Here is a 288358-nt window from a genome sequence, read left to right as displayed (position 1 = left end):
TTTATTTAAATTATTTATTTTGACACCATAATATTTTTATTCAACGGGAGTTGACAATTGGAACGAAAATGAACGTTGTAGCTTCTGAGAATCGAATGGATTCTCTACCAATGCGTGCCAAGTCCTCACTCAAAGTAACTTATTTAAGATCCTTAAGCCACGAGTGGTGTAATTTAATTTGTTGGCTGTTTGCGGTAGATATTATATTACCTTATCTCCAAATGTTGTTATCGTCAGTTAGCCTTTCTTTTATAAAGAAATATCGAGCAAATGAAAAAGCGGGTCACCTGATGGGTTTAGTGAACACCGACGCCCATTATCATCAACAGCACCAGAGGAACGGCCAGTGTGTCACCGGTCTTTGAGACACTTGTTCATCCGCCCCTTACATAATCCCATATTAAAATAAAGTGGAAACACCGCGAATAGTAGTTGGTTTCACAGTTCCACCACCTTCCACTATAAAATTAAATCTATAGATACATTAAAGTTAAAAAATAGGAAGTAAATTTTAAACGTGGTAGAGATAGTGTTCGATAGTAAACCGATTAATTTATGCTCACGCTTCCAATATATCCACGTCTTTACGATTTGGTTAACGGTAGTAGACTATCAAGTCGCGAACCGTCATTGATGATGATAAAGACAGTTAAGAAAAAGTTTACTGAACACCCAATCTGCCACCAGCTCCCGGAGCGGAGGGCATTCGAGCAGGTAGCGGCGGCGCGGGGGAGACGCGAGGCTCGTTTGAATGCGCGCGAGTTTTTAGCGGCTGCGGCCGGGGCGCGCGGGCGGCAGCGGGATGCAAACACGTCCCTCGCCCGAATCCTTCGCCAATTTTTTCCCAGTTTGACTTTTGAATAAATGAAATATTCAATGCGACCAACACAAAGCTGCAAGGTATGCGCTGACGTGCTGCCTGCTTATAATAATATATTCATCATCTAAAGTTCGTCACTTTTTGTCCCACTTGCTAAAATGTAACAAACGATGAACAAAAGCGCGATCAAATACTAAATAATGGCCAAGAGAACTCAAGAAAATTAGCATATTATGGCAAAGTCTTTCGAACCTGAAAGATTTCTTGAACACTGATAAAATACTCGTAGATATGTTCATTTGTATAGAAGTGGCAATAACAACATAAGTTTTATATTTTAGTTTTAAGTATTGCAAGTCATCTAATCTTCTTCTTGATAAAATAAACACGCCTACAGTAATAAAGAATACATTGCAGTACGCATTGTTTAATCTCATCGAACGTTCTCAGAACCCGGCATAACATTTCATTGATAAAATGTTAAGTTTACTTTTTTCCAAGCACGGACATCTCTACAAGCTCAAATGACAGGAAAAATAGCTTCAACAGGACTCTCGAGCAATCAAACATAAGAGCCCGTTTACTTTCGAGCGCACCGTGCAACTTCACTGCGCAAGAAACGCCGGACGCGTTTTACATATTCAGCTAATGAGAGGAAAATATTCAAGCTGCATCAAAGAGCATCTAAGCATGCAGCCTCGCTCCCACGGCGCGGCGGACGGCCGCAAAAACTGGCGGACGCGCGGAAAAACGCGGGACGCGGAGTGGGGAGCCGGATTGCGCGCGCGTCTGCCGCGTGCATACTGATGCCGAGTAATTGTCGCGCGCAAAAACGCCGCATGATAATCGAGGAAGTGACTCCGTCTCCTCCCCCGCCCGCGCCACGCTGCTCGGGCTGACGCGGGAGCGAACACAGGCTGATTCCACCAGGGACTTTTTCACTATGACTACGCTAATTCTTATTTAGTATTCTTTGCTATGACATTCAAATGTTTTGTGTAACTGATTGTTTATAACATAGTATTTTAGTCTGATGATAATGGTAGAGTATGATTTAGCAACACAAAATCATCTGTGGGACATGGGTCTACTTTCAGAATGCGAGCCGTCCATCACGCTAGCCAAGGACGTATTGGTAGACTTTACATACTTTTGAGAACATTATGAGACTATAAGACTATAAGACTCTCTCTTATTCAGGCTTGAAGCGCTAACTTCTAGTTAAATATATCTCTTTGCGGTGGGAGCAATGGTTGTTACTGGCTGCTTTAATGGATATCTCACTTCAGTTGCGATCGTTACATTGTCATTCCACGGCAAACAGCAGCCTCCAGGTGCAGAGCGACCTATTACACGACGATGCACCACTAGTACCTTATAACACGTACAACATCGACATCAGCCTAATGAATTGCGACACGAGCGACCTCTGATGGGCACAGACCTCCCACCGACTGCTAACTGCCAACTTAAACTAACGTAGGTCGGAGCGGATCTTTTTCTTATTTCTGGTTAGTTTATTGGCCAAGCAACTCCTATATAACAAAGTTAGAACATGTTAGTCTAGCCTATTTATCAGCATACCTTAAGGAATACCACTACTTCGGATGAAATGCAAGGAAATAAATAAAAGACTATTATTAGTTTAGAACTTGTCTGTAATTTGTCATGCGCCCGCGCACTAACAGGTTGAAATTAATTCAAAACAATAATAATTATTACGTGCATAAAATATTCACATCCCAGCTATTTCCAATTTCAATACAATCAAATAAATTGTATTAATCTATTAAATTAAAACGGATCTCAACTGAAACCTCATAAAGCCGCGCTCGTACCTCACGCTAGATCGCGAATGTTCTACAAACAATATTTGTGAACGTTACACGATTTAGCATTGTGTTACCGAGTTCGGAGTGCGGTTCACACTTCTTTATTGCGTTGGGATAGGGTTTGAAATGGTGCGGTCGGTGTAGCACGCGGCTGCCGGGCAGGAAGGAGCGTCTTCTCACGCGGGTGAAGTATTGTAATTGCGCGGCGCAGACGTAAAGCAAGCATGCAGTTTGAATATCGCTGCTTGCCGCCTGGCGCCGTGGCGTATGTAGTCGGCTCGAAGCTTCTTAACGTGCGCTTAGAAAATTCTGAAAGTGCGTTTGAAAATGGGGACCTAAAACAAAACTTCAAAAATAATTTAATCATACCTCATTGCGTCTCATTTGAACTTCTTATGTATGTAGAAGATTATTTGATTAAACTTCCTTTTTTATTTGACAGAATTCAAAACTTTCTTGAATCTTGAATTAATTAACGGCTTATCAGTCGCGATCAATATATTTATAATTCTATAGTAAACGCACAAACCATATTGGACAAGTGTGATTGGATATGAAGTCATCATATTAATTTTATTACCTGTCCATTAGATAACTTTTAATATTTTGCCTAAAAGTGATATGGTATGGTATATCCATTGTTAGTGATATGGCGGTTCTAAATCTATACCACTACCTAATCGGCTAATACGTGTCATCGCACCGGAACGCTAAATCTTTTGGCTACAAGGTAACCATATAACCGAATCCTCGGAGGATTCGGCTATATGCGGCGGCCAGACCAGACCTTAGAATATCCAGTTCTAACTTGGAACTTTGAACAAACTTAAATCAATTGTACTTTCCACTATGCCACTAATTTTCAGTATTTATAATAAAAAGGGATCCACTGATACTAAAATAAGACTTTATGCTATAGAACTAATTTTTTTTTGACAATACGTTTATTAACTTTTTTTGTGACTGAATAATTAGATAAATATTAAGTTACCGAGAGGGAACAAGGTATTGACAAGTCATTGAGGATGGATATTTAGTGTATTAGAATAGCCTCTTTTTTAACAATACACACATCGCCATCTAGCCCCAAAGTAAGCGTAGCTTATGGATGTTATGTGGTTATTAAGATGACTGATGAATATTTTTTTGAATAATACACTTAAATACTTATAGTATACAGATAAACACCCAGACACTGAAAAACATTTATGTTCATCACACAAACATTTTCCAGTTTTTACTTTTACTCATAAATTTTACCTATTTCGCATTGAGATTTCCGAGATCGCTGCTCGGCAGTGGCGGTATGATACCGCGCCGCCGCCGCAGCGGTTGCGCAGGCGCAGCGCGAGCGTCGATATAATCTAGTTAAACTTATTTATAGCGGGCGGCGGACCCCACGCCGCTCGCTGCAGATTGAGGCGCAGCGAGCGCGGCCAGATTAATGTGTGTTTTGAATACCTGCCTGTTAGTAGCTGCCCGCGACTCCTCCGTTGAAGAGTAAGAAGGTCTCAAACAGATCTTCCCCAGCACGGCTGGCAAAGGCATGAGACAAAAATTATATCCCCCGATTAGATCCCCTCAAAGGAATAAAGTTAAGATGTCCACCTGCCAAAGCACGGCAACGGGGAATAGGAGAGGTTTGCCCTCGTTTATTACACGTATATTATTTGGGTATCATTTCCTCTTGTCCGAGAGTTTATAAAGCTGTGGGAATACAAAATTAATATCCTTTCCCCGGGGAGTAAAATGTTACCTACTGATTCATTAAAGAGTCGTTCTAAATGATGTAAGCAATCAAAAATGTAGTGTTTTTCTTTCCAATTGGTTAAATAATCATTTCGTCGAAAATTCATCAGTACCTGAAAATCAAAGTCTCCACTGAGCGTGTTGCCAGTGACGCTTCTCAGCTCCAAAACCTTGTCGTAAACTATAAGCCTCATAGAGTCACTCAGCGGGTGATAGCCAGAGTCATGCACCTGCGTGACTCTGGCTATCACCCGCTCTCTATGATTAATTCAGAAACTAAGAAAATCGTGGACACATAAAATAGTCTCCATCCGCTGGAAGCCTAAAGTTTCTGACGTAGAAGTAAACCTGAGGCGTAGGTGCTATACCGTGCCTTATCCCTTTTACATCAGCATGCCCTTCAGACCGGAACACAGCAATGCTTCTTGGGATTAAGAATAAGCATGGCGGTAGTACCTACTTCCGAGCTCTGTCATAAAAAGCTCTACCACCAATAACTTTGTGCAAACGTTGTCTAAATAACAAAAGTTGTAACAGATTAATGTCAGTCTTTTAATGCGCATAAACACAAAGCTATTACAATATTAAACATAAATCAATTGTTTATAAGGTTATGACATATACCGTAAGTGACTCACATTTGTATACTAATTTAATCTATAATAAATAATAACGTGAGATCTGGGTGAATGAAACCGGTCGGGTGTGTTTCGGGTCTCTAATATCTAGAGTTCCGTAGCTGGCTGGGTTAGGCAATATCACTATCTCGTAAATATTGACTTTGTGTCATCAAATCGCTTAATTATATTAATAGCTAACATGACACGACACCGCAGCGCGTATCCATAGTCTTAGATATTATGATACATAGTTAAGACACGTATTGAAGAACTCATGGTTTCTGGGCAATTTAGATAAGCCATGCTAACTAATCTTGGTCCAACAACCTCGAACTAAGCTAAAGTCCGCATGACACATGAGTTGTCCTTAGGATGAAGTTCTCCTCAACTTCTAAGAACGCACTTTCCCAGAGTAACTGCGATTTTCTCACCCAAGAACTCTGCAGCAACTCTAGTTTATCTCCACATCGACTAATTTACATGATTTTGCAACGAAGTGGTGGTATTCTTTGGTGTATTCGTTGTAACACTTCATTGCTGTATCAATATACTTTCGAGCTATAACAAACATTTTATCATAAGCTTTATATAAGCGGTCTATTCTTCGGTTGATTACCGGCTGGATCAATTGAGGTAATTCTATAATATCTATGTGCTCTTCTTATACTTCCTAACACCGAAATCAGTAACATCGAATGATTATAAATCATTGAGTTTATTTTAAGTAGGTAGGCCTAAATATAATTCCAATTAGAAAACACATATTTAATAATAATAAAAAACTAACATTAATATTTACAAAAAAAATAAGCCGTATAAATGGTTCGTTACAATTGCGAGGTGTACATCACAAACGTGATTCTTTTAATATTAGATGTATGATAAGTATCGGGTAAGGGCCAACGATCTGGTATCAAGCTTCGGCTGCGGCTAGCTACAGGCTATGCAACAGATTATAACGCCATATATATCATGTACTTACTTCAAGTTTTTTAATAACAAAAAATACCCTTACTTTTTCTAGCGTCTGAGTTTTTATTAGCAACTAAGTCGACCATTAGTTTAATCGCTGACCAATAAATGTTATAAAATAACATAACCTGCGGAACCCTAAAAACAAGCTCTGTTAATACTTGTGGGAATGGTCCCGAAGCCGCAAAAGGCAAGTCGTTAGCGGCCGGACCACGAGCCCGATGCATGTCATTACTATAACCCTGCCAGCTTCCTCTAATAAAAATTTAACATTTTGTTCGGTAACACTAATAATATAAAACTGAAACGGAAATGGGCGGGGCACATAGCTCGGAGAATCGAAGGACGTTGGGGTCCCAAGGTGCTGGAATGGCAACCCCGCCACGGTAAACGCAGCTTTGGTAGGGCCCTACGGGGTGGGCAGAACATCCCACAAAAGAGGACACTTGGAGTCGCTGGAAACAAGTGGCGCAGGACCATGGAATTTGGAACCCTGTACGAAAGATCTATGTCCAGCAGTAGACGTTAATAATCATCACTTCAACCGATACCGACGATAATATGAGTTATCTATGAAGAAACGGCTATTTGAGGGTATCGCTTACTTTTGTTTTCAGATAGCTTAGGTATAAGAAAAAGAATTACCATCTACTATTCTATACCACAAAGAATTTTGTAGAAAAACATCAAAATTCTATGCCTACTTGAACAATGTTTAGACTTTGATTTAGAACATTAAGTATGTAGAACTTTAAGGCTTTCCTCCCGATGTTTTCCTTCGCCGTTAAAGCTAGTTACATTTGGTTGCTCAAAACGCACTTACTTACATGGAATAGCTAAAGGCGCGTGCCGAGGTTCTCGACACTTTTGAGAAAAAGTGTAGCCGATATCCTGACCAGCAGGCTATCACCGCTTCTCTGTCACTATTATAGCAAGTTATCAAGCAAGTTAAAAAGAACTTAGTTAACTCTGAAAGTTACCTTAATCAAACTCAATCCCCAATAGTGAACACTAGGCTAGATCACCTATCAACGTTTTCTGCGCATTTACTTAAAATTATATTTTTTAATTAGTCCTTCGTACTCGTTTATCTCGTTTTTTACGAATCGTTTGTTTTTCTCCGCTGAAACTCTACGCTGAAAATCAAGTTCGGATTCGTATTACGTATTCTTTTAAGATAAGATAACAAAATTAAATAGGATCAAAGGGCCTGTGCCAATGTCTGCTGTATAAATTAGGATGATGAGGATAATAAATTGGCTACGTTTAGCTAAACACCTCTCTGAACTAATTCTTAGATATTTTTTCATTAGACGCAAGCGACCGACGCCACGTTATCAACATAGCGTGAGGTTTGCTTGATTATCATATGCATTCTAATCCTTTTAATATTCATCGAGAGATACCATCACGGTACACCTTGATAGAAATATTTACCGCGTGTTACATTGCGGTAAATTTTTCCGTTCTAGGTAAATTATAAGGTCACGTCTTGATAACTCAGTGTCGCTCATAATATAATAGTTATTATATTATTATTCTTAGATGTGTATTTTTGATACTTTAATGTGTTTTTGTAACATATTTTCTAATACAGTATCAAAATTAACGTTTGGTACGGTTTTTTTTTAGATAAATAAATTTCCCTTTATTCAGGCTAAATTTCACTTTTAAAATGGCATTTTAATCCAAGTTAGATAAAATTATTCGAAAATATAGAATGGAATAACTTTTATGTTTTCTTTTAGGTGGTTAGACCATATAGGTAGAGAATTACTTAAATTACGTCACCTCATCTGATGCCAAGCGACGCGTGATAAAGAAGATTGCTTGTAAGTATACAAAAAAAACAATATTTTAAAGCAATTGAAACTGTGGTAACTGGTACCCATCCGGTAGACGAATTAATATGATGAATGAATGAATGAATACACTTTTATTGTAAACCAAAGAAAAAAAGTAGTTACAGAGATATAAATACATATCAAGTGAGTACAATTTGGTGGCCTTATCGCTACATAGCGATTTCTTCCAGGCAACCAATGGCGTAAAAGGAAAAAACATAGAAAAGAGGTAGGTGGTGCAATAAATAATATTTAAAATTATACAAATATAAAAATAAAATATATGATATATGATATGACGCTAATTGTAGAAAATATTTTAATTTCATTTAACCACATATTCGTTATGGCCTTAATCCTCACCAGTGCACGTCTTATTTTAGAATGTAGATGCTCCCCACGTGACGAAGCGTCAACAAGTGTGCTGGGGTCTTAAAAATGTTATCATTCATTCATTCATAGAAAACCATATAAGTGGTTTCATTTTCCCGACGGAAATAAGTCATCATGTAACGATACATTATTTTGAGGTCAACAAGTTAACTTTTTATGCACCTCCCAACCTATCATAACCCATTGTCGTAACACAAAAATCGTGACCGTAAACTAATTCCCGGGCAGTTACAATATCTCATACTGTCTGTATCACAAGGCGGGGTAACCCAGCATTAGGATCGCGCTGATATTAAAGCCTATTCTGCATCGACGTAATGGCGGGCTCGATGTGAAAGCATTGATTAATATTGTAATGAAGTTAATGCAGATCATCCACGGCCGGAGCGCGACCGCCGCGCGGTGCTCGAAATACATCGCTGGGTGTTGACCAGATGATAACCTTGACATATTTTTAATAATCGAAATAAAATATACATCAATAACACGATAAAATTGGTTTTTATATTAATGGGAAAACATGAATGAGAATAGATTGATGTTTTCGAAATCAGTGTTGGACTGGAATTCTTTGTCTGAGGGCAGGCGAGATCTGATTTGCCTAACAACTATCCGGTCTTTTTTTTAAAAAAAAAAACCTTTGTAACAAAAAGCTCTAGTTACTACTGCTAAAAAGACTATTCCAGAGCGATTTTGTATCATAACGAAACTTTCTACTATTAGTAATAATAAAAATGGTCATGGACTTTGGTAAGTTGCCCCACGCCTGACCAATAATCTGGCAACTAAATTAGTAATTTTGCTAACAGGCGCTCCTTCACTGCTGTTATCTGAAAACTCGTTGATAAAAAAGCATGGTACATAGCAACGCAATGTAAGCACTACAATCCAGCCATGACCTTCATTAATTTAATATGTGACCAAAAATAAAGAATCTATGATAGCCCGTAATGTACAGTGGCCGTTCTGTTCTGGCGCTTCCGCCGGAGATAGAACAGAGCCGGTCACGAGACGAAGGTCAGTAATTGTGTATAGTTTGAGATAATAGCGGCCGCGTAATTATTCTGATCGGGCGAGGGCGATTTGCGTACCGTCCGCGTCCCGTGCGTAATAACACGCTGCGCCGTGTCGCCCGATGTGCTTTATAATGGCCTCAGTGATGCGCGCTACAAAGTCTGCACAAATTATACCCGGCTCCCATACACCACTCTTAAACCGTCAACTCCGCGACTATTTATGAGTTAGTGTTTCAACTTCAATAAATAAAATCGTAGTTTTAATACGCAGCTGCCAACCCGCCGGCTCGCATCAGAACACGTGGTATGGCCACGATATAACTCTCTCTAAATCTCCCTAGTATGAGAGAGGAGACCAATGCAGTGAGAGATTCTTTTTAGTGATTAGATTACCCCATCCTAGCTGCTGCTCGTGTTCTCCGTCTGCGTTTATTACAAATCCCGTGGTACTCTCGTTTCTACAAATAACTGTATAAAAATGTAGTGTTGATTGGTTAGTTAGGGCATTAAGGAACGACAAACAATCAAACTAACCCACTTTCGTATATATATTATTAGTAAAGATCTAAACATTTTAATCTTAAAATGTGTCCGTACTTGGGGTAATACACTAGATTTCAAGAGAGCTGTCAGAACACAATAAAAAATGTGTTGGGGCAATAGCTGAAGCACATTTATTGCATAGTGTTAAACCAATCTTTAAAGACTCAGTATTTCACCCTTACCCTGCATGTTTATATTATAGAAATATGTCTGTTTGAACAGCAGGCGAAAGAAAGTAGGCGAGGTAATAAATTAGTATGGCCAAAGTAAATCTTACTATACATTCAAATTATTATTTTGTGGCAATACAAATTTATAAAATTATTACCAAAAACTTTTATTTACGGAACTCTGCCAAAATTCAGCATTAAAATTAATCGAAAGGCATTAAGTTATTTTGTTTCTCGTGCAAAATTATATCTTGGTTTTTTTTTTTAATTAATTTAATTTTATTTTAATTAGACATTATTCTCGTGTAAAATTATACATTTCACTATTTTGTTTTAGTAATAAATTTAATATATATTTGCATGCCATAGAATGGCAGACTGTAGAACGGAACATATTATCCAGCCATCAATAAAGATTTGAATTACAAACATGACGACGTCATCTGATTTGTTTTGTGACACATTCAAAGCATGCCGTGGCTCTATTGAATGTGCTGTGTTACAAGACCATTAACAAGAAAAAAAGTTGGTAGAAGACACCGAGAGATATACTTAATCGTTATAAGATCACTATAACATGAGATGCAAAACCAGTGTTGTTGATAGTAATTACGCAGCGCCCCGGTCGCTTCACTAGCCAAAGTATATGAGATCTAGTGATGTGCACGAATCACGCATATCGCGGCCAACTCCTTCTGATTTTCACTCATGTCATGTCTGGCAAAAGGTCAGTGTAATTTATCTAACATCAGTTGGTAGCGCGTATAGTCAACGTAACCCAAGTAGGTAACAGGATGAGTGATAGAACTTTGGTGGTCGGAATTTAACCGTTAATTTCTTTGAAACTAACGGTCAGATTGGGAGCTTGAAAATGAGGGTGATATGTAAAGGAACGGAGGGGCTGTCAGTCCAAGAGAACATCTTGGTACGCAGGTTTGCTCGGTGTACAGAATCTGGAACTATTTTAAACTGTATTTCGTCACAAATTACTGTATCACTTATTATATAATAAATATTCCTCCTAGCCGTATCCGACCACAGCGACTCCTTCTAGCTACTTTTATGAGCGTAACTGATACTTTTTGTTTTAAATGTGCACTCCACCAATAATATTGTAATATATGGCTGGTGACTATCCGGTCTTTTGCGCCTAGCATCTTATTGTTTACGGAGTATCTTCATCGCCACCGATCTCTTGCCTCAAATTCCCATCATCTAATCACTTATTATATTATCGATGTCCACCAGCAGTCTATTCTTCTCTTCTTTTTACCAAATTCGAAGGTTGCCTGGCGGAGATTGCTATTAAGCGATAAGACCGCCTCTACTATTCTACTTCTTTCTTCATGTTTCTGTTTTTATTTAATTTTGACATACAAAATGTTAATGATGTGGACGTACTGTATACTGTATGTTATCTGTATAAAGACTTCAATAATAATAGTTAATGATGGCGGGGTTCAGCGGCCATCCCTAGCGCGGCCGGAGAGTGCAGCTGATTGCATTTAGTTTAATAACAATAAAGCACAAGCGCCCGCCGCGCGCCGGACTATGGAAATTGCTCTCCGCACCGCATAGTGCACGGCCAGTGACGCCCAAACCGTAGGGCCTATTAAAACCCATCAAATTTTATTTCATTTATTTCAAGTAGCTTTACTCTAAATCACTTTTGAAACGTCAAGTCTGTCTATCTGTTAGTGGTGACTCTATCATTGTTTCTTTCTTCCGCTGGTATTGAGATCTCAAACATACCGTGGATATTTATTTATTGTATGTATCATCCTTACCAAGCCATTGTTGTGTTTGATTCAAATTGTTTAATTATTGTATTGGTTTTGGAAAAAAGCGACTTTATGAGTTTCTTCGGCTCAGTCAATTCTGCTTTCTAAAGTGGTAGAAGAATTTTAAGGGAATTTTTGCAAAAAAAAAAAATATAATTCAGTGACACTTGCACCACATTTTAAACACATAATGCAGGAATCATAAATATTTGTTGAGCCGTTCCTGGTATACATTTTACGCATTCAGTCGTGCAAGGACCAGACGTGAAAGCGTGACGTTTTAACAGTTTAATCCCCGACGGAGAAATGAAAGGGTGCTATAAAGTAATAGTAGTTTGACGTGTCTTTGTGTGCGTATGTGGGTGTGTCAGTCTATCTGAGGCGTCGTAGCGCCCGAACGGATGAAATGACTTTATAAGCTATGTTTGATGAAAATCGTTCTACGATCTAAAACATTTTTTTTCAATAAACCCTTAATATTAACCAGCTGCTTTTTATTATCAGCCATAGGTATAACTATAAGCAGATGTGTTTTAAAAAAGGTATCGTCAGAAAAGTAGACCTGAAAATAATAGAGATCATGTGACATAAGTTTGAGGAGCGTTGTCGCACCACGCTCGTCCCCATGCATCCCAACTGTATTGCCCCACGAGCGCTTCCTGGTGCTTCCTAGATCGATGGCTTCACTATTAGTGTGCTTACCTTACCTGCTCGATACCGCTACTTTGTTAGGACGTGGAACCGCTTTAGGGCTTTACTTCATTTAATTTTCTAGCTTTACCCGCGAGATCATCCGCGTCTGCTTCAGTTTTTTTTACTGGAAAAAATATATCTGGGACGCAAGAAATAAAAATGGCCTTTCCGTACTAATATTATAAATATGAATATTTGTTTGTTTCCTTGTTTGTCCTTCCTTCACGCAACCAATTAACTTGATTTTACACATAGGCTACTTTTTATCCCAGAAAACTAATTAAAGCAGTCAAAGAACGCAGGCGACAGTGGTTAACAAAGGGTATTTATCTAAATTCCGCGGAAATGTTACCTGACTAATTTTCCGGGATGAAAAGTATCCTGTGTCTATCTCTCGATCTACAAACAATATATGCACCAAAATTGGAGCAAGAGTTAAGCGTAGCATAGGCACGATTTCGCCTTTATGATATGAGTGAGGACGATGAAGCTAAGCTAAAAGTGCGTTCCTCTCGTAAAACACTATATTTGTTATATATTTATATATATTATGTATATTTTATATTTATATATTTCGTATATTTATTTGAATTATATATGTATTTGTATCCTTACATTTTGGTATTTATGTATCAACACTCTTCGGACTATCCCGTTCTCTTGCTGTAAGTCCTATCTACAAAGGTAAGAGATTGCTTGCAGCAATAAGGCCTCCTTTGCATGTCCTCATTGTGTACTGCATGCTCCTTACTGTTTCTTTTCCTGTATGTTATACGTGCAATAAAGTATTTCTTCTTCTTCTTCTATAATCATCGTATAGAATGTAAAAGTATCAAAATGTAAGAAAGAAAGAAAGAAATTTACCACACCGATATTCATTTCCGGTAAATTTTTTACCTCTTAAAGCCCAAATCTGAATGTATGCGCATCGTATCGGACGGCTCATGTCTGCCTATAACGTGGTACCTAGATGAAACTGAAGTCATGTCCAAAACAAACCTGAATTAATTTAACTAATGAACTAAAAAGTAAAACTTCTTAAATTCAAAGAAATCCTGCTGCTGGGCACTGGACTGGACGAGCATAGACCCACCACGGGGCTGCAATGACTATCATGGCTAGTGAGCGAAAGCTAGCGGTGACTGGGACCGCTTAGTGTGCTAGTTCGAATCCCGATCCGGGATTCGAACCCTGAACCTTGAGATCCTTAGACCACTAGACCAACAAGGCAGTTCAGCTTCCTTAGTATTTCTAAATGTATCCCATTATAGTAAGCGTAATAATACACCTATATCCATCAGGAGCTTAGATAGTTAATGTTAGGACTTACACAATAGCAAGATGTACGAAATGTTTGGCTTTCTAAACTCCTTTCCAAGCCCTCACATTTAGTGAAAGGCAAAGTAATCGCGAAGCAATGTAATCATAGGTCCGCGTGATTATGATTAGGCCTCCACTTCCGATCGGGGCGAGCACATCAAACAATGGCTAATGCGCGCAATCATCTGCGCCGTGATCGCTGTGATCGCGATGCACGTGATTAATATGATTATTTGATTGGTTAATCATGATATCGGCCGCTGTGTGCTGTACCCTTCTAGCTTCTTCCTAAGTGTATCCATTAAACATTACAGGATTGCGATTTAAGCTGGTTTTGACTTTCAAACGCTTTTTGTCTACAAATTGCAAGAATTGATATCTTTAAATGACAAATGTTACTATGATAACCGATCTATATAATCTATATACTGGATTTACTAATTTAGTCCTAGACTGGAGATGATTTAGTAGCGTAGTGCGGAACGGCCTTCATCAACCCCTTCATGGACTGTATATAAAGAGAGTGACGGAGGGCTTATGTTTACTGGTGGAAATTATGATGATGATATACTAATATTATAAAGCTGAGTTGCTTCGTTTCAACGCGCTAAACTCAGGAACTACTGCAATTGCGCGCAATGTGTAAACGGTAACGTTACGCAAAAATTATCTAGGACGGATGTTTTTTAAAGGAGTCTTCAAAAAAGTTCTGCGGCGGCATATCTGCCACTTAAGTTTAACTCATACGGGGATGAGGTCGCGGACGACTGTTAGTTACATCATATACCTAAAGTTATCAAAGGAAAACAGAACAATAAATATTCACTTAGTGTCTAGCTGTGGAACATCCTATATACGTCCGTATAAAAGCATTCCAGTTTAAAATAAGAGTTAAAACACTATAAGAGCTGTTTTTTAGTTATAGAACATGATAATAAGAATCTTCATACTGCGATAGAAGTGATAGCCACGTCCAGCATTTGTACGACTGACAAATTAAGGTATCAATAAGTAATAAGGTACCATAGGTAATACAATCCACTTCAATTTTACATAATAAATTTTATTGCGTCAGCTTAAGGGCCTGAATTTCCATAAATGTTATACAATCACACTGTCTTTATGAAATCTAATCTAAATATTATGTTCTTAAGTTACTTTTGAATTTCGCCAAGTTTAATGATCTCCGAGATAGCAGAAAAGCATATATAATATAGGCAATTATGTACTTATGTGCGTTTTAAGTAATCAAATATCACTTGCCTCAACGGATAAGGAAAACATCGTGAGAATACCTGCAATGCCTGAGAGTTCTCCATAATGTTCTCAAAGGTGTGTGGAGTCCACCAATCAGCACTATGCCGGCGTGGTGGACTGCGGCCTTAACCCCTACTCAGTGTGGGAGGAGACCCGTGCTCTGCAGTGGGAAGTAATGAGTTGATTTGATGATGATGATGGTGATGAATTAAAATGAGCTAGCGTTTATTTCTTATCTATCGGATCCCATAGGGATTTCGAGACTAGATGACACTGTGAACTAAAATTAATTTGATTGCAAGTATTGAGCGATTTTCAATCCGAAAGCTTTAATTTAATAAAATTCTCTGTCTCTCGTCTGAGCCGATCGTTGAAGTCCGGAATGATGAAAATGATTCAATAACATTTGCAATTTAATAGATTTTTTGACTTTTCCAAGTTGGGCACTCAAAGAAGCTGTGCACTCATTTGCATTAAAAAAAATGCAGTTAGTGTATTCGCACATGTTGCGTCCCAACCAAGTGCTCTAATTGTATATTTCATTTGTATTTTTTATTATTATACCCATTTTATTTAGGTGATTCTAATATAAAATACAATTAAATATGAAAAACACGTTGCCAATCAAATGTAATCGTATGAATATTTGTGAAACGTAATCTGTGCCGCAGAATAAATCAAATCGACGACAGCCAATTATATCATATCTTAAGTATTTTAATAAAATATTATATTACCTGCATGTGGCTGCAATTTCTAATCCGGTTGCGTAAACTGGAAGCTCAGGATCGTTTCATGAATCACATTTGTAAGTATGTACTAATGAGGGGGTCGTTAAAGTGCATAGACAGTCTGATGTTGCGAGAGTATCAGAATACTAATATAATGATTTTAAAATTCTGATAAAAAACATTACACTGATAAAAAATTAATAACTTACTATGCGCAAACTCTATGATTGAATACACTTTTATTGTACACCACAAAAATACAGGAAAAATTATAAAAAAACTGTACATGTACCGTTTATTGTCAGACGTACGAGTTAACAATTGAAGAAAATCGTATAAAAAAAGTTTTTAGGTCCGCTACGGATACGGATCTACAATATAAACCAGCTATATCCCAAATTGCGTCAACAGCACTAATAGTTTAACCATGCAATTATAAAAATTAGACACGCATACTTTCGGAATAACCATAAAACTCTTTGTGTCCTCCGGGTGGTGCCAGGGAGTAGCAAACCCCGTGTTATAGCCGCGTCGGTAAATAACTGGATACTGGCTTTGTCAATTCTGGCTTTAAAAATTGCGATTTCCCTAAGATAACCTCTTACGAAAGAACTTTGTACTTAACAAGGGAGCAACCAAAGAAGAAATCCTAATTCTAACGCAGAAAAAAACATCATGTTATAAAACATAATCGCTCCGCCGTTTGTACGCTTAGATCTTTTAAATTACGCAACGGATTTTAATGCAGATTTCTGCTATAGATAGAGTGTTTTAAGAGGAATGATTTCATGCAGTACACTAGACGACCAAGAAGATATACTAGCATCTACTGCGATTACAAACCCGTCTGCCCAGCGTGGTGATTATGGTTAAACCCTCCCTTTGCGAGAGGTCTTTAGTCCAGCAGTGGACTGTTATACGCTGATGATGGTGATGAATCATAATATTACTTAGCACGTCTTACTGCCCCACATTTCTATCTACATTACACCCGTGCGAAGCCGGGTCCCTAGATCGATTTTATAACAAAATCTGAGAATCTGAAGGATGCACGCAAAATGCGCTAATAAAAAGCCTGTTAAGCTAGCAGATTTCGGTGGTGGTCGAAATGAGTCGCACGTAAGCTCGCAAAACATTGGCTGCGGGGAGTGGCCGTGTGTGGCCGCGTCGCCCACGGGCCACCGGCCACCGGCCACCGGCCACTTCCCGGGAACCGGCACAGAACTCGACTGATTTTGTAGAAGACCTCACAAAATGACCGATAGTTAGTCGTGTTTCACTGTTTAATGCGGAAGTTTTTTCGTAGTTTGAATTTTTTGAATTGATTGCTCTAACTAATTTAAAGTGGAAGTATAACAACAAAGAGGCTGAGTTTATTGGCGGGCAGGCGTATATATTTACAAGCCCTTAGAGCATTAGTTTCGGAATGGAAGAACAATTTAAAAGTACCTACTAGCTTTCAAATGATTGTAACATAGTCTTGCAAGATTATTTATTAGTTTAGTTACCCGCTTTTTCTTATGATCGAACCTTTTCAAAGTCAATTAAATAAAATCAGCCCTCTAGTTTGTCTGTTCCAGAGTTATAATCTCTAAAATTGCTGTGCTAATTAATTTTGTACACATTCGAAGGAAGCTAGAGTTATACAATAAAAAAATAATTTAAATAAAATATGTATACAATTAAAAATAATTATCACGCAATTACTGCATGCTAATGTCAAAAGGGTGTCTTAAATAGTTGTTTGTTCTATTTCCACGCAGCAACAGAGCCACGATTTGACGTGATATTTTGCACGTTATATATAATAATATTAAATTTCTAAATAGGTACCTACTCTTTTTAAGTGCAAATGAAGTAGGTGAAATATAATAGATTTCTATTTTAATATGCATTTTATTGTATGAATATGTATTTTGTATTGTTTCTATGTATTAAGTTTTTGTATGTATATTCATGACTACTTTTACATACCTAGTTTCTTAGAGCTATCCAATGAGAACGCTTTTATGTTTTACAATAATATATTATTATTTATCATTTAATTAGTAACATTTCTCATACCGTTTCTATCGTCATACATATACAATGGCGCGTATAAATTAATATCAGTAGGTGGGTGTATGTACTCACTTCCTGATTGGAGAAAATGTGCATTCGATCGATCGGTACCTATCAGTAACAGAGGGTGTACGAAAAAATGTCGAATAACTCAATGATCTAGTAACACATTGTGAGTAAGAAGGTTTTAACTTTTCTATGGTAAATTCGGGACATCGAATAGAAGAAATACTCAATCCAAATCCCAGCAAGGAAACTGTGTTGTTTAGCTCTAAATACCTGTATGATCTATCTATACTAATATTTTTTAGAGGAAAGATTTTTTTTTTGTTTGTTTGTACCCGATTGGCTCCGAAAGTAATGGACTGATTATGCACATTTCTCCACTTAAAGAAAGCTACACTATCACGAAGCAACAAAGGCAAATTAATTTTCAAAAAATTATCTATAAAATTCATCTTGCCATGCGCTGAGAAAACTATTGATGACGTAACAAGCAGGTACTACATGATTAAAGTACTCATTATTACCCACAAAAAGACCGGGTTTCTACATGTATAAAAGATAGATATAATAATTTTATTCCACCAAAAAGCCCCTCATCATTAATATTAAGTTTTGCGATGATCGACATGCTCTGATACTAATCTTATCTGTTTTACATTGAATGCCAATAAGAAATATGAAATCGTTGAAAATAATCAAAATGAATATTAATTAAATGCTACTTAGCAGTGCTAATAAATCAACGTGGGGTTTTATTCAAGTTATATTCTATATACAAAAAACATAAAAATACTTCATTTTTAAACACGGAATATTTGCAAGAACGCAAATATATTTATTTCAAATTGGATTGTTTTATACTGAAATTAATCATTCAGACTTGAAAAGGTTTTTGTAATTTTATGAGTTTACGTCTTTGATTAAATAGTTTTTAATTAATATTTCGTCTTTGAATAGAACGGTCAGCTTAAAAATAGCAATCATATGAAATCATTTAATTATTGATGATGCTGTACGCTTCTTCGTACATCTACGTATGGCGACCCAGGGATGAGATGTGTATGATTGTATCCATCTTAGTTGAATTCAACAATTGTAAAGACAAGCCAAAACGGACAGGATATCCTTTGTTTGCTAAGCGGGTTGTCGCTGCAGCCAGTTCACAGCTTCTAGTTGCACCCTCATAAGTTTGTATGGTAAGTCCCAAGCTGCAGCTTCGTAAAGACCACAAAAAAGTTTTCACTCCGAAATTGAATAATGTTCAAAACTGTAGTAGGTCACACGAACATAGGGATGCGTTTTCCAAAATAAATAGATTCTGTTGATAGGTTTAACTTTTGCTTACAGTATTGTAGTAGGTATGCAGGGGGTTTTCGATGGCGATAAATCGATCTGGCTAAAGTTTCATTTTTAGAAAGCGTTTTTTTATCCATATTTCAGGCAGATTAAAACTTCTAGAAACAATGTTATTCGAATGCCACCCTTTATGTCGTTATGATAACTCAGATGGGAAATCGGTTTCGTAATCAGAATTAAAAGGCTCGACTCCAAATGATTACTTTTTTCCCTTTTTTTTTTCCCCAAAATTTTTGACTTGTATATGAGTGTGGCTGACTGTTTGTGGCAATTTAGATTACCCGATTTTAATTTTCTTTTTTTTCTTTTTAGAAAGGTTAATTGATCGGGATTTATCTGTTTAATAAAATGGAACCAAGATGGCCGCCACCACAAAATGGCGGATTACATATTATATCACAACTCCCTCACTACGGGTATAAAATAAAAGGGCTTGACTAGTAGAATAAAGGACACGAAGTAAACACACGAGTAATTTAGTGTCGGGGCTTCTTTAAATTAAAAAAAAAAAGGTACCGGTCTTCCAGATACTGAATAAATTAACTATCCCATCAAAAACATAACTAAATGGTTCGTGTAACTAAGTAGCTACGTCGCCAGTTCCTTATTCTTGACTGACATCTGACATGACAATACCGTGTGTGTTGATTAAATACAGATTTGAGTCGTATTTGCTGAATGAACAATACCGGGTGGTAGGTGGAGGGCCCCGGCGGCGGTGCCGCAAAAACACGAGCGTCGCCGCGAGCGCGCGTTCTTGAATTAATTGCACATTCCGCGGCCGGCCGGGACATGCCGGATGAGCTTAAGGGGCTCTTTACACAGAGCCGTACCGCTGCTGAATCGCGCTGACCCTACCAAGGGTACGAGGCCCATTTAGGCAGAATTTCAGGAAATAAGAGTACCGCGAATCTAAGTTTTATGAGCGTTTAGGAAACATTGTTACATTCTTTTAGCCTTAAATCCCTCAGCACCAAACCAAAGTCAAGTTGCAGCTCCAAAAGTTCGCATAATGTCATCTATTTGCGACATTATGCGAACTCTTAGGCATGCAGGTTTCCTCACGATGTTTTCCTTCACCGCTAAAGCAAGTGATATTTAATTGCCTAAAACGCACATAACGTGGAAATGTTAGACATACGTGCCAGAATTCGAACGCGGCCACCCGAAAGTAAAACCGAAGCCCTAACCACTGCTTGAGGCGGTCACCGCTTCAAATAATATCTTCTGATAGGATACTGATCACATCAGAAATGAAAAGATTAGAAACAATCGACACAGCACAATGATATGCTGGGAAGATGAATACGCTAGGTTGTAGAAGAATAGACGACCCCTTGGCGCAGTGGTGGGGTTTTAAGTTGGCAGTCCCGGGTTCGATTCCCGGTAGGGGCAATTTGGGAATTTATAATTCCCTTAATTTTCTCTAGGTCTTATGGTAGTCTTTGGCCGTGGCTCTACGGCGTTCCGGTAGAAACCGATTAGGGATATGGTAGAAATATAACTGTTATACTCCCTAATAGGTTAGCCCACTACCATCTTAGACTACCCTATCACAAGGCTAACTTGTAGCGAAGTAAAAAAAAATGTATTTGTGTTAGCGGTCCTTGGACGTACAAACTGCCTAATTTCAAAATGGCCAAACATGAAACATTCGCAACGCGACGCGCGCCGCATACTAATCGAAGCTCTAAATAGGTAAATACGAACTATGCATTAGAATTGAGCGAGGGAACTTTTTACTCCATCGCAAATCGATAAATGAATGTAATATTCTTAAAATATGTCAATTATTGTAATTTGAAAGCTATAAAAACCGACCAAGTATAATGTATCTAATATTTCAAAGGAGTGCTATATAATTGTAATCGTTTTCAATAATAATGTTTATTGGACTGTGTAATAGCATCATGAAAAACTTAATCGACTTTCAATTGTTACTTAGTAGTGATGCTTTGCCATTGCAACTATTTCACTGATTATGAATGATTTTCTGTTGTCCTGGTGTCCGGGTAATAGTTAAGAAAAACGTACTTAGAGTACCTCTTTTCTTCTCTGCATAATAAGTCCTTCATCATCATTGTCATATCAACGCGTTACTGGCCTTCAACATGGGTCTCCTCGCACAATGAGAAGGATTTAAGCCATAATCCACCACGCTGGCCCAATGCGGCTTGGTGGACTCAACACGCGTTTGAGAATGTTATGGAGAACTCTCAGGCGTCTGCGTCTTCATGTGCGTGTATACGTGCGCGTGTCTGTGCGTGTGTGTGTAGCATCGTATTTTACTTTTTTGTTATTTTGTTTGTTAATTGAATTAGTCTAGAGTGTTTTTAGCTATGTTTGATGAAAATCTTTCCAAGATGACCGCCGATACAAAATGGCGGATTACATATTTTTCCACGACTATCAAATGGAAGCGTGCAAAGCTTGACTAGTAGAATAATGCGCACTATATTGAAATACGGATTTTATTAATTTTAAAATTTATATATTATCAATGAAAATATTAAAGCTACCATTTAAACGCACTGTGCAATGTATCACTTAGCACAATTTACACAACAAAGGTCGTCAAAGTCAAAACCATTACATTGGGCAAGTGGGGAACTGGTTTCCTGCGACCAGTGAACCTGATTGCTCGTCAACTTTTGAATGACTCATTCATTCCTTCATTCATTGTCGGTACAAGGCTCCGGCATTTTCTTTCAGACAATTATTTTTAAATACACATACAGGCTCTTTTGAAACGTCGAGTTTATCTGTTTGTACCTACATGTAGAGACTTAACCAGCGGTCCGGAATGCAGCCCCAACTGACAAGAGCTGGCAAGAACTTAGCAGTTGCTTGCAGAGATCGACGTTTTACAAGTCGATAGAATAAAAAAAATCCCTCTTCTATAATAGCGGTTGCCCGCGGCTTCCTTCGCGTTTGATCCGTTTATTTAAAAATGGAGAATGAGGATTTCGTCACTCTTCCTGCGAGAATTTTTTTTTTCCTTGGCCTGATAATTATCCTATTACGATCTCGAGGACGCGAGTTATCTAAAAGGTTTTCTCAAGTTCCGCAGCACGGCTAGGGGACAAAATTTTTATCCCAAATTAAAGTGTCAACTGCCAAAGCACGGCAACAGGGAATAGCTAAAATTCACCCTAGTTTCATACACGCATATTATTTGGAAATAATTAAAACATGTGCACCAATGCTCAGAGTTGATAGATCTGTGGTAGGAGATTTTTTAACCTTTCTCTGGTTTCCAATGGATCAGATGCGAGCTATAAATGCCCCAAATACTTACTACTGTCATTATGTATGTATGAATGTCTACTAATATTATAATTATGCGAAAGTACGTCCGTTGTTTTGCCGTTATTTTATTCAGTGAGTATTTGCAGTATACAACGTGTAAATAAAAACCGAAATAATAATTCACAGGCTTTAGAGGTACATTAGGAACTGTCTCTGAGACTTATCTGTTAAACTGAAAACCAAATAGTTTTAGCGTATACCATGTGACTTGATTAGGTACGCGTCGCGTTGCATAGTTAAGTAACTAAAAACAATTGATAATAAGTAGGTAGTATGCGCGTGTCGGTTTTTTATCTTCAAGAGAGTTATCAGAAGTAAACACTTAGAATGTTATAAATTCGTTTGTATGAAAAATTAAATATATGCTTCTCTTGATTAGATATTTTGTGAGGGTGTTTCTTTATGAAATATACCATATAATATAAGATTGCATTCTTCAACATTATTTCGTAATTAGCTTACGTGGTGTATAGGCATAAAAAATAGCTATGTCCTGCCGAGCGACATATAGGCTCCTCTAAATCCCGTAAAAATTTAAGGTTCTCATGGGATAGATCTAGAGTAATTCGGCTATTACCTCTTCATAATAGGATGGCAGATCGTATGACTTGACGTGCGCTGACGAAATTTAGTTATAAGACCTTCATAAGTATTAAAGTTTTTCAACCCGGAATGGAGCAAAGTCTGTGCTCTAAAAGCCATTCCTCTGTGCGAGAGGAAGCCTAAACGCAGCAGTGGTACAGGGACTGATGACGATAAGGTTTTGGAATAATACACAGGATACTTTTAAACCCTCCTACTTTTTAACTTCCCGGGTAATGGAGGGTCCGGTCCGGTGATAGGAAATTTGCGAATTTATAATTTCAGAATTTTCTCTTGTCCGGTCTGGTGGACGGCGTCAGCCGTGTCTAGTTACCACCCTAAAGACAAAGCCATGCTCGTCCAGGAAACTACTACCACGGTGCTTATTTCTGCCGCTAAGCAGCATTGTTGCAATTATAGGCACATGAGACTTCACAGCTACGCCTCAGGTGAATGGACACAACACTTTGCAGGATGCTCCTTGCATGCCCTGCGAAGTGCTAAACTATTTATAGGCGAAGGTTTTCCACTTATAGTCAGGCGGGCTATATGTATAGTTCATCAATTAAAAAAAAAAAATATTTGTGGTCTGAGTTTAATATAAATGCCAAACAGGTTAGCCCGTAAGTTCCATCTTAGACTGCACATCTGTTGTGTAAATTGCTGTACAGGGCAAATTTTTAGAGGAATGAAAAGAACTTTTCTGACGTATCAACTTTCACATTTATAAAATTAGTCCCATTTAAAGGAGACTCAACGTATACCAGCAATTCATTTCTAATTAGTTCAATAGTTTAATTATTAAACATTACTGTCCAATTATTTATAGTGCTTAATTGGAACTTTATATAACTTAACTGTAACAGTACTAACATCCTTCCATGATAAAAAACATAAAAGTAAGTTTAGTTTTTCGAAAATTTAAAATTAGTTCCCATGAAATAAATATAAAGGGGTGTTATTAGTGAGCGAGTTAAACAATAAAAAAATTGTTGTCTGTAAAGTCGGCTTACTGACGATAGTTGAACGTGACAACGTCGTAAGAAAATACTGATGGAATGGTTGCATTTTTCAAAAGAAAAATTTAATTTTATTTGATTGATAGATATTATCGAAACAATTGACACCACATTCACTTTTCACTGCACTTCATCCTTGCCGAAAACATGTAATTGTATGTATGTGTATTATTGTAACTAGCTATAAGAATAGCTAAGTAACTCGTTTCCAAAGTTAGAGATATTTGTTACCCCTATCTTTATAAACGAATGCTTTTAATTGAATCTACAAATGGGATACCAAAATAGAATAATCAATAAGTATATCTCTCTAGCAACAGAATCAATATGGGGAAATAATGTAAACAACCAATTGAACAATAAAGCATTCTCGGAGCTCGCTAATGGAATTAAACGGCCATAACGAACTCATCAGGTACTAATTGCGGATAGGGGGCATTTGTAGCAATTGATAAAGAATGATGTCCTGTCGCTGTCGGCGACAGTTGCAACATCTGATAACAGACGCTGACGGCTGGCGACGGACAGCATACTGGCTGGGGGCTCTTTTATCTTGACTATAAGTATGTATTGATCCCAAATTTCATGACAGATACATTTTTATACGCTTGTTTATGGATCTAATCAGATACATAAGGGTAGGGGTTTAACAAAATGCTCAAAAGGGTAATTTTAGATCTGCCGTTGCTTAATATCAATAAATGGCCTCTCATGCTTTTATTTGTTGGAGTTTGCTACTTAATACGGAGTACTTAAGGACAAGCTTGGAACCCATTCAGGGCACCCGAAAGGCCCAAAACAAACTGTCAGTTGTCAAAAATAAGTTATGATATATATAGGTTAAGTTATAGTGCAAAATTTCCAAAATATTCTAATTCTAAAAGTAGGCCACTTTGAATTCGCCAATCCTTTGACCAAAACGCGTGATCAAGTGCTTTTTATGTCATTTCAAGATTATTATGGCATTTTTAATTTATCACCAGGCAAATCATTACAATCATATTAGTTATATACTTATAACTTATAACGTCACATCACGCAGATATTTCCAATAGGTTCAAAATTTGTTTAATTCAAGTAGGCCTAGTTTATAAGCACTTTTAAAAAGTCAAGTCAGTCTGTTTGTAGTGACTCTACCACCCGTTCGGAAGACAGATTCCACCGAGGAGAGCAGGCAAGAAACTCAGCAGATTACTCTTTTCAACATTCTTTTAGTTTACAATTTTCAAAAGGTTCTATCTTGTGAAGAAGAGGAAGAGCGCATTGCTTCCAAGCAGCCTTGACGTTAAGAAATTCATCAATCGTATAGTAACCACGATTCTGACATAGCATCCCTTGAAGATGTTGACATCCTGCCGCACCATTGCTTTTATCCCAAACAGGATTTTTATCATGGTGCTGACAGTATAAAGGTCGCTCGGACACAACATTCAGCCACAAAAAGAAGTCATAGCTTTTTCGGTGCATCTATGTATCATAGTAATAGATTACTGAGACCAGAAGTTCAAAGGATTTGATTAATATTAAATGATATTGTGTCCTTAGATTCTCTTTTCATCGGCAGGCACTTTTAAGTTATATAATCCAGATCTATGTGGTTTCAAACATTTAGGCAACATCCGATTTAAAATCATGAGATCAGTAAACACCGTTACTGATAAGAATATCATACACCCGTAGAAATATTTCACATGAATCGGACCATGAAAAACGCTCGTGATTAATTTGCACATCGCTGGCGGGGAAGCCAGATCAAACTAATTAACAAATCAAACAGCTACCTTACAAATCATTTAACTGAAAGCATGTATCGTGTTTGCTATCGCCGGTCCCGATCCACATTTGCATACCTATCGCCGCCATCGGCTCGTGCGCGGCGTCCGCGGACAGGTGGGCACACGATTAGCGCCCTCGTATCGCATATCAAATGTAATTGTACACTAATTACCGTTGCGACTGGCGCGTCAATACAAGCAGGAATATACCTCGCTGTGCCTTAATAACTCTAAATTGTTTAACTATTCTTTACGAGTGTTGTTGAACATACAATTCGATAATCCATCTATCAATCCATACAAGAAATAAAGCTAAAGAGTATTTTGATGGTTTAAATGCACTAGTCTTTGGAATTCGAAGACTAAACTGTACCTACTGATGTCAATAATATTGCACGTAAAAACAAACATCTTCAAACTAAACTAAATTAACCAAATATTGTGCTATTATCATTCTCCATGGAGAACATTGTGAAATGGCAATACTACTTTGAGACCTTTTAATATAATTCTGAGTAGATATTTGTATACAACAGAATTATCAAAAAATAGGAAGAATTACGGGCCCACTACAGGGCACGGGTCTCCTCTAACAATGAGAAGAATTATAAAGGGTTAAGGCCGTAGTCCACTCCGCTGGAACGACAATAAGCTAAAACGCAAAAGCAAAAGCTAATTTCAGTGCAAAAAAATCAAATTCTCGACTCTCAAACTCAACCACCAAAATCATATTTTATAGATTTCCTTTTCGGAATTCAAAAAACCTTCGTTATACCTTTGCCTAACTATATTGTTATATTTTGGGGATTTCCCTTTAATTTCATGAGATTCCCTCAGTAGATCCTGATTTGATGACAATGGATCCACCTAAAGAGGAAAATTATAAACGAATTTTAGAATTTAGTCTACAACTGACAGAGAAATGGGTAAACAACCATAGACAAATAAAATCCATCATTGAATCACCTTTTTGAAGTCGACTAAAGGTATGGGAAAAGTTGTTTAAATAAATGAAAAAGTAAGTTACTATTTATTAAAAAGGTTCGGAACTACCGGCCGGTAAGTTACTATTTATTAGTTAGCTATGTGAAGAGGAAAAAAGAAAATCACATTAATGTTTATTAATACCAGCAATGCTGCATTCATCTGCAGAATGCTCTGCACCAACGATCGCTCTGGTCCCACATCCATTAAGCCGGGGCCGCCATATTCCGAAGCCTTTTACGGATGCGCCGGCGCCTGTGCTTTCTTATTTGGCGAGGTGGACACGATCGCGGGTTGATCTGCGAGTGAACTAACAACTACCTACTGTCCTATAAACTTTCCTGTTATAGTTATGAAGGAATGCTTGGCCTAGCCTGTGCAACTGTCACCTAAGTATGACTTGTACTTTTTTGCTCTATCTGTGAAGATAAACTGTTTAAAATTCCATAAAGTATGTTCTTATCAATTTCAATAAAAATCTAAGCGAGAGATTAGCGTTTTATCAAACTTAACGATCACCATACGGCGCAACGGGTTTTACTCTCGGCGAAGGCTTAGTTGCGAATGCTTATAATTTCTAAAAAAAATTCTATTGTGGCTTATGTCGTAGGATGCTTTAACTTTTAGTAATAGCATTCCCATCTCAGACTGGGGGTAATCCTTTTGGATAGGATAGGAAAACGCTTTTGTTTTAATCGTAACCCGACGACCTCAATCGCGTAGCAGTGAGCGCTGTGTTTTTAAGCTGTAGGTCCAGGGTTCAATCCCTGGCTGGTCAACTTTCAGGGAATTTATAATTTCTTAATTTTCTCTTGTCTGGTCTGATGGGCTTCAGTCGTGGCTAGCTATCCATCCCACCAACAAAGACGCGTAGTAACTAATTACAGGTATGGGTTAACATAACACCTACAGCTCTAACGGCCCGTTACCATTTTACGCTGCATCATAACTTAACAGCAGGTTTTTTTTTCAGTCACTATGGCATGGGGTATGGCTTTCTTAAAATAACGTAGTCATAGGTTTAGAGGCTAAAACTATTTCGACTTATAAATAGGTGAACACACAAATGACGTTTTATGAATGGTTTCATGATGGATCTGCAAATGGTTTTTTTATTAATATTTTGTGAGGGAACTGTAAATAGCATTTACAGTTCCCTCACAAAATACACCTCACAAAAACATCTCTAAGCTTATTTTTAGGATCCTTTTCAAAGACTTAGGTACTGTCTAATTTGCTAAAATTAGACAGTACCTAATTTGTGTTCCCAAACTCAGCAGGAAGGTCATCAAACAGACTGCGAACAAGAAAGTATGTTCTCCAACCATCAAAGTAATTCTGTTTTCGGTTAGATTGCAGTCTGAAGAAAACTTTTTAGTTTAAGAGATAAACTAAGTTCAAGAAGGCAATAGAAATTGCCAACAAATTAATTTATTCAGGATAGACGTGTTTACTTTGTTGTATAGGTAAATGATAATATAATTCAATTGCATGTCAAGGCTCTGTAACAATTACCATAACGTCTCAAGAATTTAATTCAATAACGAGCTTTTATGGAGCTACGTATTGCAATGTCGCATCAGTTCATATCCGGAGGGACGAGCTGTCGGGACATCGGGGACGCTCAGCGAGATACAAAGCAGTGGTTTCGCTGGCTGTTGAGTTAAACGTTATTATGTTCATAGATCTCGAACCTAGTCACTAGTTAGAGACTAGCACTGGTGGTGGAGGGGAGGGTGGGCGTGGCGAGAGGGCGTCGCAGCCACAGCACAGCCACCATTGGCCGAGCTGGAGCTCCTAGCTCGATTTGCCGTGCTGCCATTGGACACATCTCGGCAGTGGTCTAGGCGGCGCCTGCGCAAGATTTTCATCGTGCATTGAATGCAAATGAGCCTCGGATGGCTTCCAAGTTCCAGAGCCGTCATTTGCAACGATTACTATTCATAAGGCTACTTTAAAGATAAGTAGGTATTCCACTGCTCTCCGATGAGACTATTTATTTATAAGTTGTTAGAAATGCATCAATGCTCAATAAAATACACATAATGTATTTGGAAGTGGCCAAATACATTATGTGTATTTTATTGAGATTCGCCTCTGTGTGCAAAATTTTATGTTTTATATTAGTTAACACGTTCATAAAATACAATATGTTAGTTCTGTCCCGCATTATGCATATCTTTAATATTAAAGGGTACGCATTTAGTTGTGAAATTATGCTCATTTAAATAATCATGATGACTGTAGAATAGATGATACTAAAGTACCTATGAATTTATATTTTATTTTAAGAACCGGGCGGGAAGGCAGTAAAAGTAAGAAATAGAAAGATTATTTATTTTACAATATTGTATGTTGAATTGACTAGAAAAACTTCTTAAGTAAGTAATTATGTTGGAACATACTTTAGCTTAGATATTCTATACCATAATTTATGCTTCTTAACCTAAAAATGGAAATCAATACAAAAAAAATTACAAGATACAAAATTGATTTAATTTCATTATTGTAACTGCAACTCCGGAATTTCTTTTATGTAATTCTTTCCCACACATTTTTTCATTTGACATAGTACCCACCCACCGCGTCGCATCGCCCTCATTATTTAATAATAACAATAATAATAATTGTTTATTGTTCAATAAAACATAGGTACAAGTTACATTACATCTGCACAATCGGTATAACTTATATTAATGTTATAATTTACACGGATATACAGAAATCAACTGTCCCTAAGCTAGGTATAAACTTGTGTTATAGGCGTATTCTAAGTTTTTACTTAGATTCTCTCTGACGCGACGTTAAATAGCATATAATCTTCTACAATAATAAGGCTAAAAATATAACGGCAATAAATAAAATGTCTATTATGAACATGTGATTTAGTCTATAACTGTTTAATTTATGCATAGCACTCATATCAAGATAGATAAGTGGGCTTATTGAATGAAGTAATGACGAATTATTTCCTTCTCAACTAGAGCCCCTATCAACTTAAAATACTTTATTTATCTACATATTTACCAACAATACGTATATGAGACTAATGCTATAATTAGCAAAGTAGTCCCTGTCATGTCCCTAGATGCTTTGCCAAATCATTCATTTTTCCTTGCATTAGAATAGCGGCATACATACATTACCGGCCCGCTACAGTACAAGGGTATCCTCCCACAATGAGAAGGTCCAGTGCCAGTATTGATGGACTCCACAGACCTTTGAGAACATTATAAAGAACTCACAGGCATGTTTACACCGTTGAAGCAAGTGATATTTTAATTGCTTGAAACGAACATATCTTAGAAAAGTTAGAGGTGCATGCTGGGATTCGAACTCGGCCACCCCAAAGTGAAGTCGAAGTCCTACCCTCTGTGCTATAACCGCTTCATGGTTGGTTATTTATGGACCTTTGGTTAAGTGAAAATATTATGAAAATTAAGCTCAATTTGCTTTACCTACTCCGTGAAAAGCGGGAGAATGTAAGGTGTTATTTATAATATCTTCAATCTTTATACTCCACACCAAACAGATCTTCGTCAATGTACTCTCAACGCACGTTTCGCTCCGATACCGGAGCATCCTCACGAGATGTTAACTTTGTAAAGAATAACTGTAAAGACTCAAAATCAATAATTAATTGTTCAACTCTTCAGTTGAATTCATCGCGGTAACACCCAAGTGACCCATATCCGTGTACTCACCCGTGATATGGATCGCGCTATCTTAAGCAAATAACTTTAGCGTGTCACATAAGTAGGTATCGCGAAAAATTTTAATTCTATGGAAATGTGGAGTCGTCGCGGCCGGGCCGGTAATACATTACCGCTATCTTATACAAACAGGCGATAAAGTCAGGTGGCGATATGTGGGTCACAGCGCACCCGCCGCACCTGTGCGTCTTCGCACCCACACAGACCGACAGACAGTCTTCCACTTGCTTACCTAGCGAATAACCAACATCTAAGACTATTATTAATATTGCTAAGAATAGAAGAGAATACAAACTTTATTGCCACACAACGCAATATCTTTAGTATACGGGTTATAATAAACTTAAGGATAGGTATTGTAAGAGTAATAAAAAGCCTACCCTTAATTATTTATAACTCATACTGGTGATTTTCTTCATTTTATATCATCTGCATACGCTGTGCATACCCTCTATGCACGCCACTGCAACAGTAATAGTACTTAATCCGCCTCTGCACCCTAGGTGCACCCTAGGTGCAGAGGCGGATTAAGGCCTTATCACTAAAAGTGATCTTTCAAAGACAGCGACACCTGATCGTGCTTAGTATTAGAATTAATATTAGATTGGATGGTATTTTTCTTTTGCAGACGGCTCATCTAATACAGAGCAACACTTCACAGGATCGCAGGACATGCAAGAAGCACTACCTGCAACGTAACGCGCTGTGTCCATCAACCTATAGGCCTGTTATTACACCGGCATCTACTAGAACACAGCATTGCTACAAAGCTGCTTAGCGGCAAAAATAAACATGGTAGTAGTACTTCCCCGGATGAGCTCTGTCTCAAAAAGCTCACTGTCACTAAAATCTAAGAGTGGCGATTATTTGAATACGTGCGATTGCTATCCTCACATTATGTAAATAGAATATCATTAAACAAATGAACTTAGTAGTAGCAGAGCTTTTTGTGACTGAGCTCGTCTGGGGAAGTACTACCACCATGCTTACTTGTGCTGCTACACCGCGGTGTTGCAATGTTGTGTTGCCGGTGTGATTACAGACACGTGAGGCTTAACACCTACCAGTTATTTTAGGGCAAATAACTAAAATTTTAGGGTAGGCAGTGTTTTTGTGCATGTATAAAGTGCACGCCACTGGCTCTGGTTATAGGCGATGGTTATCCACTAACCATCAGGAGGACCATCTGCTGGTCTGGTCAATTATTACTAGCTATTTAAATTCAAATTAGAGTTTCTTCTAAAACAAGTCTTTGTTCCGTACCGACCACGCCGCAAGTATTTAAATAACAACTTATATCTGGGTAGTCTGCTACCTACTTGCAATCATATTCTTAACTTCACGATTCAACTCATAGATCTTAAATAGATGGTGGTAGCGCAAACAGTTGTTTTAGACAGGCATATTTGGTCCAAGCTAGTGGGTGGGTATACAACTTTACAACAAATACTATATTTACCTTAAAGCTAGGAGCTAATCCCTATCTCTCATAAGAGGAGTCCTGTACCTCAGTGCCCTCTCAAAGCGGAGCATTCAAAATGGTGATTATAATAATTGTAGATAAAATTTACCTTCAGTGTATATTGCACAAAATTATCCACGAACAAGACTTAATTTCCAAAAAAATTGTTTTTTTCTTTTCTTATATCCAAACCACGCTCTCTGCTCACGTAACTATAACAGAGCATCTTCAGCAGATATTGACTTTGAAATGCACAATTCATTATCTGGAAAAGCACTTTAGACCATAGATACTATTTGTTCAAGCATTATTGTAGTTTTAAATTGCAAGTTTATCTTACACTTTTACTCAAAAAACTGTTTTTTATATTGAGACGTCTCCTTGACTCAATAATTTCAATATGGAGACAGTTTTGTCGTGCGGCTGTCGCACGTCTGCTCAGCCTAGCTCAGGCGAGTTCTTGTTAAGTTGTCTTCGAGGACGGTCCAAACAACTTATTTTTATTCAGTAGACACCACTAGATACACTAGCCCTGCCTATAAACTTGTTAACTAATTACTTTATAACAATTATTTCCGTTTTGTCATTTACTTTTTTCTTTTACCAAGTTCTACCACATGGCTCTCAACAAGCTCAAAGGGTTTAAACGACCTATAAATATATGAAAATGAATTGCTGTTCGTTTTTTCCGACTTATTTCGCTAGTCGATGTTCGATGTCTACGGAAGGTTTGAACGATGAGAATAGTATGAATGAATGAATACACTTTTATTGTACGCCACATAAACATGCAGAAACATTGGAAATAAAAATTTAACGCAAATATAAAATTTGGCGGCCTTATCGCTAACGATCTCTTCCAGGCAACCAATGGTGTAAAACACATCTCAAGAATACATACAGGTGCATATAAATATATATTTGCATATATACCTATATATACATAAATACTATAGATACATATATAATAAACTTACAATATTACATATAGATACTGATATATATAAGTACTAATAATTAATAATTCTTCTGTACATGTGTTTCTCAATTAGCTCCTAAACAGTTGAACCGATTTTGATGAAATTTTGTGTGTATATTTCAAAGGGTTCCTGGCTGGTTTGAAAATATAATTGGACCCGGCAGGTGGCGCTACTATACCCGGCTTCATTCGTAAACAATAATAATAGGCTGGACAACGACAGAGTCATCTACAAGCTGTACAAGAGCGTTAAAGTCACTGCACAGCTGATATAATAATGTTTTAATTGAATAAATAAATATACTACGGCAATACGCACATCGCCATCTAGCCCCAAAGAAAGCGTAGGTACCTTGTGTTTTGGGTACTAAGATAGCTAATGAATATTTTTTATGAACATAATCCTCATAAATATTTATAATATACAGATAAACACCCAGACACTGAAAGACATTCATGTTCATCACACAAACATTTTCCAGTTGTGGGAATCGAACGCACGACCTTGGACTCAGGAAGCAGGGTCGCTGCCCACTGCGGCACTCGGTTGTCGATCAATTGTAAGAATCTCAGTGATTTTGGAATATCCGAAATCATTAAGCAAGCACTTATGTCAATCATTGACTTTTCAAGGATATAAATATCATAGATTCCCGGTTTTATTTGAAAGCCAGACTTTCTTAAAATTATTTTATTTCATTCATAACTGCCTTGCGTTGTTTTAAAAAGAGAATACTTTTAATTCAGTGACAGATTTTTGGACGTCCGGCCTTGATTTCTAGAAACTCTTCGCGCCGCAGAGAGCATGTTCAGCCCAATGCTTGTCCTTATCACTAATAATTCGAAACAGTAGAATGTCAATACTTCATGATGACAGCTTTAGGGTGATATGTGTGTGTAAAATAAGAGACAATTAAGATTGTTTTAATGTTCATGAGTTTGATAGTTGGTAGACTTCCGAAAAGGTGGATGTCGTAAAAAAAACTCGCAGCTAACCGTTGCACGCAAGTGGCACAAGACCGTGGTTTTGGAACTCCCTACAAAATACCTATGTCTAACAATGGACTTCCCCATATCAACGTGATGATGACGATGAGAGTGAGCAACTTTACACCCTCGTATCAACAGTTTCAACTATCTATTTCGGATAATACAACACACAGTACGAAAGTGATTTAAACGATTTGTGCGATAATATCGGCGCCTTATCAACGAGGCGACTTACTAAATGAATATTCATTACATTTCCAATAAACTGCACGACTCATCCAAGATTAGCTAATTCATCAAATATGTAAATTATGATTACGTGTAATATTTTGATAGCATAAGGATAAATAAGCGTTGTCATCATAGATACAATATCATTTAATGCGATCACAATTTCATTAGCATTCCAACTATAGATTCCTTTTCATTCAAAAACATAAATTATGCACCGACAAAAACACTTTACTGATATCAATGATATTGACAAGAAATATATGCCATTTACTTTGGTACCCTATGGGCAGGGTATCTTAATAATAAAGTACCTGGTGCAGGGCTAAATAAGAGCCAGCTCTTGAGTCAGTAGACGTGGAGAGATTTTTTTATATTTTCACACAATCCTTGTAAATGTTCTTTATATTATAATATTAGTCAACGCAGTTAGTTGGAAGTTCATGAAGGAGATAGTGAAATTGGTTATTTTTATCGCATGACTCGGAAAAAGAGATGTTTTCAATTTGAATGCTTTATCCGTCTATCTTAGTTTCTGCAAATGTTAGCGCTCAAACAGATGACCGATTACTAGGCGGTTTTAACACAACTTGAGGTTGGCGGATTGAGAAAAATGTTATAGGTATGCCAACTTGTTAATCGTCCAATAGTTCTCTAAAAAACTATTAATATAAGGTTTTTATGTAATATTATAGTTATTTATGTATTAAAACGATGTAATCTTAGATTCGGTTTTTAAATAAGTTTTAGTATACCAGAGCGCTGCCTCATACTATTAAATTAAACGTACCTTACAAGTCTGCGATTATAAATTATGGTAACCGATGTTGGGTTAAGCGAGTTACGAACTCATACAATTACTTATTACTTAAAAAAGTAGGTAGTAAGAAAAAATTTTGGATCCTTGAATCAGACTCCGTGCAAGAAAGTTGACTGTGATGCTGCTATACATCTCAAGTTTGGTATAAAAAGTTAGTTCAGCGTAATAAAAAAAATATAACACGCTTACCTGACTAAGATCCATCTGGTTCTAAAAACAACAGACGCGCACTAAACCACTTATTAGTTCATACACCTCTATTTTCAGGTTTCAAGCCGGAAAAACAATACAATATCTTAGTAGCACTAAGTAATGAAAGTAGTAGCACTGTCAAAATGTTTATGCACTACAAATTAAATTCGTTCAATGTTCCACACGGACAAACACCAGTAACTGGCTAAGCAACAAGTACTGCCAACTGTTAAATTAAGTGCCAATAAAACCAAAAACTGAGGAGTTTAGTTAGGCAGCTTGTTTATCAATAATATAAATCGCGGCGAGCGAGGCGGTGGGCGCAGGTAAGGTAGGTAAAACGATAGGTACTAGCGAGCAGAGAGTGCGCTGTACGATGCCTTCGTATCACTTTCCACCTTATTTTATCAGTGTACTTAAAGAACTCATTCGTTAACTTCAATAGTTAGGTTCATCCAATCGAAAAAAAAATACATTTGATACAATACTTGTTTGTAGCGACTCTACCACCGGTTGAGAAGGATTATAAGCCGAGAAGAAAACGACAAGAAACTCGGCAGATGCTTCAAATTCAAAATTCATTTATTACAAGTAGCCCTAATTTTTAAGCACTTTTGTAACGTCAAGTCAGTCTGTTTGTAGTGACTGTACCACCGGTTCGGAAGGCAGATTCCAATGAGAAGAGCCGGCAAGAAACGCAGCAGATTGCTCTTTTACAACATCATTTTATAGTTTCACAATCTTTAGGATTTTTCTGTTTTGTGATACATCAGAGCGAAGTGGTCTGATTTTAAGCAGCCTTGTCGTTAAGAAATTCATCAATCGTGCAGTAACCACGACTTACGTAACGCTTTCTTCCAACGGCAACAATTTACATTGTAAAACTCAATTTTCTATCTTGTTAGAAATGGAAGCGGAACCTGATGTTTCCAAGCAACCTTGTCATTAATCAATCCATCAATTGTATACGTATGATTAATAATTATTATTTTTGCCTTAATAAAGTAAGACAGGGCTTTAAGGATAAGTCTGACGTAAACGTACAACATTTTCAAATGCCAGAGCGTGAACAAACACTGCGTAACGATTCTGACGCTACGCCACGTTTATTAATGAGGTGGTTACGATTTAACGAGTTGACTTTAATCCGAAAGGTGGCTAATATAACTGGCACTTATTAGAACTATTTTCATGTGTACGCCTAGCTTAAGTTTCCAGCCTTTTTTGATTTTAATTGGGTTAGGTTTGTCACGTAATTATTGTCGTTATTTTCTTTTTCTTGGTCCTCTGTATGGTTTAAAACGGTGGCAATTATAATTTGCTTTTAATTTTTTGGCAAAGCAACGGATTGTCATGATTATTTAGATAGAAATAGTAATAGAGATGGACAGTTCCTTAGGCTACTATCTCTGGAAATTAAATCTGCACTGATGAAGTAAGTAAAGGTTTTAATTGTAGGTGCTTACCTTATAACAGAATATTTGAAACATAAATGCAGTCCATATTTAACGAAATACAAACGTTACTTTGTTAAAAGATGTTTAAATACTTTTACAAACCTGTAGGTACTAATAATTTAGCTACTCAAAGAGTTATTAAACAGTCTACAACTTTAAATATCATTATTAATACTAGGTATATTAATTTAAAATTATCAAGTTGGTACAATAATTACTTTACCATACTTTAAGAAACTGAGCTAAATATCTGATTTTAAACAGATATTTTGCTCACAATTTCATGGGTTTTAATTCGAGCTGATAAATTGTATTCTGTTGCAAATCATTTTACTACCTGATCATCATAATCATCATCATCGTCCCAATTATTGACATCGTCTGGCAAAGAGCTTCAGTCTAAGCCTAAAAGGTTTCAACCTACAATGCAGGTATAGAAATTTAGCGAGTATTCTTAACACACGTTTGGATTGTTCTATACGGTGAGCTTACTTACAAAGAGTGGTATGGGAGTTTTTATTTAAACCTATTTCAGTTTATTTATACGTTTTATAAGACTAAACGCATGTCTTCAAAGTCGGTTTAAAGTAACCACAATTTGCGCGCCAGTACATCCGAAGATAGTTATTGTTTACTTTCCGATAAGTGTCCGATACGTGAAAGTTATCATAATCAAATAACTTGAGCGATATTTGTATATTTTATGCTATCGGCGCGAATCATTTTCGTATGAAGTGAGTGCAATGTTCCACTGAACTTTGCTCACTAAACTCAAATATAGTCAAATTTGTTACTATTGTTTTCGTTCCCGGCGACATGAAGTAAAAAAATATATCTTAGTTAGTCAGTGTACTTCAGCATAAAAACCGAGTTAGAATCCCAGCACGCACCTCTAACTTTTCTCGTTTGCAATGTGCGTTTTAAGTAATTAAAAATATCACTTGCTCCGACGGTGAAGGAAAACATCTGAAATATGAAATATGTGAGGAACCTCCATGCCTGAGAGTTCTAGATAATGTTCTCGAAGGTATGTGGTGTCCACCAATCCACACTGAGCCAGCGTGGTGGGCTACGGCCTTAACCCATTGTGGGAGAAGACCCTGTAGTGGGCAGGAAAAAGCCCTCCAATTATCGACTTGAACCAATGTTGTTTTGCCAACGCGATCGGCAATGAAATCAGAGTGAAAATTCCTTGTATATAAAATAATGTCTAAGGTATCTCTGTTAGTCAATTGGAAATGAGAAGAGCGTTAGTAATTCCTAAGTTCATTGCTCCCCATCGACCTATCTCGAGCATCGCCTGCAAAAAGTACGAAGAAAGTAAAAACCTAAATATCCTTTCTGGGATCGAATAAGCATGAAAGCGGAGCCGGATGCTTCCAAGCAACCTTGTCATTAAGAAACTCATCAATTGTATAATAACCTCGCTGTAATAAATGTGCTTTAACACATTCTTTAAACTTATGCATTGGTAGGTCCAAAATTACCTTAGGAATCATATTATAAAAGCGTATACTCAATCCCACAAATGACTTCTGCACCTTTCGCAGACGATATGCAGATGTCACTAATTTATGACCATTTCTTGTAAGTCGACTGTTTATATCCACTTTTTGTTTATAAAGACTAATATGTTGTCTTACAAATACTATATTGTTATAAATGTATTGTGAGGCTACCGTAAGTATACCAATTTCTTTAAATTTTTCACGGAGGGATTCACGTGATTTAAGTTTATATATTGACCGTACAGCTCTTTTCTGCAATATGAATATAGTTTCAATATCAGCAGCTTTGCCCCATAATAAGATCCCGTAAGACATCACACTATGAAAGTACGCGAAGTAAACAAGTCTTGCTGTTTCTACGTCAGTAATCTGTCTAAATTTCCTGACGGCGTAGGCAGCCGAGCTTAGTTTACCTGCTAGTGTATCTATATGGGTACCCCACTGAAGCTTACAATCCAAGGTCATGCCCAGAAAAACTGTGGAATCTTCCATTTTTAGTGATTCTCCATTTATTATTATATTTTTATTAACTTTCTTTACATTTGGTAAAATAAATTCCACACACTTAGTTTTTTTTGCATTTAAAAGTAAATTATTGACAGTAAACCAGTGCGACACATGCGACATAGCACGGCTTACATCGTCAGAGTTGTCTCTACCTCTCTATCAAACTCGCTTGAAAGCGCACGTCATCGTTTCCACATGAAACCTAATAAGGAAGCTTAGGCTCTGATTTTTTCTCTTGCTTTTTCTCAATAGAAGCTGCGACTTGATTCGATGTTGACTCACTCAAAGCAGACAAAGTGGACGTTGAAATAAAAGGATATTTCTTTTTTTTCTTCTTATGCCGATTATTTATATCTTTTAATTTATTATTATTATTATTTCTTTAATTAATTCTGTGATAGCCTAGTGGATAGAGCTTCGGCCTCCACTTCGGTGGGAGCGAGTTCGAGCCCCGGCGAGCAACTCTAATTTTTCTTAGTTATGTGCAGAATAATTTAAATATCACTTGCGTTTTACGGTGAAGGATATCATCGAGAGGAAACCTGCATGGCTGAGAGTTGTCCATACAGTTCTGAAATCGAGTAAAGTCTGCCAATCTGCACTGGGCCACCATGGTGGGCTACACGTCTCATCCTGGTAAGAGACCCGCGTCTTTTAGCGGCCCAGCAATCGGTTGATAGTAAAGATTAGTTAATGAATAAAATATTAATATCAATAAGCAGAAGGAGTCGGGCAGCAGCGCGTAGTCATAGGCTGAAGTGTGCCAATGAGTTCCCGAGTGGTGCGATTGCCCGAATGACAGGTTGGTAAATATTTGCGCAAATGTGATTATTTGCCGTTTAGCCATAATTACTTTGTTATTGCAAGTTAATGATTCGCCTAGCAAATAGCAAATAATGACATAGTAACAATCTTTTGAGTGCTACGATCAGATACAGACTTAGCATCAATTGTCAGTCTGTTTGCGTTGCGAGTCAATCAAAATAATCAATTCAAGTATTTATGAAGTCTTGATCAATTTTCGATGTTAATTTCTAGTTAATGTCAGGATTTAATTATTATGGGGCCGTGACCTTACGAGAGCTATGAACGAAATAATATATTACTATTTATGGGTACCTACCTACATTTTTTTTATGTAATTACATTTTGACGCTACGGTGAACGCTATGAATTTTAAGTGAGAGGTCCCGGGCTCCGTCGTACCGGAATGTGCAATTCGGGAATTTATAATATCTAAATTTTCTCTGGTCAGGTCTGGTGGAAGGCTTTGGCCGTGGCTAGTTATCACCCTACCGACAAAGACGTGCCGCTACGCGATTTAGCGTTCCGGTACGATGTCGCGTAGAAACCGATTAGTATGGGTTTAATGTAACTGTCATACTCCCTAACAGATTAGCCCGCTACCATCTCAGACTGCATCATCACTTACCACCAGGTGAGATTGCAGTAAACTTCTAGTAAAATAATAATTTAAAAAAAAAACCATCTATACTATTATTATAAATGCAAAGGTGTGTATATTTGTTTTTCACCAATGTTCATTTTAACTGGAGCACTTAATTTGGTGAAATTTGGCACAGATCTATAAACTATCTCATTTAACCTGATCCTGAACCTGATCTTGCCCAGTCTATGATTGAAATTGTGCCTCTGCATTCGATCAATGACCTCCCTATCCCTATCCCTTATCCCTAATCCCTATTAATATTATAAATGTCAATGTAAGTTTGTTTGTTACGCTTTCACGCTAAAACTCCTTAACCGATCCTCATGAAACTTTGTACACATATTTTTGAAGGAATTAATATAGGATGTTTTTTATCCCGAATTTAAGCTCAGTTCTTTTGGGAGAGGGGAGGAGGTGTTTGATGATTTTATACCATAACGCCGTCAAATGATAACCGATTTAAATAATTACTTTTGTACTTTAGAGGTTATAATGTCTGTTTAATTCTGCCCAAATTTCGTGTAGATCTGGTGAATGTTATTGGAGATAGAGGACACAACTCCTCAGCGGACGGCAGCCAACCCGTCATTTAAGGCTTAGCTATCCTAAATCCATAAAGTGCGTAGAATTACACCTAAATCGAATGCCACATGTCTTTCGAAAAACAAAAACAAACGCAGACGAAGTCGCCGGCAACAGCTAGTAAAATATAAATTAAAATAGTATGTGAAGTAAATAGTAAAAAAATTATATTAAAAATATACCAGTTTATTTCTTAAATAATTCATAGTGATAAACTTAAGTACCTTAATACAACTTGAATACAGGCTTGTGGAAATTTGTTTGTTTTGTTTAGTGGTATTAAACGTTTTAAGAATTTATTTTGCACTAGCCGTAGCCCACGTTCTCCGTCCGCATTTATTAAAAACAAAAGCGGACTGAGTCGGGCGCAAAATTCAAAAATCTCTTTCTAACTCTATCTAATTTCATCACATACTTAGATAGAAGAACTATAATCATTAACATAAATGCATTAACATAGATTTTGAGGCAATATTAATACTTTTTCATGTATTAAATCGACAGTAATTACTACTGCCAATTTAAAGTTTCTTTTGAGTTATACACATATAACTGCATACGAAATACCAATTACTACTCGAATCGATTAACTGTTTGCGCTAATTTCCAGCGTAGTTAATTATTTATTGCTTTATTAAATGTTCATATAAATCAACAAACCTCATGTTTGGCATGTCGAGTAACACGCAGTAGAAAGTGTGCCCAGTCAGACCTCACGCACTCTTTTGTACAACACCTTTGTGTGAGTAGCAGAAACTAAAAATTTATGTAAATTTATTTAAATAATCATCATCATCATCGTATCGACCTTTCACCGGCCCACTACAGGGAACGGGTCTACTTCCACAATGAGAAGGGGTCAAGGCCGTAGTCCACTACGCTGGCCCAATGCGGATTGTTGCTCTTCACACACTTTTGAATAATAGAGAACTCTCAGGCGTGCAGGTTTCCTCACGATGCTTTCCTTCACCGTTGAAGCAAGTGATATTTTTAATTACTTAAAACGCACATAACTAAGAAAAGATAGAAGTGCGTATTGGGATTTGAACTCGTAAAAAAAATATTGGCCAAAAAGAACCCACTTTGTAAAACAGCTAAAAAGTAAGAAATAAATATTTTCCACAGCACTTTCAAGTAGGTGTTTAGGTGTTCTACAAATCGGTTCTTTCAAGTGCTCATAACCTACAAAATATTGCTTTTCCCGAAGCCGGGAGTTTAAAAATTTTAAATTAAAATTTTAAATTAATGGTTAAAGGAGTTCTATACTTCATAACCGATGCGCGACTAGTGTAATAGCTTCGGTGGTCATCCTTGATCTTCACCATCAGTTTGACGTGAATGAATAGTACTTGTCGAAAAAAAAATATGCTCATGGTACATTAAAAAATACTCAAATATTTGCCTATAAATATTTTTGCTAAATAAATAAATAATACATATTTGAAAAGTGCTTTCGATTTTTTGCCATCGATTTCTTTCACCGTTTAAGCAAATGACCATTTTAAGTAAATAGAAAATCCTTAAAGTTAAAAAAATTAAGCTTAATTCATCATTAGTCATTAGGTAATCAGTGATAACCAAAAAATTCTCAATATAACGCCAATCTCTCCTGTGAGTAGACAGTATATTTTACAAGATCGGTATACTTAATACCGATTGTAAAAACTTAAAGAAATTATAAATTACACCAACAGACACAGTCCCAGAGGATATGACCCATAATGACCACGCCGGGCAGACAGGATTTTGAATCATGAAAATCATAATAAATACTTAGAAGTAAAGAAAACGAAACACTTGAACTCTGTAAGAGATAAGTTTTTCCTATCACATCTTCCAGTACACAAGCAAAGAATCTTAAGAATTTGTTTGAATCCATTTTCTTGGAGGAAAATAAAACGTTAATCTTAGAGTTATTACTAATACAGTACAATGTATGCATGTTCAAGAATTGCAAAACTTCCTTTCGCGTAGAGGAAGTTGCAAGCGACCACTTATCTCATTAATCAATAATAATGACAGCTCTACGAAGACTAATCGATTCAAATCGTGTTTCAGCATTATGAATCGTGAACTCGATATACTGGTCTATTTAAATATTGATTTTAATATTTTGACCAATTGACGCCGTATACATGAGCCAGAAACTATGTTGCTATTGCTTACTCTAGAAACCATTCCAAGACATAGTCATGAGGCCCTGTCAGTGTGTAGCAATAAGAATCAGTTTGACTCTTATAATTATTATAAATACACGATTTTTGTCTTAGGATTCTAATCAGTGTTAGTAGAAATATATATATGTCAGAATAGTTAGTCACTATTAAAGATCGTAAAGTTAATAAGTCTATTATAATATGAAATAATTACTGAGCCAATTGTTTAGTCATTAAAGCGCATTGTAGCGGCGGCCATCTTGGACCGATTTTCATTAAAAATAGCTAAGATATAGCTAAGAACACTCCCAACTTATTCGCCTTTCAAACACAGGCGTTGACACGTTAAACTATAAACAATAAACCTAAGTATCTTTTTTAAAATGATTAATGAAAAAAATTAAAAAAAGTGTATCTCAATCTGCAAAAGTTTCCCTTCCCAATTACGATTTCAGTTCCCTCATCACACCATTACAACTATAAAACCTGCCCAAAATGGTGAAACAAAAGATAGATAGGACTCCTGAAATTCTTTATTACGAACAAACTGTTATTGAAGAGCTGCTTATATAAAGATCATAGTAATTTTTGTTATAATAAACTAGCTGTGACCCGAGAGTTTACTCTCGTTGAGCGGTTCATTGCACGATATTAAGACTTACGAAATAATTAAATTGTTTTTCAAAAACGCGGGCTTTCTTGCGAAAAATGTTTTTTAACACCAGTACTTCCAAATGTAGACTCTTTGCTGCATGAGAACATATAGACAAACAGATCATACTCTTCGGTTTTGCACTCCTTTCTAATATAATGAATGCGAAAGTGTGTTTGTGAGTTACTTTGTTTGTCCTTCCTTAACACCCTAACTAATCAACTAGATTTTTGGCATAGAGTTAAATGAAAGAACGGGGAAGAAGCCTATGTCACTCATAGGCTTCTTTTCATCCCAGGATTTGTAAAAATCCTTTATAAAGCGCGGACGAAGAACGCGGGCAACATCTAGCTAAACATTATAATAATGGATAAGAAAATATTATTACCATTAATTACATAAATTAAATTTTGTCATAAAAATTAATAAATTAGATTAAAAAAAAAACATAAACGCAAGAATCTAATTAAATAATTGACTACTATATTTAAAAGATATAGTTAAAGTAAGACTATAATTAAACCCGCGTTTTTACAGAACCTGTAATATTTCATTAACTGAAACCGTCATTATAACTCGTAGATAAGCTGCGACGTTAAGACAACTGTTTATATAACACAAAATAAATGAAAATAGACCCATTAAGTTTTAAGTAAATGACAAGAAATAATCGCAAGCCACGAATTGGGCTATACCTGTGACCTTTTTCGAACCTACGAATATATATCTATGTAGTGGGAAGTCTGCACGGAAAACCCAGCGTAGGCAGACCCCCAGTAGATGGACAGAGGGCGCCTTACTGAAGAACCAATCCACCCAGGTGGTACAAACCCATAGAGTGTGAAAATTTCTTTAAAAGTTCTATTCCCCATGGTGATGCTGATAGCTACGAACCTATCATTATAATCATCAATATATATTGCGTTCCGGTGACGATATTTCGAGATGGTGGATTGAACTTCTTAACTGACTGCAGCCATTTACTTACTTGCATATGAATTGTAAAAACTCTAATTTTTGACCAAGCAATGCAATTAATTTTCGACCAAACATCGAACGAAAGTCATTCTCTGCAATGGAATATTTAACTTTAATATATTGATTTAATTTTCAATGTTACTGACGTAGTGCGCACGATCGCCTTATGAGATTGGAGACTAATAATAAAGAAACCTTGGACACTCATGCACTAGAATTGATAAAGGTATATGGAAATATGTTCCGATAGCTCATCATAACTGGCAGAAGCCTTACGACAACTTAGTATTAGAGTTTAAAGCATTAACAGATAATCCAACCAGCACAAATAAGAGTTATTAGCTCTGTAATAACTTTAAAATAGTTTTATATAGTTTTATTTTAAGAGCTAAGTTTGTTGTGGGCTCTTCTTAGACCAGGGCGCGTTTGGAACCCTCGTAGCTTTAGATTTAAGTTGGCAAACGAAGTTATCACCATCCCCTTACAATTATGTAAACAAATATGTATGAACGCTTCATAAGTGCCTGTGATAGGCCTACATGAATAAAGAAATTTTGAATACATCCAAAAGTTTCTTCGCTCGTATCTCGTATTTATAGTATAGCGTTTCAAAATCTTTGTCAACTTAAGAGTCCGACTTCCCACTTTAATATTGTTAAGAATCCTTTAAAAAAAATTCAATAAATATTTGACTAAAATCTGATATATTTTCGCTGTAACTAAATATTACATGAATGTCATAGAAAAACAACCATTTGTTTGCACAGATTGGTTAAAATCAGCTTGCTCGCGGGTTTTACTTTACTATGTGGCAACATACACATAGACTATAACCTGCTTGGATACAAAAGTGTTCGCAAGACAACTAATCTTAATTTGGCTGTGCATACAATAAAGCAATCCTACCGAACTATAAGCCTTGCAAACCAGAAATGTTGTTCATTTTGGTTTTATTTAAACCTACAGCAGGAAATTGTAAGGTGTGGACAAGTGATTTATTGGTCGTTTGCTTGTTGGTTAAACAATCCACCGATTATGATAAGTTAAGCATTCCAGATTGGTGATGTGATAAAGATAGTTAAAAATGAATAGAGCGGGACGTTTCAGGACAGGAAATTACAAGTGGAGCATTTTCAAAACCAACTGACTACGAAAATAAAAGGAATCCGATAGAAAAACTAAATTGAGTTAACGAACAACCTTTGCGCTTGATTGTATGATATATAAAACAATGTCAAATATTTGTAAATGAACAACGATGCTAGGCTTGATAGAATGAAACAGCTGAAGATTGGAACGAGTTGGTAGCCGACTGGTTGGCACGTCTGCAGCGCGCGGGCAGGTACAGTCACGGGCAGAGTACGTCTGGTTCGGTTTTGCGCAAGGGAGGCAGCCGCGCCGCGGGGCGCCGCCGCCGCGCTCGTGAGGTTTTTGCCAACATTATGTCATCGCTGATCGGTCAATCCTGATTACAGAGCCGGAGCGCGGCTGAGCGACCACTGGCTACACAACTGACGACGATAACTGATTTTCATTTTTATAATAGGTAGAGATAAAAAGCAGTGATAGGCTAGAGGTCAAAACTTGAGCATCCTTATTGGGAGCACTGAGACACTCTGGCACGCACTTGTAATTTTTCGTAGCTTAAGATTTAGGCAATTAAATATCTTATTTATCTTATCAATTAAATAATTAATTTATCGTTCAAGGTAAACCTGTATAGGAGTTTTCCATAATAAAGACTTGTGTAGTGGCGTGCATACAGGGTATGCACAGGGTATGCTGATGGTAAAAAATTGAGGGTAGGTTATTTATATTTCTAACAATCCTTCTACCCTTAAGTTTTTTAAAAAAGATTTTCTCCATTTGATATAATCTGCATACCCTGTGTGCACGCCGCTGGACATGTAATGTCTTTATTATGACTTTATTCAATGTGGTGAACTACGGCTTAACCCGTCTCAAGTTTGCCATTGTCAAACTATTAGCAACCGGCAAAATTTATATATTTATTTAATAATTGACGGACTAAGCCCTACCAATGGTAAGTGGATAACTATCAGCTATAAACAGAGTTACAGAATTAATGACAAGTGGACTCTCAGCTTAACACTAGTCTCCTAGATTGTATTAATTATGCGACTCTACTTTGAAGATAATTGTATATCAATTGACCGGTGACAAAAAACACTACGTGTGTGCACTACTTAATATTTTACTGTTCCCTCCCGGAGCCTTGTGGGCTTCGTGAGAGCGACCTGCGGGACATAATTATTTGTATCGTCACATCATTTGCGCAAAGTTCAGAAATCCTTTATCGGGTAGAGAGTACGCTTTTACACTTTGAGAAAATATCAAATAAAAAGGGTGACAGCTTAGTGGTTCATACCTACCTCGGCTTCCCTTTCGTGGGGACCGAGATTCCCCGGCCCGCACCACTCACCTTTCGGAGCTATGCGCGTTTTTAGTTTAAGGAATTAAATGCCACTTGCTTTAACGGCGAATAGAATCGTGAGGAAACCTGCAAGCCGGAGAGCTCTCTATAATGTTCGCAAAGGCATGTGAAGTCTACCAATCTGCACTTGGCCAGATTGGTGGACTACGACCTTAACCCTTCTCATTTTAAGAACATACCTGTGCCCTATAGTGGGCCGTTAGTGGGCTAATAATGATTGATTGAAACATTTCCCGCGTGAAGTGTCTTATTGAAATATGTAACTTTCAAAGTAGATCGAAAGAGCAACGAAGAGAAAGAGTTTCCTACTAGTTCACTGACACTAACAACAAACTAACGCTATAAAGCTTAAACAGCTGATAAAAATGCAATGATGGTTTAAGCATCTGCGGCAAGGTGATCTAAGCTTAGATAGCAAAGGATTCAGGCCGCAATAGTTTTATAGTTTGTTGTTTTTTTGTTTTTTTTTTAGTTTTGGTCCCATTTCAATTTAATATAGATCTCATAAATATGCATTTTTTAAGCAGGCACAAAATTTAACATCACGCCTATTCACTTGAAAAGGTTACGTAGACGTATTCAGTAGGTATATCGGGATACACCCACATTTTTTATCGAAGTTAGTAGTACTTAGTTGCATATTCTTTAGCCAATGAAAACTAATTGTAGCACATACACAAGCTTGAATAGCTTGATTTATACTTCAATTTATTTATTGTTTAATTTTCACATATTGTGGTTTTCCTATTTCATTACAGCATAAACTATATATATTGCATTAATCCTATACGTGCTTAAAGGACCTTATTTTCTTCAAGTTTAGACACTTCCATTGGCGCATCTTATCAAGTAATCACATTAAAACAAAATGTTTTCTATGAAGTAATATATTAACAAAACTATAAAAACACTGCTGATAATGTTTTAATCATTCATATCAATCGGCTAGATCGTAACAATAATAAGAATAACTATTTAATGGTACACTTATCTTAAAATGTAAAACTAATGTATGTATTTGTGTGAATGATAATTATGTCCAGATAAAAAAACTATATAGGTAAACAATATATATTCATATGCCAAAAATACAAAAGTTACATGCCGTTTTTCACAGACTTGATCGCATGGGCAAATAAAAGTAGCATTTTTAAAGTGCACGAAACAAATACATTTTCGTGACAGACAGTATATATTTATGATGTTGTCCTATAAGACGTCTTAACTGCGGTTTTTGAAACCAATCCCGTCACTAAGGTTGAAACTGCGCAGTGGGTAGATGTTATGCATTAACTTGTAGCTTACGCGACGTGCACTACACACCTGTTCAGCTTTCAGCTTGCGATATAAACCTTTTAGGACTAGAGCCGTCCAGGGCAGAGCCCTGGATACATCGAAGATCCTGTGTCACCTTATGCCCTCCGGTCCTGTAACATAGGGAATTTGCGCATGAGTGGTTGAACTGTAAACTGTCATAATGGTCATATTCTTGACGTCACTCTGTACGTGGAAATTATGGACTATCCGCACTGGTGACCAAATATGTCGAAAGTTTACATGAAATATTAATTACGGGACTTGAATGTTCCAAAGAGAAGTTCTACCAAAATTACCATCTATGTAAATAATTAATTTAACAATAAAATGTCCTCATAAAAGCACCCGATATTTGCACACTCAATATATTCTAAACTTATAAAGTAAACCGAAAATTAATAGACAGGTAAGAAATAATAACAATGTTAAAACATATACAAAGTAAGCGTAGCTTGTACAATAGATACTAAGACGACTGACGAGTATATTATGAATGAATAATACACATAAATTACTTATTATGTACAGATCCCAGACACTGAAAAGCAGTCATGTTCATCACACAAACATTTTCCAGCTGTGGCAATTGAACCCGCAGCCTTGAACTCAGAAAGCATGGTCGCTGAACACTGCGCCGATCGGCCGTCAAGAAAAAACAGACTTTAATAATTACTAATGGTTAATAATGCGCTGACTGCCAGTAAAGTTTCTGTAGACTGTACGTTAGAGTTCCCTTCATAGGTTTCATTAATTCACATCAGGTTTCACATCAGGTTTCATTAACATAAAAATTTTCAGAATTGCAGTTTTCATTATTGACGGGCAGAGTTGATTCCAATGTAGTATAACTTAACAAGGGAAATTTAAAAAGTTTCTTATCTTAATATAAGAATATTGTTTAGCTGGTTTCCAGTGGTCAGTATAATTTTGTTAATCTAATTGCATTGACTCGCGGCGGGATGCAGTGCGCCGGGACGCCTGGGCGCGCGGCGGCCGATGACAAATTTATCGCGCGCGCAATAAAACGCGCTCGTAAAAATATTACACCCCTCCGCTCGCCCACTACACCCCCTCGCCGACAGACACCCCCAGCCCTCTCACGGCGTGACCACCCCCGCCCGTCGGGATCCCGCGAGAAATAACACACTTTGTTTTAGAGAGAATCGCGTTCAATCGCGGAACATGCAGCTACGAAATACGCAACCGCCACTAAACTATGAAACAATAGCGGGCCGAGTACTGACAGACTACTTGCCTATACCGGAAATAGATTTAATTCGTACACCAATGAACTAACCTGTAACATTTAAATCAAATTATAAATGCTGTGAGAGTATAGGTACATAACTGGACTATATCAAGTAGGACTCGCTTCCATCAATAAATGGTTAAGAGCGCAAACGGATAAAGTGGATTTGCTAGAAATCGACTCATTATAAATGTACAATGAGATTTTAGTAGAGAAAGTACAACATTTTAAACTCTTTTAGTGTCAAATATTATGAGATAGCTAAACGACCCGCACTGGAGCAGCGTGGTGGCTCTATGCTCCAAAGCTCACTCTATAAGCAAGGGGAGACCTGCGCCTAGCAGTTTCAATACTAAATGACGTAATCAATAAATATAGCTCGAAACAGTAAATATAAAATTTCCCGAACGATACACAGCCACAAAAAGTACTGCTTTTTGAGCAACTATTAGAAAAAAAATAGAGCCAGAGAGGTATTAAAAAAAGATCTATTTTAATCAGCAAGAGTTGATAAACTTCGATTTTCTTAAATATAAGTACACATCTAGCATAGTAGTATTAACAAATTTCTACAATTCTTGTGCTCAATTCCAGCATGGCATGACTGTTGCCACATCCGAAGTGCAACCTGCTTCTGCCCTCCGCGCTCCTCCGTGAACAGTTTGCCTGGTTACGATATTGGGAGCTAAACCAGGCTCTTTGGCGAGCGTTGAGTTTACGTTTACGGTTACGTTTTATTGGGCAGGCTCGCGGCAAAGTGGGGATTTGTACATCCATCGAGTTTACGTCGCTCCGTCGCAGGGCAATTGGGCAATAAGTCATGTTGTTGATTTGACGCCGAATCACAACTCATAGCAATCCATGTTAGATATCTATCAATAACAGTTGAGGCCGTCGCCGAGCAACTACCAATGGACCTTGGTATTTAAACGGGGTTTTCATACGCCATGGTCTTGGTGCCTCATACCTGGCTTTAAACCGATGATAAAGTTTAAGCTACAAGCGTTTTAATATTGCAATATTAAAAATACGTGCTGGTTTTGTAATGTTGTCGTTCTTATTAAGGTATGCCAAAATTCTTACAGTTATATTAAAATGTACGGTTATATATAAATGAACATTCTTTATGTTCTTTTTTTATGTAATAATAGTTGACGGGTCAAACGGATGGCTCACCTGAAGTGGAAATTATCGCCTAACAGAGTTAAACTTCACTGGGCAAGCAAGGAGCACGTCCTGCAACATGCCTGCAACATGCCGGCCTGTATCCATCTATTTGAGGCGTAGGTGTTAATTATGCGCCTGTTATTAAATCGGCAACCACGCCCTTCAGAACGGAACACAGTATTTCTACAGTGCTGCTTAGCGGCAGAAATAAGCATGACGATTGTACTTCCCCGGACGAGCTCTGTCACAAAAAGCTCTACTTAGACGGAGGGTAGGATACATAGGATTCCAGGAAAACAAACGTCCTCATGTGGTTTTTTAAAACCGTAACAAACGCAAGCAACCGCTAGTCATTACTGTTAAAAAAACTCTCATCTAATTAAAACCTTAATAAAAGACATTAAATAAATTTAAATTCAATTAACACCTAATTATAGTTTCTAATTGTTATATTTGTACAAGTATCCAAACAGAATTTTTTGCAAAACCTTTTTAATTGCTCACATTAAATAATTACCTTGTTTAAATGATCGCTGCGGGTGACATTACGCATCCTCCCGCTGTTTTATATTTTGAGCTGCGTGCTGCAACCGCACCGGACCGCATCGCATCGCACTGAGCCGTAGCCTCCGACCTGCTACCTGCCTTTAGAACCTGTAATGATACAACAATGACGTCTTGATCTAATTCTACATTCTCGCTAGAAATACTTAAATAAATAAATATACTACGACAATACACACATGGCCATCTAGCCCCAAAGTAAGCGTAGCGTATGTGTTATGGGTACTGAGATAGCTGATGAATATAATACACATAAATACTTATAATATACATATAAACACCCAGACACTGAAAAACATTCATGTTCATCACACAAATACTTTCCAGTTGTGGGAATCGAACGACCTTGGACTCAGGAAGCACTCGCTGCCCACTGCGCCACTCGGCCGTCGAAGTTGTGTTGATGACTTAATGTTGTCAATGGTAATGTACAGGTAAATATGATACTTTTGTTAGTATTATTAACAGTATAGTGTATTCCACTACAAGTTAAACGCTAAACCTATAATGCAATCTCACCTGGTAAGAATAGAACTGAATATGTATGGTAAATGATAAATGGGCTGGCACATGGGTAAAAAATCCTGATAAAACAGATCTTCAACATATTCTGCTATTTCGGCGTGCAAATATATTTTACGAACGTGCTTAACGTAACGTTATATATATCAACTTATGAATATAAAAAGTTGTTTCTTAGAATAGGGAATCAAATCTGGTTTTAAATCGGCTCATGATCGGACCTGAGAGACAACTCAACTGAATATTGAAGCGAGTAAAGTCGAAGGAGAAACTGGTATCACCATAAAAATAACTGACGGTACACGATATCAAAATAAACAGTAACCCAAACAAAGCGACCCTCCGCTGCAACTCGTAAACCCGCCGTGATGGCAAATGGCAAAAACAATAAATAGCTCCTAAATAAAGCTGATCATGCAAAACTGTCCGTCCGTCCGCGACCCCCCGCACGATACACAGGGGTTGATTTACAAAATTACCCGCACTATTCACAGAATAGAACATTTGAACGATCGAAATGCTACCCAATTTAGGAGAAATATTTTAATTTTTGTTGATGCTCCGTTTAAAAAGTTAGTCACCGACTTTGGAGGTGACGGTAGGGAATGTGAACAACATACTTTGTACTCCAAGGAGTTAGATTGGCCATCAGAGCTGGTCACTATCGCTTACACCCTGCTGATACACTGCATTACAGTAGTGTGGTGGCCCAAATCCTGTATCCCTTCCTTCTACTCGAAAGAAGGAGTAAGCCCAGAAAAGTACTAAGCTTCTTATGATATGTGCATAGTGCTAAATCTCCCTAAAATAGTAATGTTACCAGTAGGCATTAAATTTGTAGTATTCTTTGTATGTAAATATAACTTACTTTTCACAATTATTTCATCTGATTTTGGATCTTTTTCTGAGAATGATTAAGTATGTTAAAGCGTCACTAACAGGTGTTACTGTTATTATGTGTGTCCGAATGTTTAAAGTATTGCTGCAGGCAAATAGGATCACAAATGGCATGCTTAACCGTCTGTCATGTAACTATTTTGTGTTGCCAATAAATGTTATTCTATATACTTATTGCCTTAAGCCACGAGGCGGATGTAAATCAAAATACCAACCTAAACCTAAAAAGATCGCTATCTTTTTTTTTTGACTATAAATCATTTCTTGTTGCAGTGGCAATAAAAATACAAATTCTGTTAAAATTTAAAGATATTAGGGTTCATAAGGTCGCCATAATCAACAATAGCCTACAACAGTCAAAAGTTATAGGTGCTGCTGCCCCTTCTCCGTACGACATCGTGGAAAGAGGGAAAGAGGGGGGGGGGGGGGGGGAGGTACAACTAGATTCTGATCGACAGTCCCCACACCTTTCGTGTAAGGAAACGTAATAAAATAATTATTATAATACAGAAACTTCAAAATGTCTATATCACTATGAAGAGTTCACGAAGGGATTCGACACGGGCCGGCATGCTGGCGGCGCGTTCCGGCATGTTAGGGGCAGGCTTGCAGCTTTACGATCCATATTTATGGCTCACTCGGACACTCGCCGTTTTTTACGATAAGCATAAAAGCTGCCGTGAAAGATTTACGCGAAATATATTCCGACTAATGCTGATTGCCCCCCCCATCGCCACCGACACTAGTGATGCCACCAGGCGCCATGGCCGCTTTAAGTTAAGAGAACTGTCCAGTTCAGATTTGTTTTGTTTCAGTCGGATTTGTGAGAAATACTTTTTTTAAATTTCAAATCCCTAGGTCTAAGGGTTTGGGCTTTGCACTGTCTGGCAGTCAGAAATCATGGTAGGAATGCGCAGAATAAAGGTTCAAGGAGAAGAATAAATATGACAAAGTTATGTCTGTATATAAGAGTGGCGATCCATTTTTTGATAGTGTCAATCAGCGGAGACAAGTCATTTCTTCCGACAACATTTGATTCCGAGCCCCACAAATTGAATTTGTAGCACAATGCCGCCCGAAGCCCGCGGCCCCGCGCCACACCGCAGCAGCGCAGTGCCGTACGGGACCAGGCGAAATGAAAAGCAAACTCGAACCCAAATAAATATTCGCTTTAGCAACAATCGAGCTTCAACTCACACAATTACGGCGGAATGGAAAACCTTAGATAAATAAAATCGGAAGCGCCCGAGGCGGCGGGGAGGGGGAGCGGGGTCGAGGCGGTTTTTTTTCTAAAAGAAAAAAGCGAAGGCAGCAAACGCAAACACGACGCGAATGTAGCGAAATTCGAAAGTCCATTCGGTTTATTGACATTCAGGGGCGAGTGGGGCCGCCGCCCGCCCGAATTCAAATCCCCGCCCGCCGCGATTTACAATAAATTTCAAGCGGAGAATATGTTTGCAATATGTCGCCGGGCCCCGCTCTTGAGACCAATTACTTTGCCCTTTCGGCCCCCGCGGCTTTGAGGACCCAATTTTAAACACTTGCTGAGGAATGTCGTACTTGTTTACAACGTAATCGAAAATACAGAAGGGGAGTCTGGCTGCGCGATGCCTCGCTCGCGGCCACCTTTTAAATGGGATTTAGAATACTGTTCAGTTTGTAATCATATTTCTTGTGGCGCTATTTTGAGTAGGGGTTACATTGGTATGTTTACTTTGCCTGAAATACACAAAGTGTATTTCCTTTTCTTGGTAACACAACATGCTTCTTTTTATTGTTGCGGGTTTTTTTCGGTATTTCATCACAGAGATTGTACGTTTTCCTAGAAATGTTGTGTAAGTTTTATAATGGTTGTCCTTTTGCCGAATATAACGTTTTAAAATATCAGCGTGTACTCATTACGTAATTGATAAGTATAAATATCATCATCTGCACCATTAGGCTTCTCTCTGGTCGCTTTCAACCAATCAACAAAGAATGATTTTATGAGCCAAAGCCTCTGCTTTGGCTCATTAATTCATTCTTCCTTTTCTTGGCAAAGCAAAACAGTTTAAAAAAACAGATAAGCGTACAAAGTGCAGGCAGTTAATCAAACTATTTTATTTCATAATCCATTCTTACTAACTTATACATAAATCCGTAAGAAAGGGCATTTCTTTCGAATTTAAGTAGATTTAATAAAGCCAATTTTCGCGGCAATATACAGTTGCCTAGTTAGTAAAATTAAAATTATCTATTTTAATTTGAGAAGTGCTCTCTTTCGAGGTCGTGTCGTAAAAACAATGACGTCTAATTGAATGAGTGACATTGATGCTGACAGATATATAATGCAGCCGTCCAATAATACAATCGCATTAACTCTTACCATGCATAATTACCACTAGATTTGCGAGATTGCAAGAAGTAAAAACACCAATTACTATCAAAACAATCAATTCATTTATTATTCCAAGGTTTTTTGTAGTTACTTAATCTCATCTGTAGATCTTTGTTTAACAATGTTTTATGTTGTTAAAGTGATTACTTCAATTTATAAAATTAGATGTCATAAAATCAGCAAAAGTAAAACATACATTAGAATAAGGATTTCAAAGTAATCGATAACACTCGCCTTATTTGACGTGCCTAATGTCAACTAATCTGCTTTTTATTCAAAGACTTATTTTACGCTGATATTAAACGCTTAAATTCAAATACAAATTCAAAATTTCTTTATTCATGTAGGCCTATCACAGGCACTTATGAAGCGTTCATACATATGTTTACATAATTTTAAGGGTTAGGCTTAGTTTACATTGCCACTTTAGTATGAAAATAACAAAGTTGGCCATCTTCAGCAGCTGAGAAGTTAGGCGGGAAAAACACAAGTTTTTTTAGTATATTTTAAACTTTTTAAAAGTTTTGCACCAAAACCGGTTCATCAGGGTAAACAAATGGTGAACAAATATCGGAAAACGGCTAGTATTATTTAAATTAAAAATAAACAAAGTTATAGCGAGAACTGCCACAAATGAAATAGTAAATCGTGTAAAATAACGTTGTAAAAAGCTGTAAGTAGATTATAAAACCATCAGGAGGGATGTCGGGTAGCCCTCGGCACCGCGCGGTGAGCGGCGCGCCCGATGTATTCATGGGCAGACCTGCCATAAAGCGAACCCCAGCTGCTAGGGCGGGCGGGCGGCGATGTACATCCGCTACATTTGTGCGAAAGCGCGTGAATACATCAACGAATTCAATTGCGTTATTATTGCTTTTTATCTATTTGGACTACAGCACGTTGGCATTCCTCGGGGCTATGAGTATACCAATGCAGTTATCGTGATTACCATATCACCAAATTTTTATCGTCATTATTATCAGACCAAGCAGACAGGGCACCTCATGAATAGTGAAAAACTATCGCTATATAAAAAAAGCGGCAATCCGCAAGGCATACAAGGAAATCGTACCACAAAGTACCGCACTGGTGTCCATAAACCTGAGGCTTAGGTTTACACCTAACCCTCAGGCACACCAGGGTAACTCAGCTTCATGAGCCTGTTATTACACCGGCAACCGCGCCCTTCAGACCGGAACACATAATAGCAACGATATTTTAAATTTTGCACTTCTATGAAGCAGTACATGTTTGTTTATTCATTCAGTTATGTATACATTAAATATTCATAGTCCAAGTTGAATATGATTAAGTATTTTCTATTGTAACATTTCCAACATCTGGCCTTTAACAAAGGATTTTACAAAAACTACATTATAAAAAGTAAATTCGCGAGCCCATGGTTCACTTACCATAACTATACTTTTGCAGACTATATTTTACAGTATATTTTTTTAATTGTTACAATTTTATAAGAAATCCATAGCTATTTTTTATTTATAACGTCATAATATTTTATAATTCAGAACTGGATAGAAAGAGTACTTGTAAATTCGAAATAAATGGTTTTTTTTTCATTTTATATACTTAAAATGAAACTTATTTTATCATGACATTCAATAATGGCCATTTTAAATGTCATAACCTATACGCCTACAGGGGAAGGTGGGTGAATTATATAATGTCGCGGCGCTACCCCCTTGACGAGGGTTGTGGGGGGTTGAGGGTTGGTCGATGGGGGGAGAAATGGGGGGAGGCCATTCGTCAGCGCTCCGCAGAAATGTTTTCATTTTTATTTCATAAATAAAGAGTAGAATCTCGGGTAATGAGGACTTCAGTATCTGCAGCGTTTCACTGATCTGTATAAACAGCTACGTGTATATAGCTCATTACTTAAATGTATGGGATGGAATGAATCGGAATTTTTCAACATAAATTACTTGCTTATTCCTTTGAATTTAGACCTTTTAACGTTTCCGCTAGTTTTATGTATAAATTAACTTAATAAGTTATATATGGGATTTGTTAACATTTTTTTTTATCTACCACGCCAATACACACATCGCCATCTAGCCCCAAAGTAAGCCTTGTGTTATGGGTACCAAGATGACTGTTGAATATAATTATTATAAACAATATACACAAATACTAAGAATATACATATAAACACCCAGACACTGGAGAACATGCATGTTCATCACAGAAACATGTTCCAGTTGTGGGAATCGAACCTACGGCATGGACTCACTACCCACTGCGCCCGTTAGCCGTCCAAAACAAAAACAAAAACATCAGCTCTATGTTAAATATTTCGTAAAACAATGAAACACAATTTTCAACCGTCTTTGAATATAATGCGGATATTGATTCAACAGATATTTTTCTAAAATTGCGTGTAGCCCGGGATGACTTGTGGCTCGTGCACGAGATCTGTAACTAGGGGTCTCACAAGAAGGCTAATGGTCCCTCAGCCGGCGATGGACAGAGCTATCCTTATCTCAACGTGATCAAATCAGGAATGAGGTAGACGAACTAGAGTTACCGTCATAGCTCAACTAGTCGCAAAGCTAAAGTAGCAATGCCATAGCCCAGAGATCCGATGGACATTGGGATCCAAAGGTGCTGGAATGGCGACCTTGCACCGTTAAACACAGCGTTGAATGGTGTGTGTGAGTGTGTTCGTTAAGGCCGTCTTTGCACCAGAGTAATACACCCACTTAGTGATATTACTGCTTCTTTCCTTTTGTTGCAATAAAGTTTTTTCCATTCTATTCTACGTGTTTGGTAATATTTTATGTGTTTCATATGGGCCTGAAAAAATACATAATATTGTACCCCAATTGCCTAAATTTACATTGACACGGTTAATTATTATTATACGTTACACCCCTAAATGAGAGTCTGATTCGCAATTCTTTTAAATAGGTATTTATATTTCTCTAGAAATATTAAACAAAGACAATGAATATTTTCGTAGAGGGAGACTATAATATGTGTCGTATGCGCCTGGTAAAAGGGAGGGGTAAAGGTACTGTAGAGACCCCCTAGTGGGGGGGCGGGGTATTGTAAAGTAATATGTAGGATTGTAGCGAGTTTAATTCGAGGCGAGCGGAGACTCAAAGATTTTTCAATTACCAACTTTGTGCCGCGCTCCAATCTCCCCCCACAGAGCAGCGCACAGTTTCAGAGGCTGAAAAAACACATTTCAAATATTAAAATTGAAAATCGACTTGAAAATCTTCTTCTAAATTTAGAAAGACGGCATGGACATTTTTTTGTTAACATGTGTTTAGAAACAGCGAAACATTACATGCTATTTTTTTTTGTTAAAGATGTAAGTAAATAATATTTATAAAAGTTTGCTGATAGTTCACTGCAGATATACAGTAGGCATTTCAAGCACAAGACATGCAACCGTCGTCCGCGGTGGTTCGATTGGTTTCGAATATATAAACTGAGTTGTGATCCGGTGTTGGGACCTTAACTTTAGTTTGGGCAACCAACAGGATAACTTTAACGTAAAGAGGAGATACTGTTTGAGTTAAAGTTAACGTTTCTTTAGTTTTCTTTACTTTTTAAAGCAACGCACAACTACGCAGCTCCAATTCTTTATTTATTTCTCATATTAACTGTTCTGCGTTATTAATTTGTGACGACAATACTATCGCCGTTCAATTGTAACTAGTCTACGTTTTGAGGAATTCTTAATATCAGTGCGCGCTAACTAGGAGCGTATAATATTGGCGGACGGAATGCGCCCCCCCCCCCCCCCCCCCCCCTGCCCTCCAGCACATTCCTGATGCTGCAGGGTGCAATAACAGCGGGGTGCCTTTGTCAACGAGCGGCGCTTAGCAAGAAGGTAGTTAGGTGTGTACCTAAGCTAATGCGCGTAGAGAATGTACCTAGGGCGTGGGAAAGTCTTAAACCGATTATTATATTGTACTGCGCTAGACAAGTGAAAATAAAAAGCGTATATTCCACGACGGACCCTTTTCTTTGGAAATCCTAACTTCCCATCTTGTATTTAAAATGCGAATTCAGCTTGATTTATTGCGTAAAGTTAGTTGAAAGGTCGTAGTGACACGGGCTACTTTTGGTCCTGAGAAAACATCGATGTTTAGAAATCTTACAAATATTAATAATGCGAAAGCATGTTTGTTTCTTTGCCCTTCCTTTACTACCTAACTTATCAACTAATCGACTTGTTTTTTGGCATAGGGTTAGCTGAAAGGACGAAGATTAACACAGGCTGTTTATTCCAGGAATACAAACGGTTCCAACTGGATTTTCACCTTTAAAAACACTGTCATCTATTATTTTTAACACACATGACTAGCTGACCTTATACACACGACAGCTGTACTCTGTTTGTAGCGACACTATAAAAATGACATAAAAGTGTCTCTTGAACTAATAATATATCTAGTGTTGTTAGTACTCAAAATGTTGGTTCCTTGAACACAAATAACCACAGTCTGATTTTATACAACTGACAGCTTAAATTTTGCCCCCATTTGAATAACCGCATTTGACGAACGGTTGTCCATGGAACTATTAAAATGTTGGTTTTAATTGTTATTATTATTTTTATTAAATTCCTTATTGCACACACAAAAACAAAATACAAAGAGAAACACAATAGACAAAATAATAAAAAACTAGTTTAGGTGTGCAAGGCGGTCTTATCGCTAGAGCTACCTCTACCACACAACCTTTGGCGAATGTAGTTGTTATAAGGAACGGGTTGATGCGGCAATGAAATGCCGCATCAACCCGTTCCTTATAACTAATGAAAATTTAAGCCTATACCTATATAGTTTTTAGTCAATCCAACTTAGTTCTTTGGACAATCATACTCGTCGTAACACGTACAGCGACAAAATGGCGTCAACCAATTGCAGATAAAAAAGTGACAACAGCCTATGGTAACCCAGTGGTAATAATATAAATAAATAAAAAACCTTTAGTAGTAGGAGAGATTTTTGTTACAGGGTTTATTTTTACCGCCAAGCAGCATCGTAGCAATGCAGTGTTGACGGGCGTTGCCGCTGTAATTTTATGTACATACACAGTGCGACACTTGGTAGAACATGTTCTTCTTAGCATCCGGTAGACCGTCTGTTTGGTACGTAAAGCAAAAACAAGTAAAAATCTTGTGGAAGAAATATAAGCTAGTGATACTTAGTGTCGCATTTTAGTGGGCAGTAACGTCGTAAAGTGTTCATTAGGAACTTAATTTTATAATATTAAAGTGTTATTAAAGCCTGTGACCGCGTCACTGCCGCAATGATCATAAATCTCGATGCGTGGCGTTATGAGCTCCGCTTCATTAGATGGAAGTGCAATAACGGGCATAGGTGCCCATATTGCACGTTTTATATTCTCTGGTATGGTGGGTTATCTTTATACTCGTTGGTGTTGTTTTAGCTGTAACCACGTTAACTGTTGTGTGCTATTAAACTTCGCCTAACACAAAGTAGATAATAGAAAGATCCATAATAATATTGTGTATGTCGGTTTGTGTATTTTTTCGTGTGGTGACGGCAGATTAGAATACAGATGTCACATTCCCTCCTCTTCCCGCAGGTGAATAAGGGATTATAATTGAGTACGGACAGCAACGTCCTCTGTGCGTACAGTGGCAGGCACAAAGGGTATGCACAGGGTATGCAGATGACATAAAATGAAGAGAGTTTCCAGTTAGAGTTATATGAAACTTAAGGATAGGGCATTGTAAGATTTACAAAAAGCATACCCGTAAGTATTTATAGCTCGTACTGGAGATTTTTTTCATTTTATATCATCTGAATACCCTGTGCATAACCTCTATGCACGCCACTTTATGCTACTACTACCATCTACTGCAGCGCAGTGATTATGGGCAAATCCTTCTGTTGGGAGAGGCCTTAAGTCCAGTTGAGCATAGAAATCCCCGGCAACTTGGTGAAAAACATTTTATATCCCGAAATTTAATGGTTACCGCGGGAATTTTACAAACCAAAATAAACGTAGGAGAAATCACTGGCACTTCTTACTTAGAAGCTACCGCGTAGCCTAGTACATTATACATTCTATGGAATTCAACAGAAACCCTTCTTTCCTTTCCTATCAAAATATGTAGGTACGGTCTACATGACGCATTTTTTATTGTCCTTATGTCCTCTAACATATATGAACGCTGTTGCCCGCGTTCTTTGTCCGCGCTTATTACGATTTTTTTCAAAATGCTTCGTGAATCATTTCATGGGATACAAAGTACAAATAACACTTTGCATGAAAACAAGTTGATTTGTTACTTAGTTAAGGCGAGTAGGAATGACAAAAAACAAACAAACAAACACACTTTCACATTTATAATATTAGCAAGGATTAAAAGCAAGCTGCGTACTTTCCATTGCTTAAGCATAGATAGGTACTCGTAAATAAGAGCGCGCGCGGCAGGAAGTGACGTCAGACTTCGTCAATATTTAAAATTTACATTGATACAGAATGATCATGTTTAATTATAAATAACATATTGCACAACATTAGTTATTTAGAGTAACAGTTTTAAATTTCAATACTTCCGAATTAGATTCAAAACTAAAGAATTAGATTCAAAGATATTTCGGATGCTGATAGTAACCTATTATGACATCAATGGACTGAATGATTTCTGATGAACTTTGAAACACGGCGAGGTTTTGTCATTTGCAAACATTACTACTGCAAGGGGCTCATCATAGTTATCTACCCATTATCGACCCACTACAGGGCACGGGTCTAAGTCAAAGTCAAAGTCAATAGTTCTTTATTCAAATAGGCACATAGATGGTTAGATTATGTATATGTAAAATATTATATGACATGGAAGTGAGTTGATGGAGATTACTAAATTCGTCAACTTTGAACTAAAGCTTCGAGGGTTCCAAACGCGCCCTAGTCTAAGAAGAAGCCCACAACCAACATACCCGGTTGCTTTTTTTTTGTTATCACCATCTCACATTGTCATTAAAGACTATTGAAGAAGCTGGTTAGAGCAACAATTTACACCCAAGCATTTTTATCGTTGACGTAGTCCTTTATACTAAAAGAGGACTTTTCTATAAGCTTACGTTTAATACAAATTTTGAACTTTTTCAGAGACATCTCCAAAATATAAACTGGTAGTTTATTGTAAAATTGTATACAATTTCCTTTAAATTAATAACTTATTTTATGTAGTCTAGGCCACCACGCTGGCTCAGTGCGGATCGGTGAACTCCACACGCCTTTGAGTATATTAAGGAGAACTCTCAGGTATGCATTTTCTCAGGATGTTTTCCTTGACCGTTGAAGCAAGTGATTTTTAATTTCCTTAAACGGACATAACTTAGAAAAGTTAGAGGAGCTGGGAAAGTAAAGTCGAAGTGCTCCCCACTGGGCTATCACAGTTTCCCTACAGGGGACTATTCAGTTAAAATTAAAAAGTTATTTAGTCAAATCCGCTGCTCCAGAGATTAACACTTTCAAACAAATGAAAAAACTCAAGCTTTACTAGTAGTATGGATAAAAGATGCAAAGCTATTAAAGTCAGTTACAATAAAAAATCAGAAAGCCTGTTCTAAAATTGATAAGTTTAGGTATATAATCTGACGGGAATGTATAACGTAGGTATTAAGATTCATGCAGAATGGTCGGTACAGAGCCGAACTAACACGTTGCAGTTCGCAAGGGGAGCCGCATTCATTATGCATGCCACGATCGATGCACCCCCGCACCCTGCACCCTGCACCCGAACAGCACCCTCGAGCACGCGCCGAATACGTTAGTACTATTTGCATAAGCTGATGGGTTGCCCTTCATTAGAGGGTGAGATAATTGATGCTGCGCGTACCTATTCCAACACGGCCGGGCCGGAGTACGCGATATGTATGTATAAGTAGATCGATCGTTGTGTTTTTGTTATTGGATGTGGACTGATTTTGTTGGTTAGTTAAGACTGTTATTTAACTTTTATTTTGTCATTTATAAACAACGTGTAAATGAAAACCGAAATAACACTTCAGAGGCTTTTGTTGAGCTACATTATTTACTGCCTGTGAGAGTTATCTGTGCCGCTAACGTTAATAGTTTTTGTGTAAACCATTGCCATAGTTTTTACTGAAAAAAAATCAGTAACATCACATGCAAAATTAAAATCAAGTAACTTCTCTCACTTTATCAGGTACGCGTCGCGTAGCGTAGGTACTATGCACGTAACGGTCTTATTTTCAATAGGGCTGTCAGAAGTAAACATTTAGAATGTTTTGAATTAGTTTGTGTGGAAAAATAACTAAACTTTTTTGATTTAATATTTTTACGGGGCGATTCCTTATGAAGTATACTTATGCACCTTTCAACAGCGTTTCGGAATTCCGTTACACGTTGTAGAGAGCAGTCAACTCATAATAATACTTAGTGTACCTACTCTTACAATCAACGTCGAGACAAACTAATAGAATTAATAACTAAATAAGAATAAACAGAAATAAAGAATGCATAAAATTAGTTGTTATAATATTATGATAGTATATAATTAACATTATAATAGATTGTAAGACTGTCAACTAAAATCAGTTATATATTTTTTCAAAATCTGATCTCATCATAATTTTATTTGGAAATAAGAACATCTAGTTAGTGATGATAGCCTAGTAGATAAGGCATCGGCTTTCCTTTTGTGGAGACCGAGTTCGAGCCCCTGCACGCAGCACTAATTTTTCTGAGTTAAGTGCGTTTTTAATTTAAGCAATTCAAATATCACATGCGTTAACGTCGGGGGAAAACATTGCGAAGAATCCTGCATGCCTAAGAGTTCTTTATAGTGTCCTCAATGGCGTGTGTTGTCCACTTAGCCGCACTTGGCCATCGTGATGGACTAAAGCATAAACCCTTCTCATTCTGAGAGGAGACTGGTGTGAGGCTTCGGCTGTGGCTAGTTACCACCTATTCCAAAAAAAAAAGGAAACCGATTAAATATAACTGCCAAACTCCCTAACAGTTTAGCCGGCTACCATCTTACACTGCCTCATAACTTACCACTAGGTGAGATTGCAGTCAACGACTAACTTGTAGTGGAATGAAAAAAAAGACAGGACAGACAGGTCCGGTAATGGGCCGGTAATATGGGTTGATAATATATAGAATTCATTCTAAATGATGTTATATGAAAGTAAAGTACGTACTCATTTTATATAATAAACCTCTAAGCTTCTTAAACATTGTACCTTCAATACTTAAAATCCAAATAAAATCCCTTACTACAGGCGAAGCGAATCGAAGCTCAAACGAAACTAATCAAGGGCACACAAAAGAGTTACAGCAAACGTCTACGAGAGCGTAGCTGCATACCCCGCCCCCCAGCCTCCCGCGCCTCCCCGCACCCCCCATGCGCCCTCCGCGCTGGAGGGTAATTAAGCCTCCCGCGACACTTCGCTCCTCGTTACCGTAGGTCCGGACTTACGAGTCTTATCAATAAACCTAATCAAACCCTACACTCTTACACTCGCCTCTACACAACCATGTATACATGGTACAAACAAACAGGTACATCTTAACCTAATTTTATACAAAGCTTCAATTCACTACACAATAAAATTCAACCGCACACTGAAGACACGCCGATAAATAATTCGAAGAAGGTAAGTTAAATTTTAAGTCGTCGATGTGACTTATTATACCGTGCCGTGAATATCCTATGTTATTTATAGCTAGCTCATAAGCTACATTTTTTATTCGATTCCAGCCATGGACACGAGAATTTATAACAAAATAAATTTATAGACTAGATTAAATTGATCTATTTAATCCTATGAATCGCAATCGGTTTATATTATTTACATCATTGAAATGTTGATGACTACACGATTTGTAAACTTAACACTAAAGCTGAAAAGATTCCAAACGCGAATTGGTTAAAGAAGAAGCCCAAAAACCTTAGCAGAATAACTAAACCACCTACATTCGAAGGACTCCTAACTACTCCTGAACAATATTATAAATGCGGATATAAGTTTGTTTATTTGTTACGATTTTAATGATCGTAATGAATACATACACATATGTCAGGGGTACCGAGAATGATATCGGTATATATTTCAAAATAGTAAAATAACTTCTTGAAAACGGACAACTTAAATCGATTTACAAAATCTACATTTACGCTTGTCATGTTATGAAAGCGTATCCTTAACCCTACATAGAACATATATATCTTTCGCATATGTCATTAGTTGAAGTCCTCAAGCAAGTCGATTGCTAACTTTCACTATTCGCTTATAAAAACTACAAAACCCTTTAATTAGTAGGTAGGTAATTGAAGTATAGCAACAAAGTCCACGAGCCGGAATAGTTTCCCATGAAGATTGTATAAAGTTCAAGATACAAGCACATAAAATTTAAAGGCGATAATTCCAAGAGGTAATCACGTAGCCGAACCTCGTTATAAGGAATCAATTTGCCCCCAGGGGGAGAACACCCAGACGGGGGAGAGGGGGGATGCAATAATTAGGCGCGAGGATTAGCCGCCGAGGAAATTAACTTGAAACTGTATGGCTTGCTGCCTCCTATTTTAGAAGACAATCGGAAATGTGATTAGACGAACCAATTCTAAGATTCCAGAGTTCTCAGGTGCTTCCAGAATTGTGGTCTTTATCGAGACGACGCGACATTAGGGTAAGTTTATTGCTTGCGGGGCAAAATCGCGGGATACATGCTATACTTCGCTGTGATTGTAACACTATCGGACGTTTTGTACTTTCTATTTATTTGTTGTCACGGTGTACGGATTATATAATAAATTGTAATATATGATTTTTTTCCTTGACAATCGTTGAGTTAATAAAAACAGGTGTGTTACTTAAATGTAAGTTTTTACATGTTTTATTAATATCCAACGCTATATTTTGGAAGGGAAGTTTTATACCGATGGGTATAGAACCATATTAGTAGTATTACAGTATTTATAATAATGAAAATCTTTAGTTCAACGCAGTGGCGTGCACTTGCACGAATGCACTGCCTAGCCCAAAAAATTTATAGGAAGAGAATTGTTAAATCTTTTAGCAATCATTCATATGCACATTCATACGCACACACATACACGTATAAATGTCTAGTCATTACAATTTTCTTTAGGGTGATTAGGTTAGGTGACCGATACCAAAAATATATTAAGTTACTTAAAATTATAATCACCATATACCATTAATCGAGTACCTTTTAATATTACTGTAAAAAATATTTTAAAAATAGAAAAAACCAATGCGTTAAAATTTACAAAAAAAACTTTTTTGTTCTATATTTTTTTACATTTTTTGTTTACATTAGAGAGAGAAAAAGGGGCTATGCAAACTTAACAGAACTTGTCATTCTGGTCCGATTATGTGTGCATACGTCCAGCACCCGTCATATTGTGTCCGCCATTAATTACTCATACGAACAGTAATGAAAGACACGTCTCATAAACTATTGCAATAAGCGGGCCGCGGATGCTGGAGATACAATGACTCGTGTAGGCGGCGGGGGCGCGGGGCGCGGGCGGGGCAGTGCAGCCCGTCGCCATGGCAACCGCCCCCGCCTAATCAATTGCAGAAATATGTACGATCCATTACCAATATAACCGGACCTCCACCCTCCCTCCCAAAACTAGCATTCGCGAACTAATCGGGGGAATAAAATAGAAAAGAAGGGGTCCAAGTAATATGGGCGTTTTATAGGAGAACGCTCGGCGACATTACACACACTCGGGAAGCGAGGAAAAGATGTATAGTTGCATATCGGCGGAGCTTTAAACTGCCATTTGAGTGTATTATCAGTTTCTCCACACACGTCCGTGGTGGGTGAGGGTGGTTTGACCCAACTGCATATATAACTGGATGACAGCGGTTCGGATTTGACCAGCACCATACCTAGTCTTCATCAATAGCTTACCCTATAGTTCACTGCTGGACTAAAAGCCTCTCCCCGAGGGAGGGGCTGATGGTTTGGTAATTGCAGTAGATAGTAGTAGTACAATAAAGGACGCTACTGCCCGCCCTCCGTATCCCCTTATTCACCTTGTAGCACATCCTCGGTAATAGCACGGTTGTTGATAAATATAACGTCACTACACGGCACGACCTCGTCTTCAGAACACGTGACTTCTTTACGATCATGAGGTGTCATCACTTAAGAGTCAATTTGCGAAAAGGTACTCTAGCTTAAATCGAATATTTCAACCAATAGCAGAGTTATGTAAGCCAGACAAAAAGTTTTTTAAATCGTCAACAAACGTTGCAGCAACGTGACGGTCGCAAATCAGAAAACATCTGATTAGTTGATACTTGTGTCTGAAACACGCAGAGCTATACAGGACTCTACAATCTGCATGTGACACTTTTATAAATTGTAATGATTCCCAAAGACTGTTGAAATTTTGAAAGACAATGCCATAATTGTATTTACCTTATATCTGTCAGCGTCTTCTTGAAATCTTGTTGTTGAACCCTGAAACGTTAAAAACCGTTCTGAAAATTTTATTTGTTACCAACCTCCCTGGTAGTCCTTGTAGCTATGTGTGTTATTTAAGGGAAGTCCCGAGTTCGATTGTAGGTTCGGGTTCATTTAGAATTTGTAATTTCTGAATTGGCTCAGGTCTGATTGCATAGGCTAAGGCGCAACGTTAGAGATGGGCAAAGGATTTAGCGATAGCGTTTTACAAACCAATAAAAGTCTGTATAGTGGTCTTAAAAGCGGCCTTAGAGTTCTCCATAACGTTCTCAAATAGGGTGTGAAGTCTACCAATACGCACTTGGCCAGCGTGGTCAACTATGGCCTAAACCCTAAGTAGGCAGGCAATAGGCTGATCACGATGATACTACACTTCTCTAAAAAAAAATATAATGCTGTCGTTTTCCAAGTAAGGCGCCCTTCCATCCCAAACTACATCAAACCTAATCTTCAGAACTTACGTTTCCACCGAGAGATAAAAATACTCACTTTCATAAGGCTTCGTTTAGGCACATGCGCCTTCTTACTGCCTGCATCGTTTTCACGTCAACCCATTGGTACGACATCTGTAAAAGAAAAAGATATAATGTTTCTAAATCACAATAATAATGCCGTATTACATTATGATAATAAGGCTTAATTTGCTATACTCCGCGAACAGCAGCAGAATCTGTATGGTGTAATTTATAATTACTTCAATCGGTATACTCCACACCAAACATATCCTCGGCAATGTACCCTCTACGCACGTTTCGCTCCGAAATCGGAGGATCCTCAGGAGATGTTGACTTTACAATGAATAATTGTTAAGTCAAATAAATTTTACAATGAAAAATTGTTAACAACATCTTATATATATAAAAATTTTAGAAAATTAAAATAAATAGTATCTTTGAGTTAATTCAAAAGATCGAGAACATTGAATAAAACTTAAGAGCGGGAACCGGAGTCGTACGTGCTAACCACTTCACCAACACTTCACCAACAGAGCATTTACTAAACAAACGAACTATTGAAGCATACAAAATATGAGATGCAGTCCGAGTGTTTACATGCAGTACGGAGTGCGGATGACACGCAGCATCGCCACGTCCCCTCACGCACCTGCCGCTGAGGGCTGCCATTTGCGTTGTTTATTAGTTATTGCGGCTATAGCACTAATCGATTCTTTAATCGGACCAATGGCCCGCGAAACTAATTACTACACCCATTATAACCGTATCGCCGACAGTCATAATTACCAATAATGATATATTGATACTATATTATTGAACCCCGATGGCCGGATGCCTACCTTCATTCAGCCTACCTTTCCAGAGGACCGAGTTCAATCCCGGTTATGAGAGTTTTTAAGTTAGGCAATTAAACTTCACTTGTTTTTATGGTGAAGGAAAACTTCGCGAAGAAACCTGCATGCCTGGGAGTTCTCCATAATTTTCTCGAAGAGGTAAAGCTATACTAATCCGCACTTGGCCAGCGCGGTGGACTATACACCCATGTTATTCTGAGAGGAAATCCGCGCTTTGTAGTTGGCCGGTAAAGGGTTGATAAAGATTATGAATGCAGTTATTGTGTATTTGTCGTTTTTGCCTTTTTTGACCAATGATCATATTTTTTATCATCAGGACCCAATAAGACAGAAACGCCGGCACAGATTTTTCTGATTATCAGTAAGCCATTATGAGATAAATGTAACGAACTTGTCATGTCTTTATGAGGAAACAAAATTAAAACATGGAAGCTGGTTTAAATGTGGCACGAATGTGGAGCAATAGGCGTTGTTTTGAGAGCTTGCCCCTTTCTTTAAAAACATAAAACATTATTTCAGCATCCATATCCCGCACCCTCTTAAATGCGAAACCCCCTAAAAATAACTCTTAAAAGGCTCACACACTCCATTATGCGATTTAAAAATCATATTCAAAATCGCTCCTACGAGCAAACGAGCGTGTCCGCTATTCTATTACCGCTATACCGACCCTAAAATAAATTCCATCGAAGCGCAATAATAATAAAAAAATGTCGAGAGCTTGTCGCGTGCAAAAGACGTGCGGTCACGCGGACCCCCCACCCCCTCCCGCGCGCCGACCTCCCTACCCTCGGGTGACCCTCCAGCCTCCCTCGCAAGAATATAATATGCATTATGCGAAATCCGTAACTCTTATGTCGGGTCTGGAGAATACCTTAAAGAGTCGACTGACAACTCGATACCAACCTTATAGCGTGCGAGGTAGAGTTAGAATTGTCTCGTTGGCGTTGGGTGTAAGACGTTTCTGCCCCGCAGCCGCGTCGGTTCCTCGGGCGGGCGAGGCCTGCACTCTGCAGATAACGCCGGGTATTAATCATAGTATTACCGGCCGCGGCCGGTGCGGCGTCTTTGTTATGACACCGCGTTATTGCAGTTTTTTCTCTATCTACCCTCTATCGCGCTCGAGAGTGAATTTTCCGGGACAGATGTTTTAGTAATCCAAGATATCGGCGACGCCAATAAAACATTCAATATTATTATCATGCGGCGTCCCGGGCGGGGTCGTGCTCATCTCTATTGAGACATAAAATGCAAAGTAGATCATATATTTTTGTAGTACCCTGTCTCCATTGCCTTATACATTCATGATGATCTTGTCCTAAACTCGAGGTGAGCTGTTTATACACGCTCATCAACACATAATCTAAACTATAGAGTCAGCTATTTAGGAGAAAAGGTACTAATTGACTGCAGTGTCATTTTATGGTAAGTTGTGATGCAACCTCAGATAGAAACGCACTGGCTGCCCAAAACAGAATCGTACTTGAACTCTCGGTGATTACATTTCTACAGTAGCTCAGTAACTAGTTGCGACCGCACTCTTCCATCGTATAGTCATTAACCTCATAAATAATTGTAAACAAAGATCCTGAGGGACATTTAAGGTATTTGAACATTAAGCTTAAGTGGTGCATTCCTATAATCTTTAACCAGTAAGAACAGTAAAGCGCAATTTATGACTTTTTAAATTGATTTATTGTTAAGTCTTTAGGATGCTCCGTTATTGTAGCAAAACGTGCTTAGAGTGTTGGAAGATCTGTGTGGAGTGTAAAGGTGGAAGAAATCATAAATTACACCGTACTACAGATTTTCCTGGTTTTATAGCAAATTAATTTATATTTATTTCTTAGGATAGGGATATGCTGGTTACATTTCACATAGTTTACATGTATTTGTACCGTGCGTCGCCGAGGCATTTCACGCGGAAGTCTATAAAATACTCCGATTTAATGTATAATAGGCAGCGTTCCTCAGCATCATCACTCACGTTAGACGTTACAGCATAAATCATAAAGTCGCGTCATATTTTAGCGTCTGAAAGCGTTGAATGGAGTATTTTCCGGTGAATTTTCCAAAGGGCTGGCATGACTGGCTCAATTGAAGCTTACATATCTGGGGACAGGGCTCGGGGGGAGCAACAATTTGTGTATGATTAATGATGAGATCGTCGGCGCAGAGAGTAACGGCCGGAAATCTCAGCGCCTCCCGAGACCGTTTGAGACTATTAAACTTGAGCACTGCTCAGCGAACGCGCCTGGCGTTTGTGACGTCACAAGTTGATGTATACGCAACGCAAAAATGCTCTGGAGAACAGATATAAGTTGCATCTAATCCATACTAATAACATTATATATCATATAATCATTGATTAATGAAATCATGAAATGCGATAATGCGTTTGTTTGTTTGTTCTTACTTAACGTCCTAGATAACCAACCATTCGATTTGATTTTTGGCCTAGAGTCAGTTGAAAGGACGGAGAGTAACATTGGCTTATTTTGCAAGAAAGTGTTAACCGTTTTACAGGAAAATTCGTATTTTTACACCAAATATCGTTCTACCTTCACGTCCTAACAAAGCAACCGAACGACTTATTCAACACGGGTAACATGGGGCTGACCACCTATCCGCAAAACATATCTTGCAACCTGGCTACAAATTTTAACCGTTAGTTTCACTAAAGCTCCAAAAAACCAATCAATCGGTTTCAAAGATTTTAAAAACTGGTATTTGGATTATTCTTTCATTCTAAAATTCATAAGAGACAAGAGATAATCATTTCTCACAAAGACCATGTGGTGGTTAATAATTTTTATACCGTAAAATAATACAGACCCCGAGGAGAATTCCTGAAGAAGTCTAGTTTATCTAAATCGATGCTAAAATTATTATTATCAGTACAATCGCTGGCACAGGACTGCTATGTTTAAGATGTAAATTGGAGACTGCACATAGGGATATTAGATTGTTAGCATTCCAGCCTCGCGGGCGGGCTGCGAGTGGAGGTCGTTTGAGGTCATTTATTAGCGATAGCTGCGCCCGCCCGCCGTACTTAGCGACAATGGAAACGGCTGAAACTTCCCAATCCAATCTCACACTCACACTCACGTGCTTCCGCGTGTGTACATTATAAGAGTGACCATACACCACAAAGTTCGGTTTACCTTTACGTTTGTTTGGATCATCATCATTAGCAGCCTAATTTCGGTCCCACGGCTGAGTGTAGGCGTCCTCTCTCACAGGAGAGTGTGAATATGCTATGTCCCACTCACTTGTCTCTGGTTAACGCCATCCTAACGTCTTATATAACATAACTTCGTGGTTGTTTTTGGATCGGGCATGAAGAATAATAAGATGTTAAAGTAACTCTAAAGTAATGATTATATTTTAGCCTGAAAATAAAGCTTACCATGCTTTCCTAGACAAGAGGATTGACAAAACTGTTTACCTAACTGCTTATTTACTTACTAACCTAAATCTAATCTGATTTACTTATCTCGATTCTCATTATCAAATTGATAATGCCTAAGAAATGCATCTACTTAGACCAAAAAAGCAGTTAGTTCTGGGCGATGCTAGAAATCTTTCTGTGTGACTTTATATCCTCATACACGTTCCTTTAAGAGGGGAATGGGACACCAGTGTAACATAAACACCAAAGACATTGCTCAGACTCAGCTGAAGATTGAAGCCGGTATCTAATAATAACTTCACAGCTTAGATATGTAGTAGTGTATTTTGTGACAGGTCGCGCGAACAAGCTCATGACCAAGAGCCTTGAATGGGTTTGAAACTAGTCTATTCACTTGAGTTCAGCCGTCTATTAAACAGTAAAAAATCGTCACAGCGCTTACTGCTGATTAAAAGAGGTCGTTAAAAGGAGCTAGTTTGCGAGGGCCCTAATACTACGCGCTTGTGTGTGTGAAAGGATCATTTTTCACGTTTCATGAAGCGACCGGGAGCGGGCCAGTGGATTAAAATACATTTCGCCAGTCGCCAGTGATGGATGGCCGGCTCCGTGGACCCCTCGGAGGGAAAGGGTTGCCGCCCCTCCCGCGCTTGCACCTCGCTCCCCTACTCACTCCCCCGGAGAGTTATAACGACGCGACAGTGCAAATGAGATGAGGCATCAATGTTTAATTTTACTACGACGCTATTACAACGTTATAGCTTTTAAATATTTGTGAAGTTTTCATTTGCTGGCTTTAAACAATAGAGACAATGACAAATTTAAGGCTTATTTCTACTGTTCTTATACCATTAATATTAATATTAACAGTTAATAATGATTTACCTACCTGACTACCATTGGCATATAAGCGGTGACAAACTTTACCCAAGCTATAAATTATAATACCAGGATCTAACATTTCCAAGTTGATCACAAGGAGGAAATCGCTTCAAATAGCCAAATAGGTTCTGCATTGTGTAAGTTTTACTCTTAAGACCATAGGATATTTGGTAAAAATTGCTTATAACGATAAAACATAAGTACAAATTCATTCTTTATATAGTACTATACTAATGATAAAGCTAAAGAGTTTGCACGTGCTAAAAAAATAGGTGATGGTGGCCAGGTATTAACTTGAAGACTAGCTATGTTCAGGATGGCACTCAGATCTTTCATTAATAAATAGTATTATTGTAGCTAGCCTAGCATACCTAGTTTCTCAGCAGTAAGTATATATTCTCATGAATATTATTCTTCCTTACATATTGTATAAAATTAAAGTATTAATTTTATTAAAGATATCATTAAAGCCCACCAACCTGCATTAGAGCAGTGTTGTGGGTATATACTCTATATAACCCTGTCTCCCCAAGGAGTAACACAAAACAACTGGACCAACTGTAAAACTGTATATTAAACTTCTCTATAATTCATATAACTTATTACCTAGAAAATAGAAATGACTCTACTACCAGTCAGGAATGCCCTCTTCGGCAAAGAAGACCACTGGCAAGAAACTCTACCGTTTCTCTTTTATTCAATCAATGCAAACAAGACATAAAAACAATTACAACATTGTCATGACTCAGCTAATTATTTTATTGATGAGATTTAGGTAGGTATTATCGTAGTTTAGCATCAAGGCCTGTAATGTTTTTATCTGTTAACAGATTATGCCTGTTATACAACAGTCATATAGTATACCTTGTAACTGGAAACTGATCAGAAAAACATTTGTACAGCGCTAAGTGAAAGTCAATATGACAAAAAACTTTCCGCGGGCGAAAACTAACTATTTGTAATGTGTGTGTCGAACGTCGATCAAAATGTCTAATGTATCACATATTTACCTCCGGATTCTTTGGAAATAGCTTCTTTAGTGACCAACTTGTCTTTGCAAATGTTATAAGTTAAAAAGTTTTTTTGTTGCTGTGATCGAATCGTAATATTTGAATTAATCGTAATATTTGAATTAATGAATGAATACACTTTTATTGTGCAACAATGAAAAAAGTAGTTACAGATATATACACATAGAGCAAGACGCGAGAGAGAGTGAGAGAGAGAAGTAGAGAGTATAAATTGGTGGCTTTATCGCTACCTAGCGATTTCTTCCAGGCAACCAAAGACGCAAAAGGAAAAAAACATAGAAGAGTTAGGTGGTGCAATAAATGAGAGATAAACATTACACAAATATACAAAATTGATATATAACTATATAATTTTAAGTTAGATAAAGATAGTTTTTAAAGAAAAATAGGTATCCCTGTTACTACTATTTGCGTCCACCATTTAACGGTAGGCTACACGTTAAATAGTGGACGCAAATAGTAGCTTAGGAGTAGGTACTAGAGCTTCCGAGACAGACAGACTGAGCAGCATTTTTGCAATACTGTTTTCCGGACAGAAAGTCGTGGTTGCCGGTGTAATTACAGGCCCGTGAGCTCTCCAATCTATAGCCTAGCTATAGCCTAGTGGTTAGGAATTTCCTTAAGGGCACTAAGTTCGATTCCTAGCATGCATCTCTAACTTTTCGGAGCTTTGTGCGTTTTTAATTTAAGCAATTAAAACATCACTTGCTTTAACGTCGTGAAGAAACCTGTATGCCTAGACATAACGTTCTCACAGGCGTGTGAAGTCTACCAAACACTTGGTCAACGTAGTGGACTACGGCCTTAGCCCTTCTACTTCTGAGGAGACCTTTGCCCTGTAGTGGACTGGTAATGAGTTGAAAATGATGAGAGAATTGTAAAGGGAATAATCGAGGCGAGAAAAAGTATTTTTACCGTGGAAAAATTTTAACTTTTGGTTTATAAGTAATTAAATGACTACGTTTTTGCGGGGCTTACGTTTGAGACCCTGGGCCCATCGTGTCCAAAAAGTTGGTCTTGATGTCCGGGGACCCAAGAGCTGGCTGGCACCAGCATTTTGGGCACCATGACCATAAGTGAACAGACGGCTTATATTTTTTTTAATATTAATGTTAGTTTGTAATTATTATTATATGTTGTCTAATGGGAATTATATTTAGGCCTACTTGAAATAAATGATTTATGGCACGTTTAAAACTGTAATTAAATAGGTACATTCAGTTGAATGAGGAGTATCAATAAACCGTCACGTTCACATTAGCCGTTGATGTGTGCAGGAAATGAAATATCCGGCTGCTCATGCTCACCCGTCAGCTACCACTTACCAGTGACTTACTGTCCACTGTCCGTATCCACCATCATCTATCGGAGCAGACATCTATCTCGCTTAATAAATAAGAGATTAAAACCAATAACTTACAAACACAGTACGGAGATGTGGGATACGGAGTCGGCTTCTCAAGAGTGTAGCCGAAGTGGTAACCACGAGGTTGTACCTGTAATTACACCGGCATCACGACTTTCAATCGGAAAATAGCAACATTGCTGCTTAGCGGCAGAAATAAGCATGGCAGTAGTACTGGAAAGCTCTAGTACTACTAAACTACTTTTTGCGTTTACTATTTAACTTATTACGTAATGTTACAGGGATACCTATTGTTCTCAATAAAATGTCTTTATCTAACGTTAAATTATTTTTTGATGTTATTTTCATGTTTGAACGTTCACCACGTGAAATTTTCTACTTGCCTGTAAATTGCCGCCAAAATCCAGTCATCTGAGCCTAACATTAAATACATCGATTATTTATGATGTCACCAGGCATGCATACCTACGGGGTATGTCAAAAGACCAATGGCAAGGTGATTCTTTTAGGGAAACGCACGAGATAGTTACATTATATGACTTCAAACTCTTCAAACAGTAATAATTGTCAGTATGAACGTTGCAATTCATCAACATCGCATCAACTCATTGACGGCCCACTACAGAGCACTTGTGTCCTCCCAGAATGAGAAAGGGCTAAGGCCGTAGTCCGCCACGCTGGCCCAGTGCGGATTGGTGGACTCCACACCTTTGAGAAAATTATGTAGAACTCTCAGGCATGCAGGTTTCCTCACGATGTTTTCCTTTACCGTTGAAGCAAGTGATATTTTAATTACTTAAAACGCACATAACTTAGAAAAGTTAGAGGTCCGAGCTGGGATTTGAACTCGGCCTCGAGAATATATTTATTATTTATAGCTCATATTTGTATTTAATTGAGGCATGCCCATGCCTTTGAAATATATCTACGATAAATAATTTTGGCGTCACAAGTTGTGTGTTGTAACTCCCCTGGAAGCCCCCGCAACCCTGACATGTTGGTGCGGTTCTGCTAACGCAAACTTGTGTTACTTACAAAATATGTTCTTATGTTTGTACGATGAAGCGATGATTACACATTAACTTAATGGACGGTTTCTAAAGAAACTGTAATACACTCCTGCCGTGTAAACTAGTCCCGCCCCGCGACGCCACCCGATCCCGCGAGACTATACATTAGCTGATTGTGCAAACACCCACCATGTTTATTCTTTGCTTTGCCGCACCCACCACGCCATGTCAGCGATAGGTGTCGATAGCGCCGGCACACAATAATTCATAAGCGCCTCCATTATTGATTACCTTGCTGGCGCAGTGATATGCGGTTATAATTGGGATGGCATGGGATAACTCGATTCCAGACTGATAAAATCGGGAAATGTATAAATAGTCCATGGAACTTACTACCATTGCTTTAAGCAGTATTAATTGAACATGGTTGACGTTTTTCTTATCAGAATATGTTGTAATCCATTTTTCATTTAGAATATTTAGATATTTAGTTTAAACTGGTTTGTACGTACGTAATGTAACGTACACATACGTTAATTTGCCTCATTTTTAGAAATCTCTACCTGAAAGCTGCCCAGAAGGCTTTATTACTCGCCATTATAAATTTCCGTGTCCGTTTTATAGCATTCCGTCCGTCGGTCTGTCTATCCGTCCGTCCAATTGTCCATCCGTCTATCTGCCAGTATTCAATTGAGAGTTTCAAATTGAGGAGTCAAGAAGAAAAAAAGGATTAATTGTTAAATTAACGATATCGACGATGTGACGTTTACTCACGTCCAAGCTTACGCAGGTTAGGTTAAGGCATGTACTTACAGGCATACAACAAAACGATATTGCTATATTCATTACCCTAACATATATTTATTACCCCTAACTTCTATGAGCTATCTTCTGTCACACTATGAGCATTCACCCGAAATAAATATATTTACCTTACTTTTCACATACACTTCCTATTACTAATGTGTTGACAATCAAGTGCTTTAAATTTTATTATAAAATCAACATTACAGGATACGCAAAACCGAGTTTTTTATTAAAGATTCTATGATTTTAATTTAATTAAAAAACGGTCACTAAAGTGACACTAAGCAAACGTTATTATAATAAACAAACATTACGCAAATTATTTTACTGTAACACGTGCCATCATTGAAATAGTTATTGAATGGCAGCTATAACAATAAATGGCTGCCAGGTGTTGCAGTGATCAACGTTAAACTAGTAGTAGATTTGAACAGTTTGAACACTCAAAAAAAAGTGCCCAAAAAAAGTGAGCCAAAACCTCACGTCGCGGTCGCGTGCCTATAACTAACTTTTAAAAAACCAGCTGCCTTCAAAAAAGGATTGCAAAGGGTTGAGGCACCCTTCAATTCAACCCTATTTTATCCGCCACGCGTTCATTCAAGTCTTATAAAAAGCCCTCGAATGCAAAGCGCCAATAAAAAACGGCGACGCGTGCATGCGCGGTATGATTTTAAACTGATTTGAATATAGAACATTTACATACGTAGCGAAGAGGGCTGTGATTGGCCGCTGATTTGCGTACGCGGTGCGGGCTTGCGCAGTGCGGGATCGCAGAGGTTTTTTAAAGTGTCACTTTGAAATGCCGACGTTTGATTCGTTGACGTCATGTGTCTGTTACATGGTTATGTAAATGTGCTGTAGGTAGAATGATTTGCATTTATGATTATCAATCAGGGTGTTACAGCCAAGTTGAGACAAGGTAAAACATTTCATTATTTGGTCAAGCAACCTCTAAAAGGTCACAATAGATTTAACCTCCATGTATATTTTGGCTACAAGTAAAGCTGAAGCGCGTTTTAGGCTACACATACAGGCCATTGCAATGTAAGCTTTCTTAGTATGTATGAAAGATATGAAAGACTAGGCCTGTGGCTAGCATTGTTTAATAATGACGATGGTTGATGATGGTGATAAAAATTGATTGATTTAAAAACAATAGGAAAAAGACGGCACCTAACATAGCAGACTATGTAAAGTCTCGCCGCCGGCAAACACGGTCGCAGAGAAAAGTTGCTTTATTTCAAAGATTGTGGAGGAAAAGCTCATTAGGGGAGCCGGCCCTTTGTACTTCGCAGGACAATCAGTGTAGCGAGCCGTGCCGTGCCAAGCCGGGGGGCCTCATTATCGAATTGTTTAAAATAACGAGGGAGGGCCGTTTGTCCTCCTAGTTAGCGAGGACCGACCTATACTACACCAGTGTGTCGACCTCATCAGTCCCACTACTTTGTACGCTGCCATGTTTTACTAAAACTTTTTGGACTTTCTCTCTAACGACTACGAAGCTTTAGTTTTTGTTTATTTAACGTGAAATGTCACTGTAAAGAAAACATTATTGCAATAATGATACATTATGTTTTTATATCAAGTACTTACGATTACTTTTGTTTTCACCTTTTTTACTTTTGTACTTTTGTCCCAACGATGTACGCATCTTATAATTGTGAAACAATTTGCAAACATCGGTTTAGCGGTTAAACAATAATGACAATTAATATAAGCATTTAGATTTAGGATTTATGATTAGAAAGCAGGTGTTAGACAGAGCACAAGCCTTATTTACCTTTGTATAAGTGACTACTTGGTATCAAAGTAAAAGTATCAAAGAAAAAAGTATCAAGTTTGTATCTTAAATTATTGAAGCTTGGTTTTGTATGAATGGATTGTTTAAGAGCAGTACACATGAAACTGTTTTTGTTGTTTATGAATGAAGTACTTGTTAGGGTAGGCTGTATTTCGTTCTGCATGTTGAGTGCACGCGACTTTGAATCAGGAAAAGCACGTAAACGTAAGTTTAGTTGTCAAAAGAAATCCTAAAAGATATTCCCTGGATAGGTAAAATTGTCATGGCCGTGCATTGAAGGTTAGCCAGAAAAGCGCTCCATTTGATAAATTAATTGCACAAGGACGGGGACGCAAACTCGGGGGCAAACATACCACTGAGGAACTTTTCACAATGACTGCTCCACTGTTGACCCCTTGCTTCAATAAAAGAGGACCCAAGCGCCAACATCGTCCTCCTTTTCAATTTCTATCAGTTTTATTAAAATGGATACGTTGGTATACAATCGGCCCTGCTTGGATGTTAGTACAAGTAAGTTAAGTAAGTTAATTTAAAAATAGCAAAACTAATTTAGTAATTAAAAGTAAAGTTTTAGTTTTAGTATAGCTTTTTGTGACAAACCACGTCCGGGAAACTATTTATTACTTATTTCTATCGCTAAGTATAAAGTAACAATGTGTTAATGCTGTGTTCCGGTGCTGTTGCAGGACGGGTTCCTTGCATGCCTTGCGAAGTACTGCTCTATTTATAGGTGATTAGCGTAGTGGTTTATAAGAGAAGTCCTGAGTTCGATACCTGGTGGCACGTAATTTGGAAATTTATAATTTCTAAGCTCTCTGCTCCGGTCTGGCGGGAGGCTTTGGTCGTACCTAGTTATTACTCTATCGACAAAGACACATTTAACAAATGGTGGTTACTACACGATTGATGAATTCCTTAACGACAAGGCTGCTTGGAAGCAGGCCACTCCGCTCTCATCTCTCACAAAACAGAAAAATTCTAAAGATTGTTAAACTTTAAAATGATGTTTGAAAAGAGCAATCTGCTGAGTTTCTTGCCGGCTCTTCTTAGTGGAATCTGCCTTCCGAACCGGTGGTAGAGTCACTACAAACAGACTGACTTGAATTTTCAAAAGTGCTTATTAATTAGGCCTACTTGAATGAATGAATTTTTTGAATTTGATATGCCGCCAATCGATTTAGCGTTCTATTACGATATCGTGTAGAAACCGATTAGGGGTATGTGGTTGCAATTTGCACTGTTTGCCCGCACTCTCGCAGCTACAGCGCAAGTCCTTTCACCAAAGAAGAGAGATTACTTTCAGCGACCTAACCTCATACATTATATGTCTTTACTTCGGATCTTTATGCTCCCATTTGTCTTGTGAAATAAAGTTTGTTCTTGCTCATATACTTTTTAAAAGATACCGAAACTATTTTTCATTTGTTTTATTATTAGCGTAGTTGAGTTAACTGAAGGCCAGCTAGTAGTTCCACACAACGCAGCCGATACAATAGCAGGAATCAATTGTAGATTGTAGACGTTTGAACAGTCGGGAGCTGCTGTCAAAGGGCTGCGCGGGGTGGCACCCTCGCCTCGCATTGTCTGCGACCCCTCGCGCGTTGAGGTCCGCTATATGCAAGAGTATACTTGCTTTCAATAAAATTATGCTTCTACTCGCAATTAACTTATTTAATCTGCATATTACTAAGACACCATGAGGTATCTTTGCATCATCCAAGTCTCGATATAAGACTAAAGTGTATCGAAAATGCACACGTTTTTATATCAAAACAAGCGACTAAAGGTGCAATGTAGATACTAATAGTAATTAACTAGTAAGGTTTAGCCAGCGTTTGCGATGTAAGCGCACAATTTTTTTTTCCCCAACGATGTTTTTAGGACATCACATTTCATAGATTTTTTGCTTCTTTCTAATATAACCGCAACCACCACGCTCACCAGCTTGTATTGCTGATCAATGTTAGTTCTGAGCTCTGTATCTTTCTCCAGAGAGGTCTGCTCCCTGCCGCGGGACTTAAATATAGGCAAATGATAATGGGTGTGGTTCTATAGATTGTTAAGATATTGAATTGTCACCAATGAAATGGCCGTGTGTGACGTGAGTGTGAAGTGAGACGGCTGACTTGACATTTCTCAATGTGTCATCTCATTCATTGGATTTATATTCGATTATATAGAATGCGAGATTTGTTGAAACAAATTTAAAATATATTAAGTTTTTTTTTCAAAACATAAAATAATCGTTATATTTTCTTTTTTAACCCTTACTTTTTCAACCTAACCTTCTTACCTTCAAACAAGTACCTAATGCGAAAACCATCGATTGTTTTTTTGTAAAAATCTGTCTAGAATAGTTTATAATTACGTCAAAAACCTTATTCAAATTAGTCTATTTTATTATCTCTGTATCGATGACAGAAACACTGACGGATTTCAGCCGAATTATGTTAATAATTTAAAATAGTTGGAATGAAAACTTAAACACTAAATTAAAACTTGAAAAAATATACCGCTATAGACGAACGAAAACCTTAAAAATTAGACTTAAAAAACTCCACCATTTTAGGCTTCCTAATTAAGATATTGCGAAAGTATTTTTTGAATTGCATTAAAAAAAATGTTAAAATTTCAAGTTGCGTATAAAATTATCATTAGCAAAGTGAAAGTTGAAATTTTTACAAAAAATAAGAAGCAAATGTCATCACGTAAAGGGCAACCGTAAGTTATTATTTATCAACGAACTTCACGCTCTTTATCATTAATTAATAATCATATGAACTTTTTGGTGTTAATTATTTCCAGCTGTCCTGTCCTAGACCTTGAGGAGTTTTTTGTCTTCGTGTAAAACACTCAATTATTAAAAACATCGCTTCAATCAGTGCACTCAAATAAAAAATTATATTTTAGGCGAAATGTTTCGTACAATTTCTCATTTTTCTTATGAATTGCAAACTTAGCTTCCAGTAAAAGCGGTGACAGCCCATCGGGTAGGTAAAAGCTTTAGACTCCCTTTTGGGGATACCGATTACGATCGAGCACGTACCTTTAAATTTTTATAGTTTGTGCGTTTTTAATATAAGCCATTATGATATCAGTTGTTTTAATGGTGAAGGAAAACTCTTTGTGGACGGCGTGCCTGAGAGTTCACCATGATGTTGTACCCACACTTACGGTAATGGATTGATGATAATGTTTACCTTCCAAGTCCTCTTGCTACAAACTTTAAGTCTTATTCCATTATCTAACTCCAATTTCTCTCAGTAAGCATTGGACTTCTGGAAAACATAGTCTACACCAAGTTTAAGCGCTCCGTATTTGTGATCTAATGAATTTAGCCCTGACAAAGAGACAATTGCAAATTCAGAAAAAAATTAAATTTAAATTCTGTTGATGATGAGATAGAGGTTACAATGTTTAAATAATCAGAATTAAAAAAATTATTCACGCTACACATTTACAATAGTACAAAGCCCACGTAAGTGGAGTAATTCTCCAGATACAATAGTGGTTAATTTAAATAGTGCCATAAATAAATTACAGTCTGTTAATCTGTTGTTAATTACCGAACAGGAAGCGCTGCGTACCATAAACATCACATGCCTGCTCTATAATCGAGTACGGCACGGTCCATCTGTCAGTGCCGAGGTATCTCTTACGGCCGAGATCAAAGATAAATTCCTGCACGCGCCCACCTCGCCAATTTTGCCTATTTAAAAAACAAATAGCTTCGTTTAATCAGACTAAATTAATTTAAAATGGTAATAAATTCAGTTCTGCGTAAAAGGAGATTAGCGTTTTAATATTCCGTGAGCTACATGGCCAAACGGTTCTTTGGATTTCATGTCTGTACTAGTGGCTGCCTGTAACTTCGTCCGTTTATAATTTGTTATATGTAAAATTTCCCTATACAAACTATTATGCCCCATTTTTAACAATATAATATTTTTACTTTTACTGGTAAACTAACTTCCATGTTATTACACCAAGTAATAAAAATGAACTAAGCATATCTAGGAAGAGTTTCAAATGAAAAATTATGAGATCCACATTATCAGGCGATGTATAGGTAGTTAGATCATTTGTGAACCCCACAGTATGTCGATGGGCTGGTTTAGGAATGTCATTTTGATAAAGTCAAAACAGAAGTGGCCCAAATGGGATGGAATGAGATCCTTGAAGGACTCTGCTTTCTAAAAGCGCTGTTATTGTCACAGTGAAACTAGTTTATCCGCACTGGGTAGGTACGAAATATAAAAAAACGTAGCGTAATTATGTTTAAAGAAAGTCAAATATTGGTGAATAAATCTTGAGGAGCCTTCTGAAGGAACGCTATTATTTTTGGAAACAAAGATTTTTATTTTGCATATATTTTTTTTTTTGTTGGTTGTCTACAGCCGATGAAAAGCAAACGTAGCTCGACTTTAAACATACCTAAGTACACAGTCCAGGAATTGGGCGCATCCATCAACATCTCTTTTGTTGTATCGAGTTGAGAAGGTTCAGTCAATTTGCGCTCATTAGGAAAGGCCAGAGCTTGATGCCAGATTACAATTCAAATAATTGCATACCTGCTTTAATTTAACACAGTACAATATACTACGATACATTATCAAACAAATCACAACGAAGTTGTAAATTTTACGAGTTTTTCAGATTTGAGGTTCCTAACAAAATTATTTGCTGTATTTTTAAACTAACAAAAATATTTATTTACCTAAGCGATAAAATGCTAACGGGCTTACCTGATCAAATTCAAATTCAAAAATGTTTTATTCATGTAGACCTTATTACAGGCACTTATGAAGCGTTCATACATTTAAATGTTACACTAATGTAAGTGACGGTTATAACTGCAGTCGTTAACTTAAAACTAAAGCTAGGAGGGTTCCAAACGCGCCCTGGTCTAAGAAGAGCCCAGGTTTTCTTTTTGGTATCACCATCTCACAGACTATTTTAAAATCTCAGGGAAAATGGATATGGGAGCTGGATCTTTTATTTACAAGCAGGCAAGAAAATAAAGTGTCGCGATGATGTATGGCATCAAAAGCCTATAACAATCAAATGCTGGACTAAAGGCCTATCCCAACGGAAGGATTTGCCTACAGGTTGGTGATTGCAGTAGATGGTAATAGGCACAAAAGGCACTGCTTTTCATTCTATATTATATTCCCTTAGACGCCTTGTATGACACCCGCGGGAATAGGAGAGATGGTGTCAACTGTATTCTGATCTTCTGGCACCACAGGCATATTTATGACAAACCGGTTTAGAAACGAATAATAGTAATCTATAATAGATTTAAGACTCAATAAGTAGATATACCTATAATAGGCAGGAATGATCCTTGAAAGAGCAGCGAAGGTCAACAATGATAACGGCAATAATCTGTCCACATTCTATTCAAATGCGCCGCCTTCTTTGTCACTGTCGCGCGTCCGTCACCGCCGCGGGTTGCAGTAGGAATGCAAATTGTTTTGTTGCATTCCACACGGGTACCGTTAAATTTGAATTTGTTTATAGCCAAAGAGATTCACAAGAGTTACAGAGCAGCTTTTGACAATCATCAATAGCCTATATTTAGGCCATTGATGATTGTCTTATACGCTGCAGGTCGTTCTCAGTTATATTCTCTTAGTTGCCTTATACGACAGCCGTGGAAAGAGGGGTGGGTGCTGACACCTATATTCTTATGCTGCCGCTACAACACAGCACTTAATTTTTGTCGCACAAAAACTAAGTGCTGTGTTTTTCAGAGTCCCCATAACATAACAGAGTTTTCATGTACCCATAACACAAGCTACTCTTACTGTGGGGCTAGATGGCGATGTGTATGTCGTATGTGTATTGTCGTAAAAATTTTATTTATTAAAACTCCTTAATAGCCAGCAGCACATTGGTTGATTGAGTTTCGGTAATCACTGGATCACACATTCCAGTGAACCACTTGCCTGCTATTTAAACAAAAAATATATAAAGTATTGTGTAAACATTTGAGCTATTATTACTTAGCCCTTGACTATTAATGCAATATCCCATCTATCACAAGGATCAGGCTTCAATACCTTTGTACGCTGTGTGTATACTGGAGCTGTGTGCGTGCTCTCGTCAATGTGTACCGTTAAATTTGAATTTATTTACAGTATACCCACGCGGCGCACGGGCGAGTGCGCGTGCGCAAGCGTGCGCGTGTGCGTGTATTCGCATGCGCGTTGTCGCAGACTGATGGATGACAGCTGACGTCGGCGCCGCAAAGGAGCAGGGGCGCAAACTTGAGCCGATTTATTTTACCCATCCGATAAATATTTAAACTATTCTCTAAGATGACTCGTTATTCCTGTGTGCTAATTGCGGGTAAGTTTATGCGGGTAAGTAGTGAATGCACTATTAATATATTGTAATTTATCAATATGTTTTAGTTAGTTAGTTAGTTAGTTAGTTAGTTAGTTAGTACAGTTTCGTTCTAAGAGGAGATTCGGGCCCTGTAGTTGATCGGTTATTGGCACTATTGGTAGACCTTTTGGCACAACTCAAAATATTCACAAAAGCTATGACTCAATCTGGATGGTTAAAAAATGGTTTATTTCTAATTGGTTTACCAGCAAACTTAGGTTGTGCAAGCCCTGACCAACTTGCGGCTCATTAGGCATTCGTAGGTTAAAAGGCAGCCTGGATTCTGCCGACACAAAGGGCGCCGCTGACTCTATCAAACCTAACCGAATACTATTCAAAATTATACACCACTTAAATTTAAATTAAGTCCAATAAATTGAACAGTTCGAAGATCTGCAAAATGTAGATTAACAACAATTATTGAACACAACTGAAAAGTATAATGACGGTAACTAGATGAAATTCAAAATTAATTTATTTCAAGTAGGCCTAATACAAGCACTTTTTAAACTATTGTAGTGACTCTACCACCGGTTTGGAAAGCAGATTCTAGCGAGAAGAAGCCGGCAAGAAACTCAGCAGTTGCTCTTTACCAACATCATTTTACAATTTAACAATCATTGTCCTATCTTGTGAGAGGAAAGCGGAGCGGCTTGCTTCCAGGCAACCTTGTCCTTGTAAAAAAATCATCAATAGTATAGTAACATCGATGTATTAAATGTGTTTTTATACATTCTTCAAACTTATAAAGGTAAATCTAATCTAAGCTTCGGTATAATTTGATTTAGAAGAATACACATATCAACACATTATAAAAGCTGAAAAAATCTTAGCTGGAGTTATCTCAGTTATTACTCTTAACTGATCTCATCCTCACCATAGCTGGAACACTTATCCCTTGATTGGATAAATATAGGTACTTCAATTACTGGAATCAGGATTGACCTCGATCGAAACTTAGATTTACGAGTTAAGTAGGCCTAGGCCTCCATGCTAGCGGAATTTAAAAAATGTATTCAAAATTAAAGTAAATTTTAATTTTCCCCCAAGTTACAATTAGTTTAGTTAATTAGCAATTTTGTGTTGGTGGATTTCTTGACTTTTAAAATTTGTCAATGTCTATAGTATTCTACTAGACAAGCCCTTTCACTGACCACCATATTGAGAGAATTTGAAAAATATGTAATCTTTTATTTACTGGTGGCGACCATCTTTTCCGACTAATTTCCGAAAAAAAAACATAATCAAAATACGATGCAACAGACAGACACATTCGAACAAACACGCACACACACACACATACACACACTGACAAGTCAATCTCATAACACCCTGTCGTTTTTTAATCGGGGTTAAAAACAGACCTAGGAGGCAGTACGTGTGCTCATTCTAATTATTTGTATGGAGAATGTTCGTGTCGATAAATTTCACTAAGTCCAGCTAGGTAACACATTATCTTCTTATGAATGTTACCTACTGTTCCTTTACAAATTCAAGTATTATAAAGAGCACTTTATTAACTGCCTCAATCATTTTCTTTTACAATAGGTAACTACTTATTTACACCCATTTAAATGTTCAAAACGAAGAACCGTATTTTCCCCTTATCGGAGGATAAGCGATATTTTATGATTTTCGGTCTTATATCTAGAGCAACAAAAGCTAGGACAGAGTATTAAAAGCATCTGAATTGGATCGTTTCAAGGACCACTCTGTAAAGTGAGTGAGAGTCAATAATTAAATCAAGCGAAGGGAATTTTCGACTGGTCCACGTACGTAGGTAGGTCCCTTGAGCCAAGTAGCAGATTACTTATGGAGCTTCTGTTTATAATATCAAAACTCAGTTGAGATGTTCTTTAGTGATTGCTTTGACATGCAATGACATAAGTCCATCTTTAAAGAAAGGCAAGAATATTGCAGAAAAATAGGTCTACCTAAGTTGCAAAAAACTGCTGAATGCAAGCTGCCCAAGAATGGCATTTAGAACTTCTTAAAAAGACTTAGGTACGCCCAGCAGTGGACGTCAATCGGTTGATTGCATGATAATGTAGTCAATGTGCACATTTTATATTTCGCTACTTGTCGCTTGTTTAAGAGTTACGACAACAGGTTATACATAACTTTAGGTAGGTAGTATGATTTAGATGTTTGACAACAATTTAGGCCGTATAGCTTTACTTTTCATAAGAAAACGCGATTGCACCTTTTTTTATTTCATTGAAGTATCTAATAGACTCTATGTTGCTTTACCCACATTCAAATTTTCAATGTGAAGGAGCCAGTTAGTTTCAGGTGAGGTTACGATGGTATTCGTAACATACATAGACATTATCATCAACCATTTACGGCCCACTACAGCGCACGGGTGTCCACCCACAATGAGAAGGGTTTAGGCCGTAGTCCAACACGTGCGCATTGGTGAACTTCACACGCCTTTGATTATGAAGAATTCTCAGGCATGTAGGTTGCCTCACGATGTTTTACTTCACCGTTGAAGGCATTGATATTTTATAGAAAAGATAGAGGTGCGTGCTGGGATTCGAACTCCTAACTACTGGGCTATCACCGCTTCACTGTGCTCTAAGCGTTAAAGATGAGATGGAAGAACATAGACATTAATATATATAAGTTAATATGCGAGTTGATTTTCATTTGTAACTGTGGAAAGTAACTTTCGATCCCAGGAAAGTAATCATATTTATGAAATTGTACTAACGAATTTACAGCATAGACAGCAAGACAAAACCTAAGGCCTTTAATATGAGTTCTTTTAATAAACAAATACCCCTTAGGTAAGATATACGGTAATAAAAGTATAAATAGCAAGTGTTATTAAAGTTTGTTCGTAAGTAAGTACATACTTATACCGCGATGTCGCTGCTATATGTTATTCAGGGCGGACATGCATTGCACATAAAACTGCAGGAGCGACATAAAAATGTCATTCATTATACGTAAACGGCAAGCGTTATTACACACTACGCCCCGGACCACGGCACCCGCTTTACGGTGCAATATTATAAACATGTCCGCAACTAATGACAAAGGAGCTTCATGTTTTCATACTAAGTAAACTGTAAGAATTAAAATATTCGTCAGCATCAATAGCCTACTGGATACCAGTGCTGGACAAAGGGCCTCTGCCAACGTTAAGGTTTGCTCATAATCACCATGTTGGGCAGAGGTGTCACCATGATATCAGTAGATGGTCGTTCAGAGGTCGCTTCACCTTTAAATTCCCAGAGTCACCTCGTACGACACCTGCGGTAAGAGGAAGAGTGGTGAAAAATGTATTTTAATAGGCTTGAACAAAACGCTCAGTTATTAAGCATGACTTGAAGAGAGTATATCTACGTGGTTAAATCAGTTAAGAGATACATAAAGAGCCAGAGAAAACAAGGTTGTTGCAAGGCTGATATGGTAGTGGGTGGAGTACATAGCTTAGAGGGTGGGGTCCCAAGGTGCTGGAATATCGACCCTGCTCTGGAGAACACAAAGGTAGGCCCGTATGTCAGATGACATTGAACAAGACGCAGAAAGCCAGCTTCCCCGCTTCCTGTGGACCTAGTACATCAACTAACTTCATTGGTAGATAATTAAAATAGGTACTTTATGTAATATTTTTTTTCGAGTTACAACCACATTTCATCACAACCATCGTTCTTTCATACTGAACTCCTACAGGTCCGGGTGGATAAACCTAAATTCGTAATATGTAATTAATGGTTAAGTCTGTATAAGAATTATCTTAAAAAGTAATGTTATTATTATTATTAAACTCTTTATTTGTATACCACAACATTAACATATTTAAAATATAACAAAAACAGAAACATCGTAAGAAGTAGTAATACAAAAGGCGGCCTTATCGCTTAATAGCGATCTCTGCCAGGCAACCTTAGAATTAGGAAAAAAAAGAAGAGGAGAATAGACTGCTGGTGGTACAAATATTAAAATACATACATGATAATAACTACATGCTAATACATAAACTAGTGTGCACAAATAGATAAAAAGTAAATAATATAATAAATAAATAAATATAAAAATAAACTAATATATATAATAACAACACTTACATAACTTATATTTACAATGTATCTAACATCTGTGAAAAACTAATTCTTAATTGAACTTTTTAAACTAAGGCTCTTCTTCTTTTCTTGCCGTTGCCTTTTTACCTCTTTTTACTTATATATAGTGTAAACAATGTCTGTCATCTCGCAATACTTTTGTATTGTGTCTGTGTGTGTACTGTTCTTGCATATGGTATAGTTGTGCAATGTTCTAATGCCTATCAATCCTCCAAAACTCTAACCCATGTTTCTTCTTTGTCCTACATTCTGCCTCTGTTGAATCCTTTAAAAAGACAGTGATGGAATCATTTATCAAAAATCTAGTTTTCTGAGGATGTAAAATTAAGATGAGATCTATCAGGTGGCTGCTATAATGGCTCGAAGCACATACATAAAACATGTCCACATGGTCACGGGTAGGGTCCGCACAAGATAAGTCGCATCAATTTTTGGGACGCCACTCAAAATCCCCTGACAACGGCCGCACCTAAAATATACCCCACTTTATGCGTAGAATAATAAACACATAACCGTACAATCTTTTAACAGTATGTACATTTTCGTATTTTACGTTATTATGGTGTATTATACCTAACTATAAGTACTACAAGAGTATTGTGACGTTAACAAGATTTCTAAGTTAAGCAGGTATGTTTATTAGGTCCCACGTAACTTCTTAAACCTACTGTTGTTGCTACGTCTTCAGCCATAAGTTTTATAATATGTTCAACTATATACATATAGGAAAGTCGTGGATAGAGAGAGGTGGTCTAGGCCCCCAGAGATAAGGAGCACCATTGAAGGAAGAGGATAAAACTAAAATATAAAATGTACTTGTGATATCAAATGAAAGGCTCTAATATGTAGACTAGTTAGTAGATTTGAGTCCAGTAGTAGTTCAAAACAAAATATATTACATTTTAAATAAAATCTCCTCACAACTAAAGTGAAAATAACCATGCCAGTTTCGTATCCTAGGGCCGATTTAACTATCTGAAATTTAGCAGAAAGCTATTGTCTGCATTTCTGCTATTTTGATCATCATACCAAAGAATTCTCATCACATTTTCACATCTTTATCTCCAAAGCAATCAGCTAAGCAAACAGTCTGAAATAAATAGTGTTGATAAACACTAACCAAAATTATTAAACCTTACTCTTTACAAAAAAAAAATTGTTATGCGGTTTGGTGTTTCGTTGTTGTTATGCGTTTCGAATCGATATAATAAATAATTATCATTTTAACAAATTACTATTTTTAAGTTTCCTTCAAAGGAACGGAACTGCACGAGTTTGTCTCGCAGTTGCAAATTTTGTTTTTATAAGTGAACTTAGCCATTTAGGGTCCCGCAATTTTAATTCTGTGAAGACTTATCGATTTCATTTATGATCTTCGTCGGAACTGTTTAACTTAAATCATCAAATTGGTCGTATATTGTACATATTTTTATGTTTATTTCGTACCGACGACGCTTAAAGTCGATTTTTGGAATTGAAATTATCGCGCTAATAATCAGAATGTTATAAATTTAATATCGCATTGTTTTTAAACTACGTTCATATGGTATACAGAAAAACGAAAAGCGAGCGCTTGTTTTCTCAAGACTGTGACATGTTTTATATTTGTAATTCAACTCTCAGAGAATAACGAGGGCGCACAAAAAGCGCACTAAAGTTGAGTAAAAAATACACGTTCTTAGTGTCCCTCGCAAAAAGTGCGTAGCTCTCCGCGAGATGTTTATTGTATGAGCTGGGAACCGCGAGCCGCTGAGCCTCGAGTGTTCAACCTTAATGGATTGTTGGGATTAAAGGCTGCCCTATATAATAATTATATAAAATAATTCCTTGCATTCCGAATAAAATATCACGACACATTGTCCCTTGTTGGAAAGCAAAGTATGCTTTTATTCTGCAATATAACTTCAATTTAAAATATTTAACATTCGCTGTTGAGTTTTCATGCATTCATTGGTAAATATGATCCCACAAATAACATTTTCATGAAAAATGCTGGCGAGACCATATGAGTCGGATTGTCAAAAAGTTATCAGATATCTTCGACGTACGTGGTACGTAGTAAACAGCACAACGTGCGTACTTTTCCAGTGTCACGTAGCTATTTATTATATCTTGTGTAGAGCCAAGCTTCTAACTCTACAAGGCCTAAGTTCACAAATTCTACACCTTAGTCAAAATATGTTGCTCGGCCATTTCACTACATAACAAAGCTCGTCAGGTGAAAAATGTATCCACTGTTCATTTCTATACAATAGTTCTTGTAGTTACGAATATATCAACACAGGCAATACTCTCGCTCCCTTGAGAGGGGAGATCTGTGTGGTTATATCTCACTTACAGGCTGACGATGATGATTTTGACTTAGAAAAGAAGGCCGTCATGCGGTTTTTTTTTTCATCAAACCACAAAGCTGTGCAACGTCTAACCTCTACTGGTATATTGGGTTTAAGGACCACAACTAATACATCTGAAAACCAGCTCACAAGTCGAACCTATAGAATTTGCATATGAACGACATAAATCCGGTAAGTTAGCTACGGCAATTCATGGCCGAAATATCAATCACGTTGCAAATTTTACGAAGTTTCTTGTTCAAGGAGATCGGATAACTAAGATCGTGCTTTTATGGAAATATAAACAACTAATTCAATATTATTCATACTAATGCCAGTTAATAGTCTAGAGTATCTAGAATATGAATGACATAAGTGAACAATTTCGATTAATGAAATATAGCAAGTCTTAAGGATCTTATAAAAAGTTAGCTGCACTTAAAAAGCATTTAATGAATATTAAAAAAAATTATCCGTAAGAAATTGGAGCGCGTGGATATTTATGGAGTTTTTGTTTTTTATTTTTTATTTTAACGGTCGAATTATTCTTAGGAATAAAAATATTAAAACATCTCATTCTGCTCTTTTTTTTTTTTCTGCTAACATGAGTTATTATCGATACGGATGCTCTCCAAGTCCATTAATGACAATATCGCGTAGAGTGTATACAAAGCCGTCATCCATCATTTACTGGTGCCGCATCATGCGACACGCAATACAACCCTTCCGCGGTCTACTAACAGCCTGTCATTCGCTTCTATCTATCATTTATATCATGATGCTCTTACTAACAAAGATAAGTTTAACTTACGCGTATGTATGCGACAATTTTTGGTGAACACAGATACGAGAAAAGTATAGCTACGACCACGAGAGAAAAACCGGCATCTGTAGAAGTATAATATGAAATTACTGCAATTCGTACCCTCGGTTAAGAGTTATTCGTTTTAAAAACTAGAACACCGCGTTTTTTTTTTGAAAAAGCGGCATTCTAATTGAAAAACAATGAGACTGAGGTAAGTACAATAATATTTAACACGTTTGGAACGGCGCTATAATACATCTTAAATAGAGTTTTATGAGAAGAAAAAACTACGTTTCTTTAACGAGGCCAATTTTCCTCCCAACATGGCGACTTATTACGATCACATTTTCTTGCTTAGTGTGCACTTAGGAAAAAATTATTACATAGCGATGTAAATGCCGTCGTGAAAGCACAATAAAATATTTAACTACGACACGCCTCGCGCACATTCCGCGCGCAATAACCAAGAACAATATCTCCCTTACGATTTATAATGTATCTCTTTTATTACCATAGGGCGAGGCGTGCAGCCCGTCTTAATGATCCAAAGCAATAAGTACGCTTTATAATTCGCTGGGAATGCGCGTCGCCACTACAGGCAACCGGTCGGAGACGCTCGTAGAAGCTCCTATAACTTTCAAGCTATACTATAACTTTCATATTTAAATGTTCATATATAATTCTGAAGCGGTGATTGCTCAGTGAATTCGAGGAGGACTTCGACTTCACTAGCGTGGTGTCGATTTCGAATCCTAGAACGCACGTCTTACTTTTCTTGAATATGTGCGTTTTAAGCAACTAAAATATCACTTGCTTCAACGAAGGAAAGCATCGTGAGGAAACCGGCTTGCCTGAGAGTTCTTCATAAGTGTTTGGAGTCGACCAATCCGCACTGTGCCAGCGTGGTGGACTTCGGCCTTAACCCTTTCTCATTGTGAGTGGAGACTTTTGCCCAGTAGTTGGCCGGTAATGGGTGGATATGATGATGATGATATAATGCTACAAGCGGGGATGGACTATAACTATAGTGTGCCTAAGGCTTCGACTTCCCTTTTCGTTGGGACCGAGTTTTCCTGGTTTGTCTTTTCGGACTTATATGCGTTTTAATTTCAAGCAACGGTAAACACCGCGAGGAAATCTACATACCTGAGAGTTCTCCATACTGTTCGTGACGTGGTCAGCTTGGTGAACTTTTACTGCCTAAACCTTTAAATTTTGATTCTACTTTCATTCCTCTTTTTTAGTACTTAAAACAGTACTAAATCACGGCAACAATTTTATTACTGACGGTTCTGTCTCGGTATGAGTATTTCGTAACATGCTGAACGGAACATCATAAACGGTTAAGCACAATCAGGCACGCTTCGAGCATTGACCGACGTACTGTGAGATTATAAAGAGCAATGAAAACAGAATCTGTTGTTGTATTTTATATAGCTTTCATCTTAATTTAAGTAAAATATTATGAAATATCAAAAGTAAAAAATGTGTGCGTCTCGGAACGCCCGAAAGAAGTTATAACTTAAACTAATCTAAGTTGTATTGTTGTAACTTTATATTGAACAGCTTAGTTTATTACTTAAATTTATGAATTTTAATATGATATGTAAGCAAAGGTAGACAGACTGGCGCCGTAACGCGTTACGTAACGAAGCGTTTTACCCTTCGGTTTATCTCTATTAAAAGTACCTTCAAATATTAATTTGAATTACTTGATCATAATTGACTTTTCGACATTGGATTAACATAATATTTGAGATTTTGGATTTTACGTTTATAATTCATCCTATGATCCGTCCGTCTTATCCGACAGACGGTCATTAATTTCCGGATATACGATGAAAGTTAGTACTTTTTCGAATGGATATAGATAATGTATATAACAATAATAATATACATTATATATATTATTATAAAAAATATATAATTTTGTTGTTATTCCATGATAATATGGTTAGTTAATATTACCATATTTTATGTCTGAATAAGATTCGATTGTTTTACGCATAAAATTTATTTAATTATTTAGAAGTTGAAAGCTACTCTATGCTTCTCTTAGAAACTCTTAAATACATAGGTTTGTATCTAATATTAAAACGCGAATTACACCGATTAAGGATCCAAATAAGCGAAATACACTTACGGCTCATTTTACAGCTCAATAGCGTAAAGGTAGAATACAATAATAGCATTAGTAAAAAATAATAACGAGAACTCGTGAAGAGCTCGAGTAGGTAAGGAATCATTTGGCGTAGTCCTAATGTCCGGTCTCTCGTTACAAATGGTTTATTGTCTTGCCGGATGTAGGTAGTCGTAACGCGTAATAGTAAAATGATCTTAATATCGCGTTAACCTGCTTTTACTTTAGTGAGTGACATATGGAGTTATAGGACAATAAGCGGCCCCAACAACAACGTGCACTTTGAGTGGGCAACAAAGGATTTACGAATTAAGCAATAAGTAGGTATCCTTTTATATACAAAAGGAATTGTTGGTATTATGATTCATTTAGATATATGTAATAGAACGTAGTGATTATATTCTCTTTGGATGTGACGCAAGATTTTTTTTTCTTTTTATTTGACGGCCTGCTTTCTGCGTCCAAGGCCGCTGGTTCGATTCCCAGAAATGGAAAATGTTTGAACATGAACGTTTTTTCAGTGAGTAGGTACATATTTGTATTATATGTATTGATGTATATTATTCATAAAAATATTCATCAGTCCTCTTAGTACCCATAACACAAGCTACGCTTACTTTAGGGCTAGTTTGCGATGTGTGTATTGTCGTAGTATATTTATTTATTTTATTCATTGAAACACCACAAAAAAAAAATGTTCATATACCTATATATAGAAACTTAAAAAGTAGGATATAAAATTTTAATATTTTACTTGAGTGCAAACAAACCTGGTGAGTAATGATACAGTCTAAGATTGTAACGGGCTAACTTGTTAGGGGTATGGCAGTTATATTAAACCCACATCCCTAATCGGTTTCTACGCGACTTCGTACTCTTAATCGCTTAGCGGCACATTTTGTCGGTAGGGCGGTTACTAGCCTAAACAAATTCCTAAATTGCCCTTACCGGGGATCGAACCTGGGACCTCTCACTTAAAACCACAGCGCTCACTGCTCAGGAATATATGATAAAACTCTTGCCAAGAAACATAAAAAATTACGTTGGTTACCGAATATGTACTAGCCAGCTGTTAGGCGGAAATATTTTAATAGAAAACAGGATAATAAAGCTTATAACGAAGAATTTATTTTAAATATAAAATATATTTAAATCATACACCCTCATGAAAGGGGCGAACTAAAAAAAATAAATCCCCTGATAACTGACACTGCGTAGGCATAGTACGTGTCCGACTCTATTATACCACACAATGCAACATTTTAAACTACGCAGTAAGCGAAATAGCCCCAATTCAAACACAACAGAGAAAAATCGCTGTTCAGCAGAATGTTGCAGCAATTATTCCTTTTTGCTGGCTCTAAAGAGATTTGTGCTTACTCCGGCATCGACTCAAGTAATGGTCACTCCCATTTTTCGATCGTTAACGTAATAAAAGCATTTTAACTTGTTTCTTTTCTGAACGGGATTATCGCAGCGTGGGAGTGTACAATATTTTAGTTACACACTTAGAAAGTTTGATGCAATAATAAGCAGGAGCTATATTTCTTCACAGAATTTAAATATATCGAATACAATTCATGGCTCTACATCCAATTGTAATTGACATGGTGCATATGAAATGGAAGAAAGAGCACTGACTCACCACGCCGCTAGAATACAAATTAGCGGACCACTACTAACTACTGGTAAGATAAAAAATCACGGTTGATATTTAAAACTTAAAACTAAAAAAATGACACAAGACAGAATATGTAACTTTTTTGCACAAACAGCACACAAACAACTTGTTTTCACACGCCCTTGAGAACGTTATGGAGAACTCTCAGGCAGGTTTCCTCGCGATGCTTTCCTTCACTGTTTAAAGCAATTGATATTTAAATGGCTTAAATTAAAAACGAACATAAAATAACCCACCAGGCTATCACCGCTTTAGTTATAGTTCGTCTATTTCGATAACTTTAAGTTAAAACTAAAAAAAATGAGGGTGAAGACACAATATGTAACTTGTTTTGCACAAACAATAAGTAAGCAGCTACTCGGCAACGCGATCCCTTATTTCCTATGGCTCAAATCGTAGCACCTCCGCAAATCGTAATCCTCTTAGAAAACATTTCCAATTTAAAAAGAATTCCACCTTTTATCCCTCCGAGAAGGGCACGCGTAAAAAATAAAAGGAAAAACCGTGTGACACGCGTCGACGTATGTATCTAAAGAAGTATAGATAACCGAGTTTTTCGGTCCCTCCGCTCGATTCCTTACAGGTCGCTTCTTCCATCGAGAAAGCATCTATTGAAACTCCACTCAGGCCGTGTTAGCTGCCTATTTAGTATAAAAAGGGTCGGGAAGGAATTTCCTCGAGATCCTTTTTATCCGACGACGGGCCCACCCCCCGTCACCCGCTGTACACCCGATAGGTAAGTTTACCTAACCTTCAGTAAGCGGCCATCGTTGCGTTGCTATTCAGTTTACTTATTTTATTTGCCTTCTTAAATAATAAAAATGTGTCTATTTATTTACACACACTTAACGCAAGAGCCGCTAATTACGGCGAAACTTTCTTAGTTTAAATAGAATCTTCTAACCCAAGATAGTTGATAGATAACTTTGTTGAGTAAAATATCAAATTAAATGACTTTAGCTATACTCTAGTCTGACCAGTTATATGAGAAAACAAAATGTTAAAAAAACAAACCCTAAAGCTAACGTAATACGGCGGTGTCAAAATCTTAAAGTGGTATGAAATATAAATTAACTATTTCAGCTGTGAAGTGCATTGTCATTTGATAAACTTTTTTCCACAGCAAACTATAATGAACAATAAAAGTGTTTAATTCATTCATTCAATGAAATAAAACACTTTTATTGTACACAACATAGAAAACATAAAAATAAATAATACAAGAGAAGGATAAAATAGAAGGTACAATTAGGCGAGGTACTTCACCGGCTTTTTAAGCTAATAAGTGCACCATCGGAAAACCCAAGCTCTTTAAATAATTGAAATGCAAGACGATTATTCAAAGTCACAAATACTACCCAAGTCATAGGAAACTTATTACTTTTTACGGGTATCCATTTACTCTATCCCCCGCAGTAACATCAGTTCAAATATTTAAAGAGAGGCCGAATTTGATCGGGGACCGCGAGCGGCCGCAATTGGATCACACGAGCGGTTGCGAGCGCCTCCCGCTAGAGTTATTCCAACAAAATTAACTTATCCAAGCAAATTCTTTTTCAATAGCCTTAAGTAAACTAAAATTTGTATCAATTTGGAGCCCCGACTGAGCTAAAAGCCATTAGAGCTCCCGGCAATTCCATCAATCGTTCTTTTTATACCCACTGAATACTTAAATTTCCTTTTCGTAATCTTATTTTATATTCGAAATTGAGTATTCTTACTGGACAAGAGACAACAAATTAGCTCTTCTACATTGAAGCATTTTATTAATCGGATATTTCAGAAAGAAGATCGTGTACGACGAATTTTAATTCGTTTTCTAAGATATATCTTCTTACTTCTTCATAACAAAAATACTTTTATACTTGTTTGTTAAAAAATTACAGAAAACATTGAGATGAAAGTTCATTATTGGACAAAAGTTAGGTCAAATACTTCTGTTTTGAAGCCTAAGTCACAAGTCGCTTTTAAAATACCTAAAGTTTATAGCAATATTCTTAATCCACGTCAACTTAATTTAAAAATCATTTAACACAATAGACTTATTTGCTAATTTACTTACGCTCTTAATAAGTAAATACTATAGATAATTCTTTTCCAAATAAAGCTTGAAAGTAGGAATCGGAAAACAGTACAATTCGCATAAGTGCGTCCGCGTATCGCCCAGGGATCGGTTAACCCATGTTACACGACGCATCCTCCGCTCCCAAGTCCCACAGGAGGATTTCGAATTTCCACAAAGAAAATAGCAATCAAAATTTGATTTACCGCCACCCGCGGCCATACATCACATCGCTCTAATCCGTGAACAGAGAGCCTAAATCTTAAGGGATCCACGTTGGGCTCGAATTGAAAATCCTACAGACACGAGTGACCTTTAATATTTATGAGAGCGTAAAAAATACAGCAACTCATACATTAGTAATGTTGTACTTTTTAGGGCAAAAATAACAATTACAAAATCGTCACCTCAACCGATAGACTTTTACCTACTGCTGAACATGTTTTAGAAAGTACATGCAGGGGAACTGCTAATGCTGTCTTTTGGAGCTTGGTTGCCAATCTTATATCCTACCAGCTTCTCAACTCATTGTAATTTGTCAGTTCTTATATAAGCATTTCCTAATTTCTGATTTGGAATCATGAAGTGATACTCCAAGCATAATTCTATGTATCACGGATGAGAGAATCCGAACCTTCTTATGAGGCCCATGTCGTGAAGTTAACGACCACATTTCATATCTATGTTCTTTACTGGCAATATGCACTGTTCGATAGCGATTTATTGCATTTTTAAGTAGATATTCCTGAATCAAATGTATAATGTAGCCAAAAAAAAAAGTATAATCTGTAAGCACTAATTAAAGTACTTAAATATCTAGTTGATATCAAGTACCAAAAACTTTTCAGCAAAAGTCCTCGTAAATTATTTTAGAACTGAACTAGAACGCTCCCCCGAAGTCATGTCATGTATCTTTGCAAAACATTGCGAATTATACGGTCGTCCGTCGTTCAATATTCAGAGGCATATAAAAACGAATTGGATTTTATTTGATCAGACACCAAATATTTATACCACGTTCAGTGATAGCCTATACATAAAGAATGAATTTCGACCTTTCGATGATAAATTAAAATCAGACAATATTTAAAAAGTAGTAACACTAATATCAACATTTATTATATTTTTATTGGTGAATTATCGTTAAACAGATACATAATGGTTCAAACAAAATTAACCAAATTCGAATTTCACTAAAGAACTTTCTAAAATAACTTCAACGTTAAATGCAGAAACTACGGTAATAACAGAGGAAAGAATTCAATTTAACTACTTTCTAAGTACAATTGATTAGTTCTTAAATATGAGAACTAAAATTGTGTTTATGCTGTCATCACAGGAGAAGATACGACCCGCCCCAGCTTCGCACGGGTGCAATGTAGGTACTAATGTGGAGAGCAGTTTGGAGCGATTAATTATGCAATACAGGGGTATATTTATTTAATCTACCTCGTAAGGCTAGCATTATAGGTGCACAATCAAATCTTTGAATTCCTTTGCTTTTCTCTACTATAATAATTAGTATGTTTACTACAAATATAAACCATCCCCTTGAGTAAACTATTGTTGAAGCCTTCATCTAAATCCATCGCTTTGTTTAAAAGATCTAAGCGTACAAATATCGAAAGAGACTTCGTTTTATACTGTGCACAAGATATTTATTACCCGTAGGCTCAATAAAGAAGAGCAAAAAGCGTTATAAATAAAGACATAAAATAAAATTATTAGATGGAAACAACAGCAGTATCCCCAGCGGCGGGGTAGTCTCGGGCAGTAATTTTGCATTGAGATCGATCGGAGGGTATCTGCGAGGGCCGGTGAGGAATGTCGCATTAGGGAGTTTGCATGGGGTCACCGTAAGCCGTTTCCGATAAGGCCCCCGGGCCCGACGCGCGGACTTTCGGCATTCTGGGCTCAATACACGCTTATCTGCCTTCCACACTCGCCTGCAGCGCGCGTGACGTGAATAATACCTTTCTTTGCTCGCACCCCCAAATTGAAATCATTTTTCTATAACGTCTGCAGTAATGATGAGTATTCTTACAAGATTTGTAATAGAAGTACCTACTGGTTAAAAACAACGGATTGTGTTTAAACGAGCAAAACTTAAATACAATTTTATGTAGACACAATCATTTTTTCTATCAAATTAGTCACGACAGTAACAGAGTAAATAACTGATTTATATCAAGTGAGCTCTCTTTATAAGCACTTTTGAAACGTCAATCCCGTACGTTTGACGTGACCCTACCACCGGTTCGCAAAGCAGATTCTACCGAGAATACGGCATCGACGGAAGACGTAAAATATGGAATCTAAGCAAGTTGCTCTTTTCCAACATCAACCATATTTATCATTACTAATTTTTCTGTCCTATAAGATATGAAAGCGAGCCTCGTGTCGTGCTATTAAGAAAAACACACAGTTAAACGATTAAAAACCTTGGGTGTGAATTGCTCTAACTTCGTAGTTCAATATTAATTTACTGTGAGATGATGCTAACAAAAAAAACCCCCAGCTAAGTTGTTGTGGCTCTTCTTAGACATTTGGAACCCTCGCAGTTTTAGATTTAAGTTAGTGAACGGAGTTATCACCATCAGTTCACAATTATTAAACATTTATATATTAACGCTTCACTAGAGAGGCCTACATGAATAAAGAATATTTGAATTTGTTTAAACTTATCCATTGGTAGGTCCGGTTTTTTATAGAACTTTTGGTTATTTTGAACTTTGGAATCATATTATAAAAGCATAAACTCAATTCCTTACGTGACTTTTATTCCTTCCGTAGACGATTATAACAAAATGTTACTACCAAATCTGATAAGAGATTATTGTAACAAAAACCTGCAATAGGGTTATAGACAATTCAGTTCAAACACATTCCAATTTGATTAAAGTTAGACTAAATATTTCTAATAAATCCTAATGATATGACTGACGTTACTAAAACATCCAGTTTTAACTTAAATTCGCAGATAAAAGCCAAAAATCATAAATTATCTAAAAAGAAAGGTATAAGGAACTTAAAAAAGTGCTACAACGATTAAGTACAGATTAGGAGTACTCGAGTGGGGAGCAAAAAGCTCACGCCACCGCAAGATTGAGATCTCGAGGGCATCAGCAGTTCCAAACCGTCTCCACATGATAAATAGCTTCTCTCCCGCTTTTTACGCCGAGGGTGTCACGCAAAAAAATGAATAAGGAAATTTACCTAATGGTCGCGATTCTTTATACTCCGCCGCCATTGTAAGAGGACAATGCTGTAATGGAGGGATAACGTGAGTGAACCCCGAGGAATCGCATTTTATTTTATTCATCCTTTTTGTGAGAACTTTTTCTTTCTTTGAATTTTCGTATTTGTTAACTATTCTGTTTTATTTTTAACGGATTTGGAAAACGGAGCTCACAGTTGTACATCATCAATATCTGAGTTAATTGTAGGTTTGCTTTTGACGCGTTTAAAATCCTCGTTGCTCATTTTAAAGTTAAATATGTTTATCTTCGACGGCCTTATTAATGTGACACTGCTAAGCACGGTACTCCCCTCGCACAGGTGGAGAAGAAGAGCTAAAAAATGCTGCTCGAATGCAGGTTTATTTAAGATCATAACTAAGATCGAGATAAATTGGCGTCCGAGACGCGATGGTGGACAACGTCGGTTTCCCAGTCCCCGGCACAGAATAGTTATTGACATTTTCTTAAATAAAAGTCACGTTTTTGAAAATCGAACTCTTGTGAGTCTCAGTCAAACATGCTGACTCTGACTACTAGAGCAACAAGGCATTTTAAGATTATTGACCAACTTCAGTAAACGGCGAAATTTTTTTTTTCAATTGTTTTGTTGTTAAGGACAACAAAAACTGACTTATAATTATAACCCAAAGACATTAACATCCACTCAGTAGTCTCAATCTTGTTTAGAGACCTGCCTGATGACTATGGTTCATTTTTTGAGTAATTAAAAAAAAAAAATTAAAAATTGTTACAATCCTAAATTACAATGATAAACCCCTTCAAACATGTGACATAAGAACTTGTCCATTTGTTATATATGCCCAAACACTGGTACATTATAATCAGTACTTATATTTTTAGCACACTAGAATGACAGAGGCAGACTCAAAAAGTATTTAACTAAATCATAACACTGTTCTTTATGTATAGATAGATAAAAAGTGTTGTAATGTTATGGATAATAAAGCATCTCCAAATTATATTTTATCAATAGTAAAACAAACACAGTCAATAATTTTTAAACCATAGGTACCTAATCTGTTTACAGGTTTAATAACAATCTATTAAAAAAAACTTTAAGTTTTAATCTTATTAGTACTTAATACTTATTTAAATGAAAAGTAAATTTGCTTACCAAATACTGTACAAAATCCAACAAAATAGGTTTCACGGGTGTGAAATAAAAAGTAAATAAAATTATTTTTCTAAGTATCACTATATCACATCAATTGATATTAAATCTAAATTATATCCACTTAGGGTGGTATGCTAATATGTGAGACAGGTTTATTCCCTGACATCCAAAGGGAGACTGCCGTAGAATAGTCAACTGAGCACCTACGGAGCAGGGCGAAAGCAATTCTTCGGACGAATAAAATCTAAATTTCCTAAACCCTTCCCTGCTATTGGATAACACATCCCCAACCCAGTTGCGCGTGTGCTAAAGAATATAAAGGGTTAAAAAAGTTACCCCTTTAAAAGAACCCTCTGTTTTTTATCTCTTTCTCTGCGTTAGCACCCCTTTTCATTGGGAGATTGAACAGGTGTCATTTTGTAAAGCATTTCTCTAAAAAGGAAAACATTTTTAGATAGTAGATATGTAATAAATACCTATGTATTTATATATATATATATATATATATATATATTTAGAAAAAGTTTGTTGATACTCTTTCAAATAAGTAAGTTAATAATTGATTATATAAAAAATAATTGCTTATATATATATATATATATATAAAAAATAATTGCTTATATATATATATATATATATATATATATATATATATAAGCAATTATTTTTTATATAATCAATTATTAACTTACTTATTTGAAAGAGTATCAACAAACTTTTTCTAAATTTAGTCAGCGCAAATTAAGCATCCTAATATTAAGCACAAAAGTTATAGTCATAACAAATCTCTTCAGCAATTGAAATATATCTATATTTCTATCTAGCTATCTAGCAAGTACATAAAATTTAAGCTTTTTTAAATTCTGCTGCAATAGTGCGATTCGTTTTACGTAAAACACAGTCAAAGTCATGTCACTGTCACTTGTTTATTTACTGGTCTGTGATTCTACTGATATTATTCATTTAACTTTTTCAATTTATTTGCTATAAAATTGTTATTTATTTAACTTTTTCAATTAGAGTGAATAAGGTACTTATGGTTCATTAATTATCCTTTACGATAAATGAGGATAAAGTACTTTTCTTTGTACTATCCATTTTAATTCGGGATATAAAAACACTGTTCGTGTGTGTGTCATCTTCGAGTCAGACTGCTAATTATAAATAATAAAATAATGTATAATCTGTATGTCTCAGCATATAAATAGCATGCCCGAATTAGAAAAAATTACACTACTTGGAATACTTTACTTTTATTTATACTGAAGACATGGCTTTATGAATACTTCTGACTAAAGACTTGGCTTTACAACTTACAATGAGATTGAATTTTAAACACTAAAAACATGGCTTTTTGTTTAGATAAGAAGGCTTTATCCCTTTCAATGAAATAGGATATAAAATATTAAAAAGCATGACAACATGGCTGAAAGATGGTATACCTTTTCCGACGAGAAAGAGTAAAGCAAAAAAAATTAAAGTGGCTTCTGTCACTGTCAATGTTATTTGCCAATGTCAAGTTTCTAAACTCGTCAGTATTATATTCGGCCGGATGGAAGGGCGGGAAACTTCGTACATGGCGGACGCGGTTTTCTCAAATTTTTCTTTGATTTTACTGTAAACTCGTCTTGAAAAGGATTTGGTGTTGTTTATATTGAACTGTAACTTGGCCTGTCAATTTGTGCACACGTGTTAGTGAGATTCCGGTGTAATTTCGGTGTTTTATGTGAATTTACACAGCAGCAGAAATAGTTGTTATTGGTGATATTCGTATAAATCTAACCGTATTTGGTGTTGGTTAAATATTTATTATGTGTCTGTAGTTATAGTGTTTCCAGTAAAATGGATCTAGATACACCTCCTGAGCCGCCCGACCCGGGGGCATCAGCCTTGTCTCGCAAACGACAAGGAGAGGATACCAACGTATATGCGGCCAAAAAAACTATAACTGATCCTACTCAGGTAAACCCATCCGTTCAAAGCCTTTACATACATCCTTCCTTCACCGAAGGCGCCAAGTCATACTCTGACGATGATAATGGGCCTTTTATCGTCCAAGTCTCACGGGAAGTGGAGGACCCATCCTCTGGAGCGTCATTACGGGCTATAAATTTCGGTCAATTCTTGCACAAACACAAAATTGGTTCAATTATCCACGACGGCGTCAAAAATATAGGCCGCAACAAAATTACTGTAGAGTTTACTTCTGCCCAAGCTGCCAACAACTTTCTGGTTAGTCCAGTTTTGAAGTTATGCAAATATAGAGCTATAATTCCCACATACAACATAACCAGAATGGGGCTGGTGAAAGGAGTTCCCGTGGACTGGTCGATGGACGAGCTTGTTGATTCGCTAGAGCTCCCGCCTGGCTGTGGTGAGGTTCTGAAATCAAGGCGACTGAATAGAAAATCTGTCACAGAGGGTGTCATCACTTGGGTGCCTACCCAATCTGTTGTCCTAACCTTCAGGGGGCAAATGCTTCCTGCTAAGGTATATTCATACCACACCTCACTGCCAGTTGAAACATATAAACTTCCAACAATACAGTGCCAGAACTGCTGCCGTTTTGGCCACATTAAAACAATCTGCAGATCTAAGCCCAGATGCTACAGATGTGCTCAGCCCCATACAGGTGACTCATGTTTGGTCATCAAGGAATTATCTACATGTTTACACTGCTCTGGTAGTCATTTTGCTACTGATAAAGACTGCCCAGAATTCTCCAGGCAGCAATCTATTAAAATGGTCATGTCTCAGAATAATAAATCTTACATTGAAGCATCATCTCAGTTTCCTCCTGTCCGCAGGTCCTATGCTGAGATAACAAAAGAAATGTTTACTCCTACTAATGTAACTTCCTCCAAAACCTCCTACCGGCAAACAGTTTTCCGCTCTCCTCGTCCCCGAGCTCCTCTAGCAAAGGGCTACGATAAAAAAGCTGTTCAGACTATTGTCGGTGATTACTCCTCATCCCTTCCTAATGGATGCGCTCTCAACAACAATGTTGAGAACCCTCCCTCCCAAGGTAAAATGCTTGAGTTTATCTCTGAATTTCTACTTAGTATTGTCGCTCCATGTAGTGAAATTCCCTTACCGCCCAACGTTGCCAAAAACTTAAGCCAACTTTTTAAACTACTCCAAAATGGGCCCAATAACCCTGCTACAGTGGAACTGTAAAAGTTTACGTCCCAAGAAACATGAGTTAACCTTCATAATCCCACCATTCTTCCTCCCAAAGTCCCCCGTCCTTTGAGTGTTAAATGTTTTTTAATGTTTGTTTTCAGTCCTTATTGTAGATTTTTATGTAAATATATAGTAAGTAATAAAATTAAAGTATAATGTACAAAAAATATCCGTGTAAGATATATATGCATATGTTGTCTGTGTCCTTAGGTTAAAGAGCTAACTAGCTAATAACAACTATTTCTTGGTACAAATTCAAAATTAACTTTTCATTAGTTTCACCGATCAATCTCCTTCGTGCCTTCTTCATCTACAAGACATTGGCGAAATACCTTGTGCCCAGTTGGCGCAGACAAAAGCCATAAACAAGAATTGAATTGAATTATATTCGGCCTAAATATTTAATGAATATTTTAAAACAACAATATATAGGCTCATAATATTAAATAAAGATGACTCTCTATCACTTTGGAAACTGTCTGGCATTAGTTTACGCGCCTTATCATATGGCGTACAAGTTTTCTGGGATGTAAGTTTTTTATCTAATTAGGTTAGGTGCATGATATTGTTTTTTTAAAAATTTGTATATTCTATTTGTTCTTACCTTAAAAAAACGCCTAAAAACCAGTGAATAAGAAAGGCAGAACTAAGCGGACCTTGTTTACTGGCGAGTTCTTGGTCAAAGCCTATGTTATGCTTGTAAGCTGTATAACTTTGATTTCAGATCGGAATATGCAACGTTCTCTAAATGCGTGTATGCTGGCGCTCTATATATATTCACGCAGCTGTGTAAGATGTTATTGTTAGCCACATTTTTTCCTGATTCTGATAATATTCAAAGTGGAGGAGACTATGATGTGTTCTTAGTAAGTATTCTGAATTATTTCCAAATCAAAACCTTTTATTCAAATATAGAAGGCACTTTTGATATTTCACCATCTTTTCACTATGAGGAATCCAAACGTCTAACAACCCTGGTCTGAGAAGAAGCAGACAACAAAATTTTAAGCCTGCATCCATATCAAAAAACAAATGCAATTTTAAGAAATTTTACAAAGCGTGAAAGTTCTTTAAGTTTATAATATTCATCATCATATTAACCCATTTCTGACCCACTACAGGCACAGGTCTCCTCCCACAACGGGAATGGGTTAAGGATGTAGTCCACTATGCTGGATCGTCCAATGAGGATTGGTGGATTGGTGGTAATATTAATAGAAAAACTTTTTTTGCAAATTTGCAGGAAATCCTGAAAGCAACAGTAGACTTGGCAGATCTCTTGGGGATTTACATTGCGCTCAATTCAATACCTGGCAAGGGCCATGCGAAGATTCTCACTGCAGCGATAGGATGGGCCAGTGCTGAGGTATGTTTTTGTTTGCTAATAATTTATGACCTTACTTCTCACTTCCCATAGCATTGTATTTGTTACTCATATTTATCTCACCCGATGGTCGCTACTTGCCAGAAACAATAAACAATTGGCATTTTAATTTCTTTTAGAGAACTGAAATCCATTTTTCTCAGTCAGTTTCCTCTTGTCAGAGCAGAGTCCCATGTCATATGGGGGATCTTTCTTGGACAACTTTGTCTTGATGGAGCCATTGTCTCTTCATGTGATTAAAGAAAGTGAGAACATGAGCCTATGCAATGGAGGGTAGAGGCTATCTGTTGTCAATCTGGACGCTTGTACCATTCAGCTACAGCACCTCATCTTAAAAATATCTATCACCCTCTCACTCTCACTGTATTATCTCTTTATTAAAAACATTAAGCTCCAGGCTAAAATATGCTTTTTGCATACCTGCAGTAGACTATTATAAGCTATTGATGAGAAAAATCCTATTACAATGTCAAGGATTACTTAAACGATAACAAAACTTGCATGTGTTAATATTAATTTACTGTGAGTTGGTGATAACTAAAAAGAAAATTACCCGGCTAAGTTTGTTGTGGGCACTATCTAGACCAGTGTGTGTGGTGTAGGCACCCTCGAGGATAGGTTTAAGTCGGCGAATGTAGTTATCACCATCCCCTTACAATAATGTAAATATATACAAGTGCCTGTGATAGGCCTACATGTATAAAGAAATCTTGAATTTGAATTTGATGAACGGGTGCCCTTTTCTAAGAGTTTCGGTGCGTTTGTCGCAGGTGCTGGTGACGCGCAGCGTGCCGCTGTGGGCGGGCGCGCGCGGCGCGGAGTTCGACTGGCGCTACGTGCGCGCGTGCGCCGAGTCCAACGTGGCCCTGCTGCAGCACGCCGCCGGCGCCGCGCTCGTGTGGCTGTGCGCGCGCAGCGACCTGCCGCGCCGCGCGCTGCCCGCCGCCGCCTCGCTGCTGCTGCTGGCGCCCTACAGGTGCGGCCCGGAACTTCTCTAAGTCATATGGGTTTCAAGCAATTCCATTTATCACTTGCTTCAACAGTGAAGGTCCTTCATCGTCTTCATATCAACCCGCCAATGACCCTGGTGGACTCCACACTCCTTTGAGTACATTACGGATAACTCTCAGGCATGCAGTCATCACGATGTTTACCTTCACCGTCAAAGCTAGTGATATTTAATTGCCTAAAAACACATAATTTAGAAAGTGCACCTGAACTCGAAAGTGAAGCTGAAGTCCTAATCACTATGCTATCACCGCTTAGTATATGCGAGTCCAATGTAGTGCTGCTGAAAGACTGACTATGATATGTTTACATAGTATAAATCAAAGTCGCACCCGTTGTCTGTATGCTTAGCATGCCCTAAAAGTTCAGTATATTGACTGAAGGCTTTCAGAACGCTTTTGGGCTTACTGCTTTATTGTAGTGCATCTGAAATGTTCGCGAGAGCTTATACTGATTACTTTTGTGGCATCAGAAGGAAAGGAAAGAAAGAAGCAAATATCTTTATTGATAAACCATGCCACATGTTAAAATTCAAAAAAATTCAAAATTCATTTATTTCAAGTAGGCCTAATATAAGCACTTTTGAAACATCAAGTCTGTCTGTTTGTATTGACTCTACCACCGGTTCGGAAGGCAGATTCTACCGAGAAGAAGCCGGCAAGAAACTCAGCAGTTGCTCTTTTCCAACATCAACAATTTACATTTTACATTTTAACATTCATTTTTCTATCTTGTGAGAGCTGAAAGCGGAGTCGGATGCTTTCAAGCAACCTTGTCATTACAATTATTAACAATATATATGATATCATAAACAGAAACACAATAAAAATTACTGAAAGGTATTGCTTTTTAAGGCAATGTCGTAATAACTAACGCCTGATCCTGTCTCTCGGAGCATGTCCTTAGATTAGGCGTTACTTATTAAGGCATTGCCTTGTCGTTGTTAGTAAAAACGGGCATTAGTCTTATTTTATGCTTTGTGTAGGCGGACTAAAACTCAATGTTAGGCAATTGTTCATACAAGTATATAGTTTTAATTTACTTTTTGGCTCTGGATTCTAGTATTGTTGACCATACCTACCTTAGGTGAGAATAATTTTTTCCTTTGATGCAAAATGCAAAGAGGATATAAACACTATGTTGTTTGTTATATATTTTAAGTAGTTTATGAAAATAGATGATTAAAGATGTTTCAAATACTCACAAAATAAAAAGAAAACAACATTTATATTGTATGTATAATTTTATTTCAAGAGTTATTTTGAAATAATTTATTTTATTTTCAATATTTTATTTCTTCGCAAGCAAAATGAAAAACAGTTCCAAATTCCAAGTCCCTCCCGCAGGTCGCTGCTGGAGGACGCGGTGGCGCACGCGCTGGGGCTGGGCGCGTGGGCGCTGCTGGCGCTGCGCGCGGCGCACGCGCTGGGCGTGGGGCTGGCCGCGCTGGCCATGTACGCCGCGCTGGTGCAGCAGATCGCCACGTAGGCGCGCCGCCGACTGTATTGTTCCTCGAGGACCCTTTTCCTGTCATGCTGTTTTCAGCCGCGTGCGTGTGACAGCGCGCTTGTAGTTAAACGCATAACGCTTATGTGAATAGATAAGGGTGGTCGCACGCGGGTAAACGCATAACAGGACAGCAGACCTAAGTTACACAATTTTTTCTTCTGTTAAGTTACAGGTGGAATTGATAACATGAAATCAAATTGTACCTAATAAGTGATTATTTATTAAATAGCAATATATTGCTATTAATATATAACCTAAGAATATTAAAGTATACTTTAATATTCTTAGGTTATAGTATTTTTTAAATATTCATGTAAAATATTCATATCAGATTCTTGGCAAGAATCTGATATGAATATTTTATATTTTAAACAATCCATTATACTATAGTATAGAGAGATGATAATAGAGGTGAAACCAAACTTTTATTTTATTTTAAAAATAAATCCACGCTAAAAATTAAAACTATGATAATACAAACACAAAATACTACACCTTGTCGTAAGAATCATAAACAAGTAAGGTTGTATGAGTTGCAAAATCAATTGGTGCAAGGTAAATGTACACCTTCGTTGATGAGGTGTTACTTCTTAGGCATTGTACGTCGTTAGTGAAAACGGGCATTAGTATTCTGTGACATACGTGCCTAATGCGATGAAAAATTTGAGAACTATCTAAAACCATTATCAAAAATCAACTAAACACCAGTCTAGCCTAATAAAAGACAAATAGGCTACAAGCGAAAGGCAGATTAACGTCTGATTACACGGTTTAAACTGAACAAGATCAAGAAAACTAAATTCAGTTTACTGGGTTCAGAAAAATGATTTTATTTAACTTTGTTTCCAAAGTGAGCCGGTGAAATCAAGCCGAATGCTGGCTCCATTGGGATGGTGATAATTAGCCACGACCGAAGCTTCCCATCAGAAGGAAACAGCAAATTCAGAAATTATAAGTCTCATATGAGCAGTTATCCAACCTAGAACCTCCCATCCTCAACTAATACAACTACAACGTACTACAACCACTTCGCTAGGTCGCGGAGTACTTAAATGCTACTGTAAGGAAATTATTGAAAGGGCATTTTATTTATTAAAAACAATGCGTAGTATTTGTATCTTCTTTGAATAATGAGTTCATTAGTGCAATTTAATCTATTGCTGTACTACCTGTCTTAAATTATTATAATCCTTCTCCTCTATTAGCCCTGAGTCCTCCTCTGATCTACACATCCTCACTAACGTAGACAGAGAAGTAAATAGACAAATGGATAGCATCCGTCGCATTCACACAAGTAAGAGAACAACTTATGTATACGTCTTGTAAATAAACGAGACAAAGCGATAGGGTCTTTTGTCTCATACCGCGTGCCGGTTTTTTCATGGATTAGCAAAGCACTTTGCGAAACAAGTTTGACAGTTAGCCATCGTTTTATTAGTAAGAGATACTTTTATTAGTAAGAAATTCAAGATAAACGGATTGTGAGCACAAAAATACAGACCTAACTAATTTGACATTTTTAATAACCAGCTTCCGTGAAGAATTTCTGCGAAAACATGGTTCGGTGCAATGTTTTAGGATGTAAAAGTGATAGTGAACGTAAATTTACGGATTTGTCGTTCCACTCGTAAGTACAATACTTTTGATTTGCTAAAAGTATAAATAATTATCGTTTATTATATTTCTATAATATACAACACAATTTGCAACAGAAAATAGATCGTTTATAAGGTTTTATGCTTATTTTAATCATACATAACCTAAAGTATAATAGAGTGCAGTGCTGCCTACATTCAACATGAAAATTGCCCAAACTGCGCAGTAAATTTATTAAAATTATAGAATTTCAAGTTTTATGTGTCAATAATCATAAATTTAATTCCATGTATTAGAGAAAAAATGTATTTAGTGGAACTGTAAGAAAAAAACTTGTTGACTCCAACAAATATGCATGCACTACGTTGTAAAGTCTAAAGCTAATTTTTTTTATACTCCTCGAAATATTTCGGAATCCATCGAAGATAGTCTTTGACCATTTTCATGTACAGAAAAGTAAACTTAAAACTATGCGGAGAAACGAATCTCCCAACTATTATTAAAAATTATGTTTAAAATATTTTGTTCCAGTTTTCCTAGTCCATAGGTCCATAATTTATTGTTGCTATGGGTTGAATCCACAGGTCGCACTAATTGGACACCCAAAAATAGTTCAAAGATTTGCAGCAAACACTTTCATAAAAATATGGTCATTAAAAAGAACAAGCTAACGGTTCTGTATCCTAACGCTGTTCCAACACTGGTCAGTGAATAATTTAGCTTTTGAGTTTTCGTTGTATGGAGCTATAATTTTTTCGTTGTATGCTGGATGATATAATTATGACACTTTTTGTTTCTTAGCCTAGTATAAAATCATCTTTAGTTTGTATATATATAGATTTATAATGTTAATGACAAAGTTGCCTGGAAGCTAGCCGCTCCGCTTTCATCTTCCAACTAATCACGAGCCAGAAGCATTACTCATAAAAAAAAAATTGCTTCACTGACCAACGTACTAATATTATTCCATAAATTTTCCCTTTTTACAATTAAGTTAATTACGGAACATTAAAAATTATTATGCAGTTCCTTTAGGATATGTTTCTAAGTGCAGCTGCTTCTAATGAAACAAATGCCTACATTTTGCTACACTGATAAAGTTTCTGACAAATAAAGTGACAAATAGTAATAAACAAATACCAACAAACTATAAGTGTTGTAGAAGACCTGAAATCTGGGACCTTAGAATCGGGGTAAAAAAAAATGTATGGCAACACTTCTCAAATATGCTCTGTCTCACAAGTGGCACGCCAACCATTCGTCTATTTACTTCTCTGTCTACGCTCACTAAGATCTAGGTTTCGTTTATGGAGGGTAGAGGTAAGGAGAGTCATCTTATATGGGAGAAAAGTTGAAAAAGTGTCCAGTTGTTGCGCTAAATAACAGTTCAAAAATCCTCCACAATGGCGCTGGTGGATGCACAGGGTATGGTATGAATGTAGCAATCGTAGATGAATTGAAGTATGCCGAGTTAAAAAATTTTATGTCATTATCGACTAAAGTAGTTAATTATTGAGAATTTCAACAACAAATGTGGCGCCATCCTAATTTAATACATTTTGACGACACTTTTTCATATACACAGATGACTCTCCTTACCTCTACCCTCCATAGTTTCGTTATGTAACGTTACGACACAGAGTAAGAGCCCAGAGCCATATAGCAATTTAAAAACAGCTGTATTGTAGACTGTAGTGACAAAATTGTGTCAACTGCCAACTATCAAACTGTGGTGTCTACTGTCACTGTCATGTGATTGACAAGTCCGGAACTTCTCACAGTAAATCTTATATTTTATTTAATCCTAATTTAAATAATAATAAAAATTGTAATTATTATATTTTTACCCACAGGAAGTGTGTGGGAACTGTGATATCGTGCTAGTCTTGAAACTCGAAAGTCGATAGGGGCTCGTGAAGCGTCAAACATAGTGTTTATATTATTTACAGAGGGATTGAATAAAGCCTCCTGGATTGTGGATACTGACCAGAATGTACTATTTTTAACTTAGTGTTGTAACAACAATGAAAACAGTGTTACTATTGTTGTTTTCTTGTGTCACGGCGAACGCAAACAACAGTATTTATGATGTGAGCTGCACCGATCGCTCCGAGGGTCTGTATTTCGAACCCGTCAGCGGAGTCCGCGGCCGAATCACTCTGCAATGGTGCACGGCGGCGGACACGAAAGTCAAGAAATGGAACCTAAACTTGTCTTACTTTACATCGCTGAAGCCTGAACAGTGCATTAGCAATTATGCTTCCAGCAAAGAGCATCACTTACATTCGTCATTCGATGAAGTCGTCCCGGTCAACCTTAATTGTACAAACGTATGTATATTCTCTAACTCGTTAGATAACAATTTTATTTTTTTTGGTACATAGCCATTTTTTTAAATTCACAATAAAACATGTCTAGTAAAGTAACAATTTTTTCATTGTTTAATAATCTATAACTGTGGTAAGTGGGAAATTCACATTCACATACATACATTTAAAAAATGTGTAAAAACGCATCTAGTACAGCGAGGTTACTATACATTTGATGAATTCCTCAATGACAAGGTAGAATGGAAGCAGCCAGCCTCGCTCTCATCTCCCGCAAGATAGCAAAATGATTGTAAATGTTGATGTTGGAAAAGAGCAACTACTGAGTTTCTTGCTGGCTCTTCTCGGTAGAATCTGCTTTCCCAACCGGTGGTAGAGTCACACAAACATACATACTTGACGTTTCAAAAGTGCTTATAAAGTAGGCCTACTTGAAATAAATGAATTTGAATTTGAATAATCTTCTTGTTGTTAAAGATGGAAAAAGACAATTAAAATTAGCACATTTGTTAACAATACTGTTTTAAAGAAAGATTGAAATAAAAACTAACCAGAAACTTTTAACATAGGGAAGTAATATAATTTTTCTATTACAGCAAAAAGGTTATTTTAATACATGTTTTAAGCTTTTATTTATTCATCCTATTGTTAAATAAATAAATAGGTTACTTCACTTAATGTCACAATATTGAAGTTACTGAACTTTAAGTGATTAAAAACTCATAATAATTCAAAAACAATTATTGCTTTATGATTTGCCCTTTCACATTTAATGTGTAACACGTTTATGCCATCACAGTCATCTGACAAGCACCTATCAATGGCAGGGCTGGCAAACTTTCAGCTGTATGTATCTCTCTAGTATATTAATTTTATTTTGCTATGACAAATTCTTAGGTAATTCTAGTATTAACAAGATACAGATTCCAATGTTTGGAGGTCAACCCTAAGGAATTTTTGCTACCACTTATAATTAAGTTGGGTTAGTATAAAAATACTCTGCCCTGTTATCCCTGCCTTAAACCACATACTATACAAGTCTAGCTGTGTGTAGAATGGTTCTAAAGAATGGTGAACCTACTTTCCTCAAAGTACAGAATTTGTAGCATCTAAAAATAATCATTAATTGTTAATTGAGAAACGTTTTCACAAAACAGTATTTTTGACAGTTCATTGGAAAGGATTTTTCAATATGAATTCCAATTTTACTTTTGCCATACCAAGACATACTTAGCTATAGAAAGAGGGTTGAAAACTGCCAGTAAAAGAACACTGAAAATGAAACTTTGTCATTATCCCTTTGTAAAGGAGCTCATCAATTATTATATTATGTTTGATAAAACTTTTTCTGTCTTTCCAGGTTTGTTTTAAAACATTCTTAGATGCCATATTTCATTCAACGTGCTATAAAATATCCACGTCTCAATCAAGTGAAAATGAAACACTTTTGCACTATGACCAATACCATTATGTTAATAAAAATGACAGTGTCTTAACAATAGAAGATGTTTCCAAAAGCACTACCAGTGCCCATTATCAGGGGGGTGGGTGAGTACATCTTCTGCACTAACTCTAATTGTAGATTATGAATTAAGTAATGTTACATTCCATTTTACAGTTGAAGCAGTATTAGGTACTTGAACTAAAAGCAAACGCGGTAAACAAGCCAAAAGTATTACAAGTAATGTACCATACAGGCTATCATACGACGATTTTCATCACACTTGCGAGAAAATAAACAGGATAAACTTTTAAATATATTGTCAGATAATAACTGACCATTTTTGCCTGTTTGCATTGTATGAAAGTTTTGGAGGCAGCTCTGTATATTTTGGTTGATACAGGTTATACACTCGCGATTAGTGCCTCGATTATTATTCCCGGCGGCGTAATATCCACTGTTGCTCTATTTTCCAATTTTGTTTTTTTTATATCTGCATCAGTCGCGAGACTATAACACATGTGCTGGGTGAGTTATTGGCATTTATGGACCAGGGAGCCTGGAGCCATCACTCGACTATCCGTCAATAGTCGAGAACGTCAGCTCGTTTTATGTGCTTTCCAATTTTAACTGGACATTTTAAATTATTAACAAAAGACCAAAAAGCGACAATATAAACAAAATATTAATTGCGGAAAATGGCTCCCGTTTTTTTTGGCGCGCCGTCGCTGGAAAACTGATATACAGCCAGCATCGTTCGTTTCATACAGCCTGTATTGAAAATATAATAAAGGGAATATTTTCGTATTAAAATGTTTAAACATAACTAGTTATGAATTGTGAATAATTTGATAAAGTTTTACGATCATTTAACATAATAATTGAGAAGTTATTAAGTAACAATATTTGTTCATTTAAGGAAATGCCTACTATTTGTAGCCACATAAAATCTCTTTGTTGGTTAAAAAAAAGATTCTGTATTACCCAGCTAAATCAAAAATTGGTCCATGTTCATACATATAACTTGCAGTGAGGTACAAACTGAACTTAATGGGGTCATCATCATGAATAACACACAGGTCTGTACCTGAATACAGACCTGCAAATTTAATTTTAAATAAAACACCGGTTCTTGTACCTTGGATTATGCGCCTTATGCCTATGTAATAAGGTCCACGTTACGAGCAAGTGTGGTGAAAATAGCTATTAAAATCCCCCTGTATAGCTGAACAGTAGAATAAAAAGGTAGTTTTAAGTTCATATCCTGTCTAAAAGCTGAGAAGTTGTACTTTTGTACAAAAATTCCAAAATTGGGGGGAGTGACCGGCCATACCGTAGGTAGGTCAATTTCAACAGGAAGATTTACAATTTTTCCTACTTTTTAAAAGAGGATTTTTTTTAAATTGAAGGTGTCCGTAAAATTTAATTAAATTTAATTATTTAATTCGTCGTAAAAGGCCCACTAAATATTCTCTTGGGTGGCGTAAGACAAGTAAAAATTTTTGTAAGGACACCAATACATTGCAAGTTGAACACAAATAATTGCAGCAGCACTTTTTTCAGTAAAATTTCACCGACTTCCAAAAATAGCCTGTCCTTATAAATACGTAAATTGCTTGTTTGTTGGTCCATCCTTTACTCTGCTCGTTTTTATGTCTACTCTGTCAGTTTAGCAACTTTAACTATAACCATGAAAAAAATATTTTTATGAGAATAAAACGCAAAAAACATTACAGTATGTCACAATATTTTTTATCGTACATGAAAGTCTCATTCAACATTTCAGTGAGGACATAATAATTGATTGGTTACCGGCCATTCCTGTTTCTCTATATCACGCGTACATCAACGATGTGAATGACAGCAGGGTAAGCATTTTTACTTGTCTTTTTATAGTTTTTTAAACAATGTATTATCACTTTGTCAGAAGATAAATTCCCAGCTTTGCTACAAAATTTTGCGAGGAAGAGAGCCTCAGCAGACTCGCTCAAGTTTAAGAATTAAAATTCCTTACGCCTAATTTGTGTAGTGCCGTGACAGCTGATCAGAATACAGTTGTCATCCCTCTTCTTCCCGTAGGGCTCGTACGAGGCCACTAAGGAAATATAACGGAGGAGGGCAGCAGCGTCCTCTCTGCTAATTCCACCATCTACTGCGATCACCAACCTGTCTGCCCAGTGAGGGGATTATGGGCAAACCCTTCCATTGGGAGAGTGTTTTAGTCCAGCAGTGGACTGTTATAGACTGTTATATAAAATTTCTTTATTCATATAGGCCTATCACAGGCACTTTTGATGCGTTTATACATATATGTTTACATAATTGTAAGGGGATGGTGTTAACTTTTTTCGCCAACTTAACACTAAAGCTACGAAGGTTCCAAACGCTCCCTGGTCTAAGAAGAGCCCACAACAAACTTAGCCGGGTAATTTTTTTCGTTATCACCATCTTACAGTAAATTAATATTAAGCTATGCTAGTTAAAGCAATTCACACCCAAGTGTTTATCGTTTAAGTAATCATTAACATTATAATAAGATTTTTCTGAAAGCTTACGTTTTATATAAACTTTGAACTTATTGAGACCCATATCAAGATTTCATCAAGCAATTTGTTATAAAATAATATACAATTGCCCCGGAATGATTTAGCAATTTTATGTAACCTAGTAACTGCACATACATATTATTTACGCCTTATTCCGCGTTTATTAGGGGTTTTTACAAATTCCGCGGAAACCATTCCTTTTCCTGGGATAAAAAATAGCTTTTGCATTTATATACGTATAAATTTGATTCAACATTTGCATTAAAACAACATGGATCTACACATTCACACACATTCATGCTGTTGTAAATATCGCAAATGATTGTTTTGTATTTTTGGTACTTACTTCATTTTCACAGTTAAGAGTTGGCCTTATTTTAGTATTAAGATAAACCCATAACCAAAATAATTTGTAAAGCTGTTGGATTACTAATTCTATTAATTCTTATTCAAATAAAATTGTTTAATCATCGAGGATATTTATATAGCAGTAATAAACCTTTAAATTTATTCCAATCGGACATATAATTTTGAAGTTAAAGCGAACTTAAAAAATTCAAGGACGGACAAACAAAACTTTATTGAAAAAGTTCGTTTTAAAAACTATACCAGATTTTTTTACAAGAATACACAACTTAAAAATCTTGAAAACAAAAACAAACGCGGACGATGACGCGGGCTAGTAGTATATATTTTCGATAATGTTATAACGGTATTTGTTATATAACCAGGAAATTACAGAGTGTCTAAAACTTAAATGTTTTTTTTTCCTTACTGGGTATCTAAAAATAAACTAAATAAATATTGCTGGGTTTTATCTATATAATATAATCTATAGCGATAGGTCACTGACTCGAGAAAACAGAGACGACGACGAGAGACGAGAAGAGAGAAATTTACGGCTGTATGTACTATGGACCTACTATATATATATATATATATATATAATAGGACAAATTAGTAGGTAATGGTTATGGGTCCTGTGAGGTAATTATACTCACGAAGTAATTATCTATACCCGCTACTCTTAGATTTTCTATAGCGATAGACGAGATAAAAGGTAGATATAATTTTTATCGAGTTGCGCATGCTACTACTGGAGGTATTTTATTGGTAGTACCTAAATGTTAGCTAGGAAAGGATTTAACATTAAAAAACCCCATGAATGGGATGACACAGGGATGTGGAGTTTATACGAAAGGCATAATAAATTAACGTTACTTTCCACTAAAAGTTAACCCTCGACTTGAATATTGCCTCGTGGTAAAGATGATGCAGTTAAGATAGGAGCGGGGTAACCTGTTAAGGTTATGGCAGTTAAACCCATACCTACCCCTAGTAGGTTTCTACCCGATGTCGCACTGGAACGCTAAAGCGCTTAGCGGCACGTGTTTGTCGCTACTGGCCACAAACGTCCCACCATACCAGACAAGAGAAAATTCAGAAAATATAAGCTGCGGTTCCCCTTCACTTCAAAGATGATTTATATTATACTTGTTACTCTCCGTCCTTGCAACTACGAGTATAACAAAAATCAAGTTGATGCGTTGTTTATTTAGGGCGTGAAAAAAAGGACCTCATAACTTTCTCCCAGTTTTAACTATCCATGTGTTTAATGCCACAGTTCTACAAAGCTTTCCCTAGATGGCTTTGGTGAACGTTATTAATTAATTAGCTCGCGCTATCGTTTGTCCCAATGCATTTTATATGATCATTGGGAAGCCTCTTCAGTTCAAGTTCAATAATCAAATAAAGTCAGTGCAAAAAAAAAGTTTTGTTTTATATTTCAACCTGTGGAGTGTGGACCCGAGTACGCGACGCCAGAGCCAAGGATAATGGTGGGTTAAAAGTGCAAACACCATGCCAGTTCCTTCCTACCCAGTTATTTCATCGCTTGTGCTAGTAATTTTATTTACGAATATATTGTTTATGCCAATTCTACATTCATAAGGAAAATAATATTATGTTGCCTAATAATAAAACTATAATAGTTTTATCTTTTGCTAACTGGTTTTTTTTAAATTAAATTGTTTTAGAGTTTGATTGGCGTCCGGTCGTTTCACAAAATTCTGAGATAAGGAAGGAAAATGATAATCTGTAATTTATTGTGACTAAAACCAATGAGGTTCAGAATCGATTTAAGAATCTTTGCATTATAATTTTATCAATACTGCTTTTGTTGGTACTTTCTTTACGCCCTAACTATACATATAATCAACCGATCGAGTTGACTTTTAGCATAGAAATTAGTTGAAAGGACGGAGAGTATCATAGGCTTTTTATCGTAGGAAAGTAGGAAAACATTTCACGGGATTTGCTGAAAGAAACGAAATAAACGGGCACGAAGAACACGTGCACACAGCACAGTAATATTATAAATGCGAGAGCGTGTTTGTTTGTTTATCCTGATTTAGCGTCCTATCTAAGCAACATATTGAATCTTTTTTTGGCATAGAACTAGTTGAAAAGACCAAGCATAACTAGGGCACTCTTGATCCTAGAAAAACATTAAATTCTCAAGGGTGGTGGACAGGAACATTGGTATCTTTACCCGGCCCGGAGCGATTGCTACTCTCGTTACGTGGTTAATCCGGCACTGTGTGCAGAGAGTTAATTGAAATTCGGATAGTAACGTAGGCTTTTATCGCAAGGAAACAAAGGGTTCCCACGGGATTTGTAAAAAACCGTAATAACCGTCGAAATATAAAATTTTAATGATTTTGATTTTCAACGAACATTAAGCTCAATTTGCTATAGTTCGGGAACGGCAGGAGAATTTTGACATCCTACAGATTCTCCGGTCGTTCGCGCGGTATCGTGGAATTCCGCCAAACTACTTTGACTTGGACTTTGAGTCGCAGTCGGTGGACATGAACTGCAGCAGCGTGGCGCCGCAGCACGTGCGCTGCCGCGCGCGCGCGCCGCCCGGCTGCTACCGCGCCTGGTTCCGCCACGACGCCGCCTGGGCCTCGCTCGGCTTCGACGTCCACAACTTCCACCAGGACTTCTGTGAGTACCGCGCGTGGAGCGGGACACGACGTTCGCGTCGCTCGTGCTCATACGTAGGCCCACCCGTTGAGAAACTCTGCCGAGGTCATCGAGCATCGCGTTAAGGTCCTAGAGTCTCTGCCGGTATGACCGAACCGTCAGCGAACCGAAGTTTGAAGCCCGTTCCAATCCAGACGCTTAAAGACGTCCTCCGACGCAGCGATCGAAAGCTTCGGGGAGATAGCGACTCTCCGTCGCACTCCTCGCTGCAATCGAATCGGCCTCGGAGTCTGGTCCCGTATACGGACTGACATTGTGGCGTTTTCATACAAACGCCTTAACACCTCGATGTCCCGGTAGTCAACGCGGCATCTCCGCAGTTACCCCGACACTGCCCGGGTTTCCACCCAATCACGTGGAGAGGTAATGGCGAGGGCGGTCATCAGGTCACCGGGTGGAGGCGGAGGTGGGGCCGACGGCTGTGGGCGCGCGCGAGGCGCCGGGCCTGTGGTGGGCGGCGGGCGCCGCGGCGGCCGCGTTGCTGCTGGGGGTGCTGGGCGCGCTGGCGCACCGCAGCGCGGCCAGCGCGCGCTTCCGCCAGCGCGTGCAGGACAGCTGGCGCGACGTGCTCGGCCGGTGAGTCGCACGACGCGGAGCGGCATCAGCCGACGAAAACATTCATTCCAAATATTCTCATTTTGCCAAATATGACTTTTCAAAATCAATAATGAACAATGAACATCAACCTTGTTAAGCAGTTCGACTGGCAGGACTGTAGGTGATTTTTATAAAGACGGTATAAAAAATGCATGACAAAATTATAAACCTAAAATTAATAATAATAATATTTGATGTCAAACTTTACACAGGTCATCAGAATACTTTTGCCATTAGAAGATAAAGAGTCATTCTTAAAAAACTTGCCACGCAACAAAGTCGATGTAGTTTTTACATGATTTTGATTCACAGACACATTCGCAACATTTTCATTAGAACTTGCCAAAATGGTCGCATTCATTTGACTCGAATGAGAACTGTCGGAGTACAAAGTTTCCAACTTCGGTATCACTCGTTTACAAAAACCAAAATCCAGCCGTTCCGCGCTGTTAAATAATAACGCAATGAAAAATTTCGACATGTCTACAGGAAGAGTGGCACCAAGTAACCCGACACTGAGATAAAACCTCCGATATGCATCGGAGTAATAGATTATTCCGTTTTCAAATTCGGTCAGTATGTGGTTGACGCGTCGCGTGTCCTAAAAAAATATAAAGAATGGAAGGCCAAGGTATTCAGATATTCACTTCAATACCCACAATGTTCAGGATGGCACTTAGGTCTTTCATTAATTAACAGTATTATTGAAGCCAAATACCTAGTTTCTTAGCAGTAATCATTTATTCACATGACTATTATTCTTTCTTACCATTAAGGTATGAATTTTATAACCCTGTCTTTCCGAGGAGTAAAATAAAACAACTGGACCGACTCTAATACTGTATATTAAGCTTCACTATAATTCATATTATTTGTTACCTTTAAATGACTCTTCTACCAGTTCGGAATGCTGTCTTCGGCAGAGAAGACCACTGGCAAGAAACTCTACCGTTGCTCTTTTATTCAATCAATTAAAACAAGACTTATAAACACAATTAGAACATTATCATATGTTATAACGCTAGGCCCTTTTATACGAGACATATGAGACAGGTCAAACATAACTTCTATGATCACTTATAACATCAGGACTTTTGAAACAAATTGTTTGTATAGAGCAACCTCTGCTACATAAGCTATCTGTAGGAAATAATGCTAGGGCTCCATATATGATACCCGAATAACCCAAAGGATATAAGAGATATACTTATCTGATGCTACATCAGGTACAACCATAGTACCAACAACTTTTAACAACTTATCTCAACTCCATCACCAGTAGGTATATACGACTCTTGTTCTGCCACAACAATATTTCGTTAAATATGTCGTTTCCATTATAAATCATTTATTCCCAATTTGGAACGTTCTATCTTCTATTCTCAATTCATTAATTTAAATCCGTCCTCACTTTTCTTCGCCGCCAATCTAACTCGTCGAACTCGCGTCTCCCGCCATAGATCCTATACTTTTCTTTGACAGTCTACTAAAGTCTATTATTCTATTTCCAATACATTATGAATGAGTACACAAACTATGATCTGTTGATACTTTTAATATAACCATCGGGTTTATCATAGATAGAGTGCTGTAACTCCCTATTTCCTAACACGTGCGCGTGCGCAGGCGCGCGGCGCGCGGGCGCGCGGCGGCGCGGCGCGTGGTGCTGCTGTACGCGCGCGACGCGGCGCCGCTGCAGCGCGCGGCCGGGCGGCTGGCCGGCCTGCTGCGCCGCGCCGTGGGCTGCGAGGTGCGCTGGCCGTGATACACTATGAAGGACAATTTATAATTCTTCAACCCTTATACTCCGCACCGAACAGATCTTCGGCTATGTGCCCTCTACGCAAGTTTCGCTCCGAAACTGAAGCATCCTCCGGGAATGTTGACTTTACAGTGAACAATTGTTAAGACTTGTCGTGCGTAGAGGGTACATTGCCGAAGATCCGTTTGATGTGGAGTATGAGGGTTGAAGAAATTACAAATAACACCACACAGATTCTCCCGCTTTTCGCAGAGTATAGCAAATTTGATTAATTTCTTAACGACAAGACCGCTCGGAAGCGGGCTCCGCTCTCATCTCTCACGAGATAGAAAGTTTATTATATACATATGTATATAATTTTACTTGCCGGCTCTTTTCGGTGGAATCTGCCTTCCAAACCGGTGGTAAAGCCACTACAAACAGACTGACTTGACGTTTCAAAAGTCCTTATAAACTGGGCCTACTTGATATAAATGAATTTTGATTTTTTTTTATCTAAAGCTAGCGGGGCTCCGTACGCTTCCAGATCTAACAACAAGCGCACATTATCTCACGCTATCACCATCTAACATTCTCATTTAAAACAATTTAAGAAACAACTTGATTGCAGCATTAATTCCCACCCGAGCTTACCTAACGTTGCAACAATTGTTGCTCCCGCGATATCGAAGGTTCCAGAAAAGCTAATTAACAATCATGTCGTTTATTACCTAAATAAATTTAACTTGCTATCTAATAATCAATATGGTTTTCAAGGTGGACGGTCAACTGATGATGCAGTTCTGGAGCTTACCTATACAATAACTAAAATAAAACTATTGCTGTTTTTCTCGATTTGCCAAAAGCTTTTCACACTGTCCATACCTATTCTTATTCACAAACTAGAACATATTGGTTTGTATAAGAGGTTTTGGACTAGACCTCTTTACATCTAACGAATAGAGCCCAGATTGTCAAAAGTGATAATATTTTTAGTGGGGAGGAGGTATAACATAAGGAGTTCCTTAAGGAAGTGACCTCGGACCAACTCTTTTTCCCTAATATATATTAACACACTCTGTAATAATCCGCTATCTAATGGTAGAATAGTTCCTCACGCAGATTATACGGCACTAATTGTCCAAGGAAAGAGTTGGTCCGATACAGAACATTGACACTGATTTTGTCCTGGCTGTCCTCAAATTTATTATCACTTAAGGTTGCCAAAACCAAATACATATTTCCTTCAATAAACCAATACAGCCTCATAATTTATTTAAGATAACTGCAAACTTCATGTGATAACATTGCTTCCGGGTGTTGTGCCCTTGATCGTGTTGATGTCATAAAGTATTTAGGTTTTAAAATAGATAGTACACTTTCTTGGATGCTATAAATATCAACTTGGATGCCATAATAACTCGTTGGTCAATTTTTGATTATAAAACTCTAAAAATGGTGTATTATTCTCTGGCCCAATCTATCTTATCTTACTGTATCACTTCGTGGGGTAATTGTTGCAACACCTTATTGCTGAGACTAGAAAGAGCACAGATAGCCGTTCTTAAAGTTATGGTGGGTACGCTGGTTAGGGTTTCATCGGTTGAACTATACAATATTATTCCTTTATGTTATTCCAAGAAAACACCGTGAATTGCATTTTAATTCAGAAAAGTGAAGATCTGATCGCGTCTGTCAGATAAAACCATGCCACACTGTGCTATGCTATAACAATTTCACAATGCTGTACCCTATGTATCAAAATTAATTTTACTTTAAATATAGGATGTATATTAACTGTCCATATATATGGATTTATTAAACATTTGCTTAGAAATCTATTCTACAGTGATGTAGAAGAGATACCAAAATGATGCTTCCTACAGATTTTTAAAAGAGGCCCAAACTATAGACTATCACATAACACGCATGCATAAACTTACATACTCATGAGTGTGTTCATACACGCCCATTCTCACGAAATGAGTGTCTGCATGTTTTTTTTTGTGTTTGAAACGAAATCATTATTTTTATTTATCTACGTTTTATTTACTTACTTTGCTCTTATTTTTTTATAGCTATTTATTTTAACGGCACCATACATTCATTGTTGGTTTCGGGCGTTAATTGTTTTGACCGTAGTTTTAGGGAATGAATCAGCTCCAATATCTGAGCCCACGTCGGGCGTGTGCGGCAGGTGCTGGACCTGTACGAGGCGGAGGCGGTGGCGGCGGCGGCGCCGGCGGGCGGCGCGTGGCTGCGCGCGCAGCTGGCGCGGCCGGGCGCGCGCGTGCTGCTGCTGCTGAGCCCGGCGCTGGGCGCGTACTGCGCGCGCGCGCCCCACGCCGACGGGCCGCTGGAGGTGCGATGGATTCCAGGCACACGGGGCCTAACAGCTTCTTCTCGACTTCACTTTCGGGAATCGAGTTCGAATCCCAGCACCTTTAACTTCTCTAAGTTCAGTGCGTTTCAAGCAAATCTCAAAGGCGTGTGGAGTCCACCAATCCGCAATGTGATAGGAGACCCGTGCCCTGCAGCGGGCCGGCAATTGGTCGATATGATGACGATGATGGGGCTTAACACCTATGGTACACCACAGGTTTACAGTCACGGGGCGGCAGTATGTAAAACGTGCTCCTTGCATGCCTCACGGAGATATTTTCCACTTTCCGTCGAGTGGGCCGCTCGGTCCGTCCATTATTGACACACAGAAAAGGCAGGTTCCCCTCGCCCCGCAGGCGCCGCTGCTGGCGCGCGCGGCGTGGCGGCGGCCGCACGCGGCGGACTCGCTGCTGCTGCTGGCGCTGCGCCTGCTGGGCGAGAGCGCGCACGCCGAGCCGCAGCCCTTCCGCAAGTACTACGTTGCTGCGTGAGTGCCCGCACACTACGCGCACTACACCTCGTGTTGAAGCTTCGTCTATTAATAGTATCGTGTTTAAGTGTGTGTCTGCGTGCGCTTTGGTATGTTGTGTATTATCATCCACGATGGCTGCGACGACAAACGCAAAATCCTTATTTTTTTTTTCACGAAAAACTGTTACTGCTGTGGGTGTCACAGTTGATGTGGTCTATCCGACATCCCAACCCTCTCATAGTTGCGGCTTCTTTTTACTCACCCAACCTTAGCGCCACTCTCAACAAGAGGAGGCCTAAACATATCCTTCACGACCCTGACGATCAGATTACTACTGACAATGCTCCCTATCAGAACACACAATCAACCTATGCACAGCGTCTTCGCCGGCGAAGACGAGGTCCCCGACTTCTAACGTCAACCGGACGTGGGCTCGCACCACGTTCTCGGAAGCGTGCGGATTAATCACCGTCCGTAACCCTTTCACTCCAATCGTCGCCTGAGCCGAGGTTCGGCCTCACATGAGGCGCCCTCAGGCCGACGATCCCTTCGCTTCTTCGAGCCCTAGGGTTCAAACTCTTCCTGGCAGAGCCCCATTCCGAGGCTCGCCAACAAGCCCGCGTTACGCTGTTAAAATCATTAGGGTTAATCAGCTACACACAATCCGAAAAAAAAAAAAAAAAAAAAAAAGTTGATGTGGGTGTCGCAGTGTTTGTAGGTGTGGATGTGGCAATGGAAGTCGTTGTCGATGTGGCAGTAGCTGTGGCTTTAGTTATAGATGTGGGTGAGGCAATGAGAATCATAGTCCCAGTGAGATTATGGCAGAAGGTGTGGATGTGGAAATGAGAGTGGCAGGGACAGTGAGTGTGACTATGGGAGGGACTGACGGTGTGGCAACGAGAGTAGGTGTGGCTGTGGGAGTGGCTGTGCGAATGGCAGTAGATGTGGGTGAATAAGTTAAGAAGCAGACAGGTAAGAATAGCGTTTGTAACAAATTATACTTTTTCAATAATCTGGTATTTCAATCTAATTTCTTAAAAACTTACCACCGACCATATCATGTTATCTTGTTGTTTTTTCATTGTTTTCGTAATACCTAGTTATCACTAGTTGCATACAAGACTGTCTATTCTCATTATATGAAACCTCTAAAAGATTCTGAAACAGTTAGCTCACTGTTAACATTAAAACAGCCAGTCCTAGTAACCTTATATCATCCATCCAAATAAACTAAATATTGACTATTAATGAAACAATTATTTATTGTAGTAGTAATTATACATTTTGTAAAGTGCAATTATTGAAATTCACTTGAATTCTTTAATGTTGGAAGATCCCGTTCCCCGGAAAATTTATATTTACCACTTCACTATTTTTATTTTCTATGAAATTCAAAAAATATATTTGAAGTTTCTGGAACACCGAAGTATCCAAGAAAATGGGATGGGATGGGATTTAAATGAGCTACTTTTTTATAATGCGCGCGGCGTTCAGTTGGGCGCGCGCCTGAATGACGATGTTCTTTTTTTAAAATCCATACATACACACATCGTGCATTAAGAAATTGGCTGTCTGCGTGAAACCCTTTGCGCGGAAGGGAAAGAAAAAAAACAAAGGAATGTTATGATAAAATTAAGTACAACTTACTCTTTAAATCATCAGTTTGGATGATATGATAGTTTTTATGACATTGGGTGTTTTAGAATCTTTAATAGGGGGTTTTAAGCATGGGAGTAGGTAAAAGTATAAAGTCAAAGTCAAAGTCAAAAATATCTTTATTCAAGTAGGCCCACAGGTGGCACTTTTGATGCGTACATAAGAATGACACGGTAGTGAGATGATGGCGATAAACACATTCGTAAACTTAAAACTAAAGCTACGAGGGTTCCAAACGCGTCCCGGTCTAAGAAGAAGCCCACAACAAACTTTAGCCGGGTGTTTTTTTTTTTTTTGTTATCATCTTATATAATATATAACGACTATGCTGCAGGGTGGAGGGCGTGGCGTACCGCGACGTGGTGCCCGCGCTCACGCCGTGTCGCCGCTACATGCTGCCGTCCGCCGCGCTAGAGCTGCTGGCGGACCTGGCGCCCGCGCCCGCCACGCCGCTCGAAGGCGGCCCGGCGCTGGACCCCGAGGCCCAGCAACTCCTGGACCAACTCGGGGAAGCGTTGATAGAGTTCCGGGAATACGCGCGCGATCACCCCAACTATCTGTTTGAAGATCTTGTGTTCGAGTGACCTTGAAGCTTATGTTTTATAAGTTTATATCCTCTCCCGCGCCATCTGCGGTATTCCGGCTCGGTTTTGTTTGCGTTTCGGTACTCCCAAACAGTACTGCAGTAAGATGACTCCCTATGTTAGACTCATTTATCATATTATGGAAATGAAGCTTAATTGTTATACTCCGCGAAAAGCAGGAGAATCTGAATGGTGTCATTTATAATTACTTCAATCTTTATACTCCAAGCCAAACAGAGCCTGTCGCGCATGGTTATGAATATGGATACAGGTACTTTGTTTCAATATTGTGCGAGAAACTTCTTCATCTATAAATGGTTGCGTATGGTATGCGTCCCATATATTAGTATATTTCTTTAATGTGTTATAATTATTTATTTATAGTCTGCGACAGATTTCTGCGCTTACGAACGTAATCGCTGTAACGTATTAACAAGACACTATAAATACTGTGCACGCGTCACCTAGGCCGCGAACAAGACTCAGAGCACTCGTATTTTAACAGAACATTTGTGACAGTTAGTGACTCCATTGCAATGTTTAAACTACATTGCCTCTCGCGCTCTTGATACATGTGCGCCGTTCTGAGAAGCCGTCTCGTTGAAGAGCTAAAGGGCATGTCTAGTGTCTTATTATTACGAATTCTACGGCCACAACTGTATCTGTATGACGCGGACGCCACTTGGTGAAATTATTGGTGCTATTTACAAAAAAAAATAGATATATAGAGATAAGGAGAAACTTTTGTTAGTATATATTTTGAGATACATTTACCCCCTTAATAAAATTGACATCACGTTGGAATAGTTAGGCAGTGTTTTCTCACGTTCTGACGTTGGAATAGTGCTGACGGATAAATTGTGACGAAACACTGCGTAACTATTCGTAGGTTATTCCTCGTTTATTAATAAGGGTGTTAGAGTATAACATTTTAAAGGACTTTTGCATAGTTGCTTTGCGATAGTCCTTGATATACAATGGATACTAAGCTTTATTGTCTGTAATCTGTCATGTGTTTTACGAGCTGTAGGAATCTCGTTTGCGTCTTTTTTATCTTTTAAAAATTCAGCCAGAAAAAAATAGTGTTTAGTTTTCCTGAAATACAATGTCACTCATGTCCATCTCCAGGATACATGCCAAGAAAATGGAAAACTTAGCCAAGGTCAGTTGAGCAATGCAAACGTGTATACTAAGGTAACAAAGCCTTTTTTTAAATCCCCCGGAAACGTTAACCTGATGCTGTTGGGATAAAAAGTATCCTGAAAAAATATCCAGAAATAAAGCTATATATACGTGCAGTATTTCAATTCTAGGCATTTCAGCCGAACATAGGTAAAAAGTAAATTAATTACTATATATTACTGAAGCTACATTTGTTAAACTTATACCAAGTATGAATTTTATCCGATTGATCATTTTATTGGACCAAAGTGTTATTTATATAAAATGCTAGTTAATTTAAGTTTTTCTCACAGTAAATCATGTAGTCTACGACTGAAATCCAAATTAATTTGAATGTGTATAGAAAATTATTTGTAATCACTTTCAACGTACATATTTTAAACAAACGGATTTGTATTTCTATAAAAAAAATCCTAAAAATGTTGCTATTGTTCAATGTAAAACTTATTAAACTCCTCATACAAAGCATTCGGCGATCGTTTCCGCGGGATTTGAAACTTTTGTACCACATAAGATCTAACAGCAAAACCAATCTTGAAAATAATTGCATATAGCTGGTATCGTGTCAAATACTTTTCAACTCTAAAAAATAAACGGTTCTTGCAGGATTTTATAAAATCGCGATAGGTTACTTAACCTGACTAGTAATTTTGTGCTTGATATACAGTCAAACCTGGATAAGCGAGAGTTCAAGGGAGCACAATCTCATCCTCGCTTATAGAGGTTTCTCACTAACCCGAGTTTCTCGCTAATGCAGGTACATGGGTAGCGTTTCTCTCTTATAGAGGTACGCAGCAATAACAAGACATATATTCATGCACTATGTAATTTTATTTTATTTAGAACTTATTTACATTAAAAAAAATCCGTGAATTTCGTTTGGGTTTCTGTTTTTGTATTTTGAATGTTTTTCTCTAACTCATAGATTTTGTCGAATATTGCTTGCTCGACTGTCGCTTATAGAGGTATAGATAAGTAGCAGTCTCACTTACGGAGGTCCGTGAGGGAAAAACGACTCTCTCTTACAAAGGTTTCTGTTTCTCGCTAATAGAGGTTTTGGGAGCTTAAAATGACGGGTCCTGGCTATTACTCTCACTTATAGAGTTTTCTTACTTACCCAGGTTTGACTGTATATTGTTTTCGAACCGCTTCTTCCTTGATATCTTTAGTTATTAGGCATCAATGTAAATTAATAAGGAATTATTATTGTTCTATCATCATCAACCCATTACCAGCCTCAAGTATAATCTAAAAAGTATCCCATATAACTTCTAACACTTCTAAGAATATGTGTACAAAGTTTAATGAGGATCGGTTCAGTAGTTTTTGCGTGAAATTGTAACAAAAAACTTACATTGACATTTATAATATTAGTAGGGATAGGGATTTACATACGTATTAATTGTAAGGGAATGTTGATAACTTCGTTTGCCAACTTAAACCTAAAGCTACGAGGGTTCCAAATGCGCCCTGGTCTAAGAAGAGCCCACAACAAACTTAGCCGGATAAAACAAACTTAGCCGGATAAAACAAACTAAGCCGGGTAAACTTTGAGAACATTATGGACTCTTAGGTGTGTAGGTTTCCTCATGATGGTATTCTTCGGCGTAATCGTAATATTAAGTTTTAATAGCCTAGTGGTTAGGATATCACTACTTATTACTATTTAATATTTATATTTTAAATATATAATCAATATATTACTAAAAAGAAATTATTTCCTTACCAATAAAAATAAAATAAGTAATTTTTTTGTTTACTATTTGCTTTCGCATTGTGAACGTATAATTTAGTTTTATGGATGCTTATATGATGCAGAAACAGACAGACATTTTATAATTATTATTGTAGAAATGACTGATAAACTTTTCGTAAACAAAATATATAAAATCTTTTTATCTTCTTTTAGATAAAAGGAATGCCTTGTAAAATGTATTTTCTTTTTATAGTTCTAATTAGCAAAGACTTAAGATTATGTAAATAAATAATAGTTTAAGCCAAAGTTATTCATCACAATATTCGTGAAATATTTTTGTACATATTTGCTACAAAGAAACTTAACAATTTTACGGAACTTATGAATATTTTATCCCTTTACAAATGTTTCTAGATTTAAAAAAGATGATAATGAGTTATTTTCGACTTGTCTGTTCCTTATGTACCCCTAGTACAAATTTTGCACGCTCGCAATCCCAGAGTCGTTTTAGAAGTATCCAATCGCTATGTGGTCAAAGTAAAGTGAACCTTAATGAATACGTTTTAGAATCGATTATTATACTGCCCAGAGAGCTGATGTTTTTTTTTATACTGTTGGGTTCGATACTCTATAACGTCTACAATGTAACATCGTAGCTCAATAACGGTATAACGGATGGATATTACAATGGAGTACTCCTGGGGAGAAGAGCTTCGCAATAATTTCAACTGATTTTTCACTTCTACTACTGTTTTTGTATATTGTCAGTTAGTGTTATGAACGCCTAAGGTCGTTTCGGTGTGAAAGATTAGCCATAATTGGTTTACTGTATTCTTGATCCGTCTACGATGTAGCATTAAGAATGTTTTATAATATGTAGAAGTGTAAATAAATATATTTTTTTAGTAAAATATTCTAAATTTTTAAATGGTTTTAACCTATAAGCACACATATTACGTTTTTATATATGCATATTTAATATTTAAGATTACTTGTACATTTCACAAGGGGGTTATGAAAGGAAATAATGTTATAACATGGAAATAATTCGAGATTTTGTTATAAAATGTTTTGTCATATATTTGTTGCGTGTTTTACAGAAGTGGAGATGAGTTGAGACTTAAATGAGATTGTAAGGGATGGATTAAGGTATGTAACTTTTATAAAAAGCCGTTATATACAAAACATACTTTATTAGCGGTGATAACTCATCGAAGATTTTGTATGGATTTGACAAAATTTTGGCAATCTAAGTTGCTTTAGTTAAAAAAATAATTGTCATTCAATAAAGGTAACTTATTTCAAAACAAGTGCATTTAAGTAAATACAGTAAATATAAGTAGTTTTACTAAGATTATGATGACAATTCTGTTGTATACAAAAGTCTAAACTAGCTTTATATTTTCTTAACAATTTGAAATGAACTTTGCACAAAAAAGGAACTGAATGATTGTTTACATTATAAGACAATATAGTAAAATCGACTTTACAAATAACACGGAAGGGATAGCACTACTTTAATGCCTAGATAAATAGTCAGTGCTTTGTATTAGTCGAAAGTATAACCGCCCAAACTAATTTGACTAAGCTAAGCACAGCCTTTCATACCGATTAAATAAATTTGTTTGTTTAGCACAAGCAGAGTCGTGGTCAGTGGCGTGCATCTCGTAGATTCCAGACCCTCAGGTAGACTTACAATTTCAAGATTTAAAAAAAATTAAACAATTAAAAGAAAACTGAAAGCGCCATCTAGTTAAAACTGGACGCACTTCTATGTAACTTCAATGGACGACTAGTCACGTGTCATGGTTTAGAACTAAAATAGGCAAAATATTACTATTATATTTTGTTTTTGAATTGTAAACAGTATCCGTAAATAAAAAGTAATTTGAAATATAATTTGAATTTCATAATATTAGCTGGGGTAGTCACGATTAAATATCCATTTACCTACCCGGTAAATCGTTTATTGGTCGCTCGAATGAATGCGCCCTGTGCATAGAAGCACCGCGATTGAATATGTTGTTACTAGGAAGATCTGGTGTGTAATACTATAATCGTATGCCATTTTTCTAAAGGAATTTTGCTTTCTCCTTACGGAAATAAGAAATCCAAATTGTTAATTGTTAACAAAGTGTTTTTTTTTATATAAACAAAATAAATTTGCTTTTTGTTATTATTTTAAAAGGCAATAATTATGTTTTCTAATAAAAAACTGTAAAAGTAGCTAATTTGTTCAAAAAGTATATTAAAATAACCAAATAAAAAGTTGCCGAATTATGTTAAACAAATAATTACATTTACCAGGTAATGTTGGCAACTGATAAAGTAATATTCTTTTTTATTTATTGTTCAAATTACTTCTTTTAAATAGATTTGTGTACTAATATTACGGACATTTTTGACTATGATATTCTCATTATCGCTGGCGATCGCCAAGCGCCATTATTGTTTACATTTTACCTTTTTTCATAATAATTTATATACATAACCTAATTCAGTGAGGATTAGGTTTTATATTATATTATTATACCTACTGTTTTTTTTTTGTTCACTGTACGGTTCTTTGTAAATACAGTTACAATTATTTATTATTGTTAACATGAACTATTGTGACAGTTTACTGTTTGTATATTATTGTGAGGAATATTCGTTGTGTAAGGAAGCACTTATATTCGGCGTGTGATCTCATGGTTCAGTGTGCTTGAAAAATTTAGGTAAGTTTAGAGCAAATTCTTAACTAACGTTTTATTGAGATTATTCGCAAAGGAAGGAATGTACCTACAACGCGCGGCACGTAAAAAGAGCTCTGACTGATACACATAAATAGGAGATTTTTTTACAAAGAACCTAAGAATAACAGTGATCAGTTTTTTGTTTCATTATTTATTTTATTGTTTACACTAAAAAACATTATATAATGTGATCGCCGCAATGGCAGACAATTTTAAGAACTGATTTACCAAATAGTATCAAAAAAAAAAATTTAGGTAAAATAAAATTATAAAAGTAACTTAAAAAAAGCATGTTAATTACCTGCAGGACCGAAAACCCTATGCACGCCACTGGTCGTAGTTAAAGCCAACGTACTACTTTCATTTAATTTTTTTCAGATGCATTCAATTTCAAAACATACCAAATTGTTACACAAACAAAATAAACCAATTTACATCATTGTTAATTTTTATTTTTAATGGACATTATTGAATCTCATTTTAATTTTATCATATTACATTAGGTATATTTGAAAATAGTCTAGAAATATAAAAAAAAAATTTAAATTGAACGCTACCTATCTGACACTGTCGAAGTCATGTCTTCGACAAATTTCACATGCCTTGATGTGTGCTCTCTTCGTGCTCTCCGAATAATGCATGTGTGCGTCTATTGTTTGGGAGTTTGCTTTTTTTTTATTATTATTTTGCAAATTTGTCTTAAATTCCTCTACTAGGCTTTGCTTAATCGACACCGCCAGAATTGTGGCATAAATCAATACGCATGTTATCGTATTGATAGTGGAGAACTTCATTGAAATTTGTCAATATTATTATATATTTGGCGGCCGATAGGTGCAGTGGGCAGCGACCCTGCTTTCTGGGTCCAAGGCCGTGGGTTCGATTCCCACAACTGGAAAATGTTTGTGTGATGAATATGAATATTTTTCAGTGTATATACTATAATATACATAAATATAAAAATATATTCATCAGTCAACTCAGTACCACAAGCTTACTTACTTCGGGGGTATAGATGGCGATGCGTGTATAGTCGTAGAAAAATGAAATTGAATTATGAATTTGAATTTTACGTGCCTATATATCTCTACATTTCGGTTATTGTTACAGTTTTGATATTAAATATGAAATAATACAAGAGTGGTCTCATTTTAAGTAAAACCTATAAGCTTTGGAAATTCAGCGTCAACTCAATTTTATATTACTAAGAAGTTATATCAACCTGATTATTATTGCTGTTTCCGTAGCGTTGTCGCTAGTGAAGACAAACCGATTCTAGGTGATCTGGGTGAAATGTGGTAAAGGTAATGTTCCTTAAGTGGTATTTCAAGACAAAGTAAGATTTAGCTTATGCTGCAGCACCAACAGTCTGCCGAATCCGGAACCCTTCAGCAACTTACAGCACGTAACCCTGTTTGGGATCATAAGAATTGTATCGGTGAGTAGGAGGTAGATATGTTATGATGAACTCTTAAGAGTCTTAGTGTGATGTTCAAAAATCTACAACCATCTTCAACAATTAAGCATTAGATGCAGAACATATTTATTCAAATCCAGTTCCAGAGACTAGCGTGTTCAAACAATCGAAACTTTTCAGCTTTCTCATAAAAGTATAGAATACTTGGATGTGGAAAATAGTATCGATAACTAAGGAGCCTAATGGAAAGTTATCGCATGCCTAGATAATGTCTATTCACTCCTGCCTTGAAGGCACTCTAGGTATGCTTGGTAGAAACTGTAGCGGCGATTATGGTTTACAGCTTACACGCTCCTTAAAATTACACTGGGTATTTGGTATTAATATATCGTATGGTTTTTAAATATGCCGCGCAACGTGACAGCGCAGTCGCGTCAGCTCGGCTACGTTCGGTTGTCGTCGGAGCGCACATGCAGGTAGGGGCAGATATGGCCGCTATTCATTATTATGCCAAGTGTAGGTGTGCGAGCGATAGGCAACTTCGGATTTGTAGATGTGGCTATGCGCTTATTGCTCCATATCTGACATGAGGGTCCACTTACAAGTACGAACGTGGAGTCAAACATTTTGCAATGAAATTAAATATCCTAATGATCGTTATTGAATAATACTGGTTTTTCCAAGTTAGAGGAGATGTTTTCCTGGATATTATCTTATAATATGATTGCGCTTATCAAGCAAATCGATGAATAGTTCTTATTCAAAGGAGCTAATTGGAGTTATTTAAAATTCCTCCGCGATCAAAATGTAAACACTCGAGGCATATCCACGCTATTCTCGCACACGCAAGTTTTATCAGCGATGTATTATCAAGTCGGGGTTATATAACTCGGCGGTGTCGATATCGCCGTCCTTGTCTGGCGCGGCCCTCTCGCCGATCGTTCGCGGCGAGCGGCAGAGAGGGACGCGCGGTTGCATTCGATCCTGTTCTGTTCTGTGTCGTCCAATCGCGCCCGATCTGTGCGTGTTCCGGTTCTTTGTCATCAATGGGTTGCCGGGCGAGACCGATTCGAGTGCCACTTGAAAACTATTTACGCTAAATTTGAGTTATTTTTTGGCTTATGAGGTGTTCTAGAAGATCGTCCGAGCTAATTGCCAAAGGCCCAGTGTGAAATCGAGATCCGAGCGGTGGTATTTAGCGCGATCGACGTTAGGCCCTTTCGGCATTAATGAGGCGTACCCACTTCAGCTGACTGCGTCGTACGCAAGGCTACTCTAACTAAACTAGTAGTAGTCCGGCGTTCGAGGGAGGCGGTCGGCTCGCGGTCGCAGTGCTATGCGGATATGTTATTGAGGTCTAAAATGTGTTGGGAACGCTCGCCATAGGCGTGTCGCGTGCGGGTTCGTGCAGGTTGCGCCGTGCGGGAGCGCGAGTGAGTGAGTGCAGGACTCGGGGCGGGCCGAGGCTCAATAATGCTCAAGTTCCTGACGCATAAGCTCCGAACGCATTCGCTGAATGAGGAGAACGTTTCCGAGAAGGTGGGTGTCGCGCGGCGAGCCGGCTCCGCGCCGCGAAGGTCACACCGCCACCAGAAAATGGCCGCCCGCTCGCGAGAACAAAGGAGCGGAACGAGCGGCTCGCTAGCTCCGCGGGCGCTGCCGGGCTCTCGGTGGCGGTGTGCGGCCACAGGCCGGTGTCTGAGGGAGCGTTTCTGTTGCAGGTGGAGGAGCGGGACTCCGGCACCGAGTCGGACGACGAGGCCGACCGCGCCGACACCGGTGAGTGCCCGCGGCTCACGAGCGAGCGCGCCCAGCGCCGGCCGGTTTGTTATTCGTGCCCGCTCTGTCGTGCCCACTGCGAAAACATAAAGTCACCCTTATCACAATCGTGTGTGACCCGCCTGACTCGTTCGGCGGCTTGGTAAATAAATAGAATTATGCTAAATTGAAAAAAAACAACAAAAAATGGTTGATACGTTTCCAATTGTAGCCGGCATTATTGGATTCCTATTAGCATACCGGTTTATTGAGCGAGCTAATTTGACGGGCAAGTTATTAGTTCGAACTGTAATTGAAAATGATGCCTATCTACTACCCATATTAACCTGCCTGTAATACTAATACTATATCTCTGTATCGGCACACAAGGAGAATAATTTGTATGGATCACACGTACAGTTGCTTTTTCTAAATCCATTTCTTTGTTGGTCTAGTGTGACCTTGGCGCGCGACCTTGAACTTTTGCATAGGTGGCACTACATTAATGCGAAATGCTTACAAAATAAAGTTTATTATTATCACTTTAGCGCACAATAGGCATTTCTACACCGATGTCGACAGCCAGCTTTATCAATACGAAAGTGTAGCAAGTTTAAAAAAAAGTAAGCATCGCCATTTTATGTAGCCGTGCTAACAACTAGTTGGGCAGGCTTTTTGGGTAAACAGGAGGTAGGCTTTGTACGTACAATTTGCGATTGTACCTACTTACCTACTAGATTAGGATTAAGCACAGTGCACACACACACCTTCCATCATCCACAATCTCGACTACTGAGTTCAAAATCTTGGAAACATTTTAAATACCTAACGGAATCTTCGCCAGCAAGACTATCTGCCAGGATCTATTAATTCTGATCCTGCTGAGCCGAACTTGAAAGAAATAAATGCTTCGAGGCATATTGATAACACAATGGTTTAAAATGGTTTAAAGACAAGAAAAAAATATATAATCATTTAAAGTCTAAGCAATTGGAATAGATTCTATAATAAGCTGTTTGTATGAATAATATCCAATTTTTTTTATTTTTTTTTGTTACCGTACCTACCAATAAGATAATCATATTGCCTAGTCATAACCTGGGTTCAAAAGCCAAAATACTATCGCTTCGGTCGCTTATCTAGAGTTCTGAACAAAGTATCATAAAACTACAGGTGGGTTATGTTAGGTCGGTATAGTACTCTTATTAGATTAATAAACATTTGCTCGGTATCTACATTTTTGGTTCATCATCATCATATCAACCCATTACCGGCCCGGATTGGTGGACTCCACACACCTTTGATAACAGCATGGAGAACTCTCAAGCATGCAGGTTTCCCCACGATGTTTTTCTTCACCGTTGAAGCAGGTGATATTTTAATTACCTACTTAAAACGCACATAACTTAAAAAAGTTAGAGGTGGTATTAGTAGTAGCGTATGTGTAACGCATGGGCAGTACAAGAGCCCCTGAGACGTTGCTAGACCGTATGATCGGAGAGGTAACTGAAGATTTCACAAATTCTTGACAGAATTAAGAATTAGCCTGAATTCCATCCCAACCTTAGTAACCAACAACAAGACTAGGTTGCTGTACGTATAGGCAGTTTCTCTGGTAGGTACTGCAAATGTTTATGGGCGGTTCACGTTTTATGAGGTAGGTACTTTAGGTTTACAAAATGCAAAGTATACCACATACACATTTAAAATGTAAAATGTACAAGCATGGCATTCTTCATTCGGTTCAACAATTACAATAACACAAAGTTGGTAGTTGAACTGTCTGTAAGGGTTACAATACGACATGTTACAAACAAAAAAGTTATGATGTTTATACATTTCTTGTATGCATATTGAAGTCACTGAAGACAGACATAGCTTCTCAGAGGCTATGATACCAAAAACATAAAATAATGTGAAGGATGTGCCTAGTGCATTTTGATGGTTTTGGATTTAATTGAAACCTTTCTTTGTTTGCTTTTAGAAATCGGTGATAGTCATGTGGTAAGGACTCTGGCCTTCCTTTAGAGGGACAGAGTTCGATCTCCATCATAAACCTCTTAACTTTTCGGAGCTATGTGCGTTTTAAAAATTCTGCATGCCATACCAAAAGGTCTGCATAATATTCTCAACAGCGTGTGAAGTCTTACAATCTGTGATTGGCCAGCGCAGCGGACTAAACACTTCCCATATATAGAGGACACCCGTAATAGCACGATAATGAAGATGAACAAGATAATGAAGTTATCATTGGCTAAATCTTAAGGTATTAATTGTGTAAGTCGATGGGGGGATAATTAGTGCCTGCCAACTATCATTACAATACATATGCATATGCATTGGAGGCATCTTCCCTTGAATTGTATCTATTCATGATATATAAATAATGAATACAGCATAATGCAGGTTTAATCATTTACCTTCTCACTGTATAACACTCGCCGAATCCTAAGGCGGGTAAGATCGGAAAGTAGGAATTCTTGGACATTCGATCCTATCCAGGTTTAATATTTATCTATAACTTAATATAGGCTTTGTCTTGACTTACTAACAGACAACATACAGCTATACAACAGGACTTTTCCACACGACTTTTCAGAGAATCCGACCTCAATATGGGGTTAATTGTATCATCATATCAACTCGTTCCCGTCCCAGTACAGGGTACGGGTCTCCTATCACAATGAGAAGGGGTTAAGGCCGTAGTCCACCACGCTGGCCCAGTGCGAAAGTGCCCAGTGCGATTTGTGGACAACGTTTGTATGAAAGACCTTATTATATAATATTGCTTCCAAATTTTGAAATTAAGGATGAAAGTTTGTACGAAGGAGGAGAAGGAGATTTTTAATTTTTATTTATGGAACATGGTATTTTGTCTCTCATTTGCTTTGAGCTTGCTCCAGGGTGCGGGGGGAGGTGTAGGCACCACGGGAAAGCTTCTTAATCAACGAACTTAGTTGTATAACGGATACAGAGTGCATTTGTCATCTGTGTTTGCTCACACATTTGTGCACTCCAAGCGGGTAGGAGCTGGAATTCACTTTCCGGGGACAGAGTTATCCCGGGACGCACCTCTAAAGTTTTTCTAAGTTATGTGCGTTTTAAGTACTTAATTAAACTGACAGACTGACGTGCAATTGACATAATTTATGTAATACCACTTTGAGATATTGTAAATCCATGCTGCGAGTTGCAACAGGACTTTCCGCGGACTGCGGACTCTTCAACTTTCAGCAGATGCGTTTGCGCCCATTTTGGATAACTGTCTTGTTTGTCTCGAAAGAGGCTTTCTGGGGTTTTTTCTAAATTTAAATTTAGGTTAGGTTGAAGCTTAGTTAGGTAAGTTAGTCGTGTAACGCCTTGATTACCTATAAAGCCAAAACAATAAACTGTCGTTATACTTAACTACTTATTTACTTACAATCGGTCTGTCGTAATCGCAGTGCGCGTATTTTATCACCAAAGTCAAAGTAAAGTCAAGGTCTGGGCCTAATGATGCGGAGCCGCCGTACCTACTTACATACCTACGTACACAATATTGTACATACATGTGCTCGAGTATTAAGCACACTTTGCATACCTGCAATCGGGTAATAGATGAATGAATGAATATACTTTTATTGCACACCACAAAAAATACATAGAACCATAAGAAAAGTATAACAAAACAACGTATATTATACAAGTATACTTTTTATTGTTCTAAAACCTCAACTAAGTTATATTACCTATGTAGCTTTCTTAATACCGACATCGATTTGTCTTATTATTAACCACAAACGATACCTAAACTACACTGGAAAATTATTTTTATTTTAGAAGCTGTAGGTAGCACACAAAAATCCTTGGTCACGTCCTGTCGTTTTATGTTTATTTTAATTTTTAGTTCTATCTATCTTTATATATGAAAGAGAAAGTGTGTGGGTATGTTCCGTATAGGCTCCGAAACGGCTGGACCGATTTCAATGAAACTTTCAGGGAATCTCCGGATTGACCTGGTGAGTAATCCTGTAAAGTTTGGTTACGATCGAAGCACTCCTATGTTTGAACTGTCAAATTGTCAAATACAGCTTTTATTTACTATGATGACATTCTATTGTTGGGTTTACATGGGTGTAGATAATAATCTTCACCCGCTCGAGAAGAGAATAGATGAGAATTAAAATTTAATTATTATATAATACGGAGAGAAATAAATGATTTAATATATTTTAATATATTAAATTAAAGCAAAATCTAGCCCAGCGAAGCGGGCTGGGTACGCTAGTTATATATATAAATAAATCTAAATCTATATAAATTTGAGGGAACTTATGCGTTAGTAAAATTTTAGGAGTTGCTAAATTGCAATGGTTACTTAGCTTTATCGTAATCTATTTGTATATTAAAAGTAGCAATGATAAAGCTGAAAAATATTATTTTTCGATAGAACACACTAATCTCTGGAACTACCAGTAAAATTGCCATCGGGAATTTAAATAAGTGGTATGTGGTCCCAGTTGCGAATAGCCGATAGTTTCATAAGTCATTTCTGTAATAAGGCTGAATCTATATTCTATATAAATAAAATTAAAAGCCCTGACGCACAGCCTTGACTACTAGGGTTGGAAACTTGGAAATTTGACAATAGGTTTCTTGTATGACGAACCCGCACACTAAAAAAGAATTTTTGGAAAATTCCACCGCTACGAGAGTGAAATGGGGGGTTGTACAATTGATATTTGCTAAAAATTTTAATCAGAGGAAGCCTAAATATAGATAAAGAACACAAATAGATATTTTTTTATTTTTGTATTATGTGGAACGCGACGGATTTAAGTGCAATTTAGTATACTTATAGCTGACATCAGACAAATACCTTGAATGTTAGCTCCGGGCTAACATTCAAGGTATTTGTATCCGAAACATAGGGTTCCTAAAACAAAGTGATAAGGCTTAGACGAATTTATATCTCGACCGATATTCATGAACGTTTTTTATTCTAAGGGTTATATCATCTTTTTATCATTGTCCAAATTTGGTGAAGATCTCGTGCTTATCATTAGAGATAGAGACCAACACTTCCTTAGCAGACAGAATCAACCCACTGAATTTAGCCTTAACGTGGCTTTATATGTAGATACACACATTCTACTTATACTTACAAGAGCGTGCTAACACTTCATAAAGAATGGTTGAAATTTTCCTGGCTAGCCTTTTGCATAAGAGTCAACTAAGATTATGATTTAGACTCTTAATTTAACGATAACTATAAGCAGGACTAGGATTTCCGCAAAATAAAACAAATATAACTTCGGGCAGAGTAACACCCTGGTTCAATCTCACACGTATAACGTTCGCTTATTTATTCTACTACCCTATTTATAGTATTTTCATCAATGTATCAAATCAACATTTAATATTTAGATAGCTTATATATTTGATTAGTTAGAATTCATGATTACATAAATAACCAATTATTGGAATATCAATCAAATAATTAAATGAACATAAACCAGCATCTTGTAATAAACTACGTCACGTCCGTCGGGTGCCTATTGGGTACTTGTTAACAAAGTCTTTAGTGATAGAAGCTGGTAGACTAGCAATAGTAATAAATATAATAATAATAGTCAACCAATCCGCACTGGGCCAGCGGGGTCGACTACGGCCTTAACCCTTCTCATTCTGAGAGGAGACCCGCGCCCTGTAGTGGACTGGTTATGGGTTGATGATGATAGAAGCTGAAACTGACGTTATCTTTCGAACGTGAAAAATTTAAGAGATACCTAAAGCTTGCATGTTGGAGATAGACATTGTATAATTTTAAGCCAGGGTAAATAAACTGTTCCGACGTGATTTGTTAAAAAACTGAACTAACGCGACGAAATTGTGGGCGTAAAGTAGTATCAAATAAGAAGATTGCGTAAGTACCTACGAACCTACTTGTTTTTGGTCAAAACATGTTTGTGCCAAAAATGTAATTGAAGTGCAATGCTTTATATCCGCCTTTAATTTAAGACAAAGACCGGCCAGTGTATGCTTTACTCATAATAATAAAGTACATATAAGTTACCTAAGTTTTAATAGCAGATACATATTGATACTACCTGAAAATGTCATGTGAATACCTACGTACTTAGCAAGGAGACGCGCTGTCTGATTGCGCAGGCGCAGTTTGTTTTAGTAAATCGAAAAAACGATTGGTTCAACGCAGCCAATACTTGTTTTTAAGCGCCACTTTGTCTGTCAAAACTTACAGTAACCACTAAGACTATCAATTTGGAGTGGCTATGGAAAGGTCCCCGATGCTTATCCGACTTTACAGCAAAAGATAAAAGTAATACCAAAAGTAGGTAGGTACCTTCCTAGGTTACTACGGGACATCATAATATGGAGGCAAGATGAAACAACCTTACAACCCTCGCGTAGTTGCATATTATACTGCTCTCTGTTAAATACCTGCATAAGTTCTAACAACTTCTCAACTATTTAAAACTGAATTATCATCCCACACTGTCACATAAAACTGGATATTAATATAGTATTACTTCATCGACGATTAGGTATCTTGTTCAGTATCTCTAGTTTTTTTTTACAGATTATAGCAAAATAATAACATTAGTTGCATGTCAAGTTTATTCTTATCTCTGGTTTCCAATTGCTAGATATCCAGTGTGATTTGTCTACATAAAATTTTCCATTCAGCAAATACTTAACGTACCTATATATCGTTCGTTTCGTTGGTCGGTCTGTTATTGTATCCTAAGATTGTGTTTTTCATTATGTTTTCTTTAGGGCACCATAACATGTGGTAAGTACTTAGGTACGTATAAACTACTTTTTGGTGCACTTATAAACCCAATTGCCTGTAGATAAAGATCGTTAGACATTTTTTTTTAAATTCTTGCTATTGATACATACAAATTAATGTTTTTTAGGTGTCTTCGAACTTTTAAAGTATCACTAATACTGAACAGTAGAAATCAATGCCAAAAGTTTCGTGCTCTGGAAGTGGAAATTCTTTGGCTTATTTTGATAGATTTCTACGTATTTTATTTTGTACTCTACAAAATAAAATACAGTACTTTTGTTTGTTACAACTTCTCAGAAGAGAAGTTGTAACAAACAAAAGGTTACGGTGTGGTACGTTCGGTTTCGGATCTCTGTCGGGTCTTCCAAACTTTGTCTGATTGATATGCCTGATTCCATGGTTATATGGGAAAATTTATTTAAAGCTATTTTATTTCCGTGGGATCTCTGCGGGCTAATGCCCCTAATACGAGCAGTAGACAGCGTGCACAGGGTTTTTGACTAGGGTATGCATAAAGAAAGAAGGCGCCATAAAACAAAAATCCTTCGCATTTATGAGTTATACAAAAATTTTAGGGTAGGCAGTGCTTTTGTGCATGTATGGAGTGCACGCCACTAATTACAAGTGAGGCTAGACTCGATGATCGATCAGCAGATCGGCCGACGCCTGTCGGACGCAACCGGAAACCGCTGCGTCGTCGCCTCATTATGGTAGTTATGGCCTTATGGGATACAAAACGGACGATTATTATTGTCTAAATCGAGGAGACGACGTCGCTTTGAACTGCGGATTTATAAATTTTTAAATCTCTGTCACATTGCGCTAATATTCGCTGCGAATACTAGTATATTTTTAGCGATAAATCCACGCTGATGAGTACCAAATTTCAGAAAAAACATTTTGTCGTCTGCAGACCTCTACGAGCATTTCTAAAACAGCTTGGCAAGTGTCTTTGGGGTTTTCAGTTCCGTAACAACATATCATAATAAGTAGTCTCAAAAAATTATTAACCTTGTATGTTTTGTTGTTGCACCACAGAACATGTATAACAGAAGTTTAATGTGTCAGAACAGATCAGAGAGTCGACCCCAAAAATTGTTTGCAGCGTGGACGGCTTGTCCTGTCGCAGCAAGCAATTTGTAGCTTTTTAAGCTGCAGCTGATGCCCTGGAAGTTGAATGTACTACCGCAGTTTGAGCCTAGGGCTCGAAAAAATTGGGAAAATTGCTTTTTGTGCGGACCACGGCTTACATGATCCGTACGGCCCCGAGACCGTGAACCGTCCAGGTGTCGTACGAAATCAGAATCAGCAAGTAACATGTTTTTTTTACTTTCTCATCATTTTGGAGCCGTGGAGTTATTTTAATATTATTAATACTTTAGTTTGAATTGGGCTGGTTTTGAGGAATTTTATTTGATGTCAGGCTGTCAAATTATCTTCCCTATGTGATATCTGTATTTGTTCAGGTGGGAGATTCAATTTACACTGGTATCGTTGAACACATTTCAAGGTTAGGTTTGTACACCACATTTGTGCGTCTGTCGAATCGAAAACATTGGTATTATAAACTGATTGGATAATTTAGTTGGCCGTAACCTCAGTCACATTATGTTCTGATATTTGATATTTTTAATAAATACTGGAATATAAGCGGCCTTTATCCATATATATTGAGCTAGGTTAGGTACTCAGGGATAAATTAAAAAAAATAATAAACAAAATGGAAAATTGCTACTCAACTTTACCCCTCGGGAAATGATTTTTCAACAAAAAATTAATTTTCCCAAATTATTTTACTGAGCTTCGCCTACGCATTTGGAACTACGTTGTCCAAATACGAAATCTGTAGATCAATCGTTTTAACGAGGTGATTTTGGACCTGCCAATGCACAAGTTTAAAGAATTTGTTAAAACACATTTATTACAGCGAGGTTACTATACAATTGATGAATTTTTTAATGACAAGGTTGCTTGGAAGCATCCGGCTCCGCTTTCAGCTCTCACAAGATAGAAAAATGAATGGTAAAATGTAAATTGTTGATGTTGGAAAAGAGCAACTGCTGAGTTTCTTGCCGGCTTCTTCTCGGTAGAATCTGCCTTCCGAACCGGTGGTAGAATCACTACAAACAGACAGACTTGAGGTTTCAAAAGTGCTTATATTAGGCCTACTTGAAATAAATGTTTTTTTTTTGTAGTGGGCTCACATTTTAGGGGTATTAAAACCCTAACGTTACTTATTTTCTAAGCGGCATCTTAACGGAGGCACTTATTTGTCGGCACTAATTTTGCACAGTCAACGAACGACACTCACCAATGTTAGCCAAGGAAATACGTTGTAGGTGTGCCAGCACTGGCCATTCATTAGGAGCTAAGAGTACAACAGAGTGGCTGCTGAACGGCCGCAGCGCTGCCGGTGCCAGTCAGCCGGCAGAGGTGGCATGAATTAAACATCGCTCCTAAAGTGGATAAATTAATTAGAGCCGCTTCTGCGAAACTGCGTTGGCAGCGGTACCATACAAGGGTTGTCCACTGGAACTTTTAATTGTCGTAGTAGAGCTTTTAGTGACAGAGCTCATACGAGGAAATACTACTCACTTTCTGCTACCAAGCAGCATTATTGCAATGCTGTTTTCCGGTCTGAAGCGCTTAGTTGATGATGTTATTACAAACACATGAAGCCAACGCCTCACCATGATGATGATGCAGTCTAAGATGGTAACGGGCTAACCTATTAGAGGGTATGGCAGTTGTATTAAACAGTGGTGTTATTATAATAATAATAGTTGTACTTAACTTACTCTTTATTTCTTGTGTGTTAGCTTTAAGTGTTCCTAGAGCTTACTTGTAACTGTCAAAAGTTTCTTTACATCTATCTACACGATCAGTGTGCTGTTACATTAGATCACCATCATATCAACCCATTACCGCGACACTACAGGGCACGGGTGTCCCACACTGTGAAGGGTATAGGCCGTAATCCAGAACGCTGGCTCGTGGCGGATTGTTCATATGAGATAGTGCATATCAATTGTTTGTCTGATCAAGCATCATTGATTCCAGACTTGCTCTAGATATGTAACCGACCGCCCTTAACTTGCCTCCATCTATCGCAGTCATTATCACTGACAGCTGAAAATATTTATTTATAGTTAGGAGTTAGTAACCTAAATCTACCAACCAACATTAGGGAAGCGTGGAGGGTCTTGATTCTTTTCATAAACCTTTGATGGAGAGGTGAAGTGGTCCCAGCATTGGGTAATCATAGGCTGATGGTGTATCGCATAGTTGGTTCTAAAATTGATAGAACTTTACCTTATTTTCAAATCAGGAGTCCATGGAAACGAAACCATCTCTTAAAGTAGGGTTGCGATACTCATAGCCTATCTAAGGTACTTAGGTAAGAACGCTCAACAACTCTGCATAATCTAGTTTATATCTTTCATATCCTAGATTACCTAAAACTAAGAGAGCTGAGTAAAATATATTTTTTATTCCGATTGATAAAAACCTAAAAAACACAGCCGCTAACTATCAATTTTCTTCGATGTTTGCCATAAAAGAATCCTAATGACGATTAACATAACATGTTTGCTGCTTTCACGTTCCACCCACAGACAGCATGGTTGAGCCTAATAAGAATAACACATGGTAACAGCGGTCGAACAACTCTGCTGCTGACTAAAGTTGGTTGAAAGTTAGAATGTCTCTAGATGCCAAAAGAAAGTTAGCTCACCTGACAACCCTAAGATATTGTGAATCGTTTTATCCATCAATTGGCAATTGCACAGTGAATGGGCCCCCTGCTCACGCGTCCCAACATGGCGCGACGAGCGACGGTCGCAAAAACCACCAGTCTCCTCCCCCTCACACATGCACCACTCTCCGCAGGAGGGAAGGAGAGGCAATGCACACGGCTATCAGGCAAAAACAATCGCAGTGCCATTCCGTAGTAACTGCGACGTTAATGTGTTTCTGAAGAATCAAGACTGCTTTCCTTCCACTACTCCGTCGTTTAGGATTCCATGTACGAGTTGGCTGAATCGAATTAAAAACAGTGCGTAGTTGGTATCAGGATGGGTTATTTGCAATATGTAAGCAGCAAAAGATAAATAAACAAGCCTTTTGGTTAAGTACAAATAAATTCGAGATTAAGTCATGTTTTAACTGATATCTTCAGTATTAATTTCTTATATTTAGAACTTTAAATGCCATACTACTGTTTAATGCATTCCTTCGTTACAATACATATATAAAAGCACCTGATTCTCCGTTTTCCATGAGCACTACTTGAAAAGAGTTTTCGAAATCGTCATAATGTTAAATGAATACTTTGCTTATCCATAGTAAGGAAAACATTATGAGCTTTTCGATTGATGCCATGCATTTTTTTTTTTGATGATGGCGGTAACTACTTACATTTGTAAAAACTTAAAAGTACAAGGGTTCTGAACTTCCGGTCTAAGACTAAATTGAGCTAGTTGTTTTTTTTTATTATCATTAGCCTGATTTTCCAAACCGAGAAGAATCGTCAAGATTACCTAAATAATAGAGACGTGAGATTATTCATAGGTGATAAAATTACAAATAGAAATGACACAAATTATCATTGCTTTAACAACTTTAAGTTACCTAACTTTTCCACTCTAAAGAAATCGTAGATTAATTCGACATGTAAGTAGCCTAAGTACCCAGTAATCCTGGAGTAGAGAGTTGGCAGCCGGAAACTGGTAACCGTAAGAGTGGCAATGCGTGGTGTTTAGTTTAACTTAACATTGGCCACGCATTCCGCTAAATTATTAGTTTATCGGCCGGGCGCTATCTCGCTTCTGATTTCACAAGACTGTGTGTAACTAATGTTTTCGAGGTGATTCGACTGAAGTATGGTATTTGTTAGATTACTGACAGGTTTATCACTCAAAATTTTGAATTATATCGCCAAACAAAGTCGTCTCACGTCAAAGACTCCATAGTCAAACTGATGTCTGAACAATATTCTGAGCTGTGGCCTAGATGAACTCTTCAAACAGCTATTGTGTACGGTGAATTGATGATAGTCATAGTTAGGTTCAGTTATTACTAAACATTTAGCTGTTTATTATTTGCTTTTCATTTCAACTAACAAGGTTTTGAATGACTAGGTGTTAATGGAATTTAACGAATGTTTAAGATGCGTAAGGACTCTGAATCAAAGGCAAAAGATCAACCTTCGATGATTTTTGCAACTGACTTCGTAAACGCGGATTTTATTAGACTTAAATATACCTCTTTGAACCGGTGCTGATCAATTGCCAAGTTAGTGTTTGCGTCGTAAAGTCTGCATGTCATGAGGTGTCCGCTGTCTAGCTGAAGTGAAAAGTCTTACCTAGAGAGCGTATTTTAGATGATCCATGTTGTGTGGTGTATAAAGATTAAAGAAACTCTATATTAAACCATAGACTGGACTTCCGCAAGGTAACGTCTGCCACATTATGCCATTGAAGAGTGTCTACCATCTTCTTAGTTCCCTATTAGTTTAAAGAAAGTGATTATAATCAGGAGCACATAACGCTGGATAACGCTAATTTCGTACCGAGCTGGTACCGAGAATATATCCATCAAGAAATATATAACATGAAATCGAATACAGGCCCTCTTGATCTGTAGAATATACGAACCAGTAGGCTAACGAGTCCATCAAAGGAATAATGAAATCAGATAAGTCGTCGCACGCGCAGCCCATTCGCACGAGATTACGGCTGCAACCAATGGCGTTGGCGCATACCCCCCGCGCTTACGTTCCCCGCGTCACCCCCGTCAGCTGTAGCGATCAAAGCGTAATCGAACTCACTGATAACTACATTGCGTGTAAATCAATACGTTCCTGGTGTTATTAGCCCCTCAGCTTCAAATAGGATATTATTACTGTCACGAACATTTTTGAAAGTCGGACTGCATTGCTTAAATAATGCGTCGACTTGTTCACAAGTACTTGCGATGAGACTCATGCGACTGGTAAGTCCTTTGAGTACGGTATCTGGTTTGCGTTCGATGCGAGGTGACCAGCATAGTCAATAGAATAGTAAATTATAGCAAGTCAAATCAAAATAGCTCTTAAGTATAAACCTAATTCATACCTAATACACACTCAATTTTTTTTTGTAATTTTTATTGCACAACAAAACAATGTACAAAATCTCACTCTCTACCAGTCAATTTGTTTCATTTTAATAACTTGTCGAATTGATTTATTGTGTTATACATAATAGTAGTACAAGAGTCTGCAAAAATAATTGTTACTCTTAATCTGATTTCTTTACAATAATAGTATCTATCATAATAAATAAATCAATTAAAAAATAACTATATTATAACCTAGCGTGTCAGCCCCCGTCCTCGAAGAGCACGTTAAGCAGTCGCGTCAAGTCGGGCCTGGTTATTATCACCAACTTTCGACAATAGTGGTAAAAGGCTACCAACCCGCATTCGGGCAGCGTGGTGGGTCTATGCTTTAAGACTGTCTCTCCAATCAGAAAGGAGGCTTATTCCCAGCAGTAGGACTTTAATAGGCTGCGGATGATGATGATGTTTGCACTAATTTGCTTTCAATGCTCCTTAAAAAATATTGTCTTTCTCTTTATTAAACCCTTAACTCGCTGAACCCCTTAAGATACCTATAGAGTAACATCTCTATAACTCCTTGATAACCTTCTCCTCTTGGAAGCGGGTTATCAAATTACACGTATAAAAAAGTATTTATAGGTATATATTCTATAAACAGATAATTTTTCGAAAATATAACATTCTAAGAGTATCTGACAAGAAAGCAATAATAATGGCCACTCAAAAACCATAAAAACTGGCTAACCGTTTAAGGCAGCCTTCATTAAGCGCATCGCGTGTTCCCGGAACCGTTCCATTCACATGAGGACATTGAAGCTCGCGACTTGCTTGCTAGCTTCTTGCGCAGGCCGGTGTATTAAGAAGATGTGTGTCATAATGTGGCAAAAACAGCTCCGCGGGCGACGTGACTTCCGGCAACAGCGGACTTGCGTCGCGACTTATGTCACGACCAACGTCGGCAGCGACCGGTCGAGTCTCGGAGCCTGTTCGTGTAGCGATCGACAGACACGCCGACACGTCATAAACTGACAACAACCTAGTAGTGTTTAACAGTGTAACACTCCGCTGCTCCGCGCATTTTAGTGCGCCGGATCCCTTCTATTCGCGAAGGGTCAAAAGGAACGAGAGGTGAAGCGTAAGAACGAGAGGTGAGGAGGGCCAGCACTAACCTGAAAGAACTACTGTCAGGAAGACATTAGTAGTTTTGTACTGGTTTTTTCCACTCCGAAAAACAATTTTGCAATTGACTGACGATAAGTTCTCGTGGTGCGCTCCGAACTATGACCTGTGTGTGATGTTTTACGAGAAAATAATTTTATCTTAACGTAACGCCTTCGATCCAAGGCTAATGCAACAATAATAATATAAATAAACTCAACTGTAAATTGGCATGTCTATAGAAGGTCTCTCTGCAGTCGTTTTTACGATGGCCGCCCTCCCATATGTCTTCGTCGTAAAGTTCATGATATCGTCTTCAGGGATATGTTATCAAAGGCAATTTTCGACGAATAAGATCCGACTAAAATTTGATCCCAATCAACTCCGTCGCCAATTTGAGAACTACAAGTTTCATGTTTCATTTATATAAAACGTAAGCTTATAGATTTATCCTTCAAGTTAAATAATTGCATCCATACCTACAAATATTAATAATGCATAAGTGTGTCTATCTGTTTGATCGTTACCATTTTCGTTTGTACGACTCAAACCTTCTTAATGTGAAACTTGACATAGGATACTTTTAACTTTTAATCTGGGAACATCCGGACGTTCCGGTAGGATTGACAACGACAACTGGTGAAGATGTTCTCATGTCTTTGGTTAGTAAATAATGTAAGCCATAATCTTGAAACTTAATAGTGATATCCTTAATACGAGGGAAGTGTAGGAAAAGGGTAGCGACAATTTGAACCTGCCATGTGAAGATTTAGGAGTAGCGTGACGGGATCAGCTGTCGATAGCGATAACTCGCGGCGTTCTGCCACGAGCTGTTATCAGCCGCGTTGCCTAACTCGCGGTTTGTGGAACTGTGCCACTGTAGATTAAAGGCTTTGTTTTTTAAAAACATGATAAGACACGGCTTTGGTCGTGATAACGTAAAGGCTTCGTCCGATTAGGATATTTATTTTTCCTCCTTCGCACAGTTTCTGATATAAACCGTACGAACATCTAACCGCTATCCTACACAATATACCCAGACCCACCGCGTCGCATCCATCCTAGAAGTATAAATTTTTAGTTGCTGTTTTTAGTGATCTGATAACAAAGTGCTTTTCTACCTATATCTTACAAGGTTAAGAAAACAAATTTGGTGGCTATTTGCTTGTATTCAATCTCCCTCTTTTTCATCATTAAGTACTAGAAACATAGAACACGCTTAACCGCTAGACCAAAGAGGTATTTTTTATCTACAAATTCACAATTCTCATACTCTAACTTTTAAAGTTATGTGCTGAGATATTTAAGCAATTAAAATATCACTTGCTTTAACACTGAAGGAAAAAATCGTGATGAAACTTTCTCAAAGGCGTGTGAAGTCCGCATTTTGCCGGCTTTGTGGACTCTGAGAGGAGATCCGTGCTCTGTAGTGAGCGGGTAATCCTCACTTATATTATAAATGTATAAGTGTATTTTCATCCTTCATCTCCCAACTAAGAACCAATCAACTAGATTTTTAGCATGGAGAGTAACTCAACGAGAGGTAGTAGAGAGAGTCCTTCAGATGACTCTTTAACATAGGAAGGGAATCACTATGCGGATGTCCCACTTTATAGAAATAAAGTACGAGACAGGTAGATGGGATCGAAGGTTGGAATGAGAAGAAAGGTCAGAAATAAATCTAAAACGATCTCTTAAATAAGAAGGAGATAATGGAGATAATTGATTATCAAGAATAGAAAAAAAGAAGGGCAGTAGATGAATTAAAATCTTTCATTGCGAGAAGTGATTAAATTTTATCATCATCATCATATCTATTATCGGCCCACTACAAGGCACGGGTCTCCTCCAACAATGAGAAGGGGTTAGATAGATAGATCTTTATTTGCATTATACACACGTTAAGGCAGTAGTCCACGACACAGGCCCAGTGCGGATTGGTGGACTTCACATCCTTTGAGAACATTATGTAGAACTCTCCGGCATGCAGGTTTCCTCACGATATTCCTTCATCGTGGAAGCAAGTTATATTTTTTATTAACTTAAAACGCGCATAACTCGGAAAAGTTAGAGGTGCATGCTGGGAACTCGGCCCACTGCGCTATCACAGCTTTTACTTCGATTAAGGCGCTCCAGCTCTAAAAGTTTTAATTTACGAATATGGTTATCACTTATCGCCATCGAGATGATGGCGAGTAATGTAAAATAGTACCGTGTAATTCTCATATAATGTACGCATCAAAAGTGCCACTTATGGGCCTAATTCAATAAAGATATTTTTGACTTTGACGACTTTAAAAAAGTTCTTCGGTGACATGAGTCGGCATAATCCAGTATCGGAAGAAGAAGAGCTTCAGCAAGGGAAATTTCATTTGATTAATTGCTTAGGTACGAAGGACAAGCAAACCATCGCACTTTCGTATTTATAATCTTAGTTAGGGTGCGAGGGTGTTTGTTTGTTTGATCCCTCCGTTCGGCTCAGCCGCTGAACCGCTGTAGAGCGCGGAGTTGGGCCGCAGTAACCTCCGCGACCCGGTTGCCGCGGGTGAACGGCCGGCCGCGACACTCCGCCGCGACGCAGCCAGCGCACAGTAGGACGGCAGCGACCACTGCCATCGCTATATACCTTCAATATTCATCATATCAATATATTATTGGGCACAGGTCTCTCAAAAGAAGGTTTAGGCCGTAGTCCACCACGCTGCTGGCCCAGTGCGGATCGGTGGCTTCATTATTACAATCAGTAAAATAGGTTATTTTTAGGGTTCCAAACCCAAAGGGCAAAACGGGACCTTATTACTAAGATTCCGCTGTCTGTCAATCTCTATGTCCGTCTATAAACAAGCTGCATCTCATGAACCATGTTACTTAGACGGTTGAAATTTACTGTAGTCGCTTCAACAACAAATACCAGAAAACATAATGACATAAATATTTAAGAGCACCCAACCCATAGAACAAACGTGATACGAAACCCTTTGTGTACGAGTCCGACTCGCACCTGGCCAGTTTATTTACAGTAATTAAATAAATAAATAAATAAATATACTACGACAATACACACATCGCCATCTTGCCTCAGAGTAAGCGTAGTTTGTGTTATGGGTATGGATATGATAGCTGATGAATATCTTTATGAATATAATACACTGAAAAACATTCATGTTCATCACACAAACTTTTTTCAGTTGTGGGAATCGAACCCACGGCCTTGGACTCAGAAAGCAGGGTTGCTGCCCACTGCGCCAGTCAGCCGTAATTATTTAGAGACCAAGCTGATTACAAGAATGCTTTATCTTTCCATAGTTGTAGGACGGTGACGATTATTACTATTTTCCACCTTGAAAACTACGTAGCACGTTTCTTCACTTTAACAAGGCACTTTGCCTTGTTAAAGTTCACATTATGTAATAATTTCAATCTTATCTGAATTATTATTAGGAAATATTCTTTTACAATTAGAAGATATATAATAATAGTAATTATAGGACTATTCGAGTAAAAATAGATCTATTAAAAAGGCTCTCTGCAATATCACAAATATACAAATCGGCTTACGTAAAGCATTCGCCATCGTCAATGGTTTTCAAATATCAAAACACTTTATTTTCCGAGTAAAACCAGCTTAATGAATCTTGATTGAAAGCTGAAATTTGAAGTATGCCACTTACTTACTTAGTGTTCGCTCGGGACTTGCGGATTCGAAATCTGCTTACTTGACCGAACTGTACGCTTGCTATTTGCTAAGCCGTACAGCGTGCAACTCCGCGTGGCTCACCGCCTGCTAAATGCTTATCGTGAGAAGTTAACACTCCCCACTTAGAACTGACCATCTACGTGGTGAACCTACCTAACATCTGGGAGTACCCTCCTAACTCTGCTGCCTTCAGAAAGGGTTACATATAGTTACGCTTCCCAGCGTTGGAACAACATTCCGCCGCCTATTCGGGATTCCCGTACAAAATTTACATTTGGCCATAAGTTAAAGAAATTTATCTTGGTATACAAAGATACCAAGCAAAACGAAGTTAGCAGACTGTGGTTGAATTATGGATTATTATGGAACAGGACATTAATAACAATTTGTGCACATCTATTATCTTTATTTTTCATATTTATAATCTATTACAAGATCAGGTTTACCACATTTAATTCATTCGGTCAGTTCCAAAAACAGTGAAAACGCCCCGCGTAAGTCTCACATTACGTTTACTTTACGTTTTTTGATTCAGTTTAGTTTAGTTTAGTTTTTAATTATTTTGTTATATTTTAGTGTAGGTGGGTCATAGTTACCAAATAAATAAATTATTATTTACACCCGCGAAATGTTGCTAGCTCACAATTTGTTTGCTATTTTCCAATTTTATGGTGAACGCTTAGAACATTAGAAATGAAATAGTTACTGTCAACTACTAAATGGTATGAAGTGACTGACCGTTTGTTCGAGAAACCAGTCTAAAGTGAAGTAGTTTTCGATGCTTCAATGAGTGTTTACACGGTTTTTGTATGATCTTAATTCTGTGGTTTATCAGCTGTTGCCCGCGTTCAAGGTTTTTCAAAAATCCCGTGGGAACCGCTTGTTTACCAGGGACAAAAGAAGCCTATGTTTTCCAGGGACAAAAGAAGCCTATGTTAATCTCCGTCCTATCAACTAAAAATCATGTCAATCGGTTGCTTAGGAAGGACGAATCAACACACTTTCGCATTTATTTATTAGTAAGGATTTATGGATTTATAAGGAGTCAAATTTCGTTTTATTAACCCAACTTTTGCTGCGTATCACTTTGGCTAATGTGACTTACTTTACTGTCTCTGTTTTTTTTGTTGCCACCCGGACCTACGTTGAAAATCAGCAGTGTTAATGTAACATGTGTTAAATGCACATTCCATTCTGAGTGCTACAGACAGACATAATGTTTCTGTATAAGAGTAACAGGAACTGTTTGTGACACTAAACAAGTGTTAAACGACTAAGACAACGAGAGGTACCTTTGCGTCGTTCGACTTCATGTAGGACTGAGGTGCATCGACAATGCAGTCGTATTTATATCAAACCGTCCGAACGTCACGTCTGGCTTCACGGAAGATCAGCGCTGTGTCTTAACAGGCACTGCAAACATGCTGAGTGAAGACCATTTTGGGATCACACCGTTCCTATAATTGTTGTGTAGACTATTAAGTTGTATTTTAATTCTAGTGTGTGTATATCCAAATAAAGTTTTTCTTTCTTTCTTTCTTTTCTTTCTATATGAATTTATAGTTATCAAAAGTTTAATTATTTACCCACTTTATAAATTTACTGTAACACAAGATTACTTATATTTTTTATTTTTCTTTCTTAACTGTTACAATCACGTTTAGTGGCCCGATGCACTAACTTTTCCACAAGTTGCAAACTCGTTTCAAACTGAAATTATTCAACCTTCAACTCAACGCATATTTTGTACGGGGATACCAGGGTGCAAACGCTTAGCAACTTCAGAAATAGTAGTCAGTTGGCAGCTGAGACAACGAAGTTCAAAATGCATTTATTTCATTTTCAATTCAATTTCAATCATAAAGTAGGCCTACTAGGCCTACTTTATAAGAACTTTTGAAACGTCAAGTATGTCTGTTTGTAGTGACTCTACCACCGGTTCTGAAAGCAGATTCTACCGAGAAGAGCCGGCAAGAAACTCAGTAGTTGCTCTTTTCCAACATAAACATTTAGAATCATTTTTCTATCTTGCTGGAGATGAAAGCGAAGCTGGCTGCTTCCAATCTTCCTTGTCATTATGAAATTCATCAAACGTGTACTAACCTCGGTGTATTAGATGTGTTTTTACACATTTTTAAATATCTGCAACGGTAGGTCCAGAATTACCTTAGGAATCATTTTGTAAAAGCGTACTCAGCCCTACAAAGTAATTTGGAATGCATTTCACCAATCCTATGGAAAAGGAGGTAAGATTAAAAAAATTTTAACGAGCGAAGCTTCAGACCCAATTCTGAAGTCCACGCACACGAAGTCGCGGGCAGAAGCTAGTTTCAAATAATTTTAAAGATTGGTAAAACATAATGAAACTCACATTCATCCTAATAGGTATTTCTGATTCTCAATATGCATCTCAATCTCTCGTAGGCTACTTCGCAGAGATTTCACTTCTGCCGTGTAGGTAGAAATTACACATGGATAGGATATTTTTTGATATTTGCAAAACTGAGTTTCAAACTTAATCTGCACCTACAGAACGATCTCCTAAGTATCTTACTCATGTTTCTCAGAAACCGGAACCGCAAAGACCTAGCTAAATCGAGTACCTACTATAACATAAGGTATAAGAACTAATTTTATAGATATAGGACATTTCTGAAACTCTGTGGTAGTAAAATGTAAGAAATTCGCCTTTTCATTAGCACGGCAGTGCAGTCCCGGCACTCGGGCGATGCCAACAACCTCTGAACAACAGTTAAAGTTCATGCAGCGATAGTTCGTTGCTTGTTCGTTGCCGTTATTGCAGCCGCCGATGCAGCGTTTGGTGAGGCTTTCAATGGGGGTTACAAGGGTCGGTTTTCGACTCGATTTTAGAGTTAAGCACGAACACGTTTTTTCACCAATTGATGTGTAAAAACAGTGTAAACTTATATTTAAGAACTGTTTGAGGATTGTGATACGACAAGACTATGATAAGATATGTTACGACTAGCATATACATGTGCAGTAAAATATTGATCGACGCCTGCAGATTCAGTCTTAAAGTTATTGCTATGTTGCTCTCCCTGGCGCCGAGGTGAGCGTGGTCTGTGGTTATTTTTTATCAGTGGAAGGCCACGGGTTGGCAATTTATAATTTCTGTTTTTTTTTTGTTTGGTGGGAGACTTGGCTCGTGGCTAATTACCACCCCATGGTCAAAACCGTGGCGCAAAGCGATTTAGCACTCCGGTATCATGCCGCGTAAAAACCGTTTAGGGGTGTGGATATAATAGAACTGCCATACCCCTAACAGGTTAAACCGACATCCTAAACTTTTTGCACCAGGAGACCAAACGACGATCGGACGCGCACACAAAGAATTCCTTACCATAATTTATAAAAACGGCAAAGATCACGGTTGTTGATAGGGTGGGAAATGGGATGGAGTATTTTAATCTAATTATTATTTATTTTTAAAGTGAAAAATATAACTCAATATTATGTGAATATTTCAAGCGAGCAAAACATTACGTTTACTTTATGGGAGCCGCTTATACATTTATTTTATGGTACTTTTTAGTATTTATTGTTAGGTATAGCGGCAACAGGAATACATAATCTGTGGAAATTACAATTATCGCGATTCCTAAGATTCAGACTGACCTTATACGGACAGACAGACCGACAGACCCGCTTTACCCCTTTGGTATAGGACTCTAAAAACCGTTATAAATGCGGATAACCGCTAGTTGCAAATATTGCACAATCCCAATCCAAGTTGATTCTCCGAGACATTGCGAGACAATGTACACTCGTGACTTCAGTCCGGTTAACCGAGACCGCGTGTGCTGTGCTGAGGAGACTCGGAGAGTCAGCCAGCAGCTACACAAGACCCAATCCGCCCCGTTCCCCCCGCGCCCCGCGCACCCCGCGCCCGCGCCAATTAGAATAATTCATTCAGCTGGAAGTAGGCCGCCGACGCGAGGCGCCCGCATCTCGCGCCGCGACACTACTTGTGAAGCTGTTTATTTCATTACGCAGGAATGGGACTCATAAATCACACCTGCAAGCTGGAGCTACAAGCTTCCGTTTTTATATTCCTAATTCCTTTCTTATACTTTTTTTACCCGCCGTTTATTTCTTATTCCAACTCGGATAGCAAACGCAGGGGACAAACATTTTACACCCCGCTTATATCGACTGACAAGGGATATATTTTACTTGTAATCCTGTCAAAGCACGCCAACAGGAGATGTTTACCCCCATTTAATATAGCACCGATTTCCACCAGTTTCCGAAGAGTGAATACAACATTACACACATTGCCATCTAGCTCCAAAGTAAGCGTAGCTTGTAATATGGTTATTAAGATAGCTGATGAATAACTTTAAAAATATAATACACATAAATACTTACAATATACAGATAAACACCCAGACACTGAAAAACAATTATCACCCAAACATTCTCCAGTTGTGGGAATTTAACCCACGGTCTTGTACTCAGAAAGCAGGGTCGCAGCCCACTGCGCCATCCGGCTCTCGAGAAAATGGTAGACTCAGTATTCAGTAGAGAATCAGTATTAGTGACGCTTAAGACTTTCCATCATCACTACAACCGATGGACAGAAAACGCTGGACTTAGTATATATTTTGTAGGAATTTCCCAGTTCATATTCAGAAAGGTTTCAAAGCGAAATTATAATAATGATACACATAAATAAATACATATGTAAATATAAACTAAATCATTATAATTTTCATTCAGTCAGGTAAAAAAGATGTTATAAATGAAACCGTTGCGTGAGTCGGTAGGCAGTGAAGTACAGTCATTGTGTGTGTGCCGCAGTTTTTCAATCTGTTTCAGCCTTACCTCTTTTTAATCGAAGGAGCAGCCATTGTAATAACTCTCGTTCTCACAGCCGGTAAAAACTACATTATGTGCTAATTTTTAATGGAAGAACCATGTCGTAGAAATTTTACGGGACCGCCGCGCCGATCGCTTCTCTTAAATTTTCTCTTGGAATTGTTATTGTCGATATGCGGAAGTACCTATAGATGTGGCTTTTTGCCTTTAAAATATAACATTGTTTTGCTTTAACAACTACTCCGCTCGTCCGAGTACTAGGCTGTCAGGGAAGCAAACGGTTTGTGTTTTAGAAATAGGCGTGAAATACTTATCAAAGATTTTTGTGAAGGACGTGTTTCTCGAGCAGAACATAGCTATGCGAAAGAAATATGCATGGTGGTAGGACGAGCTCTGTAACAAAAAGCTGTGCTATTAATAAAAACTAAAATCTTCAATATTACACATCTATTTACATATAAAACAAGTCTTCTTGTAAAAAAAAAATATGAGTAAGACACGACATTCAAATATAACATTTTAAGCGTAGGGCCAATGTACATAATCTCAGAAATAAATACAAAATAAATATTTGGCGGCCATGAACTAAGACCTATGGGAATAAAAACATATTGTGTGATGGTTCTCATATTTATTAACATTAACATTTTTAAAATCAAAAGGATTGTATTTTGTAAAATATTGATAAGTTAGTCATTCACCATATCTAAAATTCCTAATATGTAACTTCACCATTAAAATACTCTTATACTTAGGTATACGTGCATGCGTTCAGTGTAGATTTTAAGAATTGAATTGTAAACCTATTATCTCTTTTAAGTGAACAGTATGTTCTTTTTGAGTATTAAATATCTTTAAACCGATTTACTTCTATATCTTTTTGAATTCATGTATATGTCCAGCGTCCATGGGGGTTATTTATTAGATAGTAGTTTACACACCGTACGAAAATAGCATCCTAATCTAATCAGCGGGTGATAAGCTATTTTCTGTTTACTTATCAATATGTCCAACTGTAACCCGATTATAATCTACCGACAACCTAAACGAGCTTATCAGTTCCACGTAAATTATTGAATCTTAGAGTTTTGAGTGGAATTTCATATCCGTCGGGCTCACACCGGCCGTTATAACATTTAGTTTTTTGATTCCATAACAACACCGTCACCTGGTGTTAAGTATTGAATAATGATGCAGTCATAAGATAGTAAAGGGCAGTGTTATTTGAAAACCATACTCCATTTCGGTTTATCTGAAACATGTTTCGTTCGTCTTAATCTCACCAGGTGAACGCTAAATCGCATGGCGACTTTGTCGGCATCTAGCCACGAAGCCCGATCCCTCCCTGATCAGGCCAGAGAAAATTTCAGGCATTATATTCTGTTACCGAATTTCTCTTTCTTGGGATCGAACTGGGGCCCTTCCAGGGTCCTTCGCTCACCATGGCGCAGGGGAAAAGAACGTAGTCACTTCTAATTTATAAATTGTAATCGTAGATAAAAGCTAACCCGACAGACAGTCCATATAATTTGGTTTTAAGTTCACACAAAAATATCATAGAAAAAGCGATTTTTTTCTTAATTTTCCGATTGTTAGTACCACTTTTCTTTTTCCTTCCACGTAAAACCGTTTTTATTTATAAACCAGTCAAACTGTTCTGAAGTGATACCAACAAACAGTATTTCATCTTTATTTATTTGAAGAACACCCCCGACATGCAAATTGGTTTTTCATATCTCATGTTCGGAAAATTGGCGTTCTTTATCTAAACTTCAGTTGGAAAACACGTCATTACCACCGTGGGTGAAAAAGTAATTTAAAAAGAGAACAAAACATTTTCCATCTCGTGTAACAATCTAAATACTTTTAAGTGGCATTATGAGATTGTAAGAACAAAAAAAGATAGCCTCCTAAGAAGGATATGACGTCCTTTTTAAACAGTGCCGTTAAATAAACCTATTCAATATAGGTAATCATTCTGCAACAAACTCGCGTCACAAAACACGGACAAGAAGCTTCTTCGTGTGAATAAAGCTTCCAATGTTAAAAGCATTTCTCGTAAATATGTTTGTAATCGGATACTTTCCGTCACGCTAAGATGCATAACTATTGCTTTTCTGTTACAGGTGAATACTGTGCTGACGTCATCATGAAGTGGAATGACGTCACCGATATCAGTGAGTTAAGCTTTGCTTTGTATACTTTTTTAATACTTTTATATAGACCAACATTTCGCAATTACACCTGATGGTAATTGTGATAGTACAAGCCTAATCTACTCTTGATTTGGAGATACTTATATTCACGGGTTGTCATGAGGTTTCGTTCTGTAGAAACATCGGCTTCCCCACACTCGTGTTGATCTTGGCAACTCCACTACAGCGTCACTATACTACGGTGTATATGCTGTAGTACTCCAAGACGCGGCTCGTAGTACGCTGCGCGGAGCGAGAGGCGTGGGCCGGCGTGTGGGCGGCCGCTACTACTCGTGTTGATCGTTACGTGACGGCTTTTTAGCTGGCCACGGCAAGGAGTTTGAGGACTTCCCTGATACATTGGTTTCAAGTGGAGAACCAGGGTTCGATTACTGGCAGGGGCAATTTGGGATTTTTTAAATTTCTGAATTTTTTGACGACCTCCCTGGTGCAACGGTGAGCGCTGTGAATTTATTTAGGAGGTTCCGGGTTTAATTTCCGGCAGGGTAATTTGGGAATTTATAATTACAGAATTTTCTCTGCTCGCGTCTGGCTAGTTACCGCTGAGCGATTTAGTGATTGGGGGTATGACTACCATACATCCTAACAGATTACAACGCTACCATATTAGACTGCACATTACTTACCAGGTTATATTGAAGTCAAGGGCTAACTTGTAGAGAAATAAAAAAAATCTGGTCTGGTCTGGTGGGAGGCTTCGGCCGCGGCTAACCAAACCACCACCCACCCTAAGAAGAAATAAATGCCGCTATACTATGTAGTGTTCCGGCACGATGTCGCGTCGAAACTGATTGTGCGTCTTTTTGAATCTAAACCTCAGAAGTACTTGCGCTTTGATTCTGAGTCTTAAATCCTCAACAAGCATTATGCTTAGCCATATGGCTTGAAGTCCTAGGAAACTGGCTTTTTAGCCTGAGACCAGGTCTAACCCTTAACTACGCGGAATTACGCGAATTAAAACCTCTTGTAAAACTAAGTTTAGTAGAAAAGCTTTGCAACAACTTGTCCGGCGAAGTACTATCGCCATGCTTATATTGGCTGCCAAACAGCACTGCTGTGTTCCGCTCTGAAGGGCGAGGTGATGAAAAACGTCGTATGAAACGCGTATGGTACATGTGTACATTACACTCCTGACCACCATAACGCGCTCGCTTACAGGTCGCACGCCTGTAACATGCAATGTAACCGTACTTGAAGCATAATGTACTATAACGCCTTTAATTGTTATGTCTTAAAATTATCTTATTATTTTAAGCACCTTATAGTAGTATTATTTTAATATTTGTTGGTTTGGGTTTGTTTCCGAATTATAAACCTTATTCTTTAACGTTCTTTAGGTATACTGTACCAAATACATCGCTTTTTGGTACAGTATACCTTTGGTAGTGAGCCTCCGGGACTTCTCGTTGACTTAAGCATAGGAGGGTGTCATAAGCTATGTGACGTCATGACATATTATGCCGAACGTCAGAGGCGAAAATAAACAGAGTTAGAATATTTTTTACTGCTGTATAAATTCCACAATGAGATATAATTTGATTGAGACCCACCGTCAAATAACGTGTTGGCACACAGTGTAGGATGTACAGTGCACCCGGACGCTCGTAGTGGTACCATTCATACCGAAATAGTACCCGAGCGCGGCGCCGCGCGCGCCAGCTGGCCGCGATATAGCGTATCAGATAAACAATATACATACTTCCAAATGAACACTGTTCAAACATAGCTGTATATGTTACACGGAAATTAAAAAAATAGGAATACCTGCAACAAACCTTTTATTATGACAAAAATCATCATTATCATCAATACATCCGAATTACGTCCACTGTTAGACTGAGCCTTCTTATGAGGCCACGTAAGCGAACACGTTAATATTCGTAAGTCATCCCAGCACAGCTAGCATTGGGCAGGGGGCAAAAATTATATCCCCTGACAGGGGATATAATTAAGGTGTCCACCTGTCCACCGGGAACATAGCATAGCCGTGCACCTAGGCTAGCTTGGGTAGGAGACAATTATCTCCTCAGGGAAAGGATAAAAGTTTATCTTCTCCCACAGCTTTATCAACTCTCAGAGGACTGGCGCACGAGTGGAAATAATATCCAAATAATATATGTGTAATAATCAACGGGCGTAAATTTCTGCTATTCCACGTTCCCGTGCTTTAGCAGGTGGACACTTTATATTATAATTTTGGTTTACTGCCTGTGCTAGCTTCGAGGGCAACACGACATGACAAAAATACAACAAAATTTTAAGTTATACGCACCTACCTAATATTTTAATTGCTTGAAACGCACATAACTTGGAAAAGTTAGAGGTTTGAACATGGCCCTGTCGAAAGTGAAGACAATATCCTAACCACTACGCTATCGCAGCTTCGGATTGGATGTTCTGCCACATTTATTACTGAGGGCCAAGAGGGCAATCTGATAAATGAATCCGTAGATACGTTTTTAAGCTATCAAATGAATACGAGTTTCTTACACAATCACACGTCATCTGAGATTGTTGTATCATAGAGATCGTCAAGAAGAGCTCGGTGATGAATATTGTCGTAGCTCGCACGCCTAGTACCGTCTCGACTGTAAAATGCAAGTTAACCGTACTTGATGCATAATGTACTATAACGGCTTTAATTGCTCAGAACTCGCGAAATTCTCGATATTAGACTTAAAGTTATCTTATTATTTTATACACCTTTTAGTAGTATTATTTTAATATTTGTTTCTTACTCAATCACACCTCATCTTAGAACGTTGTATCGTAAATATCGTCAAGTGTGAAGCGTTGAGCAACACGCGAGCAAATAATGCTACTAGTAGTTGCAAACAGGAATCGAGGTGTGACATTCCAATTTAATTGCTCGTGTAACGTGCGTGAGTGGGAGTGGTAGGATGTCTGCTCACGGCTCCCTTTTGCCATCGTATATCGACTCTGTTGGTCAGGACTCAGGAGTATCCCGAATATTTTTACAAGTTCCTAGGGTAGAATTCATGTTCCCCGGGCGTCTAACAAAGCCAACAAAAGGGACATGCCGTGGTGGTTTTTAGTTTGGGTTTCCGCTTTAGGGAGAGTAGTCTCACATAACCTCCGTGCTGCCGGAGGGTCTGAGGTAGCAATAAAGATTTTCCACTACGCCAAAAAAACAAAAAAGGGTAGAGTTCATGCTACAACGCTCTAACCAAACAAACCCCAGCATCACCACTATATCAACCGTCCATTGCTGGATATAGGTAGATCTACAATCCACTGTTATTGGCCCCTTGTTTCCAGCGGCGCCCAGCGGCTTGTTTGCTATCGTCTATCCACCTCTTTGGGGGTCGACCAACGCTGTCTTTACCAATAAGGGATTCCCATTTAGCAACCTGGGAGGCCAACGTCAATCGGTTCTCAACTTCAGTTTCGAGACTCGTTGAGCTCCGTTGGTAACTCTAGTTATTATACGAATCTCCTCATACTTAGAAATACTACTCCGATCAAAGATTATAACAATTAAGCTAAATTTGCACACGCACGTTTCGCTCCAAAACCGGAGCATCCTCAGGAGATGTTGACTTTACAATGAATAATTGTTAAGCCGAGCATAGCTCTATTCATCGCACGTGACTCCGAGCTTTCTTCTGAGGCCCGAAGTTTAGAAGAAGAAAAATAAAATGGGCAAGTTGTAATTAATTAAATCATTTACAAATCTTACAAAATGCACTCTCCACGTACGTGTGGATGCGTCATCGGAGCATCCTCAGGGGATATTGGCTTTCTGTCCGCACCCGAAGAGTGCCAATGGAACCGTATATGGCTTCCGTCTTCTGCTAGTATCTCATAAACCGAATCTCAATAGGTCGAGAGGTAAAATTTTCAGGGAATTATTATTTCCCCTATGAATAATTTTTTTGTAATAATAATTGTAAAATTCCGGCCAACCAGCATTGGAGCAGCGTGGTGGGTCCTTACTCTAAAGCCGTCTCTCCGAATTGTAATATGCGTAACTAAAGCAACTAATGCCTAAACCCAACATACAGCAAAAATAAAGATTCCTTTGCGAGTTGAGGTAAACGAGTATGGTTTCGTACATATTCTTAAGTTAAGTAAGTAAGTTCGTAATTGTTTGAATTTAAATCCAATCTCAGTGGGTACTCACCTACCTATCTAATTGAAATTCGCAAACGCGGCCCGCTGTTGAATCAAGCGAACTGGTTCTACTTGTTCGGACATGTCTTGAAGGTATCCGGCGTGTGTAATGAGTTGGCCAACAAACTGGTTTTGATAAAACCAATACAACATCTCGCATGTTACACTTGTGGCTCCGCATGATTGGCTTTAATTGGCAGAATGTGTGGAGACAAATAACGCATCAAACTTTTTATTTAATTTATATTCATTATGAAGTGACCTGCGGGCTAAAAACCACCTCACTGTATGTACTTTCTGTTATCACAATAGGGTACCTATTTAATTAGAAATGTAGCTGTTCTATTTAGGAGGCGGTGTTCTGCCTATCTACTCATCATGTGATTGTAATATATGTATATATTTTTTTAATATACTACGACAATACACACATCGCCATCTAGCCCCAAAGCAAGCGTAGTTTGTGTTATGGGTACTAAGATGACTGATAAATATTATTTTGAATAAAATACTTATAATGTTGAGATAAACACCCAGACACTGAAAAACATCCATGTTCATCACGCAAACATGTTCCAGTTGTGGGAATCGAACCCACGGCCATGGACTCAGAAAGCAGGGTCGCTGCCTACTGCGCCAGTCGGCCTTCAAATTTTATTAGTTAAGCATCTTCCCCTCATTCATCTTTATTCCTTAGCATTAATTTAGGCGTTAAATTGCACTCATTAAAAAAAAATCTGATCAAAAAGTCAGATTTCTTTCTTCTAAAAACATACAGCACTCGGAAACTCCTGCTGCGGGGTACAATTTGTTGTTATAAAGTTGTCTATATATTCCAGCTACAGATTATTCGGGCAAAGAACTTACAAAAACAATGTTTACTTATTTGTGCGTGACAGGCGCTCTCGGCGGCCATGTTGCCGAATTTTGATTACATCACTGCGCAAAAAATCGCGTGCGCATGCAGTACGGTGGGGCGCGGGGCGCGGGGTGCCGGGCGGGGGGCGGGCGCGGCACGCTCGCGCGACCTTGGCCTTGCTCGCCGCCAAGGCGCGCTGCACGTTACGGCAGCCGCAATTATACGTGCGCCCACGAGTCTGCCGGCGCGGCCCTCGCTTGTTATCAGCCGCGTGCGACCACTTCAAATGCATAGCCCACTATCCGATAAAACAGCTTGCTTTTGAATTAATGCTCTAACCAGCTTACTCTTATAATAATTTTAAATGACACTATGAGATGGTGATAGCAAAAAAGATCATTCGCTTTTTCTTAGACAGGCGCTTTTGGAACGTAGCTTTGTTTAAGTTTACGAATATGGTTGTCGCCATCAGCAAAAATCAGTTTATAGACAGACGGACAGCGGAGGCTTAGTAATGGAGTCCCGTTGTCACCCTATCTTGTACGGAGCCATTTAAAGGCTTTAAATTAACTTCAGCATCATCATCATCATAGTAAACCATTACTGGCCCAATACAGCGCACGGCCCACGGGGTCCCAAAATGAAAAGGTGAATGGAGTGGGAAGGAAATTGGTGAACTCCTGACACGTTTGAGAACATTATGTGTAACTGTCAGGGATAGCAGTCCCTCAAGGGTAGCAAGTGACGTTGACGTTGACCCTTGAAGCAAGTTTTATTGCTTAAAACGCACATTACTTAGAAAATTTAGAGGTTATTCGGTGAAATCGGCGCATCTCTAATATCTACAAATGTATAAATACTACTAAATTGGATCCTTTTTCACGTAGGCGTACGATCCCCAAAATGACGGTCGTAGCTGCATCGCGATATGTTGTCACGGCTGGCGACCAGTCGAAGTGCTAAAGCAAACAGCGCCGGTTCTTAACACCTTTCCAATGCTGTTACACACAAGTAATCCAAAAGCAGATTTTTTGTTGACGACGTGTATTTCTGTATAGGTAAACACTTTTCGGGTAATGCTCCCAATAATTTTATTATCATGTTTTAAAAATGCACGCTAAAACCAGTTTGATTTTACAATGCATTTACTTTTCAAATTATAATACGCAAGGAGATTAAAACAGAAGCCATTTCCTTTTTAGAATGTGAAGGGTCAAAGGGCCGACTTATGGAGCAATCACCCTACTAAGACAGGGTAGGCTCTGATCGCGATATGTTTACCGTTATTTGTTGTGGAGTTCTGTCATCTAGCTGTGAACATATTTCAGTTTTATATACCAATACAGAACAGAAACAATAACTACCTTAAGCTATAATTAGGATATTTCTCGAAAATTTAAGGATAAAGGCGGGAGAGAAAACTCACCGCCATATTACCTAATAAACAAGAACATTATGTACAATAACAAAAAAAAAGTAGTTAGTTACCATGTAGTTAGGTAACTACATGCTGCAGATTTCTTTCTTTCTTATTCTCTCTCCGGTATCTACCTTTTTTAGCTATATATTAGACAGTTTTCAGTTTTAAAATCCCATTATCTTCATATATTGGTAGATCATCATCATCATCGTCATCATCATCTTCAATCCCTTGACGGCTAACTACTCGGCACACATCTCTCACAATGAGAAGCTTATAGGCTCACCACGCCCTTGACAACATCATGGATAACGGTCAGACATGCATGTTTTCTCACATATATTCTACTGTCTGTACTGTACACATTAATTACTGTAAAGGTGAAGGAAAACATCACCGTTATAGCCTGTAATATGTTCAATGCTTAAGTCAGAAACGCACATAACTCCGAAAAGTTAGAGGTGCGAGATGCTTGAACTCGGTCCCCCGAAAGGGAAGCCGAACTCTTATCCACTACCATGCCGGTAAGTATTACGCAGTATTACCGAGTATTACCGAAGAATGTTCTGGACAGTTTACTAAAACAGGGCAACCGAGGTATTGTTATGACATCTGTGTAAAGTAAATCTACATATGAAACTGAATAGCGGAGCGGCGAGCATACTGATTGAGCGCTAGTCAAGGCTGAATCGCTTTCCGAACGCGTTGTAATCGAGAGCGTGGAGATAACTCATCAACTCTTAACTACGAGTTTGCGGCAGTTTAATCAAATCAATGTACAGAAACGATCATTTCTTATAAAGTTTTTACGGACGCAAATCTTTGTGATCATACGATCTATGTGGAACCCTTTGCACGGCTACCATATTATAAATTGAGATCTCCTTCTTCTTCTTAAAGCGCCATCTTATTTCAAAGATCGGCCATCATTAATGCAACTTGTGTTATTGATTAATTATACAATTAATCCATAATACAAGTTTACATTTTTATATATGAATTATTATTATTAAAATATACAGCATAATTACAATCCCAGCAAACTAATGTTAACGTGAAGAAAGCTTGTGATTCTTGTGCACCATGGACCACTGTTTTGATTAACTAACCAACTAACTTATAAAATTAGACTTTAATTTGGTCGAGAATCTCACCATTACTGACTCATTTTAAGTCTCCGCAGCTTTTATTTTAATTTTAAGATTAAATAAAGTAAATCCTAAGATTTCAGATTCTAATATCCGAGCGGCCATTGTACCACGGCACAGACTCAAAATGTACGCTGTGATCAAATAATGCCTTGGCATACGTGCAGAGTCAAAGTAGATATAACGTCAAGATACGCTCGCGATGCTCGGCTCACGCGTTAGCCATAAAAACACTTAAAAATTAAAAATAGCCTACAATTAAACTGGTAGGCTGTAGTAGAGGTATTTGTGCCACTTCTGATGTATTTAAATTTTCACATTAAACTAATGTATGATATCTAGATTTAGTGCCATCCTTTTCCAAAGGAACGACTGTGAAAAGGACAGCATTACTTTAAGACCTACTTTACTTAGTAATTTAGTCTAGCTTTTATTTAGTCTATCTGTTGTACATCAATCTAGAGATTGGTGTACTTGTAACTAGCATCGACAAGTATAGGTACATTATTTAAAATGGTTTTCGGACAATAACTGTTACAACTAATCTTATAAATGCGAAAGTTTGTATGGATGGATGGATATTTGTTTATCTTTCACGCAAAAACTACTGAACCAATTTGACTGAATTTTGAAATAAAGATAGATTGTACCCTGGATTAACAGGCTGCTTCTATTCCGGGGAAAATGTACGGTTTCCACGTACCACGTACGAAGCCGCAAGCAACAGCTGGTTTAGAATAATCTGAGGTTTATGTTTTGTACTACAGTGGCTTAATGCATAATAACTTATCAAGACGAGTTCATTAGTTTTTCTGGAGAATAGTAACAAAGTACAAAATAAAATTGTAGTCTTCTTGTAGCCTATAGCCTTTAATGATGTCCACATACCAACTCTCTGTTACGTCGTGATTATAAAGTAACTAGCGTCACTGTCAAGATATTCTGAACTAAATTGCGTTAATTTTTTGGCAATGTTCATGCAGGTAGTCACTACACCACTTGGCATTATTGCAAATGAAAGAATTAAAACCGCTGTGATTAGCTTTACTTAACTCAAATTCTATTAGGTACTTTTCCACGTGTTGCGTGTACTCCAGGGGGTCCTTTATAAACGTCAATGGGTAAGTTTACATACGACATTTCCACTTTCTGCCAACAAATTTGTCGAGATCAATTTCTATACTGTAGATAGGTAGGTAAATAGGTAAAACTGAGTATAGGATGCCATGACAATCACCCGACTTCATCATCAGACCAACTCTTTGATACCATGGTGACAATGCAATACAAGCACCGCGTTATATAGTAATGCGAAATTCCAGCTCAATAAAGGCCGCTTATTTTGCTCTGGTTCAGTCTCAGATTGCATATGGATTAACGGTTTGGGGGGGTTCCTTTGCAACGACTATACTCCGTCTTGAAAGAGCACAAAGAGCAATAATAAAAGTCATTTATAAGAAACCAGTGCGACATCCAACGCATCTTCTATATAAAGAAGGTGCGTTGCTCACTGTCAGGCAGCTATATATCCTTAATATAGCATTAAGGAAGCATGCCGAAATTCCACCAGAATCTCACTTAAAACCAAGAAAACGCAGTATACGGAACACTTGTGCCGTTAAACAATATCGAACTGCTTTTGCCTGTCGGCACAGTTGTGTTCTTGGTGCTCGAATATATAATAAAATTAACAAAATACATAATAATATTAGTTCCAAGCCACGGAATCAATGCAAGCAAATACTTACGTCGTGGTTAAAAACTTTGACATACAAGGAAACAGAGGAGCTACTTAAAATCATAGAATGATTCGTATTTTACGCACTTTTTAAACGCACACATGCACACACACACACACTCACATACACACACACACACACACACACACACACACACAACACAATTCCACAAAAAAATAAAACAATCACATCATTGTAATTAACTTATTATGTATTGCGATGTTTGCATCTGCCTAATTTCACGTTGTTGTAATGGGTCCGAAGGAAGGTGGCGACACTCGTAACACAAGTTACCTTAGTGCGAGTGTTTAAGCACTCCTTTGTGCACAAATAAATAAAATAGAGTATCACTGTGTCCATTAGGAGATTTCTGCTGTATACACTTTTATATATGAAATAAATAAATTATTATTATTATTATTATAATAGGAGTAGAGTAGGGCCAACTTCAATGAATCTCCTGGTACTATGTGCGATACGTTTTCATCCAAATTTTTTGTTGTATTAATGATAACTACTATACGTAAATAGCCCAGTAGGTATGAGTTCGAATCCCAGCACGCTGTAATAACCGACCGACCTACCTAATTAAAATATCACTTGCTTCAACGGTCTAGGAAAACATCATCAGCTCAGCTCTCAAAAGTGTCTGGAATACACCAATTCGTACTGGGCGAGCGTGGTGGACTACGGCTTTAACCCCTTCTCATTGTGGGGGGAGACCCGTGCCCTGTACTGGGCCGGTAATGGTTTACGATGATGGTGACATACATCGGCAATTCGGTTACTCAAAGCACTTTCTCTAATGTCCATTTGAGCGATGATATTTTTATGGCAGAAATTAATAGGAAAAATTGCTCGGAAAATTATTTTGTCAAGATAACGTAATATGTTGGTAGGAGAGTTATAATAAAACAAAAACATTCAACCTTATATGCAAATGTAACTCGCATTTTGTCATATCGCGGACGCAACAGACGATCTGCGAGAGTCCACAGAAATCATTGAAACGTGATTTTCGAGATCATGATTGATGATGATAAATTCACGGCCCCTCGCATTTCACGTTTGAAATATCTGACAATGATCTAAATTAATATTTTTTTTTAATTTGCAGATGATTAATAAGCTAAAGCGTGAGACAAGTCTCAATAGCTGAGTGATTAATGCCCCGTGTTTGTAAATCTATCTAATCCGAAATCTACAGATGTAAGATTGAGTTTAAGAATGCTGACCAAATTGAATGAAGACTTTTGTACTGGATTTTGCACAGCTAAATTTAATTTGCCATCTGCAGGGCTAACACAGGCTGGAGACAAAAATTTTATCCCCCGATTATATCCCCTTACAAGGTATATAATAAACGTGTCCACCCGCTCAAGCACGGGAACATGGAATAGGAGAGGTTTACCCCCGTTTTATATTACACATATATTATTTGGATATTGTTGGCAATTATGCGCCAGTGCTCAGAGAGTTGATAAAGTTTTGGGAGAAAATAAATTGTTGTCCTTTCCCGGAGAGATAATTGTCTCCTGCCCATGCTAGCCGTACTGAATGTTGCATTCGATTGAATAAATAAATAAATAAAATAAATATACTATGACAATATACACATCGCCATCTAGTCCCAAAGTAAGCGTAGCTTGTGTTATGGGTACTTAGATAACTGATGAATATTTATTAAGAATAATATACATAAATACTTATAAAATATAGATAAACACCCAGACACTGAAAAACATTCATGCTCATCACACAAATATTGTCCAGTTGTGGGAATCGAACCCACGGCCTTGGCCACTCAAGAAGCAGGGTCGCTGCTCACTGCGCCAATCGGCCGTCGAATGAAATCCGAGAAAACTCCTGAAGTCATAGAGTCTTACTTAGTCATCATCGTCATCATCATGTCAAGAAATTAACGTCCACTGTTGGACAATACCACCATGTCTTATGCCGCTTGGGTCCAGCGGCTCGTAGCGAATTCGTCCACCTTGTAGGCAGTCTACCAACGCTGTGTTTACAGGCGAAAGGTCGCGATTTCCAGCATCTTGGGACCCCAATGTCCATTGGTAATACTCCACCAATTGCCAGTTTAGCTTCGCAACTCCTTGATCTATATCATGTCACTCTGTCTGTAACTCTAGTTCTTTTACGGATCTCCTCATCCCTGAGCCTTAGTCAGCGACCACGATTTAGAGTTATCACTGGCAACACGCACTGTTCGAAAACTATAAAAAATATAAAGTAGTAAGAAATCTGCAACTTTAAAATGTAACAGCTTGAAATGAAACGAGAATACTTCTATTCGTGCTCTCGGCTACAATGGCTACTAGGGGTTCTTTAAGGAAGTTTTCCTTTTTGCAGGCATTTATTTGACTTTCGTCGCTCGAAAACCGGAAAGACATTTCCGCTTAAAAATTTGTTACTTACAGACTTTTCTAGTACTTATACTGGTTTCCGACTGACCTAAATACAGGTGTAGCTACTTTATTTTACTATGGTTAGTTTGATAAGTATACAAGTGGCACCAATCACATTGGCATGAACTTCATACATACGTAAAAGCACTGCCTACCTTAATAAATATATGTATGGATTGGTGATCCCAAACCACGACGCTTGGATACACTGCGTGCTCTTCTGCGGAGTGGCGGGTGAAGCTAGCGGCCCACGCTCCGCAACCAGTTACGTCCGGAGCGAGCGGCCACATTTGCATTGCGCTCACCATGATACCGGCGTGCCAATTCGGGACGTTGAACTGCAGTAAAGTGTAGGAGAAATGGTCTAAAAGTATTTTTTATTGTTATAATTGTCGGTGCGAGCAGAACGCCCACCTGATGGTAAATGATTAACCATCGAATGTAAAGAACAACACTTCATAAGCCTTGCAAAGAACACGTCCGATATAGTGCCGCCCTGTGTCATCAACCTGAGGCGTAGGTGCTAAGCCTCATGTGCCTGTTATTACACCGGCAACCACACCTTTGAAACCAACAGTATTGCAAAAATGCTGATAAGCGGCAGAAATAAGCATGCTGGTAGTACCTAGTTCCCTGGAAGGTATGTCACAAAAAGCTCTACTAGTGCTACTACTACGTGTGCATTTTACCGGGGTTCAGGTAAAATGCACAGTTGTAGGTATTTTTATTATTTAATAACAAACTAGATTCTGTTTCGTGTTTAACAATCTTTTTGAGATCCTATGGGTACGGTTTGTTTTCCTGGGATTAAAAGAAGCCTGTGCTACTTTACGTCCTTTCAACTAACTCTATGCGAACATTCAAGTTTATTGGTTGCTTAGTTATTTCTTGAGGGAAGGACAAACAATCAACCACACTTCCGCATTTGTAATTAGCTAGGATTATTAAATGCAATCTTGCAAATTTTTACAATTTAAAATTTCAAAGTTATGAACCTAAAAGTACTGTGTTTTAGACATACGATAGTAACGAATGGATACAAGCATAATATTTAACTTATTTGAGTACAATTAATTCAGGTTTTCAGTCTGAGAAAAATAAGTTTGGTTGATTTTTTCATGGAATACATTACTTATAGTCTCTTTGATCCTATTTGAAAATGATTAATTGATGCATCAGCAGAACATGTTGGAACTTTATATCCTTAACGCCAATAACTAACACATATTTAGCAAAATAAATATTTAATTTCATTTGATAAATGTGAAGACATTAAATACTATGGAAAACAATAAAAATAGCATTTGCCGTTGACTGTCAAAGTTTCACAAAGATATAACATTAGTTTATACACAAGTTCTTTAAATCATACAAAGTCTGCCCGTTGGCAATACATCTACGGTGTCGTGAGACAAGTCTCGACAAGTACAAATGCGTCGACTCGCGGTCCTTATTAAAATATTATTTATGAAGTAGGGCTGATGAACAGCCACGCGACGTCGCATTGAGGGCGCCGCGGGTCCCGGAAACTGGCTGACATGTATAAACATGTTTGGCATCGCTACAGTAAGCATTCCGATACGAGGCGAGACAAACTGGATATTTACTACTTTAATCAATGCCATCACAGTTTTTTACCTGAATACGAGAAAGTCTTTGAGCCGTGCTGTATCGCTATCAGTATCGCTTTACCTTACCAACAGACTGACTATAATATACCGAGTGACAAATCTAAATGTCAAAAGTTTAAGTGTTTGTGATTAGCTCCGACAAACAGTCACTGATAAACATTGCGAACGTATACTTTTATAGTACAACTCATTTATACGCACTCAAATAGGTTCAAATAACCATGATATGATAAGAATACAGTTGTCCAGCCCACCTCCCCTCGCGGGCGTCGTACGAGAACTTAGAGAATGTTACGGAGAGCGGGCAGAAGATTTCTATCCATCAATCCTGGTGATTATGTGTAAAACCTCCCTTTTCTGAGACCTTTAGTCCAGCAGAGGACTGTTATTTCTTGAATACCCTCTAATGGAAATAATGTTAGTAGTGTACGAAGGGTACATTGCCGAAGATCTGTTTTGTGTGGAGTAAAAGGATGGAAGAAATTATAAATTACACCATACAGATTCTCCTGCTTTTCGCGGAGTATAGCAAATTAAGCTTAATTTTCCGAATAGGTGACCGTATGGATGACAGATGACAGGTTTGGTTAGGTTCTTAGGCGGTCATGCTCATTTCCACGCAGCACATGTCCAATGCCATTGTTATCTTGCCATTTTTATGTGCCTGGACAACGTTTAGCTCGTTGAAAATGCTATAGAGCTCGTAGTTCGAACAGTTCTATTTAGTTGTTTGATAAACCCGATAAAGAGACTCGATCCTATAAAAATAACATCGAAACAAGCATCGATGATTTTAGGGTAGCTATCGGAACATCCCTGATCTACAGAAGCATGGTGACCACACAATACCGTCGTTTCGTGACTCGCTCCCGTCAACGGCGCATTGAATCTTGATCTCAGCAACACTAACATAAATTTGCGGTCAGGAAAGCACTCGTCACCTTAAAACCAATCGTATTCCTTGCCCCATTAGGCGGGATAAATTCCAGACTGTCAGTAAAACTGTGACGTGAGATAAGATCAGTGCGTCAAGCAAGGAGGCAGGTCTTTCAATTATTCACAGCAAACGCTGTTACGGGGATCTGTACGTTGCCCTTCGGTGTACGCAAAAAACAATGGCCTAACTTATAAATATTTAAGCATTTACTTAGCTAATGTGACATTCATTGCTGTTGCGTTCCAAAGGAGGTTCCGACTCAGTGGTATAGTCGTGAGTCGTGATTAAGTGTTCATACTTAACCACAAAAAGTTTGACAGCCGATTGGCACAGTGGGCAGCGACCCTGCTTTCCGAGTCCAGAACCGAGCAAAACTGGAAAATGTTTGTGTGATGAACATGAATTTTTTCAGGGTCTGAGTTTATATGTATACCTATAAGTATTTATGTAAACTATTCATAAAATTATTCATCAGTCATCTCAGTACCCATAACACAAGCCACGCTTACTTTGGGGCTAGATGGCGATTTGTGTATTTTCGTCCGTATATTTATAATTTATGATATCGCAGCGGCTCCCGCGATTCGTTTGATGTTTGTCCATCTGGTTGGGGGTCGACCAACGGTGCGCTTACCGGGTTGCCGCTCCAACACCTTGGAACCCCTACGTCCATCCTTCTCCGAGCGATGTGCCCCGCCCGCTGTCGGTTACTTTAGTAACTAACTGTCGCTTCTTGCCATCGCTCGCTGAGTGACTGAGCTTTCTTATTAGCTTAAATTTTCTTAAAGGCTTGTTAAAGCTACCAATCTCTACTCTTGGCCAGTGTGGTGGACTATGGCCACCCTTCTCAATCTGAGAGATGACTCGTGCGCTGTCGTTGGCTGGGCCGGTTTCGGTTGATAACAGTTTATTTGACATACTCGAACTGCTATATTGCTGAATTTTTTTTTAATAATATAAATATAATACTGTTTTAAGCGAGGGTAGTAAGTTATACCTACCTGTCCACTTCAATATCGGTTTTACTCAAGATGGTTAGAGACTTACACTGATATGGGTTCGCGGTAATTTAGCAGGGCCGAAGTAAGTAGGGTTCGTTTCCCAGAATCTAATAATTAATGTTAGTGAGAAGATTCCTAAGTGCCAATTGTGCTTGTTTTTATAAGTTTAACTTCCGAAGTACTCCAGATAATTAGCAGGAAAAAGCAATTTATAAGTTTTTACATCTCAACGCCAACGCTGTTTTTAGAAAAAAGACAACGTCCACATAAAAGCGATATTTTCTATTATTTTAACTAGCTTTTACCTGCGACCTCAACTGCTTGTACCCCGTCTTGAAAGTAATCAAGTCTATCCGTTGCGGTGTTACTGTGTAAAAGAAGTAAAAAATTAAAAAAATATCATTCCTACTTCATTTATTTGAATACTCTCCCACTGCTAGGGTAGGCAGAGAGCATTTATGCCTTCGTGGAGTCCTCGTCACTACTTCAAGCGTAGGCGTATTGTAATCGATGATTTTTACTGTTTTTTTTTTTCAATGCTGCATCGATGGATCCTCTCAATTGTTATATAATTAGCTAAGATATAAGAGCTATAAAAATACTGTTTACTAAAAGGTATCATCTCATAAGTAAGAACTCTGTTGGTCAGATCAGACCAGAGGAAATGAAATGAAATGTATTTATTTGTTTGAATATGTGATAAAATGTTCTTAACAAAATAAAAAGTCGCAACATTTCCGGTCAGGCAACCCCAACATACAAAAATTTGGTCAATTATATGTAAACAATCTAGTTCTGAGGCTTAAAATGCAGAAATACATCAATTGAATAAAATACGTTGCTCGATAGCCACTTTTTCAATGTATTAGGTGAAATTATAAATATAGAAATTTCTTCTCCAATTTAGGTTTCAGGCAGTGCTTTTACGCCGGTGTGAAGCTGTCATTACTACATAGCTTATATATTTGATACTACAAAAGGTTCTTATTTCAAAATCACAGTGACTTCAATTTTATTTTTGTAGAAATAATATATATATAGAAGTTGCAGCTCATTAATTTAATTACTAAACTGTTCATCATCATTCAGTCTTCACTATTCTCCGTTCACTTTCAATGACTCGTGTGGCCGCGCTGTAACGTTGTGGGGACGCTTGCATCTATTTATTTCTCCATTGTGTTGTGATGTGAATTTCAACATAAATGAACGAAGTTGGAACAAACTGAAATAGCCCGCCATTAATAGAAACTTTTATTACCCACGTTGTCACCACTCGCCACCTTCTGACGGCGCCGATGATATACAAAAAGCCAAGATACCCACGCTTTAGCAAAATGGAATTGAAATAAAATAGTCATCAACATCATCAAAGGTCTATTAATGGTCCACTACTGGACACAGAGACTGACCTCTCTCAAATTTGAAAGGGCTTAAAGATATATGGTTAAGCTGGTTGGCAGGCTTTAAAGATTATTAACACATCTATGTATATAAAAGAAATTTGTGTTAGTTACACCATTTATAACTCAAGAACGGCTGGACCAATTTTTATGATATTTGATTTTTTGGATTCCTCTTAGGCCGGAGTAGGATAATAGGTATTAAAATATAAGATTCATCGAAAAAAAATATCCGCGGTACGAAGTTCGCCGGGACAGCTAGTTATTGATAAAAACCGGGAACGACAGCCTAACTTGCTTTCATAGGTACCAGGGGGAATACTGCGATTTTTTTTCTCTCTCTTTCTCTTTGCATACCCTGCTGTCAGATGTTGCTCCGTTTATGGGTCATCTGCTTGGTCCGTCAATAATTACTATAAAAAATAAATGAAATAAAAACAAAATAAAATGGGCCTAATATCACTAGAGTGTTTTAGAGTCGCAAATCCAGTCCTTATGATTTTTTTTGTGTGTACTGATACCAATTTATCTTGTACTAAGGCTACTCACAAATTCAAATTCAATTGAATATATTGTTCACATCAAAAATAGTTACGATAAGACGCATGACCAAGATGTGAAAACGCATCGCGGTTTACGCGTAAACTGTGTATCTTTGCCATTTTATAGCGATGGGCAAAACTTAAAACGGTTCAACCCGCCGCGTTGGAAATAATCTAAGCTAACGATTTTTCCAGTTATTTTGAACCGCTCCTCGTTAGGCGAGCTGTGGCCCACTCATTTGTTCAGCAGGCTGTTTGGCGCAAGATATTGTACTTTTTTTTTATTCTACCACTAGTTAGCCCATTATTTTAGTTATGAATAAAGCTAGCCTTAGGTTACTAATGATACATAATTTCACTTGTAGGTAGTCACAGCATGCACTGGTTAGTGTGTACGATAACTTTATTTAATACAAGGATTTAAATGAAAGAATTCAACTACCTTACATACAGAAGAAATAACAATAAAATATAAGTATGTAAAATTTAAACAGAAATAGCAACTTAAATAACCAATATATTTAATATTTATATAAATATTTGTTATTATATTGATTATAATGCCCTTGCCGGCAATCTCATCTGCAGGTAACGATGCTGTCAGATGATAACAGGCTAAACTGTTAGTGATAGGGGTTTCTACTTGACATCGTACCTAAACGCTAAATCACTTACCGTGGTCCGTCAATTACTACAAACTATATACTTATACTTATTATAAAAAAGTAAGTAGAGCAAATTTAAGTGGAATAGAGGCTATGTTCATGAGACGTAAGCTTAGCTGGTGCGGGCTATATATATATATATATCTTGTACGTATGAATGACTCTAACCTTCCTATAGCCGTGTTTTACTCAGAACTGCAGGAAGGAAAGTGAAAATCTGGTGATCAGTTTCTACGCTTCTTCTTTCAAACACGAATGTTCAACAGCATCCAATGTACGAAGCGGCAGGTGGGAGGAATTTGCATGGCAGGCTGGAGTGGCGTAACTCTCGTTAAGACCTTTGAGGAACATCAAGTTCAAGACCTCATCACGAAACGCCTTATCAGATAGACCCAGCCAAAATATTCCTACACCTCCACGTACAATACTCTTTCAGATATTTATTTAATCAAAGTACCTAATCCTTTTAAGGTTCAATCCGAGACCGTATTACGAATCTTATATACAATATGTGATCTTTGTGGCCTCAGATCTAAGTGAAACCATTTATAAATATACTAGCTGACCCGCTGATTTATTGAGGAAGGTTTGAGACTATGTAGCTGTACGCTGCATCCCGTAGTAAACGCGAGTGAAAACGCAAGGCATAGGCTCGTATAATGGTAGTGTTTTCAAATCTTAAAAACAACAATATTATTAATATGATAACGTAAATTATTTGCTAAATTTTTTTTTTATGATTTTCATATTTTTTCTTTTTAAACCTTCCCTGGACTTCTTCGTATATTTCAAGATCTGAATTAGCCAATTCGGCAAAATTTTAGTATGACTAACTAATAGCAATTAATTAAAATAATTTTAATAGATTTTTATTATAACGGTGTCTTTTTAATTTCAGTGTCAAAACCAATTTGGATTTGCCAGTCACATTCGCTCACAATATGTCCGACATTAGTGTGGTCCGCCGTTGACGGACACGTCAAGGAAGCTCATAGCATAACATATAAATATATCAAAACATATTATATCATAACTATAAAATAATAAAATATTTTGACCTTTTGGAAAAGTCCTATTTGAAAGCAATAGTTACAACTTTAACTTATGTAGTTACTTCTAAAGCTTTGGATATATTAGCCCCGAGACGTTTGTGACCCCCAAAACGCACAGTCAACATAAGGGTAGGAAATTAGCATTGCAGCGTGCGAACTACCGCGGGGGTGGGCGTGCGGGTGGAGTCGCGGAGGGGGAATGGGGGGGTGGTCTTGAACTTGTGTCTCACGAGACTGCGCGGCGCCCAGCCCTGCGGAGCTACTAGGGTAGCATCTCAGCTACAGAGCTTAGATAACAGCTTACATGTTACACGACTATAGTATTATCTGTACTTCTATACTAATATTAACTATTGTCCGCGTAATCCCGTAAAGCTTTCCCAGGGATTTCTTTAGGTAATAATAAGAACTTTACTTGTGTTGAGTTGACCGTTATTTTTCCGATTGTCGTTGCTACCACACTAAAGTCTTTAATTCTTCGGGTTCATATATAGCCTATGACACTGACAAATGATGTGGCTTTCTTTTAGTAAAAGATTTTTCAAAATCAGTGGTAGTAAACAAAATTGAAATCGATAAACCACTGGACCGATTTTAATAATTCTTAAATTACAAAGCTTTTATCAGCAGTAAAATAAACAATATTTGAACCCTAAACCTATATAGACGAAATTTCGCATAGAAATAGTATCCCGGGGAAAGACATAATTACCCTTTACTCCAGCCGAAGGAACGGTACCCGCAGGATTTTATAAAACCACGACAACAGTAGAGTTCGTTGCGGGCAAGAGAGTGTAACATGATTATAACATTGTGTGTTGTTTGCAGGTATGGGCGGCGAGGCTTGCGCATGCGCGCCGGCGCCCGAGAGGCCGCTGGCGGCGCCGGAACCAGACCAGCTCTACGACCATCACTCCTCCGAGGAGGAGCTCGAGGTGAGAAGCGTGACGTTATAGTCCATTACTGCAGCGGTCAGCCAAAGAGGCATTCATGGCCGAACGTGTAAATCTTGTCAAATTGGGTTACATTTTTACAATTAGATATCTTAAGGATCTCTAATTTTTTTGAAAATATTTATATTCTATGTTACTTTCTGATAAAAAAGCTTTCTATTATTTTGCAAGCCTATACGGTAAAAACAAACAAAAAATTCTCCTTACCTCTGTATGTAGAAAGACTTGTAAATAATAAATTTGAGCACAATTTTCATCATTATTTTTCGGCAGTTAATATGAAGACTCTATTAATACAAATTGAGTGGAGTTCTTGCCTTCAGAAGCTTTAGTACAAAACTTGTTCGTTAACATTCGAGGAGTCGTTTTCGAGTATTAAACTCTGTATCGTCAAAGTAGAATGGACCTAATATAACTCTTTTTAGAGTCACAAATCCTTGACTTCGGATTTTTGTTTTCAAAACGTTCTGTCAAAAGCCCGAGCTAAATATTGGAGGCAAATTTGAGCTTAACACTATTGCAAATAAGATCGATTCCGATGTTAAAGTGTTCCAAACTCGAAAACGACTGCTTTATTACGAGCGAGCAAATCTCGTACTACTACTTCTGGTGATTACTTCTCCCGGGCAAGCTGAAAAATTCCACGAAACTTCAAATTAAGACACAAATTAATTTGGATCTCGCTTCAATATAGGCGTACTCTGGCGAGCGTGACTTGAACTTTCGTTTTCCTTTGTTTTAGTATTGCCGCATCCGTGCTCCGCGGTTAGCTTGGGCATTGACCACAAAATGTTTTTTTTTTGCTGTCTAACTCTCAAGCAATAACCAGTGCGGTTTATTACGAGCTTGATATGACCGGATTCGATTTCAAAGCGTTGTAAACTGAAACGCAAGCTAAACTGTTTTTCCATTTTAAATTTCTTGCAATATTTAGTTGCCTCAATTAATTTATTTATTTATTTATTTTTAATTCAATTAGTACGGTAACAACAATAAAAGTAATTAAATAAATAGCAGATTAAAACGAGAACAAAAAAAAAAAGAAAATACAAAAATAAAAACAGAAACAAAAACATAATTACAACAATTCAATCAACTTACTTACAATAGTGTTACCTAATAATCATTATACTATCTTCTCAAAAAATCTAAAAATAGTTAAGCCAAAATCATCAATGAAATTAAACATAACCAAAATATTCATTGATCCAATTATACTATTTTTTATTTTACTTTTCAATAGTAATTAAGAAAACCTTACTGCAAATTGGCGCTAAGCCGAGAAAAATTTACACTACAGCTACAGCTGCCGCATAGTCAGAAATATGGTCTTTCCCAGTGAGATTACAACTACAGTAAAATATTAAATCAATGGCGTAAATAACAACTTAAATATGTTTTCTCGTTGTGAAGAACTTCATAAATAGATTTAATATTTGTTTTTGTTGTTTCAAGGAAAAGAAACGTTTGTAAGTTTTAACTGCAATTTGTTAAAGGATTAACTAAGGCAATATTGGATAGAAGCAGGCGTTACTTTGCTGAATTAGCTTAATTTTCCATACTTACTCCGCAAAAACCAGGAGTATCTGTATGGTGTAATTTATAATTTCTTCAATCTTTATACTCAACATGTCAATATCTCCTAACGATGCTGTAATGCTGCAACTGTACGTAACTTGTTACTTTGTAAAGTCAACATGTCCTGAGGGTGCTTCGGCGTAGGAATGAAACGTGCGTACAGAGTAGGTACATTGCCGAAGATCTGTTTGGTCTGAATATAAAGATAGAAGAAATTACAAAAACCATGCAGATTCTGCTGCTTTTCACGGAGTAAAGCAAATCAATTTCAATTCTCATAATGGTCTTTATTGTTCGCTATATCACTTGAGGATTTGAAGTGGTTCAAATCCTAAAATAGTTCAGACGCAACTCAACCGAGAGCTAAGATAAAATAGATAGATATATAGAATCAGGCACCAGTTATGCATCGAACATAATTTACATGGAGTGAATCAGTTGAACTCACGCGTGTGAAATTCCCCAACATTCCCCCATTTGCTGATGATTTGTACGACCCTCCCGGAGCACTTGGAAGGGTGAACCGGAATAACAACACGGGTGGTCTTGTTCGGGACAGCTTTGCTCCGTCAACTACTTACACCTGTACCTTCCTTTTTTCTTTTAAATAAACCGACGTAAACTTAGTCCCGAAGTAAACGTAGCTTGTTTTATGGGTACTAAGGTAATAAGTCTATGAATAAAATACCTACAGAAATACTTATAACATATAGATAAACATTCATGTTCATTACACAAACATTTTCCAGTAGGAGGAATCGAACCCACGGCCTTGGACTCAGAAAACAGGGTCACTGCCCACTGCACCAATCGGCCGTCCTTTGTTACAACTAGACGTACTTTGCAAGTGCAACTAGTACGTACCTACATTGTGTAAATGTAAGAGGCTAATTTAGTCGTAAGTAAGCGAAAAAAATAATGTACTACTTGACTAAAATGTAAAGATAGATATAATTTTCTTAACACATGTAAACGCACGCCTTGCTGCATCAACTCTAAAATAAATTAAAGTGGCATAGCTTCGAAATAGGTAGATATACCTACAGTGTTTAATCATACTGCAAGTGGCAAAACCTTTCAAATGTCACAGCGTAAATAAAACTGCATAGCTTTTAACTTTATGCAAAAGAAACTGTTGAGCCATGGCTCAATAGATACCTACACTTTCGCATATTTACCATACAAGTAACGATAACTTTAGTTAGGAACTAATTATGAAAAAGAAGTTTGCGGGAACACAAGCATACTTGGAGACCCGTGCCCTGTAGTAGGCCTATAATGTGTTGATGACTATGGTGAATCTTGATTTGGATGAGAAAACGAGGGAATACGAAACGTCGCTTTGCGCGCTGGCAATAAGTGCTAACAATATTTTCACACATGCACAATGTGTAACAATAAAATACTTACTACAGTTTATCTACATAAATATAATAATGTATATAATCTGCCGAAAGGTTTCAAACAGAATAAAATTTAAATTTTAAAAGGATTGTGTAAATTCATATTATCACTTTTATCCATTGTATGAAAAACAAAAACACGAAAACTTTATCACCATCACGCTCTTATATTTGTAAGGTGTAGGTACTCAGTTGAAGTATAACAAAACATTCCATAAATATTTCGACATTATAGCACGTATGGTTGGAAGACTTAGAGAGTTCCTTTACGAGAAGACTACAATTAATTCAACTAGCTATATGAAGAAAGCCATGGCAATATCCCTTTATACTTACCCTTAGGTTCGTTGTCGGCGCCTCACCAACAGGTTAGATCGCACTAGTGCAGCGATAAGACAATTGCTGGCCGGGAATTGCTGATGCAGTAATTGGCAGCCATTTTTGCCGACCGCACCTGAATAAATTCACGATTGTGCCACTATGGCGGAAAATCGGCGAAATTGGTTGCCTAATGAAGTTTGGGACATCCTTCTCTTTCGGAGGATAATTGGGGACATGCTGTCTTGTCGCCGACGCCGTGTAGCCGATGTACTCGTAAGGTGCTAGAATCAACACTTTTTTGCTTCTGTAAATTAATCAGTTATATATCAATACTATAAGTCCTTCTCGACTTCGTCCGCGTATAAGTCAACCTTAAAAGATAGACATATGCTGTCGCAGACTTTTTTAGAACTTTTAAAGGGGAACAACTTTATCTTACATGATTTTATATCAATTTCGCACGCAGCGAAAGCTCTCAAAAGGAAAAAAAAACACGATGTTGTAACATTATTAATTAGTGCGTAGCCTTCCTAGACAAATTGGCTAATTAGTAGTTCCTGAGATCATCGCGTTAAGTAAACAAACAAAGAAGCAATCAAACGAACTCTTCAGCTCTATGATATTAGTATAAGATGAGTGCAAAAAATAATCAAATTTAATTGTAAATATGTTTTTCGACTGCCTTTTAATTAGGATTTTGAAAAACTATAAAACCGACTTCTTTGTTCTTCAAGTAATGCGATCTGTGTTTCTGTCGTTACAAATTAAAATACAATTAGTTCCTACTTGGTGTTCAATTATATCTACCTACTTACATTGTGCATGTGTGAAAATATTGTTAGCACTTATTGCCAGCGCGCAAAGCGACGTTTCGTATTCCCTCGTTTTCTCATCCAAATCAAGATTCACCATCGTCATCAACACATTATAGGCCTACTACAGGGCACGGGTCTCCAAGTACGAATTGGTAAATAACGTCTAGGTTTCCGTTACACTCTTTCACGTGTTTTCATATTAACTGTCTTTGGGTTCGCTGAACATAGCGGTATAAAAGGGGAAAATTTGGAACCTAATTTTATAAAAGCAGATTTTCAATTTTCAGAAAAATAGACAATAGCAATATGTATGACTTTGATTTTACGATAACAAAAAATGATTTCTCTGGACGCATTACACACGGAGGAAATTTGGTTATACTCTAAACCTTTATTTAGTTTTGTTCTAATCCAATCTAAACGAAGATTAAATACTAAAAGATGAAGGTATAGTAGAGTCTAAAGGCCATAGTCAGTGGCCATAACAGTGTCATACAAGCTTATAATATATATATTGTCTTACTAGTTTAGAAATTTAAAATTTATTTATTTTACAATATAAAAAGATTTTCAATCACGATATTTCTATATCAATTAAAGTACCATATTCTATAGGTACATACTTTTGGCTTTAGCTTAGACTTAAAACTTGTTATTTAGATTTTATTACAGTTATTAATTTTAGGAGTAGTAATATAGCTTTAACAATTCTTGACTCTCCGTGGTAATATAAAGTATGCCATAGTAAGCCATAATTCTAATAGTAATTCATAATTAAGATCTGTTTAGCTGTGAAGCCTTATAACTAACAGATATACCTACACACTTTCGCATTCTCAATATTTGTAATAGATTATACTTTGTTTAATTACCTACTAAAATCCTACTCTGTTTTTCCTATTGTGTTTTGTTGCTATATTTTGTTTCTATTCTATTTCTATTGAATAAAACGAACCCTATATGTTCTGTACTAGAATTCCAGCTTTTTTAGGCTCGCATTGGGCTACGTAAATCCCAGCTCTAAGACTGACATATGAACTAGTTTTTAGACACCACGTAACATATAACGGAAAATCAAATAATTTACTAGTTACTTTACACGTCGTTGCACTTAAGTCGCTGGAAGTTCAAATTGCATATCCCGGAAATGCCAACATGCGTTAGTTAATGCGTATTTACGTATTTACAATTATTCAGAATTTGACATAACATGGTGCGGTGTGTCGGAATAAACGTTAGTCGACCTCGCAGTGTGCACTCACCTCATTTACACCAATATCCTGTACAGACCTCTGACCCAAGTAAGTACAAAAGGGGAAAAATAAACCAAGCTGCTCATAATGGCAAAGCTTCCCGATCAAATACATAGTGCATACTCGTACTTTGAAAGGACCCCTTTTAACGGCGATTTTAGTGGGCCTCTGGCGATGCTCGTTACAATAATTAAAGGTTATGACTATTCGAATTGGTACGTGAACAAAATTATGCAGTACGGTTTAGGTGCTTACAATAGTGAAGACAATTTCAAGTATCAAAAAATGTAATACCAAAACAAAATTATCCTTATATTATTTTAATAAGAGTTGCAAATGGTGTAATCCCTTTTTTATTTTGCCAGGAGCTTGCTGTAGAAGTGTGGATGAATTTGATTTATATTTTGATACATTTTTCTTGCACGATGCTACCGAGTATCGATAGTCGAAACTCGAAGCTGACGTTGGATTAGGAGTTTAGAAGTTAAGTACTAAAGGTATATATATATATATATATACACACCTGTTCGGGTATATATATATATATATATATACCCGAACAGGTGTGCCAGAAAAGTTTCTCATACATAATATGGTAGCTCTATTCCCTCACCCTCTCGAAGGGCGCTATTATGGTACGGCTTGGCACCCGCGCACTTCCCGAGAGGCGAGAGGCAATAGCGAGGGCTGCAGAGTGTAATCAACTCGCAGCTGGCAACAAAGTTGCTTTGGCGGTCTTGTTTTTGAATTCTAAATACCTGCAGAAGTCTCAACTCGCTTTTGAAGCGCGGAGTAGGTTCCACGATACATGCTAAATGCTCAAGCGTTAAATAAGTTTGCTTAGCTAAAAGTTTGCTCTTAAACATTACACAGAAGGCTTATGCCCGTTTTCATTAGCGAAGAAGGCATTGCCTAGATAAGTAACGACTAATCTAAGGAGATTCCTAGCCATACATCAACCGTTAACCGTTCGTAATTATCATCGTAAAGTTGTTGAATCGCTTCTATAGACCATTTCCATTAGGCATTCGATTTAGGCGATGCCTAGGTTTGCTGAAAACGGGAATTAGTGTCTCAACGGACGAGATATCTAATCTCGCGGTATCGCTTTACGTGATCAAATCAGAGTTGAAGTGCACTTGGTGCTGCGGTGGCGACTAGAACCTAAATTAACTACGAGTTACGACTCCTTCAAAATACCACATTTAACTTTTCACAGTTATGTGCGTTTTTAATTAAAACACGTAAATATCACTTGCTTTAACGGGTAAGGAAAACATAGTGAAATCTCCATAGTGTACGCAGAGTCTTCCAATTCTCTGACTTCAAGATAGGAGGAGGTTATTTCTATTTTATAAACCGAGTGAATATATATTCATATGATGTTATTTGGTTACTGATTTCTCTTTTGTTTCTTTGTATTCTCTGGAAGGTCGTCTCGGGATCAGGAAATCGATGGAAACCCTCAAATTTTTAAGCCATGTATGCACAGTATGTGTGTTGAGCAATCGCAAATTAAATGAAATCTATAAATAATTCATGTGTGATTTATTTTTACGATTTGTTTATTTTATGTTTGAATGCAATAAGATGTATCACCTAACTAGCCTGTTTATTGATAAATAATATCTGACGCTGTAGAAACTTCTATTTTATCGTTTAGTTAGGGCTTCCCAACGGGAGCGTCGTAGAAAGTACGAAAGTGCACCGCGAATCGAACTTTCTGTACTTAAAAAAAATCAAGAAAAAATATTTGTTTTGTAGTTTTTGTTCACCGGTGTACGGAGTGGGTTCAGGACAACTCTCCAACTCCCTCATTAGTTTCACATACAGTTTATTAATGTATTTGTTTCAAATTCATAATGCATTTATTTTAATCATTTTGAAATGTTAAGTCTGCCTGATTTTAATGTTCTCTGGCTCTGAAGGTAGTCATACAAACAATCGCTCAGATTTAAACTACTAATCACATAACCAGTGGAGTTGGTAATGAACGTAAAGATATTAAAATATGACGGCGCGGGTGAATGCCCTCGCCGCGGATAGCAAAAATGAGTGGAGGAACAAAAAGACAGCAAGGCAGCGTTCACGCACGTGGTTCACACGCCCGCGCCGCCAGACTTACAATACCCGTAGCTATTTCTTGTGCCACTATTGCCCACACAGACACTGCCGAAATAGATTGTCTATAGTCCTAGTGTTGGATATTGGATAGATGCAGGCATTACTTTGCGGAATTTCATGGTATACAACGAAAGTAAGTACTTCACCATCTCAACCAGTGGTTATCCGAACGTCCACTGCTGGACTCAGGTCTTATGTATTCCAGAGTCAACGTTACTAGTCCCAGCGACTCGTTTGATGTTGTCTTTGGACCTTGTTGAGGTTTGCCGACGCTGCATTTATTGCCCTTCCGGGACATTATGACTCCAATATCCATCGGTTCTACGAGCTATGGTGCCCCGCCCATTGCCATTTGAACTTCACGTCTCTTCGAGCTACGGCGGTAAATGTAGTTCTTCTACCGATCTAATTCTTGGTTTGTTCACGTAGAGATACTCCCAGATTGGCTCTGTTCATTGCCAGCTGTGTCTCTGAGCCTCCTAATGAGCGCCAAAGTAAGCGACCGCGTTTCAGACATGTACTCATTCAGTTAAGTTAATTTTCTATCATACTCAAAAATCAACCAATCCTGCACGGTGAAATTAATAATTTTTTCAATCTTAAAGATTGAAAAAATTATTAATATACACATATCTTTAAAATACACTCTCTACTCACGTTTGACTTTACAATGTTTGGAAATTGTTAAGTCAAATTCTAAGTAGGCATAACTTATAAAATCACGCAAGTGCTAATCACAAACATGAATCTCAAACACATTGTCTTAAAGTAAAGTATTCCAGATATAGATACTAACTACTAGCGCTGGCTTTAGTAATGACGAAGTCAAAGACTTAAGTGCCATCGAAGTGCTATTTGAAAAAAAGAAACACTAAAAGTATTTTAATCGAACTAAAAATTTCTAAGTTTATTTTCAAATAGGGCTTTTCTGTTGGAAACGGATCTGGTAGTAGTTGATTGTGAGCTTATCGCTTATATCGAGGAGAACCAGCACGAATCTCTTGACATAGAAAAAAATATCCTTTGTAAATAAACAAAAGGTTCCACAAATTCCTCTACTGGAATTAAATATTTCATTTTTGCTGTTAAATATTGTTTCCAAAAAAAACCTGCCTATTCAGCTGCCTCAAAGGTACCGTCTCCTAAACGAAATTTTTATTAAAATATTTGAAAGCTGACAGGCCTACCATTTTATTATGTGCACTAATGTAATGAATTGCTTTTAGAATTACCTAAATATTGTAGCTTACTTAAGATAGGTACTTACTAGATTTTAATAATTTCAATGAACCTATAATAAAACAACTTTCAATTTACGTTAGTTGACCTGAGGTTGATCTTAGTTAAGTGATAATTCATCCTTGACTTTTCAAACACCTTAATGCATGGGAAAACCTGTTCCGACGACATTTAAACCGTAGAGACCATAATATCTAGGCTCGAGGCAACGGTTTGATTAAATTGTACCAGCAAGTGTATATGTACCCCATTACGAGAACGTCTAATGCCAGTTGCCTCGCTTTAAAGTAATATATTCCAGTATAATTTCTTTAATAAACTACAGTCGGCCGTTCTAAGTATATGCCTCCTTGTAGGAGATGGAGCATACACCATCAATCAAAAGTTGGTCAAAATTAACAGATAACCAAATTCTAAGAACCGACTGCTGCCAAGCTGGGGTCTCTTTTGATGCTATTCGCGAGAAGCTCGCTAAGAATTGTGTCCTAGGGCTCGATGACATCCGAGAAACGTCTAACATTGATAGTGGCGTCGTGTAATCAAAATTTGTTAGACTACGGATTAGTCCTTAGGTTCCAATGACAAATGACGTTAGGAGTCGGAGCAGTAGTTAGTTTGAGATTTGCTCTTGAAATACACTCCGATCCTGTACTCCTGAATCCTGGACGATGGGTTACAAAAGTGAATGGACTAATCCCTATTCTAACAAACCCAGATTACTCAAAGCCACTCTAACTCTAGATGCGAGCCTCGAAGGTGGCTACCAATTAGAGTTAGGGTGACATAGGGGGAACTTACCCCTTATGTCATGGAGCTCTCAACTTCTGACGTAGCTTCGCGGCCAGTCTGACACCCCTTTAAACCCTGTGATGCTACAGACATTCCGAGACAACAAAAAATATGTTCTACTACCGTTTCATAGCCATAAATACGGTTATTTTTCATTTATTTCTCATTTGTATAGATGTCAGCACATCTATATTTTAGTTACGAAGGTAAAAATTGTTTCTTTGTACGAAATCTTAATGACGAGAAGGTGTCCTAAGATCCATTAGGCGGCATTCTTTTCAAGAGCAAGCCTCCAGTTTTGCCGTTCTTCGTCTTCATTTGGAGTTTACTTATTCGTTTTGTGGGAGCGGGACGTAACTCTCGATGTTTCGTTCTTATTTCGTCTGCCTCTTACATAACATTTGTTTATCTTCCGCCTGGTTGGAGATTAGAAATTCCTTTGTTTGTGCCAACTTTGTGCCCATGTTTTAATTGTACGAAGGATATACTGCTGGTTGTACATTGGCTGCTAACGCGAGGGCGACCAGTTTAACTTGCACGATTGCAATAATATTTTGTTGAGTTTGTTAATAAAAACTTTCTAGATGAAACGAGCATCATAAGCTACCAATGAAAATAAGTAATAAAAATGCTACGTCAAATCAACCAATAGTCTCTTACAAGTTACGTGTATAAGAATAATAGCCGTTTTATTTTTGTTTTTTTATAAATCCCGCGGGAATCGTATATTTCCAGGAAAAAAAGTAGCCTATGTGTTAATCTAGGATATAATCTATCACCATTCTAAATTTTAGTAAAATTGGTTCAGTAGTTTTTGCGTAAAAGAGTAACAAATATCCATTCTTCCATCCAGACAAACTCTAGCACTTATAACATTAGAAGGATTAAATTTACAACACAAACATTATTTCATGACAGTCATTCATACAAACTTGACTTTATAATTCTTCGATATGAGGAAAAGAGCGCAAGAGAGTGAGAATGACAATGGTGAGTGAGTGGTGAGAATTTATTTTGCAGAATCTGCGTGGTGTTGCATATAAAACTTACAGTCAATCTTAAAAAAGACAACTAACTCCCTGCCTCTAGGATTGGCGATAACGTTTGGTAAACATAAGTATAAACACTCGTACCAGAAATGATAGATTTGATTCAAATTGTTACAATATTTTCTCTATAATAATTTCATGGTCCACCAATCCGCGCTGGGCCAGCGTGATGGGCTACGGCCTTAACCCCAGTTGGAGAAGACCCGTGCCCTGTAGTGGGCCGGTAATGGGTTGAATTAGGAAATCATTAATCATAAGGTTTTTGTTATAATTTCTTTATGTTATAAATATATAAAAAAAAATCTAGCTAGAGCGACGCAGTCTCGAACCACTCTTGTGAAATCCGCCTTAAGGATAACGGGACAATAGATCTGTTATGAAAGAAGGGAATCGTGTGATATAATGCGGCAGCTTCGCCTGAGCGCTTCGTTTTGCTTCGTACCTTTCGCCAGACTCCTAAAGCCTCTCCGAGCTTCCTTTCTCTGCGGAATAACTCCCTCCTTTAGTAAAGATGCAACCATTTACAACAACCACTCAAACGTCTCGTATTAGAATAAATCGCAAACGGATCCCAAGAAAAATAATGTTAATGCTACAACAGACAAAGTAATGAGAATTCGGCTTCTTAGTAAAAATTAGCCATTTGAATCGCGCCGTAAAGCCTCAATATCTAGGTACAGTAAACTACCTAGCTATTACTCGCGTTTTTCGTCCTTGTTTTGTATACTAAAGTTAAACGTTAGACGTCGTTTTTTTCGTCCTTGTTTTGTATACTAAAGTTAAACGTTAGACGTCGTTTTTTTTTGTAAATTTTTACGTTAGTTTGTAATTATTATTATTTTTAGTCAAATTATTATTCATATAGTTGCATTATAATAAATTAAATAGTTTCAATGAATAGTTAGAATGTGGCAGTAGTAAAAATTTAACTCATGGTTAGGCAAGCGTCAATATTAATGGCATAGCCTAAAATGGCTATATCTATACTAACTGCTGAGGCAGAGCATGTTTATAATCGTTATTCAAGTCTCTAGGGGAGTCTGCCCGAAGGCCCGGGGGAAAAATGGGTATATCCGGTCAGTGTCTTATTTGCATCTTTGTTGTCCGTAACATTTACAAACCGATACCTTAATTGGTAAATCGGTTGAAGTTAATACTGGAGTACAATGAAAAATAAAACGAAAATCCCGATGATGTTTTATAGGACAAGGTTTTATTTTAGACTAGCGACCCGCCGTGACTTCGCAAGGGTGCGCAATATAAATGCTAAAGTGGGGCATTTTGGAGTGTATAATAATAAAATTCCGTAGTATTTTTTATTATTAATTGAATCTATCTCGTGAGGTTTAGCAAAAAATACGTTCAGTTCAGTATTGAATTTCTTTGCTTTTCTCGACCTTCATCTTGAAACATTCCTGCATATTGCTAAAAACTGTATAGGTAAAAATCCGTTGCGCAGTTTAAAAGATCTAAGCTTACAAACAGTGGGATCGCTGTTTTATACTATGTAAAAAATAATAATGAAGACTGTTTCATACACATACAACAATGTTTAGTTATTCGTAGCTATCCAAACGCCATTCCTGAAGTGAAGTCGGCTGGTATGCCAATTAAGGTATCGGAAGAGTGCTTCAAATCCGCCAATTACAAAAGTCGTTTTATTTAGCGTATCAAAGGGAAGTTGACCTCTAAAAACTCCAATTTAAGCCGGCCACGGATAGGCGCGGGTAATTTTTAGCTAACTCAAATTTGCAGCGGGATTAGTGTAGTCGGCTGCTCTCTTTGTGTTTCAGTGAACCGTGGAATTCGGGCCGAGACGCCTCGCACGCGTCACTGCTGGTCAATATACCTACTGCTCACGTCTACCCCACTGGATATTACTAAAGTTTTACATTAGATCTTCGGGACCAGATCTCTAGATTATGATTAGATTTGCAGAGTAGATTTGCTAAATATTAACGTTTTCTATCCGTATAATAGCAGTGTAGCCTAGTGGGTATGAGTTCGGCCTCTCTTCCGACTTTGACCCAGGTGCATATATCGAAGTTTATCTTCTTCTTCATCTTCTGGTGCCTCTCCACTATTGCAGGTTGGCTGTCGTCTCGTCATATAGTTTTCGGTCTTCCGCCAAACGGAGAAATTGTGCTACGTTGGCGATCCCAGTTACGGATGTATTTTAGCCACATCTTTCGTCTTCTCTATAAAGTTCTCTTTAATATAGGTACCTACTCAAAGGCGTATGAAGTTTTCTCATTCCGAGAGGAGACCCGAGCCTTCGACTAGGCTATACTATAATAATCCGTCGTAATTATTGTCATTCGTTCTAATCCAATTCCAACCTCTTGTCTTCGTTCAAGGTCACTTCATGAGCTTTGTTATGTTTGATATTAAAAGAGGGCTGTTTTACGTATTTTCCAGCCAATGTTACATTTAGGATGGCTGTAGTGGTTAGTTTCGGGTAGTTAGCGGTTCTGTTCCAACCTTCAGAGCATATAAGCAGAACGTGTAGCCGTCGACATCAGTAAAAAATTCGTTATACTTAACGAATTTTTTACTGATGTCGTACGTATGTATGTACACAAGTATCTAACATAAGTATGTACTTATTACAACAAGTTGTGCCGTGTGGAGTCACCACCTCCACTCTTCTCATTTCTCATGGATGTCGTGCGAGACGTCAAACGAGACTAAGGGAATATGACGGAGGTAGCAGCGTCCTCTATGCTACTACTGCCATCTACTGCGATCCTTCTGACCAACCCGTCTGCCTGTCTTGTGAGATCTTAATTCCGACATTAAACACACCCCAACACAGGCATCTATGGCGACGACGGTCCCACCCCCATTGGTCTAGGCCAAACGGAGAAGACCGAAATGTAACCCGTCTGCCCAGCGTAGTGATAATAGGCAAATAGAAGACTTATGATAATGATGACTTCAATAAGTAAAAATTCTGTGTTTGTGCATTTAAATAACATTAATAATATTTAGTATGTGTATAAAACAACCACACTGCACAACACATAAACGTAAAAGGGTTCGATGTGTGCTCAACGTCATCATAACCGTTAACGCCCGTGACCGAAAAGGTTTTATCAGCACATAATCGCCCGGTAATTTATGCGATTCTATTAAACCTTGCTCAAGTTCCAACCCTTCATGGGTGGAGAGGACAGGCTGTGTGTGTTTTTCTCGAGTGGACTCTTCGGGTCTCGCACAAAGAAAAGTCTGTCTGCGATTTTGTAACTGCCGCTTAGCTCATCGTCGTATAATTATTTGATCGTTATCAAAGCAAGCAAGTGGTTTTACGTAGTTCCTACAGACAGACGGAGGATTTCGTAGGGAGCCATCTACTTTAATTACCTCCCTCACCTGTGCCGTCACCACCACCATTAAATGCTGGGCACAGGCCAATCGCTTAATAGCGAGGGCCCTAAACCCTCGCTACAATGCTAACTATCGAGGTATATATCGGTGGGCTTAATTTGCTCTGTGAGCACGTCTTATTTGTAACTTTAGAATGGTACTACGAATTTTTTGATAGACAAAACTAGGTAAACCTAATAACATTTTTGACCCCAGCCGGAAGTCAAACCCAGGATTATGTCAAAATCGGAAACTAGCCTAACGAAGCAGCAGTTTCTGCAGGAAAAGGGCAAGCGGAGTAAGTCTTGGGCAACTTCGTTTGCCGCTGCTAGTTAAAAATAAAGGAGGGGCCGACCGTCGCCGTACCTACTAGGCCGTACTTAGGTTTTCGCCGGCTATTTGCAGCTGTTTTTTTTGTGGGAGGGCTGGGGGGGCGACCACTCGGGCCATTAATTCAGCCGTGTAATGACGCTTTGATAGACGACAATTGCGAGTTTGCAATTACATGCTGAAATATTCAGCAAAGACGTCGCTACGCTGAGCGTCTGCCTCTAACTACTGCGCTTTTCTTTGCCTCCCCTCCAATCACCCCCGTTAGGAGACAACTCCTTCAATCACGGCAACATTGGATCTACCTGGGAGGGGGCAGTTTTATTGTTGTACTTGCCGCTGAAATCCGTTAAAAGCTTGTGACGGTTAACCACGGCACACCATTCGTTTCTCACATTAATCAAAGTTAAAACCTATAATTAATAGATAGGTATAGCCAAGTCATCTCAGTGATTTATCATCAAATTTAATTTTACCCAAAAACATTGCAGAGCCAACTGTTACTAAAATTACCTTATATAACCTGCTCTCTTTCATCTTTAAAAAAGTACGTATATGACAAGTGTAATTAATTGTCTGTACTTTCTAGTTCCTTCTCTGCAAGCTTGACTTCCTCGAAGTTTCATGGAAGAGTACCATTAGTTACGGGCGTACAGCAGTAGCTTGCAACCCGGTAACACGTGAAGTAACGGGGGGTAATCCGCAGGTGATCAACGGCAGCCCCGCGACGGCGGCTACGGTGGCGGCGCGGGGCGAAGGCCGGCGGCGGGGCGCCTCGTCGCCTGCGCGTACGGCGCCTGAGAAGCGCCGCTGGCCGGCGGAGCCCTACGACGACGAGTTGGCGGCCAGGGCGCCCTCCTCGGACGATGACGACACAAAGGTACCTGCGCCATTCCCAAACGACTGCTAAAAGGAGTAGCTATATTTGTTGCGAATAAGATATTATTAGGCTAAGCACCTACGCCTCAGGTTGATAGACATAGGGCGGCACTTTGTAGAACGTTTCCGTGGCCTAAGATATGTTGATATGTTTATAGGCGATGGTTTTCCACTTTTCCACTGCTGCCCCAGTATTGAAGCATTAAGACTGCAGCTGAGTCTTTTTTCTTGAAAGTGGCAATGAAGATAACAGATTAACGCAACAGACGTAGTCTTCGACCGAATCAAACCTACAGTAGGTACCAAAACGTCTACAGGTTTTGAAGTCTTTTTCGATTGTATTGCTACAATAAGGCACCGTAGGCGATTTCCCTACATGTTTCATATAGGTACCTACTCTACCTAAATGATCCTTTGATTAGGAACCTTTTCCACGGCGTTGATTGTAAGGACTAATGTATCTCATCAACATTACACTAATTGTCCTGATTGTGTCTGAAGGGTCTGTCTGCACTGGTTTCAATTACCCATTTTATTTAAGCTGTAGCATACTTTGCTCTCTTAACTGCTGGCCGTGTATTAGTTACTAGGCAGGAGGTGTTATATAAAGCAATATCTAGCGTCCAATCTGTGTCCACAGCAACGTTCGACGTGCGTCCTAAGATCGTCCAATCACAGGACTTGCTTAAACGCGCGCTTCTTTGATTGGTCGCACGCTGGACGCATCTATCCGGTTTGCCTTGCATTGCTCGGACTGACATAGGTCACGGATGGCTGCTGTATTGATCAGTCGTGTTGACCTGCCGCTAACAGCCAGCGGCCGCACGTTGCAGGTGGAAACGCCCGTGCGGTTCCGCACGTCGCCGCCGCTGGAGGCGCTGAAGCCGCGCCGCGCGGGCGCTGCCGCTGCCGCTGCGGCCGAGTGCGGATGCGCGGGCCGCGCGCCCTGCTCGCCGCGCCGCCGCCGTCTGCCGCTGCCGCCGCCGCGCCGCCACCGCCCCGCGCTCGACTTCGACAAGATGCAGCAGGTAACTGCCCTCACATCATACACCTCCCATCTTATAACGAAGAGAGTTTTAATTCATCTCTCTCTCTTTATGTGCCTCTCCACTACTGGAGGTTGGCCGTCAGCTCAGCGAACTTCTTGCGGTCTTGCGCCAAGCGAAACAATGTTTCCACGCTTACGATATTAATCCATTCGCGGATGTTGCGAAACCATGACTTCTTTCTTCAAAAAAAAAAAATTCAAAAATTTAAAATTCATTTATTTCAAGTAGGCCTAATATAAGCACTTTTGAAACGTCAAGTCTGTCTGTGTGTAGTGACTCTACCACCGGTTCAGAAGGCAGATTCTACCGAGAAGAAGCCGGCAAGAAACTCAGCAGTTGCTCTTTTCCAACATTAACAATTTACATTTTACATTTCAAAATTCATTTTTCTATCTTGTGAGAGATGAAAGCGGAGCCGGATGCTTCCAAGCAACCTTGTCATTAAGAAATTCATCAATTGTATAATAACCTCGCTGTAATAAATGTGTTTTAACACATTCTTTAAACTTATGCATTGGTAGGTCCAAAATTACCTTAGGAATCATATTATAAAAGCGTATACTCAGTCCCACAAAAATGACTTCTGCACCTTTCGCAGACGATATGCAGATGTCACTAATTTATGTCCATTTCTTGTAAGTCGACTGTCCACTTATATATATCCACTTTTTGTTTATAAAGACAAATACTATATTGTTATAAATATATTGTGAGGCTACCGTAAGGATACTTATTTCTTTAAATTTTTCACGGAGGGATTCACGTGATTTAAGTTTATATATAGACCGTACAGCTCTTTTCTGCAATATGAATATAGTTTTTATATCAGCAGATTTGCCCCATAATAAGATCCCGTAAGACATCACACTATGAAAGTACGCAAAGTAAACAAGTCTTGCTGTTTCTACGTCAGTAATCTGTCTAATTTTCCTGACGGCGTAGGCAGCCGAGCTTAGTTTACCTGCTAGTGTATCTATATGGGTACCCCACTGAAGCTTACAATCTAAGGTCATGCCCAGAAAAACTGTGGAATCTTCCATTTTTAGTGATTCTCCATTTATAAGCTATCATTTATTATTTTTCTTTTTTTCTTTTTTTTTCCTTTTTTTTTTTTTTTTAAATTATTAACAATGCTTAAAAATAAAATAAAAAACACTATTAAAAATTTATAAAAAAAAAAAAAAAAAAAACTTCCACCTTCCGCTTGCGGGGCTTTTGAATACCCAAGCAACCGGTGGTCAGGGCTCCAGAGTGAGGAACCTCCTCACAATACGCGCCGTTTCAAGGACTACTGCCTTCTGTATCCTACCCTTGATCCAACAACCATTATTATTATTATTATTATTATTATTATTATTATTACACTCTTCCGACACGTCTTTTGCCAAACATATTCTTACAATTCAATATTTATTTTCAAGTAGGCCTAATAAACCTAAGTACTTTTGAATACGATAAAAATAGAATGGAATGTGTTTATTTGCTGTAATGTGATATATATATATCTATCATTATTATGGCTTTAGGAGTCACAAAACTAATTACTTGTATAGTATGCAAAAATTCGTATCATACTAAAATGTCCTACAAACTTGGGCAATCTGCATTGACTCTTGTAGATTTTTGATTGACGCCCTTCATTCAAATAAGCGTATCGCAGAACATATCGTGCTTCGCGATACGCATCGGGGAGTGCCGCACGAAATACATTTTTTTAAACGTATGTTTTGCTTAATGTTGTTGTGGTCCTATCGGAGGTACGCGCACACAACGCGTAGGTACAGCACACGAGGAGCACGGAGGTGCGCGGGGGAGCACGGAGGTGTGCGGGGGACGCGTGAGGTGCATGGCAGCGCATAATGAGCTCGCATGCACGACGTTCCCACGCCCGCACCTAGGGCTGACATTTACAGAACATTTATTCGTACCGAAAACACGCGAAGAACCTAAAAATCAAGGTAGTCGATCGTGACTGCCGCAGAAAGCGGAAAAGCCTTACCCTTATCCCTTAGCACGAGATCGATACTCTCACAATCCTGAAGCTGTTTCGAGTATTGGCACGTTAGAAAGTTAAATTTGTTGACAGTTCTACAATTTGTGCTCTAAGGCAGAACGTTTGTAGAATAAAAGATTGTAGTAGATACATACAAAATTAACAAATTTAAAACGAGTGAAATAAGATCAATTATTCTATCTGAAACTAAGGGGGTTTAGCCAAATCTTATCCTCCGGCGCTTCTCACTAACACCTGATAACGATCACACACTTACTTCCACAGTCCACCGCCACTACCTCCCACCCGAGCTGCCCACCTGTCTTGCTCTGATTCAAAAAGCCTTTATAAATTAGAGTGTCATGCTCATATCAATTTATGTAAAATCACAATTATGCAAAAACTATAAGATTGGTAATTTAGATGGTACACTAGCAAAGTTTGAGTGCGACAGTGTCGGCTTCGTCGACAAATTGCAAGTGCTATGAACCGAGTTATGTTGAAAGTCATACACAGGGCAAAATTAGCAACATGGTAATCCATAACAGAACCTTCGTATCCGATAGGATTATCAAGTCTGAAAGATGGTCGATGGGTCAGATCTGTTGTAAAAGAAAGTCCTATGTTCAGCTGTGGACGCTTGTACACTCGTGATAATGATGATTGAACATGCGTTAAGAAAAAGCCTTCCCGAGATTGCTGCCAGCCCTGAGCCCGTCCGCCCGCGGCACGCAGGGCTACAAAGACTATATAGAACGGGAATAAAGGGTAAATGACGGTTTCAATATTTACTGGCTAGCTGTTGCCCTCGACTTCCTTTGCATTTGTTTTTCTATAAAAGGATGCAAATAGTATTAGTAGACCATTATGAGACAGAGCTCGCCTGGGGAAGTACCTACTACCATTATTCTGCTGTTAAGCAGAATTGCAATTCTGTGTTATAGTCTGAAGAGTAGTTGCCGGTGTTATAACAGGCGCATAAGGTTTAACACCTACGCTTTCGATTGATGGACCCTGGGCGGCACTTTGCAAGATGTTTTCTTTGAATGCCCTGCGAAGTGTTTTTCCCACGTGTCGTGATGAAGACCGCGGTATTTGGAACTCCCTACAAAACAATAGTTCATTAGTGGAAGTCCATCGGTTGGTACGCTGTTGATGATGATAACTAAGCAGGTTGAAGCTTCCGCTATCAATTTGCAGGTGATATTTTCGAAGATTCCGATCGATCTAGAAAGTTCTCTTCCTTTATATAAGTGATCATTCGAAGCTACAAATGACTAATAGAGCTATGTTTCTTTACTTAAGCACACTTGAGCAAAACATATGTTTTAACAATAAAACATATGTTTTCCATATTGACCCATATATAGAGGTATAAAGGGTAAGGGACTCAAAACTGACTGGAAGCCAAAAAATCCCTTTGTTTCATTAAAATTCTGTCCAGTAGATATTATAAGTTTTGTCTGGTGAGAGGATTGGGTCGAGGCTAGTTACCACTCTACCCAAGAAATTTTACGTTTCGGTACGATGCCGCGTTAAACGGATTATGTTTTATAACTGTTAGATTGTCTAACTGTAATCCCCCTAACTAAGTCCGTTACCATTTTAGGCTTCCATCTTATTATCACTTACCACCGTGTGAGATTCCAAGCAAGGGCTAACTTGTAGAGAAATAAAAAAAAACAAAACTTTAAATTATAAAGTACTGCCACACCTATCCAACCTCCGAGACCGACTTAAATGCATAATTATTTATTCATAAGATACATCAACGCGGTATTACAACAAAATCAATATTAACAATTAAATATAGTATGAATTGTTAATTATTGTATATTAAGATTATAACTTAACAATAATGATAACTTATTATTATTTCAAGCGGACCCGCGCGACTTCGTCCGCGAATGATCCGTCTTCAAAAAATATGTTGTCGCGGACTGTTTTATAGAACTTTAAAGAAACAACAATTCCGACAATTCCGATATACTTACTACATACTTCCGTCGTTTGGCGTAACGTTTAACGTTCACAAATCTCACGGATCAGAACCTCTTAAAAAGGATATTTTTTGCAGTTTTTGCAACATTTCTCATTAATGATAGTAGCGTGATGTTATATAGCCACAATTGTTACTACAAATTGAAAAAAAAAAACGGAACAGCATTTTCTGAGATTAGCGCGTTCAACCAAACAAATTTTAAAAGCTTTAAATTATAATATTTAGGTATTGTGCCTATACAAAAAACCACGTCAATCTTAAACTCCGTTGCACCGATTTTGAAAGACAAATGCGGAAAAAATTGTGATGCTATCCTGTAGAAGCTGTTTGCTTTTCCGGGATAAAAAGAAGCCTACGAGCTATTCCAGACTATATTGTAGGTATCTCTGCCAGATTTCAGCCAAATCGGTTCATTCGTTGTGGCGTTAAAGCATAACAAATATCCATACATACATCCAACCATCCATGCATCTATCCTCACAAACTTTCGCATTTATAAAATATTAGTAGGTTTTTTTCATTCGATCGTTGTCCCTTATGCCTTGCGACTTGATCTCCGACAATATTCATCAGATCTTCATTAAATTAGACAATACATACTTGGTATCACTACAAACAGACAGACTTGACGTTTCAAAAGTGCTTATATTAGGCCTACTTGAAATAAATGAATTTTGAATTTAGAATTTTTGAATTTTAGTATACAATGTCAAATAAAAAAAGGATTAATAAAATCGGTGCAAATTTAATGGAGATATATTTATAAAAAAAAAATCCCATTTCCTGGAGGAAACTTATCGTTTATCGGGATAAAAAGTATCCTATATGTTGACCCGGGATATCAGCTACCACTGTACAAAATATTATTTCAATCCGTTCAGTAGTTTTCACTTGATGCCCGGACAGACAGACAGACAGACAAAAATTAAATAAAAATCTGTTTTGGACTCAGTATTATAAAGCATCCCCCGGTCAAAATTTTTAAAATATATTAAATGTACAGAAATCTTCCAGTTACAGTTTTATTATAAGTATAGATTATCTCCATCTTCGGTTTAAAAACTAATAAATTATAGCTACTTGGGTAAGGTAATTACCAGATTTTTCATTTATTTTTCGCAATTACACATATTTGTAAATAGTTTCATCCTTCAAAGTTTCAATACATTAATAATTTCCAAGAACAATCCCTACAAAAAGGGAGCCATAACGAAATTGCCACATCTATAAAGTTTTGTGAAATTGATACGAAGTGAAGTCTACGTTACTTTCGGGTAAGTCTACCGATTTGGTATATTTTTTATGTACCTAAGTAACTGATTAAGGTACTGATTACCTAAGGTACTCATTTTGATTAAGATATGTGTAGTGACTTTAAAAGTCTGTTTAAAACATTTTTATAAATAATGCTGAAAACAATTCAAACTCACTTATAAAAGATTTAAACAGTAGAAAAACCAAAGTAATGAATAGTAAGCTAAAAAAAGAAAGTAGAAAAATATTGACATGTTTATACCTGCATGGCTAGCATGCGCAGGAGACGACTCCCCCGGGGAAAGGACATTTATCTTCTCCCACAGCTTTATCAACTCTCGGAGCATTGGCGCTAAAGTGGAAATAAAATTCAAATAATATATGTGCAATTATAAACGGGGGTAAACTTCTCCTATTCCATGTTCCCACGTTAAATACATCTCTTGCCAGGGGATATAATCGGGGAATATAATTTTTGTCTCCGCCTGTGCTAGCCCTGCTGCGGAACATTTAGTTGTTGGCTTAAATAATTAATTTGATTCATTTTACACAATGCAGTCAAGAGTTATCTCTTAGAAAAAATAGTTTAAAATAACCTTCGGGGCAGTCTTGGGGAACTGGCGATAGAAGTGAAAAATATGTAACTTGTTTTTAGAATCACTAAAAATGGAAGATTCCACAGTTTTTCTGGGCATGACCTTGGATTGTAAGCTTCAGTGGGGTACCCATATAGATACACTAGCAGGTAAACTAAGCTCGGCTGCCTACGCCGTCAGGAAAATTAGACAGATTACTGACGTAGAAACAGCAAGACTTGTTTACTTCGCGTACTTTCATAGTGTCATGTCTTACGGGATCTTATTATGGGGCAAAGCTGCTGATATTGAAACTATATTCATATTGCAGAAAAGAGCTGTACGGTCAATATATAAACTTAAATCATGTGAATCCCTCCGTGAAAAATTTTAAGAAATTGGTATACTTACGGTAGCCTCACAATATATTTATAACAATATAGTATTTGTAAGACAACATATTAGTCTTTATAAACAAAAAGTGGATATAAACAGTCGACTTACAAGAAATGGTCATAAATTAGTGACATCTGCATATCGTCTGCGAAAGGTGCAGAAGTCATTTGTGGGATTGAGTATACGCTTTTATAATATGATTCCTAAGGTAATTTTGGACCTACCAATGCATAAGTTTAAAGAATGTGTTAAAACACATTTATTACAGCGAGGTTATTATACAATTGATGAGTTTCTTAATGACAAGGTTGCTTCCATCATCAAGCATCCGGCTCCGCTTTCATCTCTCACAAGATAGAAAAATGAATGTTAAAATGTAAAATGTAAAATTTTGATGTTGGAAAAGAGCAACTGCTGAGTTTCTTGCCGGCTTCTTCTCGGTAGAATCTGCCTTCCGAACCAGTGGTAGAGTCACTACACACGGACAGACTTGACGTTTCAAAAGTGCTTGTATTAGGCCTACTTGAAATAAATGAATTTTGAATTTTTTGAATTTTGAATTTTTGTTAATTGACTAGTTTATGTTGATTATTAACGCCAAAAATAATTCAAAAAAACAGTATCCATATAGCTCATGGGAAGGGTTCGGTGACGACGACGAGAGTTCCATGATTTTTATTCACCTAACACGCCTAAAGAAGTTTCACTTCTACAAACCTCATGTGAAATAAATAGGGTTGGCACCACCGGCTGCCCGTCCTTAACCAACAGAATACTAATATCACGTCCCACGCTCAGCCCTCGTTAGCCCGCACCAAGTCAATGGAGCGTCGCGCGCCATTGAACACTCGTCAATGGCGACATTCCTTGCGCGCGCAGACCAGCCGCGCCGCCTCCCCCCCGTACAAGGCCCGACGTGGAATCAAAACGCTTTTTTGCCCCAACTCCAGGCTATAAGGCGAGTTACATACTCGTGGAGAGGATCAAGTAAGCATCATAGTCGTGGTGCGAGATCCAGCTCCGGCTCGGATTGATTCCCTCAACATAAAGTTCGAGTGCCTACAAAGGCTACAAGCCATATTATAGTCCCAATTCAAAAAAAACTCTATTCAAGAAGGCATTTTTGACGTTGCGTCGTCTTTACATACCTCCTATATCCGTAAACTAAAACTAAAGCAACGAGGGTTCCAAACGCGACTTGTTCTAAAAATAAGTCTAAAACAAGGTTAGCCAAGTGCTATTTTTGGGATCACCATCTCACAAATTAAAGCAATAACGTATTAGTATCGGTTATTACTATAATATGTCATTTATAAGCTTACATTTAATATATTTGAAGTCATTACTACAGTCATGTGTGGAATTGAAAATCTTCTGTTTCAAGTTAAATAGATTAGAAGTCTGCAATAAGAATTTCTTACATAAAATAATAATTTTTTAAATTTTTGGGCAATAAATCAGGATATCGTGCTCTGTCGTGGTCCATAACACTCGACCAGCGGGTAGGCACGTGTATAGCCGGCTTAATATACACGCCTCACGTATGGGCATAGAGTTTTCAATGCATTATTGATATAGTTTCTGCCGGTAGGAGTTTTTGCCGGTAATTGGCTTGCGGAAAATATCTACGATTGCGGCGCAAGTACAATGTACCGACTTGTTTCTATTCTAGATTATTCTTGATTGGCCATTTATCAATCGACACCACAACAAGGTAAGCATACCTATTACTACCACTTCATCATTTTTTTATTTATAGTAATAATTGACGTGGAATCGGCACTGGGCCAGCGTGGTGGACTTCTCATTCTTAGGAGACCTGTTGTTGGTCGGTAATGATGATAGGCAGGGCAACAATTTGCAGACCGTCCTAGCGCAACGGTGAGCGCTGTGAATTTAAGTAGGAGGTCCCGGGTTCGGTATGCGATTATATAATTTCTGTTTTTCCTGTTTTGGTCTGGTGGGAGGCTTCGGCTGTGGCTAGTTACCACCCTACCGACAAAGACGTGCCGCTTAGTTATTTAGTGTTCCGGTGCGATGTCGCGTAGAAAGGTAGAAACCGATTAGGGGTATGACTACCATACTCCGTAGCTGGTTAGCCCGCTATCATTTAGAGAGATTGCAGGCAAGGGCTAACTGAATGAATTGAACAAGTCCTACCTACAAAGCCGCCCTGTACATAAATCTGAGGCGTAATAGATGTTAAGTCTCATGCACCTCAAATTACATCGTTCTTCAGACCGGAACTCAGCAATCTGTTTGGTGACAGAAATAAGCATGGCAGTAGTACCGCCTCGGACGAGCTTTGTCACATAAAGCTCCACAACTACTAAATTCTAACCATTGATTATTGAATTAATGATATCAACCGGGCCACTACCGGCCCACTTCAGGGCACGGGTCTCCCCAGATTGAGAAGGGTTAAGGCTGTGTGTGTCAATAAACTACCAATTGACATCTTGGAGATGTCTCTTAAAAAGTTCATAGTTTGTATTAAACGTAAGCTTATAGAAAAGTCCTATCTTTATATATATATTTCTTGTGTGCGTGTGTATGTCACTGAACTCCTCCTAGACGGCTGGACCGATTTGAATGAATTTTTCGGTATGCGTTTGGGTGGCACCCTGGATGGTTTAGATTAACAAATCAGCACGACAGATGGCGCTGGGGTCCGCTAGTTATAGTATAAAGGACTACGTAAACGATAAAAAAGCTTGGGTGTAAATTATTGCTCTAATCAGGTTGCTCTTCTAATAATTTAAAATGACATTGTGAGATGGTGATAACAAAAAAAAAACCACCCGGCTAAGTTTGTTGTGGGCTTCTTCTTAGACCTGGACGCGTTTGGAACCCTCGTAGCTTTAGTTTTAAGTTTAAGAATGTGGTTATCGCCATCATCTCACTACCGTGTCATTATGTACGCATCAAAAGTGCCACCTGTGGGCACCTACTTGAATAAAGATATTTTTGACTTTGACTTTGACTTTTGTGATCCGCCACGCTGGCCCAGTGCCGATTGGAGGTCGTCAATTATTGTTATAAAAAAAAATTATGAATTGGTAGTAATAGGGTGCTTAACTCATTGCGATGTCGATTCATACCACAATGAGAAGGGTTTTAGGCCGTAGTCCGCCACGCTGGCCCAGGGCGAATTGATGGGGATTCACATGTCTTTGAGAACATTATGTCGAACTCGTAAAATTAAATAATTGACTCCTTTTGATCCTTAAAGTTAAAAAATATAAATTTTTTTGTTGACACAAATTATTTCGTTCAGATAAAAGTATTCTTCTCTAAAAGTCAAGAAGTTTCACATACACCCTTACTATATCCGCTACGTACCTATGCCAATAAATGGGCAAATAAATGGCTCTTAACCGTCAAATAATAAGATTTACGCATAATAGTAGATTGTGCAACTAGTGCATAAGTACTATACATCTACACTCGCCTTCGGTTCGGAGTAAACATTTCTGATAAATTCTGTGTTTTGTGACAGTATATACCACAGTCTGCTTTTCACTTCAAGGGCGCGGAAACCTGTTCGAGGTCTAGGATTTGATTGCTGGGTCTGATCAAAAATTTAATATTCAAGTCGAGGATCGGTCTGGCAGATTATAGCAAATTAAGCTTGGTGTTGAATATCATTATGAATTGTTTAACAGACATTTTATGAATGCCGTTCACGACAATCCTCTCCATAAACGGATTGGTGATGTTGGCGGCCGAGTGGGCGGCTGAAGTGTGTACGAGTTTACTATTTAACTTGTTAATTGTCATCGTATACAGAGATATGGTAATGACAATGACTAGTTGTTTACCTACGATGAAAATGCGTCTGTATATTCTTTTGGCTTTAGTGGTTTGTATACGTGTGTGCTTTTGTTACCATATTTCTGAAACGGAGCTCTCATTATCCATAACACGCATGTGACGATAAATTTATCAATGTTGCATGAAAATATACGTCAAAACTTCGAATCAGGGTCTCGGGTCGATACGGTTTTTGTGATCTATGCTTTATCAGAGTAGGTACTTACTCGTGAATAACCTACCTGGCTCCTTAAATAACCTGCTCTCAGGTTGGTAATGCACACAATTAACACAACAAACTGATTAGACACAAAATTCAATAAGCTAAGAGCAGAACCCAACTAGGTGCAAAAACTATTCAGTTATACAATAGTCTATCATAGGAAATACTTACGGAACAGTCATTTTAAGATTTAAAAAACAATTAAGATAACATTACAGAAATGTCACGAATTTAGATAAATATGTAATAATTTTAACAGTATAAATTAGGTATAAGTTCCGTTAAACGTCAACAGTTTGTTCTATTGGAGAAAAACCTAAGGTAGGCCACCAAATAGTGATAAGTGGGCTTGGAATCAGAATCCGATAATAACTGCTTCAAGGTCTTGAAAATATCATATGTTTACTTCAAGTATAAATATAGCACCACTTAAAAGACTCACTACTTTAAAACGCTTTTTTCTTTCTGTGGCGTGGCTTGAAACCGCCTTACGCGATTCATATCAAATGTGATAGCATCGTGGAGGATGTAACATCTCTCTTTCCTTTGACACAAGAGGCCAGTGCCTCGATATTAGGTATTAACAGTCTAAAGACTCTTATACAATTTATATAGGTATGCGACCTACTTCATAAAATAATATAATACGACATCAACAAATAGTCCATTACTTTGCTGGCATTTATGAGACAATATAATCACTACGTTTGGTGCCATTAATACTAATCTACAATGTTTGCAAATGGCAGTTTAATATTCGCGACGTGAAGTACCTAACCATGCTCTGCGCATAACATCTTACGTCTTTCGCCATACTTGTAATCCATTTGGCGTGTCGTTATTGTTTGTACGTCTTATTTGAATTTTGATTATATTTTAACCACAGCCAGAAGCTCACCAATAGGCATGATGACAATAAGAAAGAGTCAACAAATATTGGATTAATATAATGATATGTACCTATACGAATAACTACATGCTAATACATAAATCTGACTACACAAACACAATAATACTAATTAGGGTAGGCTACACTAATTTCATGGATTTGATGAGAAATTTTAATTTAGGAGATATTCTAAGAATTTGAATCAAATATATCATTTCTTGTACGGTCGTTCGTCCTTATGTTCCCCAAACACTATGACCAATGCTACTAGAGGCAGAGAGTTATCTTCAAGGCAGGAGAACTTTTATATGTATATTACTTACTTGTTAGTTCACTGCTGAGTTTCTTGCCTGCTCTTCTCAGTGGAATCAGCCTTCCGAACCGTTGGTTGAGCCACTAGAAACAAACTGACTTGACGTTTTAAAACTTGAAATAAATGAATTTTGAATGTGTGAATGTGCCTGTTGCAGCTGAAGGTGGGCGGCGGCGGCGTGCGCTCGTGGCGCGCGGTGGGCGGCGCGCACGGCGGCGAGCTGTCCGTGTTCTGCTGGTGATGGCCCCCCGCCCCGCCGCGCCCCGCAGGTACCCGCGCCCCGCGCCCCGCGCCCGCACAGCGCTGCCCCGCCATATCCGCATCGCACAGTAGCAGCACAGGCACGCTGCCCGACTCCGAAGTATTCCTTTCGTAACTTCGTAGACAACGAGCTAAAAGTTTGCGTTACTCTGTTGCGAAGGAAGCCTGGGTACGATAGACTCGGGAGGCATTTTTCAGATTGGAATTGTATGAATTGTTTATAGTAATAATTGACACAAAGATTGATGAAAAGCGGAAATAGCCTAGTGGGTGAGGCTTCGGCATACCTTTAGGGGAAACGTTGTCGTTTCGCACCTCTAACTTTTCGGAGTTATGTGCGCTTTAAATTTAACCAATTTAAATACCACTTGCATTAAAAGGCAAAGGAAAACATCGTTCTCAAAGGGATGTGGAATCTACCTATCCGCACTTGGCGGCACTTGGATTACGGCCTGAACCCCCATTGTTTCGAGAGGAAACCCGTGCCCTGTGCCCGGTGCCCAACACCTATAAACAGAACAACAGTTCGCAGGGCATGCAAAAAAACACGTTGCAAATAGCCGCCCTGTGTCCGTCAACTTGAGATGTAGGTGTTAAGCCCATGTGCCTGTAATTGTTATTCGACTCTACAGGCTAACAGGCTGCTGTCCAGTAGTAGTGTAGTTTCAGCGCTTTAATACGAGTGTCCGAGGAACTAAACTAAAGCTTTACATTATTAGTTCCACCGACGCTCGTGCCACGACAGCGCAGGGCTCAGGTCCGCTAACGCGCGCGTTTGTTGCAGAGGCGGCCCATATCAGGTTAAAGCGACTCGGCGCGCCCGTCCGAGTGGTCGAGTTCCTTTAATTGCACTCAAATAATGATCAAAGTACAAACTTACTAATACTATTATATCGAGCGCGTTCGCCGCGCTCGCCGCATTCGCCGACCGAATGTAGTTTTTGGAAATATTTACTCGTTTTGAATACTGTGTTTAAATTATTGCCACTTGTAATCGGTTTCGGATGTTTGTATTTGTAGTCGGACGCGACGGGACCTCTCTCCCGCGTCCGACCGGACGGGAGGTGGATCGTACTCACGGTGCGATGCGTCGGTAGACACTAAACAAATTGTTTTAATTAGTCGATGTGACGCGGTGTTGTATTCACGGAGCACTCGACGCGATGTCGACGTGCCGAATTTTGGAGAAGAATTTCACGAGATGCGGGTTTCTTCTCCGAGGTTTCCTTTACACGATTTTGACAGAAAAAAAAGATACTTTTCAAAGAAAAAAGTGTCATAGAATAGACTTACATATAATATAGTTGTCCTAATAATAAAACATGTATGTCGTATTAGTTGTAACTTGTAACCGTACGCCCGTAAGCGCGCTCCCCGTATAGCTCGCGTCAGGCGAAACCCGCATCGCGTGAATCGGATTATAGGAGGTGACGTATCGGTAGAATCGCCTCGGCTTTGATCTCGAATTGCGACTGAGCGGCTCGATGCTAGTGTGGGATCGAGAACTGAACCTTCATTATCGAATTTGCACACTTGCACTGTCAAGTATCGAAACACGTGAATTGATTAAAAATTATGTTTATTTAGCTAAAGTTCCGCTAGGAGCGCTGTTAAAACTTGTGGGCTAACTTACACCAAGGTCACTCTAACATTAGTATTTCATACTTTTAAACGACTGTCCCATTGCGTGTGTGCAAATGTCATTCTAAGGGTAATGTCAACTCGTACCTCCCCAACTCTATCGATCGAGTCGCGCGTGATTCCATAATAGATTATCAAAATATTTTTATCATTTTTAAAATGTCAATTGATATGAACACGATGCGCTGCCTTTTGTGCAATATGGATGGATTTTGTGGGATTTGTAAGATGTTTTATAATATTTGGAAGCGGAGGACGTCGTTGCGTTGGGAAATAGGCTCCAAAGGCCTAGAACCCAAAGCCGCAAAGCCAGTTAGAAATAAGCGCGCGAACGCAACGACACCCCTCCCCTGTCACTGTGACAGCTGGCAGGTGACAGAGTTGTAATGGCGCGCTCGTAGTTCGTACAATATATTGGTTGTACCTAGTTGTAACTTATGTTAGTAGTTTATTTAGCAGGGCTAATTCTGTTACTCTTGTTGTGTTATAAACGAAAATGAAAAAAAAAATAATATAAAAAATGTGGTGCGAGTGGATACAAGTGAATTTAACGATAAAGACATTTAACAAATTTTCAAATTAATACGATAAAAGTACTAAGACTTTTTTAAAAATCGCTTGGATAAAGATTGTATGTACATAGTGTTAAGTTACGTAGGGTTCGAAGGTGTACTTCCGACTATCCTTTAGAGCCAGTCTGCCATATAAACTGCGGGTACATCAAACTGACCCTTGAACCCATTTTGCGATGGTTACTAGTAGAACGTAATTAAACCCTAGAGCGACGCGATGTTTGATTTATGAATTAGGATTTCGTAACAGGTTTACCTTATCTCTCCCCCAGGGAACAGGTTCGCAGATTTATTGGGGGATATATATAGGGATATAGGATTAGTTCAAATTAAGACACCCTTCGTGGACAAGCATTGACAGGCACCGCAGACCAGCTTCTCCTACGTTGGTAGAAGTCTAACCGTGGGGGTACAGGGTCGCATGAAAGAGAGTGAAAGAAAGAATGCTCCAAGTCCAACTGCTCTGGCAAGTAACAAGTACGAGTAATAGGTATACCGACCAAGGGGTTTTTTATGGCCTATAACTATTAGCACATAGAATGATTATGTGTTATATATCTATGCCAGGGGAATTAATTATCCTCATTTTAACTGAAGACTGCAGGGCAGTCTTTTGTAAGGATTTTCACCCTCCACGGTCCTTGCGCCGTGCTTTGGTCAACATGACATTGACTTGGTTTGGTGAACATGACTATGTTCACCTGTCAAACGACAAATAGATAGTCCTTCTTAATACGAAGCAGAACATAATGGAGAGGTTTTAGCCAATCGGGAAGGTTGCAACCATCGCATTCGGTGCTAGGAGTAATGGAGTCCTATGTCGGCATCAGTCGGTGGAAGCATAGTATTTGAGAATCCTATTTTACATAGTGCTAGCAGTGAAAACACATTCAATAGTTCCTTCATAAAAATAAGCAAACACGCCTAATTCTTGACTAAGTAAATGCAGTTATTGAAAGGATTAACTTAAAACTTTGGCATCAGTTCAATTCGTGACTTTCGATTTTCTAATGTTACTAGTTCGATTTAACATAGGTATATTAAGATATACCTAACTTATGTTGGCAGCTCTAAATAATATACCATTATTTCAACTGAGGACCGATTGTAGTTATTTAACTATGTTTTGTTTAGAAATAAACAGCTGAATGGGCACCATTCTCTTGAAATCTAGAAATCTACACGAAGTAATGGTGGTAATTCGTCAGTAATTACCTACACAAATATCTGAACTGTCAGAGAAACATAGCGCTTTTTCTAGAGGAAACATTATGAACAGAATAGCATCTCTTTAGATCTGTCAATTCCGATTAAAGCTTAATATACAATTTTATGAACACTGTCGCTAATTGATTTGATGTCACATTGATAGTCTAAATTAATGGCCGTCCTAGGACTCCTAGAAATACCTGATTCGCAAACCATCTGGAACTAATTAGAGGTGGCTTGCAGCCACTGACTAGGAGCAGCAAACGAAAAAACATAGAAGCATAGAAAAGGGTATGGCTCAAAAATTAACGAAAACAGCCTCGGTAGGAGTTGCTTATGAAGTGTGCCCCGCATTCACTTCGCTAGTCACAATGCTGACAGATTAACTGCCGGCCAATCACGGCTGGTCCCGTACTGCATGACATATAGTAGAACCAATCATGGATTATGCGATTCAATTCATGGCGCGTGCGCATATAGTTTGATTCGTGTTGGATGACAATTTCTCATAAAGGGCGACTTCTGTTTTTTCGTTCGCTTACCAAGAGTCGATTTTACAGCTATAGCTGACAAGTTCAGAGAGAATTGATAATATGTGTAACTACCGCCGTTTCATGCAGCGTTGACTGAGCTCCGCGATAGTCGGAGCTACACCTAAGTGCAGTCTAGATGTAGTAGGTATAACAAATTGTATGGCGGAGGCGCTCGGCGCCTGCTCTTTTGTTAACATTTCTTTTGTGTTATTTTTATTTCCGCTGAAGTTTATTTACTGACACGGCCATGTTGTTTCCGACCTGTGAGCCATCCCTGCGAGCCATACAACTAGCGCTACAGTCTACGTCGCGAAAGTTGAACTGAGGTGTTAAAAACTGAGTTTCTTCACCTTACACATCCGCAATAACCAGATAAATCTGCGTAGGTACATTTGCGACTTAATAGCTAACTACTTACAAATCGCTTGAAACACACTACGTAATATTCACTCCCTATGTGGAGTCCCTCCCAACATTTGTGCGTAGTGTTTAGAATCTGCTCGGTGTTTCTTGACAGCGGCGCTTAGATAAATTTTGCATTTTCATTGTATATGTACAATCTGGAAAACAAATGAATTATTGGATTGTTACGGTTTTATCCAACGCTGCTTTCGGCTGAACTGAAGAACTCAAACAACATTGCTGATTATATCAAAAAATTGACTTTTGCGCTTCAAGTTTCGTGACGATAACTGTAGCCAGATTCTCTATTAACATTGAAATCAAAATAATTATTTGCAATTTGTGACATAATTATACTTGTTGTTTAGAAGTGTCAAATTTGAAGTCACAAAATGTATTTTCATACGAATTCAATGTCCTACAGGATCAAAGAGTTTACCGATAAGTTTCGCAATCGTTCATGCTGAATATTTGTGGCAAGATGCTTAGCGATTCACACTAGTTACGGAAGTAATTTAAATATAAAGAAATACATACCCAACCACATACTACACGCGCACGTTTAGCATAAGACGGGTGCCGTCGGAGTGGCAACAAACAACACCCCGTTGACACAAGTCTGAACTGCACTAATAATTACTACCGCAACACGTAGCGTGCCGACATCGCGTCGTGTCAGTTTGGTGTTGGGCATGTTTTTGCCATAAACGTTTGCAAAACTCACAGTAGCTCTTCTAGTTTTAACCTTTTGCTGTCAAATTTTGATTTCTGTACTCATTTTTTTTTACCATATGTACTTGAAAATAATTCTTGCATCTTTGCTGCATTTGAATGCGAAATTACCTCCAAAAAAAATCCGCACGCCTTTGTCAAAAACGTACGATATAAAAAAAAATGCAAAAAAATTTTTACACTTTTGTCTACTTTATTAAAAAAAATCATACATAATGCAGAAATAATATAGTAGGTACAGTGGGTTACTATCGACTCGAATTTTGTAAATAAAGGTCTAAACTAAGGTCTATTTCTGTTTCAAAACTAATTATTGAAACATTATTCGAGAAGTACAATAAAAAAATATTGACGCTGCTTTCGTTGGACCTAAACAAACTAAATTATAAATTGCTAAAATCTCTTAAAGAAGTGTCAAGCTTTTCACACAGTTCTGTAGTACCTACACAAATCTATAAACTAAACTAAATTATTGACAGGTCTAAAAGAAGTAGCAACTGTCCTTTTCACACTATATCCCAAAAGATTCCCACTTTTCAGATATGTCAATTTAGTTTCGAGTACATTACATAGTATCTAGCAAGGAGTTTGCTTAGATTATGTAAACCTTAAAACAAAATACGAGTTGATGTAGATCCAGAGACCTTAGAGCAAATAATCAAGTTAAACATGACACCAGTAGGACATCAATCCGCATAAATCAGGATTTTTTTTTATTAGTCTTCATTTATCCACTCTGTGGTTATCGCATCTGGTACTGGCTGAAATTATAGTACCTTGTCTCTATTTTTAAGCGACTATCCAAAAATTAAGTTTAATGTGTGTTGTGGTATCTTTAGAATCCTTACATCCTCTCCAGTGACCCTATAACAATCGTGTTTTGAAAGATATTCAATATGGCGGCCATAAAGCGTCATTCTCAAATGAAAAAAAATCGTAGTGTTGATAATAAAAAACGCTGCATCAATTTCAAATATGGTGTTTTGGTCAGATAAATTGAGACAATCGTTATAGATTTGTGCAGATGAATGCCAACGGATGTCACCTTTGTTTACTTGACAGCTTGTTCTTAGGGCTCCTCTCAGTCTCGCATTCAGCGGCAGTGGTATAAGGTTATTGGCTGACGTGACAGCAAACAGGCTCGCAGCGACACGCTGCGACCAACGTCAGCGGTATTTACAAGATGATTTATATTATGTTTTATATACTGAATTAACAAGCGTAATAAAGAGTGAGCAATGGCACATCTTATATTGTTGTTTTATTTCCCCTTCCTGCGGAAAATGAGTTCACCTCCGCACGGATAAATAATTGTAGTGTTGGTCTTATACGGACAGTTGTGGTCGGAGACTACGGACTTCAAGGAATCGCCGCTTTGCCCGCAATGTCAAGTTATGCAAAACTTCCACAGCATCCCTCTATCAAGTGACAAAATGGGTAAGACATGCCACCCTGGCTAACTAAAGGTTAGCGGCAAAGATATTTTCTTCAGGTTAAAAATACCTGTATAATATTTTTAACACGAAGAAAAACTCTTGGCCGCAAAAATGTATACTTTCAACATGATGAATAGATGACGTAGTGGTATTTATCTGTAAAGTTTTCTTGTAGATGATTATTGAAAGGCTTTGAGGAATTGGTCTTATTTATAAAAAGTTTAATAGTTTCCGTTACTATGCGGAGATTGTAGCTATAGAACCCACACCATTAAAGATTAGATTTACATTAGGCGGCCGATGTCGTGCTTCACAATATAAGGATGCCCTCTTCTGCTGTCATTAAACTTCCGAAGATTGAGAAGAAGTAACACTTTATTGCACGTAAGTATAACACAGGAAAAGAAACAGGAGTATACAGTAAACAATGTAGACATGCAAAGGCGGCTTTATAGCAAGCAATCTCTTACAAGCAACCTATGTAGACAGGACTTAAAGCAAGAGATGTAAGCCCTGAGATGAGTTTCATCAACAGTTTAAAAGACGACACTAATTCTACTTTATTTTAACTTCAGTAAAATAAGTTCTACAATAGTTTTTTATGCAACTGTTGTGTCTGACTACACATATTAAAAAAACTAAAATGGGTTTATAGTGTGAATTAATAATAGTTTCATACGGGTGTTTTAATTCCCCTTATTATAAAACAGTTGCATAAATAGCTATCATAGAACCTTAGTGATTTGACTGAAGTTATAATATGAACTACTAAAATACCTACTAATCATATGCCCTGCAATAACTCCTATGATGAATGAATTAAGGATGATAAAAGGTTAACGTTTAGCACGGGTAACATGGGCAGGAAATATAAATTATATACTTGACAAATAATAAAACAATTGACATGTCCACCCGCCAACACAAAGCATCAGAGTATAGGAGAAGTTGACCCACATTTATTATTTCCACTCGTGCACCCATGTTTGGAGAGTAAATAAAGCTTTAAGAGAAGATAAAATTATGTCTTAAATTTTTGAATAATGTCTCCTGGCCATGTTAAGCGCCTGCGTTGTTAAAATAAAATAAATCAAGAAAACATAGTAGGTAACTATTGAAGTTATATCAGTCAAAATTATAAAATGTATTAGAGCCACAGTTATCAAATGCATGGTGATTTAATAATAAAAATTGTAGTTAAACATACAATAAAATACTTATTATTAGGTACCTACTACAACTAACATTAACTTAAAATTAAAAAGTTATTTACTAACGTACATTTCATATCAATACTCACAGCAATCTACTAACTTTTCATTTCAGTCGATTAACATATTTAGTTAAAAAGTAATAAAATCATATTTCTAAGTTATACCTAACGAGAGATATTTAATAATTTTTTTTTATAACTTGCCTTATAATGTAAACAATGTTTTTCTTACTTTATAGTGTACAATTATAAAATATAAAAAAAACAACTGAACAATAAATTGAAATCGTCACATTAAGAGTCGCTCTGTTACAGTCGACGGGTTAAAAATGGATCCTCCGAAATTCGAAGTAAAAACTAATAGCGGTTATCTTCGTCGGAATGCAATCTGTTACTGATTGTTGAAACGCGGATCGCACTCCTAGAGCCCACCCACTTTTCTTTAGCCTTGAACACGCCAAAGTAAGTAAGCTCCTTAGACAAATTAAAATATATGTAACATAATTTCAAAGGGCCTATTCAAACGAGGTATTTTCTGCGCGTAGTTTTGCAAATGATCAGGCTGCTGCCCCGACCATGTACCACGTTACGCATCATACTGTTGCTACCCCGACCAACTGACCGCGCGACGCGACGTCGTGTGTCGACCAAACTTTTTTACTTTACAACGGCAGGTATTTTAAAAGTGTACAACTAACTATAAGTATCCTTATTAAACACGCACGTTTGCAATCGAGCAGTAGTTTACAATTTTCGACGCAGAATAACCAAAGGAAAAAGACCTTATACCGAATTGTATTCTTTAGATAAGTAATATAAATATGCATTTAATCAATCCTAAAGAAAACTTATATGATATTGTAGCGTTTGTGTTATCAAAATTTAAATTAAAAGATATGTCAAGGACGGTTGAACGTTTTGTAAATTATCTCAACAGTCAAGTATAACGTTCCCGTTTTAAAATAGTACTTATCTACAAATCGAACTATTTTATGTGGCCTGCATGAAGTGCGCTCTCAGGGATAGCGTAAGTACATTGGTGCCAAAACTGATGTGGGTAGATGATTTAGTTTACTTTATAATTTAGATATAGCAGTATTGGCACCACTGTCACCATTTAATCCCTCAAACTATTAATTTTGATTTTACTAACTGACTTAGCTTTTAAATGCGGTAAATTCGAAAACGGCATAACGATTACCATTAAAGCATTAAAACAATTCATTAACGATATTTATTATCGAATCATTAGAATTTACAACTCTCAGACGGGCCGCGTTGATTGTTTTTGAATATCAGTCTACCGGTGGTAGAATCACTACATACCGACACATTTGACATTGCTTATAAAGTAGGTATTCAAGAATACCTAAATGAATTTAACAACATAGTCACGAGTTAATAAGCATAAAACCAAGATCAATTAGTTAGTCATTATAAACAGCTTGAGACAACTGCTGATTGTCTTAAGTCTCAAGTTTTCGATTAAATTTAATAGAATTAACGCGCGTTTTATCCGCGGAAAAAGACGTCATGTACATAGGCCCTAAGATTAAACCGAATCTTCTTAGAAATAGGTACATTTATAGCAATTTTTCTCCACCAATCCGTAATGGGCCAGCGCGGTGGACTACGGCATAGCAGTGGATCGGTAACAGGTTGATATGTTGATGATGATCTCCTCATATGATAGAAAAACCACTAGTAGAAGTTAATTGAACTTATAAGACTATTATTTTACTCACTACACATCTTAAATTTACTGTCATAGACTTTTCAGAACTTCGAGTAGGAACCAAGAATTTCACCGGGAACGGGTATTTGTAAATGCCAAAGTTTCTATGTATGGCCTACATGAATAAAGAATTTTTTTATTTGAATTTGTTGTTTTTTTTATTAGCAGGCAGTTAAAGACCTGAATAACAATGAAACTACTTCATGAAAACACAAGGTTCATAAACCTCGAATAATCTTAATAAAAACCACAGATTTCAAAAATTTGGCATAAAAACATTTGCACCTGCATTTCATGAAACCCTAAACTCTAAACTCGCAAGCATTACAATGTCGAGTTAAATCACGCCATTTTTCTTTACAACCACATTAAAGTATTTCAGTAACGTTAAAGATGTCGTAACTGACTTCGGCGGTTTCTCCGTTACGGAATTCCTTCTTGTTGGCATATTTTCTTTCGGACTGAGTGGCGCCATTTGACTAACTTTTTCAACAGGTTCCACGGGTTTTCCTTTTTTTTCGCGCACCATTAAAGTTAACCAATCCGTTGTGTCTTGTTTTTTCTTTACTGGCGACATTAGTTTGAGGTGTGGGGCTTCACCATCCAAAACAAAATTGGGCAAATTTTTGGTTGGCGTTGTAAAGCTTACGACCCTGACTTTGGTTGGGGATACTTTGACGGGAGTTCTGTGTGGGATCGTACTTGAGGATATGGCTTTTGGACTTTTAGCTGACAGAACTTTGCAATTTCTCTTCTCGTAACTTTTAGTGGGCGACATGAAAGACGTGCCCGCTTTAGGGATATAATAAGTCCATTCAGGAGAAGTTGTGGAAGGGTCTAGTTCGAAATGTTTAGTTTTACAAGGTATAGGACTTTCAGTGGAATTTTCTATGGAATGTCTCTGGCGTTTTATGCCAGCCGGTAAAAGTTGTTCTTCAGGAATACATGGCATATCCAGTTTGAGCCTTTTGACCATGGTTTCTGTTTCATCAGCCTCCTTCGAAGCATTCATCAGATCGGCGAGACAACGTTTAGTTTTCCTAGTGCCGCTATTTTCTTGGGCCCGAGCACGTTTAGCGCTATACGAACTCGGTGTTGTTATTTTGCGTTTTAAAGAGTTAGGTGTTTTGTCTAAGCCCCCCCATTGTGGGAGGCTTGTGATTTCTGCGCGCGGAACAATTTCTGCATTCCCTCGTAACTCAACATCTACTTCCGGAAATTCCCTTCCTACCCTCCATATTTTGTGCCTTGCGTCGTCACTGCAAGTCACCACTTTCATGTCTCCCGTCTGACACCACGCGGCACAAGTGACTTCCGCCCGATGGCCTGTCAACTTCACGACTGGCTGGGAGTATTTGACATTCCAGATATAAGCATTCTTATCGCTACTTCCACTTACTAAATACATACTATCAGGGCTCAAGCTGGTTTTTATATAAAATGTACTGTTCTCGTGGCCGACATATCTTTGTTCAGGTAAGGAGTTATATGTTGAGATATTAAAGCAGTATATAACGTTGTCCATACAGCTTGCGTATAGACGCACTCTTGCGTCATCTATCACTAGATTCGTGTAACCGTTTTTGGTGGAGCTACCGCAATATGGTATCGAGTGTTTGGGTAAAGGTTCTTTTTTATAAATATTGTAGTTCTTTCTTAAATCCCACACTTTAATGTTCCCGTCACATTCGCCGCAAGAAATTAAGGTTAAATCATTTTGGAAAACGAGTCCCGTGATGCTTATAGCTCTATGGTTGTCTATGCGTGGTCGTTTACCGTGTGACCCTGGGGTTTTGGGGGTAAAACTTGAGTGGCAGCTCATTAAACAGTTGTCCGGTTTGAGTATCACGGCTGGATGGTTATTTGCTCGTATGTCCCAGACCAATATATGGCCATCGCGGGCGCCCGTAGCAAATACGGACGGCTCAGTGGGCCGGAAAACTGCAGTTTTTACAGATCTAGTGTGATGGGAAAATGTGAGGACTCGCTTTGGTGACGATTCTGATACATCCCAGAGGCATGCAGTGTGATCACCTAGGAATAAAACAATCATCTTTAAAAAAACTCTGCAGCAAATATACTTTAAATAAATAAATAAATATACTACTACAATACACACATCGCCATCTAGCCCCAAAGTAAGCGTAGCTTGTGTTATGGGTACTAAGATAGCTGGTGAATATTTATATGAATAATATACATAAATACTTAGAACATACACATAAACACCCAGACACTAAAACATTCATGCTCATCACACAAACATTTTCCAGTTGTGGGAATCGCCCTGGACTCAGAAAGCAGGGTAGCTGGAAACTGCGCCAATCGGCCGTCGACTTTAACATTACATATTATCAGTGATCGGAATAGATATATTTACCTAGACTTCGAGGAATTAAAAATAAAGTTTCTTACTCATTTTTTATTCATCAAGAAGAAGAAATACATTAGCAAGCCTCCAGGTTTTACCTTGGTTCTTCAAAATTTAGGTAAACATACTCTGATCACTGATTAATTATTATAGATAGATATATTAGTAATAATGTTAATACTTCATAGAGTAGATTATTCATTATTCCACTAAATAACTGTTAAATTTGGTTTTAGAATCAGAAAACAAATAAAATTGTTACAATTTAACCATTATTAAAATGAAAAGTTACATGTAACAAACAAGTTGTTTACACAGTTGTCTTCTTTCTCCGAGTTTGGTTCTGATAAAAGCAACACACGCACATCATCTTTGGCTTTTTAAATGCAGCTTCTAAGTTTCTTGAGTCATCTTTTCTGTCTGATAATATTAACGCGGGAAATAACTATTGTGAATATGAATGAACAAACAATCAAAATGTTTGAAATTAAAAAAAAATGGTTTTAATATTTCTGTGGTTTCTTTCCTTTTACTTCCAATGTCTTTCTTATGCCATGCACGGACACAATAAAGTCATGAATTATCTGTTCTACTCAAATACATACCCGAAACAGTGACAAAATTCATGTGGTGGGGCATCCATGCCAGATCGAAGACTGCATTGTTGTGGCACTGGAACCCTTCCAGTGTAGTTGCACTGCTAACTGTAGAGGTGTCCTACAAAAGATGTTATACAATAAATATGGGATAGAAGAGCAGTGAGATGTAGACATAAGACATCTTCGGCAACTAAAGAATTTGTTAATGCTACCATTTCTGCTATAATATATAAAAATGTCGAGTTTGCTACATTTTCATACCTTAACCGCTAAACCAACATCATAAACTTATACACATGTAACACTTTCATACTAGGTCTTGACATCATTATATTTTTGATCCCAGGTAACCTAAGAGTGTAGGTTTTTCAACATAGCAAGTCAAACATGCAAAAAGTTTCAAGCAAAAGCTTAGCTATTATGTAACAATGACCCAATAGAGCTAGTAAGTAACTGGATTATAGAGACTCGAGCCATCAGTCTTTCATTTCAATTCACATAACATAAATAAATACTATAAATATAAATATAATATGACAACACACACATTGGTATCTATTATGATAGATAACTGATGAATATTGTTATAATATACAGATACACCCAGACACTGAAAAACATTTGTGTTGAGCACACAAACTTTTTCCCGTTGTGGGAATCAAACTCAGAAAGTGTGGCCTACTGCATCAATAGGCTGTCAATAGTAAGCAATATATAACACCAGAACATAATTTTCAGTACTGAGTTGACTGCCTTTTGGGTCTAGTGGTGTTTAACTCCTGATCTCCTGTTCACAGTCCAGGGTTCGATTCCTGTGTTCGGCCAAGGTTTAACAATCAGTCTCTATCAGGATGTAGTAAATTGGCAGTATCCAAACCCATGTATCAAAGAGTATTTTAAGCCATTGGCCCCAAGTCTCCAACATATTTTAATAATCATTAAAGCCAATCAACCTTGCTGGAGTTACTTCTATGCTACAAAATCCTTTCTTCTATGTGACAAAGCATTTGTCCAGCTATGAGAAGTTAATAGAATGATGGGTTCAAGTTCAACGGCAAGTTTCATAAAATTCACAAGTGTTGAATCCTTTATGATCAAGTAAAAAAGCTTTGGAAATTAAGTACATCTATTTTGATTTTATGTGAATGATTCATAGTTTTGATAATATAGATATTTATTGCATTAAAGTTAGAATATCAGTCCCCTTTGCCTACAACAAGAATGTGTAAGACTTTACACTGAAACTAGGAATGCAAATTATCTTTGCTGTTTCAATGTAGGTTATGTATGTAAGCTACTTAAGTATGTAGTTTTAGTAATTGAAACCTTTCTACATGAATGTAAAATGACATCTCCAAACCTCCCTGACTCACTAGCTTTCCAAGGACCAAAACCAGTCCTTTTTTATTTGACTACACATTAGGCCTTGACTGCAATCTTACCTGCTAGTAACTTATAATACAGTCTAAGATGGTACCAGTTACTTAACTGTATGGCAAAGCCCATACCCCTAATTGTTTTCTATGCAGCCATCGTACATATCAGCAACAGCATAATTTTGTGGGTAGGATGCTTACTAGCCATTGCAGAAGTCAGCACAAGGGAGGTTCAATCTGACTAAATTGTCTATGAAGAAAGTAATTTAAAGATATGTGGTATTTACCTGTATTGCAACTCGGCCATCCTCATTTGCTAGGGCAAGGATGTGTTCGTAGCCCGGAGCTTCAGAAAACCGACAAGCGAATATTGGAGGATCCTGGTCGAAGTTACCCGCTAGCGGATCGTTCTGCAGGCCGTAAAAGGATTCTTCACTGTGTACCACTAAACGTTTCAGGACATTGTCGTAGTTAAACCGGGAATCTAGAAAATACCGTGCAAATGTTGAGTTATTTTTTATATTGTTGAAACGTTATCACAGAAAACAATAATTGAACGAATCAGGTGTGCTACTTACATATTCCAAGCTGACGATCGATAAGACTCTGTATACCGTTCATTTTTCACAAAAACACAATCAACATAGCGTAATGTAAATTGTAGTTAAAATCGGATTCGGTACATACATACACCAATTTTACCCGCAAAATTTCTTGAATTTTCTAGCTCGACATTGACAGTTTGACTTTAAAGTTGACGTTGACAATCACGTCAAAGAAAGGAACACCAGGCATTCTAATACTTTGTTATGTATAAAATACAATTTATTATGTATAAAATACCATTAAAACAGTTATCAACAAAAATAACCTATGTAATGAAATATAACTAAAAAAATCTTGTACAAAGAAAGCACCGCAGTAAGGCAGTGCCTAAGGTGCTGGCAGCATTGCCTCTAATGTATATTGTATACAATTAAATGGTAAAATTGTTGTTTTTAAAGGAATTTTTTTTTTTTGTTCCTATTGTTTTTATAAACCTAGCCTTGCTCTTTCAGATTAGAATGGAGGGAAATAAAATTTAATAGTCGTTCCTTTTTTTTTTTTTTTTTTAATTATTATTTATAATCTGTCGCCTGTCAAGCTTTGCTTTGCTGTGAAATGTGCTGTAATGTTTCTTTATTTTTTATTTCTTCATAATTATTAAATAATCCCATTTGAGATTCGCTCCACCTTGATTTTTGTGTGTTATTTTGTCGTGAACGTAATATGTGACAGTCCTTGCATTGACTTCCCTGGGACTCAGACTGTATTGACACTAATTTGTATCTCGTAGTCAGGTTTTCCCAGTTCAACAGTTTTTTAAAAAGTACGTGGAATTTCTGATGAATTATTAAAATTATTTTATCTCTGCTTGTTATAACATTGTATATAATAAATACCGCCACAGTCACTATCTTAAAAGTAAGTAAATTGTAGATTCTGCTTCGTATCCCATTCACGCAGACGGCGTCATATTGCCAGTTTTTGAGGTGTACAGGTACATGCACAGCTGCAATAGCGTAATTTCTTGTGTTAATTAGCATTAAATGCCTTTAAATTAAAGTGTTTGCGCTTGCGCATTCAAGTGCAATCGCTGGTTCTACACCCTATTCTACTGAACCGATTTTAATCAAACTTAGTGCAGTATGGTGTTATTTGAGTAACTAGTAGTTAAGTTTTAATTTAGAACTACACTATTCAAAAGTATAGATTATTGAGTGATCCATTAAATTCATCAGACCTTTACATAAGATAAACTTTTTTACACTTGTTCACCGACTGTTGCATAATGTTAATGTTATAGAGAGATATGATACTGATCAAAAATCTCAAAGCATTGCAGTTTTATAGAATTTGTCTAAACATACTACTTTCTCCTCCTAAAGTATCCAATGCAACTTAAAGTCCTAAATGTAAAATTTTTATCATATACATAATAACATATAGATATTGTTTTATCATCTTGATGACATATTAACTGTTTTCTAATGCTTCCTAACTGCAATTGATTGCAGGTGCATGGAATGTGATTGCAATGGGATCAAGTATGCGGTTCCAGCAGCGGCCAGGAGGTGTGGGCTCAAACGGAAGTGCAGATCTTGTCTTGCGGGCGTCTTGCGGCTGGCGTTCACCACTGCAGTGCCTGGCACGACTCCTGCGCGATCAGTGCAAGGCAATCTCTTCTCACCTGGTGCCCCAGAAGTGTCAGTGTCAGCAAGCCTTCAACTGCAGGACTCTCCCTTTATGAACAACATGGATGAGATATCATACTGGATCTACACAAAACGAGCCCCTTGCCTGTTGAACTACGACAACATTGTCAAGAAGCAAGTTGAGCAAGCACAATGCTCTACCACTAAACCACAGAGTGTGAAAAGCTGCAAATCTCAGGATGAACCATCACCCCGTAAGAAAAGAAAGTTAAAACTATTAGATGATGATTCAGCATCAACAGAGAAGCAGCAGAACATCTACTTTAAAACTCCACATAACCAAAAAACTGCATTGAGCAGTTGTAAATCAAATGGAGATGGCTCAGACATTGATTTCAATATTAAAACTTCATCAGCCCAGAAGAAATCCAAAAAAATTAAGCTACAAAGGAATTGTCAAACTAGAACACCTAAAAAGAATAAAGTGGCCACTTCAACACCAAAAATCAGAACTTTAAGGCGAAGTCTCCGAACAGCAAAACGCAAGTTGAATAACCTAAATTGTACTTTTCAAATATTAAATGCTAGTGTTGTTAATGGAAAACAAGATACCGAAACAGCAGAGGAGACTAATCAGCTTGACAAAGTGGCCACTAATGATGGAAGCAAGAGCAAGGTAATGTTACCTGAGAAAGGAACCAATGAAGTTGTATTGAACGGTCAGTTTGAGGATTTGAGTGATGTCTCTGGTTTGACTGCAAACTATATTCGTTCTACCAAAGTGCAGTTGTCAAACCGGCCAAACAAGTTAAGGAATCGAAACAGCAGGAACCTCTCTAAAGAAACAAAGCAGAGAGAGCAGCATGACAAAATGATAATGTGTGTAAATAAGTCTGTTAACACTGGCTTACCAGACACTGCTGCATTAAATTGCAGCACCAGTTCATCTCAAAATGTCCTAAAATTAGTAACAGTGCAAACTAAAGAACAACCTTCTAGGGTGAACAAGAGCACTTCCTTACTTAAATTTATGGAGTCAAAGTTAGATGGCTGTAATATTAATAGTAAAATTGATAAACAAGAAAGTAAAAATAACTTAAATATTTCTTTCCAGTCCAGGAGCAGCGGTGCATCCAGGTATCCTAGAAGGCACAAACAAAATACTACAAAAATTCCTGAACCAAACTGTTCTACTAATCTCAACAATAACTCCAGAGCCAATGCCACCGGAAGGAAATACAACATGCGTAAAGGGGCTCTTAACTTAGATCGGAAGGAAAATTCAGAACAAAAAGTGGTTTCCAGGGCTCGAAGCGGAAGGCGAAGAGGTTTAAAGCTTGACGTTGAGGCATCAGAGTGTCCAGTGCTACGGTTGAATAGTTCCACAGAGCAAGTGAGCTCCAGTCATGCGGTGAATGTTGCTTGTCCTAATACTAGGAGCGCAAAGAAGACCACCACCACATCCAGGTGCCTGCGCAGCCGAACAGTGAGGGACAAAAGTGGACCATTGTGCAAGGACTCTGCTAGTGAGGGAAGTAATAAAAAACTCTCTGACCATGTGCACAGTGCCTTAGAACAATCAACACCTAAATGTGTTAAAAAAGTTAAAAAGACAATGGATAAAACTAGGCAATCCTTGAGGGACTCTTTAAGGGACAAGAGCGGTTTTGCCGCTTGTTTCTCGGACAGTGATAGTGACAGTGAACCGTTGAAACAACCCAAGTTTTTCTCTTAGCATTTTAAAAGTCATTTATAATAATTTTAAGAGCCTTTGTACACAGCTGTATATCCACACAACTGATAAAAATGCGAATATGATACAGTTGCAGCCTGTTTACTTATCCATATGGTCACAAATTAACTCTGCAGTGCAGCCATTGTGCTCTAGTAGTAAAAATGACAAGTGCAAAGGCATGCATAGCTTTGGGCGAATATATTACTGAAATTTTCCTCTGGTAGTTTTTGGCATATTCTCTCATATTAATATTGGACATGTTTGTGGCAGTTAGGTTTGATGCCTATATTCCATGTATTATAATTATTGTGAAATAACCATACAACTTACACAGATTAATGAATGTACAGGTGTGTGTGATTTGTAAGTATGGGTTAAACCATTCTCACATTGTGAACTCCATTTTTTTAACCTGGCTTACAACAAACTTGTGTACTTGTGTGTCATAAATAGAATGTGTGTGGGAAAAAATATTTCACATGTTAAAATGAATAAAAACAAATAAATAAAAAGAAAATTGATTTATGTATGTATCTTTTCAATGATTTATACTTATTAATACATACCTCACTAAAAGTGACAACAAAGGTTTACATTACAAGACAGGTAATAAAAATGGTGTTCATGTAAATGCACATGTGATTTCATAAGAGACACTTTAAATTGTATTTATAAAGCTTGCTTTGAGATATAGAGGATGTTTTTATAGCTGAGGACAAGGGGTAAGTGCTGTATAATATGGGTCATATATTACAAAAATGTGTTATTAGTTATTAGCTATTCTGTTAACTTATTATATTTAGGTGAGGATATGAATGAAAAAAAAAAATTACTGGATGTACGAACATAAATAAAATTTGTGTATGGGGTTTGTATTATAAGTGCCATTTTAAGCGACATTATTTAAATTGATTGTACCTTTGTTTGTATGACCACAACAGTGTTGTTCGGTGTTTTAGTTAACATTTTAATTTTTAATTTAGAGTAACTATATTAAAACTCCTGTTTATTTTGTATTAAATTTTTGTGTAATAAATAATTTCAGTTTTTTTTATTTCACTGAAAATTAAAATAAGCTATCTAGTGTCAAAATTATTTTGATTATGCTTAATTGAACATTACATCTGCCTATCTGTTGATTTTTGCTAAGGGTAAATATACATTTTTTTCAAATTTAAATCAAAATCTACTAAATAAAGCGGTGATAGCTTAGTAAGTGAAACTTCGGCTCAACTTTCGAGAGGCCGAGTTCGAACTTCGGCACACACCCGTTACTTTTTTATGTTACGTGCTATATTATATATATACTAAATCATTTCCTATAACGGTGAAGGAAAATATTGTAAGGAACCTGCATGGCTAAGAGTTCTCCATAAGGTAAAAAGCGTGTCATGTCTACCAATCTGCACAGGGCCTGTGTGGTGGACTACGGCCTAAACCTTTCTCTAATTCTGGGAGTCGTCGTTTAATTGTGGTTGTTTAAATTGTGTGTTCAACAACTTTCAGAACACATTTGAAATAAATACAAAGCTAATAACTTAATAAGTAATTATTTACTAACTACTACTAACACTATAAAATGAATACCTACGGTGGTTTCCTATCTGTTTGGCAAATTTTTCGGAACGATTTATCCGTTTTTAATCATGAAATATTTAGCTTTAAGTGACATCTACCGGAAATGTAGAAAACAAGGTAAAGAAAGGATGAGCTTTTTATTCTATTCGATACTAGATGGCGATGATATACTTCGAAATTATTAACATACTACTCCTTAACAGATGGCGCTGCAAGGCTAAATATTGTACAAAGAGGATACAAAATATGTAAAGTTGCTGGTTAAACAAGTTTATCGCTATGGTATATTGAATTTAATTTGTGCAAGCCGGTAAGTATCATGCTGGCTGAACATATTTGGAAAATGGGGTTTCGTTAAAATGTTAGGTTTTGACTTCAGGCTAATTATAAATATAAATAAATAAAGATACTACGCCACGCATCGCCATCTAGCCCCGAAGTAGGCGTATCTTGTGTTATGGGTAATAAGATGACTGATGAATATTTTAATTAATAATATACATAAATACTTATAATATAAATAAAAATAAATAAATAAAATATTTTATTTTTCCAAATTTTACAGTTTTAAGAAGATTGCAAGTTTGGAACCTTCTTTTAGATATAGTAGTACTACACTTGTATCAGAAGACTCCGCTCTTCCATAACAAGATCCGTTATATTCGTAAAAGAAGTAAGTTGCATTTTAAAATAAATTTAGGTACACTGAAATTTAGGTAACTTAACGTTGTGCGTGTGTGAGAGTGTGTATGTGATATGTGTGCGTGTGTGGGTGTGTTAGTGTGTTGTGTGTGTGTGTGTAATGAGTGAGAGTGTGAATGTGTATAATACGAATAATAGATGTGCTTCAAGTCATTATAATAATACGCTTTATAAATAACTAGATTGCCGTTGGAATTGATTACGGGCAAATTTAGTCCTGGCAGGTTGTGTTTTGGCTACAATATCTTTACTCCGAAATTTATACAGATAAACACACTGAACCGAACCTACGGCCTTGGACTCAGAAAGCAGGATCACTACGAACTGCGCCAATCGGCCGCCAAAAAAAAAAGTTATTAGGTATATTTGGTGTTAATTTGGCGTGCGCAGAGTCTGAAGAAGTTCTTAAATGAAACCCGAATGGGTTCTTGCAGTTGTACTCCTGAAACCGCAGCACTAGCCGGGCATTCGAATTAGTTCTGTTCATTACACAATATTAATCTTAAGGTTACAAGTGATTTCGCTCCATAATGTTTTACAATTTGTCGTAATTATTGGTATCCCTTTCTATGCTTTTTCCATTTATTTCATGCGAAACACTCGCAGGATATAGGAAGTTTACAATTCTATAATTTCATAAAGATTTCGTTAGGTCAGTGCAATAAACATTAGCTATCAATATAAAATATATTCTCGAATATACCCTTATAAAAAAAATTATAAGTAAAACAATGGTAAATTAGTATCGCAAGAAGAAAACCACTTTGTTGCACTCAATATAAGAGGATGCAGACAAGAAATACTTTACAGCACAAAATTGAGGGAATACAAAGGCAGCCTATTTGCTACAAACAATCGTTTAAATTAAAGCTATACATGAATTTACATTAATAAATGATATACATGAATTTTTGCAATTAAATAAGTGATTAAGAAGATTAAGTGTCCCAAAATTAATAAAATTACTGACATCGAAAGTTAGGACTGGCTGGCAGTATTCTGACATTAAAATATTTTGTACTTTACTTTATAATTTGACATGCACGTATATTAATTAATTGTGATTATTATTTTCTTTTTCTAATTATTAATTGAATATAAAATCCACGAGTGTCTAGTTTTCTATAATCATTTGATTGATTTTTGCATACTATTAAATTAGTTGAGTGTTAAGTTTTTGTAATATCAAAACATGTACCACATTCTAGCATATAAAAAATTATATTCTTTTAAAACGTCCTTCCTTTTTATGTTAATTTTGAAATTTCTTGTAGGTACTAAATAAATAAATGAAATAAAAGTTCACGTCGGAATTTTGCACCTGTGCAGGAGGTGTCGAATCTCAATAGGCAAGTAGAGGTACTTATGCTATTTCAAAAATCGCACAAAGCCTCAAAGGGTGCAAAATGTCATCGAGTCAATCGGCTTATAATGCTTCGCTGACTCTTAAGATAGGTACCTACGCATTCACAATTGTTCGCAAGTGCAACCCCCGCAGAATCGTGGGAACTTGCGAAGCTGGTTCTTCACGGTAGGGAAGCCTTCTTAACCAGTGGTGGATTACTTACTATCAGATTAGACTCATGCAAAGAGTTTGCTTGTTAGGCTCTTTTCAATTTTAAGTGATAATAATTGTACTCTGATATTCTGAACTAATATTGATATTAGAATATTATACGTTGATTGTATTTTTATTTTGTACACGTTACAGTTCATAATTCAAAAAATCTGTAATCATGTAGGCCTATCACAGCCACTTGTGAAGCGGACATACATATATGTTTACATAATTGTAAGGGGATGGTTATTACTTAGTTCGCCAACTTAAACCTAAAGCTACGAGGGTTCCAAACCAAGTAGGTACTACTATACCTAGTTTGTTTCTCGCTTTTGTAAGTGCCTGTAAAGTAGAGCTAAATAAAAAGCTCTAGATCCAACCAAATTAGGGTAACTAAGTATTTAGTTTTATGACACAAGGTCAATATTTTCTTTATTCAAAAACACCTTTTTAAGGTATGAGTAGATACATATAGTTTTATACATAGTAGATTATGGTAATAACAATAAAACTAAAGCTATGAGACAAGAAACTATATTTTTTGGGTTTCCATTGGGTAAGAGCTCTACTCTCTATTTCACTTTCGGGGGGCCGAGTTCGAATCCCGTCTCGCACCTCTAACTGTTCTAAGTTATGTGCTGTGAGTTTAACTTATTAAAATATCACTTGCTTAAAATATCAACGGCGAAGGAAAACATCCTGCATGCCTGGGAGTTCTACATAATGTTCTCAAAGGTGTGTGGAGTCCACCAATCCGCACTGAGCCAACGTGGTGGACGTAGCCTTCCACCACACTGGCCCAGCTACCACTTCTCATTGTAGGAGGAGACCCCTGCTCTGTAGTGGGCCGGAAATGGGTTAACGTGATGACCATATAATACCGTTTACTTAGGAACACAATAAAAACAATATTTAATCATCCTCGGGAGATGTTGACTTTACAATGAATAATTGTTAAACAATTATAATAATTGTTATATTAAAATTGTTTTCACAGTATTTATTTGACCCAATATTATTACCCCACCAAGGTGTTTGGTAAGGATCTCTACTATGTTTCTACCTCCCCTTTTAAGTCTTTAACATTTCATGTAAAATAAGGAGCATCCATCCATACAAGGATGGAGCCCAACATGTGTACGTGTTTGTTACATCTTGGACTCAGCCACTGATATGATTTATCAGTATGGGAATTTTGCATGGAAATAAAAAAAGCTAGCATCCTAGATAGGTTATTTCATTACACTCCCGTTTTCGTTCGATTTATATGAAGTGACGCTACGACGGGTCTACGTTAAGCTGGTGAAACCGTAGAGCACACTTGTAGGTAAATTATAAAGCTTAAGATTTGCAGGTTGCACATACGTAAGTAGTTGACAGTTGTTAAGCCTCGTTTGCTGGAAGACCAGAACACACCAATGTTTCTTCGTGGTAATATCTCCTCGGACGAGCTCAGTCACAGAGAGCTTATTTATGTGCCTATAACTTAGTCCAATACTTTTCAAACAACTGTGCAAATAAGCTAAAGCACAAACGGTTGTATTTATTTAACCAGGTTATAAGATCCAAGTATCTCGTTCCTAAAGCAAACAACTGCCGCTGTAATTGGGCCTAATTGTACCCACGCCCTGATTCCTGAGCCCTGACAAGTGACGGCTGAAACTCTATACTTGAGACGAGCGTTACTGTTTACCAATCTGTGTTTTGTCTTCAGTTTGTGAACAAAAAAGAAAATAAAGAAAGTATGTGAAGCTTTCTTTTACTTAGACTAGTAATATTTTTTTTTACATTTATATTTATTTTTTACTTTTAGGATAGCATACAGGCTTGTAAATAGATCCTTATCTTAGTACCAACTTAACAAAAAATTAAGAGACCTTTCAGATTTCATATTGAAATCCGTCGCTGTCCTTATCTTACTATTATTAAATTAAAAACAGTTGGATATCTACATGTATGACATAAATATTCATACCTACTGATTTATGTAAGGTATAAGCATGATTAGGTCAAGGACTTGGAATTACAGCTTACTTGGAATGCTTGCGCACCAGTCTGCAAGCCGAAATAAGAATAAGAAATCATACTTTAATGTCTTGCATAAATTATTGACTTTCTTTATTCGGTACTGGCTGTTGCCCGCGACTTCGTCTGCGTTTGATTTTGTTTTTGATATGGAATTAAATTTAGTTGTAGATCTTAAAAAAATTAAAGTATATAGTATCGCTTAAATGAGTTGTTTGCTGAGGAGTTCTGTCCTCTATCTCCAACCACAGTTTGGGCAAAATTAAACACATATTATAACCTCTAGCTCTATAGCACAAAAATAATTATTAAAATCGCTTATAATTTGTCGGAATTATGGTGTAAAATCGTCAACACTCATCCCTTACTTCTAACACTTCCAAGAATATGTGTACAAAGTTTCATGAGGATCGGTTAAGAAGTTTTTGCGTGAAAGCGTAACAAACAAACTTACATTGACATTTATAATATTAGTAGGGATAGTAGGGAAGTAGGGATTTTGTGAAAAAAATATATGAAGCGTTTATTCATTACAGGTTTGAAAATTTCCATCTCATAAATAAATGGATAATTGTTATTTAATTTAGAGCAAATAAATATCACTTTCTTCAACGCTGAAGGAAAAAAATGTGAGAAAACCTGCAAGTTTGGGAGTTCCCAATAACGTTCTCATAGGCGTGTGAATTCTGGCAATCCACAATTAACCAGCGTGGAGGAATACGGCATAAACCCTTTTCATTCTAAAAAGAGACCTGTGACGTGTAGTGGGGCGGTAATTAATTCATGACCATGTTAAATGAATAATTACATTTACAAAAGATTCCTAGAAAGACAAAGCGGCGATAGTCTAGTTGTTAAAGCTTTCCTTTCGTGGAGACCGAGTTCGAGCCTCGAGTTTTCTGTCAATGTCAAATATGTCATTTATTCGACATGTTTATATGATCAATTTTACCCTACTGTGAAGAGGGGGTAATGTTGATTGGGAGTATGTTTTATTATCTTTTTGTAAAGCACTGAACACAAGTCCGTATGTAGCGCGTCCGCACCAGTGCGGTAATGCGATCCCGTGTTGATTCAACTGCATGCCGTTTTATACATGTTGTGTTACTCGTTAGTAAAAACCTAAGTCGATACTCGAGTGTGACGTCATTTGTGACAGTAGACGCGTCGGGAATACGGATGCTTTACATGTTTTGGAAATATTTATAGATTAAAAAGTTTTTTGTAGGTACCTTCAACACAAATGCCTTCTATCTTATGGGAGTGGAGGAAATAGAGCTGAATACAAACTCAATCGGTTGTACGATTATTATTATGTTAGCAATAATTAATATATAGTATACTTATTTATTAATTATTACTAACAAATATATATAAATATATAATAAATATACATATTTAGTATATTAAATAAATAAATAAATATACTACGATAATACACACATCGCCATCTAGCCCCAAAGTAAGCGTTGCTTGTGTTATGGGTACTAAGATAGCTGATGAATATTTTTTGAATAAATACACATAAATACTTATAATATACAGATAAACACCCAGACACTGAAAAAAAAATGAATGTTCATCACACAAGCATTTTCCAGTTGTGGGAATCGAACCCACGGCCTTGGACTAAGAAAGCAGGGTCGCTGCCAACTGCGCCAATCGGCTGTCAAATTATTATGTTAATGCTGGACATTAATATTACAAACGCTATCGTCGCTTCTCATCACCTTTAAACCAACCTAATTATTCTTTGAATCTCTGTAGTAAACTGAAATGATGTTCTGAAAATATTCGTGTAAGGCCGCAGTGTTTTTCTACAATTGATCGCAGAAACGTACAACCCACCGACTTCATTCAAGACTAGATCTATCTAGAATCTTCTATTTACTATCTTTACTCAAATATCCAAATGAATAGAGATGATGAAATTCCAAAGTTTAACGATATTTATTCAAAGCGACTTGCAATTTTTTTACTGAGACTATGTACTAATTTAAGCTTAGTTTAGCCATACGGACAAATTTTCACTACATTTATTCAAAGAAAAAAGTTTTCACCATATTTATTCATACGGGCAAACTTTCGCTATATATACTCAAAGAGGCAAATTCGTTTTTCTAATCACAGCACAACGTATAAAAATTGTATACGTTGTGCTGTGTTTTTTTTTCTATTTTCTGTATTTTTTTGTGGTGTACAATAAAACTAATATTTATTCATTCATTCATCAAATCTACACTCAGCCTAAGTGCACAGTGATTCCAAACGTCACACTAATAGCATCTGAAACATGAATTTGCGAAAGACGGAAAATATTGCACCACGTTTCGTTTTACAACTTTGTTAGCGGAACCCTAAAAACTATCGCAGTATACGTATAGCTCTTGTATGTTATTAAATAATGTGAATTTAAACATAAGTACATACAGGTACTTCAAAGGTTTACCCCTTGGAGAAAACTCCGCCTCGCCACAAAACAAAAGAGCACGCATTCCGCCCCCGCATTCCTAATTCACCGCCCGAGGAAAACAACACTACACGGACAAAACTCCGCCGAAGACGGACAATTAGTGTTGCCCAAATAATGGCCATAATAGTGCGCAGATCAGGTGACCGTATAGTGTAGGAGCGTGGTGCAGGAGGTGGGAAAGGAGGTGCAGACACACGATACTGCGGGCGAAGGCTCCAGGCTCGGATAAAGACGGAGGTTTTTGTCAAAGGGCCGCCGCTAAGGGCTTGTGTGGAGGAAACGTTTTGACAGCCCGTGTAGGTACTTCGGGGGAATTATGTGCGAGTACCAATTATTTATTTATATGAGAAGCAATTTCAATAGAGGGTTGTTACGTATCTACGTACCTATGCTGGGAAGTTAATTTTCTTGGAGATATGGGACTGTTGGATTCACTAGGTACCTATATCGGTAACGGAGACGGTTTATGCTTGTAAGTGTACAGTTTTTAGTTATTAAATAATGTTAATTTAAGTGTAAGTTAAATTTTTGAGTCAATGTTGGTGCGTTTGGATTTTTTTTAAATAGTGATAACTCATAAACCAAGCAGGAGTTTGTCGGTCACATTCCCGACATATTCACATTTACGTAGGTCATGTGACGGCCGATTGGCGCAGTGGGCAGCGACCCTGCTTTTTGAGTCCAAGGCTGTGGGTTCGATTCGCACAGTTTGTGTGATTCCAAAAAATGTGGGATGAGCATGAATGTCTCTGGGTGTTTATATGTATATTATAAGTTCTTATGTATATTATTATATATATATTCATAAAAATATTCATCAGACATCTTAATACTCATAACACAAGATACAGCCAAACAAATATAGTACGACAATACTTATATCGCCATCCAGCTTACCTTGTGGCTAGATGGCCATATGAGTATTGTCGTATTGTGTATATTTATTAATTTATTTATTTACATAGAATTGCAAAGTACCGTCCGGCGTCCCTTCATCTGAGGTGTAAGAGTTAAGCCGTATATGCCTGTTATAACAAATCCTTCAGACCGGAACACAGCAATGCTGCTTTGCGGCAGAAATAAACATGGCGGCCATACTTTCCCGGACGAACTCTGGCTCAAAAGGTTCTAGTTGCTACTAAGTTGGTCTGGGTTTTATTATTTTACCGAATATTATAACTAGGATAGGTACCTAATTAAAACGCAGTTGTTTTAACTGAAATAAGTACATTCTTATATATAGGTTCTTAATTATTGTTTTTAAGTTTTATATAGTTTTATATATTTAACTGTTACTGTACTAGATGTACTGTGAACAAATTTGACGTTACTCAAGAGCTTGTTAATAGCCTTACTTGAGATAAACTAATTTGTATTCTACACTTACTCCTTGTGTGTCTAGCCGTTATTTTGCGTTAAGTGAGATGATGAGCTCCGAGGATCGGAAGAAATGTTGTATTTCTTTTTCTATAATGCGAATTTGTTGTTTTGTTTTGGCATAGGTACCACTTTTTACGACATTCCGTATTGTCCGACGTAAACCCTCCTTGAGAATGTTATTGTACTTTGTCAGCCACCTTTGGTTTGAATTAATAACCAACTACTTATACTTACATCATATTCGTTATAAAAGTCCGATCTAAGAACAAAACAACATGAATGGTCAATTTGTCGTTGCATACAAACAAAGGTACCCCAGTTTAGGTATCTCTCAGTCCCAAACCGTAAATCATTTCTGACATCAGCTAAATTAGCATGTTCGAAATGTGACAGTGTATTTTCAGACTATCATAAACTTAAAAAATGCCCAGTTGTGTTTAAAAATAAACAGCGGGGCGGCGTGACAAGTAAATTAGCCCAGCACCTCTACTTCGACTGGCTTAGGGTTACCATGAATAGCGAACGGTGCCAATGGTGCAATGGTGGTGGTGATAGACAAGTGGAGTTATGTGATTAAAGGAATTTAAAATATCATTTGCTTCAACGGTGCAGGAAAACATCGTGGGGAAACCTGCATGCCTGAGAGTTCTCCATAATGTTTTCAAGAAGTTGTTGATGTGAAGTCTACCAATCTGCACTGGGCCAGCGTGGTGGACTACGGCCTTAACCCCCTTCTCATAGTGGGAGAAGACCCGTGCCCTGTAGTGCATGCCTGAGACTTCTACATAATGTTCACAAAGGTGTGTGGAGTCCACCAATCCGCACTGGCCCAGCGTGGTGGACTACGGCCTTAACCTCTCCTCATTGTGGGAGAAGATCCGTGCCCTGTAGTGGGCCGGTAATAAAATAAATAAAATAAATAAATATACTAGACAATACACACATCGCCATCTAGTCCCAAAGTAAGCGTAGCTTGTGTTATGGGTACTAAGATAACTGATGAATATTTTTTATGAATAATATACATAAATACTTATAATATATAGATAAACACCCAGACACTGAAAAACATTCATATTCATCACACAAATATTGTCCAGTTGTGGGAATCGAACCCACGGCCTTGGACTCAGGAAGCAGGGTCGCTGCCCACGGCGCCAATCGGCCGTCAATGGGTTGATATGATGAAACCGGAGTATAGCGCATGCTGCTAATGGTTTTCTTTTTAGCTGCCCTTACAAATACTATTATTTCAGGTTGAAACAATAATATTATTTGATTTCTTGCATAAACATATTCGGTAGCTCAGAGACTAATATACCACTTACATTTCATACAAAGGAAAAGCAAGAAATTCGGATTTTTATGAAAAATAAATCAAGGACGATTACTAGTTTTTATTCTCCTTATACCTAATTTTTGTTATAAATAAAAAAAAAGGAGTAACTTGTGATTGTCCTTCTATAGCGCAGCTTTTACCTCTATACCAGTAAAAGAGCAGTGGGAGACACGCGTGAAAAGTACCAGCCAGACTACATTTATAATGATTACTAGCTGACCCGTGCAACTTCGTGCACCAAATCGGTTATTACCGGAAAATACGAATAAAATTACATTTTCTAAAAATGAATCCTATCTAGATCGCTTTATCGCCCCCGAAACCCCCTGTATACTAAATTTCATGAAAATCGTTGGAGCCGATTCCGAGATTCCAATTTTATATATACAAGAATTGCTCGTTTAAAGATAAAAGATAAGATATATAGGAATCATGTTCTTCTCAATAAATCCGTACATATCTGATCGCTTGCTAACCCTAGCCACATGGCGACTTATTTATTTGCGATGCAATCAGCAAGGTTTGCACGCATTTTATACACTTACGGAATCCATCCGCGACACCGACGCCAGGAAAATCGACCCTACCACTTCAAGAATACACCACCAAGTTAAACAGCACGTTTTCTACGATATGTTTTATTGACAAATGAAAAGATACTTTATTTTTATTAAGTTAGGGGTGAGGCTCGTTGGCAACGGAGTCTGGATGAGGAAGGGAAGAGGTATCTTCAAATAAATTGTCTCCGATATATCCCCGCGCGTATTTTACTAAGCATTTACACCTTTATAGGCTCAACGCATACTAAGCTCAAATTCTAGTTCTTTGTTAGTTATAGCATTACTTATTGTACCATGCTTTTGATATAGATTTTACAACGAAGTAGGAATTGTTTTAAGATTTTAAATTTATAATTTGAGAGTTTGGGTTATTTTAAGTAAATTTTCTAATGCCTAGTAAAATGAAAGTTCGTCTATCTTTCAATATTTAATCATTCCATTGTGCATATAATCATTGTGTTGCATGTGGATGTTAGTTACTCAATGAAAATAACTGTAGTATTATCTACTATTTTTATATAGTAGGTAAAACTCGTCTAAACGAAAAGAAAAATTACAACTACTTATGTTATAAAAAATACAACAAAATAAAACGAAATCACTATAAGTTTGTGCTTTATGTGATACAGCCTCTGAGGCCATTAAACTTTCAAAAGAATTTTAAAGTCTACTGTGGAACCTAGCGACCTAGCGACCTTGGGAGAAGAATTCGTTTATTCAAAGGGGTAATACTGCCAACATCTTAGGTATAATGCCACGTTGCGGTGGTTTTGAAGACTTTTAAGATAAAATTTAGTTTTATTTGCTGCATTCAATATTTTTGGTTGTACTCGTACAATATAAGATTAAAGATGCTAGTAAAAGATAGGGCAGTTTTGTAATATATGTAAGTGATAGAGATAAAAGACTTATATAATATTCTTTTATAAATATCTTTTAAAATAATTGTTGTGATTGTAATTTCCGCTGCATTCTAACATTTTATTGTCACGTCAGAACTTCAAAAAACCATTTATTATGGCATCGGTATTTTAGTGGTAATAAGTAGGCACCTATGCGGAAAATACATGTTTGGTTTACATGTATGATTTCACATTCATTGTGAATGCCCGAAAATTTCAATTTGATTACAAAGCGCATGTTAAAATTGCTAAGAGTTACACAATAATACATACAGCTTTGTCAGATTAACGCTCACGTCCTTAACGTTTCCAGGCTAGTGGAAGGGCAGTTTACTGTGCGCTGCCCTTGATCTCCTTAAGCGGCGTATCAAAAAGGATTATTCCCGCGCTATAAATATGGCCGCTGAGATTATAATAATTTGAATAATAACATTAAAATAATAATAATGCGCCTCTGAGCGCGCCGCCCGATGAAGATGTCATCTCGTAATAGATTTATCTGCCTCCATACATCAACATTATTGTGCGTTAGTGTTGTTTAACTCTTTAGTCGGATCTCCGATGATTATCGCTTCATTAGTCACCCGCGACGGCGATTTTTATCGCTCGCCACAAAGGCAGCCTTCGACCGGCGATATTTGATACTTTATCAATATAATAGACTGTCCGGCTTTCAAATTAACTATAAAACTTTAATAAATTAAGAAAATTTGTTATGATATCCTCTAATACTCATCTATAGCGGTAGAGAACATTTCTGTATGTTAATACAGTATTTTCGAAGGTAATGAAATTTTTACTTGTGCACTTACAGACGCGCTATCTTAGTTCGACTAAAGTGGGACACAAGTGACTTGAATTCAGTCGTCTTATTTCTGTCATTAGTATTCCTAAGGCAATCATTAAGGCAAATAGAGGCCTGTTATAACTACAAATAAACGTGCCCGCATATAATAGTATCTATTCTATACTAAAATGGTGACTTAGTGCATTAGTGCATCTTTTGTTGAGAGTTCTTAAAAATATTATTAAAGCGGAAGTGTTTTGTTCGTCCTTCCTTCAAGCCCTAACTCAGCAACCAAAGAACTTGATTATTGGCATAGAGTTAGTTGAAAGGACGGAGAGTATTTTAGGCTACTTTTTCCCCACGAAAACAAACAGTTCCTATGGGATTTTTAGGAACCGTAATAAACGCGGACGAAGAACGCGGGCAAGAACTGTTTGTTTATATTAAACGCATTATTGCGAATGTCATTCAAGCAACCCCTAGATACTATAGTCATAGAACTTATAGTATCTTAGGTCATTCGTTATTCATTGAACTAAGGTCACTGACCTCTCATATTACCTGTAGAATGGCTGTCAGGACAAGTTGCAGCTGAAAAGTTGTCTCAATTGGAAGCAGCACATTTGACATACGGAGTACTTTGGAACTAATTTATCAGAGTTTTTAGTCATTAAAATTTTAGTTCCTTGAACACTCATATTACGATTTCGTTACTTATAGCGCCAACATGTCGTCAAAAACAAAGTCAAAGAAAACTTGTTTTCACGGGTGCTCAATTAACTCTATATTTTTATTGTTACACATAATACTTATTAAGAATTTTATCATACAATATTAATAAGAGTTGGAACCATAAATCTGTTCTCAGAATGCAATCTAACGTTATACTAAATTTCCTCAAAATCAGTTCCACAGTTAGCCATAATAATATAACAAACGAACTGAAAACAATTGCATTTAAATTATAAATGTCGTACGTATGTTTATTGAGTAAAATACAGATGTATTACATAGTGTTACAATGCGGGGCCATATACACAAAACTCGTATGTGACAGGAAGACAGATTGTTGCACTCTATCAACGCATCTGACAACAGGCTTGAATTCCTTCCATTTGTCCGCCAACGTGCCATCAACCTTCCTTCATTGTGTCCTGTAAAACTGACACAAGGCGGGAGAAGCGTGTAATGTCGCTCGTAAAACAATAAACCACCCAGCGAACCCTCTCAGCGAGTACCGAACGCACCATTGTTTAGTAATTTCTGAACGCATCCGAACTACATGCGTACGAGTACCAACCTAACGAAACAAAAGCGCGCCAACATCGAAGTTTCTACGTCATTGATTATAAAAAGAGCCTTTTTTATTCTTTAATGGCTTTATTAAAGTCCATTAATGCAATATTTATTGTCCTTGTTTGTTTATGTGCATAATTGATTGGACGTATTGACATGTTGATTTATTTAACTGCAGCGAACTGAGATCACCCGCTCGTATACGGTGTATTTTGTATTTTAACTAATTTAATTGCAAATGGACGAACGTCAGTGTGACAGCTGACAATCAGCCAACAAGAATGATGTTCCCGTTTTATAAAATTATTATCGTTTTAATCAAGTATCATTAAAATAGGTAACATGATATAGTTATTTTATATTGATGGACAAGAACTCAGGATTCCCACTCACCTTCAAAATGTTCTGATACTGGAGCATTCTTAGCCGATACCTAAAGTGGTAGAGCAGTAGAAGTCGTAGGTAGTGAAGCTTTTCTGACAGAGCTCGTCTGAGGAAGTACTACCACCAAGCTTAATTCTGCCAGTGTTGCGGTGTGGATTGGTGGTGATTGCTGGTGTAATTACAGGCGTATGAGGCTTATCTTCTACGTCCCAGGTTGATGGATACAGGGCGGACGTTGCAGGACATGATCCTTGCATGCCCTGCGAAGTGTTGCGCTCTTGGGGTTTTCACCATGACCACCTGTTTGGTCCGTCAATTATAACTATAAAAAAAAGATGCCAGAAAGTAAGAAAATTCACTTTATTTTTTTGTTTATCTCCAGAGACGTTGTCAGTACCATACAAGGGTGATACAGTTGTATCCCGGCCCCAGATTGCGCATGGCACTAGCTTCAGTTGATGTTTACAGACGAGCAATGAGCACCGTGCTGATTTCCTTGAATCGTCGTAACATTGTGCAGGAGGCGCGGCGCTGGGTTCGTTTTGTCGCGTGTTCACATTGTCTTAGGCTGTAGTTTTTGTCCTTTATTGGAAAAGGTCCGTTTTTGAGTAGTCGTGATGTCCGGGACGGTCAGGAGCGATCCATCACCGCGCCGGAGCTACTGCGCGGTCGGACGACCTTGGAATGCGTTCCGTTATGCACTCCATAAACAACGGTATACAGGGTGCTGTGCGGACAGAGGTTAATTGAATCAATTCGTTACGCTGTCGGGTAATAAATCAATACTGTGGTTTTAATTAGATTTATCGGCTTCATGTAACTACCTATAATTGATCAATTACTACTAGAACTTTTTATCAAGAGTTATTTCTAATCCTACGACATAAAAATGGGTCTAACAAGTTAGGCGTTGTATGTCTTCTTGTTTGAGTCATCTCAGAACTCAACTCAGAGTTTTAATAACGCACTTTTTCTCCGGTTTCACTTTATGATCTTGTCTGGAGTGGAATCCGCATTGTCCTAGGGTACCTTAACCCTTAGTTTCCATCCAACTTATTTTCTTTCTAGATTTGACAAGTCTATTCAGGCAATTACAGCTGTATGTTAGGGTACTGACTTTAATTTTGGGCTGCGTCGTCACTAACAATTACACGAGAATTTATTCAAATATAATTAGTTAAAATAATGCTGTATTTAAATTACAAGCCATCCACATGAAAATATTTTACCAACTCTATGGCTATTTTTTCATTTCTGAAATTCGTAGCTGTGTGAGACTCGTTACTATCAGCAAAGGTTCGTGTGTTGGTATTAATTTATTTTTGTTAAAATATTTATAAGCAGGTACTTAAATTCCAAACAACCTGTATGTAAGCTAAAGTCTCATTATTTTAAGTACATTGTTGCGGGCACATTGTCCGCACAGTGGCGTGAATGCTGTCTGAATGGGCTAATGCTTGTTTATCTTTGTCCCGAGGTAGAACAACGTGCCCGGCGAGCACCCACTGCGTGGTTGAATGGCGCACGATCGCTGCCTCGTTCCCGGAATAAGAAAGTATATTAGAACCATAGACTCAATGAAAAAGATAACATTATTATTAATCTGTGATAGGCAAAAAAACACCATTTCCCGAAGGCCTTAAAGGACTTGAATAAATTAAAATTTCCCGATAATCATACTATTTGCCAAATGATAGCAAGCGAGTTCAAATTTTCGATAAACGATAGTCTAAATCTGTGTCCCTAAATAAACGCTGCCCATTTACCTTGAGCAAATATATGTATCTGAATAAACTAATGATGAAATTATATCTTCGAGATCAGGTGAGGAATTCCGTATAAATAAAGTTACTGGCGGTTCAACGAGTTACAAAGCTAAAGTAGCATTCGGTGGGTTAGGTATCCTAATAGTTTATGTTGTACGGACTGACTCAGTTTTACTTATGGGTTTCGCGACACAAGCCTCATGCCAAGGTTTACAAAGCTATACCATATGTGCACAGAACCCAAGGTGACGATTGGAATTATGGAATGATCAGTCTGTCATTGGTCCTTACTCCTGGATGTCGTAAGAAAACAAGTACTACGCCAGCGAAAACACTGTATAAACGGTGTTTTAGTCCCTCTGTTAAGACGTGAAAGTTTTTAGTAGTAATCTGATCGTAAGGGTCGTAAACAAAGCCTTAAAATCGAAAGGCGTTAGGGCTATTTTGGGTTGGTGCATCCAGGTCACCTCGCAAAGACACAACGCCATATAATGAATAATTAGCTCATAATAAATATCGTTAATATGGCCCAAAATTGGCAAAGATTTGCCGCAAAAGATAACTTTATGGAACAATACAGGAAAAAAAGAAGACAAAATTCTGTTATTGTTTCTACTGGATTTAAATATGGATTTGAAAGTCTCATAGGTGGATCACGTATTTCCAAAATGCAAGTGTTATAAAGATAACGTCACTTATTTCTACGGGCGCCATAAAATTTTTAATGTCCTGGCAAGTCGTAAAGTGAATTGATTCCGCCCATGAATCACGGGGAAATAATCTATCGTTTAAATTATTAAAGTTATCTTTATGGCTTTATACCAAACTTAAGGAGGTGGGTATCTTATGGGCACATCCTACGCACACCATTTTAAGCCCAGCATTTTTGATCTGCATCCTTCCTTAGAGGGTTAGATATATGTGTATTATAATAATGTGTTATTAATATTGAGGATAACTAAAGCGATAAAATAGGTACATATTAATTAACTATGAGATGGTGAAATAAAAAAAATATTACCCGGTTAAGTTTGTTGTAGGGTCTTTTTAGTGGTAGGTAGGTAGTTCTTCGTGTTTGGAACCCTCGTAGCTTTCTGTGTCAGTTGGCGAACGAAGTTATCACCGTTACGTAAAAATATATATAGGAACGCTTCATAAGTGTCTGTATAAGCCTACATGAATATTGCATAGAAGCAGGCGTTACTTTGTGGATATCATGATATATTATGAAAATTAAGCTTAATTTGCTATACTTGCGAGTGACTTTCTTAACAATTATTCATTGTAAAGTCAACATCTCCTGAGGATGCTCCGGTTTCGGAGCGAAACGTGCGTAGAGCGTACATTGCCAAAGATCTTTTTGGTGTGGAGTGTAAGAATTGAAGACACCATACAGATACTCCTGCTTTTCATTGGGATCTACCAAACGACCAGTAGAGAGAGAGTAGGTAAGATTAAAAAAATGTTTTTTCTATACAAAGGATTCAGATATCTAACTTATATACGATAAAATGTTTTAATTCATTCATTCAATAGTTGAAATTAAAACAAGAATCGTTAAAGCTATTACAAAGCTATAACATAACTTTGGGTAACTCTTAGTCAAAAAAACATAATCAATAGGTTTGACATTTGGTGCAGCCGAAAAAAACAAGTATGGTTTTTTTGACATGTATAAAAAGTTTTCGTGTCAATGCAAGAAGATAATTACAAAACCTAATGCTTTGTTGGAACATAAAGTGTCCATATTTGTAATCATTCATTCATTCAATCATATTTGAAATCGTATTTCAAGTAGGCCAACTTTACAGGAAAGTCAAGTCAAACTGGTAATATCACTAAACCACCGCTTTGGAATGCAGATTCTACTTAGAAGCTCTGTTTGTTTGTTGAATTATATATTGCAAACTACAAACTTCAATGTACAGTAATAAATCTTTATACATATATATATTTCTTGTGTGCGTGTGTATGACACTGAACTCCTCCTAAACGGCCGGACCGATTTGAATGAATTTTTCGGTATGCGTTTGGGTGGCACCCTGGATGGTTTAGATTCACAAATCAGCCCGACAGATGGCGCTGGAGTCAACTAGTATATACTCGTATATAAAAGAGAAAGTGTGTGGGTATGTTCCGTATAGGCTCCGAAACGGTTGGACCGATTTCAATGAAACTTGCAGGGTATCTCCGGATTGACCTGGCGAGTAATCCTGTAAAGTTTGGTGATGATCGGAGCACTCCTATTTTTGAAATGTCAAACTGTCAACATGGGTGCAGATAATGATTTTCACCCGCCCGACAAGAGAATAGAAGAGAATGAATACAGAGAGAAATAAATGATTTAATATATTATGAGACTTAAATTAAAAATTTAATGATGTAAGTTTATTGTTTAAATAAAATAAAGCAAAATCTAGCCCGGCGAAGCGGGCTGGGTACGCTGTTAGTATATATATGCGAATGTTTAGACGTATGTTTGTTACTCATCATCAGGTGTTAAAATTTTCTCCAGATCTAGATGAAATTTAATGCGGAGATACTTTATAGTCTGGAGTACCTCATAGGCTACTTTTTATCCAGTTTAAAATTAACAGTGCCGTGGGTTAGATATGTTTTTTTTTTCACGTAGCAAGACGTTGGCATGTGTTTTTGCATAATGGTAGATCGGGGTCAGAGAATAGTATACCTACACCTATAAATTACTACGCGAGCCAAGTCACGGGCGACAACTGTTAGTATTATCAGATAGGATATTTTAAATATATATATTAAATATAAGGATATTTTTTTCATAATTATTTATAAAATTAATAACTGGGTAAAACAAAATGTGTGAACTGAGTATACTTTTATGTTCACCACAAAACGTACAGTAACGTACATAACTGACTAATAATTAATTGTAAATAATTTATAAGAATGACTTTTTACATTTTAATGCATGCTGTGATAACCTGTAAATAGTTGAACAGTTACTATGTGACTCATTCCAAAAAAAAAAGCAAGTTTTAATGTACCTACTGTTGGTTGTCCATTATAAATAAATAAATAAATAAATAAATAAAGAAACACAAGTACAAAAAATTTATCACAACACAGAGTATACAATTTGGCGGCCTAAACACTTCCAGGCAACCAATGATGTAAAAAAACCGTATATACAGAGAATAGGTAGGTGGTACATTTTAGGTGGTAAAAATACCACGTAAAAATTTCAATATATCTAAATATATCTAATCATTTTAATTAATAACTTTTTTCGTTTTTAAAAAAGAAAGAAAAATGATCTTAAATGTTACACATTCTTGTTAAATAATTAAATGACAACAACAGTTTAAAAAAAAGTAATACCTACAACAATACATTTGTTTCCTAATGCGTTGTTTCTGTCCAAAAATCACTTGTAAACAAAAACGAATTTCTAATTCCATCCCCCGCGGGCTCGAGACAACGAGGAATCAAAGCAATAAATCTGGCGAACAAAACTACAATCCAGTACAACCAAAACAAATTAAGCCCCATATTGTAGCAACTTTCTTTTGTATAAGCTGACCGTTCAGGGGCATCGTAAAACCGTAGAACCCATATAGAGCCATGCACCACGTAATATATGGCAGTTGTAAACTTTGGGATAAGAAAAGTAGAAAAAAAGTTTATTGTAGTTATGCAGAGAGAACAGAGTTCATATTTTGTGTAAACTATTGTTAGCTGAAATTGTTAATTATTTAAAATTGTAGTTCAAGAGTTGGCCAACTATTTTTATGCATGATGCAACACACTTCCACCTTGTAAATACAGTTTTCTTTGCCTCTTCTGTAAGTTTTAAAGTTACCACACCTCAAAACTTCTTGTATTATGATGTGACAATCAAATTAAAACTTGGCAAATTAATCAGAAAATTCTCACTAGAGCCGGTGATATTAAACATGAAATTAAGAAATAATAAATCTATTAATTTGGCATATTACTTTTAAAGCTAAGGTCATTTAAAGAATGTGTGCGTTTTTGATAGATCTGCCTAAGGCATTTGATAATATGGATCTGCAAATAGTGAACCTTTATACCTTTAAAGTAATAATGTACACTAAATACAACATCTTGCATATCAACCCATCACCAGCCCACTAAAGGGCACGGGTCTTCTCCCACAATGAGAAGGAGTTAAGGCGGAAGTCCACCACGCTGCTATTCCAGTTTGGATTGGTAACATCTCACATCACTTTAGAATAAATATTGTCCAAAATTCGTGTTTTTGGATAATTATGACCAAACGTATTGGTGGTAAAGTTTAACACAACTGCTTTTTAGACGAAATTACTTCCACCAATTGATTTTGCAAAACGATTATTTTTGTCAAAAGTACAAAAGTTGTAAAAAAGTTATCGCACTAAAAAACCCTGGTTTTGAGAACTGTAAGCGTCTGACACTTTACACTTTTTTAATACAAATCTACTTTTTTGACTTAAAACAAAAGTTTTTTAGCTCTTATACTATTTTACAGTCACTAAACTCCACTAAAACCAGCCACAAAACGCGTCCGTTGTGGCACCTAGAGGCCCTCTGTTCCCCCATTGTTAGTGTAAACTGGAATATAAACAATTGTAAAATATAATTTACAACTTGGCAGCTTATTTATGACAGTTACTAAAGAGTTGAATGACTAGAGACGTTTGTAAATATTTGGGCCACTTGAAACGTGACATGAAACTCCTTAAGAATTTATTAGTAACAATAAATATTAATAACTAATCTCTCGATATGATTAAATACCCCAATAGCTGTTGCTCGCGGTCTTTGTCTGTGTTTATTAGAGTTTCTTACGAAAACTGTGGGAACCGTTTCTTTTCCTAAAAGATAGCCTATGTTACTCTCCGTCCTTTTAATAAATGCTATGCCAAAAATCAAAGCGATTATTTGTATTGGCGTAATGAGAAAAAAACCAACAAACAGCTTCACATTTATAGTTTTTTTTATTTTTTATTTCTAATATTAAATATTTTTAAATTCACTTATAATATTGACATTCTAGAAATTAACGGTTATTCTTTTACTGATGAGTGACGAGATGGTAAATATTCGTTCACATGAGAAATACCGATAGTACCAATGAACCGAACAACAAACAATGAAATAAATCGGAAAGTTCATTAATTCTTAAATTATTTCAATTATTTTAGTTACTTCTTATTTTTTTTTTGTGTAATAGTTGTTAATGCATCGTTTGCTTATTTACTCAAATGTAAGTCTGGGTAGTGTTATTCATAATGATAAGGAGGTAAAAACGCTGCTTAGTTTCTCATGAGGAGCCTACTGTAGTGCACGTAAAGATTTAACTAAGTAGATTTACGGCTTCGGCGCCATAAAGTGTACACACGTCCGTTAAATCAAATTTTGATAAAACGTGGGTTGCTTAAATCTTATTTTGAATCGATCCCATGGATAACATTAAATGAAATTCTACTTGATCTTTAATAATATACTACTGATATACCACACGTAGAAATAAAACCGTTTGATTAAGTAAGCGAGCCTCGTACACATTAAATACCAGATTACTGTAATACTAAAGAAGCGATTAAATTAGTATCGATTACATTAAATTAATATAAGCTGAGAATAATCACTAGTCGATTATTCGTAGAATATAAGTGAAGATAATCCTTTTAACACGTTCACAGCGGTGAGTAGTCTTTTGATCTCCTATGGTACGCTTAACCTTCGGCCAGTTATGCGGAGAATGCAATAATATCATCTCAATGAAGGAAGTCCCTTGCTTCCGAAGGAATTTTCATATGCCATGGTCCGTGCCAAATATATCCAGCGACTCTCTGAATATCATTTTAAGCCATATGTCTATCTCGTAGGTCTGTATCTGCGCTTTGCGGTGGGAATCGTTACTCCACTACTTTACGACCCTACTCCACTACTTTTTCGCAAGCCAAGGCTTTGATGACCTATGTATTTGATATTAAATTCAACGTGATATCTCCACGCGTACACAAAAAGTGTCTTGAGATACAGGCATAGAGTTAGACAAATAGGCGGACGGACGGAAACCCTAAAACCCCATTCAATTTGGCAGAGATTATAAGCATACAGAATGAATGAATACACTTTTATTGTTCCCCAATTACATTACAGAAAAAAAATCGAGTAAACAGCGTTTATACAATTAGGCGGCCTTATCGCTACATAGCGATCTCTTCCAGCAACCAATGGCGTAGAAAATCCGTAGTACGAAATTATGGAAAAGAACAGATTTCGTAAATAATCCTTACTAATTATTTAAATTTGAAAGTATGCTTGTTTGTTTGTCCATTCACAACGCTCTAAGCAACAAATCAAATTGATTTCTGGAATAGAGCTAGTTTCAAGGTCGGAGAGTAAAATAGACATATCTTTATTCCAGGGAAACAATCGGTTCCCACCTGAATAAAAAAATCGTAATAAATGCGGATGAAGAATATACCACCTAGTAGAAAATAAATTAACAGTTCAATATCTAACGCTTTGCTGGATCTAGTAGTATTATGGGGCAGAAAATTGGTGGTAGTATATTCGCCACGTCTCCGCCCTCGTCACTTCTGTCCAAATCGATGTGTACTAAAACCAAGTTAAAACCTTTAAATTGTTAACCGTAGCGAACTTGATAACCCGCTAATGGCTATCGGGGGTAAATAATAACCCGCGTCTCAATTTGTTGAGAAATGCGATCACGCTGTGAGCGGGTAATCACGATCTACGGTCGCAGGTTGCCTGCCGCTGCCGCCCGGCGGATAAATCATCTCGAAATGCGAATAATGACGCGGGGGATATAAAACTAATTACGTGTTTAGGTCGTTGGAAATTGGAATCGTTTGTCATATTGATTTCTAATCGGGTTTAATGAAGAAGATACATTTTTAATACGTACCTACTTTAACCTTTACTTGGTATATTATAAAATATGTTAAATGAATCAATGCTGTGTTGAATGAGAGAACTTTTAACATATATAATATTAATAATTCTCTCATTCAAAACAATTCGAAGAACCCTGAATTTAGGATTGTAGTTTAAGTCACACTAATGCATAAGATTATATGTTTATCAATCATCATGAACAACCTATAACAGTCCAGTACTGGACTACAGGCCTCTCTCAATGGGAGGGCTTGTCAAAATCACTACGCTGAGCAGACGGGTTGCTAATCGTAGTAGATGGTAGTAGTACCACAAAGGACGCTGGTGCCCGCTCTGCGTTATATTCCCTTAGTAAGTTAGTAAGTCAACCGCGGAAAGAGGAGAATTGGTGACAACTGTCTTCTAAACTGGCATCACCACACTTCACCATTCACTCATTTCTACATCATCATCGGCGGCTATTTCTGGAATAGTTTATGTTTATGTATAAATATAATTTTAAAAGTCAGACACCTTGACTTTCGGAAATAATTAAATTTCGATACATCTTATTCGAGTTCCCCCGTTCCAGCGGTGATCCCTGTTTTTACGAGTGGATTCTTAAATTAAATTACATCTCCATCGGGCACCTGATGACGTCTGCTATGACACCGCGAGAGGGCACCAAACAGTTGGCCGGTAATTGATGAGCGGGCCTGCCGGACCCCCGCCGGCAGCGGTGGGTCACGGTTTTGTCTCCGCGCAAAGCATGAACTCACAGCGGCTTTAGGTAAATGCCACTAACGATGAACCTCATAAAGAGCTAAGGAGCCCAGTGTTTAGAGTGTAGGCCTTCCTTTCGAGGTGACCAAGCACAGAGATTCCCACAACTGAGCTCTGCTGTCATATACCTTTGCTTTTGATTTATAACGTTCAATATTCTCTCTAAGTTTTTGATTATAAATAGGTTTAATGATAACGAGCGGGACCTACTACTTGACGTGCGATTTACGGCACGTTGTTCCCTATAGATTGTGTAGACTAGCACCTAACTTTTAGTTTGAAGTACCGCAAGGAAAAGAAAGTACTTACCGTTATTTCCGCTATCTCTTGTGACTGGCGTCCTTTATCAAACATCGTATCCCAATCTATGGTTGCCAAAATAAAACATTAATATTATAACATTTTAATACAATGCCACGGCCCGATACACCTGCCCTTAATGAGAGATTTCTAAGGCGTTATCCGTTTTGTTTTATGTTAAATTAAGGTTTTATTTATAACTGTATAGGAAACTCCCTGTTTTGAACTACTAAGCGGAAACTTATTAATATCCGGCAGCTTTGTTATCGGAATTTTGTTCTAAATCAAATGATTACTGTAAACGGCTAGGTTCTCAGGTTCCATAACATTAACTTAGAACTTTCAGCACACACAATATGGACAGATTTATATAGATGTATGAAAAATTCTAGAGATATTTTTATTCCGGGAAAGCAACCGGGGAAAGTTCCATATGGTTTTCTGCAGTTCCTGCACCGAATTTGACGGATTTGAACATAGAGATATCTTGCATAATGTCGATGGACATATTATACTTCTTAGCCCGGGTTTTTGACAGCTGGAATAAACGCGAATGACATCGCAGGAAATGATGCATCCGACGAACTAGCGCGGCGGGCAAAATCACTGAAGGTGACCTAAACCATACCAGTACCTTTTAGTGAATACAAAACAAAGTTGCATAAATAAACGCAATCCACACATTCATAACGAACCTCAACCAACGATTAACTACTAATCTACTACAGCGGAACCGGGTTTAACTACGAGTTGTTGTCGGTACGATAACGGAGGACTACCCACAAAAAAAACATGTTTTAATTCTAGGTATAACCGACAATCCTCTGTGCCGAGCATAAAGGCAGATGAAACACGTAAACACGTAATGCTCCGAAGCAAGTAGCAGAACAACGCGCAGCATACCTTGGCTCCTAAGCATCACTGCCTGAAGCACTTGGCGAACTGGACAGCCTGCTGCTGCTGACCCAGCGTAGAAGGTCCGGTCAACCAAGCACGGAGACAAGCCCGGGGAGAAGAAAAAGAAGAAACGGGAACGAAGTCGCAGGCAACAGTTAGCGTATTATAATTTCCAAAGCAAATAATAATACGCTCGTTATCGCTAACAGTTTTCTGACAAACTAACTTCAAGCCCAACACATAGAGTGTGTAATGAGCCCCAGTATCGCCACGCTGCGCAGTCGGAGGGGAGTGAGGAATGAAATTACCCATACAAAAGACTCGCGGGCGCTCCGCGGGGCGCCTATTATCGCGGACTCGTGTTAGCGCGCAGGGACACGGTGTCCGGTGGAAAGTATCGATATTTTACTAGACACTAGTCTTTCCACCTCCTCATATAACTGTGTACTCGTACTCGTAATGAATTTAGATTTCCTTTGTTATAGTATTATATAGTATTTTTTGACAGAGCTCGTCCGGGGTAGTAAGTACTACCACCATGCTAATTTCTGCCAATAAGAAGTATTGTTGCGAAACTATCTTCCGGTCTAAAGGGTGTGAGTGTTCAGCAACACCTACGCCTCAGGTTGATTGACACAGGGCGGCACATTGCGGTACGTGTTCCTTGCATGGCCTTGGAATTGTTGCTCTGTATATAAGCGATGGTTTTCCATTTACCATCAGGACATCGCTTGGTCCGCCAATTTCTATTAAAAATAGCACTTATCATTATGTGTGAGAATGTTTAAAAAAATTCCATGGATTGGCAGGATGTTGTACCAGTCCCGGTGTTTGCCTAGCCCTTCTTATGGCCTATGGAAAGTACTACTTTAGGGCGGAATTCTAAGTAAGAAAAACAGGAAGATTAATTTCAAGTTGGAGACAACATATCGTAGAGTATTATAGGCAAAAAAGTATCACAAGATCCTTTAACCAGAGACAATATAGGTTTTTGCCCGGAAACTAGAAGAAGAAGAAGAAACGCTTTAATGCACGTATAACGTAAAGGAAAAGAAACAGAACACAATATGTAGACATGCAAAGGCGGCCTTATTGCTGCGAGCCATCTCTTACAGGCAACCTTTGTAAACAGGACTTAGAGCGAGAACGGGATAGTACCAAGAGTGTTGATAGATATACATAAATACCAAAATGTATAGATACAAAGACATAGATAATAATTATACGTAATATATAAATATTAAATATACATAATATATATAAATATATAACAAATATAATATATAGAAGTCGATTTTAATATATAATTTAAAACAATAATAAAGAATCAACCTCAAATTCAAACGAGATGTTCTTAGTGCCACAATAACAAAATAATGAATCGATTTATTGAAACCAAGCATTCGTTTAAAATGCACTCATTGATAGTAATTTTTTGTTGACTTGACGTTGATAAGTTCAACGTCAAGTCAACAAAATTTTTAACAAATTAGAATCTCTGAAAATCTAGAATACTTACCTACATCTTTGTTATTAATGAAATGGAACCAACTAGACTCAGTTATAGTCCGAATGCACATAAAAACTCCTCAATAACGGAAACTATCGATAAAATTTTCCTATCCCTACTGATAACTAACGGGTAACTTGAAAATATGTCTTATGTGTTTATAAATAAGAACTGTCTTATACGTTTAAATTACAATATGCTCAAGGATATCTTTGTTATACAAATAAAAACAATGTACAATTGTTCACAATGGCACTGAGATGTTTATCGGGTCAATTATACCCCAGTGGCTGAAGGAGGGTCGGTTTTAGAGAATAATTAGGAGTACGGTTTTAGTGTTGTATTATGAATATTCTATATTCTTAAATAAGTGTTGTAGGCTTATTCAGTCCAGAATTCCCGATTGCGATGAAAATGCAAGGTAAAATACAATTTTTCGTAAATATTTATTAAAAATCATGCCAAATAAAGTATTGAAAATCACTATATACGAGTATTTTGTAATTATCAACAGTGTGACGTAAAATGCCTCAGGTAATATGACTATGACTTATTTATAAGAGACTAGTCTTAAAGAGACTAGACTAGTTTTTTGTTTTAAAGCATCTCATAGAACCAGAGATTTATAGATTTTTTTGAGATATGTGTGGAGAGAGAGTAGCAGCAGCAGCGAAAAGGATTAATGGATAGGACCCAATTTGGTGGCTTGAAGGAGATTTAGTGTACGTTGGTTAACGGTTTGAATTGTTGACACTTACATCGAAAAGTAAGTGTTAATTTAAGAGACAACGACGTACTCTGAGTTAGCTCCAATTAAGATATTTTAATACGTATTCTCAGCTTCCCTCTCGTGTACTCGTCTAGTGTAGAAAAGTGATTTTAAAATGTTGATTCTGGAAAAGAGTAACTGCTGAGCTTCTTGCCAGCTTCTTCGCGGTAGAATCTGCCTTCCGAACGTTACAGTCGGTAGCGGTAGATTTAACAAAAGTGTTCATAAAGTATAATAACATAAAATAAATGTATTTTTAATTTGAAAATTGTTGAAGCTGCTCTCCACTCAAATTTTAAGAAAAATCCTTTTTGGTAACTTTAGATATACACTTTATGAAATGTAGACAGAGAATAGATAATTACAATGTTATTTTTTTCTTCAATCTGTAACCGATCCACGGTGGGCGCCTGTCGAGAGAGAGGTCCAAAATGCATAAAACTTTACGAGCACCTGTTATATTATTAACGACATAGTGTTTAATTGCCTTTTATGTGCCCAGAGGCGCAGTTTATGGCCCCGCTTATCTTGCAGCTTGTTTTAGGCGTAATGTAGTAGTATAGCCTTGAGCCTTGAACGGAACCGTTAAACTTGTGCGTGAGATATGACATGGGCTTAAGTGAAAATGCAGGAGTTATCAGACCGCGTCATAGTGGGATTTGATTTCAGAACGTTGCAAACTAAAACGCAACCTTAAATGCTAGGTGGCCGCTACGTTCACTTTTAACATTTTCACTTATTTTTAAAGTTATAAACTTAGCCAAAATATTAGACGTATAAGTATTATATGTATAATATTTACGTGATAACGAATTTTAATAAATACTTAGGAAAACCTTACTGCAAAGTTACGTTACTTGGCCTTAGTCGAGAAAATGTTAATAAAGTGTACAGCGGATATAAATTTATTCAGAAATATGGTTAAGAATAACATATCTTTTGACGGAAAATTGATCGAAGATCTTTCCTAAAAATAAGATATTACAATGCACTGTGTTAAAACACATTTAATAAATCGTGGTTACTATGCAATTGACAAATTTCTTCACGACAAGGCTGCTTGAAACCAGGCTCAGCTCACATCTTTTAAAAGATTTTTAAAGATGTGAGCCAATTTAAAAGATTATAAACTGTAAAATGATGTCGAAAAAGAGCAATCTGCTGAGTTTCTTGCCGGCTCTTCTCGGTGGAATCTACCTTCGGACCGGTGGTAGAGTCACACTGGGCCTACTTGAAATAAATGAATTTTGAATTTTTCTAATATAGGTACAGGCTATTAAATCGAAAGGTTCAATCGTCAAACTCGGAGACGTCTCCCGTTTCCTTGACGTCCGGCTAAGGTCACTTTATTTGACATTCCTGGCAATAAATGTCAAAAATAAAGCCGCTTATAAAAGCACGGTGACATTTGTTAATTGATTGAGCCCATAATATTTTTAACGACGGCCGAACCGCGTCGCTTTCCCACTGTTTCACAATATTTTTATTTACCATAGAGCTTTGTTGGTAACGTTTTATTGTTTTTCAAAGTGTAATAAAATTGTTGTGTTGTATATCATTGGTAAAATATTACAAGGAATTCTGTTGTCTATGTTTATGGTAAAAACTTGTGTGCTTGCTTTCCAAGGTAAGCCGCAAGACTGTTATCAGAACCGGTGATAAAAATGGTGAAAAGTGGTTCCTACTACCGTTGGGAAGACGAGGACTCGATTTCTGACGTCATCCAAATGTGGACCCTTACCAAGGTCACGGGCGTTCGGACTTAACAATAATTAGTCCAAAAGTCAACCAACAGTCAGATTAACCAAAGCTCTAGCGACTAAGCTGTGATAGCTTATTGGCTAGAGCTTCGGACTCTCTTGCGGGGTGACCCGGTCCGATCCTCGGCTTTTTTTTTTCGGATTTTAACAGCGTAACGAGGACTTCTTGGCGTGCCTCGGGATCTGGCTCTGCCAGAATGAGTTTGCACCATAGGGTTCGAAGAAACGAAGGGATCTTCGGCCTGAGGGGTCGAATCTCAGCTCAGGCGACGATTGGAGTGACAGACTTTCGGACGTCAGGACTCGGAGACCTTAGAACCCAGATCGCACCTACAACTTCAATTAAAAATAACGGAGTTACTTGCGTTTTTTTTAATTTAAGGAATTTAAAATATACTTTAACGGCGAAGAAAAACATCATGAGGAAAACTTCATGCCTGGGAGTTCTCTATAACGTTCTCAAAGGTGTGTAATCATTGTGCACTTCGTTCCCGTGGTGGACTGCGGCCTACACCCTTCTCATCGTGGGAGGAGTCCCGTGCCCACTAGTGAGCTGGTAAAGGGTTAATAACGATGAACCTTCTAGCTCAATAAACTTTCTTCATCAAGGTGTTAAACAACGTAATGTGTAATTGATAGAGAAGACGTAGCCAGCTATCTGAAATGGACACATTCCCCCGGTTTATGGGCGATAAAATATCTAATGGTCGATATGATGGACCAGGGGTTTAATTGCGGCCCACCGCGCGTTAATTTGTCTTTTACGAGTCCTCAGTTATTTTGTCGACACACTCGCATACTGGCTCATTGAAACTTTATGTGTTTGGAGTTATGTTCAAATTTAATCGGAAAATGCGTAGCAGTTAAGTTAATCTACCATTCTATTACTAACTGATAGTTATGTACTGTATCTTTTGTCCGCGACTTCATTCACGTAGATTTTTATTTTGAGGGTTATTTAAAACTATCTCTTTTAAGGTGAGTGTTGTTATCTTGTAACTGGGAGGGCCCAGTTTGATCCCCAGCAAGGGCAATTTGGAAATTAATAATTACGGTATTTTCCCTGGTCTTGCCGGAGTCTTTGGCCGTGGCTAGTTACCAACCCAGCGAAAATGACTTACTACCAAGCGATTGAACGAATCGGTACAATGCTGCGTAGAGACCGTTGAGGTTTGGGTTTAAAATAATTGCCATACTCCAAACAGATTAGCCAAGCCTATCATTTAGACTGCCTACATCCTCTGCTACAACCAGAGATTGTATTCATGTATTCAAGTGCGGGAAAGTCATTGGGGACTGCCGATAGAACTGAAAACTAAATCTATGTGCATATTCGTGTAGCTTATGGAAAGCGTTCAGTAACGATTCGATTATGTATTTCACCTAATAATACACAGTATTCATGTAGCATCCACACACTAGAAAACATTCAAGGTCTTGACTTGAATGTTTTCTAGTGTGTGAATGTTTATCTTTATATTATGTACCTATAAGTATTTATGAATATTATTTGTAAAAAAATACGTCAGACATCTTAGTACCCATAAAACAAGCTACGCTTATTTTGAGACTAGGTCGCGATGTGTGTTGTAGTATGTTTAGTTATTTTTTCATTTAGGTCATGTTAAATATTCAGCTATTATTCAGCTCGTTCGATGACGAGAGTTCCATGATTTTTGTTCACCTAAAAAGACACATATCTCATATCTTTCTAGGACTTCTAAAATAAAGATATTTATTACTAACGTTAAGAATGGCACAAAAAAAGTATCGTTAAGAGTTCTATGTCTTGATGCCAAACTCGTCAATAAGTTGCAAGTCTTCATTAACAAGTGCCTTGGAAACGTTTTTGGTATCTTTTGATCTGAAACTATTTCCAATTAAGATCTCAGGGCCCTTGTAAAGGAAAACCCCCAAATACGTCGTAGAAAATGGAACTGCATACGTCACGCTTCACGCCCAACATCCGTTGCCAACAAGAAGCATTTTAATGGCAGTGTGGGGGAGGGGCAAAGGAAACACGCTTAAGTCTGCAGCTCGGGATAGGTCTGAATGCAGAAAAACGGCCCTATGCACTATTACGTGTTGCCGGACTCAAAGAATAAAAAAGTACAAATTCCCATGAGCTATATGTATACACAGTATACATACTCATGGGAAGCGTTCGGTGACGATGACGCGAGTTTCATGATGTCGCCTAAAGAAGTTTTCACTTCAAAACTACTACGTTTTCGCTACCACGAAATGCAGCAGCTTGCAACGAGGCGACGAGGTCAACCGTAATTGTCATGCTAAGACTACAATCGCGTAATTAGGCGCGCGATCGCAAGCAGCCGCTGCGCACGCGCCGCCAGCTGCCAGCATCACTTCCTCTGATCTTTGACTCAACCAATCAGACGCATCTGCCGTCTTGACGAGCCCTCGTCATTGCCTACCTCTCCAATTACCGCCGACCTCTCCACGTAGGCGGAGAGCTGGTGGAAAGCTTTGGGGAACTGAACTTGTAAATGTACGTCATCTTGGATCGAACCAGTACTATTTGAAGAAAGTAAAATGAAATATATAGATACAACGTGTAAATGAAACTGAAATATTACTTCACAGGCTTTAGAGGTACAATATTTACTGTTTGACTTATCTGTAAAACCGAAACGCTAATAGTTTTAGAATAGAAATCAGATACAGCCCTAACTTCGCATACTAAATTAAAATCAAGTGACTCTTATCACTTTATTAGGTACGCGTCGCATAGCGTTGGTACTATGCGCATGCCGGTATTTAATCAATAATAGGGTTGTCATAAGTACAACACTTAGAATGCTTTAAATTTGTTTGTATGGAAAAATAAATATGCTCCTTTTGATTTACAGGGTGATTCCTTTTGAAATATACCATATATATTATATATATGCAACCTTCAAAAATATTTCGTAATTCGGTTACAGGATATTTATAGGAGTGGTGCTAGCCTAGTGGTAAGAACATCGGCTTCACTTTTAGGGACCTGGGTTCGAATCCTTGCACGCACCTCTAACTTTTCTGAGTTATGTGCGTTTTAAAAAATTAAAATATCACTTGCTTCAACGGTGAAGAACAAATCGTGAGTTAACCTTCATGCCTGAGAGTTCTCCATAATGTTCACAAAGGTGGAGTCCAGCAATCCACACAGGGCCAGAGTATTGGACTACGGCCTATACTGTAAGAGTCCCGTGCCTTGTAGTGGGCCAGTTACGATTAATTTCCACACCCAATAGCATAGTATAGTTATACTGTAGTAATTAAATCATATTTAGTTCTGTGTCCACTAGAATTTATATCCAGTCTACAGCCATATGTGCTGGAGAGGGTGTCACAAATAAATAAATATACTACGCCAATACATACATCGCCATCGGGTCCCAAAGTAAGCGTAGTACTAAGATGACTGATGAATATTATAAACATATAAAAACAAACATTTTCCAATTGTCGGACTCGAAACACACACAGCCTTGGATTCAGAAAGCAGGGTTTAGTGTAACTCATGAGTCTGCTCATCATGGCAGCAGCGTTTGCGCATGATTGCAGAAAAGTCACCCATGCTTCCGCAAACGTTGCTGAGACACTGGAAATGCATCATACAGATTGGTATAACGTTCGCAGTTACAGTCAATTTAGTTAAGCTTGCACTCATAACAGTTGAGACATTCTCTTCCAGTTTACCTCGTTTTTGTGGTGCAGGTGTTGTTTTCGCGTCGATAGTCAATTAGTTTAACCAAAATATACGCTTTATTTATCACAAAAAACACGAGTTTTAAATAAAATTACACATACATTTCAGTAAATTTCCAAGTTCATTTTACATACAGACTTAAAGTACGTACACCTGTTTTAGAAACTAGTTAAAACTGTATCTGGGAAACAAGGCTAACCAGTGGCAAACCATATAGTATATAATACTCATTTACGCTTCGATCATCAATATGATTAAAAGATAACGTGACACTTTGCCATCATTAAAACACTACATTACAACTTGGTTTTAAGAACAATGAATTAGTACTTGTTAGCAGAATAATATTTATGTATAATATATATATCTCTTGACAAAATCTGCCAAGAGTAATCACGTGTATAGTAAAACAATGATGTGTAGCTTATTGCATTGTTCCTAGCGTGTATACACTTATACGTGTATACACGAACTGTAACTCTGGGTTCAGGGAATTCCACACTGACAAATTGGAGTAGGTACTATGTCTAGTATTACTACAGCTTTTATAAAGCACCTCAAAATTGGCTACTAGCTCTTGTATCATCACTAAGTACTCCAACGAAGACATGGTACAACAATAGATCATTTTACACTGGCCAAGATACCTCACTAACAATGTTACATTTACAGCCACAATCAGCCTTAACACTATTGTGTTAAAAATTAAAGCCTAGATAATAACGGTTGAGTTAAGTTTGTAAGGAAATATATTACTCAATCCGATGTTGGCACGAGATTATGAATTGAAGTGGTTCGCGATCAACTAGGTGCTTCCGTCGCGTCAGATGTTTACATCCTCATACATTGTTGTTACAAGTTTATGGAACTCGACGTTCTCAAGAGGTTTGTATGAACAGAGTTTCCACTACAGCACTGGTTACCTGGAGACTTCCCGGACCGGCTACGCAGATCACTAAACATGGACAGATAAAAAAATTGCTTGCATATTAATCGACAACCTATCTCTGTACAGTACAAATGGAGATTCCCCCATTTGATATACTTTCTGTTGCCCGCACTCTTCTGTCGCGTTTTTTTTAGTTTTTTACAACTCCCGTGCGAACTATTTGTCTCTCTGGAATAAAAACTAGCTTATGTTACTTTCCATCTTTCCTATTTCTATTCTAAAAATCAAGTTGTTGGGTTGCTTGGTTAGGGCTTAAAAGAAGGACATGCATATAAACACACTTTGACGTTTATAATTGGCTAGCTTTATGCCATTTCTAATTTCCACCCTAAATACCAATGTGTTAGTGATTAAAAAGTACCATCAGAAGAGCCCACAGTCAAAATAACATGCATCGTTTAAAAACAGTAAAAGTATTAAACTTTATTTATTTATTATTTTTATTTATCAAGGCGTGTTCATGAACGCAACTGTAGCAACCAGATGACATGAGTCAAGAAGAATTGTAGGATGTCAGAAACTGACAAGTAACAAAAAAATATAAACATGAAATCAATGAAATCCAGAATTAAACGCAATGAACTATAATCAATCAAAAAATAGTATTATTGTGGGCAATACACTAGATTTACCAAAAACTAATAGAGATAATGAAGAGAGCGGAAAATTTTCGCGAAGACCACTGGTCCTCAGTTCTGAGGATGTGGCAGAAATGGCTGTTGCAAGTTCTAGAGCAAGGTTGATGATGGAACTTGTCAAGAACCCTATAAATATATCCCGGGACGATGAATTGTATCTTCTTAGCAAGGAATATGAAACTATACCTGCTCATGCAATGACAGCATTGGCCCCTTCAATATCAAAACGAATCATACCAACCTACCCTACTCTAATACAGAACCCACGTTGGAAATCCTCCGATGAAACATATTCACCAAACTCCCAAACAGAATTAGAAGAGGATCAACAATTCCGTTGCAAATGTCATAAATGCAAAATGAAGCAGTGCCAAAATCGAGAAGATCTACAAGAGAACATAAAAAGCTTCACCTTTAAGGACAATATCATGAGATTTACTGACAAGAGTACTATGACACCAAAATTAATAGATGCATACTGCGAGGCATGTAGGCCTTTAAACCGAACCCCCAAGACTTCAGATGCTTATATATCTACGTCAGATACAGATGTCAGAGCAGCAGTATCCATACAAAAAACTCCCACAAAACCTGCACCGATTTTAAAAAAACGTCAATGTGATAATTGCTTTTCATACCACAAGTATAACGATGAAAAGAATGTTTGTTCGTCTGTTGTTTCATACGATGAAGCTGTGAGAGATACTCATAAGTACAATGACTATGAAAAGCTACTAAGTTACATGCCGAAAAGAGAAATAGCTGACTCGTTATGCCATATAAATAGAGGTAATGCTAGAGTGGACGAGACATTTAGGAAAAATTTGTATAACGAAGGAATTAGTGATTCTATAGCGGACACAACAATTTCTAAGTTTTCTGGATGTTCTACGCGTTTGCAGCCTCCAACAAAATGTCCAATAAAGGACTTTAGCCGTTTTCATGGCTCGATCAGACCTTCTATAAAAAGAGATTATAGTAAAGTATCCTACAAATGCGACGTTGAAAAGAAATCCGTAGTACCTTTTGCACATCGAGTCCAGTCTAAATATCACTATGGTTGTAAAAAGTCTGTTAAGAAAGTTGATTTTCAGTACGAGGAGTGCGTGCGGCATGAGGCAGCTGTGAGCAATGAAACGAAGTGTAGAATTCCAAGACTTGCTCAAGTAAGCAGAGTTTTGTTATGTGATCGTCCGAAGTCCAAGTTGCCCAAGAAACTATTGACATCGGAGCGGGACATCGATTCGTTCGTAGGCAATAGACGTGTGAATTTAATCCGAAAGTCTAGTAATCCGAAATTATTTAATCTGTTTTCTTCTTGTTAATAAGTTTTTTATACGATGTTTCAGCTTCTGCCAGATTGTTTCTTTGTATTCTAATTCTTCAATTTTCTTATTGAAATGAATCGATATAGAATGTTAAAGTAACAATTCTTATAGTAAAGTTTTAGTTTTAAATAAAAATTTAAAATTGATGCGTGAGTTTTGCGATCAATTTTCTAAACCATGTTCTTGCTCTCTTCATTCTTGTTAGCTTTATCAAACAAGAACCTAGGAAGATATCAGCATATCTTCACATATAGTTCTTTAGAGCATACTACAATGCCTAATTTTAGCTCTAATCATAAAATACAATAGTATTTTTTAAAAGCAAAATAATTCTTTTTAATTGAAACAATGTTCCACGTTTATTTATGACTAGCGTTCCCTCACGACGTCGTCAATCTTAAAAGATAGACATGTGCTGTCCCGGCCTTTTTTTTGAACTCCTACAGGGAAACAACTTTGTCATACATGATTTTATCGAAACTTTACCCCATACGCAGCAGACGCATTGGAAGCTCTGAAAAGGAATAAGAAACCCGATTTTTAAACATTATTCACTAGTGCTGTGCTCCTGTTGATCTTAGCGATGATATATTTGCCTTCCCCAATAAATGGGCTATCCAACACTAACATCATTTTTCAATCAAATCGGACCAGTAGTTCCTGAGATCATCGACTCAACTCTCCAGATTTATATATTAGTTTAAGATATCAGAGCGGAGGTATGTCCTGCAGTACGACATCACTTAGTATTATGAGGATGATGATGGAAGATCTATAAAAATAAAGCATTATTCAACAGCAGTTAATAATGCTTAATGCAGTAACAGTTGAACCCGGGTCATGTCCAATAAAAAACAATGAGAGCAATGCAGTATAAATAACAAAGTTAAGCGACTTGCAGAATGCAATGTAGACGCGTGCCAACCCTCCCGCCAGGGGTATGACACTCTGGTCTGATATTATGCAAATTAATTTCAAAAATAAACAAACTGCATTATACCGCAACTAAAAGCAAAGCACTATGAGAAGTAAGATGTACATATTAAGTAAAACAATCGACATACTAGAAATGGACATAAATAAGTGAAATCAGCACATCGTCTTAGAAAATTGCAGCAAACCTTTGTGGGGTGAGAATATATAATTTTCTAACATGATACCGAAGGATTCACAAATAAACTTTAGCATCTTAACATAGACTCAAAGTTACTCAGCGGGCGATGGAGAGAGCTATGCTACGAGTATCTCTACGTGATCAAATCATAAATGAGGAGATCTGTAGGATATCAAGAGTTACCGACATAGCTCTGCGAGTCGCGAAGCTGAAGTGGCAATGGACAGGGCGCATAGCTCGGAGAACCGATGGACGTTGGGGGCTTAAGGTGCTGGAATGGCGACCCCGCACCGGTAAACGCAGCGTAGGTCGGCCCCCAACGACGGATTTAATGCAGTTTCTACTATAGACAGAGTTTTCATGAGAAAGGTTTATATGTATACGTGCATGTTATTGTTAATAAAAGCCAATAAATCAAAAGAGCGCGACTAATGATAATCATTGTTGATTCACGATTCCGTGTCACATATACGGTATTGTAACCGTGCGAATCCAGGACGGGTCGCTTGTTTATATTATTATAATACGAGTATATAGCCTTTATTCACACACAGAATTTTCAAATATAAACTTATATTTACGACTCTGGTGAATCTAAGAAACCGACAACTTAGTATGTTTGCCCAACGTTGGCAAACGCCTCCTCCATTCCTTTCCAGTATTTTCTGTTTATAGCTGGTTTTCCTTGCTTTATTTCGTCTTCCCACCTTCAAAACTAAAAAGGAAATGACTTTTCCGTTCGTTTCATATCTAGATGCCTTTTATTATATGTCCCGTTCATTTCCACTTAAGTTTTTTTATTATAGTAGTTACGTCTTTAATTTTCGAACGATTTCCGATGGCTTTGTTACACAGGAATATTTGTGTCGACCTACCTTTCGCAACGGCGAGCGCTATGGTTCTAAGTTGGATTCGATTCAGGGGAGATTTCAGAACTCATTGTTTCAGAATTTTCACTGGTCTGGTCTGGTGTTAGGTTTCGGCCGTGGCTAGTTACCACTCTACAGACAAAGACGTGATTTTTGATACAACCATTAATTTGTATAAAAGTGAATACTGCGTCTCTGCGTCTCTGCCATTGCGACTATGGTATGATGCCCTCGCCGACTTTTTTTTTGGTAACAATGAGTACTTTAATCATGTATTAGGCATATACATATTTTTCAAGCATCATCAATAGTTTTCTCAGCGCATACCAAGTAGGTACCTAATGAATTTAATAGGCAAAATTTTTGCTACTATGGGATACATTATTGCAATTTTCTTAAGGATCTCTATTTTTGAAAATAAATTATAGCCTATGTTACTAAGTGATATATAAGCTTTCTTTCGGCGAAGAAACGACTATAATAGGTTCAGTAATTTCGGAGCTTATTCGGTACAAAGAAACAAACAAGTCTTTCCTCTTTATAACTTTTTGTGTTTATAGATGAGCGCAAGGCAGCCTAAAGTGGAGCGCGCTTGCCTGTTCACTCATGATTTCAAGGTACTCATATTGTAAGTTCTGAGGAAAATGGAAGCTGGAAGGGCATTCCAGATCCTTGCGGTGCGATTCAGAAAAGAGGATGCAAAGCGCTTCGTACGCGGCCAAGGTATACCAACAACGTAGGGCTGCAGGTCCTTATGGTGCCCCACGGTTCGATGGTAACTAGATCAAACAGTTCTTGAGCACACTCTCCGAAATATATCTTATGGATATTGGTATAGATTAAGGATTAAATCGACATCACTTAGTAATCTGCATTCCATAATCACCCGCCTGCCCAGCGTGGTGATTATGGGCAAATCCTCTAGGAAAGGCTTTTAGTCCAGCAGTCGACTGTATTAGGCTGTTGATGATGAAGGATTAAAAAGCACGTAGTAAATGATCGAGAATGTTAAAAATGTTGCGCATCCCGTCGGCGGGCGCGCAGCAATTGCGCCCAGATTATCCAATCAAGGAGCTTTCTCCGCAGCTGTTGACCCTTGCCCTCGCCGCAACTTGCTCTGCCGCACATGCTACTGTGATTCACGAACAGACGCACAGAATTGTTCGCTAGCAATGCTAACGTAACAGCCAAACTAGTACGAAAACGAATAGGCATGATGGCAGAAACAAAAAGTTGCCAAAATATTGCATTTATGTTATGGCTTATGGAAAACGTATTTTTATTTATGTTTCAAGTGAGATTGATATTTATTTTCGCCATGGCAGGTAAAACGCCGAATTCGAAATTATGACGTCACGTCTATACACATAATTTTGTACCAATTGAAATTCTAAAATCTTTTTTAGTGTCTGGGTGTTTATCTGTATATTATAAGTATTTATGTATATTATATTCATAAAAAAATATTCATCAGCTATCTCAGTACCCATAACACAAGCTACGCTTACTTTGGGGCTAGATGGCGATGTGTGTATTGTCGTAGTATATTTATTTATTATTTACTTATTTATTTTGTGATTTCAAACTATCAGTTGCTTAGTTTTTTTATCAATACAAAAACTATAATATTTAGCCATGGGACATCGACATACTAAAGCTTTAATTTGCCTATGACGAAACATTACGATTTTTTTAAATATTTTTTTTAATTTATTGATCTGGCGTAGCAACACAGAAAATTTTGGAATTAATTAAAACCGACTTCTCTAATAAATGTAATATCAACTAAAAAGTAAATAAAATTTAGCATAAAGAAGCTCGATTACTAAGTGCTACAACTAGCTTCCAGTTACGAAAAAATATGCAGCTACTATGAGTACCTACTAGCTGATAGAAAATGTACTTAGTTAAACTAAATACGTAATGTATGATTGCTTAAGTTAAGTCACAATAATTGCTAAGTAACAATTATGCGTTGTAAAGTCAACATCTCCTGAGGATGCTCCGGTTACGAAGCGAAACGTGCGTAGAGGTTACATTGCCGAAGACATGTTTGGTGTGGGGTAAAAGGATTGGAGAAATTATAAATTACACAATACAGATTCTCGTGCTTGTCGCGGACTATAGCAAATTAAGCTTAATTTTAATAACGTCAAATTTTCTGTTTGTAGTGACTCTACCACCGGTTAGAAGAAGCCAGCAAGAAACTCAGTAGTTGCTCTTTTCAACATCATCATTTTAACAATAGGTATTCTGTCTTGCGAGAGATGAAGCCGGTTCGGTGTGCTTCCAAGCAAACTTGTCAATAAAAAAATTCATCAATCGTAAAGTTCGGCAAGCAAGCCCGAGCTGTATGTATTTTAAAAGCGCTTAGCCTGTAAAGAAATGATTGTCAGTACGTATTGCATATTTATTTAATTATGAAATTAATGTGATTTTGCATCAAAACATTTGTGATGGAATTTATACACAATCCCAAAATTATTAGTATATAAGATTAATCTAGACCTCTGTACTTAATGCCACTATTGTCACTTCATAACACTATTTGTAACTAACTACTACGATTCAATATACTTATACGAGTAAATAGTCCGCGTCTACATTATCTTTACCAATTTCCACGCAAGTACGTAAACTATAGTAACCAAGAAAAGAAGCATCAGCTAGTTGTTTCACTACCTAGATGCTTATAGTCCGTACTAGACAGTAGACATCTGCTGGTTTCAAATATAAGCACAAAAAAAAAACAAATGTTCCGGTTCCAAAATGGTATTAAAACAATATTAATATTGAGCAGTAGTTCCAAACAAATGTCCGTAAACTAAATTAACCGAGGTGTAAATGAAGATGATGCAATAAAGATAGCTCAAAGCCATCACTCATAGAAACGGCCTATCAGTTTACCCGATCGCACGCTTTTTTGTGCAGCCGTTCTGCGCTCTGTTTCGGGTTTATAGGGTGCCCATCATTTTATGACCAAATTTTACGATTGTCAACTAATGCAGATGATGTTTATGGTGATTTTTATTTATATCTTTAGTGTTATTTGAATTTTAATGATTCATACGGTACAATATTTATTTTAATTGGTTAGGGGCCTTACTTCAAGCATATCACGTCTAGAGCCACATGCTTGTTATAATGTAATAGACTAATGTATAATGTTTCTTAAAAAGTAACAGGTATTTGTTCAAATAAAATCAAACAAATCTTATTTTTCAGATTGCTAAATTATTTTTTGTAAGCATAGATTCGATGAAAAGGCATATTTGAAAACTTTGCAACCAGCTTTATGGAGATTATCTCAAAAAAAATTACAATATCAGTATTGAAATTCCGCGATACCTCATTATAGTAATTTTAGACAATTTTTCTTAATTGTTATAGCGCAAACAATATTTCAAAAAATAAATAAAATAATAAGTTTTTTCGGGGGGCCGAGTTCGAATTTTCGAAAGCAAATTAAATATTTGCTTCAACGGTGAAGGAAAACATCGTGAAAAAACCTGCATGCCGGAGAGTTCTCCATGATGTCCTGAATGACGTGTGTAGTTAACTTATCCGCACTGGGCCAGCGTGTTGGACTACAGCCTAAACCCTTCTCACTGTGGGAGGAGTCCCGTGCCCTGTAGTTGGCCGGAAAGGGTTGATGTGATGATGAAGTTTTTGTTTTTACCTTTATCTTTCTACCTGGTCTCATTTCTGAAATCCTAGTAGTCTTAAATCGTGGACAGCTTTTTATACAACTCTATTCTGGACACTAAACTATACTACTAGACTGGAGCTTGTTTTGCTTACCAAATGTATATGTAACCTACTGCCTAAATAGTGGGATCCTGAGTGTCGTTCCACGTCAAGCGCGACCGCCCCCACGATCGATCACCTCTCGCCCATCAGACAAGCCGTTATTGTTTGTTCGTTTGATAACTTCGTTATTATGATAATGTTATAGTTGACCTGCTGCCCTAATCTTATTTTTGTATTATAAGAGTACCTGAGACACTCTATCTAGGTAGGTCCCATTTCGAGGAAGAAGTGAATCGCATGGGCAGCCGAAACTTCATCCGAAATTCTTCATTGCCAGAAAACCAGTCTTCAGCAGAGCGAGTTGCCAGAGAGATGGCTTACGGGTACATTGTATTATACGTGATAGGAAATAGAAAAGCATGCTTAATATACTAAATAAATATATTATGCAAAATAAAAATAAAAAAAACAATAAAAGTAACATTATGTATTGTGCTGAATAAATTGAATTGAAATAAGATATAAATACTTACACAATTTGGATACATAAACCTACTATGAGCTACACGAATCTTATCTATTAAATCATCTGATAGTGTTTTTACTATTATTTTAATATCCGTATGTCCACTACCAGGAAGCGAGGGCGTGCGCTTGTAAAGTGTAAAGTAGCAATTACAGTAATTTGTGTAATTACTCCATCGCGTCACAACGCCCGCACCACTTCATCATGATAACACTTCGGTTATCCTGATCAAAATTATAATGAATGAGCATCTTGCTCACTGACCTGTTGGTCCAGCCATCTTGATGCCTGGGTCAGCCAAAAAACTTTCGATAGATTTCTTTTAGTCCAGAAAAAGGGGATCGTCATCACCGACCCATTACCGGCCCACTACAGAAAACGGATCGTCTCGAACAATGAGATGGGTGAAGGCCGTAGTCCACCAAATGTTGGCCTAAGTGCGGATTGATTAAGAACATTATGGACAACTCTCAGACATGCAGGTTTCCTTTAAAGCAATTGATATTTAAATTGCTTAAATTAAAAACGCACATAACTCCTACCACCACTCCTAAAATAGAAAACAGTAAGAGCTTAGAAATTGTTCTTCTTCTTCTCGTAGGCCTCGGAGAGTATTAAGAGAGTAAGTAGAGTCAAGTCGTCTGTAGCGGACTTTATCATATGTTTGCTAGTCCGTATAGACGCAGTGCAGTTCAGTGGTTTATTTAAACATGCCTCTCCGATGAGACGGGCCAGCATTTTAGTAATATATGTCTGAGGATTGTGAACTTATTCACTGCCTTGTTGGTCTAGAAAATAGCGAGGATTTTAAGGTTTTATTTTCGATACTAAAACTAGGAAGCCGAAGAGATCGTGGATTCTTCGGTACATTCCGATTACATAATGTGATAAATTATTGGCGCTTCTTTTAAAGTATATAGACGAGCGCTTGACTGCCTAAGGTAGAGCGCACTTGCCTAGAAGATGCCGATTCCCTCTTGATTTGAAGGTACTCATATTTAACCGCGTAGCGTCGAGTTCTATATTATCGCCGGGCGTCGCAGACACAAATCGCTAATATACGGGTATGTATTTTCACTGCCTAGTTCGTTGACCTGTATACAGTAAACTGTACTCGCAAGCAGGAACTCACGACCCGCTCGATCAAAAGTCGACATCCGAACCGCGGCGCGTACGCAGGAATTCACGAAGCTTTGATAACATTACGGAGCGTATCGGAGTTGATCGTGATCTGATAGATTCTACCACCGTTACATTCGTACATAAAATATTACGGCTGAGATATTTTTTTTGCTATTTGCAACTGTGCGGTCAATTCTGTACACTATGTTAGAACTACATTTAAATTTACAATCCACGACTTCGCCGTGTAGAATCTCTGTTTTTCTATCTCAAGCGGCAAAGCTCGCAGCAGTATTTTTATAACACTGCCGTCCTAAAAGAAAAAAAAAATTCTTTCAGCAAGTCGTGCATGGAGTACTGTTCCCATTTATGGGATGGCTCTGCCAAGTATCAGCTTGATGCCCTGGATTCCGTTGATCGCCGTGCAAGAAGGCTCATCGGTGACCTAGCCAATAAAAAACTTAAGAGTTTGGAACATCGTCGCAAGGTTGCCTGCCTTTCGGTATTCTATAGGATATATTTCGGAGAGTGTGCTCAAGAACTATTTGATCTAGTTCCCCCCTCGCCTTTTTACCATCGAACCGCGAGGCACCGGAACGATCTGCATCCCTACGTGGTCGATATACCGCCGACGCGTACGAAGCGCTTCGCATCTTCGTTTCTAATTCGCACCGCTAGGATCTGGAATGCTCTTCCAGCTTCCATTTTCCCCAGTTCTTACAACATTAGTACCTTCAAATCAAGAGTGAATAGGCATCTTCTAGGCAAGTGCGCTCCACCTTAGTCTGCATCATCGCTTACCATCAGGTGTGATTGCAGTCAAGCGCTCGTCTATAAATATAAAAAAAAAAATTTTTGCGCGGTTGAAGATTGATTACCCATGCTAAAGTTTTCTGAAAGTCCCACAAATCCTGCGAAAACGAATTGATTTGGTGTAAGGGTATTAAATAAAAAGATTATTTCCCGAGAATAGTATCTCAGTAAAGTCAACGTCAAAAATTTCTAATTACATAAAAAAATATGTACATGATAGTGAGATGATGGCGATAACTTACCTGGTTGTTCTTTCTGTTATCACCGTCTCAAATTGCCATTTAAAACTATTTAATAGCAACCAAGTTAAACCTTGTTTTATCGTTTACGTCATCCTTTATACATAAAACAACAGGGCTTACGTTAATACAAACTTAGAACTTTTATAATTTAACTAAAGGAGCTCTTTGATTGTATATGAATTCGAAATACTTGATACATATCATTAAGAAACCACTGCCTTTCACATTCTTAAGTTTAGAAAACTGTATTGTCAACTGAATGAAAATTTAAACAAAAAGGACCGGAATTTTTCAATATAGAGAATCTTTGTGAGCTCTTATTGAACTTATTAAGATGTAAAAGAATCGAGTAGTAAGTTATAGGCTCGTTATCGACGGGTGCAAGTCTAATGATTGTGTTATTATTTGTCGGTGATCATCAAACGATGTCAAAATTCTGACGGATCAAGCCGCTTTGAGCCGCCGCGCCAGGGGTAGCCAACCTTTTGTACATTAACATATAAATAGCTTTATTGGGTAAATGAGTATTGCACTCTGTAATGAAGATTAATTGAGATTTAACGCAGTTAAGCAGTTATGCTAATTTATTTATTCAGACCCTCCTTTATGTTGAGACAATTTAATTTGAATGATTAGTGTCCGGTAAATTATCATCAACATCAGCATCAACGCAGCCTATTAATGTCCCACAGCTGGGCAAAGGCCTCTTTTCTATGGGATAAAACGGATGTAGAGCTAGTGGAGCAAATCAAAGTTCTTCCCTGATGTCTATCCCATATCCTCGTGAACTTCATAGAAATGGACGAGAAGATGGTATACATGATTATCTCGTGGCATGCATCCAAGCGGCTTTAGCCCAGTGGGAGGATTTCGACTTACCTTTCGGGGGGCCGAGTTCGATCCCAACACGCACTCTATAATGTTCTCAAAGGCGTTTGTAGTCAACAAATCTGCATTGGGCCAGCGTGGATTACTACGGCCTCAACCATTTCTCACTGTGGGAAAAGACACGTGCCCTGTAGTTTATGTGATGAGGATCCATCTAAGAGCAATACAGCACGTAACTTTAATCTTCAAGATGAAAAATTGTGTTTTGGAAGAATCGATGAAATTTAAAAATTGCACTTTAATGCGGTTTTAGAAATAAATTTTGTGTTCCACTTATTAGGGCCTCATAAACCTTATTCCATTTCACTTCTGGGCATATGCTTTCTCTCCAATTATAAACATACCCATCTGTTTACTGGTTTAGGATAACATTGTCTAAACAGCGCAATAATTGCAAGTAGGTCAATCCATCCTTCACTTCAAGTCCATCATCACTGCAAGATAGCTCATCAAGTATTTCGGATGTTTGGAACTCCTGGCCGGTCCGTCAGCTCGTGACGCGGTTCCGGTGCCGCCATCAATCAGCTTGTCAGCGATATCGTTAGCGCCGCCCGCCAGCCGGTAAGCCGTATAAGCCGAATCAAACAAACATTACTCTGAGTCTCACACTGTTATTACCATCTATGTAACCTATTCCTGTAACTTTTTTCAAGGTTACCTGTTTATTTTAATGGATAAATCCTGCTGTATACCATTGTGCCACGAGGTGAAGTTGGTTATGTCGAAGTCACACTAACTAAACACCACATGGACTTCATACGGCTTGCTTTGATATTATTACGACATTTTCCTTCACCGTTAAAGCAAGTGATTTTTTAATTGCTTAAAACGCTGAAGACATACTTGGAACCTGGTTTGTGCCGTCCAACAGCATCACTTCCAACGAGCAACAGATTAGCCGTAAAGGCTTAGCCTCTTACTAAAGTAACCTAATCTAAATCAGAAGAGTTGTAAACACTTTAACATCATCATCATCATATCAACTCATTATCGGCTCACTACAGTGTAGTCCACCACGCTGGCCCAGACGGATTGGTCGACTCGGTAGCCTTTCAATAGCCTTATGCTTGACGACAATCTTGCAGTTTGATGTGAACGTGAAGTGATTATATTAAGCCTACTTGCAAAAAACGAATTTTGGATTTTGGTTCAGATCGATGCGCACTTACCTATAAAACTTCTATTAAGAAATACATTAGACGAACTGCAACTGTTACTAACTTCCCATTAGATACCACTGGTCTTTAATATTACGTGTTCGGAATGCAAGTTAACCTGTCGCCTGTGTACGTGTGATAATAATCAATAATCTCTAGATTAGTGAGACTTTAACTATCATAATTAAGTTGAGATTTCATGTTAAACAGACGACTATTGACTGAGTCCAAGGCTGTGGATTCGATTCCCGCATTTTTTCGGTAACTGTGTATTTATCTGTATATTATAAGTATTTGGAATAAAACATTCATCAGTCATCTTAGTACACATAACACAAGATACGCTTACCTTGGGGCTAGATAGCAATGAGTTTATTGTGGTAGTATATTCAGCCAACGTCTTAACCTACAATGGTATTTTAGCCATCCCTTAAGGAAAATAGTAGCAGTAGTAACTACCTTATTAGCAACGAAATTAAACTATTTACATTAATACTTTTGCCAGGCAGTTCGACAAGAATTGTGCGTTTTCCTTTTCCTCTACTTTTCTACCTTAAACACCATATTAAAGAAATTTCCATTAAAAAAAATGCGTTTTTCTAAATCGTCCTTGTATTAAGGCAAAATATATTGAACTCAGTCCAACACACGCACAGGATTTCTTTTATTTTTCTTTAATTAGAAAACCAAAAGATTTACATTAACCAATTTATGAACACAAAAGTAGTTAATAAATTGGTTAACTAAAAACTAAATTAAATTAAATATATACACATTTATATATTCCCGTATCATAAAATACCATATTAAAAATTATCTACCACTTTAATTAGCGATCCAATGCACGTTAAAACTTACAACATAATTCGAGCGGGTACACGGTTTTGCAATTTTCAGCGGCGCTGTCGCCGGTATCACACGTCTGTCCCTTCGCGTTAGTATCACTTCGCATTATCGACGCATCTCTGAAAAACGCCTAAACATTTTGATGTCTTTTTCATTTTGTCCCTCCCCACCACCCCTTTGCTGCTGTCACACAATTGGTTTTGCCTCTATCCGATCAAGACGCCGCTGCCTTTGATCTTACCGCCCAGACATTTTAAGCCCAAGCGATTAAAAACTATATTTTTAAGGTATCAAAGTAGCTTTCTGATTGGGGATCGGTTGTCGAAGGCATTTAATATCTTTATTAATGTGGCCAAGCTCTGATGATCGATGATAACTAATTATTAGAAACATTTCGTTGACCGTGCGATCCTTCTATAGATGGATGCCATGCGACTTTGTACTCTAAGTCATTGGTGTTACGGTGGATTAGTGGTGAAGGGAGATTAGCGAAAGATAATCGTCAGTTATTGTGTTTGGTTATCGTTGAAATGGTACCTGCAGCAGAGTTAACAAAGATTAGAGGAGGTTTTTTAAAAACAACTTTTTTAATATTTGTGTTTTTATTTCCTTTGTTTGAGTGCATAGAAGGTTACGTTTTAATCATCTTAAAAGATTCATTTTAAGCGTTTTAACAATAACATATTAAAATACACAAAGTACATTTGACATTTTTCTAAGAGTTTGCGATTTAAAATTATTGATTGTTATGATTTTTGGGCATTTTTCTAAAAAAGACTTGTAAAGATTTGGCGTCAATCCAAGTAAGCTTAGGAAAGTAAAATAAGTAAGTTTTTTTGGTTTGGTGCCTTTTTTTCAGGATTATTGGAGGCGTCTTAGTTATGTGAGAAAAAAACAGTTTCCCTGCCCTCTTTTAGTCACGCTGGCCAACCTCTTAAAAAATCTTAGTACATATAAGCTGAAACGCAAATTAAAACAATATCTTACTGAAAAATGTTATTATTCCGTAGATGAGTACTAAATTAAATTCATTGTCATTATATAGCATCGGACATAAAATTGTAATTGTAATGAATTAATTTATATTATAATTGACGTAATCTAATTATGAATGTTTTTAATTATTTTTGAGTTAGGATTTGCATGCCTCTCAATGGGCTAAAACATTGTTCCTTATAATATTTTTAACATCTATAATTTCACGTGTTTTTTTGCAAATAAATGATTATGATTATGATTATGAATGCATTTTTATTAGCAATAAGCTCTACATTGCTCCTATGAAAAAGAAGAGCAGTTCCCAGCTGTGGGGCCCAAATAGTCTGGGGACGATGATGGTGTATAGAGGCATAACAAGTTTTGTTTACACGTATTAGAGGTTTTGGAGTAGTCGTGGCTTGCCGTGAGAGGCAGTAGAGGACGCTCGTATCTATGGAGGATAGTGGTATCTGTGGAATAGATGCGTTGATCGATAACCGTGTCGGTCCGCAGCAATCTAATTGTAAAACAATGGTGCGATCTTAATGGACCGCGTTTGTTTATTTTGTCCCGAGATGATTATCATAATGGGTACAGTTAGATTTGACCTCTCAATGCTACCAACTAAATTACAGTTTTAGCAAACGTAAATCCTGGGGGGCTACCCCAGAATCGTATAAGGTTCTACCTTCCATCTTAGACGTCATCTGTGCTTTCTTTCTGCAGATTTCTTGAAGATCATTTGCTTAGATTAATTAAGTTTTTTTAGTGGTTCCATAACAAACCATTCTAAAGGAAAAACTTACTAAACTTAAGAGAGTAACGGTTTAATTTTAGCTAAAGGGTATCTCTGCCGAGGTTATGCCGAGTCAAAGGGAAAACTTTTAATTGCTAAACATGTCTTTTAAAACACGAGTTTAATTTAGAATGTCACTATCATATCACATTTTTGAAGACCTCCCTGGCGCAGCGCTGAGCGCTGTGAACTCAAATAGAAGGTGCTGGGTTCGGTTCCCGGCAGGGGATTATGGGGGAAATAAAATTCCTGAATTATGGTCTGTTCTGGTCTGGGTGGAGGCTTAGGCCGTGGCTAGTTACGACCCCACCAAAAAAGACGTGCCGCTAAGCGATTGGGTGTTATAAACGCAACACTGCAACACTTTGCAGAGCATGCTAGGAAAACATCCTGAAACGTACCGCCCTGCGTCCGTCGTCCAGTGTCAGTGATGGGCCCGTAATTAAACCGGCAACCACGCCATTGAGACAGGAGCACAGCACAGCAACAATGCTGCTTAGCGGCAGATATAAGCATGGCGGCAGTACTCCACCGGACGAGCTCTGTCACAAAAAGATCTACTACTACTCTAATGATACTAAGTTTTTGGTGACTAGCGGCAACCATTTTACCTTTTTTATAACGTCATTGTTTTATAAACCTGGTGTTACTTTAAAAGTGCTTGTAATTAGTATCGAGGTTGATGTTTTTCAACTTTATTTTGTTTATGTATACTCCTGCAAAGAGAACTTCGATCAATATAATAAAATGAAGGTAGAGTCACAGAATTTTTGTTCGAGTGCAAGTCTATCGCGAATAAAAAAGAGCCTTATGAATGGAAAGCATTGAATGTCGGCGCCGCCAAAATGTTCCACAACACGTACAGATTTACATAACAAGTTCAATTAAGCCCGTCTTTCAATTGAGAGCGCAAGTGCGCAAAACAAATGTGCGCAAAGACTATATAAGCCGAGTTGAAAGGGCCGTTGTGCGCGCGTCGGGTTTCGCGCGCAGGGCTAAAATTTCAGCGCGGAGGTGCCAAGTGGGTAATCCAATACGGGGTTATTTGAGAGTGACCTTAAACAGGTCGCCTTGCACACGAGATTTCCTAGCTTTCACTTTGAAACTTTATAAAGTGAAACTTCTTTAGAGTCGTTGTGATTTGAAATGCGATGCAACGAAAATGCGCTAATCTAAAGAACACACACAGAAATATAATCATTATTATAATATAAACCTTTTACCGGCCCGCTACGGTGCATGATCTCCTCCCACAATGAGAAGGGGTTAAAGCCTTAGTCCACGGAGCTGAACAGTGCGGATTAGTGGACTCCACACACCTTTGAACATTATGGATAACATACAGCACATACAGCATTATGGATAACATACATATAACATACGTTGAAGCAAGTGAAATTTTATTTGCTTAAAGAGCACATAACTTAGAATAGTTAGAGGTGCTGGGATTCGAACTCGGCCCCCCGAAAGTGATGTCGAAGTCCTCCCCACTGGGCTATCGCCGCTTCGGCAAATATAATATTATAACACACATATACAAATACACGAATAAGAAGGCGTCCGCCGATCAGAATACTGTTGCCACGAGCCCTGTGCCGGCGGGTGTCGTACGAGTCGACTTAGGGAATATACACGTAACGATGAACGGGCAGCGGCATTCTCTGTGCTACTACTACCATCTACTGTGATCACCAACTTGTCTGCCCAGCGTGGCGATACTGGACAAACCCTCCTGGAGTCATTTTATCCACTAATGGACTGTTATAGGTTGGATTTGATGCCATTAATTGCTTAAAACCCAAACACCTAACTTTTAAAGAGGCGTGCTGGTAGTCGAACTTGCCCTAAAAACGAAGTTGAAACCCTACCCACTGGGCTTACGATAAACATTAGTGGTTTAAAAAGCTTAAGCTTTACTGATGTACACGTTCAAACATGCTCGATCGAAGCCAAAATCCTCGCGCATGTGCGTAGGTAAGTGGAGATCGTGGGCTTATAATACCGCAGTATTGCATCGACTCGGTAGGTATTATACCTACGAGCTTGTTGTGGTTCACCGCTGCTCGCACAGAAACTAATCCCGAGTGAAGTAAAGGGCATCGCGAAACAAATGGCTTCGTGTACGAAGCTCGGATTATTTATTGGGGATATCAACTTACCATAACTTTGCTAGTGCAATCACTTTTGTCAAAACTAAAGATAATAGAATTCGGCCTGCAACTGTATAAATAATAAATAAATAAATAAACTACGACAGTAAACACATCGCCATCTAGTCCCAAAGTAAGAATAATATACATAAATAGTTATAATATACAGATAAACACTCAGACACTGAAAATCCATTAAAGTTCATCCTACCAACATTTTTCAGTTGTGAGAATCGAAATCAAGGCCTTGGATTCAGAAAGCAGCGCCGCTGCCCACTATGACGTCAAAAAAATAGGGCTCTCTGACATTGATTGTTCACATGATGATGATAATAGATCTTTTTATGACAAAGGTCGCCTGGGCAGGTACTCTCTGTCTCTACGTCGTGTTCCTCATTGTTTAGGGTCGTGACTCCTTTCCACTTACAAACTTTCGAAGATATTGCGCCATTTAACTCAGCTTTTACCAATTAGCAGCTTTTATCTGCTCCTAGTAATTACTGTCAATTACGTCTGGTAAGTATCGCCAACGCAAATGTTTCGCCGTCCCGTCTTGCCGCACAGTGTTCCGCGTTAGATCTCCCATTCCTCCAGTCTTTCGGCGCAAAATGCACTGCTGACAGAGTCACCTCACTGTGACATATTTGCGGATCCTTGGAACACCGTTTGTAACCATTGCCTACAGTACAGTGAGAAATGTAATGGCACCATGTTTTTGGCTTAACTATTTTTTTGATTTTTTTGAGAAGGTAGTATAATTACTATAAGTTAAAACTATTGTAAAGTTGATTGAATTGTTGTAATTATGTTTTTGTTTCTGTTTTTATTTTTGTATTTTCTTTTTTTTTTGTTCTCGTTTTAATCTGCTATGTATTTAATAGTGTAATTGGTGTTAACCGTTCTAATTAAATTAAAAATAAATAAATAAACAGGTAAAGCTATAGCTTTATTAGCACTTTAGGATCGGCAATGCGGATTTGAACCTACCAGCGCATCGGGCTACGTCCTCGAGGTCTCTTTCCTTCCACTTTGCCAGTGGCCGCTATCGTTTCAAGATTGTCTCTATCTCTTCTGGCAATTTGACCGAAGTATTCGAGAATCTGAAGACGCGTAGTGGGGAAGTAATACCGCCATGCTTATTTCATGCCAAGGGCGTGGTTGCCGGTGTAAATACAAGCAAATGAGGCTTAACACGTAGGCCACAGTTTGTAGGTACAGGGTAGCACTTTGTAGTCGTCTTTCTTGCATGCCCTGTGAAACGTTGCTCTGTTTGTAGGTGCACTTACCATCAGGTGCGGCATCTGCTTGGTACGGCTAAAAATAACAACTGAGAGCTAACCATCCAATCTCAAGACATAGATTCTAGTAGGTACCTAAACAGCGGCTCAAGGCAAAAGAACAAAAAGCCCCGTGCGAGCGCATTGTCTATTTCACCATTGTACAAAAATGGCGAAAAAGATCGATATCGTGTTACCGAGGTGTAAGGTGTCAAACAAGCCGAAACTCTTTGCAAGTTTACAACACGTTCGCGAATCGGTGAGAAAAGAAAACAGGTGGGAACGGGTAAAATGTTTTTTTCCTGTGTAAAAAGCACTAACAGTTTCATAAAGCTCGTTTCGCCCAAAAAAATATTCCACGCTATCTATAAAACGAAGGTGACTGTTTGTTCACCTATGATCAGCTAAAAGATATGCTATTTATTGTTAAGTGGGTAGGAGCTCGACTTCACTTTCGAGGTTCCGAGCTCGAAACCCAGCACGCACCTCTAACTTTCCTAAGTTTAAGCGTTTTAAGTAATAAAATATCGCTCGCCTCAACGGTGAAGGCAATCATCGTGAGGAAACCTGCATGCGTGAGAATTCTCTATAGTGTTCTCAAAGGTGTTGACAGCCGATTGGCGCAGTGGGCAGCGAACCTTCTTTCTGAGTCCAAGGCCGTGGGTTCGATTCCCACAACAGGAAAATGCTTTTGTGATGAACATGAATGTTTTTCAGTGCTGGGTGTTTATCTGTATATTATAAGTATTTATGTGTATTATATTCATAAAAATATTCATCAGCTATCTTAGTACCCATAACACAAGCTAAGCTTACTTTAGGGCTAGATGGTGATGTGTGTATTGTCGTAGTATATTTATTTATTTAAAGGTGTGTGAAGTCCACCAATCTGCACTGGGCCAGCGTGGTGAATCACGGCCTTAACGCCTTCTCATTACTATATATTATATATATTACTGGGAAGAGACCCGTGCCTTGTAATGGGCCGGTAATGGATTGATATGACGATGATGATACCGAAATTTACTCGATAATTGCCGTTAACTTTTATTATAAAAAATATTGACATTAAACTTACTAAAATAATATACATCTTTATCCGCCTAAGCTTTCATTTGTATTATCAAATGTTAGAATCGATAATTAATTGTAAATTAGTGTTAGAGTAATCAGTCAAACTGTATTTATCTTAACTGAAAATCAGCGTTGCAGTATTCGTTAGCTTACTTAACTTACCGGTGCTGGGGCTCAGAGCTGAGCAGGTGACCCATTGACCGCAACGATGATATATGATGATACTCTTTTTTTTTATTTAGTTCGCAAAACTGACAATAAACTGCTTACTCTATATATATAGCACTATTTGGCATGCGTATACAATTGTGCCTTCTCGATGCGAACATAGCATGCAAATCAACTGGGTATTTAAGGCTGCTGTAAACAGCTCTTTATTTGTATGTTGTATGTTATTGTATTTAATAGAACTATTTACTATTACTATTTTTTGTAGTTAAGAATATACTCGTATGATAGATTGCAGCTGAAGCTGCGTAGGCATATATAATTCAATTAGAACAAACAAATGATACAGAAGTATCATTTGTTTGTTCTAGTATTCTTAGTATTCTATGTACTTACAGTTCTAGACAGGTATCAGAGAAGCTCCCCAGTTGGGACATATTGCCTTTTGACACATTTTAGATATCAGTATGCACTATGTCTACAGGAGCCAGACAAAACATACCTTCGCAGTTATTTATCTATATTTTATTCCGTGAAGCAAAACATTTCTACTCGTTTTTACGAAGATTGCGATTTGTACACCTCTTACGGAGGAGTATGATATTTCCTACACTCATTGTATATATAGAGAGGCACTGCAGAATACTAATATTTTTTTTTAGTTATGCATAAAACATTCATTAAATTGATAAAAAAACATTACACACACCACCATGTATTTGACATAAAAACGCGTGTAAACTATTTTTTAATAAAATTTTGGATTATAATTTGTTTGAAAAAATACGCAAATTCTCAGTGTTAGTCTTTAAAAATAGAACCTTAATATTGTCGTATAACGTTCGAACTTGTAATTTAAACTAATGAATCGTCGAAACAGTCCGATCGCGACAACTAGTTATATTTTTTTGTTTAGGTAATGTATTTTTTATTAGTTTTGTATTAATGTATTGCATCTAAAGATTTGAACAAACTTTAAACATAAGTTATGAAATTAAAAATAAATCTATATCATACAAAACAATTCAAATAATAAAAAACAGATTCCAATCCGTCACTATTAACAGCTTCAAAACATACAAAATTCACACATCCCAAGCAGACAAAGTCGCGGGTAACAGCGTTACAAATAAAGCCTTTTTTTCTGATAAAAAACCACTAATGTTACAATGTGGTTCACAACAAACACAAAGGTTCTATTGGCTGTATGCGGGCGACATACAGCCAATAGAACCTTTGTGTTTCACTCGCAAAAAAAACCATCTATCAATCACCATTCTGTATCGCCAACAAGATAATCGAGTTTTGCCTCCATTAATCAAAAACGTATCGATTCCCATACGTCGGGGCTAGGCTATTTATTTTTTAATAATATGACAGGTAAAATGCTCGGCATTTAGTGTTCGGCGTTATCTTTTTTCTAAACAATCTTGAGATCAAATCCATTAAAACTAACATACGTCTTTATTTGTCTTCAGTTTAAGTTTTATAATCGAATGTTAGAATATATTTTTGATGGTAGTATATTGGTGGTTGTTCAATATCTTTTGTGGCGGCACGACTCAATTAGAGAGGCGGCATGTTCCGAGGCAACATCTCGAAGTCTCGATTCGGGGCCCGATTTATTAATTAATCGATATACAAACAACGGCCGTCATCGTACCGATAATGTTTGAGATAGATCAAGCTGTATGGCGTCGGCAGATATGGTACTTAAAACCTATTAAATTATACAATAAGTCTTTTTTGCCTCGGGTTAAGTTATTAGGCAAGATTTAATAGCTCCATACACGGGTTACGCAATAAAATATGTCAATTGCTGTCGCAAAGTGCTTATGATAATTATCTGTGCCTAATTAATATACCGGACGACGCTGGTAGTGGTGTACCTATTGCAATACCTATTTCTTATGTTTGGTTCTAAGATACAACTTTACAAAGCTTTCACTCAACATTTAACAAAAATACATCCCTTAGGGATAACATCTTAATTTCGTCATTGTCACATCCCCATATCCACTGATTTGACTATAAGCTTTTTATATTTGGTATAGATTATTTAACATTATTTTATACTGACTTTGAAGAAAGAGAATTTTGTAAACCGTGTAATAGACCGATTATTCCAGGTGTTTTAGTGACTAGCGAGTAGACTAGCCAAATTTGATTTGACTTATTGAGATTTATTCTTTATATAGTTCCCTTAAAGTAATAATTAATATCTAATTTCGGTCTCGGTCACCAACTCGATGGACAAGATGGTGGAATGCTTCCGACGCGTTACCAAAAGTGGAGAAGACTTGCGCGGGATTCCTTGCGATCCAATGAAGCCTAACGCCATGCAATTCATCTCTAAGAAGAGAATTTCAGCAAGCCGTGATATCTTAGTAGTTAGGACTTAGGGAATCTACAATCCGCACTTGGCCAGCGTGGTGGACGGTACACCTGCAGTGTGTCGGTAATGGGTCCGATGATTCATTGAGCATTATTCTTAGGGGTTTTTTCTTTAAAGTACTAACTAATATCTTATATTTACGGAGATTACCTATTATTGAATTGCGATCAGATAAACAACGAGGTTTATTATTTTTTTCCGTAGAATTATAATTCTCACATAATTGATAGATAAATATCGTAAAAGCATTTAATAACACATCACTGATACTTAACCCTTCAAATACTCACTGAGGCAAAAGCGATTGAAGAGTATTAAAATTATGATTTTGAAAGAATAAAAAAAAAAGATTAGTTTTATAACAAAGAAAATGTTCACAAAACATGGTTTTAAAGGCATTTCTATGAACACATCCTATCCTCTTAAAGGCGATGGTACTACACTTATGTTGGTTTCTGGTAACTTTTTTTAATCAGATTATCTAAAGAGGTTGTTAAATAGTGCGGAAGATTGTAGCGGCGCGGGCGCATGGGTTTCTTTTTGCGTTGCAGAATGTGTCAGAGGTAAGCTTTCGCGAGATGAATCATTTTGCAGCATCATTATGGTTGCCTTAATGTTAGGATTTATGGAGAACATCCCACCACAGAACTATTACATTAAATTAAAATAATTTAATTTTGCCTCTAACAATAAACTACTAATCCTAACAGTTACTACGATTGGAAGTTGACAATTAACTTACAATAAAAATAGCAAATATTTCGTTTACAACTCGGAAAAGTTTATTCTTTATGAAAAGTTTTTAATATAGAAGGAACTTTTCTGAGGAATAAACGCAATATTCCCTATTTTGGTGACGCAATAAAAATATCAAAAGTTACTTAAACTATTAATTAAATGACCCTCGAATTCAATGTATTTTTTTTTGTCTAAACGTTATTTTCTTCCATGGCATGTTGGCGGCAACCATGAACTAAGGACTCAAATAGCAGCTACATTAACTGTACATTAAGCAATCGCCATAAAATTACATATATTGCATTATTAATAATATTTGACATTAATTAAAAGTTAAATTCCTGGTCACCCTAGAACACTCAAGTCCCGCCTGTCCGCGCGACTGCTTCCTTTGCATTTATTAAACATATCTTATAGCAATAATAAATCTGCTTATCGCTACTCCTTTATAGCCTCTTAACCCTTTTGATTACGGTTCAAAATTATCCTGCAAACCTTCAACTTTAGAGATCGTTTGTCATACGTATTAAACGTAGCGCATTAAGTTCACATTTCTTCATATAACGTTGTAGGTATGGTTTAGTTTCATTAAATGAAGAGTAAGTATCTTCCACAACCATCCTACTAATATTGTGAAAGTGAAAGTGTGGATGTTTGTTACTCGATCACGCAAAAACAGCTGAACGGATTTGGATGAAATTTGGCAAACATGTAGCCCTTGATATGGAAAAGAACAAACGCTACATTTTATTCAGATTTCTGAAGTAGTTCCCGAGGGAAAATTGAAAATTTTCCGCATTCCACGTAGGCAGAAGCTAGTAATTTAATAATTAAGGTTCTAAATCCGGCAAATATGATCGTTTGTTGGTGTTTCTTTAAAGCAACAACGCAGCAACAAATCGACTTCATTTCTTGCATAGACATAGTTAAAGAACCGGACAGTATAATAGACAATTTTTTAGCTTGGAATAACAAATTAAATTAAAGCTAGGCTTAGTTTGTAATACTTTTAAATAAAGTTGCAATATATCCTTTTATAGAGACTTTGGAGTTCCAAATTTTTTGGTTTGACGTGGTCACGATAAACCATTGTTCCCGATTATTGACAATTAACTTATAATAATGATCGTTACTTATAAACTAGAGTTTCCTACGTAAGAAGTCTAGACGGGAATCATAATCATTATCACTATTACAACCAAAGCAACCATTGCTAGACAAAGTTTCAAATTCCACGGTCTCCGTGCGACTTGTTTGTTGGTGTCTGCCCAGCTAACATCAATCGGCTCTCTAAGCTATTTGCTAATTTATCTCGACTTTCGTAACTCTGCATAACTCGCTTCACAGTGTTCTAAGCAATGTGGACTATGAGACAAAAGTGACTGTGCCTTTCATGTGCTTTAATTAGGACTGCTTTAATTAGGTCCTTATTTAAGAGGCTATTTTACGGAACCACAACATTTACTTCAATGTCCATCTTGATCAGATTTTTTGTGCCTTGAGGCTGGATGCGCGAACGCAGATGTGTTACGTCTTTGTTGTATAATTTGCGTTTTCCGGTTTACTGAGCGCGTCGAGAGGGATTACGGGCCCCGAGTGCCCGCGGTAGGAGAGGGTTAAGTTTTATTAGATTACCAGTAACCTGGTATTAAGTGCGCCGCGATTACTTGCATACTTTAACGACTCATTGCGCGTAACTTAGTCTGAAAAGTGCAAGTATGTGACCTCAATTTAAACTGAATTTTTTTTATTTTATAAATAAAGGGTTAAAGTATGTATTTATATCGGCTAAGTGCGCGTTATTAGTGAATACTTGGCCTTAATTTCACACCATACTTTTTTATGACGTCGTTATTTTTTTTTTTTTAATTGTTTGACTATTACTACCCCCATTTTCGTACTCTAATTTCATATATACAGTAATCTTTCTATTTTTCTGTGATCAAAACTAATCAGTATTTTATTCATAAATATTATTATTTTTTTTCAATTTTTCAATCGCCATTAGGCTCCGAACAGGTTCTCAAGGTCGATCTTAAGTATTTATTGACCGATAGGTAATAAATACTTAATATCGACCAATACTTAAGATTGGCTAATTTAAAACGGTGAAATACAAATAAATCCGAAACAACTTTATTTAAAAACGTGCTGTCTTTTTAAATTTTCGCAGATTTTTTTTAATTAACACAGGGAACAAGTGAACACTTATTTATTTATAAGTTGTCGCCATGATACATAAGAGTATAAATCAAAAGATCATTTAAACACAACTCACAAAATCACAAAGAATACTTCACATCCGTGTTACCGACAATCAACCATCTATTTCTCGATTCAAGAACGTCATAATCGTTTTAATATTTTCAAATTAAATTGCACTTAAACATTTGAATTATAGGGTTTTATTTTGAACGCTTAAAGTGTGTAGGGTGAAGGGTACAATTATAGGGTATATTGTCACCGTCGCGTTAACCCTTTCAACGCGCATCCTTGATTTACAGCCAGCAATTATTCTCGCCGGTACAAAACGATCCGTGACTGAGGAACATGTGTTTATGTGTTGTGTGTTTAGACATGCCTCGGCCGCAGTGTGGTTCTCTAATTTTTATAATCATGTGTGGAGAATCGGAAATATTTATTTATCCTACGCCGCCTATATGACCTTAATAGTTAAGATATTTCGTTAGAAAAGCTTATGTTCCTATCATGACATATAATATTCTGGGGGTAAACGTCATAAGGTGGGTAGGGTTGCTAAAGTTGAAATGGGTTGGTAATTTTTAGATTCGAGTTCCATAAAATAGGAGAAGAAAATGATGAACACCGAGGGATCTAAAGAAAGAGGGGCATCAAGAGAGATATGGCAGATCTACGCCGGAGTGGCTCAGCAAATGGGACATAAAAATAAATAACTAGCACAAGCTAATTTTCTCATAAAATGTACTATTAATAAATAAAGTTTTGATATAGTTTGCTTTATGGGCTATATGAGCCAGTTCATTCTTGCATTACATATCTCAAAAACCTGTTAACTTACTGTTAATCCCTTAAGTCTTTGTTTGTAACCCCGTCACCTGTAAGCCATCAAACATTTAGATTTTATTAACGTTTCAATTTTGCTGATTTTCTGCGGGGCATTCCAATAAAAAAATATTAAAAGTATCGAAAACTGACGGGATCTCGTTTTACCAAATTTTATCAAATTAAGTTAAGTAGTTTCACCATGAAAATATAACATTCACATACACACTCTCATATAGGAATACGTTGCATCTAGATACATACATTTAATAAAACAAATGTGCTTTCATAAATTAAGTAAACATAAAATAACTGCAGTTTTACAAGTTTTTTTATGCACTATAAAGACATTATCTTTTTTTAAGAGATTTTTTCTATTAATACCTCATTGTGTTCAAGCCTTTTTGTGATAAGTACACGAATCATATCTTTTTGAGCCCATTTATTAAGAAATATAATCGCCTTAATATGA

The 288358-nt window shown here is 37.6% G+C and overlaps 5 protein-coding genes across 7 annotated transcripts; 4 read left to right on the top strand and 1 right to left on the bottom strand.

The window, feature by feature from the left end:
* The first annotated feature begins 104553 nt into the window (after positions 1 to 104553).
* Positions 104554 to 110330, top strand: LOC120627455 (transmembrane protein 147). The gene is made up of 6 exons (XM_039895458.1): positions 104554 to 104586; positions 106614 to 106756; positions 106952 to 107093; positions 107471 to 107593; positions 108382 to 108587; positions 109966 to 110330. The coding sequence occupies exons 2-6, from the start codon at positions 106680 to 106682 to the stop codon at positions 110105 to 110107; spliced, it is 690 nt and encodes a 229-aa protein (XP_039751392.1). The 5' UTR covers positions 104554 to 104586; positions 106614 to 106679; the 3' UTR covers positions 110108 to 110330.
* Positions 110331 to 113478: 3148 nt separating this feature from the next.
* LOC120627454 lies at positions 113479 to 130421 on the top strand. Its single transcript, XM_039895457.1, has 9 exons — positions 113479 to 114054; positions 115412 to 115599; positions 117279 to 117360; positions 120900 to 121047; positions 121473 to 121662; positions 123310 to 123433; positions 125622 to 125786; positions 126046 to 126293; positions 128269 to 130421. The coding sequence occupies exons 1-9, from the start codon at positions 113749 to 113751 to the stop codon at positions 128516 to 128518; spliced, it is 1701 nt and encodes a 566-aa protein (XP_039751391.1). The 5' UTR covers positions 113479 to 113748; the 3' UTR covers positions 128519 to 130421.
* A 6067-nt stretch (positions 130422 to 136488) lies between these two features.
* On the top strand, positions 136489 to 216269 carry LOC120627315. Its single transcript, XM_039895280.1, has 8 exons — positions 136489 to 137087; positions 137270 to 137327; positions 162022 to 162072; positions 181891 to 181997; positions 196989 to 197162; positions 197995 to 198189; positions 209826 to 209937; positions 210714 to 216269. Exons 1-7 carry the CDS (start codon positions 137022 to 137024, stop codon positions 209907 to 209909), a joined length of 735 nt encoding a protein of 244 aa, XP_039751214.1. The 5' UTR covers positions 136489 to 137021; the 3' UTR covers positions 209910 to 209937; positions 210714 to 216269.
* Positions 216270 to 216545: 276 nt separating this feature from the next.
* LOC120627314 (protein lethal(2)denticleless) lies at positions 216546 to 224466 on the bottom strand. The gene is made up of 4 exons (XM_039895279.1): positions 224327 to 224466; positions 224036 to 224232; positions 222379 to 222490; positions 216546 to 221436 (listed from the first exon to the last, which is right to left on the bottom strand). The coding sequence occupies exons 1-4, from the start codon at positions 224367 to 224369 to the stop codon at positions 219740 to 219742; spliced, it is 2049 nt and encodes a 682-aa protein (XP_039751213.1). The 5' UTR covers positions 224370 to 224466; the 3' UTR covers positions 216546 to 219739.
* A 428-nt stretch (positions 224467 to 224894) lies between these two features.
* On the top strand, positions 224895 to 228699 carry LOC120627476 (E3 ubiquitin-protein ligase RBBP6-like). Of its 3 annotated transcripts, XM_039895480.1 has the most exons (3): positions 224895 to 225117; positions 225806 to 226619; positions 227058 to 228699. In XM_039895480.1, the coding sequence occupies exons 2-3, from the start codon at positions 225810 to 225812 to the stop codon at positions 227676 to 227678; spliced, it is 1431 nt and encodes a 476-aa protein (XP_039751414.1). In that variant the 5' UTR covers positions 224895 to 225117; positions 225806 to 225809; the 3' UTR covers positions 227679 to 228699. The 3 variants fall into 3 exon arrangements, with proteins under 3 accessions (XP_039751414.1, XP_039751412.1, XP_039751413.1); XM_039895478.1 differs by having other exon boundaries at positions 225806 to 228699; XM_039895479.1 differs by lacking the exon at positions 224895 to 225117 and adding an exon at positions 225178 to 225212 and having other exon boundaries at positions 225806 to 228699.
* Positions 228700 to 288358: the final 59659 nt, after the last annotated feature.

The sequence above is a fragment of the Pararge aegeria genome, chromosome 11 (assembly GCF_905163445.1).
Source record: "Pararge aegeria chromosome 11, ilParAegt1.1, whole genome shotgun sequence".
NCBI lineage: Eukaryota > Metazoa > Arthropoda > Insecta > Lepidoptera > Nymphalidae > Pararge > Pararge aegeria.
The sequence above is the reverse complement of the archived record's forward strand: the minus strand, read 5'-3'. Positions and strand labels throughout refer to the sequence as shown.

Bases quoted from the DNA above. Each gene is read 5' to 3' on its own strand.
- LOC120627454 (XM_039895457.1), top strand. From the start codon at position 113,749: ATGAAAACAGTGTTACTATTGTTGTTTTCTTGTGTCACGGCGAACGCA. The intron at 121,663-123,309 runs GTGAGTCGCACG...GCGCGTGCGCAG, and splicing joins TGGCGCGACGTGCTCGGCCG to GCGCGCGGCGCGCGGGCGCG. The intron at 123,434-125,621 runs GTGCGCTGGCCG...CGTGTGCGGCAG, and splicing joins GCCGCGCCGTGGGCTGCGAG to GTGCTGGACCTGTACGAGGC.
- LOC120627315 (XM_039895280.1), top strand. From the start codon at position 137,022: ATGCTCAAGTTCCTGACGCATAAGCTCCGAACGCATTCGCTGAATGAG. The intron at 137,088-137,269 runs GTGGGTGTCGCG...TTTCTGTTGCAG, and splicing joins AGGAGAACGTTTCCGAGAAG to GTGGAGGAGCGGGACTCCGG. The intron at 137,328-162,021 runs GTGAGTGCCCGC...TTTCTGTTACAG, and splicing joins GGCCGACCGCGCCGACACCG to GTGAATACTGTGCTGACGTC.
- LOC120627314 (XM_039895279.1), bottom strand. From the start codon at position 224,369: ATGAACGGTATACAGAGTCTTATCGATCGTCAGCTTGGAATAT. The intron at 222,491-224,035 runs GTAAATACCACA...CATCTTTTGTAG, and splicing joins ATGGCCGAGTTGCAATACAG to GACACCTCTACAGTTAGCAG. The intron at 221,437-222,378 runs GTATGTATTTGA...TTTTATTCCTAG, and splicing joins GAATTTTGTCACTGTTTCGG to GTGATCACACTGCATGCCTC.
- LOC120627476 (XM_039895478.1), top strand. From the start codon at position 225,810: ATGGAATGTGATTGCAATGGGATCAAGTATGCGGTTCCAGCAGCGGCC.
- LOC120627455 (XM_039895458.1), top strand. From the start codon at position 106,680: ATGACTCTCTATCACTTTGGAAACTGTCTGGCATTAGTTTACGCGCCT. The intron at 107,094-107,470 runs GTAAGTATTCTG...GCAAATTTGCAG, and splicing joins GAGACTATGATGTGTTCTTA to GAAATCCTGAAAGCAACAGT. The intron at 107,594-108,381 runs GTATGTTTTTGT...CGTTTGTCGCAG, and splicing joins TAGGATGGGCCAGTGCTGAG to GTGCTGGTGACGCGCAGCGT.